At 45.9% G+C, this 282062-nt stretch overlaps 13 protein-coding genes, 2 long non-coding RNA genes and 3 gene segments (V, D, J or C); 15 read left to right on the top strand and 3 right to left on the bottom strand.

Moving 5' to 3' along the window:
• Window positions 1-6208: 6208 nt before the first annotated feature.
• On the bottom strand, window positions 6209-8887 carry LOC148683975 (uncharacterized). The gene is made up of 2 exons (XR_015946586.1): window positions 8402-8887; window positions 6209-6875 (listed from the first exon to the last, which is right to left on the bottom strand). It is a non-coding gene; the product is annotated as an uncharacterized LOC148683975 (long non-coding RNA).
• Window positions 8888-8910: 23 nt separating this feature from the next.
• SH2B1 (SH2B adaptor protein 1) lies at window positions 8911-21083 on the top strand. Of its 3 annotated transcripts, XM_035136150.3 has the most exons (11): window positions 8911-9075; window positions 9975-10102; window positions 11633-12561; window positions 12697-12798; window positions 14077-14168; window positions 14890-14996; window positions 15957-16145; window positions 16316-16542; window positions 16867-17038; window positions 17296-17404; window positions 19831-21083. In XM_035136150.3, the coding sequence occupies exons 3-11, from the start codon at window positions 11710-11712 to the stop codon at window positions 19847-19849; spliced, it is 1869 nt and encodes a 622-aa protein (XP_034992041.3). In that variant the 5' UTR covers window positions 8911-9075; window positions 9975-10102; window positions 11633-11709; the 3' UTR covers window positions 19850-21083. The 3 variants fall into 3 exon arrangements, with proteins under 3 accessions (XP_034992041.3, XP_034992040.3, XP_088511483.1); XM_035136149.3 differs by lacking the exon at window positions 9975-10102 and having other exon boundaries at window positions 8938-9075; XM_088655357.1 differs by lacking the exons at window positions 9975-10102; window positions 17296-17404 and having other exon boundaries at window positions 9023-9075; window positions 19831-21066.
• A 31985-nt stretch (window positions 21084-53068) lies between these two features.
• Window positions 53069-89808, top strand: ATP2A1 (ATPase sarcoplasmic/endoplasmic reticulum Ca2+ transporting 1). 2 transcript variants are annotated; one of them, XM_088656066.1, is made up of 23 exons: window positions 53069-53397; window positions 54857-54874; window positions 56027-56109; window positions 59179-59283; window positions 59732-59870; window positions 67272-67352; window positions 67944-68029; window positions 69020-69317; window positions 71522-71688; window positions 71787-71875; window positions 73443-73545; window positions 74431-74562; window positions 75734-75859; window positions 78369-78587; window positions 79329-79664; window positions 80752-80972; window positions 81183-81385; window positions 82907-82992; window positions 83111-83244; window positions 83543-83660; window positions 85457-85574; window positions 86495-86538; window positions 89189-89808. In XM_088656066.1, the coding sequence occupies exons 1-22, from the start codon at window positions 53280-53282 to the stop codon at window positions 86497-86499; spliced, it is 2985 nt and encodes a 994-aa protein (XP_088512192.1). In that variant the 5' UTR covers window positions 53069-53279; the 3' UTR covers window positions 86500-86538; window positions 89189-89808. The 2 variants fall into 2 exon arrangements, with proteins under 2 accessions (XP_088512192.1, XP_088512191.1); XM_088656065.1 differs by lacking the exon at window positions 86495-86538.
• Window positions 89809-96431: 6623 nt separating this feature from the next.
• CD19 (CD19 molecule) lies at window positions 96432-121286 on the top strand. 3 transcript variants are annotated; one of them, XM_088654556.1, is made up of 17 exons: window positions 96433-96650; window positions 98770-99015; window positions 99979-100059; window positions 102005-102304; window positions 103340-103447; window positions 105052-105097; window positions 106974-107050; window positions 107948-108064; window positions 110584-110640; window positions 111246-111305; window positions 114314-114376; window positions 114477-114545; window positions 117510-117578; window positions 118304-118372; window positions 118487-118576; window positions 119150-119230; window positions 119794-121286. In XM_088654556.1, exons 1-17 carry the CDS (start codon window positions 96515-96517, stop codon window positions 119874-119876), a joined length of 1752 nt encoding a protein of 583 aa, XP_088510682.1. In that variant the 5' UTR covers window positions 96433-96514; the 3' UTR covers window positions 119877-121286. The 3 variants fall into 3 exon arrangements, with proteins under 3 accessions (XP_088510683.1, XP_088510682.1, XP_034992625.3); XM_035136734.3 differs by having other exon boundaries at window positions 96434-96650; window positions 99979-100092; XM_088654557.1 differs by lacking the exon at window positions 117510-117578 and having other exon boundaries at window positions 96432-96650; window positions 99979-100092.
• Window positions 121287-121547: 261 nt separating this feature from the next.
• On the top strand, window positions 121548-138266 carry LOC148683974 (Ig gamma chain C region-like). The segment is given in 7 exon segments: window positions 121548-121933; window positions 125828-126169; window positions 129673-129969; window positions 135060-135356; window positions 136863-137156; window positions 137256-137363; window positions 137502-138266. Coding segments are annotated over 6 exon segments (1338 nt in total).
• A 7863-nt stretch (window positions 138267-146129) lies between these two features.
• On the top strand, window positions 146130-156377 carry LOC148683973 (immunoglobulin heavy constant mu-like; the record flags this gene model as incomplete). The annotated part of the segment is given in 4 exon segments: window positions 146130-146157; window positions 146787-147083; window positions 154235-154531; window positions 156064-156377. Coding segments are annotated over 4 exon segments (936 nt in total), but the record flags the coding sequence as incomplete, so codon positions are not given.
• Window positions 156378-156440: 63 nt separating this feature from the next.
• LOC148683972 (uncharacterized) lies at window positions 156441-157299 on the top strand. Its single transcript, XR_015946487.1, has 2 exons — window positions 156441-156564; window positions 156703-157299. It is a non-coding gene; the product is annotated as an uncharacterized LOC148683972 (long non-coding RNA).
• A 1166-nt stretch (window positions 157300-158465) lies between these two features.
• Window positions 158466-166186, top strand: LOC148683971 (natural cytotoxicity triggering receptor 3 ligand 1-like). Its single transcript, XM_088654727.1, has 5 exons — window positions 158466-158474; window positions 158860-158866; window positions 160465-160806; window positions 165697-165993; window positions 166179-166186. Exons 1-5 carry the CDS (start codon window positions 158466-158468, stop codon window positions 166184-166186), a joined length of 663 nt encoding a protein of 220 aa, XP_088510853.1.
• Window positions 166187-166471: 285 nt separating this feature from the next.
• Window positions 166472-173872, top strand: LOC148683970 (Ig gamma chain C region-like). The segment is given in 5 exon segments: window positions 166472-166484; window positions 167871-168167; window positions 169145-169441; window positions 172536-173036; window positions 173172-173872. Coding segments are annotated over 5 exon segments (1200 nt in total).
• An 833-nt stretch (window positions 173873-174705) lies between these two features.
• Window positions 174706-181565, top strand: LOC118095383 (HLA class II histocompatibility antigen, DR beta 5 chain). 4 transcript variants are annotated; one of them, XM_088654555.1, is made up of 6 exons: window positions 174706-174833; window positions 176346-176684; window positions 178519-178815; window positions 180045-180338; window positions 180438-180545; window positions 180674-181565. In XM_088654555.1, exons 1-6 carry the CDS (start codon window positions 174791-174793, stop codon window positions 180760-180762), a joined length of 1170 nt encoding a protein of 389 aa, XP_088510681.1. In that variant the 5' UTR covers window positions 174706-174790; the 3' UTR covers window positions 180763-181565. The 4 variants fall into 4 exon arrangements, with proteins under 4 accessions (XP_088510681.1, XP_060137572.1, XP_060137571.1 ...); XM_060281589.2 differs by having other exon boundaries at window positions 180671-181565; XM_060281588.2 differs by having other exon boundaries at window positions 180045-180545.
• A 1667-nt stretch (window positions 181566-183232) lies between these two features.
• Window positions 183233-190995, top strand: NFATC2IP (nuclear factor of activated T cells 2 interacting protein). Its single transcript, XM_035134907.2, has 8 exons — window positions 183233-183384; window positions 183486-183608; window positions 184280-184431; window positions 184514-184585; window positions 186682-186862; window positions 187781-187925; window positions 188488-188594; window positions 188680-190995. Exons 1-8 carry the CDS (start codon window positions 183373-183375, stop codon window positions 188836-188838), a joined length of 951 nt encoding a protein of 316 aa, XP_034990798.1. The 5' UTR covers window positions 183233-183372; the 3' UTR covers window positions 188839-190995.
• Window positions 190996-198807: 7812 nt separating this feature from the next.
• Window positions 198808-209072, top strand: SPNS1 (SPNS lysolipid transporter 1, lysophospholipid). 4 transcript variants are annotated; one of them, XM_035134903.3, is made up of 13 exons: window positions 198808-198845; window positions 199384-199622; window positions 199854-199919; window positions 200036-200172; window positions 200699-200850; window positions 201314-201380; window positions 201556-201698; window positions 203609-203761; window positions 204096-204285; window positions 204686-204751; window positions 205550-205648; window positions 206816-206987; window positions 207588-209072. In XM_035134903.3, the coding sequence occupies exons 2-13, from the start codon at window positions 199406-199408 to the stop codon at window positions 207680-207682; spliced, it is 1557 nt and encodes a 518-aa protein (XP_034990794.1). In that variant the 5' UTR covers window positions 198808-198845; window positions 199384-199405; the 3' UTR covers window positions 207683-209072. The 4 variants fall into 4 exon arrangements, with proteins under 4 accessions (XP_034990794.1, XP_088512197.1, XP_034990792.1 ...); XM_088656071.1 differs by having other exon boundaries at window positions 199266-199622; XM_035134901.3 differs by having other exon boundaries at window positions 198808-198935.
• Window positions 209073-209210: 138 nt separating this feature from the next.
• LAT (linker for activation of T cells) lies at window positions 209211-224496 on the top strand. Of its 21 annotated transcripts, none has more exons than XM_088656082.1 (15): window positions 209211-209610; window positions 210246-210377; window positions 214737-214926; window positions 215269-215367; window positions 215499-215526; window positions 216309-216358; window positions 219575-219617; window positions 220845-220906; window positions 221167-221199; window positions 221421-221478; window positions 222190-222248; window positions 222787-222840; window positions 223743-223796; window positions 223975-224037; window positions 224199-224496. In XM_088656082.1, the coding sequence occupies exons 4-14, from the start codon at window positions 215274-215276 to the stop codon at window positions 224034-224036; spliced, it is 597 nt and encodes a 198-aa protein (XP_088512208.1). In that variant the 5' UTR covers window positions 209211-209610; window positions 210246-210377; window positions 214737-214926; window positions 215269-215273; the 3' UTR covers window position 224037; window positions 224199-224496. The 21 variants fall into 21 exon arrangements, with proteins under 21 accessions (XP_088512208.1, XP_088512213.1, XP_088512217.1 ...); XM_088656091.1 differs by having other exon boundaries at window positions 209475-209610; window positions 220848-220906; XM_088656085.1 differs by having other exon boundaries at window positions 209475-209610; window positions 210246-210393.
• Window positions 224497-226505: 2009 nt separating this feature from the next.
• Window positions 226506-230991, top strand: LOC118095264 (CD276 antigen). The gene is made up of 3 exons (XM_035136364.3): window positions 226506-226766; window positions 229054-229386; window positions 230514-230991. Exons 1-3 carry the CDS (start codon window positions 226712-226714, stop codon window positions 230687-230689), a joined length of 564 nt encoding a protein of 187 aa, XP_034992255.1. The 5' UTR covers window positions 226506-226711; the 3' UTR covers window positions 230690-230991.
• Window positions 230992-231202: 211 nt separating this feature from the next.
• On the top strand, window positions 231203-241385 carry LOC118095262 (ADP-ribosylhydrolase ARH1). 2 transcript variants are annotated; one of them, XM_035136359.3, is made up of 8 exons: window positions 231203-232280; window positions 233908-234137; window positions 234555-234653; window positions 235255-235360; window positions 235463-235542; window positions 236613-236796; window positions 240201-240415; window positions 240675-241385. In XM_035136359.3, exons 1-8 carry the CDS (start codon window positions 232270-232272, stop codon window positions 240836-240838), a joined length of 1089 nt encoding a protein of 362 aa, XP_034992250.1. In that variant the 5' UTR covers window positions 231203-232269; the 3' UTR covers window positions 240839-241385. The 2 variants fall into 2 exon arrangements, with proteins under 2 accessions (XP_034992250.1, XP_034992251.1); XM_035136360.3 differs by lacking the exon at window positions 234555-234653.
• On the bottom strand, window positions 240710-252910 carry LOC118095263 (protein tipD-like). The gene is made up of 10 exons (XM_035136362.2): window positions 252783-252910; window positions 250635-250719; window positions 249611-249746; window positions 247214-247403; window positions 246994-247102; window positions 245372-245403; window positions 245088-245187; window positions 244543-244608; window positions 244195-244287; window positions 240710-242663 (listed from the first exon to the last, which is right to left on the bottom strand). Exons 1-10 carry the CDS (start codon window positions 252908-252910, stop codon window positions 242541-242543), a joined length of 1062 nt encoding a protein of 353 aa, XP_034992253.1. The 3' UTR covers window positions 240710-242540.
• Window positions 252911-257458: 4548 nt separating this feature from the next.
• LOC118095108 (calcium-binding protein 5) lies at window positions 257459-269956 on the top strand. Its single transcript, XM_035136090.2, has 6 exons — window positions 257459-257521; window positions 259166-259196; window positions 260327-260470; window positions 262553-262662; window positions 264767-264914; window positions 267626-269956. The coding sequence occupies exons 1-6, from the start codon at window positions 257459-257461 to the stop codon at window positions 267649-267651; spliced, it is 522 nt and encodes a 173-aa protein (XP_034991981.1). The 3' UTR covers window positions 267652-269956.
• On the bottom strand, window positions 269939-281751 carry PRODH2 (proline dehydrogenase 2). Its single transcript, XM_035137170.3, has 10 exons — window positions 280604-281751; window positions 279409-279602; window positions 274603-274723; window positions 274096-274179; window positions 273905-273985; window positions 273645-273791; window positions 273323-273489; window positions 272148-272258; window positions 270776-270864; window positions 269939-270657 (listed from the first exon to the last, which is right to left on the bottom strand). Exons 1-10 carry the CDS (start codon window positions 280853-280855, stop codon window positions 270488-270490), a joined length of 1416 nt encoding a protein of 471 aa, XP_034993061.1. The 5' UTR covers window positions 280856-281751; the 3' UTR covers window positions 269939-270487.
• Window positions 281752-282062: the final 311 nt, after the last annotated feature.

Genomic DNA, 282062 nt, shown 5'->3' with positions numbered 1-282062 from the left:
GTTGCAGCACAATGAGTCCCTGGTGGAGGGCGGAGTTTCGCTCTGCGCATGCGCCAAGCGCGCTCCCTCCTGCCGCGCACGTTCGGTGCTGTAGCTGCTGCCGTACGGCCGCTCTCGCGTGACCAGCGGCGCGCTCACGCGCTCCCTTCGGTTCACAGCCAATTGGGAAACAGAGTGGGTGCTTGGGTTCCCGGCGGATCCTTCGAGGCAGGCGGGGAGGTGTCCGGTAATGGCTTAGGGCTCAGTGCACATGCGTAAAAGGAAACAAAGACTTGTGCCTGCCTTGCTTCCAAAAGTTCGTTATGCGCATGTGCTGAAGGAAGAGAACCCGTTGCGCATGTTCGCTGCTTACGTACAAGAGCAAAAAGCTCTTCCGCCGCGCGCCCGACGAAGCGCATGGGCAATGGGCGGGGCCTCCTGCTGAGACAGAAAGTCCCGGATTCGTTAGAAGACGGGTGACCCCAAATGACCCCCGATCCCTCAATGTCACGTGGGGTCCAGTATGGCCTTGGCCTCCGTGACCTCCAAGGCAGCAACAACCCCAAGTTGTCAAACGTGGCTGAGAGAAAGCTTATTATTTTCTCCTTTTTTCGTTATGATTTTAAGCGATTTTTCAATAAACACAGAAAGTTTATTATTTTCAACAGAAAGGGACCAGGGCTGGAGAAAATAGTAGTAGTAGTAGTAATAGTAATAATAATAATAATAATACTTAATAATAATAATAATAATAAAGAGAAAATAAATAACAATAAATATTTTTACCATGCCTCTTTTGCTGACAGGGACTCAATGCTGGCTTACAGATATAGTGACATATAATTAAATATGCACTCCATGGGGATATAGGATATGGTTCAAATCAGAAGCCTTTTTTCTGGTAAGGGACACATTCCCTCATGGGAAATATGTTTGGGAGAAAGGCACACAGAAGGCTTTTAAAATATGTTGTAAACTGCTCCCAAATAATGTATATGTGATTAAGAGCAGGGCATAAGTTTCCAATTCCATTAATAAATACTTGAAGCCTAAACGGTAATGCGTACAAACACAAAAGAGCCACCTCTCAACTACACAGCTTTTAGGGATGGGGTGGGCAAACAAACAGGAGGCGGGCAGGTGTGGAGGATTCCCTGGTTCTGAATGGGGTAACTGTGCCCCTGAAAGACCAGGTGCGCAGCCTGGGAGTCATTTTGGACTCTCAGCTGTCCATGGAGGCGCAGGTCAATTCTGTGTCCAGGGCAGCTGTCTATCAGCTCCAACTGGTACGCAGGCTGAGACCCTACCTGCCTGCAGACTGTCTAGCCAGAGTGGTGCATGCTCTAGTTATCTCCCACTTGGACTACTGCAATGCACTCTACGTGGGGCTTCGGAAACTACAACTAATCCAGAATGCGGCAGCTAGACTGGTGACTGGGAGCGGCCGCCGAGACCACATAACACCAGTCTTGAAAGACCTACATTGGCTCCCAGTACGTTTCCGAGCACAATTCAAAGTGTTGGTGCTGACCTTTAAAGCTCTAAATGGCCTCGGTCCAGTATACCTGAAGGAGCGTCTCCACCTCCATCATTCTGCCCGGACACTGAGGTCCAGCACCGAGGGCCTTCTGGCGGTTCCCTCGTTGCGAGAAGCCAAGTTGCAGGGAACTAGACAGAGGGCCTTCTCGGTGGTGGCGCCTGCCCTGTGGAACGCCCTCCCAACAGATGTCAAAAAGGAAAACAACTACCAGACTTTTAGAAGACATCTGAAGGCAGCCCTGTTCAGGGAGGCTTTTAATGTTTAATAGATTATTGTGTTTTATTCTTCTGTTGGAAGCCGCCCAGAGTGGCTGGGGAGACCCGGCCAGATGGGTGGGGTATAAATAATAAATTATTATTATTATTATTATTATTATTATTATTATTATTGGAACATCATCCTGTTTTCTCTAACAGCAAACACATTCTCCTAATGGGGAATCCCTATGTAGACAAAATTGCACCAACATAAACTGAATAGCAAATTATCAGCAGGCTTAATAGAACTCTAAGGTTCCCACAAATACAACAAATCTTTTTTGTTTGGAGGGGGGGGAGTAAGAGAGAAAATCCTCCCAAATACCCTAACAAGTATTTAATATACTCAGTGGCATACAATGATGGCTGACTGGGAGGAATTGAGTCTTCTGGAGAAGTACAAGTTTGGAACCTTGAATAGGTGCACTACACACAATGTTTTATTGTAGGCCCTATTTGTATGTTGTTGTTGTTTAGTCGTACCCAACTATTCGTGACCCTATGGACCAGAGCACGCCAGACACTCCTGTCTTCCACTGCCTCCTGCAGTTTGGTCAGACTCATGTTCGTAGCTTCAACTTCAAGAACACTGTCCAACCATCTCATCCTGTGTCGTCCCCTCCTCCTTGTGCCCTCCATCTTTCCCAACATCAGGGTCTTTTCCAGCAAGTCTTCTCTTCTCATAAGGTGACCAAAGTATTGGAGCCTCAGCTTCAGGATCTATCCTTCCAGGGAGCACTCAGGGCTGATTTCCTTCAGAATGGATAGGTTTGATCTTCTTGCAGTCCATGGGACTCTCAAGAGTCTCCTCCAGCACCATAATTCAAAAGCATCAATTCTTTGGCGATCAACCTTCTTTATGGTCCAGCCCTCACTTCCATACATCACTACTGGGAAAACCATAGCTTTAACTATACAGTACGGACCTTTGTCAGCGAGGTGATGTCTCTGCTTTTTAAGATGCTGTCTAGGTTTGTCATTGCTTTTCTCCCAAGAAGCAGGCATCTTTTAATTTCGTGACTGCTGTCACCATCTGCAGTGATCATGGAACCCAAGAAAGTAAACTCTCTCACTGCCTCCATTTCTTCCCCTTCTATTTGCCAGAGGTGACAAGACCAGTGGCCATGACCTTAGTTTTTTGATGTTGAGCTTCAGACCATATTTTGCGCTCTCCTCTTTCACCCTCATTAAAAAGTTTTTTAATTCCTCCTCACTTTCTGCCATCAAGGTTGTGTCATCAGCATATCTGAGGTTGTTGATATTTCTTCCGGCAATCTTAATTCCAGTTTGGGATTCATCCAGTCCAGCCTTTCGCATGATGAATTCTGCATATAAGTTAAATAAGCAGGGAGACAATATACAGCCTTGTCGTACGCCTTTCCCAATTTTGAACCAATCAGTTGTTCCATATCCAGTTCTAACTGTAGCCTCTTGTCCCTATTTGTATATAGAGTACTAATAGCTTATTCTCTTATTGTCAATCCTAGCGTCGCTGAAATGGCACTATCCACACAGGAGAGATTTATGAGCAGGCTTGGGGTGGGGCACACAACCCAAGGACTTGTGCAAATGAAAGCAAAACACTAGAGGTAGGAAATCCCAAAATTGCCGTATGCTCATTTGCAAGAGAAATGGGGTATTTTTGGGGTGGGATAAGAACCCGATATCTCTGTTCAAACCAGGTCCCTCCATGGTTTTGAGCTTGGTGATTTTGAGCTTGGTGAGCTTGGAAAGAGAAGTTGCTGAATTGCAACTTATCTCATTATACATGATAAGCGATCTTCAGCCATCTCAACCCTTGCTTTTTCATGCAAAACCATTTGCAGTCGTTTGCGGTCATCAACAGCTATCAGTCAGTCAATCACCCACTTCCACCACCCTTCTGAGTGATCCCCCCTCCCCATCCCCACCCCTCCCCACCCCTTCTCTACATAAGTGCCTGGAAACTTCCATTTCACTGTATCTGAAGAAGTGTGCATGCACACGAAAGCTCATACCAAAATAAAAACTTAGTTGGTCTTTAAGGTGCTACTGAAGGAATTTTTTTATTTTAATTTCGTGACTGCTGTCACCATCTGCAGTGATCAAGGATCCCAAGAAAGTAAAATCTCTCACTGCCTCCATTTCTTCCCCTTCTATTTGCCAGGAGGTGATGGGACTAGTTGTTAGGTACCATTTATATAACATTTTCATATAATTTTCTCTTAAACTATAACATGCTGTAAATTTTATATCCGTATTCCATAATCATTCCATAATCATTCCATAATCATTCCCATGCTTCCATTTCCATGTTATGACCAATATCTATTGCCCAATGTATCACTGAAGATTTGACTTGTTTGTCCTTTGTCTCCCCCATTCCAATAACATCTTATACATTTTAGTCATCACTTTAACATTACAGTTTAACAGGTCTGTCTTTAATTGCAATAGTTGTTCCCCAAACCCACACTTTTAAAATACTTCATTCAAATGATGATATTGTAACCATGTTGTTAATATCCCTGATAAATCCTTAAACTCTTTTAATTTAAATTCTCTACCCTCCTCACTTGGACCAAATAGCAAACATGCGCTGGATTATGGAGAAAGCTAGAGAGTTCCAGAAAAACGTCTACTTCTGCTTCATTGACTATGCAAAAGCCTTTGACTGTGTCGACCACAGCAAACTATGGCAAGTTCTTAAAGAAATGGGAGTGCCTGATCACCTCATCTGTCTCCTGAGAAATCTCTATGTGGGACAAGAAGCTACAGTTAGAACTGGATATGGAACAACTGATTGGTTCAAAATTGGGAAAGGAGTACGACAAGGTTGTATATGGTCTCCCTGCTTATTTAACTTATATGCAGAATTCATCATGCGAAAGGCTGGACTAGATGAATCCCAAGCCGGAATTAAGATTGCCGGAAGAAATATCAACAACCTCAGATATGCAGATGACACAACCTTGATGGCAGAAAGCGAGGAGGAATTAAAGAACCTTTTAATGAGGGTGAAAGAGGAGAGCGCAAAATATGGTCTGAAGCTCAACACCAAAAAAACCAAGATCATGGCCACTGGTCCCATCACTTCCTGGCAAATAGAAGGGGAAGAAATGGAGGCAGTGAGAGATTTCACCTTCTTGGGCTCCTTGATCACTGCAGATGGGGACAGCAGTCACGAAATTAAAAGACGCCTGCTTCTTGGGAGAAAAGCAATGACAAACCTAGACAGCATCTTAAAAAGCAGAGACATCACCTTGCCGACAAAGGTCCGTATAGTTAAAGCTATGGTTTTCGCAGTAGTGATGTATGGAAGTGAGAGCTGGACCATAAAGAAGGCTGATCGCCGAAGAATTGATGCTTTTGAATTGTGGTGCTGGAGGAGACTCTTGAGAGTCCCATGGACTGCAAGAAGATCAAACCTATCCATTCTTAAGGAAATCAGCCCCGAGTGCTCCCTGGAAGGACAGATCGTGAAGCTGAGGCTCCAATACTTTGACCACCTCCTGAGAAGAGAAGAATCCTTGGAAAAGACCCTGATGTTGGGAAAGATTGAGGGCACTAGGAGAAGGGGATGTCAGAGGACAAGATGGTTGGACAGTGTTCTCGAAGCTACGAACATAAGTTTGACCAAACTGCGGGAGGCAGTGCAAGACAGGAGTGCCTGGCGTGCTATGGTCCATGGGGTCACGTAGAGTCGGACACGACTAAACGACTAAACAACAACAACCCTCCTCACTTAGCAAATTTCTATAAGTTGCCCATCTTTCCATCATATTTTCCTTTTTCACCGCTATGGCTTCCAAAGGTGAAAGCCAAAGTGACGTTTTAGTCTCCAGTAAGTCTTTATATTTATCCTGTATTCTATACAATTTTTTTCCTAATCATATGGTTTGTGAAACCTTTATGTATTTTTGCCTTTTCATACCACAAATAAGCGTGTATAAGGCTACTGGCAGCAATGCCCAAAGTATCCCTCAACACGCCAGTTCTCAGCCCCTGCGAGAATGGGCATGATTTGAGAACAATCGTCGTTGTAGTTAGGGATGGGAGAGAAATTTGGTTTGGTTTGGTTTGGTTTGCATTTTAATATGAACGTGCCCAATTCCCAAAACAAATCGAAATGTAGCTATCCCTTGAAATTCATCCTTCTCCAAATTTTACAATGAAATGTATTAAGGGAACGTGTACATGTCACATATATGCACAAAAAAATAAAAATACAATGCACCATATTAGGAAACGTTGCTTACAAAACCCTGCATATTTGCCAAAATTGTGTACAAAAGTGTATAGTAAAAGAAATGCACACAAATACTATCAACATTTCATGAGGACTTTCTACTCCCCCCCCCCATGCAAACATGAAGAATTACAGTACAGTATAGCAAACGGAACTTAGCGACTAGAAAAATGAAAAAAAGAGAAGTAAAAACCGACAGATACATTTCTAGCTGTGCTCCCCTCCGGCATATGCATTTATTTATAAATAACATTTTTATACTACTCAATATAATAACATCTCATTAAGTGGTTTAAATAAATCCACCACCACATTTAAACAAAAAACAAAAAAACGAGATACAAACACAACTGTACATAGCAGATAAAATCAAGCTGTGTACAAAAAATTAAAAATTAACCAGAGTCAGAGTCCAGGAAAGCTTGGGTAAACATACCAGTTTTTAAGAGATGTTTAAAAGTCATTACTGTCTCTGTCTCCCAGTTCACAAGAGGGGAGGGCATTCCAGAAGGTGGGTGCTGCCACCGAGAAGACCTGCTTCCGTGTTGCCACCAAGTGACAATTCACTGCTGTGAGAGAGACCAGCAGGGTCTCCTCAGAAGGGCTTAAAATTATCAGTTTAGTCTGTACCACAGGAGGCTGCCTGCTGTACTATAAGCCAGAGTAGGAAGCCACAGACCCAGGAGTGATTTGATCATCATGACTCTCCGTAGGCCACATTCTTTACCAAGTCACACCCCTCACTGGCCTTGCTTCACACCACCATCCATGAGTGTTCTTGGGTGGCATGGAATGTGTCCTTGAACTCTGGCCATGCTTCTTTCTTGCCTGTATGGAAGAGGGGGTGGTGCGAGAGTGTGCACAAAGTAGCCTAACAAACAAAGGTAACAGTATTGTTTTTTGCTCTGCCTACTTGGCTTCTGGGCTCACCAAACACCACCGTATGGTCCAGACCTGGTTCTTAAAATATTATAAGCTATTAGAGCAAGAGGAGGGAAGCTTTTTGGTCAGATCTTTTATCCCCCCCCCCTAAATCAGGCCAACTTTGACAAATGGGTGGAAGTACTCACAGGTCAATCGCCTGATATCATACAGATGTCAGGTGACTGACAGGTGAGTAGCCACACCCACCTGCCAAGCTTGGCCCACTATGAAGATGGGAAGATACAGCACAAAGCACGATTGAATTCCTTGCACATCAGTTGCACATTTGCAGCAACAAATTATCACCCTGCTCCTCAGAATTCCCCCGCCCCAATTAATTAATTAGCAAGGCTAAAGTGTTGGGGTGGGCAATATCGGATCACATTGTTTCACACAAGCTTTCATGATTCATGGCATGCTTCAGTTTCTAGTCTTCACAAATCCCTTGAACTGATGTGGCTTGACCTCATATTGTTTAGAAACCAGTATCTATTTTCTGCTATATTCTAGATGTGTGTTTGTGTGCATTTTGTGCTGTTTTTTATGTTGTTGCTGCTTGTCTTTATAACCATGAGATAGATGTGCTGCTTGTTCTATATAACAGGCTTGGTAGTTGTGTGAGTTAATGCTCCTGGGTTTTCCCTCTGCAGAACTGCTCCAGTCCAGTATGGTTGGTAGGATGTGGGCTCCAGTAGTTCCCCCCTGCTCTTCCAAACTTCTATTTTTGAACCATCAGTGATCTCATACTGTGCATTTCCACATCTCAGGTTCTTTGTGGCTGACACTGGCATTTTCTGGTTGTGCCTGCTTGTGAGCATCATATACAATCCTAGCTGATGTGCAGGGACTTTGGTTGAGGCCATGCCCCTCATCTCAACATGTGATTTGGAGAAGTTTGTAGGCAAGTCCAGCATCTCCCCTCCTTTGATAGTTCAATAGGGGTTGTATTACAAAATATATTCTCTGAAATCCCTTGGAATACTGTCGCTAAGAATTGACACTACCCTAATTGCCTTTAGAGACATTCCTCCCACCCACAGGTAGCAGGGGGAAGTACAGCATCAGGGCTCACACCTCTCAGTCAAACTATCTATATCTTAAATTCAGGAGCTTTTGCACTCTATCCTAGCAATCATGCACACCTGGGTATCTTCCTCAGAGAAGCTCCCAGTATAGCTCCAGGACTGTTTGGGATGCCCTCTTGTCTTGCTTTAGAAGTAGCTGGATTCAGATATTTAGAAGTGGATCTCAAGGATTTTATTGGCGATTGGACCTGCATGGATATGACCATAAGCGCCAGCACTCAACCTCATTCATGCTTCCAGCAAACTCATAGAGTGCCAGAAAGGTTCCAAAGACCTGATGAAGGACACTTGTAGCAAAGGGGTTTCAGGCTGGTTTCCATGACTTTTTCAACGCCTGGGCAGATAAACTTACATTGAAGTATAATCCATTTGAATGCAGCTACTGTACCTTTCTCCAGAACAAATCAATCGCTTCAGTGGATTCGAGAGAGAGGTGGGAAGCCACAATCCCTGAATAAGAAGGCCGATGATTATGGCGAAGCTACAAATGTGCGGCTGCTCATGGATTTTTTAAAAGCGAAAGACCTCTGCACTTGCTCAGAGGCCGTGCACTAACGTTGCAATTCTGTGCACACCTACATGGAAAGGAGCCCCCGCCGAACGCGGGGGAACTTCTACGTAAATGCGCATTGAGTTCTGGATGATCATGTTGCTGCGCCGTTGCCCCAGCAACGGGACAGACATATTACGCCGACCACCCCCCTTTTTTTTCTACAACGGTCCGGGAGCCCCTGGGAGGTCTACGTCACTGGTTGTCGTGGTAACAACTTTGAACACCTGAACCAACGAGAAGGCCAGCTACGTCAACCGACGCTCCGCGCATCTTACGCGGCCCCTCCAGCGCTAAGCATACGTTCCTCTCTATGGTAACTTGAAGCTTAAAACAACAACAACCCTCGCCCCCTTCTTCCTCTCAGCGGATGACGAAGACGGATATTAAAGGAAGAAAATAAAGTCACCTGACCGAAAGGAAACCCGGAGGCGGAAGTGACGTGCGGTAGACAGGGAGAAAGACGGGGACAGACAAACCCTTCCTCCTGGAAGGGATCCGAGGCCGAGATGGTAAGTGACAGGCGCACGGAGCTAAGCGGAGCACCCCCCCCAGCGTCCTCCCCCCATCCACGAATAGCCTCCCCCCCATCCGCAGTCCCGCCTCCGCCCTCTGAGGAAGGACCGCTTGCTCCCGCGCACCCACTTCCCAGGGAGGGGGCTGCCAGGTCCAGCACCCGAGGGGGCTCCGTGTCTTTATTAGGCTGCGCGCCCTGGCCTGCTCGTTGGGGACCCGGGGTCCGCCGGACTGGCCGAGGCCTGCCTCCGAGGGAGAAGCGGGCATCGGATCGCCCTGCAAGACTCCTTACAACCCTCGGCATTCTTGCCAGGTTGTACCTCTTCCCTACGGGGAAGAGTGAAGCCGCCTCACGCAGAGCAGCCAGCTTTGCGGGATGCTTAAAAAGCACGAAAGAGCTCTCAGAGGTAGGAGGCTGGTCGCCTTAGAGAGGCATGAGGAGGTGCCCCCCACCTTCCCTTCCCTAATTCGGTGCACGTGTGTATGGGAGGGAGATGTGCTCTTTGCACTCTGCTCTGTGTGGCTAGCTCTGTGCCTTCAGTAAGTAGTAGCGTCCACTCTTCTTCTCGTCACCAATTCCCTTAGTTAAGGAATGGTCCATTAGTGGTAGAGTACACAGTTGTCATTCCGAAGGTCTCCGGTCCAACCCCCTGCATCTCTAAAAGTTCCCCAGGCTGCCAAGACTAAAAGTTCTGTCCATCAGAGGAGAGAAGTATTTGCTGTGCTGGACTGTTTCTTTCCATCCTTTTCCCCGAGTCCCCATGTGACATCCTGCTCCTGAGAAACTGCCATTTCCAATTCTGAGGTTAAGAGGCTTTCCACGGAGGACTTCCCTGAAGCTTGCACCCTGTTTTTCACCAGTTAGATCGTGATGCTATCCTTTCTCCATTTTCAGTGCCTTGCATTCATGGAATTTCACATTCAGAGGAATCAGCATATTGGAATAGGCAAACTGAATAGCATTTACCCTCAGTTTAAATATCAGATGCAGCTGCAGGGAAGAGCAATTGGAAAAAATAACAGGTACTGGAAATGGTACTAAAGTCATTTGATCTTTTCCAACATGGTAAGAAGTGGAGCTTTGGAATGGTTTCTTCCCAGTTGAGGGCTGGGAAGATTACACTTCACTGTCCTCTGTAAGGTGGCCCTTGCTATTTGTAACAAAGCAATTTGCTTCTCAGCAGGGACGGGTTTAACTTTTGAGAGTTAGTCCTGCTATGGACAGGGCTCAACTCATGAAATCTTACAGTAGATAGATGCAGGTGTGTGACTTTGACCATGAGCTTACTGAAACATGCAGATACATGTATGTGATATTATCCTATTGGAATGCAGGTGAGACCTCTTGTTACGCCCTTAGGTCTCTAAAAGTGCACTCTTAGTGCACTCTCAGATTGAAAGCACCTTCCATGTAGAAAGGTTGAAGGCTTTTCATCCTGAGGTGTTTTCAATCAAGCAGTTTCCCCCTTGAGCATTCTGCAGTAGTTCAGCAAGAGGTATTTACTGTGTAAGCCCAGTTGGCCTGATTTTAAGTAGAAGGTATCCTTCAGTCACTTATTCCAGAGGTGATCCAATTTCAGTCTTGCATGATCCATCAATTCTTTTTTTTAAAAAAGAAGAAGAATCCCCATGGTTCACAAATGCATGTAAAATTCCAAAGTTAGAGTGAATATTCACAATGTTTTTGCAGTGATCCTGAGTAGGCACTCTTAAACTTTTCAGGCATAAGTAGTGCCCTGCAAATTTAGACCAAGGTCCGTTCAGCATTCCTTCTAACCTTTCCTGTAATCAGTAGGTGTAACTTATCCTCCAGAAGTTTGCCAGCAGCCCGTAAGTGGGCTGCAGTCTACTTTATGCCCACCCATGCATTCTTCACTGGCAGTACTGAGCTGTAATGGAATTTGGCCCAAATCATGTTGTTGATTCTTGCTGGTCATAAGATTCACCAAACTGCCACAACCTTATTATTCATTCCTGTGTTGAATAATTGTTGAATGCCACTTTAGGGATAGAGATTCACCCTGAGATTTAATTCTGTCCCTGAAAAAAGGTGACCTGCTCTCTGTCTTCAGAGGAGATAGATGCTTAATTCGGAGCTTAACATCAAATCTTTAGGAAAGCATAGGTTTGTAATTTACCTAAAGACAAGAACCAAGCACTCAGCTCCAGATTTGGCTCCTCCAATAGTTTCCATTGTTTTCTAATTATATTTGCTGGACTGCATCTTGGTTGCTCCTGTAATGCCATGATTCTCTCTTCTTTAATTCCAAAGCAGTCTTGTGCATTTAGAGTTAGGAATGCCTTCTTTGTGAGAGTCTTCTATTATATGACTTGAGATGTTACCTATAAAGTTGCATCTTACCGCTTGGGTAAGTTACTCAGGTCTTTAACAGTGTTATTGAGCTCTTACTCATTCCTCCTTGTGAGTGGCTGTATTCTCCCCTCAAATCTCCTTTTTTTTTTCTTCCCTGCACCCAGAACAACAAAAGTAACCTCGTGAGGTTGTTTGTTCCTTGTATTTTCATAACGGTCTCTCCATTTCTCCTTCTGCAGGTCACAAGGCCACTAGTTCCAACAGCGGCCCAGTCCTGGCGCTGGGTTTGTTGTTACCCGGCCCCACCCGGGCAGTCATGAACGGGAGCGCAGTGCCCCTGTCGCCAACCGGGGGAGGGATGGTGGGGGAACCTGCCTCTCTTCCCTCTCCGGGTTGGCGGGAATTCTGCGAGGCGCACGCTCGCGCTGCCGCGGTGGACTTTGCCCGCCGCTTTCGGGCCTTCCTGGGTGAGAACCCCCAGTTTGCCACGCCAGGAGCTGAAGCTGCCTTCTCTCGCCGCTTTGCTGAGCACTTCCTGGAACACTTTGAGGCGGAGGTGAGCCGGGCCTATGCCAGCGACTCGCCGCCCCGGTGCGACATCGCCCCCTTCACCGGCTGCTCCTCTGCCCGTGACCTCTCCGAGACATGCAGCGACTCCTCCGTGGCCTCCCCTGTGGAGCTTCCACCGGGGCCACCCTCTGGTCTCTCCAGCAGCCAGTCTCGTAGCTCCGAAGACGTTTCCACCGCAACAGCCGTGACGGCCACCAAACCAAAGCTGAAGAAGCGCTTCTCCCTGCGCAACGTGAGCCGCAGTGTACGGGGCAGCGTCCGGGGCATCCTGCAGTGGAAGACCTCGACTGAGTCGCCCCCTGGCAGCGGGGATGGGGCAACCACCGGAGCCAACAGCAATTCCAACTCTTCAGGGGGTGGCGACTCCGAGCGCTGGACTCACCGCTTCGAACGGCTGCGGCTCAACAAAGCCTCCCCAGCCACCCTCCGCGTAGAACTGGCCAGCGTGCGGCGCGAGGGTCTGCTGAACTACATTGTGGCCGACGACGGGGCAGGCGGGGGCAGCCGGACGCGCTGGCAGAAATGCCGCCTTCTCCTGCGCAAAGCGGGGAAGGGGGAGGGGGAGGGTTACCTCTTGGAGTTCTACATCCCACCAAAGGTGAGCCATGGGTCGCTGCATCAGGGCGGGGGGAAGAATTCCCGGGCGGGGAGAGCCAAAGGATTACCCTGCGCCAAGATTCCCAGCACTGAGGGGCATCGGCATAATTGTGGCTCTCCCTAACTTAACCCCTAGGCATCCAAGCCGCGGGTCAGCATCGCCTGCTCTTGCGTAGTGGACGTGCGGACAACGACCCCCTTGGAAATGCCAGACAAAGAGAACACCTTTGTGCTTAAGGTGAGGAGAAGAAAAATATCAAGGTTGCATCGGGGCAGAAAGTTAGTGGCTTTGTTTTGGGAGCCTGATTTTTTAAAAAAGTTATTCAAGTAGGTACCAAAAAACAACCCCTAAACCTTAAATGTATTCCGTGATAATTGGAGCCATAATGTTTACGTGCCTTTGAGTTAATTTGAATATTTGCTTATAATAATATTAACACTTCTCAGTGAGAGGATGTGTCCCCATTCTCTGCCTGGGCTACCTTCCCAGAGGAAGTCCCTTCCACCAGCAGCTAAGACAGCAGCAAGGGTGGGGAACCTCAGGCCCAAGGTCCAGGTTCAGCCCTCTGTCTGGTCCCTGGGACTCTCCCCTGCAGGCTGGAAGGTAGCCTCCTGCCTAAAGCCAGGAGCTGTATCCGTTGCCCACCCAGTTTTTGTCTGTCTGGCCCCTCCCACCACTAACATGTGGCCCCCAGAAAGCTGCCCATCTGGGCTTGAATAGTTTCCCCACTTCTACAAGGCAGACTGGCTGGAGTGCACATTCAGCCGTTGCCTACTTTTCTCCTTGCTTCTCACTTCTGGTGGGATCTGCTGCTGCCTGGTCCCTCTCTAGCAGGACCTCACTAGCTTTGGCAGGAGCTGCTGTTCCTGAGCAGACTCATGACAATTCCCCGGCCTTCTTTTTCTCTTGGTTTGATTTCATATGCTTTGTCATATGCTTGGTTTGCTTTCATATGCCCGGAGGCCAACCATGACATCTGTGTGCTTTGAGAGCGAGACGGGTATGTGGGAGCTTTGTGATATATTTTTTTTCCATGGTAAAAGCACAGCAAATGGGGGGTTCAGTCAGCATGGTTTGGAGGCGCAGCTAAGGCAGCTGGTAAAGAATGTGGGACAAAGGTCTCCTTAAACACCTTGCCAGCCATTGCTGCCTGAGCTGACTTGTTTCTATTGAGGGCCAAAACATGCAGAGGGAGGCCTCATTCTCTTATTACTGTCCGTGGAGACAATGCTGAGTTACATATACCAAGTGTCTGATTCAGTATAAGAATGCTTTCTATCTTCTCAGCTGTTGCAGAAGGTTTTTAACTTGAGCATCGTTTGGCTTCAACAGCTTGTTATTCCTGCACAAAAGGGTTAGGAAGCAGTTTACTGTACTGATTTTCTCATGTTTCCTTTTTTCCCTTGGCTTTTGGGAGGCACAGGAGGGGAGGGGTGTTCTAGGAATAACGTGCCCCTCCACACACCCCAAAGCGTAATGTGTCTATGGCTGCTCCCTTCCCACTCTATTCCACAGCTGTCAAGCTCCTTGGAGTACATCCTTGAGACGGTTGACTCGCTGCAGATGCGCTCCTGGTTGGCTGACATTCAGGAATGCATGGGCCTCGGGTAAGTTGCGCCAGGCCGTGGGAGAGGGCCAGAGCTCAGCGGCAGAGCACTTGCTGGGCATGCGGAAGGTAGCACCCTTAGCAGTTAAATCTTTGCCCATGCTAAAAGCACAAACCAGGGATTGGGGAACTTTTGGTCCACCAGATGTTGTTGAACTGCAACTCCCATATTGGCCACAGCCAGCAAAGCCCAATGGTCAGGGATGGTGGGAGCTGTTGGCATCCATCTGTCTCAAGAGACAATGGAGTGTGCCTCCGGTTTGGTGTTAGTGGCACCAAAGTGACCTCTCGGGTGGGGAGGGACACAAGCCTAGGCAGTGTGTAAGCCAGTCCTGGACTGCCCCAAGACAAGACCCCCAATCTCGGCCTCACTGATGTGGCCCAAAGGAAAGCAGAGCAATACGTTTGGCCCAAGCTTGGCTGCAGGAGTTGCTGGAAGGAGGCATACAAGGCACCACCCAGCCACCTTAGGGACTCCACTCCGGATTTGTGTAGGGTTTACCGCTTAGCTGTAGTCTAGCAACATCTGGAGGGCATTGCACAGGTTTCCCCGTCCCTGAAGCAAGCTGCATATCTGACCAAAGCTCTAGCATATCCAATGTTTCTGTTTCCAGTAGCTGCCCAGCATGAGTGTGATAATGCTCCCCTGTATCTGATACTGGGGAGTATATTGGCCTCAGACACAGATGTTTGATTTTGGCTAATGGCACTTGTCTCCACAGAGAGAGCACTGATAGCCTGGAACAGCCGTGTATGAACCACTCAGAGAGCATGCCCAGCCGCGACCTTCCCATGGTGCCGAGTGAGAGCAGCGATCAGCTCAGCCAAGGTCTGTGGCATTCTCTCCCACCCCCAGCAGAGCGCCAGCTTCACTCCCTTGGCAAAACGATCTGCTGCCACGTTGGGGAAGGGCTGTGGCTCAGTTAGCCGAGCACATGCTTTGTATGCAAAAGGTCCCTGGTTCAATCCCTGGCACTCCCAGGAAAATGGAAATGGTTCTTCCTAAACCTGAGCAGATTTAGTAGTAGTCAAGCAGCATTCTGCCTTACCCTTCTGGTAAAATGCAAAGCCATCTATTGCAGCAAGATGATAAAATTCTATCTTTGTATTAATGTTTGATCCAGGGATGGGAAGCCTGTGGCCCCCTGGGTGTCATTTCACCACAACCCCCATCATCCCTGACAATTCATTATATTGGGTGTTGGAGCCTAACCATCGAGAGGGCTGCAGGTTTTTTATTTTTTATTAGATTTATGTGCTGCCCTTCATCACAAGATCTCAGGGCGGTTCACAAGACAAAATTCCCCATGTGTGGTCTCTCTCAATTTAGTCACCTATTGGTTGCTTAATTGTATGTTAAGGCAATGTATACAGCATCAGCCACAAAGCTGTTACTCTACTGTTGGAAGGAAAGGCCAGTTTTAATACTTCAGATTTTTATAAATCAAAATTTGGAAAGGCAGGAACTATGCTTTCTATGCTGTATATATAGTGGACAAAATGTAGCCTTCACAAGGAATCACAATATTTTTTCAGTGTTGAGCCACAGAAAATAAGCAGGAAGAAGAAAATAAAGAAAGAGAAGAAAAAGAAAAGAGAGAGAAAGGTGAAAAATAATAATAAAGAAAAATAAAAAGGACCTCCAATTTTCCATTTGCCACTTACATAAGAAAAAGCTATTTAAGACATTCAGTCCATGATAACCTAAGGAATTGCACAATGTTTTTTGAAGCTGCCTTGGTGTGCGGCTTGTGACCTGGCCTGTTTGTCCATCCCCTCCCCTCCCCAGGTGCCTATGGCGGCCTGATGGAACGCCCCTCAGCCTCCATGTCCCCCAGCTCCGTCTCCATTGCTGCCTCCCACTTTGACTCAATGGAGCTGCTGCCTCCCGAGCTGCCACCTCGAGTGCCGATTGACGAAGGGCCGTTTCCCATGGGGCTCCTCCACACGACCTTCCCTGAAACCCCTGACACCACAGGTAATGCCTTGGAGTGGAGTGGAGTTCTCTCTCTCTCTCCATTCTGAGAGAATGGGGGCAGCGGGTGTGTGTGTGGTCCTGACGGGCTCAAGAGTGAAATCCGTGAGCGAGATTTCAGAATTCTCTGAACAGGCTTTGGCAGACAGCTCTCACCTCTCTCCCTGCTCCAGGTTCCTTCCTTTTCCAAGGGGAGCCCGACCCAGGCGGGGGAAGCTTTGGCGAGACAGACCACCCTCTTTCCGAATACCCTTGGTTCCACGGCACCCTGTCCCGCCTCAAAGCGGCCCAGCTGGTGTTGGCGGGGGGAGCCAGCAGCCATGGCGTTTTCTTAGTGCGGCAGAGCGAGACGCGGCGTGGTGAATACGTCCTGACCTTTAACTTTCAGGGGAAGGCGAAGGTGAGTGCACATGCGCGGGTATCTGTGCAAGCCAGCGTGGCGCAGTGGCCAGTGTTTCAGACTAGGACCTTGCAGATGAGAGAACCAGTCCCCACTTAGCCGTGCAGCTCATTGAGTGACCTTCGGCCAGGCCTTCTCAGCCTTGTTTTTAGGCTATAATTGGGCAGAGAAGAGCCACATACACCACCTTGAGTTCCTTGGGAGGGAAAGGTGGGGTGTGAATGCAATGAAGAAAAAGAAAGATGGTGCCAGTTGTGAGACAGGGTGGGAGAGGATCAGGCCGTTGACGGGAACTCTCACCAGGCCTCCTTATCTCGCCACCAGCACCTGCGCCTCTCCCTTAACGAAGACGGGCAATGCCGGGTTCAGCACCTCTGGTTCCAGACCATCTTTGACATGCTGGAGCACTTCCGGGTCCACCCCATCCCCCTCGAGTCGGGCGGCTCCAGTGACGTGACGCTCGTCAGCTACGTGGTTGCTTCGCAGAGGCTGCACGGTGAGCGTAGCCAGAGCCCCGGGGGGCCCTGGGCTAGGAAGACCATTGACACCGTTGCCAATCCATGCCATGCTCCATCTCCCACCCATCTCCTCCCATTGTGGCTCCAGACACATCCCCCCCAAGATTCCCCGCGCTGAGTCTTCTGCTCCATGCCGCGCAGGGGCGATGACACCCCCACCCCCTTCATGTCCGCCGCTCTCCCTCTCTTACCCCACCCCCAATCCCTATTTCTGATGTGGGCATCTCTGTCACAGGCCGGGACCGGGCTGGGAGCCGAGCGCCGGTGTCTGGGTTCAGTGGGGACCCCGACTCGCCCCCCAACCTCATCTCCATCCTTGCTGCCGCCTCTGCGGGTGACTGCGTGTAAGTGTGCCATAGCTACCACGGGAGAAAGGCAGAGAGTTGCGAGCGTGTGTGTGTGTCACAGCCCCCACGCCATAGCCCATCGCTATCCACGGGTCATGCAGATGTGCGATGCCCATAACCATCCACTGTGTCTGTGACACCAGGTAGGGGGGAGATTTCATAGGGAAGACGCTCCTCCTGGCATCTCCAGGTAGAGCTGGGGGTGCGGGGAGATTTCTGCCTGAAACTCTGCTGCTAGTTTTTGTAGCAACGCTGAGGGAGATGGACCAATTGCCTGCCTTGTAAAAATCAGCTTCTTACATTCCTTCTCTGGAGATGGGCTTTAGCCGTGGTGACCATGTGGAGCTTCAAATGTTACAGGATGTGCTGCCAACCTCGTCTTTCTGGCAGCTTGTCCTGTAACATACAGAGCTTCTCTGTGCTCCCTTACAGCCCTAGTTTGCAACTAAGCTTATGATATCCTCTGTGCAATCTTGATAGTGTTGGCTACAGCAGTGCTTTGCCAAATAGCCCAATTTGTTATTTAACATATCAACAGCAAACAATAACAAGGCCCCAGTAGGACATCATATTGCTTTCTGTTCTGCTTCTCATCCCCCCGCCCAACTTTCTCAGCAACCAGATGTGGCTGCTAGGATTCTGAATTTGATGGCCCCCAAACCCACTTTAGAGTAAAGGCATGCGCCATTAGGAAAATTTAGGGCCAAGGAAATGCAGCCTTAATTCTGTCTGGCACAATTAAAAAGAGCCTACAGAATTGAGAAGGTGTCTGCCTACATAGTGTGAGAATTATTATTTCTTTTTTTAAAAAAGGTCTCTATGCTGGCAATTAAGCCAAATCCATTCAGTTTTTGTGGAGGAGGAGCAAGAGGAAGCCATCACACACGTTTTTCTTTTGAAATTCCTAATGAAGCCTAACCAGTTTCAGCTAAGCAATATTATATTACACCTGCAGCTCAACAAAATTCTCTAGCGAAGCCAGCTGTCAGGCCTCTAGTTCTCTGTCATGACCAGGTAAAGCTTGAAGTAGGTCTAAGGCAGGGATGGGGAGCCTGCTTGGCTCCAAATGTTGTGGGACTGAAGCTCTCATTGTTCCTGACCAATTGGTCAAGTTGATGGGAGCTGGAATCCAAGTACGTCTGGGTGGTCACAGGTTCCCCATCCCTGGTCTAAGGGAAAGGAGGAGAAAAAGGCTTAGGCACATTGGATATTCAGAATTCAACACACACACACACACACACACACACACACACACACACACACACGTCTCATTACAAAGATTCTGCAAATACTGTCTCTGAGTAATGCCAGAATGATGAATTTCTGCTCACAAGCAGACTTTGGCATTGGTTGCAGAAACGGGGATCTTGGATGGCATGATTCTCAATTTTTTTAAAAAAAGTTTTATGGCAATCTGGGTGTGAAGATGAGAATGAATGTGTGGGCAGTGCTTGGTGAAAATTGCACAGAGGAGCTGGTAGGAGTCATTGGCCAGGATGTAGAACAGTTTTTGCCAACCTTGGTAGTCTGCGAGTGTTTGGCACCACAGCCCAGGACTCGCAAGCAGGTGCTTCAGGGGCCAAGTGCAACTCCTTGGCTGAGGTAGGCAGATAGACGCCTATTCTAATCAATTAACAATAACAAGTATTACTTGAGATGTTTCGAATGGGTCAAAACCTTAGCTACCGTTATTACAAATACTAAGGAATAGACATAACCACAACAAACATTTCACACTGAGTATTCTGTAGAAGTAGAATAAGTTACAAAAAAATAAACAAATGAATGCCACCATGTAATTTTGGACAACTTTTGATAGCCCTGTAAATTGGCTTTCTTGGTGCAGGGCAGAGTTTGGATATTACTGTTTTTAATGCAAAGCGTATGGTATGCACAGTCCCAGTCATGCCAGCCTGCCTCATCCCCACACAGCTGCCCAGCAGTTGTCCCTGTGTGATTTCATCAGGCCATTACTACTGGGCATGTAACAGAAGGCAGTTTTCCCAAGTCGCAGTTTCCCCGCAATGTGGCATCCTCCAGATGGGGTTGGATTCCCAGCTCCCAGGAGCCCCAGCCAGCATGTCGAGTAGACAGGGGTAATGGGATCTGCACCAGGTTAGTGAGGGCTGCTCTAAGCCGCATCGAATGCAGTGGTGCCATCTAAGTTCTGGTGTGTGTTGTCACCCTTTCCCAAGCATCGCCCAGAAGATTGTGCTCAAAGTGCTCTAGCTACTGGATGTAGACAACACTGGAGTCGCTCAGTTTTTAGAAAAACCTCATTGGGGTGGGAGCCCCTTGCTCTGGGCTGGACATGGGGGTGGGGGCTCAGCTAATTCTCGGTGTCTGCCATCCCACATTTTGTCTTAACCCCGGGCCCTCTTGTCTCTCTTTGTCTGTCTGTCTCTTTTCTCTTCTCTCCACAGAACCGAACACCTCTCGTAACCTGCCACCGCCTCCGCTCCCCCCAGCTCGGCCACCTCTTGCTCCCCCTGACCGCGGATTGCCAGAGTCTGAGGGGCAGGCAGAGGAGGAGAGCCGGATGGTGGAGCCAGAGGTGGACGAGGCAGCAGCCACAAGAGGAGGAGGAGGAGGAGGAGGATCCCTTCCCCTCCCGGAGGAATCGGAAGGACGAGCCCGGGCTGTGAACAACCAGTACTCATTTGTCTGAGCCCCGTGAATATGAGCCAGAGAAGGACGCGAGCCCTTCTGGTGCCCACCACCAGGGGGAGACCTGGCCTTGGCCCACGGGTGCAAGATGGGCTTGAATACCCAAAAGACTTCTATGCTTCCCTCTGTAACCTTTGGGGGGTGAGGACTGGCCTTGCCCCCCACAGTCCCATTCTCCCCCACCCCACCGTCCCATTCCCTTGGGTATGGAGCAAACCCAGTCCCGCTTGCCCCGAAAACATAGGTACGAGACCCTCCTCCTGGTTTCGTGATCCCAGCTTGCGACAGATTGGTACGCACTACTTCTAGCCCCGTCTTGGGTACTAAGGAAACGGGCCTGCTCTTCCTCCTCTTCCCTTCCTCTTCCTCCTCCCGCCCCTGTGCCCAAATCTCCGCAGTTGGGCAGAAGTAATAGCTCATTGTAAACACTACATGGAGGGGTGGGTGGGAGCGGGGTGGTCTGCCCTTCTGACTCCAGACACAGTCTTTTGCACCCCTGCCCTTCTTTGCTGAATGTATGGAGTCTCCGAATGTAACGTCCTCCCCCTCCCCATCTCCTCTCTGGGGGCGATAGGGAGGGGGAGGCCAGCTCCCTCTTCCCTGGTTGGAAATATATTTATATTCTTTCGTCTCTCTCCTTCTTCTCCCTCCCCCCTCGCCCCACCCACCCTGGCTTGGGGACTGGCCACGCATTATAAAGTCTACACTACCCAGGTAAAATTTTAAAATATTATGAATATACACCTTTCACAGGTACTGTCCCCTCCTCTTGTTCCTACTGCACCCCTCCCCTCCCCACCTTAAGATTTATTTTTCTACTGTGGACTAGGTGGACTGCTCAGGCCCTCTCTGTCTCTTCAATTCTCTCTTTTCTTAAAATTTGCGCTGAGGTACCGTTTGTTCATCTGTGTCTTTTTTTGTCTTTTTTTTTTTTTTGATTAATTTTTTTTTGGGGGGAGAGTTTGTATGAAAATAAAGGAAATGTCATTTTACCTTTTAAAAGAAAAAATGATTTGAAACAAACACACAACAATCCTCCCTATACACTACACACTGGGACAGGAGGAGAATCTCTTTCCTTCTGGATGATCCCTGTATAACTTTCTTCATAGGATCCAAGAGGAAATGAGGTAGCTAGCTGATTTGATGCCACTTCCCTGCCCCTATCCAGCACATGTGATCCATCCATCCAGTTATGCTTAGCAGCGTTCATATAGTGCCTGGGTGCGCTCAAAGTGCTTCGCAGACATTGTGCACATGTGGCAGCATGAAGTGGTAGAACAGGCATAGGCAAACTCGGACCTCCAGATGTTTTGGGACTACAACTCCCATCATCCCTAGCTAACAGGACCAGTGGTCAGGGATTATGGGAACTGTAGTTTCAAAACACCCGGAGGGCCGAGTTTGCCCATGCCTGTGGTAGAACCACTTCAGGCTGCAAATTAAGGACATAATTTTCTAATTCTTCTCTCTGGGATTGTTGTTTAAAAAACAGAAGCAAAGCAACAGCAGGTAGAAAGCTAGCACAAGAAGAAATCAGCAGAGCTGAAACTCCTCTCTCTTAAGATGCTTGGGTTTGTTATGCTGCCTTGGGGTGTGTGGGGGGGGGGTTGCGGAAGCATTCAACAATGGCAACAACCACCTGCAGTCAGAAGTGGTGTGGTGTCATTAGTTGCCTTTGTAGACCAGGCCTCAAAGAGACCATAAGGCAGGTCATATCGCAGCTGGAAGCAGAGATGGCGGGACTGAGAGAGTGCCGACTTGAAAGAGGTTGCTCAGTGAGGTTGTGGCACAAAGGCCAGTTTATAAAAGAGCATCTTCTGGCTGCTGGGCCTCCACTAGCTCCCCACCTGAATGAAATGATGGGAAATATTAAAAGTGAGTCAGAGAGTAAAAAAAGCAAGAAGCTGAGATTTTTTTGTGTGTGTAGTTAAAAGCTACCTACGAGGTTGAATAGATAGGAGGCTGATTCTTGAAAGCTGTAGCTCAGGAGATTTGGGCAGAGGGTGACTATGGGGGTGGAGGTAAGAGGTGGACCACCCCATCTGCTTAATGCCGCACCCACTACCACATTCTGCAGTCCTGTATGGTGGCGGCATAGTCTATAGATCACAGCTGTGCTAATTACAAGGGCCTATGGTTGATTATTGGTTGTCTGGTAAGAAAACCCAAGACAAATTTAATGTGTTAAGTGGCAGATAACAAACAGTGGCCAAAGGTGAATCAGGAGCCAGTCTTGCAAGAAATGGCCTTTCTGAACACAGAGAAATGTATACAACCCTTTGGGGCTAAACCCTTTCCCACAGTTAAATGGAAGTCTAGGGCAGCTGTAGGGAACTTTTAGCCTGCCAAATGTCCCCATCATCCATGGCCATTGGCTATGCTTTCTAGGGCTGATGGATGTTGCAGTTTAGCAGCATCTGGAGGGCCAGAGATTACCCACTCCTGGTCTAGGATATGCTATTTACGCACACGCACACACGCACACACACACACACACACACACACACACACACACTATATCAAATGCAGTGTGTTGGTTTTTGGTGGTGCATTGTAACCGAATGTTGCCCACAAGCTTGTGTAGATAGAAGGGAGCTTCTTGAAACCTGTAGCCCAGGAGACATAGGCGGAGTGGGAACATGGGGGTGGAGGTTTTCACTTTGTATCAGTGCTCTGCAGCACAAGAGGATGTAGGCATGGCTGGGCTACCAAGAACAATCAGCAGCCCATGGCTGCTGCCTGTCTTGTTGATTTTATGCAAAGCTTTAAAGTATTTTATTAGTATTTTCATAGTGCAAATGATGGATGATATCCAACCCTACTTTGAAGACAAACCAGTCGATTTAAGCAACTTATGTACAGTGACTTCAATGGGTCTGAGTGGGACTAATGTTGGATATCACTCCCCCCCTCCTCTTGTTTTGTTTTTGCATGTTCGTCCCAAAAGCTAGGAACATGTTTTAAAACAATACATTTCAAAATTTTGAAAATAAGCATTTGCACCAAATGCATGTATTAGTATCCATTTTATTTTCTCTATAAGCAATTGGATTGGTGATGTTTCCTATGAAAAAGGGTATCATTCTGCACTTGTGGGCAGAGCAGCATGTGGCAACCTTCCTATCGTCTTGGAAACTGACTGGTCTGGCCCTCATTGACAGAGCTTGCTCAGGATGCTACGGTGTCAATGCCTCAGAGATGCACTTCACACCCCAGGAAACTTTGCAGTGTATAGACTCTCCTCCAGATATATCACACCTGTTACGATGGGTGACAAGTGGGATCTGCAACAAAATGTTGCACTGCATTCTTCCTCCTAAAACGTACTGTATTCTGGTACAGCTGAGTACTGAGTCCACTTCTGTTGTTGCAGGAATTTTGTTTTCCTGTTGATGGTGCATGGTTTTTGCAACTTAACACAAACATCTCCAACATGCTGATACTTCCCTCTTCTTTCTCGCTGGCCCCATTTTGGCTTGAATCCTGGTGGCACTCACCATATGAGCTTGCTATTAGGAGGAGTGATAACATCATGGAGGGGCAGCACTCTACACAGTTTGGTTTCCTTTGGATATGGGAGCCCTGGAGACAGGTAGCAACAGAACTGTCCTTTACAAACCTACATGCAGAGCAGGGGTCAAAATGGATACCTTGCCTGAGAGCAGTTTGGGCAGCCTGCAATGCAACGCTCCTAGGTCTAACTCCAGCAAGGAACTTGTCTTGTTATCCCCCAACCTCCCAAAAATCTGCTAAGCACTGTACCACTTTAAGGAAAGAAAAAAAATTCATTATTTTGTCAAAGCCCTGAAGTCTGATCTGGCATTACTTTAATGCCAAAGCCATAATACTAAGACTCACACTATTAATCAAAAGGTCTCCCATTACTTGCTTGTGCTGGCTATTTTTCATACTTCAGGTACAGTATTAGTATGAAGTTTGCAGGAGGAGGACGACTGGAGGGTGTTGTTTTTTAATTGCTTCGGTGGGAGGCATTGAATATTACTTTAGCTGGCTGGAAGGTGAGGGTGTTGTGCCTTATTTCTGCCAGAAGGGGGTGCTACTGGTCTTGATTGGTAGACAGAAGTTCAGCAGCAGCCCAGATTCAGATTCAACACAATGGGCTCCCTTCCGCTACCCCTCCTGCCTCCATCGCCTCTGTGCCTGCTTTCCTTCTGAAGAAGTGTGCATGCACACGAAAGGTCATACCAATAACAAACTTAGTTGGTCTCTAAGGTGCTACTGGAAGGAATTTTTTTATTTTGCTTTCCTTCAGTTAAAGTTGGGAAAGTGTATATGGCAAGCTCAAGTAGGCAAATGAAAACTTGCATTGCAGTACCAACTTATGAGATTTGTTGGAATGCACTGCTCTGGTTTTCTATGCAGAATTTGAGCTTTGGATCAGACTCTGTCAATGCTACTCCTGCTGATTTTTTGCTGACACTCGAATTGCATTGGAACTGAGGCAACCTGACTTTTTGAGTTTGTTTCTTCTCCCCACCCAACCCCAATTTCTGCACCACACTTGGTTCCTCTGTGAGATATTCATGCTGTTCGAGCCCCGTGGCCCATCCATTCCCATTTGGTAAGAGATGCAGTAACCCAGGTGCTTTGTGGAGCATCTCAGACATTGTGATTTCCTGATACCTCGTGGGAAACAGATTCTCCTAAGGTGGTTTTGTGTGTGTGTGTGTGTTTTAAAACACACACATTTATTTGGCATGGGCCAAAAATGGAGTTCTTACATTCTCCTCAACCCCCACCCCCCACCCCCGCGGAAAAGACACTGTGCAGGACAGATTAGATCAAAAGAAGGTGACATGCCAAAGGTGAGCCAGGGAGTGGCATAGCTTAGAAGGGATTTGAACATGGGCCTCCCAGCTTCATAGAACTGTAGAGTTGGAAGGGACTACAAGAGTCATCTAGCCCAACCCCCTGCAATGCAAGACACTTTCGCCCAACGTGAGGCTTGAACCCACAACCCTGACATTAAGAGTCTCATGTTCTACTGACTGAACTAGAATTCAGTTCCGGCATCCCAATGTGACCACGCTGCTCCTATTGTTGTTGCAAAATGAATTACTTCTATCTTTTCTTTTTTGTCATTAACCATATGGTTTATATATTGTTGTATTAGTTTTGGATATAAATAAAACTAAAGAAAAAGAAAAAGATTGGTGCTCAATCCACTACCCTTGCACTAGCTCTCAGATCTAGGTCAATTGCTTAGTTTTCTATGTAGGGTCTCCAGCCGCCGCCACTCCAGTTGACCCCATGAAGTTGCACCTCCATCCCACTTGGTGCCTTTCTGGTCCTGCTGCCTGGGGAATGTGGCATTGCTGGTGCCTTTATCCTAGGAATGCCCAGAGTTATTTTTATGAGCATTTTTATAGTACCCACCTAAATAGATCTGCCAGAACAGGGGTCTTCACTCACAATGACCCTTCCCCTCTCCTCTCCTCTCCTCTCCTCTACCTCTGGGGGTCGGAGGAATCCCCAGAACAGATTAACAAAGGATGGCTAGCTGATTGGGTGCAGGGAAAGGATTGCAAGGGAAGTTCACCTGCACATTCAAAGGTCCTTGCAATAGTAGATCTGCCCGTAGGACTGTATCCAACACTGTGCATGAAGACTTTCATTCACGCAACAGGGCTTCCCCTCCCCCCCCACCTCCCTGCACACCTCCAGAGTGTGGTCTGCAGAGTCCCCTGGAGCGGACTTTGAGGATGTACAAAGGACTGCCTCCCTTGGTCTGAGAAAGGTTCCCCACCTCTCTGCCTTATCAGTGTCTGAAGCAGCTAGGGAGGGAAATGGGCTGCTAAAAGAAGAGAACTCCGAGGCCTGAATGCCACAACCACAGCCAGCCTGTCCTCCACGATCACCTTCCATAACTCTGGCAGCCAGGGAAGATGAAGCAAGCAGGGCATCAGATGACACCTTGAGCAAGCAGGAACATCCATACCCGTTCCAAAAGGGGGCAGCATTTCTGTTTCCCAAAGGATTGGACTCTGATCCCATAGAAATACAAGATATACAGAGCATTCACAGGTCCAAAGCATTCTTATACCACTTTTAACAGTCATGGCTTCCCCCAAGGAAACTGTAGTTTATTAAGGGAGCTGGAAACGGTAGCTCTGTCAGGAGGCACCATGCTTCAAGGCACATTTGCACATTGTTGTTTGCATCAGAAAGGAGATGGGGTGGGGAGGGGTGGGGTGTCTTTTCCTGACACACACCACCTTTTTGGTTTCCCCGTCCCTGCAACAATGCCAGTGGTACACTTTGGGCTTTCAAATTTCAGCAGCACCCTGTGCCCCGTTAAAATTGGCCTCCTGCCTCTTGCGCTCTGTTCTACATCATTGTTGTGGCACCCCCTTGCAGCACCAACGCCCAATGTGGCCAAACCGGCCACGCCGCCTCTGCCAATGGCTTCCCACCCCGCAGGAGCTCCTATACATGAAGCTGTTGTCTGCGCATGTGCAGTCTTCTGCTCATGTGTGACAGCTGTCTCAAATGTACACCCCACTCTAAAGTACGAAATGAATGCACCTTAAGTTTCTCGTCGGATTGATAGTGGCTTGAGGGGAAAAACACAACACAAACATTTGTCAAATTACAGGATCAATGTGGATTGTGGCTAATGCAGTGTGAAAGGGGCTTCAAAAACTAGCATTGAGAATTCACTGCAGAATAAGCAGCCATGTTAACATACCTTGAGCTTCTTTTTTAAAAGAGAAGAAAGGGGCCTGAGATTCTCTGGGCAATTATTTTTATGCCCAATAAAACATTATGTGTTTGCAAATTACAATTCTCATCAAATTGAACTCCTTGAACTGCTGATATTTGGCTTTTCTATCTACACCAGTGTTCTTCTGCTTCAGGACCCAAGATGCTGTTGTCCTATAACTTCCATTATTCCTGATCATGGCTTTCACAAATTGCAATAGTGTCAATTTCCCCCCACATTCCTAACCCTTCCCTCATCAAGTACTACAATTCTCAAGGGAGAGGGAATGACTTTAGGAACATGGGATATTGCCTTGTTTCAGACCAGACAATTTTTCCATCTAGCTAAAGACAGACTACTCTGACTGGCAGCAGCTGTCCAGAGTTGCAGGCATAGGTATTTTCCACCACCGGCTGAAGCTGGGTGGGTGTGCTGTGACTCAGCAACGTATGTCACTGGACATGTCACTACCCTCTATCCACACGTCTGCTTCTGTTCTTTCCCCTTTGTCTCCTCCAAGATCTGCCTGACTTAGGCACTTCAACTCACCAGATACTTCAAACCCTTAGCAACATACTTCAAATGATGAAGAAATCCCCTCCCTGTGGATGTACATTTTTTTTATAGTGCATATATTCTCTAAAACCAAGAGGACTAGAAACTTATTCCTTGTTTAGTTTAGATCTGTGGCGGCTGTCAGATTGTGTACTGAACCAGTAGCACGCAGAAACTACATTGGGATCTGGGTGATTTGCAATAGATGGGCAAGCATTTCTGACCCAGTTGTTTAACCAAGGAACTAATTTCTGGTACTGTGCTGAAAACAAATTCTAAACTTGAAAATGGACTCGGAGTCATTCCTTCCCTTCCTTCCCTATTTAATAGCTGGCCCTGGTTGGTGGACCATGAGCTTCTCGTAAAACAAAAAGTAGATCCCATAAGCCTGACGCCTGCCCACTCCTGTACTAAGACTGTAATCCTTTACACACTGACCTGGGAATAATTCAGAGGGACTTGCTTCTGATTGGAGTAAACAGGTATAAGATTGTGCTGTAAATGATACATCCCCCTGTAAATGATACATCCCCCTGTGGTTCAGAGGCTGAAAATTACATATTGTCTAATGGCCTAAAGTAATCCTACGTGTGTAAAGGTAAAGATAAAGGGACCCCTGACCGTTAGGTCCTGTTGCGGACGTCTCTGGGGTTGTGGCGCTCATCTCGTGTTATTGGCCGAGGGAGCCGGCATACAGCTTCCAGGTCATGTGGCCAGCATGACTAAGCCGCTTCTGGCGAACCAGAGCAGTGCACGGAAACGCAGTTTACCTTCCCACCGGAGCGGTACCTATTTATCTACTTGCACTTTGATGTGCTTTCGAACTGGTAGGTTGGGGGGAGCAAGGACCAAGCAACAGGAGCTCACCCCGTCACGGGGATTCGAACTGCTGACCTTCCAATCGGCAAGCCCTAGGCACAGTGGTTTAGAACACAGCGCCACCCGCGTCCTACATGTGTACTCTGTGCTAAACACACAACCATATGCCAAAGTAAGCAAAATCCAGTGTCTTCTATAATGAAGCCTATTTACATGTATTTCCTTACTTTGCACCATTTATTCCACTTCTTCTGTTTGAAGGCAGAGGGCAAATAACTTGGCAGCTTACTGAAGCCAGACAGGTGGCAGGACAATGGAAGTCTTATCAGCCTCTTTGCTCAGCCTCTTACCAGCTTCTGAGACTTTGTCAGTCATTGCCTGCACATGTTGAAGCCTAACTTTGCAGCCACAGGGGCTAGAAACTTGTTTATTAAAAGAGGTAGAAAATAAAATGATGAAAAGTACCATGGCATTACCTTCTGCACTTGGAACCAAATTTGCACAATGTGATTGTGGAATGCACACAATTCTGACTAAGCTCTGCTGGCTTGCTTTTCTTTTGGCTTAGGAGCTGCTGGACACCCACGGTTTTAGGTCACCAGGCAAACAGCCCTCCTGCAGCAGAGATGGCCATTCCAGACACAAGTTTAGGTTGTTAGTGTTTCATGTAGTAAAAATGGCTGAACAGGAGAGGTGTCCCTGCCTTTAGGTCCATTCACATTGTATGTCTCAATCTGGACCCAATCCAATCAGCCCACCAATATCAGCCTATCTGTTCTATAATCCCCCTCACCCCCACCCCCCTTCCCATCTTAGTTTCCCTTTCCCTCTGAAAGTCTTCTCTTGAGCTCTCTAATCCAGAGGCGGCAGCTGCATCTATTTTCAGCCCAAGGAGCTTGCAGCTGCTCCCCTTATAGGGTAAAAGCCGGTGCCCCAGCAGGGGACAGACACGGACACCACCTCCTTCAAGACGGATCTTGTGGCCGGGGAAGGTGTAGGGGGAGGAAAGAGGACCTGTCATTCAGGGCCGGCCTGGAGAGTGAAGGCGGGGGGGGGGGCTTAGAGAGGAGAGTGATGCTGGGGTGAGGGACCTCAGCGAACCCTTGTCCCTCCCAGCATACGCATGTGTGATGGTGGCACCACAACCCTGGTGCACATTTCTGAAAAAGCAGGGCAGGGAAATACAGAGTTGCTTTCAATGGCCAAGCCAGGATGGGTGGAAGGGTGGGGGTGTGTGTGACATGGAGCCAATGGCCCAACCCCAAAGTTGGGTCTTTGAACCAAGCTCCCAAGGTGAAAGAAAAAGAGGCATGTTGCACTAGCAGGAAGGCAAAGAGCCTGATGGATCACACCAAAGGTCCATTTTGTCCAGCGGCATCCCATTTCCCATAGTGGCCAGTCAGCCAGCGAAGCCCACAAGCATAGCAACAGCATAAAGGGCCACTGCCCTCTCCTAGGAATGCTTCTCTTTAGCTTACAACAGGGATGAAGAACCTGCAGCCTTCCAGATGGACTCCCATCAAGGCCTAGCCAGTATGGCCAATGGTCAAGGATGATGGGAGCTGGAGTCCAGTTGGTTCCACAGGTGGCTCACCGACTGTTAGTTTATCCACCATGGGCTGTTATTACACTCAGGGCACCATCCTATGCATTGCCTTCTCAGAAACAAATCCCATTGTGTTCAATGGGGGCCTACGAGTTCCACTGAACTCAGCGGCCCTGACTTCACAGGACTGCACTGGCACAGTACATTAGTGGAATATGTAAATAGCTCCAGGTGGCATGCCTAGGCTTTCGCCTCATTTTCTCCTCACAATAACCCCACACGGCTGGCTAAGCTGGGAAAGACAGTGATTCGTCCAGGAGGAAGCTAGCCACAGTAAGGCTGTGTGTAAATGCAGCTAGGTAATGTCCCCCTCAATTTGGATCAAAGCTGGCTTTTGGGTTGGGGGGGGGGGAAACAGATCAAAACACAGTATTTCACAAGAAACAACAGGACAGATACGCATTGGGTCCAATGCTGTGCGTACACCATTTCCCAAACCAGCAATGGGTGCACATTGAGTGCAGAGAAAACAAGAGAGTCTACAAAGCCATAAATTTGTGGCTTAAAAGAGATGTGACGCTCCTCAGTATATCATCAGTACATCAGCCTGTTCTTCCTAACTGGCTCTCGTAACAGGAATATAAGAGGCAGGATTGACTTTGACTTGTGAACTGTTCACAAAAATAAACAACCAAATTGGGTTTTTGTTTCTTAAAGCAGGCTTTCAGACCAGGTGTCAGAAAATCAAGAGTTAAACGACTCTTCCCCCCTCTTTCTCACAGTACTCAAGTTATTCTGGCATCTGAAACAGAACTATCCTACAAGTGCTTCCCTCCTACCCTGGCAATAAAAAATACTGTTGTGAGTTTGAGGGGGTCAGTCTGTATGATGCCAGAGTCCTGTCTTAATTCCTTGGGTCCTGGATCCAGCAAGAGTTAAAATCTAATGGAGAATTCCAGTGTTGAACTAGTCAGGAAAGTTTATTTGTTAGACAATTGTCACAGTTGCCACCTAAGTATAACAAAAGAAGTTGCTCTGTGCCAGAGGGCAGATGGGTATGCCTTCCACCCCCCTCACTTAGCTGGTAGGTAGAAAGACAAAAACCAGGGCAATTGTGTGAGAGCTGAGAAAGAAGCAAGCAGAAGCTAGAGCAGGCACCCCCAAACTTTGGACCTCCAGATGTTTTGGCCTACAATTCCCATCATCCCTGACCACTGGTCCTGTTAGCTAGGGATCATGGGAGTTGTAGGCCAAAACATCTGGAGGGCCGCAGTTTGGGGATGCCTGAGCTAGAGAGTCAGAACCATGCTTGATTTACCGTATTTTCCCATGTATAAGACACCCCCATGTATAAGGCACCCCCAATTTTGGGGGACTAAATTTAAATAAAATGAGAGGAGATGACCCAAAGTTGCTGAGCTTTTTTTAGGGGAAACTGCATGCGCGCCGTCACCCGAGTAGGGCTGTTGCTGGGGATTGCCAAAGTGGGCAGCCGCCCCCCCCCCCCGTACCACTGCGGGTGGGAAACGTTCCCTAGAGCGCAGGCTGCCAACCAGCTGGCTGGCAGAACACAGCTCCCCCCTCCCCACGCCACTAGGATGACCCCAGGTTTTTTACATGATTTTTGAGTCAAAAAGCCTTGTCTAATACACGGAAAAATACGGTATGCTGGAATCCAAGGCTGTGACTATGGGAGAAGCAACACATTTTGGGGTTTTAATGCTATGAGCTCCTCCACCTTAGGCTCATGTTGTATACAGTCATACCTCGGTTTCAGTACACCTCGGTTTGAGTATTTTCAGTTTAAGTACTCTGCGGACCTGTCTGGAATGGATTAATCCACTTTCTATTACTTTCAAAGGGGAAAGTTCGCTTCAGGTTAAGTACACTTCAGGTTAAATACAGACTTCCAGAACCAATTGTGTTTGTAAACCGAGGTACTACTGTATATGTGCCTCTCATTCCAAGGAAACTGGACCCTGGGTAGCACTGGGTACCGGGAGCCCCTGGAATCTCTCGCCACTTGGAGACAGGTAGCAATACAATACTGTACCAACAAATCAAAAATAACTAACCATTCCCTGCCCTTTCCTGACACACGAAATCAGCCACCTCCCTCCCCCAACCCATTCCATAGGCAAATAGGCAGCTTTTGAACAAGCCCTCGTACTGCCAGGCTCTGCCTTTGTACCTACCCAAATGTTTTTCTCTGCCCACTTGGATTCACCACCCTGCTTGCTCCTTGCTCAATCCCTTGACCCAGAAGGCTTCACTCCAGCCATGCCCCAGTTAAAAATATGTTTGGTTTTGAGTTTTGGTGGATGAACAGCTGGTGTGAAAGAGAGAGAGAGAGAGAAGGGTTTTGTACACTGGCTCCCCACAAGAAGAAAAGAGAGGGAAAGCACTCTCACACAAGTTCACACAAACTGTTAACACTGAAAAACTGCAACCATTAATTTCTACCAGGTAAAAAGGTAGTGGTTTTACCTGTTGCTTTCAGCTGCCACCACCTACTGCCTAGTCTATGGACTTAAGCTTTTGCATCATGTGCTCTTGAAGCACTGACTAATGGATAGACTTGAAGGACCTGGTATGGCCTATGAGCCATATTGCATATGGCCATGGCCCATTGAGGAAAAGCATTATAAACCCACTTGTCTTTTGATGAGGTTGACAGAGATACAGGAGACTACAGCAAATCTGGAGCTTGAGACCTAGCTCATCAAACTCAGAGCCCTGGAACCTGTGGGCACAGTTTTATAGATGAAAATATATCTGAGCATGGGCAGAATCTATTCTTTGGTCCCAATAAGTAGCCACACAACCTATCTGGGATGAGTCTTACAAGGCAGAAGTGGGCCTGCCCTGAGCCCTGGAGCTCATGTCATCTTGGAAAAAAAGTACTGGGTTGAATTATTTTGAGGGCTTTGGGATTCTGTAGCAAGAGAACCTGGGGACTTTATTATCATGTGAATGGAAATGAGCCAGTTGGCTCAATGGCCTACTTGAAAAGAAGATGTGTTGCAGTTATTCTTGCATCTATGTGAGTGTGTGATCATTGAAGGTTTTCATTGCTGGGTCTCTGAACCACAAGTTCACGAGCCACTTCCAATGAGCAATTTTTTCAGTGTTGGGAAAAGCACATGTTTCTGAATGGTGTTTATGCATGTTTTGATATGAGAGAGAGAGAGAGAGAGAGAAAGAGAGAGAGAGAGGGAAAGAAAGAAAGAAATTTCTATTTCTCTCTATGTGAGCGAAATAGATATTTGTAACCCACTCTTCTAAGGAACTCAGGGAAGGTTATCCCATTTTTATCCCCCTCCAAGTAAACTGTGAGGTTGTTTAGGCTGAGAGGTCACGACTGGCCCAAGATCACACAGTACACTTCAAAGCTGAGCAGGGCTGTGACTCCAGGGCTCCCTGGGCCAAGTCCAAGTCTCTATCCATTACGCACACTGAATGGGCTCTCATGAGATTCTCCTCCCGTCTCAAGGACCTCAAAGCTGTTTAGGTGATGGGATGGCTTTGTGAAGTGCTAGACAGCTGGTGGATATTTGGGTGCAAAGGAGCTTCTTAATCCAGGAAAAGGAGGCAGCTCATAGCTGATGGCATCCATCATATTCCTAGCTGGGCCCAGAAAGACTGGCTATGGGGCAGGGCAGAGGGCATGAAAGGCCCCATGTCTGACAAACAGAGATGAGGTTTAGTGGTGGAGTTACAAATTCTTTGCACAGCTTGTTCTAAAGCAAGAGTAGGGAACTTTGGCCGGGGGGGGGGGGGAACCAGAGCCAAAATGTTCCATTCTAGGAAAATTTCCAGGAGCTGATAGCAGAGGTGGGTAAGGCCAGAGGCTAAAGTGGACCGAACAACACACCTTTGTATGTTAGGTGAGCTTCTTCACATTCACACAAACCTCTCTTTCTCCATCCATCCAGGCAAGCAAGAAGCACCATCAGAATCCCATGTGCCTATGGCTGGCCACTGTGAGAACCAGATGCTGGACTAGATGGGGCCATTGGCTTGATCCAGAAAATTCCTCATGTGTTCTTAAGCACGTATCTGCATCTGAGTTACTTCAGAGAAAAGATTCCAGCAGCCTAATTTAGAAGAAAACACACAGAGAGACAAACTGACGAGGTCAGCTCTATCATTAGGGAAAGGAAGGCGGTCACAATTGATTTGCCATGTCAATAAAAGGCAACAAATAGTTAATTGCTTAATATATTATCATTGTATTTTTACTGACAGTAGTGGGAGAGGCATTTCCGAGATTTTTGTGCCTCAGAGGCCAAAGTCACTTGTCCCCTTGACTGACGGGAGAGTATTTGCTGCTCCAATTTGGTAGCCCAAAGTATATTGGCTTGTTCCTGGGTAGAAACCCTACAGCAAATTCTGATCCCAATCTACCTTCTGCCCATCCTGATCTGCAAGATATGGAAGTGAGGAAGTCACACCAAGCTCAGATGTAACAGAGTGCATGTTTTTAACAGTGTTGGGACCTCACCTAGGATTTCATAGTGAAGGGTGGGATAAGTTCATTTAATGAACTATATAATAATACTTTTTTAAAAATAAAATGTCCCAGAGGGGTATGCCAGGCCGCCGGTGACAGGGAGACCTCAGTCCCATCTCTCGCAGGCCTTGCTCAGTTGGTTCCACCATCGCCTAAGGGATTGGCAACTTGGCCTGAGGTAACCCCATCCCTCTCTAGTGAGGCCCTGGGGAAGGTGATAAGTCGAGGATGGGGTGGGGGTAACTGACCTCACCAGCTGCAGCTCCTGGCACAGCAAGGTGAAGCAAGGACATGGTGGGGAACCCCGGGTCATGCCGCACACGCTCAGAGCCCCATATACTTGTAGGTATGTAGCTGTGCACCTGAGGAATGGTCCATTCTGAAGACATATAAAAGTCATTGCACAACCCACCGTGACAGAACTAAGGCCGCTGTACTTTTAAAGTACTGTACATTCGGCACACATATTCCCCCCACCCCCCAATAATTCTAGGCCCTCGTAGTTTGCCCCTCACAAAGTTACAATTCCCAGCAACCCTTAACAAACTGCAGTGCCCAGAATTCTTTGAGGGTGGGGGAATGTGCTTTCAGGGTATAGTGTACAGTATATGTGCCCGGATTTGTTATGTTTCCTGGGTGTTTTGTTCAAATGGCTGGAATACACTCTCTTCTACTTCCTAGCCTTGCAACATTCATACATGAACTTGAGTGACAAAGTAGAAATGTCCTTTTAGTGTCTTTTGTGGAAACATCCCAGGAGGGTTTAGATTTGTGCAGGAGGCCCTGTATCCTAGAATTTCAGGGTTCTCAAGGAGAAGGGGCATAGATTCTGGAAGCCAGGACTGAGGAAATGCTGCCTCTTCATCTAATCTCTTTCCCTCATTTTCTTACTTTCCAGATCGCACCAGCCACCTATTGCTGCCATTGTAGGCTGTCATTATTTACCACTGTATTATTCCCCTCTCAGTCCTTGGGAATGTCAGCCTGAAGACCACCCCCATGTCAGGGCCCTCCTTTCTTCAACCCTCCCTCCCTCACCCCTTTCCTTTCTCTCTCATGGCCGCTGACTTTGCCAATCCTGAAAGGTTGCAGCAGTAATCGGACCCAGGCGGGATGCAGCTGCTGGGCTCGTTATTGGGCCCAGGGAACTCAACACCCTCTCCTTGCAGCACATAAAATTCACGGGTTTCCCAGGCCGGTTCATTGCATAACTTGACCCTGAGCCCTCTGCACATGGTCTCTCTGCTCGTTCTTGCTCTGAGTGACCCGGCCTCAGAGGCCCTGCTGTGGAGATTAGGCAACACAATGGCCTGCCTCACTTCTGGGAGGGTGGTGGGGTGGGGGTCAGCCCTCGGGGACTGGAGGAAGGAATTCTGGACTACAAGATTAAATCTGTTGCACCTGAGGCCTCGGAACTGCTTCAGCCCCTAAAGTCCCTCTCTTGCAGCAGGAGCAGAACCCATCAATTTATCTTCCTGACAACACCTGTAATGGTGTGCATATTACCAGCTCTCCAGCAATTTCCTCAGGTTTCCTTTCCACCTTCCGAACACAGTTCAAAAGCATCTTTTAATCTTCCAGCCTGAAATTTAGAAGGGCCTTACATTGATGGGCAGTGCCATCTCCTATATGTTCCCCAGAGTTGGTGCTCAAAGTGCAAGTCCCTGATTCAGAACCTACTTCAGCCACATGAATTCATCAAATGTCCTTAGCCTAAGGTTCCCCTCCCACCTCTGCAAAATAGACTTACCTTACAAGGTTGTCGTAAGGATAATTAAGATAATGTATATGAAGTACTACTGATACTTTTTCATGCTCCTTCCCTTAGGAACTACCAGTGCCTTTGTGTCATTAGGGGTCACTGCTCCAATCCCAATTGTCATCTCATACCTATCTGCATGCCCAGTGACCAACACACTTCATAGTAAAGAAAGATTAATTTGGGTAGTGTAGAACCCCAGTGCAGCTATTTCATATGCCTTCCCACCATGTAATGAGCATTTTGCTCAATGTAACTTAGGTTTCATTGTGACTTTCAAGATTAGCAGAGAGTGTTCTAGTACCTATATTATCTGTGCACCCAGTTTACACCATGAGGTCATGAAAGGCATTTTTATCGTCACTCTTCAATGGTGGGACTCCATAGCCTGAGTCTCAGCATTTTGTAGAAGTGAACATAGGACGGTGCTTCATAATGAGTCAGGCTGTTGGTCCATCTACTGTTTGAAGCAAGGCCTGTAGTAGTTTTTGGGATAGATCTACAAGTAAGATACTAGATTTCTTTTAGGTCAAGCTTACAAATCCAGTTCTGGAAAGGAAATTTAGTTTATTGAAAGCCATCCAATCCAATATTTCTATAAGCATGTGGGAACAAAAATGTTACCTCAGTTTCAGCTCTTAAGAAGAGCCCTTGTGGCATAAAAAGAGAGAGGAAACTCTGAGGTAGCTGCTCTACTATGAAGGAAATACTGAGAGAAATCTATATAAGCCCAGAGTGCTCAGCAGAAATACGGCAACAGAGTAAAGCTGAGCCACATGACAGATTAATGATGTTTTGAACAATAGGATTGTTCCAGAGTTCCTAATGCCTGTATTTCTCTCCTCAGCAGAAATTGTTCACCAGTTACACAAAAGCTGCTTTCTTCAAGTTTATATGTGCCCAACTTTTCTATTACTGTACTTAGGCCTGATCCATACCCACAGCAGAATAAGGTTATACAATGCTGAGGTGATTGGGTAATTTGTAACACCTTGGACCACCAGTGTGCATGTGACAGAGTGTGCCATTTTTAAAATTCCTCTCCCAGTACAGTATCAAGTTTCCTGCCAATTAAAACAACAGCAACCTAGCACATTAGAAGGTTTTATTATCCCTCGCCCACACCCTGCTGTGATACTTTTCCAATTCCAGACTGTTTTTATATTGCGAAGCTGAAATCTGGAATGTGTCACATCCAAAAAATCCTGTGAACTGTAGTTTCACCCTCACAGAGCTACAGTTCCCAGCACCCTTAGAAAACTACAGTATGCAGAGTTTGGGGGTTGGGGTTGGGGAGTGATGTGCTTTAAATGTGTGGTGTGGATGTGACCACGGTCCCTTTTGGTACCTCAGGAATCTTCCATGACATTACCACCTAATTTTGCTGTATGGCCCCACTTGGTATAACTAGTATATACTGTATTATCCCCTGAGGAAGGGCACAGTTGTTCAAAATGCACCATGAATTCTGGGTTAAACACCTGTTTTTCAATACATTGCTTCCTAATATTGATTAGTTCCAATCGTTCATTGTTAGCTTTCGGTAATGTAGAGCCTTTCCCCTTATTTTGGTTGTTGCTGTTTTACAAAGAAGTGGAGCAATGATGAGATTGGTACTAGCCATATTGGCAGGATATACAGCCGGTGTGGCCTTCCAGATGTTGCTGAACTAGAAACTCCCATCAGCCCCAGCAAGCACGGCCAACGGCCAGGGATGATGGGAATTGCAGTTCAGCAACATATGGAGGTCCAAAGGTTCCCCACACCTGATATATATATGATGGGTGGGAACACAGGTCAAGAAAAGAACATATGAACAAATACATGGGATAGATATTTGAATGAATTCCCCATCTGGGTATGATGTCATTCGCCCAAGGGATCCCCAGAGGAGACAGCTGGGCAAATCTCAGCTGGGCAAATATAATTAACTATTATATTTGAGAACTCATGGAGGACTGGCAATGTACCAGCCATAGCTGCCAAGTTATCCCCTTTTTAAGGGATTTTCCCTTATGCTGAATATGCTTCCTCGCGAGAAAAGGGAAAACTTGGCAGCTATGGTACCAGCAGCAAAAAAAGTGTGTATTAGGGTTGGGAGAATATGTCAGTTTTCTCTACCATAGAATGGTAGAGTTGGAATGGACCACGAGAGTTATCTAGTCCATCCCCCTGCAATGTAGGAATCTTTTTGCCCACCGTGGAGCTCAAACCCACATCCCTGAAATTAAGAGGCCAATGCTCTACCGACTGAGCTATCAAGTCATTTCAGTTTCTAATTTTTCCAATACAGTAGTCAGCTCTCCACATTTCTGTATGAATTTGAGATTTTTTTTAAGTCCTCATGAAGATTCGACAGCATTTTAGTGCCAATTTCTCCTAATATACACATATTTGAAAAGCAATTTTCTGTAATAGAATGCATTTTTGTATGTTATTTTCACTAATAAATAACATTTATATCAACACTTTATACTAGTATATGCATTTTAATACATCAAAGGAGGTGCAAGTTTCAACAGATGACTGTGCTTCAGTTCACATCTTGTTCCAGAAAGTGCAAATTAGATAAATTTGACTTTAAATGTGCACTGAATCTCATTTTTCCTTCATCCCTAATATGTGTCCGTGTGTATCTTTCTATATATAATAGATGGAAGAAGGAAGAATAACTGTAGAAGGCTGTAACAAGAAAAGTTATTATAAATCATACCAAAGGAATGGTTGTGTTAGTCCACTGCAGAAAAATCAACTAAGAGATTTGTGGCACCTTAAAGACTAACAAATTTATCACAGAAGTAATTTTTGCATCGTTCTTGTGAATCCATGTGATTCGGTACCACTTGAATCAAAGCATAAGCTGTTGTGTGAGAGAGAACCCATTTCATATTACTATTTTTTTTTGTTTTATCTTATGCCACAATACATTTGTTAACCTTGAAACTGCCACCAACAAATTCTTGCTGGTTGTCTTTATGGTACATCGTTTAATTTGTAGGCACTCTGAAAGGAAAATGAGATTGTGATGTAGAGGTCAAGATGGATTTGTTTAAATCAAACCCTCAACTGAAAAAGCAAGTATCGTTTTAGTTAAGACAGAATGGACATTGCCTTGATTACTAAACAGTCCATGCTCCTAATGCTTTTTAGACTAATCTGCAGCCTAAATCCTGTTTTCAACACCATCCATTACAGGTTGTCTGGAAGTCTTGCTTCTCTGTTCATGGCATCCGTGAGTGGCATGTGTCAGAAACAGGCGAACAAATCAGCGGCTGTGATGGTCTGTGGGTGAAAACATAGCATGGCCATGGAACAGGTGTGGGAAGATGATAGATAGGCTCTGGACAATGTAGTGACCCTGGATTATGTGCAAAGGCTGGAGGGGATGGAGGAGAGAAGGGTGGAATGGAGGACTAAACTAGTTTTGCCGTTGTCTCTCCTGGCCACCCATGGCCCACTACTCAACCCCACCCCTCCTGAGCCGCCTGCCCCTACATGAACTCTGAAGGATGGTTTCCTGTGGATATTTATTTCTAGCCTTGAGCTCCTGGGAAAGCCCCGGAGGATGCTACTGCTGTCTTGTCAGGGACTTTACACTTGCTAGTGCTGCTACAAATGGGGTTGAAATACATTACATTCGTTTTAATTCAAGGACAAAGTAGATGTGATGATAGAAATCCCACAATCAAGTCTCCCCCTCCTTCTTTTTTAATAGGAAAAATGCAGCCACTATGGGAGCCAGCCATTTCAGATTAAGGCTGCAATGCTGGAGACAGTTTTGATTTTAACCTATTTACCACCTGTGGCATTTTCTTCATTTAAATTCCCTCTCTTTCTTGCTATTAATTGTCCCATGAGGCCAATACCAGCTTGGGAGTGATAATTTCAACCAGGAAGGGGATGTAGGGATAGGGTTACCGGCCACTGCTCCCCAGCACCGTATGTGGTCCCATCACAGATATCCCACCGTCTCATCAAAGTGGCTCTAGCCTAAACAACCTTAAGCCCAGATTCTCCTCTGAAGTTCAACAGTCTTCTCTAATTTGATCTGGAATTCCCACCTCTGCTGTCTGGGACTGACTGGCTGGCTGCCTAGTTCAGTGTGATAAGCTTTATTAATGGAACAATTTGCTTTCTGATATTGAATTGATATTGTAGCATTGTTGTTGTAGTCTGTTCAGCTAGTTCAGTGTTTCCCAACCAGTGTGCCTCCAGATGTTTTGGGACTACAACTCCCATCATCCCTAGCTAGCAAGACCAGTGGTCAGGAATGATGGGAGTTGTAGTCCCAAAACATCTGGAGGCACACTGGTTGGGAAACACTGAGCTAGTTGATGTTCTACGGGCTCCTGACTTTGTTTGGGTGTTTAAGCTCAAGCCTTTGTTTCTCCATCATCTCATCTCTCTCTCTCTCTCTCTTTCTGTGCCTCCCCTCTAGAATTAAAGAAATTTAATTCTCATTCTCCCCACCCCACCTACAATCCTTGCAGGTAAATTTCCCATTTGGGACAACATCCATAGCAATTCAGAATATCTCCAGTCTGTCACTATTTTGCAGGAGGTAATCTATGTGAATAACAGAACATTTAGCACATTTAAAGTGGATTAAAGTGCTCTGTTGCCTAGTGCAGCAATTTTCCTTTTAGGGACTGTTTTGGAAAGTAACGGAAATGCAATGAAAAGTGTAGGATGGATCAATGACTAATGCGAACACCCTACAAGCAAATCAGGATGAATGCCCAAGAAAAACTAGATGTAGTCTTGCCACTGTGTAGGTTTTGTGCAAGCAAATCAGGATGAACGAAGGATTAATACTATACTGCCCCGCAAATAAGAATTAATCTTCAGAAAATACTACTGTGCAGCATTGTGCAAGCATGTCAGGATGAATATTCAAGCAACTGGTAGTCTCAAGGGCCCTTAAGAGCCAGTAATGCCCTTAAAAAAACAAAAACAAAACCTGACTCCTGTTAGGCAACACTTCAGGCAAAAACAGCTTGTGTTTATTTGAATCATCAAAATGGTGGCAATCAAGAGGGCCAAGCTATGTTCTTCTTCACTAAGATTGATTAAGATAGAGGCAGCCTTCAGATTAAATTGGTAGCATAACAGTCTGCTCTGAACCACCATGGCCTTCTCATAGTTCTGCTGACGAGGACCATCTGGAATCAGTTCTGCGAGGTAACATAAAACTGTCCTTTTGAAGAGGGGTAGCTTAGGGCCAAACTATATGTGTCACCATTCAGAGCATGGTTTAAGCTGGCAGCTTTCATTATGAAAGGAAAGGAGCAACTTGGGCCCTGTTCTGGTACATGCTCCCAGTGAGGATCAGGATCCCATGCTAGGTAGGTCACAACAGCACCGTACATTTAAAGCACTCTTATACCACTTTAATAGCCAGGGCCTCCCCCCCCCCCGACAAAAAAGGCTCTGGGAACTGTAGTTTGTTAAGGATGCTGAGAGTTGTTAGTAGACCTCTATTCCCCCCCCCCCCACAGAGCTACAATTTCTAGAGTGGTATAAAAACCAGTCCTTCATCCCAGGGAACTCTGGGAATTGTAGCTCTTGAGGGGACTTTGTTGTTTAGTCATTTAGTCGTGTCCGACTCTTCGTGACCCCATGGACCAGAGCACACCAACCACTCCTGTCTTCCACTGCCTCTCATAGTTTGGTCAACCTCATGTTGGTAGCTTCGAGAACACTGTCCAACAATCTCACCCTCTGTCGTCCCCTTCTCCTAGTGCCCTCAATCTTTCCCAACACCAGGGTCTTTTCCAGGGAGTCTTCTCTTCTCATGAGGTGGCCAAAGTATTGGAGCCTCAGCTTCAGGATCTGTCCTTCCAGTGAGCACTCAGGGCTGATTTCCTTCAGAATGGATAGGTTTGCTCTTCTTGCAGTCCATGGGACTCTCAAGAGTCTCCTCCAGCACCATAATTCAAAAGCATCAATCAAACAAGGGGACTAGGGGGTCTCCTAACAGCAGCCTTGACAAACTACAGCTCCCAGGATTATTGGGGAGAAGCCATGCTACTGCTTTAAATTTGTGGTGCAGATATGGCCTAGTTTCCTGCCAAAATTTGCCACTGTTTGCTATATGTTTCCTGCATATAGCACTTTGGGGAACAAATAGCAACCCTGGTGAGTGATATTTTGTGGGAAACTGGACTGGGGCCCAATGGAGCTGCCTTATCAAAAGCATGAAAAATGTCACTTTAGTTTCCCCACAAATGTTAATTGTTACAAGGCCTTCTTGCTCTCAGCTCATGTGTATCATTAATGCATGTAACAGAGAGTAGCATTGCTGTGGTGGACTCCCAGTGACATGCCTTCACTTCAGCACCTGAAGTGTTGCAGGGATTTGAGGTAAACTGCATGCTTCAAACATTGAAATGTGTGTGTGTGGATAGAGGGAGGGAGGCCTATAGCTGTCTTAAACCTGTTCCCAGCTGTACTAGGTGACCTTGGCATTTTTCTTCAACATAATAAAAAATGAACTACTTGTGCAGCTATAAGAGAGGGCTGCTTCAGTCCTTTATTTATTGCATTTATACTCGTTCCTTCTTGTCTCTTCAAAGGGTGCCCAACACTAGAGACGGAGGAGAAATTCAGTTCAGCTCATATTTAAAGCTACATCTGTCAAAGCCACACTTGCAGTTATCTGGATTTTGTGATGCAGTTCTCCAGCCAATTGTTTGTAAAAAAAAATCATGTATGAGAGGGAAGTGTGCCTTAAAATGGATACATTTGTGAAAAGAACATATAAACATGCATTATAACAGGAGAAATGGCTTGAAAAAACTGTGTACCATTGTCAAAGCAGCATGCAAAAATGAGTTTATTAGCAGAAATGCTGAAGAAATTTCATGTGGATTAAATCTCAAATTGCTGCAGCACTGAATTTCAGACTGGAAGAATGAGAAACTGAGAGAAAGAAAATGAACAGAATCTTCCAGCCCTACCCAGCATAGCTGCCAAGTTTTCCCTTTTCTCGCGAGGAAGCCTATTCAGCATAATGGAAAATCCCTGAAAAAAAGGGATAACTTGGCAGCTATGCTACCCAGGATGCTTTGACAGCATAAAACCTGGTGGAAACATATCAAAAATACAGTAATTAAAATTAGAGGGTTTTAAAATTTAAATTGCCTATATGTACCTACCCCTTCATGGATCACTGCCTTGTTGTGGGAAAGGGGCTTGAATAACTCCAAGAAGTTATGAGCTATGCTATGCCGTGCTGGCCACCCAAGACGGACAGGTTATAGCCGAGAGTTTAGATTAAATGTGATCCACCTGGAGAAGGAACTGGCAAACCACTCCAGTATTTTGGCAAGAAAACTCCATGGACATAAAGAAGGAGAAGCTTTGAGAATAAAGTGAGAATTTCCAAGGCATGCTCTGGTTCATGGGGGAGAGTCGAACATGATTAAGACGACTAAACAATAACAAACAAACAAAAATATGTACCTATCCTCTGCCAAAGGCATGGACAAATAAAAATATTCAAATCCTGCCTGAGCATGGCAGCCAGGGAAGGGGATTTTTTGATCTCTCCCAGGAGGGTGTTCCAAGGACAGGGAGCCACCAAGGGGGAAGCCCTTTCTCAGGGCTGTACCCTCCTTGCCAAACACAACTGTGATCCGTCAAGAAAGGCCTCTCTCCCACTGGTCGTAAATTGCATGTTGGGGAATATGGAGAAAGGTCTGCCATCAAATCTCCTTCCCATGAAAGTCCTGAAGCTTGTGCTTGCCCTTATAAGGAGGAAGTTCTGTGTGAAATGGAACTACATGCGGATCTGGTTACATGTCTCCTCGAGAAACTCTGCTGTTACGAGGTGATGGACAAATGCACATAATAAACAAATGGGGATCCCTGCAATTCCGGCTGACAAAGTACTCATGATAATCATATGTAATTGTTCATGTGTGCCTTCTGGTCTCACTCATGTAATGGCAAGAAGACAGGATGGGAAAAACCTGGAATGAGTTTCAAATCAGGAATGTGATTAACAATGATGCTAAGTATTTTAGAGAGAAGGCCCCTAGGCAAACGAGGCTACTTGGCAGTAGTTTAAATATCTGGTGCTTCCCAATGTGGAAAGTGCCCAGCTCGCTCCCGGCAAGGGACTTCTTGGAAATTTCCTGCCATTTAGGAATGTGGTATCTCTTTTTGCGAGATGGGAAACTGGTTGCCAAGTTCCTGGCCAGAGGCAGAACTGACAATATTGTAATGGGTGGGTCAGCTGGTCTGGCTGACATCCTAAGGATTCCGCCCACAGGCACTGTGACTCTGGTTGTAAAAAGAAACTGCTAGAGTAGTAGATCTCCTTGCTTCCAGACCACCTGCTTATTGACTATTCAACCTTATTTGTTTGCAGAAAGTTTGTGGGGAGTTAGGCAACACTAGCTGTGGAGCAAGCATTTATGCTGATTTGTTTGCAAGGATGTTATACAACAGTGCTTCAAGCAATTGCTTTCCAGTGCCTTTTCCTATCCGAAAAAGTCTGTGGGGTGTTTTTTTTTGGGGGGGGGGGTTGAAGAGAAGATTTGTGTCACAAGAGCTTCAAATCAACAACAACCTGAATTTGCCAGTATGTGACTGAATCATACCTCTGAATGGTAACAGAATCTTAGAATTGTAGAGCTGGAAGGGCTGCAAGGGTCATCTAGTCCAACCCCCTGCAATGCAGAAATTTTTCATCTAATTTGGGGCTTGAATCCATAACCCTGAGATTAAGAGTCTCATACTCTACCAGTCTGGAAATGCCTGGGTGAAACTTGGACAAGTTTAGCCCAGCAGCTTCCCTTTCATTGAGCATATTGGCACTAATGTGCCTTTGCATAACTAAAGAAATGGCCACTGGTTCCTTCTGGACTGGTAGTGAGCATGTCTGTCTTTCCACAGTTTCCCCCAATTTGTGGTGGATGATGACACCAGGCAGTCTACGAAGACGATGCAGTTTTACTTCAGAGTGGCTGAAAATGACACGCAAAGAGGACTGTACAGTAGTACCTCCGGTTACGTAACCCTCTGGTTATTTAAACTTCGGGATGTGAAAGCAGCAAACCCGGAAGTATTTTACTGGGTTTTGCCGCGCGCACATGCACAGAAGCGGTCCTCAGGTTGCGGAAACCTCAGGATCCAACCGGACCTCCGGAATGGATCCTGTCCATAACTGGAGGTACCACTGTATTGCTCTCTGCAAGAATCCTATGGTGCAGATAGTTCCCCTAGAAATCCCCTATAAATGTGTAAATAAAATCATCTATCATAAAAAAGAGTCAGTCTCTGTATTACGTCATCCAAAGGGAACAGGGCCTACTGTGTTTCTCCAAAAATAAGACACCATCTTATATTTATTTTTCCTCAAAAAAACCCCCACTATGGCTTATTTTCAGGGGGTGTCTTATGCTTTTCCTCCTTCTGCCGCGGCCAGCATTGCTGCTGCTGCGCCTAGTACTATGGCTTATTTTTGGGGTATGGCTTATATTCCGTGAATGCTTAAAAATCCTGCTACGGCTTATTTTATGGCTACGTCTTATTTTCGGAGAAACAGGGTATGTACATCATGCACCCCTGGAATTGTCACTGCTTGGAGGATTAGAGAGGGCATAACAATATTATTCCCCTGAAAAGCACTAAGAGCTTGCTGAATCCTCAGACTTTATTTATTTATTGAAATGTTTATGTCTGTACCATCAACAAAGCCTCCAGGAAAGGCTAACAAAAATCTATGTAAAACAGTCCCTGCAGACAGCTTACATACAACCTGACATGCACAACACACAAGGAAAAGAGGCAGGGAGGGAGGAGGGGAAAAAGCAAGCTCAGGCAGTAGTCCTTTGTTACAGAGTTCTTGTAACCACCAGCTGGAATGGGCAGATTTGGAGAGGAGGAGCCAAATGTTTCTGGTCTTTCAGCAGAACAGATGGAGAGGCTTTGCAGTCCCAGTCCAGCTCTCCCTCTATAGCCTTTGGCTGAAGACAGAAGACAGTTGAGGCAGGGGCCTGTTGAAGCTGGTCTTTCAGCAAAGCCATTGCAGAGGTCCTGTGGTCCCGTCTCCTGTAGCCTGATGAAATGGCTGTATCAGCTGTCAGGGGCTTGAATGTCCCAGTCTCCTGCTTCTTGTTGTTATGCATTGCAGATGATTTTTAGAGCTGGCAGGATGGAACGGGCTGAAACCTGGGATTTGGACTGTGACACTTTTAGGGTTAGGGGAGCACAAGAGACCTCTCCCACTGTCATTCTGCAACACCTGGAATACTGAGGCATGTAGAGAGGCTCTGCTCCACGTGCTTCCATCGCTGGAAGGACAATGGATAGCAATGGAGGGCAGAACCACAGCACGGAAGCTGTGGTACTTAGTCTCTAGCGAAGTTTGCCTTGCTCTGCACACACCATACATTTAAAGCATATGCAAAGCACATGACTTACTCCAAAGAATCATGGGAGCTGTAGTTTACCCATCACAGAGCTGCAAGTCTCAGCACCCTGAACAGACAACTGTTCCCAGCATTCTCTGGGGGAAGCCATGTGCTTTAAATGTGTGCTGTGTATCTGGGGTGCTCAGGGGCACAGGGGACCTGGGAGCTGAGTCTCTGCAGGCAGGGCAAGGATGTGGCGAGGGGGTCAGCATCAGGTTAAAGCAAAGAATGTCACTGCAGCAGCCGTCACGTAACCCTATCTTCCTCTTTACTGCCCGCAAACCATTGCACACGCAAGGATTTGGTGTCCGTGGGCCAGAGGATTTAATGTTCCCATCGGGGAGAGACCTGCGGAATCACATGTCTTTTGGGTGCAGAGGCAGCAGCAGTGAGATGGTCAGAGAGTGGAGGCTGGGCTAAACCACCTTCAAAACAGCCGAGTTATGAATATATTCCCAACAAAAGGATGCAGCAAGGACAGCCAAAAGTAGCTTGTTCACACTAGTTTCTCCCATGGATATTACTGCTTCAGACTCTGCCTTAGGGCAGGGCAGTTTTTAGGCTAGAGGGGGCAAATGCTCTCTAACGGGGCACCCTCCTCTGTTGGTGGATGCCTGGTGGGCATTGGTGGTGGCAGCGCTCTGATCAGCACCAGGCAGATGCAGCTTCAATGCTACACAATGCCACAGAGTGACATTATGTCAGAAGCACTGTAGGGTATTAAAATGGCAGCTGCCCAGCATTGATGGGAACAGTAGTTATTTATTATTTATTGAGTTTATTGTTGTTGTTGTTGTTTAGTCATTTAGTCGTACCCAACTCTTTGTGACCACATGGACCAGAGCACGCCAGGCACTCCTGTCTTCCACTGCCTCCCGCAGTTTGGTCAAACTCATGTTCGTAGCTTTGAGAACACTGTCCAACCATCTCATCCTCTGTCGTCCCCTTCTCCTTGTGCCCTCCATCTTTCCCAGCATCAGGGTCTTTTCCAGGGAGTCTTCTCTTCTCATGAGGTGGCCAAAGTATTGGAGCCTCAGCTTCATGATCTGTCCTTCCAGTGAGCACTCAGGGCTGATTTCCTTAAGAATGGATAGGTTTGATCTTCTTGCAGTCCATGGCACTCTCAAGAGTCTCCTCCAGCACCATAATTCAAAAGCATCAATTCTTCGGCGATCAGCCTTCTTTATGGTCCAGCTCTCACTTCCATACATCACTACTGGGAAAACCATAGCTTTAACTATACAGTACGGACATTTGTCGGCATGGTAACGTCTCTGCTTTTTAAGATGCTGTCTAGGTTTGTCATTGCTTTTCTCCCAAGAAGCAGGCGTCTTTTAATTTCATGACTGCTGTCACCATCTGCAGTGTTCAAGGAGCCCAAGAAAGTTTATATACCGTCCTATACCCGGAGATCTCAGGGCAGTTCACAGAAATGGGGCTCCATGGCAGACTGTAATAGTGAGCCCTGCTGGGATGCTGGGGCCCCAGGTGGTGCCCCAAAGCACTGCATTCTGATGCAGGACCTGGTGGTGGATTTGAATGCTTTCCTGTGCAAATATTCCCTGTAAATAAAAAATGTGTTGTGTCAGGGAGAGAGGTTCTGCTCCAGTCCACTTTCTGAGCACAGGAAGCTTTTGAACAAGGGAGCATTTAACCATATGATTTCCCCTCTACCTAGTGTCTGAAAATATAGTCCCTTCTACCACCTCAACAGACTTTGTCACCTAACTACCACCGCCTAACCCCACCATATTTGCTGATTGTAATGTTTAATGAAAAAAATGAACATTATTTTTAAAAGAAAGCAAACAATAAGTACAAGGCATTGTGGTTGAAGACTCTACAGCTGTGTTCACACTCCCATTTACTGTGGTTTCCAGTGCTGGGTTGTTAATCCACGTTCACACAAAGTAATCCAAAACACGTATGTATCCTGTAGATTGGTCTAAAAGAATTTTTTTGATGTCCTCAAGTCATTCCTAATTTGTCTCTAACCAAGAGCTTCTTTGCCTAATGTAAAAGAGTGTCCCATCGTCTCCTGGTGTGTACAGAAACAGACACTAATCTGATACTAATCTTCTTCTTTGGCAATCACTCGTAGCCGAGTAAGATTGTCTTCCATAAACACGGTTTTAACAATGAGTCCGTAAATGACTGTGGAGGCCAATTCTGGATCCACATGTCCTTCCACGGTGGAGACATTGGTTTCCGGATGGAAGTCAATCATGGCGTGGATTTGCCAACCGTGCCTTGCTCTTCCTCTTTCCCCCTTGTGTCCTGAGATCGAGTTTCTTCAAAGCCCATGACACCTTTGGTAAAGGCTGTTCTACAACTGGAGCACTCGCAGGCCAGTGTTTCCCAGTTGTCAGTGTTTATACTACATTTTTTAAAAGATTTGCCTTGAGACAGTCTTTAAACCTCTTTTGTTGACCACCAGCATTACGCTTTCCATTTTAAAGTTCGGAAGAGAGTAGTTGCTTTGGAAGATGATCATCAGGCATCTGCACAACATGACCAGTCCAACAAAGTTGATGTTGAAGAATCATTGCTTCAACACTGATGATCTTTGCTTCTTCCAGTACACTGATATTAGTTCGCCTGTCTTCCCAAGTGATGTGCAAAAATTTTCGGAGACACCATTAATGGAATCTTTCGAGGAAAGTCATTCCTAATTTGAAGCCAATGTGAACAGTTAAATGGGGAAAGAGCTGTGAAATGCAGCGGGGTTGGGATGAGGGTGGGGGGAGGACAACTTTATCTGGTCCTGTGAACACACCCTAAATGCAAAGTATCATTTGTTCGGTTTGTCAAAGTGTTGATTCCCAGAAGGGGGTTTATGGATGCGTGAAAACCTCATACAGTCCCTACCCTCAGGCTTGCACTAAAAAAGACATGACACAAAAGGAAGATGGGGTGAGAAAAGAGGAGGGGGGAAACAACAGATTAATTTTAGAGGCCCCTTTGGGTATACTTCCTCTCGCTTTTGGCACTGGCATGGTGCAGTTCTTGTCTTTGGCTGAGTGTGAGATCAGATGGTGCTGTTCGGTCAGCATACTCAGCTTCCCTCTCTTGGCTCCAGGGGTGTCCCTGAGGAAAAGCTCCGTGCTTCAGCGTTCACCCAGAACATGAACAGCTGCCTTGAAAAAATACGTCGTCAGTTTCGGTGGGGAATCCTTTCCCAAAACAACACAGGTTAAACCCCCACCATGGCCCTGTCTGTGATATGAGGTTTCACCTCCCTTCTTCTCCTGCTTCCTCCTTCCTGGATTAAAAAGTTTTAGGGAGCAAACGCCCCTCTCTTCCTCCTCCTGCTGCCCGCTCTCCACCAAGTCCTTAGAAATCCAGACATATTCATCACCTCTTTACTTGATGAGTTGATGGAGCTCCTTCTATCTAGCACTCTTCTTGTGTTCAGGTACTTCTTGGAAAGAAGCTGTCACTTCCACACAAATGTCAAATACCAGGGATGGGGGGAGGAAATGTTTGCAATGCTCAAGGAATCTGGTTCATGTCCCTGACCCCCCACCCCTTCCCCCGTTGCCCTCCCAGAGATTATTAGGCTATAGCAGAGCAACTGACTCCCAACCTCTTACTCAGATTGCTCAAGCACCTGCCCTCCCTGCAACCCCCTGGCCCTAAAAAACCCATTATTATTATTATTATTATTATTATTATTATTATTATTATTCCATCCATATCACAAAGCCTTGGCATTACATCTCACCTCACAACACACTGTGTGATCCTAAGAAGCTGGGTGCTCATGGTAAAAGGTAAAGGGACCCCTGACCATTAGGTCCAGTCGTGACCGACTCTGGGGTTGCGGCGCTCATCTCGCATTATTGGCCGAGGGAGCCGGCGTACAGCTTCCAGGTCATGTGGCCAGCATGACAAAGCAGCTCCTGGCAAACCAGAGCAGCACATGGAAACACCATTTACTTTCCCGCTGTAGCGGTACCTATTTATCTACTTGCACTTTGATGTGCTTTCGAACTGCTAGGTTGGCAGGAGCTGGGACTGAGCAATGGGAGCTCACCCCATTGCGGAGATTCGAACCGCTGACCTACTGATCAGCAAGCCCTAGGCTCTGTGGTATAACCCACATCACCACTTTTTCTTGAGGACCGGCATCTTGATTAGGCAAAATGGAATGTGATGGATGCACACATATACAAAGATCCTTGGGCCAGGGAGGGGCCTCAAAATTATTATTCAAATGTTAATCATTTATTTTTAGTTTTCTGTTTGTTTCCAGCTTTTAACATCTCATTTGAGTTTTTAGTAACCACCAACACCTTAGCTGCTATTTTTATCCAGCTTCAGACAGCTTGCTATCAATCCAACAAGAGGTGATAATCTTACCGCATGGAGCCAGCTTTCTTGGGTTGGAGGCTTATGCCCTTAGGACATGAACCAATAAAAACAATTTGTACATAACGTCTGTTGAAACACCACAGGATGAAAGCTTCAGGCAACCCATGATCACTGATTAATATGGTTGTTCGAATGGATGCGCTGACTGCGCAGGGAGGCAGATAGGTCAATATAGCCTCACAAGGAAGGAGACAGTGGAGAAAGTTCCAGAATAAAATAACCTCAACTTGAAATCTGGACAGCTGTTGCCAGTCACTGTAGACAATGCTGAGGCTTCATCCAGACTTCCTTTTGTGCTGTGTTTCCATACCCTTCAACATTTCTCCGATGAAAATAGGGACATCCTATATAATAATAATAATAATAATAATAATAATAATAATAATAATAATACCACCTCACCCATCTGACTGAGTTACCCCAGCCACTCTGGGCGGCTTCCAACATATATAAAAACATAATAAAACATTAAACACTGAACTGCCTTCAGATGGCTTGGGGGTTGGATAACTCCATACCCTCCAACATTTCTCTGATGAAAATAGGGATGTCCTAAAGCAGGGGTCAGCAACCTTTTTCAGCCGTGGGCTGGTCCACCATCCCTCCAACCATGTGGTGGGCCGGACTATTTTTTTTGGGGGGGGGGATGAACGAATTCCTATGCCCCACAAATAACCCAGAGATGCATTTTAAATAAAAGCACAAGTTCTACTCATGTAAAAACACCATGCAGGCCCCACAAATAACTCAGAGATGCATTTTAAATAAAAGGACACATTCTACTTATGTAAAAACACACTGATTCCCAGGCAATTCACGGGCCGGATTGAGAAGGTGATTGGGCCGCATCTGGCCCACAGGCCTTAGGTTGCCTACCCCTGTCCTAAAGAAAAGCAGGACATTCCAGGATCAAATCAGAAACCAGGACAGCTTCTCTAAATCTAGGACCGTCCCTGGAAAATCAGGACACTTGGAAGGTCTGTGTTTCTAGACACAGGTCCACACTGCGTCAGAGTGCTTCTTTCTTTTCTTTTTTTGCCCCAGCACTTTCCCCATAAAAACCTTTTGAGAACAAAAGAAAGAAATGCAAGAATCTAGTATTATTTCATTTCTTATTACGTTGAAGAAAAATGCCAAGGTCACCTAGAACAGCTGGGAACAGGTTTAATACAGCTATAGGCCTCACAGGCACTGCGAATTCAAAGCAGTATCATATTGTTTTAAATGGCTGTGGCAAGGAGACCCCCCCCCATTGCCCTCACAGAGCTACAATTCCCAGAGTTCCCTGGGAAGAGGGATTGACAATTTAAGAATGCTGGAGTGACCACTGTGAGGGGAATAGGGGTCTCCTCACACCTGTCAGCAGTCAGCACTTATAACAAACTACAGCTCCCATGATTCTTTGGGGAAAGCCATGACTGTTTAAAATAGTAGAAATATTTAAATATTTTGTGCAGATGAGGCCATAGTCTCTCTCCATTCATAATTGACATTAAAAACATAAGAAGTCACTTGCCACAGGGATTACAACAACTTCCACAATAAAGGGATGTTTGTGTTGTTTTAAACAATATTATATATTGGTGGAAGACCTGTGGTTACTAGCCACAATGGCCAGAGACACAGCAACCATGCTTAGAGGCCACACACCTCAAGTAACAGATACTGAAGACAAATGGCAGGATGCAGAATATCTGATTGGTCATGGTTAGAAACTGCATCCTGAGGTAGACGGGCTATTGCTCTGATACAGGAAATAAAAAGAACGTTTTAAAACACGTATACACGTTTTTATACATGTGCAGGCATAAACATGTTTGAGTAATTATATAATATTTAATTCTGCGCAAATGAAGAAGACGCGGCAAGCAGATTGATCTGATAGCATATATGGGAGCGAGGGCAACCCAGTCCTCTGTGTGTCTTCATTATAGACGACAAGTGACAGAAATAAACCCTAAATCTGCTAGAGGCAGGAGGGGGAGGCTAGGGTGAGATCTCTTGCAAGGAACAGGCGAACATTTGAGTGACACATGGGTCTGTGGACACCCGGCCTCCTCTCCCCTACTCTCCCCCACCCCCGCCAAGCCAAGCCAACCACCCTCCTGGCTTCTCCCTCTCAAGTCAGCAAAAAATACCTTCTCTCCGCAGAAGGCCATATGTGAGTTGGTGGCTGAGGTGATGTCAGCACCAATCACCCAATGGGGGCCCACCGACAATGTCCGGGGATCTGGGCCCCGGTCTGCCTCATAAGGACGTGTGCCAGCCTCCGAGCTCGGTGAAGGCTTCTGTACGAGGACGGGTCGTGTGGGCTTTCCCTCCATCGTTGGATACCGTGTGCCAAGGACCATGGTCTGTTGAGAAGGAGAAGGAACTCAAAAGGGGGCACGAGTGACCGCACAAGTCAAGGGGGTCGAAGAAGCAAGCCAAGCCGACAGGAAGAGAGGAGCACCTTTTCACACAGCAACGGGGCAGCTGTGGTTGGGCAACGATGGAAAACGCCCACGCCAAAACAGGGGAGGAGTGCTTGGCTTACTTTGGAGTGAATGAGCATTCAGGCCTCTCTCCAGACCAGGTGAAGAAGCACCTGGAGAAATACGGATACAATGGTGAGTGGCTGCTTGAGTTATAGGACCATGTTGGTACCCACACATCGAGGTGCCAGGATGCAGAGAAGGGCAGAGGGAGGGAGGGAGATACAAGGAAGGAGAAGGAAGGAAGGAAGGAAGGAAGGAAGGAAGGAAGGAAGGAAGGAAGGAAGGAAGGAAGGAAGGAAGGATGCAGCTGAAAGGATTGCCACCTAAATATGGATATGAGAACCAAAGGAAAGCCAAGGATGATCAGGCGAGAGATGGACAGGTGGATGGATGCAGAGCCATGGCTTCTAGACAAAAAGAGCGGATGCACACACAGAGAGGAGGTGGAAGGGTGGGGTTTCAGAACATGCCAAAGAAGAATTGTTACATAGGCACAGGAAGGGAAGGAAGAGCCTGATGGGAACTCGAAGTAGGCAATGGAAGGTGAACAGGGATGGAGGCAAAAGCAAAGGAGAAGAGCACTGAAGATTATTAGGATGGGGGGAGGTAGCCAGGCTGGGGACAGGGCAGCTGCTGCTTTGCTAAGAATAACCCAGTAATTCCCTTTGGTATGAAACAGATATTAAAATTGCTGATGGGCAACTTGTAGGAGCAGCCGGGAGGTTGCCTTGGGGGGGTGGGGGGGTTGATATTCCACAGCCGCTAAGGGACAGGCTGGCTGTATGCAGGGTAACTGGGGAGGGGGGGGGAGTCCTTGGGGAACATGAGCTTAGCAGTTAAGTGAAATTGCATGGTAGTGGTTTATTGGGAAGGGTGTCAATATGAAGAGGGGGGGGCTTTTTTGTTTGTTTGTTTTTGCAGGGGGTAGTAGTATCCTGCTGAAGATGCAGACAGTTAAGCAACAAGGACAATGTATTCCTCCCTGTTTCCCCATGCATGATATCCTCTAGGATCCAAGTCTTAACTTTTAGAGAAGGGCATTGGGGGGGGGGGTTTAACAGGACACAAGTACATGGCACAGATATGATAAGGTGGGGTTGCTGTGAGTGTGTACCTGTGCCATGTTGTGTTATGCACATGAGTATGCAACTGGCTGCAACTCCTTGTGGAGTCCTGCTAACAAGAGGCACCTCACACCCAACTTAATTCTGCGGCAGCAGCTCTGGCCCAATGGCTTCTTTCAAAACTATAGCCCATAACCTTAATTTTGGTAGAAGGCCCCTTTGCTGTCTGTAGCTGAGACCCATGTCCGCCTCACAATTAACCTGTGTCTGCCTCACAATCAGTTCTATAATCCTAAGCATGACCCCATGGCTTGTTTCTAACTGTTCAGTTCTTCTGATCTGCAATATTAACCTTCAACTCCATGTGAGAAGCCAGCCTCATTAACTTAACCACAGAGCCTTTCTTCTCTGTCTCCACCTTTGCCTGACAATCCAGTCCACAAAGTCATAATAAAACACAACCCTAACCCACTTCTCTCTCTCTCTCTCTCTCTCTCTCTCTCTCTCTCTCTCTCTCAACCCCACAGAACTCCCAGCTGAAGAAGGTGAGTCCCTAAAACTGGTGTGGAAAGGTGTTGGGAAGTGTTAGGACATAGGAAGCCCCACTGTACCCTCATCTTACCTGGCTCAAATTCTCTCTGCTGACTTTGTAAAGCAGCAATTACAGCTGCCAGGTGTCTATTTTTGGCTTTAAGTTTTAAACCTTTAGCCATCTTTCAGGTTTTCCAAAGCAAGGACTAAAATCTCAAGATGGGAGACTATAATCAATGGGGCATTATTTTTTTTGCTTGCCCTGAAAGGTTTCCCCATTCTCTTCAGCTTACTCTTCCCATCAAATTTCAGCCTGAGGCACCAAGCACAAACAAGTTCATCCCCTAGACAGCTACTAGGCCTCACCCTTATCCCACCAGGCTCCATTGACAATCTGCCAGACACCCACTTAGCTCCCAGGCTCCATTCACAGGCTTCTTCTTGCCCGAGCCTCATGGCACCTGGCTATCCTACCAGACAGACCATACACTTGCCTTAAGAAAAGAGAGTTGGGTATACACCAGCCTTTGAGATGTTGCTGAGCCAGCAATGGGGGTTGTGGGGCCACTTACAAGAAAAAGAGGTGATTTATTCCTTTCACTTATGGGAAAGGGGGGGGTGAACATTGCTCTGGAGGGAGAAAAATCAACTTGGAGGAGGCAATCTGGAGAGAAACAGCAGAGATGTTAAGCACCCACCACCACTTCTTAGCCCCAGGTTCCCTTCCGGAAGTGGCTTGTTCTCTGTCAGACTTTTGTTAATGCACAGTCAGACCCTCAGGGGGTATTCACACTTCCTCTTATCTGCTCAATTGGAACAAATAGCAATCCAGTATTTTCTGGATTGACATTTGCTCCGATTTAGCACTAAAGAGTGGCTTTTCCCTTGGAACGGAGTGGGGCAAGGGGAAAACTGATTGGACCTGTGCTTTCTAGGCATGGCGCAAGTGGAAATGTGGATGAACCCTCAGGAAGAGAGCACCTGGGGGGCCTTATAGCTCACCTCCCCGACTAGGCTTTGCTCGAAACCTGTCAGAGAATTCATCTTTCATGGCAAATGTATGTTATTTCGGGTGCCCTCCCCAATCCCTTTCTAGCTAACTGCCCTCAGAAACTGGAATTCTTGTGCCCTCTGATCCTTTAACACCTCCCTTTCTTGCTTGTCAGGCAAAACCATTTGGGAGCTGGTGGTGGAACAATTTGAAGACTTGCTTGTCAGAATCCTACTACTCGCAGCTTGCATCTCCTTTGTAAGTGACTGTGGCCTTGTGGGTGAGGAAATTTGGGTTACTCAGAGAAGGGCCTTTGAAATACAGCCAGCATTGGGAAGGAGAGGCGAGCAGTTTGGGGGCACATGGAGGGAAACTGTCGAAACGAGACACATCCTAGGCAAGAGATGAACCAGTTTCCTTTAGAGTCGATGGCTGATGTGTACCAATGCCTGTAGTTGGTGTGCTGAGAAGCTTTGCTCTTCAGTGAGCTACCATATTGATAAGCTGCATCATCAATCACTAGAAGAGTTCACTGGGACCTAATATGACTCAAGGCTCAGTTTTGGAACATATTCTATGGTATGGCACATGGTATGCGTGAAGTAATGTTAAAGAAACATCTGAACATCTGGAGAGTTTATCTTTCCTCATCACTATTTAAATGTAAAGTGTTTCCAGATGTACACATCCAAGTCAGGGCACTGTAGGGTCTCCCCCCCCCCAAGCTCAAGCCAAACTTCACTCTCTGACTGCACAATGCTTTAGTTTAGACAGGCTGCATTGTGCACTGGTTCGATAGACTGTCTTCCCTTCATGCTTAGGGGTTAGAGATATACTAGTTTCCAGCCAATCGGGGCTGTGCATGGCTAGCTTCTGCTATGAATCCATAGAACCAATTTTCCCTGAACTCATCCCTAGAGAGTAGACTGTAGAGAAGGTTGTCTAGGCAAAAATGTGATTGTGCTTTTACAGCAGGTGTATCTCTCAAATTATATACTTCGGTATCCACCCAAATTAGTAAATAAACTGAACCTGGCAAACAGGGCATGGGGATAACTTGGCCTTTAGGCTCCTGTATGTAGAAAATGAGTTCCCTCACATTAATGGGGGAGCTCGCCAGCCAGCCAGCTCCAAAACCTCTTTGCCAACTTCCCTGCTTCCACTCCCACCATAACTGCAAAATGGAAGCGACAGAAATGGACGTTTCCCTCCCCTCATCTTGCCTCCCCACAACTTGCCTTGCTGCCCGGTTCCTTGACACTTGAGATGCAGCCGCCTTGGGCCGTGATACTAATTTCTGGAAGAGCACATGGCCTGGCTCAGCACCAAGAGGTCGCTGTAAAGGTCACCCTTAACGGCCTAGTTCTCAGGTAGCCTGAGCCCCTTCACCTCACTGCTTCTCAGAAAACCCAGGATACCTGGAATCTTCTTGGCCAAGGAGAAGAAGGCATTTGTGACCAGGCTTGCTGTGATCCAGCAACTACCGTAGTAATTCTCTCATTCCCTCTCTCGTGCAAATCACCAATTAGTGTGAGGCATTATGGGGATTCTGGAGTGAGACAACAGTATCTTGTATAGACTCTGGTGAACCTATAGACAGAAGCTACAGCCTACCAGGTGTTGCTGGACTCCAGCTGCCATCAGACCCGGCCAGCCAACATGGCCAAAGAATCTTTGCAATGCTTGTGCATGGCAAGCTGGAGAGAGAACAAGTTGTGATATTTCCCTCTCTCTTAGGCTTATCCACACTTCCTCATCCCTCTGTTTCCCCCGGGGGGAAACTGCTCTTCAGCACTCAATCAATCATAGCAAACGGCAAAATGAACGTGACATTTGCTTCTCTGATTTAGCACTAAATAGCAGGTTTTCCATGGGAAAGGAGTGGAGCAAGGGACAAAATCACTTGGACCGCATGGGTCAAGCAGAAAACTGCCTGGACCCATGCTTCCTAGGCACGGGACAAGCAGAAGTGTGGATGAGCCCTTATACACTCACACCTCTTTCAGATGAAGGATCCCAAGTCTAGTCTTTATTTCCTTTTCTACAGCTTGACTTTAAGTTTTTACCCTCTGGAAACTTAATTAAGCACACAAGCCAACCTAGGAACATTTGGACTCTCGGCAATTTGCATTTCGGACAACTTGGTTTCCAATACTGTGGTTATTTCAATAATCAACATAGTAAAAGGTGGGCTCCTTTTGTATTGCAAATACTTGGAACTGGAAACAAACAAAAAAGCAATCTGTTGTTTATGGAGCAAGCTTGTTTTCTGCTACTCCAGAGGGTAGGACCTGAACCAATGGATTTAGATGACAAGAAAGGAGATTCTGACTAGACATATTCTTTAGCTGTGATTTCTGCATTGCAAGGGGTTGGATTAGATGACCCTGGGGATCCCTTCCAGCACTACATTTCTATGATTTCATTTATTATTTGGTGATCTTCAGGGCCGGCTCTAAGGCAAGGCTGGGTGGCGCAATGCGCCAGGACGTTGGGCCGCCAGGGGGGCGCCGCGCTGCGCCCACCAGACAGCCGCGCTTGGAAACGGGGGGGGGGGCAGGGCGGCGGAGGGATAGTTCGCACCACAGCGCCAGAGCGCCAGATATGCTTAAGACGGCCCTGGGGATCTTAAATATGGAGGTTCCAAATCTGGCTGGGAGATTTTAACGCAACTTACAATAGCACGCTGATTGAATATCGCCCCTCTGACAACTGTTGTCTCCAAGGTGTATCCAGGACACAAGAGGACCAGATGGGTTGCATCCCACACTACCCTTGCAAGTGTGCAAACCCTAATAGTGTACCCATGTTGTGTTTACGTAACAAACACACACACACACACAGAAAGAGAGCAGGTCCCTCCAGCAGGGGGCAGCATAGACCTGGGTCAGACTGGAACATTTCATTTCACTTGGGAAACGTGTTTTCTTCACATCTTGAAGCTGTGCATACAGTTGCACACTTGCACCACACAATTACACAACATCCATAGGCTTGCGTGCGTGCGTGCGTCCGTGCACACACACACACACTCACACTCAGACAAGCAGGAGCCCTTTGCACCGGAGTTTTCGGGTTTCATGGGATCAACTTACACGCTTCATCTTGTACACATGCAAAGTGCAGGCAGGGTTCAGCTGTCTCAAGATTCCAAATGTCAAGAGGAATCAAAAGGCAAATGCGATCCCAGAAGTATAAGGGAGGGGAGGGCGAAGGATGAGCCAGGATTCCTAACCGTGGAAATGAGTGAGAGCTATGCCTGCGCAAGATGGAGGCTGAAGGTCCCGCTCCCCCAGTTCTAACCATGTGCCTCTCTTTTTTTGGCAGGTGCTGGCCTGGTTTGAGGAAGGTGAGGAGACCGTCACAGCTTTCGTGGAACCATTTGTCATCTTGCTGATCCTGATCGCCAACGCGATTGTTGGAGTATGGCAGGTAAACAAACTAACAACAATGCAAAATCAGCATTTGCACACATAACTACCGATGGCCTCGGTCAGTATTGTTTTCACTGTATTGAAAGGGTGGGCTGGGGCCACAGCTCCCAGCTTCCCTGGCCTTTCATCATGCCGACTAGGGCTGATGGGAGACCCAACAGCATCTGTGGACAGCCACAGCTTCCCCTGCTGTTCTGCAAAGCCTAAGGAGAAAATGGAAAAGCTAGAAGCAGGAAGTGGGGCAAAGGACCCACAAGGACTTAGGAAGCAGGATAAAGCGACACAATTTTAAAAAATTATTATTACCCACCAAAGCAGCCCAGACTGCTGTGTTTCTGTGTCTTTTATTGCTTTTTTGGGTAGCCCAGTCATTTGGTGTATGGGTATGGGTGTCAAAGCATTGCTTCCAGAGGGGGTCTTAACTGTGGGGTCTCTTCTACTTCCAGGAGAGGAATGCTGAGAACGCCATTGAGGCTCTAAAGGAGTATGAGCCTGAGATGGGCAAGGTGTATCGGTCTGACAGGAAGTCTGTGCAGAGAATAAAGGCCAGGGAGATGGTTCCTGGTGACATCGCAGAGGTGGCAGGTAAGTCCCGGACTGAGGCAAGGAATCAAAGCGATTGCTTCAGGGTGAAGCAGACTAGACGTGGAGTAAAGAAATATTGGGACACCATGGGTCTCTTTCACAGCCTTTAAGGTCACACCCATACCATATATTTGAAGCACATTTCCAAAGAATCCTGGGAAATGTAATTAGCCGCCCCCACAGAGCTATAATCCCCAGCGCTCTTAACAAACTATAATTCCCAGGATTCTTTGTGGGGAAGACATATGCTTTAAATGTATGCTGCAGGTGTCACTTAAATCCCTCAGTCACAGTGGTCCATACAGCACAAGCTCTCCAACTTAAAAGACAAGCTTCATTGGGGTGGGATTAAAAATGGCCACATTCACATAAAGAGAGGTCAAAGCAGCCTTAGCTGTTCCTGTAAAGGACATCTAGGAGAGCACTCCTTGCTTCTCTATGCTTCATACCCTCTTTATGGACTGGAGTATTTTCCCCACAAGTAGGCTCATGGGTAATGAAGTCTAGGGTTGCCAGACTCAATAGAGGACAGGACTTCTGTGCCTTTAACTGCCCTGCTCTCTTTTGAGTCTGGAAGCCTTAAAGAGAAACCAGCAGACCCTTTGCTTGGAAATTAAACAAAGGGTCTGCTGGTTTCTTTTTAAGGTTTCCAGACTCAAAAGAGAGCAGGGCAATTAAAGGCACAGAAGTCCTGTCCTCTATTGAGTCTAGCAACAGTAATGAAGTCAGAGGGGGACATCCTAGCTTCCTAGAGTGGAAGCTCTGTGGTGGGCAAGGCACCTTGGGAAGGAGATGAAATGAGCTCTTCTCTGTAAACATCTACATGAGCTAACAGTTCAGGATTAGGGACAGGCAATCCCTTGTAAAGAGAAGTCTCGGTGCTCCCACATCTCCACTGCAAGACTTAAAAGTTAACAAAGGGTTTATTAAACTGAAGCAATGGTTGGTGTGAATGTTGTATGTACATATTGTACAGTTTGGACTCTCTGTATCAGCCGGAACAGTGGTGGATTTAGAGAGTGACAATTAGATTAAACGTTTGGGGGGTGATGTTTAGCCTTGAGCAGAGGGTAACTTTTTTATAATAGGTGCAGGATCACTTTAGGTAGCATGGCAAGAAATGGCTTCCCGCGGCTGAAATAAGTGGAGGTGAAGAGGCTTCAGCCCCAGGAAGAGAAAATTAAAGTGAGATATCAGGATTGGACATTTGCCTGGGGAAGGTATCAAGAGTCAAACACCCTCTCCCTTGTTTTGGGTTTGTAAAATCAATTGGGTGAATGTCAACAAGGCCTGGATTAGGGCAAATAATAGACCCAAGTTCTGAGTTTCAAAATGTGAAGTTTCTTTTTTCCCAGTGTCCATATTTGGATTCTTATTGTTATAAAATCCTCTGATAACGCCCTCCCGTGCCATTTTGAGTTCTTCCTGTCATAGTCTGTTGCAGCAAATATCAGGCGGCCTTTCATAATGACCACTTGCAAGCACTGATTTCTCCTTCTGTTCCCTTCCTATCTCCATATTTTGGATGGGTGGGGGCTACTTCTGTCAATCTCCCACTTCAGTGATCTCTTGTGCCAGGCAGAAAATCCCCAACCCAGTGTCTCCTCACCCCAGTTGTGTGGTGCTGGTTTGGAGGGGACATTACCCAGAATCCAAAGGGGAGTGTTGCCCGTTCCCTGTGGGGTCGGATAATGCCCTCCTCCAACCCCGAGCCCTCAGGGAGCATTGGAGATGCTGCTTCAGCAAAGTCTTTGTGGCTCACCCTCACCCCTCACCCCACCTGCCGCCCGCCCCATCATGCCTACCCCTCCACCATGTAGCTTGTTTACTCCTTGGGCTTGGCCTGTCTTGACCCTGGAGTGGAGGCAGAGGGGATGTTTTGGGAACAGACAGTCCCCACGGTGGGTGCAGCCTGGAGGTGGAGCAGTGAAAACAGAGACCTGAGGAATCCCCTTCAGCTGCACTTACTGGGCAACAGCTGTCCCCAAAGCTGGGCCAGCTGCCAAGCTGTCCCCTCCCTTTGGTCCGCATTAATTTAATTCAAAGATCATTTACTCACACAGGGCCAGTTGCACAACTGTCTCTAAAATATAAAGGGCACCCACACACAAACACATGCACTTGCTTTAATCCTTCACTGGGTGGTTGGGACAGGCTCCCCCAGAATTCCCCCCCTTGCCTTGCGTTGTATGTGTGAGGTGCTTCTTGAAGTCTCTTCCCCCCCTCAAGGTTTGTGCTGCCTCTTTCTCTCTCTACCCACAGTAGGGAAGGGTAGCCATTAGTCTTTCTTTACAGAGGATGATCTTCTATTTGAAGAAGTCTTCTGTTTGGAGAACCTTGGAAGTTGCCCATCCACAGTTAGTACACCTGAATAGCAGGCTGAGCCGGAACACAGGTCATTTGGTCATAGACTCCCCTACTATGGAAAGATTTGTTGTATATCTGTTTAAATTATAACAGTGTGAAGTGTTTTGTCTAGACACAAATTAGCATATGCAAATATTGTGCAGCGGTGGTCACTTTTGTCCTTTCTTGTGTGTGTGTGTGTGTGTGTGTGTGTGTGTGTGTGTGTGATGCTTTTTTCGCAGTATGCAAACGGCCACCCTAAATCTGAGGCTTCATTCTTCCTTACTGGGCATTTTTGTTTCTTTTTAAATAGATGGCTTTGTAAATTTGGGTCCTCTTTGAAGCAGTGCATAGGAGGATAAAGCCCCTCTTAGATACAGATAAAATTATAAGGGTTACATAGATATAAAATAAAACAACAAATATTATTTATATAAACACACACATAACAAAACATTTTCCATTGAAACCAGAAGTCATTCAAAATAAAATAAATTCTGAAAAGTTCTGACAAATGCTTCCTTCTGTTTGGGACACAGGGACAGAAGTCTGTCTCTAATACTTCTTAATTTGTCACCTCCTGTCCTCAATTTATTACTTATTTTATTACATTTATTTATTAAATGCTTTCCTTCTTACAATTCATCATCAATGATGAATTGAGAAATACAGCATTAATGCGACCACCTTCCCTGTTGTTTATCTCTAGCATAGGATTTCTGAGGTAAACTACTTCTGAACATGGAGGCTCTGTTCTTAGCTATGACAAACTTTATCCTCCACGGTTTTATTCTCCCCCCCTTTGGGCCACGGCCAGACGGCGAGGCTCTTGCATTTTCTTAAGAGTTACATAGAAGTGGGAATTCCAGCCAGTGCAACTTCTCTCATCCGTTTCACGATACGTTCCCATCTGGTAAAAGTCCCATTCAAGCCCTGCCTTCCTTTACACCTGGCCACGTCACAATATTTCAGCGGGAAGGAATTCCACAGAGTTAATAATATACTTTGCAAAAGAGAAGCCAGGGGCTGCCTTGTATCCCAGAGGGATTTAAGGAAGAGATAATTCCGAGAAGGGATCTGCACTGCTTTGTGCCAACTTTCGCAAGCTGGCCTGATTTATTTGTATGTATATTTTAAACACTGCTGGCTGAGCAGTTTTAGCATCACCTTTGGGGATGCAGAAATCCGTGGTCTCCTGCCGCTACCTCTCTCTCCCAGCCTGGCCTGGCCTGAAGTCCTCTTCCTCCTCCCTGTCAGGGCACCCATGACCTCTCCATCTCCTTGAAGGAGAGAAGGCAACGGGGCGGTGGATGGTGCCCAGCAACCGGCTTCACCTTGTATGGACAGTGGCAGGCAGCTGGTGATGCCTGGGGAATGTGATGAGGCAGGCAAGGAGGCAGCGAGAGAGACACTTAATGCGCTTGTGGAAAAGCGAGCTGGGGTGCATGGGGACATCTAGGGTTACCGTGCCTTGTCAGGTGGAGGACGGGGGCAGGCAGAGGGTAAAGCCAGATGCAGGTGCTGCCTCTGGGGTATTGCTAGGGCAAAAAACTCGCCCCCATCTGCTCCGGACTGCACTCCTTGGTCTTGAGGGCAGCTACAATATACAGTCTTTGTCCATGGAGTTTTCTTGGCAGGGATACTGGAGTGGCTTGCCAGTTCCTTCTCCAGGTGGATCACGTTTAGTCAAAACTCTCCACTATGACCTGTCCATCTTGGGTGGCCCTGCATGGCATAGCTCATAGCTTCTCTGAGTTATTCAAGCCCCTTCGCCACGACAAGGCATTGATCTATGAAGGGGCATTGATCCATGAGTTTGACCAAACTGCGGGAGGCAGTGGAAGACAGGAGTGCCTGGCGTGCTATGGTCCATGGGGTCACGAATAGTCGGACACGACTAAACAACAACAACAACAATATACAGTATCCTCATCGCCACCCTCGAACAATTCCCCTAGGGTGGCTGTGGGTCTTACTTTTCAGAGGTCAGTCCTCCATTTGAAAGCCTGTCAAGTCTGATTTCAGTATAAAGAATCATCAGAACAGGAGAGGCCTGGGCAATCTAGACAGCAAGCAAGCTCAGCATGCAGGGACCCTGGTCATTGGGAGACGGTCTTCCCCACTTTGTATGCATTTCTATTTAAATGATATTAATGCATCTATACATATAAAGTAGCACATGCCCATTTGATCTCAATCTGTGTTCTCTTTTGCTCTTTTGCCCCATTTTTGGGAGGCAGTGTGTAAGTGGCCACCCTCAAGTCTTTCCAAACCAGGCATTTATGAGGGTACCCCTTCCTACAATACTCTCCTGTTTAGGCTGCAATAAACCCATTTTACTAGGGCATTCTCCAGAGCAAACATGGTTTGGATTGCAGTGTTAGGCTCCTTGGCTGTGTATGCATCATACATTTAAAACGCATTCGCCCCACCCACTCCAAAAATAATCCTGGGAAATGTAGTTTGTTAAGAGTGCTAGAAATTGTAGCTCTGCTAGGGGTAAACTATAGTCCCCAAGATTCTTTGCAAGGAGGATGTGCTTTTAAGTGTGCTTTGAATGTGCAGTATGTACCAGTATGCAGCCCTTATGCAGTATAACCGAGTGCCAGGTAACTTGACAGAAGATCATATAAACCACTTTAGAATGGCATATGGTTATATGTTACCTCATAAATAACTTGGTCATGGGAGAACTTGGAGGGGGCCAGGGAGAAGGGGAGACAGAGATGTTTGGGATAGGGACGCAGCCTTGTTGAGCCGTCCATGTGGTGGCGGCAAGTGATTTGATTGAATCTGAGGCACAGAGAAGGGGCAAATGCCCAGTGGGTGTGATGAACATAGGGAGAACCCTTCATTGTGGCTCATCTAGATTACAGGATCAGAATACAGCACAGCCAAATAACAATGTATTTCAGCGTACTGGTTTTGAGTAGACACATTCTTTCCTCCTCCTCCTCCTCCTCCTCTTCTTCTTCTTCTTCTTCTTCTTCTTCTTCTTCTTCTTCTTCTTCTTCTTCTTCTTCTTCATGGATACCGTAAATGGGCTCTGATTCTAACCAGTTCACTGGAATCGATCACATTTGCTTTTGCCACTTGCATTGTTGTTCAAAGACAGGTTTCCTAGAGAACTTTAAAAGTCAAGGTTGGCCAGAGCAGCCTTCTCTGACCTAGTGCCTTCCAGATGTCTTGAACCCAAACTCCTTTCAACCCCAGCCAGCCATGATGCCTGGCACTGATGGGAGTTATAGCCCAAAATGTCTAGAAGACACCAGTTTGACGAAAGGAAGGCTGAGTTAGAGTGCTAGACAAGGACTCAGCCGTGGAGCTCCCTGGGTGTCCTAGCACTGGTCAACATCTCTCTGTCCAAGCATCTTCACAGGGTTGCTATGGGGGTAAAATGATTCAGGGGAGAACCAATTATGCTGCTCTGTGCTTCTTGGGGGAATGGCAGGGTAAATATGTAATGATAAACTGTATGCAATACTAAATTACTTAATGCAGAGATAGCCTGGGTGGTGCCCCAGCCAGCTTGACCAATGGTCAGGAATGATGGGAATTGTAGTCCAACAATAACTGGAGGGCACCGTGTTGGCTGCCCTCTGAGTTAATGGATGGAACAATCCGAAATCAATATTAAGAAATGCCCGGGGGGGGGGGATAAAATAAAATGTCATACAAAAATGAACCCTATTGCCTTAACCTAAATGCAAACTGCATCAGATTTTGTTTATGTAAACTGTGGACTTTGAAATGTGGAAGTTTACTCTTGAATTTGCACAAACATTTCCAAAGATACTTTGTAGATAAAAAAATTGTTGCTTGGAAGGGTTTGTAGCACTTCAAAAGTTGTATATGTCCTGCCATCTCCTCTGGTTTTTGTGTGAACTAGGCCTGACTTTAACTGCAGACAGACTATGGTTTTTTAAGAGAGCCGGAACTAGCAAAGGATTCACTTTCCAAGGGCTTACACAAGGGGAATTATTGGGTTGTTTTTGTTTATAATATGTATTTTCTGTTTTTTATATTGTGATTTTATGCTGTGAACTGCCCTGAGATCTACGTATAAAGGGTGGTATACAAATTTAAATAATAATAATAATACACAGATATTTGCCTATCTGTGTTAAATCTACTGAAAACAGGTGTTACAGGTTTTTGAAACAATAGAAAACCCATTTACTAGAGGTAAAACTGGGAGGAGTACAGTGAACGAGAATTGATTTATTTCGGTCCTTGACCAGAGTGCAAACATATGCAACAACAGAGAGCATACAGATATAAATAGATTAAGATTAAGCTCGATGAGCTGATGCACAATAAATAATTCAGATATAAAACAGCTAAAATATATAAGTTAACCGCTAATTTAAAACATATTAAGACATTGGCTGTTATATTCATTCAAAGCTTGTTAGAGGAGTTCAGTAAAGACCTCCTGAGCAGTGATCCTTTATTGAAACCATTTTCGTTTGGGGGGGACGGGACCCTCTCTGTCTAATCCAAGTCGGTATTGAATTATTTGTTTTCTTTTGGTGGACCTTGACTGGCCATGCCTTCAGTGTCTAATATCCTCTACTGCCCTCCAGTGGCTAGCCACCCCCCTGGTTTTCTGACATACCTTCATTTTCCTCTTTGCACTCTCTTCACAGGGCTCTCAAGGCCCACCTCTTCTTACCCTTCTGTGGCCCTTCTTACTGCAGGCATATTTGGCCAGAGATTCGTGCAGAGACAGAATGAGCAGTCTCCTCTGTGGGATGCATAATTTGGCCTCCCATTGTTCACTTTATTTCTTGTGGCACTCTAGCAGTTTCCTCGTGGCACAATATGGTAGTGTGTTCTACCCCCACAGTCTAGGATTTTTTATTTATTTCTTTATGTTAAATTTTTACCCTTGCTTTTCCCTTCAATGAAGATGTTCAGAGCAGCTAATGGTTAAAAAGAAATAAATGAACAATTACCTATCGGTGACTAGAACTCATAAATCCTTTCTTTCTTTCTTTCTTTCTTTCTTTCTTTCTTTCTTTCTTTCTTTCTTTCTTTCATTTCCCTCTCCAGTCGGTGACAAAGTCCCGGCTGATATTCGCATCATTTCCATCAAATCCACCACTCTGCGTGTGGACCAGTCCATTCTGACAGGTATGGTAGATGCTGCTGTCATTGTTCATAATTGTATTATTGTTATTACTGATATTACTGTTTCTTTAGCTTTCTCCCTCCCTGCTTTCCTTTTCCTCATGGGCCTGTTTATTTTAATTGTTTACCTTCTGGGCAGAATTTTCCCACGGCTAATTTTACGTCACACTTGTGTGAAAAGCAACTAATATAATATTAATATAATATAATATAATAATATATTGTAAAATGCCTTGTTGGGCACTTATAAAATAGCAAGAATGTAGTTTAAAATCTCAACAAGCAAGAGAAGACCTGGGAAAATAGACATGTCTTGAGGCTCCTCTCAATGAGTGGGTCAGTGGGACTACAGAGAAATATTTGCAGGGGGTAGTGCGCTCCATTGAAATAAAGCAGTGGTTAAGATAAAATTCAGTGGAAAAGGAGTTGAGGAAGGGTTAAGCTCTCCTTCCTGTCTGGCGTTTACCCACTGAAAAGTGCATGTGTGTGTCTTCCCCATGGGACATGTGTTTTATGCAAGTATGTCTTGCCTGTACCCACTAAGTCCACCATGGTCCCTCCTTGACGATTTAACTGTTTCTTGACCCCAACCAGGCGAGTCTGTTTCCGTGATCAAACACACTGACCCGGTCCCAGATCCCCGCGCTGTGAACCAAGACAAGAAGAACATGCTGTTCTCTGTGAGTGTGACCGACAGGGCTGACGACCTAACCCTGCCCACACAGGTCCAAAGCCAATGTTTTGGGGAAACTCATGGGCACCACTGAAATGCATCTCCCCAATAATGTGTCTTGGGGAGCGGTGTGTGTGTGTGTGTGTGATGTGACATCACCACATTTGCATTGCCCTCTCAAGCAGCAGCCAATGAAACAGAGCTGGTAAAGCTAATGCAGTGAGATTACACCACACCCTTTTCAGCTACATGTAGCTGGAGAAGATCAGAGAGAAGAGTAGATGCCTGTGGCTTTCATGTGTCTCCCTAGTAATGGCAGGGCCATAATATGATATATCATATCCCCCCACTCCCTCAAGCAGCTGCCAGTAAGGAAAAGTGGAAATGTTAATATAATCGCATGCCATGCTCACCCCACACCCAGTTCCACATTACGGAGGAGGCAAGGCACAACCTAAGTGACCTGCAATCTTGCAAGCAGAGGAATTATGCGTATTAAGGACCTTTGCATATATTTGCCTGTTTTAAATAAATTTATTTTGCTTCTGTTACTCACTGGGAGCAGGAAAAAAGGAGTTTCACAGTGCACCAGAGATACTTCTCTCTGGGGAGTTGCTGTTCTGTGACAGGCAGGGAGGTGGCTCTCAAGATGTCTAACAGAAATCCCTGCATTTCACCAAACTGCAGTTCTTGGGAGAAAGCCACGACACCAAATGTGGGATTGAAATGGAATAGGTTTCCAGAATAAACACGCACTTCACAACCTTAAGGACTAGACACCTTACATAGCGTAGGCTCTCAGGACGTGGATTCTGCACGGGCAGAATTGCAAAACTGCACAGGTCCCACAGCCTCCTTTAGCTCCATTTCACTCCACTACATCGTTTCTTCCAGCATGTTTGTAGAGTGTCCCTCTCCTCTCCTTCTTTCCCACTGATCTTCTTTTCTCCCTCCCCACCCTGCCCACTCCCCTGCTTCATCCTCCACCTCCCTGCAGGGTACCAACATTGGTGCAGGCAAGGCTGTCGGCATCGTCATCGCTACAGGCGTGGGCACCGAGATTGGCAAGATCCGCGATCAGATGGCGGCCACTGAACAAGAGAAGACTCCCCTGCAGCAGAAGCTGGACGAGTTTGGCGAGCAGCTGTCCAAGGTCATCTCCCTCATCTGCGTGGCTGTCTGGCTCATCAACATTGGGCACTTCAACGACCCCGTCCATGGCGGCTCCTGGATCCGCGGCGCCATCTACTACTTCAAGATCGCTGTGGCCCTCGCTGTGGCTGCCATCCCAGAAGGTCAGCTGAGGCCATTCCAGTTTCCCACATCCACCTGCTGTGGGGCTAAAGAGGGCCAGTCGGTTCCTTCCTTTAAAAATAGCTCTTGCCGTCATTGTATTTTGGGGTTTTTATTTTTCTATCTGCAGTTGCTGTTTGTTGGATGCATTTTGCTTTGCTAACTGTCTTGTACGCCGAACTGTGGACGTGTTATCCAGAAGTTTTACAATAAGGAGCCAAAGTTAGAGATAAAAGCAAAGGTGTAATATTACAAGCATCATTTTTTAATTAGCCACCTGCACGCTGAACATTATGGTGTAAAAAAAAAAGCCATTCTAAAAAAGTTATTTGAAGGCACTGCTGATATACTAGCAGTATGGACAACAAAAAGTGGCTACAGCCACCCATAATTCCTTCCCTGCTAAACAGTTTTCAGCTTACCTGTGCCAAAGGATTGGGTGGCATTTCTTCAACAAAACAGAAGCTGAATGAACTTCTGCATTATATCTTGATGTAACTTGCAGTCAGACATTTAACATGCATTTCTTCCTTATATATGCAAAAGGATATAAGGAGCTGCCTTGTGCTGCTAGTTTGTGAATGGCTAGTCTGTGGCTAGGAGCGGGAGAAAAATTCAATTCAGTTTGCGTTTAATGGTGAACCTACCTAGTTCACACTTCCCAAAGCAAACCCAAACACAGACATTCTTCCAAATTCCCACTTCTCTGAAATCTGCAGTGCAGTTCTCCAGCCAAGCAGTATATCACAAAATGAATATACTAGCATGCATGCATTATTAAAAATAAAAGGAAAATGCACATTATGTGCACATTAGGATGAACTGCATACAAACATGAATATGCTAAGCGGCTGATGAATTTTCATGATAACTTTAAAAAGAAAAAAGAAAGTGAACTGATAAGGAAATGTGAATAACTGAAGATTGGGGGGGGGGAGGGGAATGAAAACTAAGGAAAAACCCACAGATTCACCCATCCCTCTGTGGCACTGCTGGACAGCGCCTGCAAGGCGAGTGAGTCTGGCTGTACTGTGGTCTGTCTGTGTCATGCCTGTGCCCCTCCCCAACAGTCAACTTTTGGCCCCATATCATTAGGACTAGAAGCAAAACCAGCACACCAAACACTGGGGAAGAGAGAGAGAAAGCATGAGTGAGTGACGGGCTTCATATGTTCCTTAGCATATGACTTGCTGCACATTGCTAACACCGCTGTGTTAGACTATTTGGATCATCTAGACCAGTGTTGAGTGTTGTCTACTCTGACTGGCAGCAGCGAGTTGGGGAAAAAACGAAGCCTAGAAGAATGTTCTTGTCCTTCAACTACTAGGCTTTGGTTCATCCCGTCATAAGACCTTAAGTTAGTGGCGTCTTAACTTCTGACAGCTGTCTGAGGGGCTTTCACTAGAAACCCCAGAGTCTGCATATAGAATCATAGAATCATAGAGTTGGAAGAGACCACAAGGGCCATCCAGTCCAACCCCCTGCCAAGCAGGAAACACCATCAAAGCATTGATGGAATGTTCTAGATTCAGCCTCTACTATTACAGCCGCCCATCGTACTTATCAGTCAAAACTCCTGCTATTACAATAAATCTGAATCCAGTAAACGCAAGATTCCTAATGTGTGATGCTTCTATCTCTGTTTAAAGGTTCAATCCAACCCCCCCCCCCACCTCCTGTGAGGCTCTGCAAAGCCACAGTTGCACCTGCAGACTGGCTGCTATCAGCAGCCACAGTGGAAGTGGAGAGGCAGGACAATGGGGCCCTATCCAGATTCAATGTTATCGCCTGACAGATTTGAGACTAACCCAGATTTAGTGGGTCCAGAGTCATCTCAGTCCCGCCCCTGCTCCACCCCGAGAATGACCCATTTCAGGGCATACATATGCTTCAGCAGCTGACAGGAGACCAGCTGAATCAGCAGAACTGGGTAAAGGGCTTCCATCATGAACCCCCCCCCAACCATCTGATTATATGGGGGATTGGGATTGCTCTGGTTTACCCAAAATATTATTAAATGAATAAATCTGCACAAGAGGTAGTGTGGTGGGCAGTAGGAGCTGAAGGGAGGCAGCCGAGAGTATCTGAAACCAAAGCCAGCAAAATTGATGGCAGCTGCTTGAATGCTTCACCCGTTCCTACAGCTAACCTTTCCTTTTCGCCTCCTTTTCCTCCTCCTCCTCCTCCTCCTCCTCCTCCTCCTCAGGCCTTCCTGCCGTCATCACCACCTGCTTAGCCCTGGGCACTCGCCGTATGGCCAAGAAGAATGCCATCGTCAGAAGCCTGCCCTCCGTGGAGACCTTGGGCTGCACATCGGTCATCTGCTCCGATAAGACTGGCACCCTCACCACCAACCAAATGTCTGTTTGCAAGGTGAGGGGGAAGCTTGAGGCCGGCACTTTTGTCACGAATTGCCTCCTGCTCGTGTCAGTTGCCTTGACCCTGCCTCTTCTTTCTCCTTCTCTTTGCAGATGTTTGTCATTGACAAAGTAGATGGAGATGTATGCTCTCTGAACAAATTCTCTATTACTGGTTCCACCTATGCCCCTGAAGGAGAAGTGTGAGTAACTCCTAAAGAAACCCCAACTCTAAACAGTTTTCTTAATCCAACACCCTGAAGGGGGGGGGGCAAATGAGACACCTTTAAAACCCTAGTGTGTCACTTGGAATAATTGGGTAACTCTCCTGAGGGTTTGACTCCCTATCCTTCCTCTTGCTTCTCCCATACGTGGCACAGTCTAAAGCAGGCATCCCCAAACTTCGGCCCTCCAGATGTTTTGGACTACAATTCCCATCATCCCTGACCACTGGTCCTGTTAGCTAGGGATCATGGGAGTTGTAGGCCAAAACATCTGGAGGACCGCAGTTTGGGGACGCCTGGTCTAAAGATGCCTCCATCCTATTTGCGTGGACAGGCAGAGTCCCCCAAACCCCATGCAACCCCTGAGCGGAATAATGACGCAAGACAACGTGCTAAGGGATTAAAAATTGACCACAACTTAATTGAAATTCAGATGTAGGGAGACCTTGGCTCAGGCATTGGGCGTTATCCTCTCCCAGGCCCCAGCCGGGGTTCTGGGAGTCTTCAGGGTTATCCAGAATGTATGGGGGGTAGGGCTGGCTCTGGAGAACATATGTTCAAGCAGAGAGAGCCCGCCCCCCCGTTCGCCGCCGCTGGAAGGAGGGGAGCAATGTCAACCTCTTGGCATGGACAATGCTTCCCCCCAATACTCCTCAAGGGGGGAACCCCGATCTTGTTGTCACAAAGTCGATGAGGTCACCGCCTCACATCCCTCCCTTCAGGAAGATAGCCTAAAGAATTCCGCCCAAGACCTGACACCGCCAAAGTTGTGACATATTGCTACGGGAAAGGCGAAACCTGCCAATGCAGGGAAATTCCTTCAGCAGTGACCTTGACATAGCAGCACCTACGTACTTGTGGAAAAGGGGGGTTAATCTGCAACAGAAAGTCAGTGAACGGCAATGAAATGGTCAGTGAGGGCGTGGAGGGTGGGAGAAGCTCCGGAGCTGACTGGTGCCTGTAGGTAGGATTCAACTTCTATTGTGTGAGCTGTAAGACCCTCCCCTTACCTGGCCAGACCCCTAGCAAACACCTCCCCCAGGCAGGATTGGGCAGTTGGCTGGGTTAGGCGGAGACCCACTGCATCCTGCCTGGCGAGGTGGTGCCAGATCCGAATCGCCTTTTTTGGGTCAAGGGGGCTGCGCGCAACCACGCAAAATGTGCCCCCCATTTTATGTGGGGAGCGGTCATTCTGTTTCATTTCTGAAGCTAAGGCAGATCTGCGGGGCAGACCAAGAAACCACCTTGGAAGCAGATAGTCAGTGCTCTGAGATGCTTGAAGGAATGGCAAATTACAAACCAAGCAGACACATACGATCTAATCTAAAGACTGTCTGAATCTTATTTCTAACTCTTAATCTCACACTGAAAGAAATACAATACCTCAATTTTTGCTCAGTGGCCTCCTAGCATTATGATCACCCTATAGCCCAGGGCTGGGAAAGCTGTGACACTAGTAACCCTCAGCTCACCTCTCTGCTGTTTGTTTTTGTGCTGTCTCTTACATTTTTCTGTCCTTCAATTCCTTTCTCTCTTACACATGCAGTATGAAGAATGATAAGCAAGTCAAGGCTGGGCAGTATGATGGGCTCGTTGAACTGGCTACTATCTGTGCCCTTTGCAATGACTCCTCTCTGGATTTCAATGAGGTGAATGCTTCTCTCTTGGTTCACATCCAGCCTTCCAACAATTGCCTTCAGTTTTGGATGCTTCATTGTTTATTAACAGTAATGGCTTCCCCCAAAGAATTATGGGAATTGTAGTTTGGTGAGGGCAATGAGAAGTTTCTGGTAGATATTGATTAATAAAATTTAATAGGCACTCTTCGACCTGAAAGCTTTGAGAGCAACTTACACTATGTAAAACAGTAATAAAATAATGTTTTTTTAAAAATAAAATAAAATAAAAACTACTATAAATCATCATTACAATAATAAAACCAGCAGCAACAAAGCAAGCATAAAAACAAAATCAGCAACTACATTCAGGTTTATTACAGCAAACAGACAGCATAGGTTTAAAAGATGATTAATTAGAGTGGGTAAATAAAGTGGTTTTCATTTGACATCGAAAAGGTGTCAAATTCAACACCAAGCATTCCTCTGACAGGAGCAAAGGACTCTTAAACCAGTTTAAGTGTAAGAGTGCCCACAGCGGTGAGGCTGCTACTTTTTTGTAGTTGGGGAAATGTGGGCTACTTTTTAGGTTGGTGGGCACAAATTTTACTGCCCTCTCCCTTCCCCACCCACACCTCGCCACACACATCCTGATTTTAAAAAATTAATCCATGTATTTATATACCACCATGGTATATAAAAATCCATGGTATATAAAAATCATGGTGGTATACATCTATACAACTATGTTTTTATTATGTTTTTATCATTATTGTTCTGCAATGTGTTTTAATATTGTAAACCGCCCTGTGATATTTTCCTTCAGATTCATATTTTGTCAGAATCTCGGCAGCTCTTGGCTTTGCCCGAGTGTCTAACTCTCATCTTCTTCTGCCCATTTTCTCCCTCCCACCCCAGTCCAAAGGTATATATGAGAAGGTGGGTGAAGCCACCGAAACTGCCCTTACCTGCTTGGTTGAGAAGATGAACGTCTTCAACACAGATGTACGCAGCATGTCCAAAGTGGAGCGTGCCAACGCTTGTAACTCTGTAAGTATTGTCTGCTGAGGATGGCCTCTCTTCAGGGCCCTGCGTTGCTTCTGTTTTGGTTTCTCTCTCATTCTTCTAGTCTTAAATTCCATTCCCCCACAGTTTGTGGTTTTTCTTAAAGTCCTCATGAAAACTCCCTAGCATTTTAGCTTGAATTTCTCCTAATATACACATCTTTGGAAGAATTTTTGCCCAATACACACATTTTTATGATGCAATTCCCATTAACATTTTTGAGCGCTCCAAAACTTTCACATACATTATATTAGTGTAATCCAGGGGTCAGCAAACTTTTTCAGCAGGGGGCCGGTCCACTGTCCCTCAGACCTTGTGGGGGGCCGGACTATATTTTGGAAAAAAATATGAACGAATTCCTATGCCCCACAAATAACTCAGAGATGCATTTTAAATAAAAGGACACATTCTACTCATGTAAAAAGACCAGGCAGGCCCCACAAATAACCCAGAGATGCATTTTAAATAAAAGGACACATTCTACTCATGTAAAAACATGTTGATTCCCGGACTGTCCGCGGGCCAGATTTAGAAGGCGATTGGGCCGCATCCGGCCCCCGGGCCTTAGTTTGGGAACCCCTGGTGTAATCCTTAGAATGATCCTGCAAGGTAGGTTAGTCCTATTCCTCACCATTGAAGTCTTAGCTGCAGCTGAGAGAAATAAGCTTGCCTAAGGCCACCAAGTGCTCATCCTTCCTTCTCATACCTCAGCATTGCAAATTATCTTCTCCTACCTTCCTTATAAAGCCCCGCTCCCTAGGATACAAATGATGATGTCTATAGACTTCTGTATGTCTCTGCTGTGGTCTCATTGGCTGAATGTAAGAGTTCTTCCCACCTAGTCAGCATCCTGTTCTCACAGTGACCAGCCAAATGTGTATAGGAAGCCTCCAAATAGGTCTTCTTGAGCATAACAGCACTCCCTCCACTTGCAATTAATTCCCAGCTACTGATATTCAGAGTTACACTGCATCAGACAGTGGAATAGAACTCTGCCATTGTAGTTTGTAGTTGTCCATTCCCTTCTCCTCTACGAATTTGTCTATTCCTCTTTTGGAGCTACTCTTGTGAGAGCGAATTCCATAGCTTCATTTTGTGCTGTGTGTCCTGGCAATGTTGAGCAGGTTTTAACCCCTTCTCTCCTCCATTTCCCCAGGTGATCAAACAACTTATGAAGAAAGAATTCACCCTGGAGTTTTCCCGCGACAGAAAGTCCATGTCTGTTTACTGCTCCCCAGCAAAAGCTTCCCGAGCGGCTGTCGGAAACAAGATGTTTGTCAAGGTCAGCAGCACCCCGTTTGACTGTGTCCCGTCTCCATAGCAACCAGGGAATTAAAGCATTCCCATCTACCAGGGAATTAAAACATTCCCATACATTTTCACCCTGCCTTTTCTTTGAGGAGCTCCAGGTGGCAAGGTTCACCCCAACCCCACCTCCCATTTATTCCTCACAGCAAATCTGTGAAGTTGCTTTGCCTGAGTTGTAACAATTGGCCCATGACTGTTCAACAAGCTTCATGGCTGCGTTGGGGTTTGTACCTGAATCTCTTCCTATTCCAAATCTAAAAATTTAGCCGCTGGGCTGAACTATACATTGGACTGTAGGTTGCTCCATAAAAAAAATAATACATAAATAAAATCTTCCATATAGAAAACTAGTGTGTTAGCTCCCTAACATCTAGTTGTCTATGCGCAGAGACTGTTGAAGGGGATCGTCATTGCAACCAAGGATCTCTAAATTACCCCTTTCACTTATTTTACCCATGAAAACAGTTCCCAGGAGAGTGGCTTGCAGTTTCCTTGCCCCATGCACTACTTAAAAATTGCTGAGGGTCTTCTTGGCAGACCCCCTTAATGATTTGTCTGCATGTTGTGGCAATAATAATAATAAATATTTTATTATTATTTATACCCCACCCATCTTCTAGCACACATAATGATCATAATAAAACATTGAATATCAATATTAACAAACATATCCTATATTAAAAGTCAAAATAACTTTAAAATAAACAACTTATATCAAATAAAGCAATATTCAGTAATCCATTGGAATCCAAATTAAACACCAGCAAATAATAATTAAACAGTTTACACTTATCCATTACAATAAGGTAAAGGTAAAGGGACCCCTGACCATTAGGTCCAGTCGTGACTGACTCTGGGGTTGCACGCTCATCTCGCATTATTGGCCGAGGGAGCCGGCGTATAGCTTCCAGGTCATGTGGAGCAGATGCTGTGTTCTGCTAGAAGCTGTATTATTTTAAACTAGTATCATGAAGCCTGTTAAATTAACGGGTGCTAGAACAGACCTGTTGCTCTAGCAACCTCGGGGACATGCGCAGAGCGCATCCCGCCACGTAACCGTCTGCGTGCCCGCGCACACCCGCCGCTTCAACAGTTCCGCTCGGCCAGCCGAAGTCTCTGCGCTCCAAGTCCCAACAGCTGTCCATGGGGCACATGCGCAGTAGTGCAATCCCACGGACACAGGTACTGGACGCAGAGACACTTGCACTTTATTATAAAGGATGTGTAATGCTATATTGTGTTTTTAATATTTGGTTGGGAGCCGCCCGCACAGCTTTCCTCAGAGGGCGACACCTTTCTATCCAAAAGAGGCGCCCCCCCTCCCTGCTTTGAAGATGGATATGTAGGGGGGTACCCCAGCCCACCCTGTTCCCTGACCCATCAACGCTCGCCTTTCACATCTCCCGCCTACCCTCCTACCCCTCAAAAAAGGCTGCCTCTCCCTTCTACGGGCTCCCCCCCCCCGGTGACTCACCTACTGCCACCACCTCAGGCCCTCACTCAGTCCCTTCCCCGCCCCCCGCCCCAGCCAGCTGCCTCCTCAGCTTCCTCTCTCCCTCCCCATTTCCCACCCTCTTTTTTCTACTCCTCTCTCTCTCTCTCTCTCTCTCTCTCTCTTTCTCTCTCTCTCTCTCTCTCCCCTCGCTAGTCCCAGTTGCAGCAGCCCTTCCACCCCCCCCCCAAATCCACACACACTTCCAGGGACTAATTCCCCCTTCCCCCGCGTGTGCGCCCACCCACCCGCTCTCCTGCTTTCGCCCCTCAGTAATGGCTAAACGATCCTTCAGCCCAGCAGCCGCATGCGCGCGTGCTCTCTCTATCCACACCCACCTACCCTCCCTTTCCCTTTCGCCAGCACACGCCTGCCTCTTCTCCTTCCCCTCTAACAGAGAAGAAACCAGGAGGAAAGAGAGAGATCCTTCCATAGCGCAGCAGAGGCAAGGGGAAGCCGCACACTTTTTTTGTGTATGGTTGTGTAAATGCAAGCATGTAATCTCTCTCACGGTCCTGGTTTATGCCGTCCGAAGTCTCTGTGCTCCAAGTCCCAACGGCTGTCCGTGGGGCACGTGCGCAGTAGCGCAATCCCACGGACACAGGGACTGGACGCAGAGACACTTGCACTTTATTATATAGGATTGCATTTTATTGCTTCTTTCTATATTGCATTTTATTGTAGCATGATTTGAATTATGCAGAAGAAATAAAAGAGGCAATAAAAATCCAATTAAAAATCAATACGAATATTTAACATGTCGGCTGTGCTGTCTCCTGTCTCCAACCACAAATCCCATAGACATGGGATGGACCACCTGACTGAAACTCAAGGACCATTGACAGACCACAATTTGGGGACTTATTTCCCAGAACTTCTATATAAAAGTTCTAGTACCTGGTCCCAAAGGCGATTCAGAAATACCGTTTGCCACCCGGCTCACTTTCCCCTCAAGTCACGATATCTGTTTTTACTTCTTTCTCATGTACAGGGCGCCCCCGAGGGTGTGATAGACCGTTGCAACTATGTCCGTGTGGGCACCACCCGCGTCCCCCTCACCCCCATCGTCAAGGATCACATCATGGGAGTCATCAAGGAGTGGGGCACAGGAAGGGACACCCTCCGCTGCTTGGCCCTGGCCACCCGTGACACCCCCCCAAAGAGGGAAGACATGGCCCTTGAGGACTCCACCAAATTTGTTGACTATGAGGTAACGCTGAGGGCAAATCACATGGCAAGTGACAGGAAGAATGGAGTGCAGAGTTAAGGTGAAGAGCTGAAAGGAATTTAGGGAATGGATTCCCTCAAGCCAATTCTTCTTCTTTCCCCAAAAAATGTGAATGTAGATCCTCCTATTTCAGGCTGCGTTGTTGTGGTTGTCTGTACAACATTCCCAATTATGGATTCTGTTAGATTTTAGGGGAAATGTGTGCAGTACTGAATTTGGTATGTTAATATTTACAGTGCCTTAAAATGCCTTGGCAGGACTTAGCCCTCAGTACCACTGTCCTCACATTTCTAACACAAGTTTGAAGAGAATAACCGTTTTCTTGAGATGAATAAAAAGCACCTATAGGCTCTCAGGCAGATAATTTTTGTATTTGTAAAAAATTGCCCCACCCTTTCCTCAATTTGCTCATGGTGGTGCACATGACCCCACACATGACTTCACCCCTTGTAACGTGGGTCAGGCTGAGGGAGAGCGACCGGCCCATGGTCACCCAATCAGCTTTGTAGTTGTGGATTCTCCCCAAAGTCCAACCCAGCAACCATTCAGCGACAGTTGACCTCAACACTGGAAGAGTTGAAACTTTTCTTTTTCATTTACCGGCCGTTGAAGTGCCGCTGATTAGTACTTATAGCGATCAGATGGGTTGTTCATTGGTCGTATGGGCTGTGAGCTTTTGTCCGCTGCTCTCGGAGCCTATTCTGAGACATCTCCCTTCCACAGATGGACCTGACCTTTGTGGGCGTCGTAGGCATGTTGGACCCACCCCGCAAGGAGGTGATGGGCTCCATCCAGCTGTGCCGTGAAGCCGGCATCCGCGTCATCATGATCACAGGCGACAACAAAGGCACAGCCATTGCCATCTGCCGCCGCATTGGTATCTTCAAAGAGGACGAGGACGTAACTGGCAGGGCCTACACCGGCCGTGAGTTTGACGACTTGCCCTTAGGCGAGCAGCGGGAAGCCTGCAAGAGAGCCTGCTGTTTTGCTCGTGTTGAGCCAGCGCACAAGTCCAAGATTGTGGAGTTCTTGCAGAGTTTTGATGAAATCACAGCCATGGTGAATAGACGGAGGGCACTGGCAGGGTGGGAGGGTGGTTGGAAGGGCAGCAGAGGGCTTGTAGCCAGCAACACCTATCTTGAGGATATACAGGGGGAAACATTGTATACCTGTGCATATCATCATGCGTGAATATTGCCCATGGAAGTGCCTGTTTTACAGAATGCATATGATGGGAATTCGCTGCCAAGAAACAGACATGTCGGCAAACATTACCTATGGTGGTGTACATGGGTGTCTATTTCCTCCTCTACTGCAGTGTACACACATGTGGATAAAAGTCCTATGTGACCCTCAGTTTCACTCCACATGGCCTTTCTGCATTAGACCAAAGATCCCATCCCATCCCATGTACTGTTCCCCACAGTGATTGGCCAGATGCTACACCCGCAGAGCCTGGATGCAGCCATCTTCCCCTGACTGTTGCTTCCCAGCTTCCTCAGTGATGAGGAGCTCCCATTTATTATCCATCATCCAGCCCCTTATTGACCTGTTTTCCTGTTTTCCATGACTGGTTTGAAAACCATTATCCAAAGCTGCCATATCCCAAGCCAGTCCATTGCTCCACTTAGCTCAGTGCTGTAGGCACTGAAAGGCAGGTGCTCACCAGGGTTTCAGACAGGAGTCATTCCCAGCCTTACCTGGATATGCCAGGGATAGAACCAGGAGCGTTTTGTATGCAAGGCTGAGCTACGGCCTTTCTTCATGCAAGCGAGTGGCCATTACTGCATCTTGCAAGAAATGCATTCCATGTCCTGAAACCCTTGCCCCTTTCATTGCTTGACCCTGGGTTCTAGTGGAGAGAGAAAATCTCTCTCTTCGTTTTCTCTAAACCATGCACAATTTTATATACGTACTAGTATGATGCCCTCCTCCCCAGACAGAGAGACCCAAATGCTTTGTGCTTTCCTCTTAGAAAAGGTCCCTGTTCACTTTTGCTTGCCCCTTTCCCAGCTCTATGATATCCTTTGTTCAAAAGTGCAAGGTTCTTTTGGCCTTGGAAATGAAATCTCCCCCAGGTAGACTGCTGCATTTGATCCCCTCTGCCTCGACTGACTCCCTGTCTCCTTCCGCTTCCTCCTGGTAGACCGGCGACGGTGTAAATGATGCCCCAGCTCTGAAGAAGGCTGAGATTGGTATTGCCATGGGCTCTGGCACCGCTGTAGCCAAGACCGCCTCAGAAATGGTGCTGGCAGACGACAACTTCTCCACCATTGTGTCCGCCGTTGAGGAAGGCCGGGCCATTTACAACAACATGAAACAATTTATCCGCTACCTCATCTCTTCTAATGTGGGTGAGGTCGTCTGGTAAGGGATCCCCCTCCCTCATCCCCTCGAAATCCCCTTCTCGAAGCTTTCATTAGGCAAGCCCTGCTGCCAAGTTGACTAGGCTCAGCAAAAGGGCTAAGAGGGTCTGATAGCATGATAATTGTGGCCAGGCCAGCTGCACAGGTCACCACTGCTTCACAAGGGCTTCCTCTCTCCTCACCTTTTGTTTCTCTCCTCTTTCCCTTGCAGTATCTTCCTCACCGCTGCTCTGGGTCTCCCTGAAGCCTTGATCCCCGTGCAGCTGCTGTGGGTGAACTTGGTGACTGACGGGCTCCCAGCCACCGCCTTGGGCTTTAACCCCCCTGATCTGGACATCATGAACAAGCCCCCTCGCAGCCCCAAGGAGCCCCTGATCAGTGGCTGGCTCTTCTTCCGCTACTTGGCCATTGGAGGTAATAATTTTTTTTCTCCCTGGGGCCCTGCCCTCTTAATCCAATATATAGACACCCTGCATCCCTGGTTTTTTGCTCCTGTATACAAATCCTGTACTCTCTCACCCGTGTCCCACCTATGTTCAGTGCTGGATTTACGTATAAGCTAAACAAGCTATAGATTAGGGCCCCACTCTCTTGGGGGGGGGGGGGCGGCCAAAAAATTTAAAGGGGAAAAAACCCTGGATGTACATTTTCAAAAAAAATAAGATAAAAACCAAATAAAATATAACCTACATACAGCAACAGTGTTTTGTGTTGTGTAGGCTCCTGTGATGTAAGTAATGGGCCCCGCCTGCTAGCCTGCTCCCTATAATATCACGGGTTTGGTCATTTCTATATATAGGGTGCCTACATTCTGCATGGACTGGTTGCAGGGCAACATGTAGCATGCAGACTGGAGTGCAGCACAGTTGAATGTAGGTCAAGCTGTTGTACCTGTTAAAAAGGTAAAGGACCCCTGACAGTTAAGTCCAGTCACGAGCAACTCTGGGGTTGTGGCGCTCATCTCGCTTTACTGGCCGAGGGAGCCGACCTTTGTCTGCAGACAGTTTTTCCGTGTCATGTGGCCAGCATGACTAAGCAGCTCCTGGCGCAACAGAACACTGAAACCAGAGCAGCGCACAGAAACACTGTTTTACCTTCCCGCCAGAGCAGTACCTATTTATCTACTTGCACCTTTTGGTGTGCTTTCGAACTGCTAGGTTGGCAGGAGCAGGGACCGAGCAACAGGAGATCACCCCGTGATGGGGATTCAAAACGCCGACCTTCCGATCGGCAAGCCCTAGGCTCAGTGGTTTACACCACAGCGCCACCCGCGTTGTACCTGTTATATAATATTAAAGAGTGCTTGTAGACTGATGATCAGGCAGCATAGACTAAGGGAATGAGTCTTATGCCTGCTGACTGATTTCATGTAATACATAATTTATTTATTTTGATCCCATTATAAAATTACTTTAGAAAAATATTATTTACTAGTACAGTTCCCTATTACCCCCCACTTGCTACTATAATGCTATATATAAATATTACAATTCTATGAAATATTTTTACCATTACCATTACCTTCAGTAGCTTAGGGCCTCATCAAACCTAAATCCGGCCCTGCCTACGTTGGATAACTATAACCTTAACTCAGAAATCTGTACCGTTCTTGGTGCCCGAGGTGGGAGCCCTGGCAAATCCCCCAATGCTCTTCTGCTTGATCAAACAGGAACAGTACAAACCGGGCTGCTCCTTTTACATGTGGCTGAATCAGTTTCTGAAACCTGAACCTGTAATCCATATTGAGGGTACCTAATAATCCAAAGGAGCACAGCTTCTTTTGCAATCCGCATTCAGCCACAACCCTCTCCATTTCAGTTCCCCTGCAGGCTGCTCTTGGAGGGCAGTTGTTGTTGTTGTTGTTGTTGTTGTTTGGGGGGATGTTTGCCCTCTTCTTTATTCATGCTAACCTTTCCTTTTGACACCTGCCTGCAGGATATGTCGGAGCTGCCACTGTTGGTGCCGCCGCTTGGTGGTTCATGTATGCTGAAGATGGACCTGGCGTGACCTACTACCAGTTGGTGAGCTTGAACTTCTGGGTGCTCTACTGGAAGTGAACTGCGGGAGGGCAAGATCGGTGGTATTCTAAGACATGCCCTGTTTTAATCCTCTTTCCCACTTTCTCCTTCTGCCCCCCAGTCTCATTTCATGCAGTGCACAGAACACAACCCTGACTTTGAAGGTTTGGAATGTGAGATCTTTGAGTCCGCTGTCCCAATGACCATGGCTTTGTCCGTCCTGGTCACCATTGAGATGTGCAATGCACTCAACAGGTAAGGGTCCCCGTGAGAGCCAATCTTCAGCATGACTCACATAGCGCTGCCTTGGAGATTCTTCAGAGGCATCCTCCCTAGTCTCATCCCCCAGATATCCTGCTTCCTGGCAAGAGTTGTGGTTCCATTCATCTCTTGGGGGGGGGGCGGGGAAACAACATATTGTATACAGGAGAGCCAGCAACTGACTGATCTTTAAAGAACCAGTGTCTGTTGATTTATATTGACTGATGACGTAGTGTTGGGTTTTCCCTGCCCCCCCCATGGTAACTTCAGCCTGCTTCTCTGTCCTACACAGCCTGTCAGAGAACCAGTCCTTGATTCGGATGCCCCCCTGGGTCAATATCTGGCTTCTGGGATCCATCTGCCTCTCCATGTCTCTGCACTTTGTCATCCTCTACGTTGACCCTCTGCCAGTAAGTGTTGTTCAAGCACAGCTTTACTTCCTTGCCAGCTTCAGGATCAGTTCACTCCCTCTATGCCTTCTCATCACCACCCGATTGCTAATTCTTTGATCGCTGGCAGATGAATGTGTGAAAGGCTATGTTGAAAAGCCCAGGCATTGTGCTGTGTTTGGTGATGTAGAACTGTTTGCCCTTTGTGCTTAAAATAGTAATAATTAAGACATTGTGCCCTTAATTGGGAGAGCAACCCCTGCTTAAATCCATGACCCTTACTTTTGAGCAGACTGGTATAGTAATAATAATAATATTACTGTGAGAGCCAGCGTGGTAGAGTAGCTAAGAGTGGTAGACTCGTAATCTGGTGAACTGGGTTCGCGTCTCTGCTCCTCCGCATGCAGCTGCTGGGTGACCTTGGGCTAGTCACACTTCTTTGAAGTCTCTCAGCCCCACTCACCTCACAGAGTGTTTGTTGGGGGGGGGAGGGAAAGGAGAATGTTAGCCACTTTGAGACTTCTTCAGGTAGTGATAAAGCAGGATATCAAATCCAAACTCTTCTAATAATAATTTATTATTTGTACCCTGCCCATCTGGCTCAGTCTCCCCAGCCACTTTGGGCGGCTCCCAATCGAGTATTAAAACAGTACAGCATTAAATATTAAAAGCTTCCCTAAACAGGGCTGCCTTCAGATTTCTTTTAAAAATAGGATAGCTGCTTATTTCCTTGACATTTGATGGAAGGGCGTTCCACAGGGCGGGTGCCACTACCAAGAAGGCCCTCTGTCTGGTTCCCTGTAACCTCACTTCTCACAACGAGGGAACCACCAGAAGGCCCTCGGTGCTGGATCTCAGTGTCTGGGCTGAACGATGGGGGTGGAGACGCTCCTTCAAGTATACAGGAGCGAGGCTGTTTAGGGCTTTAAAGGTCAACACCAACACATTGAATTGTGCTCAGAAACGTATGGGAGCCAATGTAGATCTCTCAGGACCGGTGTTATGTGGTCCCGGCGGCCACTCCCAGTCACCAGTCTAGCTGCTGCATTCTGGATTATATATAGGATATAGGATTCCACTGTTTATTAGTTGCACTTAGTTTCCATAGAGAACAGCACTTGAGTTAAGGCATCATGAGTGACTTGTCCCACGGATTTTGATGGCGACAAAGGCTGCAGTTCGAACTCTTCTTACCTGAGAGTAAGCCCCATTGTATTCAGTAGGGCTTCCTTCTGAGTAGACAAGGTTAGGATTGCACTGTTAGTCTGGACCCAGCCCATGATAGCTACTTTTTAGGGGTTTGGATTGTTGTTGTTTGCTATATTTGTAGAGGGGGTTCCCTTGTGCTCAAAGCCAAATCTGTTAATTTCACTTCCTCATTTTTTCCAGTCATAAGTTCAGTTCTCTACATTTTCACACCCATTTATGATTTTTTTAAATCCTCATGAAACTTCATCATTTTAAGGTGAATTTCTCCAAATATACATTTTTTGTGCTCAATTTTGCCTTATATACATGTTTGTACAAAGCATATTTTCATAACATATACATTTTCCTTAATAGAATGCATTCCGGTTATTTTCACTAACGCATGCATTTCTATGGACACTGCACATTGGTCTATGTGTTTGGGTAAATGTTACTTGCCTGGAGAAGGGCATTGCAAAATTCAGAGAAATAATGGTTGTGTTTTCGGTTCACCTGTTGTTTCAGGAAGTGCAGATTAGGTAGATTGGCCTTTAAGTGTGAACTGAATTGCATTTCTCCCTGCAGCCCTAGCAAACCCTGACCTCTCCCTTTGCTCTTGCTCTTCCCAGATGATCTTCAAACTCACCCACTTGGGATTTCACCATTGGATGGTGGTGCTGAAGATATCCTTGCCTGTCATCTTACTGGATGAGCTGCTCAAATTCGTTGCCCGGAACTACCTGGAGCGTAAGCCATCCTCCCCTCCCTTCTCCTGGGTTGGTCTCAATCCTTGCCCCCCCACTCCTTTCGAAGCCTCCTCCTGCCTGTTCAAGGGAGTCAGGAGCACCAGATGAAAAGCACCAGGGGCGCGGGGGGGGGGAACATCACTGTGGTGAAAAGAGAAGAAACTGAATGTCCTTCCCTGCTGACCTTTTCTGTCTCAATTCCTTCCTGTCTTCTTCCTCTCACCCTCCACCATCTCCATGTGCACCCATCCAAACGTTAGATGTTAGATCCAAAGCTGGGGGAATTTTAGGTGCTTGTTCATTCAGGGTTCTCCTCCCAGATGATCACTTTCAATGGTGCCTACTAGGAACTGAAATAGCCTCTCAGTGCAGTGTGGAACGAGGCGCTTGAAAATTTGACGTTTCTGGTAGAGGCAACAGCAGATGCATGCTCTTTAGGGGATACAGGTCCCTAGACGTGCCTGGATATCAAGGTTGTCTTGTGACTTCCAAGAATGGAGCGCACTCCACTGGGTTGGAATCGGTGGAGGAAGGTGAGATGGGAAATGCCCAGGATTATTGGGTCTTCCCCCAAGAATTTGTAAGTTAATGTGAATGACAGAGGAGAACCAGGACTCCTCTTCCATATCCAATGCCCCTAAATCAGCTTTCCATGACCTAGTGCCCTTCAGATGTTTTGGACCATAATTCCCACCAGCCTCAGACAATACTGCCAGTGGTCAGGGGTGATGGGAGTTGTAGTCCAGCAGCATCTGAAGAGCACAAGATTGGAGAAGGCTGCCTTAAGTAGCCCTTTATGGGTTGCCATCATTCCATTCCATTCCATTCCACCCATCCAGACTAATCATCTTATCTTCTCCTTGCCCACCTTCTCCCTAACGTCTATTAACTCTGATTTCTTTTATCCTTTCCCTCTTGTAGCATAGACTCCTCCCCCCTCTATTCTCCTGTATCCTGCCTCCCAGGTATCTTACCACCCTTGACAGCATGCCTTGCTTGTCCTCTCGGCTGCTCCATCCTACCTGTCTGTTCATCCATGTGGGAAGATTTGCAATATCTGTGGGGAGCTGGCGGGAAAGTGTCTCTTCTTTGCTTGAATAGTGTCTTTGCTGCATCTGGAATTGTCCAGGGAACTGGGACCCAGCTGCTCGGCTGGTGGGTCAGGAGAAAATCCTGCCCCCAAAAGAGGACTGCTTGTTAACTTTTGGCTGCTCCAGGAAACATTCTCTTTTCACTGAAATAAATGAATTTTCTTAACTATTCAGTTAAGAGGAGGCAATAATTAGCATTCAGTCAGTATTTAAAATTATGAAATATAATTAACAATAATTTGTGGACATGAATTTGGTCAGCGTAGGCCTAAACCCTAATGCAAGTCAAGATTGCTAATAAGCTAGTTTTTACCTGGCAATTTGGCTGAGATGTATGTGTTTTAAATACTCGGGCTCTATTTATTTTAACAAACTAGTGTTTTCAAGCTAAATACCTTGAGGAAATCTGCATTGATTCATCTGCCAAGGAACCCTGTGCATTGCAGAGGATTGTGGGACATGTTCTAGAACTGACTGTGTTTCTCCATAGCTCAGTCTACAGAGCACGAGACTCTTAATCTCAGGGTTGTGGGTTTGAGCCCCATGTTGGGTAAAATATTCCTGCATTGCAAGGAGTTGGACTAGATGGTCCTCATGGTCCCTTCCAACTCTACTATTCTATAATTCTATGATAAGTTTTCGACTCATAGGTCAGAGCCTGACATAAGATAAGTTGCACCAGTGGTTCCACAATATATTAATTGTAATTTGGTGTGGATACTACACCAGTTTTCTACACATACAGTCTAGTGGTGCCCTGAGAAGCCTTCCTGGAACACGGTTTGAAAACCACTAAACTATTTTGTCGGGCCATTTTTTAAAAAGTGGCAACCTTTTATGCCAATAATAACATGTTAAACCTTTGGGTTGTTTGAGCCCTGCATTCTAAATTCCAAATTCTAAATTGGAATGCATTTGCTGAAAACTTGAACACTGAACAATACAATTGCAGGCATGATTCTTAGCATCAGATCCTCTTTGGGCCCCATTCGTTCCCAGGAGCTGCCTTTCCCCACCTTCTGCACGCACCCAAATAAGCCCATTTGGTCTCGGCACTCGAGAGAGAGTCATGGCTTTAACTTGGGTGCACACAGAATGGAGAAGGCCTTTCAGCCCCATCTGCTCATCGTCATCTCTCTATGGCTGTGCCTCAGCTGTCTTCACTGCCCACTGCTAGTTGTCCCATGTCATGCCTGGCCAGTCTCACATGGACAATCGCTTGGCCCCATCTTTCCTGGAAGGGATGGGGTGGCCTGAGCTCAGGGTTGCCCCCTTCACTGGACCTGCTGCTCTTGCTGTTGCTGGTTTCTACACCAAGGTGGTATGAGGTTGGGCTAGGCAAGCAACATAAAGCTGAGGTGCTTTTGGTGGAGTGAGCTTTCCTCTGCTGGGGGTTCCTCACAGTGTGGCTGGCATGCGTGGATCCAGGTGAGTGAATATCCCACAAGGTCTTGCTCACTCCTGTTAACCCCCTGCCATTCTCTCTAAGGCGCTAAAGCCCTATGAGTACTTTCCAGAAACCAAGTCCCACTGAATCTGTAGGGTTTACTTCTCCTGAGTGGATATGTTTAGGACCAGACTGTAATCAGGCCAAACTAGACATGACCAAAGTTCCCCATCCTATTGCACTCATACTGCTAATGCCAGGGCTTAGGGTGTTGGCCATTAGCACATTTGCAAGACACTTTGAGGAGCTGAGTAGGAAATTTGTAGGGGTAGTGGTGGTTAAGCCTTCCTGACCTATTTATTTTCTCTTGAAAATGCCACATACTCCCAGGAAGTTTTCATTCCCCCTCTCACCCCTCAGCTGGGCTCTAGGGGTATGTGAGCCTACCGGTAGTTTGGAGAGGAAACTGGCCTTGCGGGGTTGGGAGTGGCTCAGTAGCAGATAAACTCCCTTCTCCCTGTCCTACCCTGTTAGTGTCCCCTTGGCCCTGCATTTATGGGCTGGGAGGATCACACCTTTGTTGAGAGGTAGCATCTAATTTGTTTAGTTTAGAGAAATTAACAAGGGGCTCAAACGCTCTGTGTTATCATGTCCACGTGAAACGTTATTGAGTCCTCTCAAATCGGGTGGAGCAATGGCTTCTGGTGAGGAGGAGGACATCTGCCATCCAGCTTGATATCTGACAAGACCCTTGAGTCTGTGTGACAGGCAGAAATTTAACAGGTAGGCCTTTCCCAAAGAATGATGCAGAAATCTGCAGCTGTTGAATTTCTGCCTATTGTTATCAGTTAAATGCAGAGGGGGGAATAGAGGCATTAGGTCAATATGTCCAGCTGCTTGCTTGCTCAAGACCTTTCCGCCACTTATCTTAGAGCGTCTGCCTAGAATGATAAGTGAGGCAAGCCACTGTGGCTGTGTATTTTTCCCCACGTTGCGAAGCTACAGCCGCGTAGCCTGATTTTGGCAAGGGCCTGCTGTTCTAGGTTGTCCATCTCACTGCCGGGTGGAATCTGGAACTCGTCTCTGCTTCTATGCCCCTCACTCTCTGTTTTGTCTTCCCCACTCCCCCTTTTACAGAGAGTTTAGAAGATAGGATGAAGAAGTGAACCGTTGTGTCACCGCGGAAATAACCTCTTCAACCCAAATCGTGAAGATATACCCACTCCCCTCACTCCTCAGCCGTGTCTGCTGCTCCCATCCCTGCTTCTTCTCTGCCCACCCCTTATTTAATAGCCAATTTCTTCCCCACAAACCCTCCATACCTCCTTTTCATTGGGGACTTACCAGTGTGGGCCACAAAACTGGCATCTGCCATGCCGTGTTCCCTGCCAGCTTCCCCACCCCCCAAAACCACCACTAGCTACTTGGCTTCTGTACATTTTGAGCCACCTGCCCACCCCTTGCCCTGCTTTCTCTCCCCCCCCCCTCTCTCTCTCTCACACACACACATACACACACACACTACCCCCCTGCTTTCTGCATTAGTGCCCACATGAACTACGTTCGTTCCCCCCTCTTCACACGACTAGAACCCACCTCAAGCCAGGGGTTGGATTTTTTAATGCACACATAAAACAGAAGGAAACATTTTGTTAGGGAAAACAAACAAAACAAGTGAGACTCCTCAACTTGGAGGAAATGAAGAGATTCTTCTAGCTGCTTATTTATTGATATTAAAGAATAAACTCTTAACTGTTTTGAATGCTTCTGGCTTTTCTTTCATTGCTTTGGTCAAATGGAAGGATACAGATATTTGGGGGGGGAGACACTGAAGCTGTTTTTACAGAAAGTCGCTTCTTTAGAGCTGAGTTGCAGCTCTGTGGGCTCATCCACACTTACTTTTTCTCCCGTGTTTTCTAGACACAGGCCTGTGCTTGAAAACGCTGTGTCTGAGCACTCCCCCCCCCCAACGCTTTCCCTGCAAAAACCCACTCTTTAACGCTGAATTGGAACAAATGCAATTCGGGTTTTCTATCGTTTGCCCTCTGATTCAGTGGTAAAAATGTGGGAAGTCACTGATCAAGCATTTTCATTTGTACAAACATTGCTAAGCAAGCATCATATCTAATACTTCACCATAAGCAAGCAAAGCATCCTGTCAGATGCTTGGCAAAAAGCGATGACTCTTCGTGCTGGAAACAAACGGGGGAAATTATTTCCTCAATCGTTGTGTATTACAGCAAATGCACATGTTCAAACTGGAAGTGACAGGTTTCAGTCTGGAACAAGCGCAAGGAGTTACCAAACTTGTTGCTTTTGCAGATCACGGGTTGTTTTAAGTTCCATTTTCTATTCCTAAGAGTTTGCATCCTTTGAGTCAGGCAAATAATAGTTAGCAGAAAGAAGAGCTCAGCAAATTCTCAGCCCCTTTTGTGCTAATGCCATAGCTGCCAAGTTTTCCCTTTTCTCACGAGGAAGCCTATTCAGCATAAGGGAATTTCCCTTTAAAAAAGGGATAACTTGGCAGCTATGCTAATGCTGATGCGTACATATGTACAGATTGTATATGTACATTTAGATGTACAGATATATTTCATCCATAGTTCCAGACAGGAAATTCTGGACGTGCGGCAACCCTATATAAACAGAATTTTTTTTTTGTTGAACTAATATTAAAGTGCATAAGAAGAGAAAGCAAGATAAAAAAGAGAAACAGGAACATGACATTAAAAATGTGACTGCATCTAGTAGCCTTAACGTGGCTACCCACACTACCCACTGAGCCTTTACAAATAACCATGTCTTCCTGCCAAAAGTGGTTGAGCCAGCCAGGCAGTCCACTCCCAGCGCACAGCTGACGGAAGGGTTCGGCTTCTTCCTCCTGCCTGCCCATGCTGTGTTGAACGTCCCCTTCCCCCTGGCGCCAACAGAGCCTCCTGTTTCATGATCTCGGTTGCTCTGGGTGCCACATCATGTCTGGTTTCAGTCTCAGTTCCTGACTGTTAGAGCTGTGCCCACACGTTCATCCGCTCCAGCTGCAAAGAAAGCTCGTGAACCACAGGCCCCCGAGGACAGAGGGTTAACTTGTTTATACCACAAGGATACATGCCTGTAAGAAAGCAAGGGCTCTGCTGGGTTGCCCCTGCAGTTCTGCCCCTTCTCTCCTATTTCCACTGGTTCCGCTAGTTCAAATGGAAGTAGGGCTGGCAGAGTTGTGTTAGTCACGTGACCTGCGTTGCCTGCAACTCCTGTTACTCTCAGGTGTGGTGGTGGACATTTGTTGGTTGTTATCATTATTATTGCCCACCCTTCACACTAAGGACTCGTGTGCACGTTACAGCAACTGAACCATAATGTAAATAACATTTTAAGACCATTTATAAGGGACCCAGGTGGCGCTGTGGTTAAACCACTGAGCCTAGGGCTTGCTGATCAGAAGGTCGGCAGTTCGAATCCCTGTGACGGGGTGAGCTCCCGTTGCTTGGTCCCAGCTCCTGCCAACATAGCAGTTCGAAAGCACGTCAAAATGCAAGTAGATAAATAGGAACCGCTACAGCGGGAAGGTAAACGGCGTTTCCATGTGCTGCTCTGGTTTGCCAGAGCGGCTTTGTCATGCTGGCCACATGACCTGGAAGCTATACGCCGGCTCCCTCGGCCAATAATGCGAGATGAGCGCGCAACCCCGGAGTCGGTCACGACTGGACCTAATGGTCAGGGGTCCCTTTACCTTTACAATTACAGAAATAAGGTGGGTCCTTATACAAGTCATGTGTAGGGTAAACAGGTATGTCAACTGCCACCAGAATAGGGAGGGGCAAACCTATCAGCTTCAATTTCTCTCAGTTTCTCATTTTTCCAATCTTAAGTTCAATTCTTTCTTTTTTACATTTTTCATTTGTGATTTTCAGTTATATACATTTCAATAGTTTTACAGTCATGTTAACATTTCAAAACTGGACTTTCTTCCTCCTCTTTTTGCGGTTCCTTAAATTTATCATTTCCTGCATATTCTAAATTAACTTATTCTTTCATCTACTTTAATTACTGTATTTACTCTTATGAAACTGCAGGCTATTACAGTAATCCTGCCAATGTCCCTATCTGGTTACAAATTATTTGTAGATATTCAATAAACCATTTCCATTCTTTTATAAAGTGGCCCCTCATGACAATCAAGCCACTCAGGATAAGTTGTCTCTGTCGTCCACCATTGCCTGAAGCTGACCTGGAAGTCTCAGTCTTAAGTTCAATTCTTCACATTCCCACATGAGTTTGTGAATTTAAGTCATCATAAATATATTCATCAGCATTTCAGGGCAAAATTATCTTAATATTCACATTCAAGTTTGACTAATATAAATACTTTTGGAAAGCAATTTCCCCTAATTTTTATTGTTATTTTCACTAACATATGCATTTCTATGCACACATTATGCATTTGTTATGGTACACATTACTTTGCTAGAGAAACGCATTGGCAAATTCAGAAATGTGTGAATTTCGAAGAATGATTGTGTTTCGGTTCTCATATTGTTTCAGAAAGTATGAATGAGGGAGGCTTGCCATTAAGTGTGAACTGAACACAATTTCTCCCTCGTCCCTACACCAGAATGGAAGTACGATGCAACAGGGAGTCTGATAGTGACTGCCCCCTGCCCAAGGGCCAACTACCACCAACAGCCCTTTAGGAAGGAATCATGACTTACTTTATGTTGATTGTGTTTTGCATGTTCTTAGTTGTTAGCCAGTTTGCTTTGTTTTGCAGTAGCAAAACATGTTACCGCTCAGGACTGCCATGCCCTATTTTGCCACTTGAGGCGAAACAGGAAGTGCCACCCACTTGCCACCTCCATCGTGTGTTTTTATCTTGTGAACCGCCCTGAGACCTTTGGATGAAGAGCGGTATATAAATCTAATTTAAAAAAATCTAATCTAATCTAATTTGAAATTTAATTCAAAAAATTTAAAAAATCTTACACATTGTTATAGGAATTCTAAGGTCAAATATATATATATATATATACAGGTGAAACTTGGAAAATTAGAATATCGTCGAAAAGTGCATTTATTTCAGTAATGCATCTTATTATTTTTTATTTTTCTTTTAATTTTTACAAATGCTTTCTTTTGAAAATTCCACAGTAATAAAACAAATAGTTACAATAAAAAAATAAACATCGCTACCTGTATTACATTTCATTAATTACATTCCATTTATAATTGACCCACCTAATGACAAATAATTACAATTACAACAAATAAAGGCTTGACATATCTTGCTTTGCATGTCATGCATCTATCTCATATATTGGTTTCACCTTTTAAGTTGTGTAATTGAAATAAATGCACTTTTCGACAATACTGTATTCTAATTTTCCGAGTTTCACCTGTATGTGTGTGTATACACACACACACACACACACACAGTATATATAATACATGTTCATAAATGTACAAGGCAAACACATACATAAGTATATAAACCACGTGTCTGAAATAGTACAGAACAATCCTGAAGCCATTTTGACTCCCCAAATTCACCTCAAATATTTATCTAAAAGGAGGAAGCAAATGGGAAGAGCTTTCCAATTGTCTTTGGACTGTAGGGACTTACACCTCCCTGTAAATACAGTCTGGCAAGGATCTGTTAAGCTGAGCACACTATCAATATGCATAAGAGATTCAGGAACTACAGTACTGTAAGTATTTACCATCTCAAAGGAATGGCCTGGCCAGGCTACCCAGAAAAGGCAATCAGATAAGCCTAAGGCATTATCAGGTATCCTGGCACAGGGCAGTCTCGAGGAGGTTGTGCGCCCTGGCGCTGAGCATAGCTGCCAAGTTTTCGCTTTTCTCGCGAGGAAGCCTATTCAGCATAAGGGAAAATCCCTTTAAAAAAGGGATAACTTGGCAGCTATGGCGCTGAGGGGTGGAGATCGCTCCGGCGCCCCCGCCCTCGCAGGGCGCAGCATGGTTTCCACGCGGCGCCCTGCCTACCGGCCCGGCGCCCTAGCGCCCTGCACCACCGGGGGTCTACCTATAGCCGGCCCTGTCCTGGCAGACAGGAGAGAAGCAACACACTCACATTTCTGCTGGGGACCACCTCTTTCTGTGATGTATGTGTGATGTTTTGGGGGGTGGTCTTGAGCTACAGGGTAGGCAATTTCAAAAGTCTATACTGTATAAGGGCTTACACACCAACGTTGGGGGTTCCTCTCCTCCCTGCCTGCGTGGGGTGAGCGGGGAACCGTGTTGCAACAGTTTAATAAAGATCATGCTTACTAGCTGCTTTGCTTCTCATTATTCTCTGATTGGCCTCTGTTATTTTCTCCTACCAATAGAGAACCTACATAAGGACTGTACAGTACTGTATACGGGCTCTTGGATACCCCATAAGGAGAAAAGGAGCAGTAAGGAGCGGTTTTTTCTTATAACACAAATCGTTCAGCAAAATTTCTTAGGGAGACCCTGGTATGCTATGTATGCAGCAATATTCCCTTTATCTAGTGTTTATCTAGTTTCAAAGCCTGGTGTTAGGGTGGAGGCCCTGCTGCTCTTTCTGATGCTTGCCACATTCTTCACAAACGTTCCGTTTTGCTTTTTAAAACAAAAGCAGTTCTACAGTGCAGGGCCTTCTGTTGTGCCTCTTCCCTCCCTCCTTCTCCTTCTCCTCCTCTCCCTCACCCTGCTGGTGCTGCCCATTCTTGGCTTCCCCGCCCCAATTATTTGTTTCATTTTAACTGTTGCTTTTGCAGCAGCAGAAATAGACTCTTCTCTCCACCTCCTTCCTTCCTTGCTTGTAAGAAAGGGACAAGGAGGACATCCTTCCGTGGAGTGAGGCCTTCTGGGCAAGGTGGAGGAGAAAAGGGCCTGTGACACTGCTGCTTGAAGCTCCGCTTTGTTATAAGAATTTAAGGTCTCAAATATATAAATTAAATGTTCATAAATTTACAAGGCAAACACATACGTAAGTATATAGACTACGTGTCTGAAATGGTACAGGAGAGCAATCCTGAAACCATTTTGACTCTCCCAAGTTGACCTCAAATGTTTCTCTGCAAGGAGGAAGGAAATGAGAAAGCCTCTCTCTTTAGGGCGTCTTTGTGTATGAATAGGGAGAGCCTGTGACCTGGATTCTGGAATTAAAGTATTTACCATCACAAAAGAATGGCTGGGCTGCCCAAGTAAAGCAATCAGTGACCATTGTAAGGTATCCTGGCAGACAGGATTTCTGTTGTAGACTGCCTCTTTCTGTGATGTACTGTATGTATGATTTTGAGCTACAGGGTGGGCAATTTCAAAACTATATAAGGGCTTGCGCACCATTGTTCTGGGACCCTCCTGCCTCCTGCGTGTGGTTGTGAGCACCCTGTTGCAACAGTTTAATAGCAATCAGGCTTACTAGCTGCTTTGCTTCTCAATATTCTCTGGTTGGCCTCTGTTATTTTCTCCTACTGATAGGGAACCCACTTAAGGACTCTATACAGGCTGTTGGATGCCCCATAAGGGAAAAGGATCAGGTTTTTTCTACAGCAGCTTGAAATACGTTACAAATCTAAAGTCTTTGGCAATTTACTGTAAACTGTTAGCTTATTTTCAGCAAGACTGATAGCTGGTTCAGCTGGCAGGCAGGAGGCCCAGCAGCCAATCCAAGTAAAGAGGGCGTCAGTTTTGTTTTGTTTGGGTTTTTTTTTTAAAACAATTTGCACCCCCTGCTCTTATTCTCTGAGACAATGGTCTCATTCTCTCTCATGACTGGCCCTGCGACAGTGTGCAAAACCCACAAACACCCAACATTTTGGAGGTGAAAATAGCGAGGAGCTTGTAGCATCTCATTTGTCATGGAAAAGACCAGGTCAGGGATCTCCTGCCAAAAGTTCCCGAAAAGACCACCAACTGCCTGAAGGAACTTTTATTATTATTATTATTATTATTATTATTATTATTATTATTATTGCTGGGTGATGTTCAACTAAGTTTAACTCAGTGTACGTCTGGTTACATGACGTAGCTTAGTCACACTCACTAATTTCAGTAGGTCCTCTGAGTGGAACTCGCTTGAATATCACCCGCCGTAATTATTTCTAGTAGTAACAAGTCACCTTTTGTCACCTTTATTTTTGTTTGGTTTCAGCAAGCTAACTTGCAAACTGCCTCAGATATCTAGGGGTAGATAAAGTGTAATTATAAATTGTAGAAAGAAAGAAAGAAAAAGAAAGAAAGAAAGAAAGAAAGAAAGAAAGAAAGAAAGAAAGAAAGAAAGAAGAGAAGCCTGGCACAAGCGATCTGATTGCTTCTGTGCTTTACATGCTCTCCCCGCCCTTCCTTTCCTCAGCCCTCAGGGGACCATGGTGGGAACTTCATGCTCCAGGGACCCCCTTTTCTGCCAAAGCAGCTAGTCATCAAACTACCGCCCCTTTTGGGCTGCCTGTTGGGCCTCACTCTGCCTGGCTGCCCAGGGGGATGGATTGGTGTGCAAGTGGGGCTGGCTGCAGGGAGGCGATGGTATCCGCTCTGCGTTACCTGTTTTTGCTGCGGCTCGGTTGGTTGGGAGCAGCCACTGGAGTGCCGGGAGAGCTAACCAATGTCCAGGCCACAGGTGGGTCCCAAAGATGGGGGAGGATGGTGGAAGACAAGAGACCGAGGTTGATGGGGATGGATTTCAGATATAGTGGTGGGCGGGCAGGCGAGGAGGACCACCAAGGTAGCAGTAACAAAGAGTGCCTCTGAGGATGTGCAGAATGCTGTTTCCTGACCACAGCCGGTAGCATCTGGGAGTAGTAAGCAGGCAAGCTTCCAGCTGGTAACTGGAAAGGTCTATGGTGCCTGAATTTGCTTGTTTTCATCCTCCTTTCCTTTTGCTATTGTGTCTTCCAAATTGCAAGCCTGTGTCATTTATTTAAATATTTGCGCTATAAAAAGCCTTAGGTGATCATTGTCACCATTTATCACAGGAAGGCATCAGATCAGAGATTCTGTTGTTAAAGCAAGTAATCAGCTGTGTGGAGCTGTGATGTTGCTCATGAGGCTAGGAAAGGGAAAGTTGACATGGCTTGATGTTTGCCAGCATGGGCAACAGAGGCGAGAGGAGAAGGTATTGTTGATCTGGGGAATGTCCCTTCATACTTTATGGCTGGGAGAGGGCCTGTTGCGATGTTGGCATCTTGCTCATGAAACACCCAGCCAAGGAAGTCTACCTGGTACCTTCCCTGCTGAGTTTTAGGAGGGAGGTTAAGGCCCTGCCATTTGCCTGAACTCTGAGTCACTTTAATGAGCTTGAATGAAAGGTTGGACAGAGATGACACAGGTGGTTTTACAGGGCCGGCCCAAAACGTTTCATTGCCTGAGACTAAGCAGCTTTGAATTGAATTGAATTTATTCTTATGGTCACAGACCAGCTTACAAAATCAGAAGAATCATAAAACACAAAGATAATACACTAAAATTTATGCAGCAGGAAAACTACACACATATATATGTATACAGCAGCATTTAAAATGTATAAATTGGAACTGGGACACTAAAATATAGCCTAAATATTACCATTTGGGGTCTTATTCATTGTGGTAGCACCGCTTGTTTTCTGAGCTTTATGGCTGCTGCACAGAATTTGGCCACTTTTAGCGTAATCTCAGGGTCCGTATCTTCTACAAGGAGTTTAAGACACTGGAATTCGTTTAAAGAATTTTGTATGACCGGGGAAATGAAAGCCTGGCGTATGTCATTATAAAAACGGCAGCATAATAAAACGTGAGAGGCAGATTCTACCTCTGGCAGGCCGCAGGGGCAGATTCGTTCCGCATATGGTTACCTGCGAATCTTCCCTGCAATAAGGCAGATGGCAATACATTAAATCTGGCAAGGGTAAATGCTCATCTATATTTAGGTATTTGTAATTTTATCAAATACTTTGCTGGGGGAAATCCTCTCCCATTGTCCTTTATAGCTGGATGTTTATTCATCTTGCTCACATGGCGTTGGAGTTCCACATCCCAAACTCATTGGCGAATGATTGCTCTTGCTTTCTCGTATCCTGCAGCTAACAAAGCCTGAGGCGAGAATCCCAAATCTCTTAGCTTTTCATACAGTGTGGCTTTCCATTTGGATTGTAAGGAGTCCAGAAGGGTTAGGGGTGCCAACCCAACAGGGGAAAAATGAGTTTTAGCCAGTAGTGAATCTTCAAAATCCATATCTGGGCGCTGACCGGGATTTGCCCAACCTCCAGGTGGACACAGAGGAGACTAAGCAGTAAATGGTTCCTCTGCCTCTACCACCTATCCGCCCAAGTCAAGGCCAACCAAGCTTAAAATTCTACAAGCCCTTCTACCTGCTGGTAAAGATTACAACAAATTAAATATCTAACCATTTGCTGATTTTTCATGTCACCCAGAACCAGCTGTCTGAGACAGCCATCTCACTCTCTCTACCTGGCCCCAAATAAAGTGGCCCCAAATGCCACTTTATCAGCTGTTTCTTTCCTATTTAAATGACTGTTTTGCTTGTTGTTTTATTGCTGCTTTAAGATTTTTAAGAATTAATTTTCACTGTCTTAAAAGCTTGCTGGTGCTATGCGTGTTTTAGCTGGCTGTATATATTAAAGATGGTGGTTGTTTGCTCAAACTGTAAGCTTATCAATTTGGAAACGTTTTAAGTTGAAAAGTGTGTAAGAAAGGAATAACAAAAAATGAAATGCTTGATGTTTTCCTCCCAAATCCCAGAGACCCAGGCCGTTCTTCTGCCCTGCACTTTTAACCACACACTGGCTTCTGACGATTTGAATCTGACTTGGCTTGGTCCGTCTGGGAAGGAATTATCGTATGTGCATGTCAAGTATAACCACTCAGAGGTAAATCTGGGTGAAAAGTGGAGTCTGTTCATTTACAACATCTCCAGGCAATATGGCATGTGGTTTACCTGCAGCTGGAATGGCATCTCGGGAAAGAAGCACACACTCACATGGACAGGTGAGTAGGTATGGTGAGGGGAAATTAAACTGAGTTTGCATATTGTCTTTTTGGTGCCTAATGAAGACCTTCCTTTGCCAATAAGCCTTTTAAACAGAGATCTTTCCCAGTCTGTATCTGAATTGGAATTTGGGAGGAAGTTGTGGGATATTAAATCAATCAATCATTCAATCAATCATCAATACTGCCACTAATAATGATGGTGAACCAACCTAACTTGCACTTTCTGAAACAATTCATGAACTGAAACACAACCGTCCTTTGAAATTTACACTTCTCAAAATATCACAATACTTTTCTCCGGCCAAGTATTGAGAAGTGTGCATTAAAATGCATGCATTAGTGAAAATAACCTTAAAATTTGCATTATGTTTGGGGATATTGCTTTGCAAAAATGTGCGTGTTAAGAGAAAATTGCTGGTGAGGTTTTTTTTGTTTTTAATGTATTTTTTGGTGTGATGTGGAAATATGGAGAACTGAACTTAAGACTGGCAGAATGAGAAACTGAGAGAAACCGAAACTGGCAGATTCACTCATCTCTACCAGTGAGCAGTTAAGATGGCGGTAAAAAGCTGAAACCAAACTCTACGGATACGATTATTATTACCATCGCTGCCACCACTGTAATTTGGAGGACGCATTCATATATATGTCGCTCTAAGAATGGCCAGGCCCCCATGGCTGACAAACAGTGCAACAGTCTGTACCTGCTGCAGTTGCTCATTTACTTGACACAGAACCCCTGAATGCTATGCTGGAGAAACTGGTACAATTGGAGGATATGTGACGCACAATCACACTACATGGAGGGAGGGGAGCTGCAGTCCACTAGACCTGTAACTGGAAGCAAGATGGGCTGGTTCGGCCGGAGTGAGCACAGCATAATGTGGGGTGGGGTAGACAAGAGTGGGCAGATTGTCTGGGCTGAGAAACAATGGGCTCATCTGGGTCTATTTACTACAGGTGATGATGATGGTGGCGGCGATAAAGACCCTGAGGACATTGAAGAGGAAGTGAAAGACAGCAAGAGAGATGCTGGTTCGGGTAGTAACAGCACCTTTTATTCACCACTAGCCTGTGAGATCACGCCCAAGTTATATTTCTACATTTCACTAGGAAATTGGGCAAGGGGTGGATTATTCCTTCCCCCACCTCATAAAGGCCTGGTGGGCTGTGGCTAAAGTACACCTACATTTGTGGGAAAGGACTTCCAGGACTGTACGTTTTTAGGCTTTCCCCCCTGTTTGGTTCCTGGTAGTTTTACTGAGGCTTTGGGGTATGGGTGTGCTTGTGAATGGGCTTTTAATGACAAAATTCTGGGTCCAAGGTCAGTGAGCGTAGGGACAGGAGAGCCAATTGGTGGGGTACAATCCAAGGGCTCAGATAGGGCTGCTCCATGGGGGAGGGTGGGGCAGAACTGGGGGAACTGACCCAGACCCCCTGGGCGTTGGGGGACCCTGCAACCGGCACTGGTGGCCATGGCTAGCAGCCTCAAACCCCGGCTGGCCCTTCTGCCTCCTTCGCACCTGACTCTCCACCACCTTCCTTTTTGGAGCAAGGGAGGGAGAAGAGAGACAGAGGAATGGCAGAGGTGGGAGAGGAAGTGGTGAATACAACACAGCAGGTTGTATCCACCTAAGTTCTACTCCTCTGAAAATCAATACCCACTGAAAATAGATCTAAGGTAGTTATTACATATACCTCCCCCAACTGACTGGTTTGCCCTAGCCACTCTGGGTGCCTTCCAATAAAGGTAAAGGGACCCCTGACCATTAGGTCCAGTCACAGACGACTCTGGGGTTGCGGCGCTCATCTCGCTTTACTGGCCGAGGGAGCCGGCATACAGCTTCCAGGTCATGTGGCCAGCATGACTAAGCCGCTTCTGGCGAACCAGAGCAGCGCACGGAAACGGCGTTTACCTTCCCGCCGGAGCGGTACCTATTTATCTACTTGCACTTTTGGGCGTGCTTTCGAACTGCTAGGTTGGCAGGAGCAGGGACCGAACAACGGGAGCTCACCCCGTCAAGGGGATTCGAACCGCTGACCTTCTGATTGGCAAGCCCTAGGTTCCGTGGTTTAACCCACAGCGCCACCCGCGTCCCTTCCAATAGCAAGACAGAAAAACATCAAACATAAAAAGCTTCCTAATACCTGTACACGGCTGCCTTCAGATGTCTTGGGAAAGTCCTATAGTTGCTTATCTCCTTGACATCTGATGGGAGGGGGTTCCACAGGGCAGGCACCACTACCGAGGCAGTCCTCTGCCTGGTCCCCTGTAACTTGTAGTGAGGGAACTTCCAGAAGGCCCTGGGAGCTGGACCTCAGTATACAAATAGCAGACAGGTCTTGCAGAGCCTGCCCCATTAAAAGTCCACGAGTACTTGGTAACCCTTCAAATTGGGGGGGGGGGTGACAGGGAGGAAAGTTTTTGCCTGGCACCTTTCAATTGGTCAATATTAACTTCAGTGAGAGTGGATAGGAAGCAGTTAGTGTGTAGCTTGCTCTGTCAGTTCCTTCTCAGCTCTGGACCAAGGAAGGACCATGTAGCTCTACATCCTGTTGGAACTTGGGAGTACCCAACTCCCACCCTGCTCAGAGACTGAGATGGTTTTCTTCCTCTCTGACAGCAGTGGCACCCAGGGCCTTGCATTCCTTCGATCGGTCCTTACAAGCCTAATAGCAGACGTGCCACTGTGTGGCTCTCTCCCAAAGTTTCACAAGCTGGTGTTGGGTAATGCCTGGTGCTTTTCAGCTGAAGGGTTTTGCAAAACCTAAGATGATGGCATCTGGGCAGACATATTCAGTTTACATATTGCTTCCTTAAAAATGTATTGCTAAGACTTACCACTCTGTATCGATTTTTTTTGGGGGGGGGGGCAGAATTTAAAAATCATTTCTGAAATTTCGGAAAACATCAGTCGTTAAAAAATATTTTAAAATGGCAAAAAACTGTGTTTCAGCTCAACTTCTCACTACCCTCTTCCCGTAGGGCGCCAGGCCGACTCCCCACATCCTGCAAATGGTATGGAATCTTTTCCCTGTGATGCCCCAATACCCAGGAACTGGACCAATGGGACACTCCTCTGGATTCAGCATGATTCAATGGGCAAAAAGACTGTGCTGGTGACCGTGGCGTTGTGGCGCTCCATCACTAACCACTTGCTGTTGATGAGGACCAATGGCATCATTCTGGTGCTGCCATCGGTGACACCCGCAGATTCTGGGAACTACACCTGTCAGTGGAAGGATCAGGCCCTCCATTTTCAGCTGGAGGTGGCAGCAAAGCCAGGTGGGCAAAGGCGAACAGGGGTACAAGTTTGCATGCATTTGAAATGTGGATTGTCTTTGAAAAGTCCAAATCTCCAGTTTCAGTGCAATGTTGATGAAGTTTTTAAAAATAAACACCACTATGGAATATTTACTTTGAAATATGGGGGCGGCGGGATCTAAATACATACATACACTAATAGAAAGCCTCAAAGGGCTCGTCCACACTTCCCTTTTGTCCCATGTTTGTCCCGTGATTTCCAGGCATGGGTCCGAGAGATTTTTCTTTTATCCCACCACTTCACCCGGGAAAACTCTGTTTACTGCTGAATGGCAATCAGATGTCAATGTGCAGAAAACTCAATTGATGTTTGTTCTGATTCAACAGTAAACAGTGACTTTTTTCCGGGGGAAGTGGCAGGACAAAAGAAAAACGTCTCGGACCCATGCCTGGAAATCACAGGACAAACCTAAGTGTGGATGAGCCCCAAGTTCTGCAATGGAAAAAGTTCTGCAACCAAAATAAATAATAATTCCATATTTGCATACTTACTAGCTTACAAACTCTCCCTCCCTCTGGTGTGTGCAGCAATGTGCCGTTGCGACTTGAAACAGGTGGGACAGGGGGAATGGCATTGCTGCGTTTCAGTCATTGATGCTTCCTGCAACACATGTATGTATTACCTAAGAACAGAGTAAGCCTGCTTCATGCTTCAGAAATACCATATTTCCTTGAATGCAATGTGCACCTTTTTTGGACAATTTATGTCACGAAAATTAGGGCGAACATTAGATGTGATGGCACATTTGCATTTGCCAGAAAATACTTTTTGGGTTGCAAGGCTTTGAAAATTGAGGTGCACGTTAGATTCGATGCTGCATTAGATTCACGTAAATACGGTATTGGTTCTACCGTATCCATCTACAGATTTAAACTGACAGTTGAATCAATTGAAACTCATAGGGTGAATCACTAAAATTGAGTTGCAGCCGTAATAAAGACATGCATATAAATAGAGATTCCAGTTAATTGTTTTCTTTCTTCCTCCCCCACAAGCTGCTTGGCTGCAATTAGGAGCCCAGCACTGGATAATCTGGACTGTGGCCTTGGTACATATGATTGCTTGCCTTGGTTGCCTTTTCTGTTTCCTGCGGCTCCGGCGAGGTAAGTACAGGAACAAAGGCAAGATCAAGCACAGAAGGGAATGGCCAAATTCTTCCTGCAACTCATCTTGTAGCCTAACCGTAATTCTTCCGATGTAAATTGTGACACACACACACACACACACACGTGTGTGTGTGTGTGTGTGTGTGTGTGTGTATTCTGCCCTTTTAAGCAGCAAGTTGACCTAACATTAACTTCATGCTGAGAGGGTTTACCCTGGAAAGGGGCTGAGGAACTAAATGTGGAATGGTTGCTGTGGCAGGTGTCATTACAGTGGGCAGCTTGTAAAAGGATTGTGTGGTGGTAGATTGTGTGGTGGTAGATTGTAAAAGGATTGTGTGGTGGTAGATTGTGACTCTTGTGTGATTGTTAATATTCTGTTAATCTGAAATGAAATTTGAAGTACTGTATCTTTTTTAATAACAATAACAACATAATGGTGCAAGAATGGGGAGCCTGCCCCTATATCTCCAAACCTCCCTTGTCTGTCCAGTCTCTTCCTAACAACAACACACATCCCCTCCTTTCTCTAGGTCCTATTGATTTTCCTCCTGACAAACTGGCCATATGAAATTGGGGTGGCTAGTCTGTAGGCAGTATCTGGCCCCTGAAAAGCATTCTAGTGCTCCCAAGATTTATCATTTTAAAATAAATAAACTCTTGAGCACTCTTACACATCCCTCACTGTATTCTCCCAATTTTGTTTGTTAGTTTGTTTTAAAAAAATGTTTTTACTGACTGGTCCTATAAACCCCTTACTGTGATGCCAAATGTTTTTTTGTGGCTCCCCTTCCTGCTTTGTCTATTACAGTATCTTAAATTTTATTATTATTATAATACTGAATTTAGTATTATTAATTATACAGTGGTTTAAAACACTGCAGAATTATGTGTCAGGAAAGTCTTTTGCAAGACAGCATTGAACTGCTGTTTCCACCCTGCCCACGCCTGCACTTTAGTCACACCCTCTTTGACATGTGGCCTTTAGGGCGTTAACCATAGGTCAACGCAGTCCTCAAGCCAAAAAAAGTTAGGCACCTTTGGTACAACACTTACACTGTTTATTAGCAGACTAAAACTGTTGGCTCCCTTTGAAGAATATTTGCAAACAGCAGTTCAGCTACAGTAAAATAAGAGCTCTCCAGTGACAACCCAGCTTATTTGATGTTATTAATGTGGCGCTGTGGGTTAAACCACAGAGTCTAGGGCTTGCTGATCAGAAGGTTGGTGGTTCGAATCCCTGCAATGGGGTGAGTTCCTGTTGCTCGGTCCCAGCTCCTGCCCACCTAGCAGTTCGAAAGCACATCAAAGTGCAAGTAGATAAATAGGTACCGCTACAGCGGGAAGGTAAACGGCGTTTCCGTGCGCTGCTCTGGTTCACCAGAAGCAGCTTTGTCATGCTGGCCACATGACCCAGAAGCTGTCTGCGGACAAACGCTGGCTCCCTCGGCCTATAGAGCGAGATGAGCGCCGCAACCCCAGAGTCAGACACGACTGGACCTGATGGTCAGGGGGCCCTTTACCTTTACCTAATACGCCACAGTGGCTGGAGGGGAAAGGATTTTTTTATTTAGTGTGTTCCCCTTGTATCCTTCTCATTTCAGCCATTCGTGTTCGTAGGCAGATGAAGCTGAGGGGTCCCGTCCGGAGGTAAGTAGTGGTGTAGGGATTAGGGAAGAGTGTAAGAGCATTAGTAGGCAGGCCACGGGTAATAAATAACCTGCAGAGGGAGAATCTGGGAGGTTGGTATCTCTCCCCGCAAGACAGCACTGGAGAAGAGGAACCAGAGGTGAGATGTAGGGTATGGGAAGAATAAACGAGGGCCGGATTCAGACCTTTAGAGGCCCCAAACCCTGAAAAGATTATGGTGCTCCCCTGTGTTATTCAAAATGAAAGCAAATACTAGACCATAAAATAAAAAATTAAAACACATATTGCAATACACAGCAGGATCTGATTTCTTCGCAACATTTCCATCTACTTTAGAAGGGTGCCCCCTGGTTTAGGTTGGGATTAGTCATAAAAAGAGGACAGGGAAAGAGTATGTAAGTGAAGTGTAAGGAAGTCTAACAAAGTTCTGTTTTATCGCATGAGGACTGCTTCAATGTTTTATTGAAATATCAAATGTCAAAGTCCTTTTAAAAAAAAACCACACCCAATTTATTTTGTGTGTGTCTGTGTCCCTGCTTTGCTGGTACCCTAAATGCATGCCTAGGGCTTATTCACACTTGCATTTCCTCAACTCTTGCTAGGTGTGATCTGTGATTTAAAGCTCTTTGTTTGAGTGCCCCCCCCTTGTTGTTGTTGCTCCAGAGCAAATGGATGTTTGCTCTGAGTTTCAAAGAGCAGGGTTTTGTAGGGAAAACTCTGGGCAAAAACAAACCAAAACACAAAATGCCCAAACACAGAGCGTTAAAGCACAGATTTCTGCCTGGCAAGAGTGGAGCAAAAAGAAAAGTGATGAAGAAGTCCTTAGTCTGCCTATTGGGTAATCTTGTCCTCGACGAAGCATCTCTGGGATGCTGGGGTGGGAGGTGGCACATTCTGTCTGAGGGTAATGGGCATCTGAAACCTTGGATCCATCTCTTGCATTGGCTGTGGTGCCAGGTGACTCCACCTACTTGCATATATATTTTTATTCTGGGCCTTTTCCTTATCCATCAACATACTTTCCCAAGGCCCAGTAGTTCCGTCTGGTAATTGTAGACTCCAGACGTAATATGTTGCGTTTGTTTTAGGGGTGGCTTTGGTGGCGCTGTGGGTTAAACCACTGAGCCTAGGGCTTGCTGATCAGAAAGTCAGTGGTTCGAATCCCTGTGACGGGGTGAGCTTCCGTTGCTCGGTCCCAGCTCCTGCCAACCTAGCAGTTCGAAAGCACGTCAAAATGCAAGTAGATAAATAGGAACCGCTACAGCGGGAAGGTAAACGGCGTTTCCGTGCGCTGCTCTGGTTCGCCAGAAGTGGCTTTGTCATGCTGGCCACATGACCTGGAAGCTGTACGCCGGCTCCCTCGGCCAATAATGCGAGATGAGCGCGCAACCCCAGAGTCGGTCATGACTGGACCTAATGGTCAGGGGTCCCTTTACCTTTACCTTGGAAGGTTAATGGTTATTAACTTCACTTGCATGTGAAAGCCAGCTGTGTTGCCTTTGGGGACCCTTTTGCTCATTCTGCTTTGTGGGAGCTCTGGACATTTGCCCTGAGCCCTACCCTGATGCCATGTCCAGCCATTTTTGCCACCAGATGTTCCACTGGGTTCTCCATGGGATGATCAGACTTCCATGGGGATCTCAGCTGCATTCCTAGCACATTGATGGTGGTACCCAACAATCTTTTCCAAGTGAAGTTCACAGCATCTGGTGCGAAGCCTGTGTTCTCACTTTATACATTTACTGCTCGCCCGTGGTTTTTTAAAATAAAATAAAATATATATCTTGCCTTTGGGCCCAATAAGGATTTTCGAGGCAACATGCATTGAATTCATAGTTTGGTGTCGTTCGTTATTTTACGGTTCTCTGGTTTCTAGAAGGTACTTCTGTGCCAAGAGGAACAGACCACATGCTTCCAATGGGGTTCTGGTGGTGCCCTCAGCAAATGAAGATGGTGAGTTAATGACTTAATGACTTACTACCTTAACCCTGACCACTTCATTCCTTGAGCTTCTGGGCAGGGATCCGTCTTCTTGTGAGGGAAAGTAGACGTGGTGCCAGGTTCCAGAACAACATTCTTTGACTTATTTTTTTGAAATCATTTTTTCCCAATACAAAGTTATAAAAATCCATATATATCACCATATACAGCAGGGGTCGGCAAACTTTTTCAGCAGTCCACTGTTCCTCAGACCTTGTGGGGGGCCGAGCTATATTTTGAAAAATAATATGAATGAATTCCTATGCCCCACAAATAACCCAGAGATGCATTTTAAATAAAAGGACACATTCTACTCATGTAAAAACATGCTGAAGGCAATTGGGACGCATCCAGCCCCTGGGCCTTAGTTTGGGGACCCCAATATACAGTGATTTCTCTGAATCTCAGGACTTCCCCCCACCCCCTCCCTAGAGCCCCGTTTAAAACAATTAAAACTGCACCTTCTTCCAAACTCTTAACTTTTGTATCAATCCATATTGTCCATGGTAATGGTTACACTACAAGTGAAATCAAAATCCTGCCACTGTTTCAATCTGCTTACAGTGGTCTCTTAGATAGCTTATAATTACCCCCCCATTCTTTTGTAAAGTTCTTGTCCTCTTGGTTCCTGAGTTTTCCAGTCAGCTTTGCCATTTCGGCATAGTCCAACAGCTTGGTTTCCATTCCTCTCTGGTAGGGACCTCGTCTTGTTTCCATCTTTGGGCTAGTAGCATCCAAGTGGCTGTTGTTCCATACATAAAAAGTCTTTTCTGGTCTTTTGGGATGTCTTTGACTTATTAATCAATTATTGCTACTACTGTTCAGAGACAGTAGAGATGGAGCTTGTGTTTTACCCTCACCCTCCCACAGTCCGTGAGCAGGTGGATGCCTTCTCTTACGAGAATGTGTTGCCAGACGCGGGTCCAAGGCGTGGCTGTCAGCTGCTTCAGAAAGGAAAGATCCTACCCAATACCACCAACATGGAAGGTACCATGTTTGGGGCGGGGGAAGAGGTCGAAGGTTGCATGTAGTTAGAGGAGAAACAGAATTATGAAGGAGGAGGGAACATTTGCATAAGGTGCATAGATCATGGAATGGCTACTAGGGGATGGGAAAATAATTTAGTTCCGTTCATATCTGCATGAGAATCTACCTAACCTGCACTTTCTGAAACAACACATAAACCAGAATGCAAGATATGAGGTTTGAAATATGCATTTCTCTGAATTTTGCAGGAAAGTCTCCTACTAAACAAATGTGTGCAAAATGTGTGTATTAGAGGAAATGAGACCGAGATGCATATATCTGTGAAAAATGTGTATATTAGGAAAAATGCACACTAAAATACTAATGAATTTACAGGAGGGCTTTTAAAAAGGAAATTCACAAACTGATGCAGAAGTGCAGCAAAATGAGCCTAAGATGGGAAAACAAAATCAACAGATTTGTTCATTCCTAGAGGTGATACTGAATGACATCACAGGGCAAATCTAAAAGTGTTGTTTATAATCGGAATTTATTTTCCCCTTGATTAAAGAATGTGCTTTTGTGACTGTACTAGATTGCCCTTCACCAACTTGGTGTCTTCCAAATATTTAGACTATACGCTCTCATCAACCCTCTAGGGCAGGCATCCCCAAACTTCGGCCCTCCAGATGTTTTGGACTACAATTCCCATCATCCCTGACCACTGGTCCTCTTAGCTAGGGATCATGGGAGTTGTAGGCCAAAACATCTGGAGGGCCGCAGTTTGGGGATGCCTGCTCTAGGGTGATCTACAGGCACAAAAATGCATTCTTTAATCAAGGGAGGAATGGTTATGTTTTGATTCGCATAATGTTTCAGAAAGTGCATGCTTGATAGATTTGGGTGTAAATGCAGAGTGAATCAAGTTTCTCCTAATTGTGAATTGAAGTCAGAACACAGGAGACAGAATTGGAGCCAAATTATATTGAAGTTTGATACGGGTTTTCTTCAGTTACGCATAAAGTAGGGATGGGAGATTGGGGGTGGTGTCTTATTTAAAGCAGAAAATGTTTGTGCACGCAGAGGATTCTCATGGGGCCAAAATGGCAAGAGGGGAGGGTTCAGCACCTCCCACCCACATACCCCATTTGTGCTTCAAATCCCACATTGGTGCTTGACGTCTGATTGGAGCAAATGTATTTTTTTAAATAACAGGCCTGCTACCATCATGCATAATTTGGTAGTGGGTTCAGGGCATGAAGCTAGTGTCACTAAGGTCACTGCAAGGAGTTCAAGCATAGCAGGAGCGAAACAAATGGAGGTGTTTTCAGACACAAGGCTTAAACAGAAATGGCTCCAAGCATGAGGCCATCTGAGGTGGAAGATTTGGCTGCCCTTAAATAGGGCAGAGTGGTGCAGGCAGATGTGGTCCACAGAGCATCGTATACTCAAATCTTCTCATGAGCCCCGTTGAAATGAACATTGTCATTCAGATGTGTTCTGGAGGTTTTTGAGCACTTACAAATTTCCTGTAACGGCGAGGGAAACGTACAGCCATAGTTACCGCAAGTGTGAAGAAAAACCACCTGTGGGAGGCCTTCTCAAAATGCAGAAGTTTTAGCACAGGAAACACATAAAACTGTTTGAAGAGAAAGGAAAAGGACCCACTTCCTCCTCATTTAAGATGAAGATTGCCATGGGGAGCATCTTGCCTCTGCCTGTAGTGTGCAAGGGGCAGGACATGGAGGCTTTGCACATACACAATACACAGTGTGGGGAAAGGGCCAGCCCACAGCAACACCAAGCTGAGCTCTTGATGGCAAGGGTGGCAGCGTGCACAGCAAGCTCTACATGCTGGGCCAAAGTGGGGCACAATGCATGGCTGCACAACTGGCCACAGCAGCTTGAGGCTCTTTCACACCATCCCACAGCTGTGATGCTGTGTTGCTCACTTTCACATTCAGAGCACAGTTTTGCAAGGGGGTGGTTGTGGGTGGAAGAGGGAAGGAACTTTGGTCCAATTCACAGAAATAGCAGATGATGCAGTAACCCTCCTCCTGGACTGTTCTGCATCATACAGTCTCATGGTTGAATGAATGCCCATCGGGGAGGAAAACCCTGCACACATAAAATTAGCACAACGGGAGGGAAGCTAATGCCAGAGCTCTTCTCCCTGGCAGGCTAGTTGTCTATGTGCAGGGATGTTGCCCCCACCACTTAATCAGATTTAATAATGCAGCCCCCCACTTGCACACTTGGGGAACAGGTTTTTACCACCTCATCCAAGCCTTTGTCTTAACATGCTGGTGAAGCAGCACCCAACATTATTGAAACCTACCCATCACCCAGTTTTGGGTCACCTAATTGGCAGGTGGCCATTATTTGGAAGAAATAGTTTTGCAGGCTGAGACTGACCTGCAGACTGGAGATTACCTACCTGTCCTAAATATTTATGGAGTCAACTACAGCAGTGCAGTGATTTCAGATGAGTACAGTAATAGCGGTTTTTATGTACATCTCTCTCTCCTCTCACTCACCAGATGAAGATGAAGAAGAATATGAACATCCGGACAGTGAAACAGAGCTCAAGTCAGATGGTATATGGTGTGGGGGAATTGGGATGAACTTGTGTGACTGCCATGCATTGCGGTCAACTGGGTGCCGAACAAACCCTTTGCTGATTAACTCAGATGGGCTGAATAAATATGGCAGAGGCTACAGGTGGCTTACTTACTATGCGCCTGGTAGGAAACAGCATGTTGCTTGAGAGGGACAGCATAAGAGGATGCCAAAAGTAGAGGGGCTGCTACAGATCCACATCCTTCTGTACCTGCCATGACACATACATAGGGAAAGTGCAGGTTGTAGGCATGGGTTTTGAACTCAGAAACAGCACAGACCCCTGAGCCTGTTTGTGATGCCCACTTAGCTATGACAGGTCGCCCATATGCTGCACTGTATTGGGGAACTTGGTCCAGTTGGAGCGTATGACGCACAACCCAAATAAGCAGAGGATCCACGGTCACCAAGTGACTGGTGGTTGCTGGGTACTGTGTGACTGGAAGCAAAGTGGGTTGGTGGAGTGGGAGAAAGCACAGCTTTGGGAGAACAGAACATAAATTGGGGTATGGGAGAGAACAGGGCACAGTAGGCAGAGAGAATGGGTGGGCCTAGTCATCCAAATATATATTTTTTGCTTCAGATGATGACAACTATGAGAACACCCAGGAAGAAGTGAAACGGGGAGATGCGGCTTTGAACGGTAAACATTCCTTTCCTTACTTTCAACTCATCAGTCTCCCACATTTTACAGTATTAGCACATGGAGATAGCCGAAACCTTTCAGCATCTCAGGGAGGTGAGGAGGACTCTCTGTTCAGTTGCCCAAGCATGCTGGCCTTTGTTGGAGCAGGTGGGGGTGACTGTAGTGATTTGTAGACATAGCTGCCGAAAACTTGGCAGCTATGTTTGTAGAGTTGCTTCATAATGTAATAGAGTTTTATGGAGAATTAGGAGTCGTGTGTGTGTGAGTGAGAGAGAGAGAGAGAGAAATGCCCAGTGACATAGCTGTCCAGATCTCCCTTTTTTAAAGGGAAATTCCCTTATGCTGAATAGGATTCCTCGTGAGAAAAGGGAAAACTTGACAGCTATGCCTAGTGAGGAAGACCTGGAATAAGTGAATCCTGGATTTCAGAGGAGGTAAAGCAGACTGATCACAGGAGCACTACCTTGGGAGTCCTTTCTCAGTGCAGAGAGGAAACTGCATCTCCCTGCATGGGCAGCTCATTCTGGAATGTAACAGGCAGAAGGAGGGTCATGGCCTGGGCGGAAAGGGGGTTGATTTGGGAAAGGCCCAGATTAAGAGGTCTGATGTGCTGCAGTGGCAGAGGAGGAGGTGTGCAGGGGATGCGGGCCGTCCCGGGTGTCATCACTGAGAGGGGTGGGTGACAAAATGACAAAGATATGAGTTAATAATAATAATAATAGGGCTCACGAAACTTTTTAGTTCAGTCAACAATGCAACGAAACACAGCTGGCACTGAGCGCCACACCGCACTTTACCACAGGGCCTGCAGTGTGCCCAAGCCATGCATCTCTCCTGGGAGTGACGTGATGGCTTGGGTGCCTGTAGACTCCATGCTGCCTGAAGCGGCAGGGTGGAGCTTGCATATGCCCTCCACCTCTCCCTCAACTGCCCTACAGCTGAGGAAGAGGCTGCGGAGAGGCTCCATGCAGTGTGCCCCACCCCCGGCTGCAGGCCGAATGGGCCGGACCCGGCACCCGAGTGGCTAGCTACACTGCTGGTGGGCCGGATTAGTTGGAGGTCCAGTCCTCTTATCTGATCTAGTAATAATAATATTTTATAATAATAATGATTTATTATTTATACCCCACCCATCTGGCTGGGTTTCCCAGGACTTTGAGTTGGGGGCTGTGTGTTGGTGACTGTGTGAGGTCAAATTTCCCTTCTGTATAAAAATGTGGAAGGGGCTAGAATGGGTGGGCTACTGTGCATTTCCACAATTCAGGGGAAATATCTATCTCTAATTATATCTCTTGAGCAATTGCATTCCGCCCCGCCCCCATCCAAATACTGTACAATGGTTCCAAATATATAATTCTCACTTTAAAGATATTGAGCGTTGGTGAGATGCCCAGAATGACAAAATGAGTCTACTAACAGTATGTGAACCACAGCAACCATGTAGGCCTTGTTTTGTAAACTACCCTATAAGAAATCAGACTATCGGCCTACCTCAGCCTTTGCCATAACACAGAGGCAGAGCATTCGCTTCCCAAGCAGAAGGCCCTGGGTTCAATCTCCAAGCAAGCCTGGGTGAGACCCTCTCCATGAAACACTGCCAATCAGTGTAGGTAATACTGAACTAGATGGACCAATGGTCTGACTCAATGTAAGGCAGCTTCCTATGTTCTTGTTCCAGCTTATTGCCCTGCAGAATGGTTAGGACTTCAACTTCCATCAGTTGGCCACTAATGGGGGATGTAGTCCAAAACATCTGAAGGTCAACAGGTTGACAAAAGCTGATGTATCCCTAGACACTGCAGTGTGACAGCACAACGACACTTTCCCCCCTGGCGCCATTGGGCCCACCCTCACTTAAATATAGTGCGCCCACCTCACAGAGCACCAATTCCATGAATTCCCACAAACTCCCGCAGATTATCTTGTGGGGGAATTGTGTGAGGGAAAACTTAATAATTTGGAGTCTCAGGCAGGATTTGATCAAATAAACAATAAAGATTTTATTTAACAAAGGAAGTTTATGACACAAGTGGGTAAAACATAGGATACTTCAGATTATAATGTTACTTCACTTCAGTGCTTTCTCAGTTGTTGCACCACAGCTGTTGCCGCTTAACACTTTGGTGGTACTTCCTGTCAGTTACACACCCCTTAGACCAGTGTTTCCCAACCTTGTGCCTCCAGCTGTTTTCAGACTACAATTCCCATCATTCCTGACCACTGGTCTTGCTAGCTACGGATGATGGGAGTTGTAGTCCAAAAACATCTGGAGGCACAAGGTTGGGAAACACTGCCTTAGACAACCCTACTCCTGAGGTACTCCAAGTAACACTCAATCACCACACCCCTCTTAACTGCTTTGGGAGTCTTCTCTTTTTGTAGAAGAATCTCTCCCCTCTTGCCTGGAATGAGACCTAAGTAGACTGTATCTTTCCAGCTTCTACCTCTCCTGGTTTAGCCTCAGCCTCCCAGTTAATTCCTGGCCTGTTACTCTTACAGGACACCACACACTGTCCTTCACCCTAAGCTCAGAGACTACTTTCTCTAGCTTGTGATATATTCCTCAGAGTGGATGTTTCTACCCAGAACCAAATCTCTCTCTCCTCTCCCTCCCTATCTCCCTCCCTCCCAACCTCTATCCCAACCTACAAACTGTCTCTCAAAATCTTCTTCTTTTCAACTCCCCCTCCTGGAACCCCGGCCAACCATAAGCTGCTGTTCGGGGAAAAGAAAAAGAAAACACTTGTTTGGTGAACCAACCTGCCCAGCAAAAACATACTTTTCCATCACATGCAGCAGCTAGCAGAAGCTCCCCAGGCTCTCAAGAAGAGGCTCTTCCAGGACATGTTGCTATTTTGGGAGCCTCCTTAAAGTGAAGGTTTCAGCAACTGGACCTGGGGGTTTCTGCATGCGACACATGTGTGCTGTCAGCCACTGAGCTATGGTTCTCCTTTCCCCATGTGCCAGACTTCATTAAGCAACAGCCGCTGTTCTTCCATCCACAGGTGTATCACTTTATGAAAACAGAAAGGACGAGACCAAGTCCGGCTCCCAGAAGTGGGGCTCAGGTATTTGGAAGTGCGGTGAGCTATCCATGCGGGGTGAGGGGTGGGCCATGTCAGTCTGTTTACCTGATCTTCTCACCAACTGCTTCCTTGTGACCCACAGCTGACCCATTGTATGCAAACAATACTCAGCAGTCCGTGAAGAACCTGGTCAAAGATCCACTTGCTGAAGGTGCGGGATCTGGGTGTGGAAGCAGAATATATATATACTAGTGTCATTCAGCCCGTTAGGTAAACGGGCGCTAGAAAAGTGCGGGCACTCTGCACACGCTCAGAGGCGTTGCTGCCCGACAACCGACAATGAGTTTAGGAGCGAGCTCCGCTCCTGCCGCTGGGAAAAGGGGGTAGGGAGGCGAGACAAAGGGAAGGGGGCTGAGGGGAAGCCGTGAGCCCCGCTCGTCGTGGAGGCATTTCCCCAGCCGGCCTCCGAAGGGGGCGGAATGAGGCCTGAGGAAGGTTTTCGAGCTGCGAGGGGCGGCCGGAGCTGCCAGGAGGTGGGAGGAGGGGGTCCCGCCATTGTCCCGCCCAGAGGGGGTCGCGCTCCTGCTGCTGCTAGAACATATGTGGTGGAACAATGCAACTTGAGAAGCATTGAGAAGAAGCCTACTCAGGTCAGTGCAATAGTGTCTGCAATGCTGCAGCATAAATAGCATCTTTACTTTCTCAAAGCAGCTCTGCTTGCCTCCCCACCACCACCTACTTGCACATTGGGAAATATTTTCTGTGTCTAAAATACATGTAAATTCATTTACTCTGCAATCTCCTGATCTGTATTGGTTTCTGAAGCATGGGACTGTTGGTAAACTGACACTCATAACGGATCTGGTTGAAACTCAAGCCTGTTCTGAAACTTTTATTGTCCCCATTTACTGTGAGTGGAGGGATGGAAGAGAAGCAGTGTACTGATGATATGTTGTTTAGTCGTTTAGTCGTGTCCGACTCTTCGTGACCCCATGGACCAGAGCACGCCAGGCACTCCTGTCTTGCACTGCCTCCCGCAGTTTGGTCAAACTCATGTTCGTAGCTTCGAGAACACTGTCCAACCATCTTGTCCTCTGTTGTCCCCTTCTCCTAGTGCCCTCAATCTTTCCCAACATCAGGGTCTTTTCCAAGGATTCTTCTCTTCTCATGAGGTGGCCAAAGTATTGGAGCCTCAGCTTCACGATCTGTCCTTCCAGGGAGCACTCAGGGCTGATTTCCTTAAGAATGATGATATGTTGTGTCCATTTACTAAAATCAAGGTATTGCCCCAAGTTTGAAATCTGCAGAACACATTTTTAAAAAGACATTCCCAGTATCTCCCTGAAGGACACGGCAGGGACATGTTGTTCCAGAAAGCAGAGAGATAGTTTGACCATATATAAATGCTGTTAATGGCATTTTACATTTTGTGAATTCTGTCCTCCCATAAGTCTCCCAGGCACAGTGGTAGGCTTGTGGCAGATCTGGCTTACCCAGTGGAAGATCAACAAATTTGTCCCTTCCCTCAGTCCCCGCCCTCTCTCTCTCATTCTTCAGGGGAGGCTGGGCTGCGGGAGGGGCAGGAGCCAGGAGCGTGTAGAAAGCAGAAAAGCCTTTCCATGAGCTGCCTGGTGCAGCCAAGCTGCTGCAGCCGCTCTTCCTCCTCCTCCTGCTGCTGCTCACAGTCTGCGATCGCTCTGTCTCTCTCTCTCCCTCTCTCATTCTCCAGGGGAGGCTGGGCTGCGGGAGGGGCAGGAGCGAGTAGAAAGCGCAAAAGCCTTTCCATGTCCACCCTCAAGAAGATTAAAGGACTGGTGGACACCTAGAGTGCTCCTCAATACTTTTTAAAAAATGTTTGTCCTACAGAATTTCAGAGGCGACTCTGCCTCAATGTTAGTGGTATACTGTGGTATACTGTTTTTAAATGTTTGTTTAACCATTGCGTGTCCCCAACCTGTAAGGATCCTGGATTTTTTTTTTGGGGGGGGTGCTTCACTTCCTGGAGCGTTCCTCTTTCCCCCTCTCCTATTGTGGAGGAAAAAAGAAAAGTAAACACCCTCGGGGAGGGAGGGAGAGGGAGAGGAAAGGAAAATGAAGGCATCCCGTTCTATATCTTTGTTTTACAGCAATAAATGGTCGGACATGAAAACACGCTCACACAAAAATCCAAGCAGGCACAGCAGCGGATGATGTTAGAGCCGAGATCTGCCTCCTGCCTGGACTTTAATTCGTGGATTTCCCTTAGAGGCCACCTGTTTCATGCAGGATCGGGCTTCAGCGGAGGCTGGGGCTGCCTAAGTCCAGGGGAGCTGGGGTTTCAAAGGCATTTCCTCCTCCGAGCGGCGCTACGGTTTCCTTCAACTCCCCCCAATAACACATATTCCTTTGCCCCCGCCACTCCGCTCCAAGTCCCAACGGCTGTCCGGCCGGGACGGCAGTTGGCGGCCGCAGGGAAATGGGAGGCAGAGGTGAGGGGGAGAGAGAGAGAGCGTGCGTGTGCGTCCTGTCTCTCCGTCCAATCCCTGTGTGCCTGGGGGACATGCGCAGTGACCCAGGGACACACGGGACAGCTTGGACGCAGGGACAACTTGGACTTTATTATATAGGATATATATATATATATATATATATGAATGAAAAAGACCAACTGTTTAGAAAATCCAGTATCCTTCATTTAAGATGCACTCTTCCTTAAAGGAGGCTGTCTGTACAATTCCGGAATTATTCAATATATTGATCAGAACCTGGAAATACTGGGGACTGAAGCTGGAACCTTCCAAATGCAAAGCAGAGTCTCTAATCTAAGGGAAGTCGGTGCTAACTTGCAGAATTTTGCTGAGAAATGTGGAAGGGCACATGATTGCTGCGGTAGCATTTCCTCCATTGACTCAGCAGACTGCTCTTGTTGATTACTGCTTGCCATAGCCACCTCTTTTAGCTATATTGCCTGTAGTAACTGCAATCCAAGTGATACCAGCAAATTGCCACGGGGACACCGTGAACTTTCTCCCTTCCCTTCCTTTCTAGCATGGCTGTTGCCCTGAGTAAAAGCTGCCTGGGAGGATTTGGAGAATTTGCCCCGTAAAAATAACATTCTCAGTAGATTTGCAAGCACAACCCACTGCCATTCAATTCCTCTGGTGGAGTTCAGTCTTTCTGTGTTTCCCCCACACAGATAGTGAGAACTATGAGAACTTGGAAGAAGAGCTTTCTGTTTCCCCTGGTGCAGCCCGACTTATAGCAGGTATTGGATAGGAGCTTGGAGAGGGCAAAGAATGAGAGCCTCTTTCCTGAATCCTCCAAATAATAATAATAATAATAATGATAATACAGTAATAATATTAATAATTATTTTGTATCCTGCCCTCCCCAGCCGAGGCCGGGCTCAGAGTGGCTAACATCATAAAAACAACACAATAAGCATAAAAACAGACATCATTTAATTAAAATACATCTTAATACATACAATGTATGGTGTTCTACTGTCTTTCTACATTTAACAAAGACCTATCTGTGAGCTGGATGTCTTGGACTAGGTTCTGAAGTTGCTACCGTAGTCCCTGACACACTTTGTACATTGGTGTTGTTTTTACCTTTTTAAAACTTTGCTTAATATGAAGCATGATTCTAAGTATATTTACTCATAAATAAGGCCTTCTAAGTTCAATGGGGTTTACTTTTTCCAAGCAGGTATGCATAGGGCTGCAGCCTTAAGATGACTTCCGCATAAAGTTAAGAGTGAAAAGCAGATACAAAATAAGAAAATAGATGGCCATTTGCCAGTGGTATTGATTTTTTCAGTTTCCTTGTCGGACTGTTAGCACTGTTGGGGGACTACATAGCCCCAGTTCAAACAGAGTGTAGCAATTACAAATGGGGCTTGATCAATGCTGAATACATGGGCACAATGACTTCTGTAGAGGCAGCCTGATATGACACTGGCCATTGGTATCTCTCTCTGTCCCCCAGGTTTACGCAGGCAGCTGGCCTTGGACCCCTATGTGGACAAGCAGGATGGATGCAGCGAGGCATCTACAGGTAAACATTAAAAAACAGTTCCTCCTGCTAGTTAAACTACAGCTTTGTTTAGCTGTCGTCCTACTTGGCATAATTTATTCAGTCCCACTTGTGACATTTCTGCTGCCCCTTCAGGCTCCCAGTCCTATGAAGAGATGAATGGGTCCTTGTGCCCCACTTCAAGCAAGCTTCTCCACCTTCCTACCAACATAAGCAATGAGGAAGGTGAGTGCCATTTCCAATAATGCCCCGGAATGCCCCAATAATATTCTCTGGGGCGCTGCGGGAAATTCAAAATGGTGATTCACAGTCACATGCCACCCAACCAATCAGTGCCAATGGGACAGAACTCCTGTGAGCGACTTAAGAGGGAAATAGAATCTAGCAGTTTGGAAAGGAAAACTCCCAGGATCTCCAGACAGGGTTAGCATCAGGGATAGGAGAGCTGATGCCCAAGTTTTCCAGCTTTGTTTTTCATATATTCAGTGCTGTTGGTCAGCAGATGTTAGGAACAACCTCTGAGGATTGTTCCTCCAAGCAAAATGGGAGATGCCATTTTCTAATCCCTATTATACCAGTTGATTAGAGCAGCTGGGCACATGACCGGAAGAAATCCAGCAGGTCAAGTTTTCCTAATCATTCTCCTTATAAATTAGGGAAAGCTACACCTGTTGGGTTTTTTTATAGTCAGTCTTTAAAAAAATGTTTGGCCAACTATCCTCAGTCCCATAGGCCCCTGTTTAAGGAATTGGAATTCAGGGTCGCTTCATCTCTGACCAGCCCCCCTGCTCCTTGCAGATGCTGATTCCTATGAAAATATGGAGAGCCCCAACAGTGTCAGTTCACGGAAGGAAGGCAACATGGATTCATGTGGAGAAGGTAGGTGGATGGTTGTGCTCTAGGAGAGTTGGGACACTTTCACTAGGCATTGCCCATGCATTTTCAAGTCTGTTTTTCCATCCACAGGTCTAGAAGCTTGTATTTATATAAAGGGCCTTTTTTCAGTCAGAACTCACTGTAACTCAGTTCTGGCACCTCTCAGGTGGGCCCCACAGCCATTATAAGAGAACAAGGGGGTTGTTCATGGTGAGTTCTGGCCAGGGCTGGCCCTAAGGCAAGGCTGGGTGGCGCAATGCACTGGGAAACGGGGCGGGGGGGGCGCCAGAGGGATCTTCACACCAGGACGCCAGATATGCTTAAGACTGCCCTGGTTCTGGCACCTCTTTTTCTAGAAAAATAGCAGTGTGTGTGTGTGTGTGCGCGCGCGCACACACACACACACTTAAGTGCACACACTTAAATAGAAGTTGAGACTCTCAAATTGCTGACTTCAATAATAGCAACTTCCACATTTGCATAGAATTCATACAAGAAGTCCTGCTCAGATTTAGACCAGGACCCAGGATTTATCTAAACTCTGCTTTCCTTTGTTTCTTTCACAGGCACTGCCTTTGGTATCCCACGGCAACATCACTCCATACCTTTCGGGGTTGATCTTAGAGGGGGGATGCTGTGCTCAGACTAGAACTAGCCCAAGGCGTTGGGGAGGCAGGCTCAGGAACTTGAACCTTCGGCAATTCCTTCCCTCTCTCAGCCAGGACGCAATGTTTCTACCAAGAAACTGGGACCACACAAACTATTCTTCATGTCTCGGCACTCCGGATCCTCTTGGAGCAGAGGAGTGAGGGGTGCTTCCAGAATGCTAGAAAAGCGGGTCTGGAGATCGGATTCCTGGGTTGGATCTCCACGACTAGGAGCAGTATGGAGTCCTACACATCTGAAATGGAAGCAGAAAGACTGAGCTGGAGATATGCAAGCACATTTTTTTAAAGAGTTGAAAGTAAAGAGAGTGGAAGAAACACACCTTTCTTTTGCTCCACAATTGTTACCTCCAGCCAAACTTTGAAACAATACAAAAGCTGATTTTGTGGGTGTACTAGAGTGGTTAGGCTGATGTGGGTCTGCACACACTCATTTTTAGCCAAATGTAGATATTTCCTCAGAGAATCAAGCTCCGGAGCAATTGGTCCTTCTTTCCAGAAGCCAGTTGTGCAGAGTCCTGACTGTCAAGCCCTTGTGACAATCATGAAGGTACCGCCTTCCTTTCAACCCAACTGGCTGTGCAGAGTGCTAATTGGCTGGCCCCTACAATGATTACAAAACCACACTCTCCTACCCTTGTCAAGCTGTCCAATGCATCATCTGTTTGAGACTTGGTGTATCGGTTACGAATAGTCCAACATTTGTAAATCCTGTAAGCAGTGTTTATCCATATGGCTCCATTTTTATTATTATTATTGCACACTATTACAATGGATGTTGCCCCAGAGTAGGACAAAAGACACTGCTACCTGTAGAGGTAGTTCCACCAGAGCAGAAAAAAAGACACTGTCCGTGTTTCTCCGAAAATAAGACACCGTCTTATATTTATTTTTCCTCAAAAAAACCACATGACGGCTTATTTTCAGGGGATGTATAATTTTTTAATTACATGTCCAGCCTAGCCTCTTCCTTGGCGCCCTCCAGAACTACGCCTATCACTATGTCTTGTTTTCAGGGTGTGGCTTATATTGCACAAACGCTTAGAAATCCTGCTACGGCTTATTTTATGGGTATGTCTTATTTTCGGAGAAACAGCGTATATCTGAATGTAGCCTTCCATGGACAAAAGTGGAACGAGCACATACAATGAGCAACCTCTCTTTCAAACCACCTTCAGCTCGGGGGGGGGGGAGGGGAGAGATGACGACAACAACACACAATTGTCTGTTTCTAGCCTTGATTCACCATTGATTTCATTGTGAGTTAGTGTATACTTGTATTTTCATATGGGGAAAGGTAGGCATTGTCGGGGGTGGGTGCTTTGTGTCTCACAACTTACTTTGCCATTTCTCCTGCTGCCATATCCTATGAAATAAAACTGAAATTCTATCATAAACTCCAGTATTGTGGGTTCTCTGTTGCTTCCCACATCTGTTTTTCCTAATGTAAAACAGGCCGGCTCCCGAGGTTTTTCCTCTGCCCTTGAGCAGGAAGAGGGAGAGAACGAGCTCGTACTTCTGTTTTGCTCTTGCAACATGCAAAAAAGAAGACAAATGATTCCCTTGAAAATGTACAAAGTCGTTTCCCTTGCCTGCATTAAACAGCTGAGATGAGAGGAGGGGCTTTCCAGGACCAAGCTTGCTACTTCCGACACAGGGCCAGCCCACCCATGAGGCAAAATGAGGCGACCACCTCAGGTGGGAGGATTCACAGGAGGCAGTGATAAATTAAAACAGTTGCTGCCACCATTGCAGCCAGACAAGTACTCAAGGAGCCCCACCGATGCAGGAAAAGGCCTGTGGGGTCTCTCAAAATTTGGAAGCTGGCAGTGGTTGTGATGTTGGGTTTTTTTTTTTTAAAGATGAAACAAAATGGAGACTGACAGGGAGCTGCACATGGTCATTGCTCTCCTGCTATGGAATGCTATAAGCATGACAGCAACAAAGAGGCTGGCGGCACCTTAAAACTGAAAGAAATTGGTTGTGCATCAAGCCGCATGCTGAGCTGCAGATATGGTGGGGGTGGATACCAAGCAGTGAGGTAAGAAGGAAATGAAATGCAGAAAAGTGCAGACAGTGACAAGTACGGTATCTTATTAACACCGGCCTGTTAATGTAATTATCAGGATGTTGCTGAAGTTGCTCACTTGTTCCCAGTTCCTAATTTGCATGGAAGTTCGAAAAACAGCTCTCAGAAAATGTAAAAAGAGAACTTTTATCTTCCCCTGAAACCCCAAATAACCTGTGATCTACTACATGTCATACATCTCCAAGCCTGGAGTTTTCTCCAGTCAAAACTGTTGCATTGGCACAATGCTCATAAATGTATGAAGACACACCCCCCCCATGGCAACAACAAGCAAGGATCTGGGGATGTGCATATCGCAATAAGCTTCGGGAGACTTGGCTAACTACTTAGCGGGGGGGGGGGGAATAGTTCCACAAATTGAAGCATGTACAGAATTAAGCTTTTAATAACCCCTTTCGTCTTTGGTGCCAACATCTTTTTTCAAAACACATATTATGCCCTTAGAGGGCCACTTACATGGCAATTGTTTAGGGAGAAATGAATTGACAGCACCAGTGCCTGACGTTGGGCAAAATATTCCTGCAATGTGTTATAAGAATTGTAAGGACTTAGATATCTAATAATTGTACCAAGCAAAGATGTACATAAATATAGAAACCACATGTCTGAAACCCCACCGGAAAAAGTCCTGAAACCATTCTGTCCCTCCCAAATTGACCTCAGATATTTCTCTGCAAGGTCGAAGGAAAATGGAAAAGCCTCCCCATTGTCTTTTCATTCACAAATCCTGTCTTAAGGGTATATCTGTGTATGAATAGGGTGAGCCTGTGACCTGGCTCAGGAACTAAGTATTTACCGGTATCATTACAAAAAGACTGGCCAGGTTCCCCAGGTAACCCAATCAAATGACCATTAACAGGTAACCTGCCAGACAGGAGATAAACAACGCACTACACTCAGATTTCTGTTGTAGACGGCCCCTTGTGTGATGGATGGATGATGTATGGAGGGGTGGTCTTGAGCTCTAGGACAGGGAATTTCAAAATGTCTATATAAGGGCAGGCACACCTTTGTTCTGGGTCCTTCTCCTTTCTCCTGCCTGTGAGGGGAGCACCCTGTGGCAACAGTTCAATAAAGGTCAGGCTTACTAGCTGCTTTGCTTCTCAATATTCTCTGGTTTGCCTCTGTTATTTTCTCCTACCAATGGAGAACTTACAAAGGAATCTGTAAGGGCTCTTGTGTACCCCATAAGGGAATAAGGGCAGATTTTGTTTACAACAAATGCACATGGTTGGACTAGATGGCCCTTGGGGTCCTTTCCAACTCTTCAATTCTACAATTCTATGAAAGCATCTGTCCATGAAACAGCATTAAATTATGCCCAGGGGCTCAGTGCTGCTTTGGGGAACAGCGCACTGTCCCAATGCCCAAATGTACCAAAATTGTGAGTGCCCAGCCCTTTCATTGGGAATTTGTGGGTGCTCAGGCAGGGCCCCAGGAGGTTGGTACCTATGGGCCAACAAATAAGCTTCGGGTCGCTACAAATCATTCTTAACAGAGAAGGAGATAAGCCAGCTGCTTATGCCAAACTCTGTCTCAAGATTGTGCCCTACTCTGCCTCTGCCCTGCCATTTTGTGACTGTAAGGCCTCAATAATCCTCAAGGCCGGAAGCAGAATGTTTTGAGAACACAGTGCTTGATGGGCCATCTAAAAACTAAGGAGACGTTCTCTCCTCGGCAACCATTTTTTAAAAGCAGGTGTATACACATTCTATTTTAAATTATTTAACGACATTCATATATACCACTCGGTGTTAAGAAAACCTCTAAGCGGCTCACAAAGATATCAAATGGAGCATTGTTAAGAACATTATTTAAATATATGCAAAGGATACTTTGAAATCACCAGTACTGTATAAACTGCAGTAGAACCTTGGTTTTCAAACTTCTCCATTGACAAACGTTTCGGAACTCGAATGCCGGAAGTAACTGCTTCGGTTTCCAAACACTTATCGGAAGTCAAACACGCTGCACGGCTTCCGTTTTGAGTTTCCCTATTGTATTGAGGCTTCTATACTGAGTTTTCAGTTTTTGAACATTTTGGAACTTGAACGGTTTTCCGGAACGTATTGCGTTTGAAAACCAAGGTTCCACTGTAAAAAGAAAGGAAACACACCTAACTTCTACATGCCCAGCTTGGGCTGGCTTGCCTAAAAGCAGAATGTTTTAATCTGGCACCTGGGAAGCCACAGTTTAGCTGAGCTTTTGTCTCTCAGGTGCATATTGAGCTCACATCCTTTCTGGAGAAATGAAAGTAAGCAAGGCGGCCCCCAAAATGCCCCGCTTCTTGTGTTTGCTGCTCTCCTTGCAGGGCGCATGTAAGTCGCAGCCACTCACCCAGAGGACCCTCGCCAGCTGGGGCGGCTCTTGGGGGCGAGGGTGATGGGGGAGGAAGGAGGGAGGGAGAGGCGGCTTTGCAAAGACCAGCAGGAGCCGGGAAGCGGGCGGGCGGCCTAATCCTAGAAGCACTAGGAGTGGTTTCCTATCTGAAACCCTGGAGAGCCTCTGCCAGTCATTGTAGACAGTACTGACCTAGGTGGACTGATGGCCTGATACAGCTTGCTTGGGCTCCCGGACAGCTGTTGTTGCAAAAGGAAAAAATTACATTATATATAAATATGTTATATCACACACACTGAATCCTGTTTTGATCCTCAGTGGTAGGTAACAGAAAGCTCCTTCTTTGAGCGGGGCTACATCTAAAAGAAATGAAACGCTGGTGTCCATGTGGAGAGGGCCATGCTTGCTAGGGTTGAATGGAGTTATAGTTCATCAGCATGTGACAGGGGTAACAGATGATTGTTAGCATCAAGAGACAATGGAGTATGCCTCCAGGGGTGAAGTCAAACCACTGTGTTAGCAGCACCAAAGTGACCTTCGCATGGCACAAGCCGGGGTGGTGTATATGGAGGTCCTGGGCTGCCAGATGACAAGACTCCCCTCTTGGCCTTACTCTTGCGGTCCAAAGCAAACCAGAGCAATACGTTTGGCACCAGCTTGGCTCAGGAGTTGCCGGAAGGAGGAGTACAATGCACCATCCAACTGTCTTAGGGACTCCACTCCAGATTTGTGTAGGCTTTACTCCTTAGCCTCTGCTGAAGATGTCCCACAAGGGAGTGGAGGTTTAGGGTCAGAGTTTTCCCCCTCTCCTAGGTGGGCTGTCTTCCCATCTGCCCCTCACTTCCATCTACAGCATGTGCAGAAACCGCCTTCTACTCTCTTAGACCCAGCATTCGTCTCATTGGCTCAATCTGCTGGAACTTGTCTTCGCACACAGGGCAAATCTCTTAACTCACTGAGGGTTTGAGACCCATTAGCTACCCTCACCTCATTTGGCCAGCCAGTCAAGGCCTTTCCCAGGGTGTGGCCGCTATCGCTTGCTGACAGTTTCTCGGCTCTTTTCATGTGAATTGCCCTGAGACCTTGGTGTACAGCCTGGCATGATAATAATAATAATAATAATAATAATAATAATAATAATAATAATAATAATAATAGCCAGAGGTGAGAGCTGAGTGCAGGCTGGGGACCAAAGGTGGACAAGCCACCCCAGAAACAGCATGACGTGTCCCACACCAGAGGTACCCCCCCTCTAACGCCCCATACACCACAGCAGATGGTTACTTTTTTTGAGAAGTCAAAGGCACATCCTACATTCAGATTTAAACTAGTCCTCAAACTCCTCTAACCAGCCTGGTTTTTTACCAAAGGGCTTTGGCAATCCGTTTTTTTGCATAACTACAGTTTGCAGGAATCTTAGAAGTTAATACTGGCTTAAGATGGCTTTAGCCTGCGATGGAGGTCCAGCCTAATTACAGTCTAACTGTATCTCTTTGTCCTTTTCAGGGGCAGCCATGAAAATCCAAGTCCCTTCAACCCCAGTCCAGGCCGGGCCACACTCTACTGTATACCTGCCTTGCTACTTCAGTTTTGACCCTCCCAAGCCCATTGACAGCCAAATCTTGAGTGTGAGATGGTCGCGGAGAGGAAGCACTATTATAAGGTACAGGAGAGGCACCTCCGCATATAGACAGAGGGGAGCAGTGTTTGATTTGAATGAGTTGAAACTAAAGGGCAACGCCACCGTCAAACTCAGAGATATACAGGAGTATGAGGACGGGGAGTATACGTGTTGTGTTGACCATCATCCTGACCTTGCTGAAGGGAAGGTGACATTGAAATTAGAAGGTAAGGGAGGCAAGGCGGCGGGCGGAAAACATTTTTTAAAGCACTAAACATATTTCACATGAAAGTACTTGATGTAAAAAATCATTTTAAAGCACATCCTTTGAAGCACTTCATGTTAACTCCCGGCTAAACAGACCTGACAGAGCCCTAGTTGGAGGAGGAGGAGGAGGAGGATACATTGGGGAGCAATTTTTCTTTCATTTTCTGTTGCCTGAGATTTTTCAACTTTTCTTATAGGTTCTTTCAATCCTGATTTCAAATCTGAAATTGGTTTTGTTCTGTAAGCTCTAGTTTTTGTTTTTGTTTTGCAATTCATGTTTTTCCACTTTTCACCATTTTCTTTGTTTTTCACAATGCAAGTATTCAATATTTTATTAAACATATTGCCAAAGTAGAACAATATGAGTATAAATGTAAGTGACTAATATAGCATTGAACATGACATTCTCTGGGGATACACAGCTTCTATAAGCTGTTGTTATTCAGGTAAGAATTTGCGCTTGTAGCTCTTGCGTTTGTGGACTTGCACAGGGGATTCTCATTTGATGGTCCAACAGTAGTCTGCCATGGAAGGAGGAATTCTGGATTTGAGTCTGAGATGGATTTAAAAGAATTAATTTGGCGTTTGAAAAGCGACATCCTAGGAGACATGAAAAAAGATCTTGATGAAATAGTTCGTGATAGCATTAAATTCTGAAGGTAAATGTTTTCAACATACAGTTGCAGCTTTTCCCGCTTTGTCTTTTGTGAAGATCAAAGCAGGTTTGTTCGATGGATCTCAAATTTGTGCCCTTGTTCAAGATGAGGAATTTGTCAGGAAGATGAATTGCAAAGAGAAGAAAGTGTGGCAGTCTTTCGTGGCAGTTATCGAAAACTTCCTTGGCAACAAAAAAGCAGACAACTATGAGGTTGTGGTTGAAAAAAAATGTTGTTGGCTTTCCACAATATTGGGTGCAATATGAGTGTGAAGATCCATCTTATATAAGAGAGTTGCAAACTATTTAAAGAAAAGGAGGGATAAACAGAGGGTGAAGGCCATTATGACCGGAAGGAAAATACTTACACAAAGCTCTAAAGAAATAAGGAAAGAATTTGCAGAATTCTATAAATTTTTTATATAAAGAAGAAAATAAAAATATTAGTAGGGAAAGTTTAGGGATTAAAATCGAAGAAAGTGATAGATTAAGACTGAAGGAGGAAATTTCTCTGGAAGAAATAGAGAATGTAGTTAAATCATTTAGGAGTAAGAAGTCCCCAGGATTAGATGGAATTACTGCATTTGTATAAAGAAACAATTGATATCCTGGGGTCAGAACCTAAAAAAAGTATTCAACAACATTCTAGAAGGGGGGAAAGCCCCAGACACTTGGAAACTAGCTGAAATAGTAGTGATTGAAAAACCACGAAAAGGACCCTACAGAGGTGGGGTCACATAGACCAATTAGCCTACTAAATCAAGACTATAAGATATTTACAAAGATCCTGGCAAGGGGACTGGAAAAGGTACTACCTAAAATAATTAAGGAAGATCAATATGGATTTGTTAAGGGAAGATACATAGGCCACCCCATAAGAAATGTGTTAAACGTATTAACAAGCAGGGGAAAAGGTAAATTGGTGGTCTTCAAATTGGATGCGTATAAGGCCTTTGATACGATTAGACATAAGTTCTTATGGAATATTATGTGGGAGGTAGGATTAGGAGAAAACTTTGTGGAAGCAATCCGAGAATTGTATAGAGAAGGGAAGCTGTGGTCTGAGTGAATGAGGGGGTTTCAGATCAATTTAATATACAAAGAAGAGTTAAACAAGGGTGCTCACTCTCACCACTACCGTATTATTTGTGTTGGGCATGGAGTACTTGGCAGACAGGATAGGAAACTCAGCAAGGACAAAAGGATATAAGGGAGGGAGGGAGGAAATCAAGTTAAATATGTATGCAGATGATATCCTATTATTATTCACCACCCCTCTTGAGGGTGAAAGACAACTTATGTTAATACTGAAGAACTTTAAAGAGAAGTAAATTTGGAGAAGTCTGAAATTTTATTTTGCGATGTAAATAAAGAGGAGGAGGAGGAGGAGGAGATTGCAAAAAAATGACAAGGATGGATATGAACGGGGGGGGAGTCAATACTTGGGGGTAAATATTATTAAAAATATTGTTAGGATTCCAGATGTAAATTATAAAGAAGATATAAAATCATGGAAAAATAAGAATCTATCTATTCTAGGTAGGGTAGAGCAGTTAAAATGTTTTTGGTACTGAAATTATTATATTTATTTCAAGTAATTGCTCTACCTATTAGGAAAATATGGTTTAAAACATAGAATAAGCTATTTAAAAATTGGGTTTTTGGAAGTAAAAGACTTAGAACCCCAGACATAGTAAATGATTCATCTCAAGAAGGGATGGGATGGGGAATACCGAATTTAAAATTTTATTATGAAGCATTCCAACTGAAAAATTTAATAAATATTGGATATAAGGATGAGATTAAATGGATTAGGCTGGAGAATGAAAAAAATGAAGGAATCGGAAGAGATGGGCTATTTAATAGAGATATTAATATGGCTTGTAAGAAGACAATAGGGCCAAGAAAAACTGTGCTAGGAATCTGGAAGAATTGGAATATGAAATGGATGCCAACATACTCAAGGTGGAAAACAATATTGGCTGAAAGTGCAAGGACTTTATGACTTAATAAAAACGGAAAGAGTAGAGGAGACAATGAGGACAGAAATGAAAATAGATATGGTGCTGAAGAAAAGATAAATAACAGAGAAAGGGATAGCAGGGGTGTTATATAAATTGATGATAAGCGACAAAGAAAGAATGATAAGGATGATCCAGATTAAATGGGAGCAGGAAGGTATGATTATCAGCTGTTTATCAGCTCCATCTGGTAAGCAGGCTGAGACCCCCACCTGCCCGCAGACTGTCTCGCCAGAGTGGTGCATGCTCTAGTTGTCTCCCGCTTGGACTACTGCAATGCGCTCTACGTGGGGCTACCTTTGAAGGTTACCCGGAAACTAGAACTAATCCAGAATGCAGCAGCTAGACTGGTGACTGGGAACGGCCGTCGAGACCACATAACACCGGTCTTCAAAGATCTACATTGGCTCCCAGTAGGTTTCCGAGCACAGTTCAAAGTGTTGGTGCTGACCTTTAAAGCCCTAAATGGCCTCGGTCCAGTATACCTGAAGAAGCGACTCCACCCCCATTGTTCTGCCCGGACACTGTGATCCAGTGCCGAGGGCCATCTGGCAGTTCCCTCGTTGTGAGAAGCCAAGTTGCAGGGAACTTGTACTGAGCATTTCCTTTTATTGCGGAAGGGAAAAGGGAAGTCACATCCATGCCATACATTTAAAGCACATTTAACTCGTGTGGCTTCCTGTGAAGAATTCTGAGAACTGCAGCTTGCTGCTCACATAGCTACAGTTCCCAGCACCCTTTAAGCTGCCCAAGGAGATGCTCTCCTAACTCTCCTCTCTCCCTCCAGTTCCCCCACGCCTAACACTCGGCCCCACAGAAGTGCCGCTGGGCAAACCAAGCAACTTGACATGTGCAGTATCCGACTTTTACCCTGACCGTGTCTCTGTGAATTGGCTGCGAGGCAATGAGACTTTGAAAGCTGACTCGCCCCGTGGCAAGCGTGGGACCAATTACCTCTTCTATGCAGAGAGTGTCCTGAACTTCATACCACAAATCTCTGACGATGGTGTTACCTTCTCGTGCCGCATCCAACACCAAGCATTAAAAGGCCCAATCCGTCAAGATATTGAGCTGGATGTGGTAGGTAAGTGGGAGCCTTTCCTGTACGACCCTGGAATCCTGCACCCTCTCGCTCACCCCCACCCCCGCCCAGGCTAACTACCAGGGCTTTTTTTGATCCGGAACTCAGTTCTTCCAGCAGCTCTCAGGTGGGCGCCATTGCCATTGTTAAGAGAACAAGGGAGCTGTTCAATATGAGTTTTGGCACCTCCTTTTCTAGAAAAATAGCATTACGAACCACTTTCCCTTCTTAGTGAGACCCAGTTCTGGCTCTCTAGCCTGTTCTGCCTCTGCATATTTTTCTCCTCAAAACTCCATAGCTGTTTGCTCTAACCAGATTGTTATTGTTTTTTCAAATATATTTATTGATTTTATAAAACTGAAGAAACATATAAAATACAAAAAATCACATAAAACACAAAAATACAAAGTACAAAAAGAAAAACAACAACCATATTTATCACTCATTTGTCCTCATTGTTGACTTCCTCAAGTCCCTCCTTTCTGCTTTTCATTGTATATCATCCTTAGTAATTTCTATATCATCCTTCAATCATCTTATTTTTACCTTAACTAACAAAATTTCACCTATTAATTCAATTCTTATTTTTACTCTTATATCTAAAACTTAATATACTACAATACCTCTACAAATCCCCTCTACAACCTCCCTGTACTTCCAAATCTCATCTTAAACATTTCCAATATTGCAATTATTTCTTAAATAAACTTTAAATTTCTTCCAATCTTCTTCCACCGACTCTTTCCTCTGGTCACGAAGTCTCCCGGTCAGTTCGGCCTGTTCCATAAATTCAATCATCCTCATCTGCCATTCATCCACTGTAGGTAAGTCTTCACTCTTCCAATTCTTAGCATTACACGCAGTAAACTTTATATTCTTCCTCCAAAACCTTTCCCAATCCTCCATCATAATATTATGACCCACATCTTTTGCCCAATCAATCATAACAGATTTCATTTGTTCATCTTTAGTATGCCATTCCAACAATAAATTATACATCTTTGAAAGATTTTTTGTTTTAGACTCTAACAATTCCGTCTCCAATTTAGACTTTTTTGCTTGAAAACCTATTTTTTATCCATTTTGAACATTTCATTTATTTTATGATATTGTAACCAATCATTCACATTATTCTTTAACTGTTCATATGTTTTTAACTTGAATTGATCTCCTTCATCCACCAATATATCTTTATACTTTAACCACTTGGTTTCCATATTCAATTTTTTATGTGCCTTAGCTTCTAGAGGTGAAATCCACCTGGGTGTTTTCCTTTTTAACAGATCCTTATATCTAATCCACACATTATATAATGATTTTCTGATAATATGACATTTGAAACCTTTGTGAACCTTAATCTTATCGTACCACAAATATGCATGCCGACCAAATGCATTGTCATGGCCTTCCAGATCTAATATATCGGTATTATTGAGTAAAAACCATTCTTTCATCCAGCAAAAGGCTGCTGCTTCATAATTATTTTTAAACAATTTTATATTCTTCCCTGTCATATTTACTCCCAGGTATTTTACCTTTTTAACAAACGTCAAACCATTGGCACCCTGTAGACCATTTATTTCTTCTGGTGTTAGATTCTTATCCAGTACTTTGGTTTTCACTTTATTCAATTTAAACCCTGCAAGCTGTCCAAACTCCTGAATTATTTCCAGTGCTTTAATTGCACTGGTCTTGTAAAGTTAATACTAAGTCATCAGCGAAGGCTTTTAGTTTGTACTGTTTTGATCCCACTCCTATACCTTTCCACATTTATTTGCAGATTCAAATGTCCTTTGATTCATCATTTTAATCTTCTAACCCATTACCTGGTTTATTAATTGTGAATACTGTACGTAGAGCAACTTGATTTCTTTTTGGATCTGCGGATTTTTTGGATTACATCTCAATTTCTTTTTCTTTCAATTGCGACAAAACATTTTCTTTTTTCTCATTTTGTTGTTTCTTCCTAATCGCATTCTGTTGTATCAAAAACCCTCTCATCACTGCCTTACTTGCGTCCCAAATGACCCTTTTATCTGTCTCTGTACTCAAGTTTATTTCAAAATAATCCTTAGGGTCTTTTGGGCCTTCTTGGCAGTCTCTGCATTTCTCAACCATGCATCGTTCATCCTCCATGTAAAAGAACCCTGCAGAGACAGCTTTAGTTCTAAACACACAGCATTATGATCCGAACATGTCCTTGGGCAAATTTGTACCTTAATAATTCTCGGGACCAATTCTCTGGTTATCCATATATAATCCAAGCGGGACCACGATTTTTGGGAGTCTGAGAAAAAAGTACTATCTTTTTTCAATGGATTTTTCGTCCTCCAGGCATCTATCATGTCAAGATTGTCAACCATCTCAAAAAAAGTCTTTGGTAGTCTTCCATCATTCGAAATTTTCTGTCTTTGAGATCTGTCCATCAAGGTGGAGACAACCCCATTCAAATCGCCCATCATTACAATTTTATAATCCATAAAATCTAATAGAACATCGTGGATCTTTTTGAAGAATTCAGCCTTCGCTTCATTTGGCGCATCAATTTTGGTTTCAATTTATCTTTCATATAAATTACTACTCTTTTTTTGACTTTATCAGAAGAAGTATATTCCTGGCCCAACTTCTTATTCTGCAAAAAAATTCTATGAGTCCTCATCACGTGTGTCTCTTGTAAACAAATCACATTTAAATTCTGTTTTAATAATACATGATGAATCCGGTTCCTCTTGGGTCATGAGTTAAGTCCATTAACATTCCAAGTCAAAATTCTTAAAGCCATATTTTCTTACACTGGTGCACTTGCTCCTGCTCCCAAAGATCCTAAGTCTAGCTCTGCTCCCAACGCTGCTGCTGCTGCTCCAGATGGTTCTCCAAGTTCCAGTCTTAAATCAGCTTCAAAATCCTTTGCAGGTTTCTCCAAGAACTTCCTCTTTTCTTCTGGTGTTTTGATTCTTACATACCGTACCTTTCTTTGTATTTGAAGAAGAGACCTTGAGGAAACTCCCAATGAAAGAAAATCCCTTTTTTCCTCAACACGTTGGCCAAGTCCATGTATCTATTACTGAATCCCAGGAACAACATAGGAATTTCTTTAAAAAGTACCACTTGTTGTTGCTTTATCTTCAGATTATTTCTGTAGTGAAGTCCTAGTATTAAATCTCTTTGTTCTCTAGTTTGGAATTCCTCCATACAAATTCCCACTGTTCTTGATCCTTTCTTCCCTCTGGGTCCAAATTTATAAACTTTCACAATCGTCTTCTCAAATTCTTCTTTATCCAAATCCCACTGTGAAACAAATTCTTGAATTATTACATCTTTTAAATTCCCCTGTTCAATCTCAGGGAAATTTCTCAGACATAAAAAAGATTCACGTTCCTTCATATGAATAAAAGCAATCTCAGTGTTGGATTTTACTACTGTCTTAATTTCTGCCAATGCTGCTAGGACCTGTTCTTGATGTGTAGCTGTTGTTTGTTGTGTAGCTGCTGTTGAGGCTCTTCTGGGTTGTATCCTTGTTTTCTCACTTGCAGGTTCCGTCAGTCAAAATATTAAGCAAGCAGCTGCACTGTCAAGGTCAAACAACAATTATTCCCTCTAGCCAGCAGCATGGGGCTCATGAGCAGTGCAACTCTTTAATTACAGTCAATAGTGTATTAAGGCTTTACCTCTATTGTCAACTTTTCAGCAGTAATTTATGCTTCCAAATTCCTAAATAATGAAGATGTGAAATATAGTTCCAGTATTTAATTTGAACAGTCCTTTCCAGCAGCTCAGACTGCTGCAGGAGACTTCAAAGAGTCTAAATAGGAAACAAAAGTTCAACAGTTCAGCGGTTCAGCAGTTCTCCATTATGATGTCAGTGGTTGGCTGAACCCCCGGAGCTCCGTTCTCAAAGGGAAAATTTCTAGTCTATTTGTCTAGAAATTTCAGGGCTATGAAGATAAAAAGTCTCTTCTCCCCTTGCCCTGACTTTGGGGAGAGTTTATAGGTCCAGATTTGGAAGTTTTATTTTTTCTAAAAAAAAATCTCTTCCTGCTGTAGCCGCTTGTCTTACTTTCGCTTTTACCGCAGCGGAAAGGACCGACTTCCCTTGTTCTTAATCCTTTCTGTGGTCCAAATTATTGATATCCAATTTAAATTTATTTACTCACGATGTCCAATGTCTTCCATCATGAATTTAGGAAGATTCCACCGCTCAGCTGACAGTCAGCATGGAGCCCACGGCGCCACTTCGCCCACTCTCGAAGCCCTTAATAGGGCTGGCCGGGGGTGGGGGGCAAATGATCTGTGTCTGGGCTCAGCTGAATCTCCACGTTCCCAGTAAGCACAATCTGGGGTTCTTTTGGGGTCCGCGCGCTCTAACCAGATTGTGTCTCCTCCATGATGTAGAAACAATCATGAATTTCTTTGCTGAAGTGGATGAAGCCACATCCAGTCGAGTTTGCTTCCACACTAGTGCTCTTCTGCATTGCCAAAGCACATCTATGCCATACATTTAAAGCACATCTAACAGGCACTTGGCCCCACAAAGGTGCAGCTGGCCAAACCAAGCACCATGATAATGTAGCCTAAAAATAGACTTGAGATTGCATAGTTTTACCCCTGGCAACAAGTTTTCTCCCAGCAACAGGTTGCCTTAGCAACAGACTTCTTTATTAGACAGGCTATGAATGAGAGCAGGGTGGCTGTTGCGCTGCCCAGATGGCTGAAGAGCACAGAGAAAGAATAATTATCTGTACAAAATAAAAAAAAATTCCTTCAGTAGCACCTTAAAGACCAACTAAGTTTTTATTTTGGTATGAGCTTTCGTGTGCATGCACACTTCTTCAGATACAGTGTATTCTTCAGTGTATCTGAAGAAGTGTGCATGCACACGAAAGCTCATACCAAAATAAAAACTTAGTTGGTCTTTAAGGTGCTACTGAAGGAATTTTTTTATTTTGCTTCGACTCAGACCAACACAGCTACCTACCTGTAACTAGAATCTCTGTACATAGTTTTACTTTATTTTCCTTAGGGCAGTAGTTGTATAAGTTGTCATGTTAAGCTGCCCAAGGAGATGCTCTCCTAACTCTCCTCTCTGCCTCCAGCTCCCCCACGCCTAACACTTGGCCTCACAGACGTAGAGCTGGGCGAACCAAGCAACTTGATGTGCGCGGCATCTGACTTTTACCCTGGCAATGTCTCAGTGACGTGGCTGCGAGGCAGTGAGACTCTGAAAGCTGACTCGCCCCTCGTCCAGCACGGGCCCAATGGCCTCTTCCATGCTCAGAGTGTTCTGGAGTTCACACCACAAGTCTCTGACGCTGGTGTTACCTTCTCGTGCCACATCCATCACCGAGCGGTAAAAGACCCAATCACTCAAAATTTTGAGCTCAAGGTGCAAGGTAAGTGGAAGCCTTTCCTGCACAACCTGGAGTCCTGAAATGCCCATGATAAGCGCAGTTCCCCCTCTTAGTGAGACCCAGTTCTGACTCACAGTCTCTACCCTGTTCTGCCTCCATTTATTTTCCTCCTCAAAACTCTGTATCCCTTTGCTCTAACCAGTAGTGTCTGCTCCATGATAAAGAAACCTGCAAGAACTTATCTGCTGAGGCGGGTGAAGGCCCACCCAGTCAAATTTGCTTCCACACTAAGGCCCTTCATGATTGCTAAGGTACCGCTTTCCTACAAATCAGGTGGAAGTTGCATTAAAATGGTGGCTTCACACACTACTTAACATGCTGCTATATTGAACAAAAAGGCTTTACGTATGCCATGTTCGGAGATAGGCAGCCTGTGACCCTCCAGATGTGGATGGCCTCCAGCTCCCGTCAGACCTGGACAGAAAAGCCAATGGTCAGGAAGATGGGAATTGTAGTCAAAGAACATTGGAGAGCCACACTTTCCCCATCCTTGCCTCACAGGACCTGTAGTCCTCTTCCCCGCCAGGCTGTGATGGTCTAGATTGGCATTTTTACTCCCTTTAAACGGAGCATAGGTCTGGCTAAAAATACAGTTGTACCTTGGAAGTTGAACGGACTCCGTTCTGGAAGTGCATTCAACTGCCAAAATGTTTGGAAACCAAACTTCTGATTGGCTGCATGCTCTACTCCTGTATTGTTCCTACAGTTAAGGGGACATACTCCAATTCCTTCTTCGCCCCATTCTTCTCTTGGGGTCAAACTGAAGGAGCGTCTTCACTCCCATCGTTCTGCCCAGACACCGAGGTCCAGCTCCAAGGGCCTTCTGGTGCTTCCCTCCCTGTGAAAAGTGAGGTTACAGGGAATCAGGCAGAGAGCCTTCATGGGAGTGGCGCCCGCACTGTCGAACGCCCTCCCATCAGACATTATGGTAATAAACAACCATGTGACTTTTAGAAGACAGCCCTGTTTAGGGAAGTTTTTAATGTTTGATCTTTTGTCGCTATAATATTAATATTCTGTTGGGAGCTGCCCAGAGTGTCTGGGGAAACCGAGCCAGATGGGTGGGGTATAAATAAATTATGATGGTGGTGGTGATGGTGATGATGTCAGGAGTGCAACTCTTAATTCGACTGGAGAGAAATGATGGCACGGGAGGGGAATATCAGCCTTCTCAAGGCAAACTGCAGCTATGCAATGGTGACTTGTTCGTTTGTCCATCTAGCACATTATTGTCCATGCTGCCTGGCAGCAGCTGTCTGGGTTTTAGGAGACAGCTTTTCCCAGCCCTACCTGAAGACACCAGAGATTGAACCTGGGACCATCTGCCTGCAAGGCAAATGCTCTGGTGCTGAGCTGCTCTCGTGTAATGCATTTCATACAACTGTGGCCTTTGGAAATTGTTGGGTGGGTTTCCTTTATAATCTGCAATGTCTCCCTCTAGTGGCCATCACCAGACTTGCAGGACCTCAACATCTCTTCTCCTTGCAGGTCGTCCAGAACTGCATATTGTCACCAGGCCACCCGGGAAGATGTTCTTGGTAGCTGAGTGCCTAGTGTGTGGGTTTTACCCACAAAATGTTACAGTGCAGTGGCTGCAAAATGGGGAGCCGATACAAGAGGAAATATACAAATCTGAATTTGTACACAATCCTAATGGGACGTTCTCAATTGGAAGGGTCTTCTTCCCAAAGCAGGGCCATTTTGCAGCCAATTTTACCTGCCAGGTACAACACGAAGCACTGGAGGCACCACTGGAGGAGACGATCCCCTGGGAGCCAGAAGGTGAGGGCGATGGGATTATCCAACCCTCATCCCCAGAATGTAGTACCAAATCACATTGGCCAAAACTTAAACCTGCATCTCCAACTGACTTTCCTCCAGCTCCAGGATACTTTGGATCACCGTTGGCTTGGGTGCTAGGATTTCTAGGACATCTTGTGGCATTTGGCACGGGAATTGTACTGACGGTGATGTACCGAAACCGGAGAGGTGAGTTGGGGCTGCTGGGGGTGGTGGCAGAAAGGGCAGCAGAGTCCGTGGGGAGGCAAGGCTGCAGTGCTGGGGCACAGGACTGCAGATTTTAGTTTAGAGGCACCTGATTATTGCGTTCTCTCTCTCTTTTATCAGCCCACTAAGTGCAAGCTGAGCCAAATGACGAAACCCTCCTGAAGAAGATGTCGAAAATCAGGAGGGAAAAGCCAGATGAAGTCTTTGGTATCTAACAGTCCACAGAATGACATTTCCAGTATGATAATTGCAGGAGGCTTCATTTTAAAGTCAAGGCGATTTGAATCATTTAAAATCAACCTTACATTCAGAAATTATATATATAGTTGAGCTCTACATTCTTCGGGAATTCAAAGGAACCAAGGAATATTGAGGTTTTTAAGATGGATATTATAATTTGTTAGTTTCAGTGCTGTGCCTCTGCCAACTCAGGGCCCCGAACGAGCCCAAGGAACACCTGATCCAGGCTGATCTTCATACTGATGACCTGTTGTGTTGTGACATACGAAAGAGTGCCTAGGTTTGAGGGTTGGGCTACTGTTTAAGTAGGGTTAATAAACCCTTCATGTCAGGAGGGAGGCTGGGGGAACAACAACCTGCGTCTCCTTTCCTCCCCACTGTGACTGCAGCATTGAGAGCAAGAGGGTTCAATCCTGCCTGGTGCTGCTTTACCAACACATCCGCCATTCTGCCATCTCCTCTTTCCCCATCATTGCCCGCCCCGTCCCAGTTTGTGTGTGATATTTCCTTTCTCCTTTAGTTTTTCACCTTATACCCTGCATTATCTGTATGGCTATACTTTAGCTTCACCTGCACCAAGTTATGTTTCCTGTTTTTATGTGTTCTGAATTCTGTATGGAAAAACAAATTTCAATAAAGTGGTTTTTTTTTTAAAAAAAAATCCCAAGTCTGTAGTAATTCAGATGTAGGAGAAAAGAATTGACAGCACCAGTGCCTGACGTTGGACAAAAGATTCCTGCAGTGCAGTGTGTTGTACTAGACGGCTCTCGAGTCCTTTCCAACTCTTCAATTCTAAGATTCTATGAAATCATCCGTCCTTGAAACAGCATTAAATTATGTGCAGGGGCTCAATGCTGCTTTGGGGAACAGTGCACTGTCCCAATGCCCACCTGCACCGAAATTTGTGGGTGCCCGGCCTCTTCATGGGGAATTTGTGGGTGCTCAGGCACCCAGGGAGTTGGCACCTATGGGCTTTGGGCCGCTACTAATCATTCTTAACAGAGAAGGAGATAAGCCAGCTGCTTATGCCAAACTCTGCCTCAAGATTGTGCCCTACTCTGCCTATGCCCTGCCATTTTGTGACTGTTAGGCCTCAATAATCCTCAAGGCCGGAAGCAGAATGTTTTGAGAACACAGTGCTTGATGGGCCATCTAAAAACTAAGGAGACGTCCCCCCCACAGCAACCATTTTTTAAAAGCAGGTGTATACACATTCTATTTTAAATTATTTAACAACATTCATATATACCACTTGGTGTTAAGAAAACCTCTAAGCGGCTCACAAAGATATCAAATGGAGCATTGTTAAGAACATTATTTGAATATATGCAAAGGATACTTTGAAATCACCAGTACTGTATAAACTGCAGTAGAACCTTGGTTTTCAAACTTCTCCATTGACAAACGTTTCGGAACTCGAATGCCGGAAGTAACTGCTTCGGTTTCCAAACACTTTTCGGAAGTCAAACACGCTGCACGGCTTCCGTTTTGAGTTTCCCTATTGTATTGAGGCTTCCATACTGAGTTTTCTGTTTTTGAACGTTTTGGAACTTGAACGGTTTTCCGGAACGTATTGCGTTTGAAAACCAAGGTTCCACTGTAAAAAGAAAGGAAACAAACCTAACTTCTACACGCCCAGCTTGGGCTGGCTTGCCTAAAAGCAGAATGTTTTAATCTGGCACCTGGGAAGCCACAATTCAGCTGAGCTTTTGTCCCTCAGGTGCATATTGAGCTCACATCCTTTCTGGAGAAATTAAAGTAAGCACGGCGGCCACAAAATGCCCTGCTTCTTGTGTTTGCTGCTCTCCTTGCAGGGTGCATGTAAGTCGCAGCCCCTCACCCAGAGGACCCTCGCCAGCTGGGGCGGCTCTTGGGGGCGAGGGCGATGGGGGAGGAAGGAGGGAGGGAGAGGCGGCTTCGCAAAGATCAGCAGGAGCCGGGAAGCGGGCGGGCGGCCTAATCCTAGAAGCACTAGGAGTGGTTTCCTATCTGAAACCCTGGAGAATCTCTGCCAGTCATAGTAGACAGTACTGACCTAGGTTGATCGATGGCCTGATACAGCTTGCTTGGGCTCCCGGACTGCTGTTGTTGCAAGAGGAAAAAAATTACATTATATATAAATACGTTATATCACACACACTGAATCCTGTTTTCACCCTCAGTGGCAGGTAACATAGAATGCTCCTTCTTTGAGCGGTGCTACAGCTAAAAGAAAGGAAAAGAAACGAAACACTGGTGTCCATGTGGAGAGTCCATGCTGAAGGTGATGTGGTAGTACAGGTATAGGGAACTTCTGGCCCTCCAGATGTTGCCAACCGACAACTCCCATCAGCCCCGGTCATTGGCCAAGCTTGCTAGGGTTGAATGGAGTTATAGTTCATCAGCATGTGACAGGGGTAACAGATGATTGTTAGCATCAAGAGACAATGGAGTATGCCTCCAGGGGTGAAGTCAAACCACTGTGTTAGCAGCACCAAAGTGACCTTCGCATGGCACAAGCCGGGGTGGTGTATATGGAGGTCCTGGGCTGCCCAGATGACAAGACTCCCCTCTTGGCCTTACTCTTGCGGTCCAAAGCAAACCAGAGCAATACGTTTGGCACCAGCTTGGCTCAGGAGTTGCCGGAAGGAGGAGTACAATGCACCATCCAACTGTCTTAGGGACTCCACTCCAGATTTGTGTAGGCTTTACTCCTTAGCCTTTGCTGAAGATGTCCCACAAGGGAGTGGAGGTTTAGGGTCAGAGTTTTTCCCCTCTCCTAGGTGGGCTGTCTTCCCATCTGCCCCTCACTTCCATCTACAGCATGTGCAGAAACCGCCTTCTACTCTCTTAGACCCAGCATTCGTCTCATTGGCTCAATCTGCTGGAACTTGTCTTCACACGCATGGCAAATCTCTTAACTCACTGAGGGTTTGAGACCCATTAGCTACCCTCACCTCATTTGGCCAGCCAGTCGAGGCCTTTCCCAGGGTGTGGCCGCTATCGCTTGCTGACAGTTTCTCGGCTCTTTTCATGTGAATTGCCCTGAGACCTTCGGGTACACGGTAGCATAATAATAATAATAATAATAATAATAATAATAATAATAATAATAATAATAATAGCCACAGGTGAGAGCTGAGTGCAGGCTGGGGACCAAAGGTGGACAAGCCACACCAGAAACAGCATGACGTGTCCCACACCAGAGGTACCCCCCCTCTAACGCCCCATACACCACAGCAGATGGTTACTTTTTTTGAGAAGTCAAAGGCACATCCTACATTCAGATTTAAACTAGTCCTCAAACTCCTCTAACCAGCCTGGTTTTTTACCAAAGGGCTTTGGCAATCCGTTTTTTTGCATAACTACAGTTTGCAGGAATCATAGAAGTTAATACTGGCTTAAGATGGCTTTAGCCTGCGATGGAGGTCCACCCTAATTGCAGTCTAACTGTATCTCTTTGTCCTTTTCAGGGGCAGCCCTGATAATCCAAGTCCCTTCATCCCCAGTCCAGGCCGGGCCACACTCTACTGCATACTTGCCTTGCTACTTCACTTTTGACCCTCCCAGGACCATTGACGACAAAATCTTGAGTGTGAGATGGTCGCTGAAAGGAAGAACAGTTACTACATGGTCTGTTGGAAACACGAACACATTTAGACTGAAGGGAGCATTGTTTGATGTGCATGGGGTGAGAAAGGGCAACGCCACCATCAAACTCAGAGATGTAATGGGCGAGGATGTCGGGGAGTATACTTGTAGTGTTAGCCATCCTCCTGACACGGCTGAAGGGAAGGTGGAATTGAAATTAGAAGGTAAGGGAGGCAAGGCGGCGGGCGGAAAACGTTTTTTAAAGCACTAAACATATTTCACATGAAAGTACTGGATTAAAAAAAAAAATTAAGCACATCCTTTGAAGCACTTCATGTTAACTCCCGGCTAAACAGACCTGACAGAGCCCTAGTTGGATGATGATGATGATGATGTTGTTGATGATGATGATGAATATATTAATGGCTCCCGCTACTTGATGGATCCAATTGGCTTCCAGAGAGTGGTAGGGGATGTTTTATCCCATGTCGATAGCCTTTCAGCTGATTCCCTGGTGGCCCGCTGGAATGTGGAGTTAACCAGGGCTATTGACTGTCTGGCTCCGAAGCGCCCTCTCCGATTGCATGGAACCCGGACAGCCCCATGGTTTTCCACGGAGCTGAGGGCGATGAAACAGTTGCTGAGACAGCTAGAGCGCTGGTGGCGGAAAACTCATTCTGAATCAGACCGGAAACGGGCTAGAGCTCAACTTCGAGCCTATCAAGTGGCAATGGCGTCGGCGAAGAGGACCTTCTTCACCGTTTCTATTGCATCTGCAGAAAACAGCAGCAGGAGACTGTTTCAGGTGGTTCGCAATCTATCCAAACCACCTTCGTCATCGGGGCCTGGTAGGGACCCCAATATCTCCTGCAATGCTTTTGCAAAGTTTTTGCAGATAAAGTCGCTCAGATTCGGAGGGAGGTAGACTCCACTGCGGGAGCAGGGCCGGGGCGGGAGAGTGCTGGAGCCCTGTCTAGTCATGTTTAATGGGATCAATTTCAATCTGTTACCTCCGAGAATGTGGACAGGCTGCTTGGACATGTGAAACCGACCACATGTATCCTTGACCCTTGCCCATCCTGGCTAATAAAAGTGAGCCGGGAAGGGCTGGGCGATGGGCTCCGCGGGGTGGTAAATGCTTCCCTCTATGAGGGAGTATTCCCAGACCTGCTGAAAGAGGCAGTCATTAAACTGCTTCTTAAAAAGACATCTTTAGACCCGGCAAATGTGGCCAATTATCGTCCAGTCTCAAATCTACCATTCTTGGGCAAGGTGATTGAGCGAGTGGTTGCTGAACAACTCCAAGCACACCTGGAGGATGCGGACCATTTGGATCCCTTCCAATCGGGATTCAGGCCTAATCATGGGACTCAAACTGCCTTGGTCGCGCTGGTTGATGATCTTCAGCGGGCTAGGGACAAAGGTGAGAGCTGTTTCCTAGTTCTGCTGGATCTCTCAGCGGCCTTTGATACAATCAAGCATAACATCCTTCTGGACCGTCTAGAGGGGTTGGGAGCTGGGGGGACTGTCATACAGTGGTTCCACTCCTTCCTCCTGGGCCGTGTTCAGAAAGTGGTGGTGGGGGATGAGTATTCAGACCCCTGGGCTCTCACTTGTGGGGTGCCTCAGGGTTCCGTCCTCTCCCCCATGCTTTTTAACATCTATATGAAGCCGCTGGGAGAGATCATCAGGGGGTTTGGGCTGGGTGTTCATCAGTATGCAGAGGACACCCAATTCTATCTCTCTTTTAAATCAGAACCAGTGAAGGCGGAGAAGGTCCTGTGTGAGTGCCTGGAGGCGGTTGGAGGATGGGTGGCGGCTAACATATTGAGGGTTGAATCCTGACAAGACAGAAGTACTGTTTTGGGGGGACAGGGGGCGGGTGGGTGTGGGTGACTCCCTGGTCCTGAATGGGGTCACTATGCCCCTGAAGGACCAGGTGCGCAGCCTGGGAGTCATTTTGGACTCACAGCTGTCCATGGAAGCACAGGTTAATTCTGTGTCCAGGGCGGCTGTCTACCAGCTCCATCTGGTACGCAAGCTGAGACCCTACCTGCCCGCAGACTGTCTCACCAGAGTGGTGCATGCTCTAGTTATCTCCCGCTTGGACTACTGCAATGCGCTCTACATGGGGCTACCTTTGAAGGTGACCTGGAAACTGCAATTAATCCAGAATGCGGCAGCTAGACTGGTGACTGGGAGTGGCCGCCGAGACCACATAACACCGGTCCTAAGAGACCTACATTGGCTCTCAGTACGTTTCCGAGCACAATTCAAAGTGTTGGTGCTGACCTTTAAAGCCCTATATGGCCTCGGTCCTGTATACCTGAAGGAGCGTCTCCATCCCCATCGTTTAGCCCGGACACTGAGATCCAGTGCCGAGGGCCTTCTGGCGGTTCCCTCACTGCGAGAAGCAAAGCTACAAGGAACCAGGCAGAGGGCCTTTTCGGTAGTGGCGTCCGCCCTGTGGAACGCCCTCCCATCGGAGGTCAAGGAGATAAACAACTACCTGACATTTAGAAAACACCTAAAGGCACCTAAAGTTTTTATTCTGTGATATTTTAATGTATTTTGCTATTTGTTGGAAGCCGCCAAGAGTGTTGGGGGAAACCCAGCCAGATGGGTGGGGTAATAATAATAATAATAATAATAATAATAATAATAATAATAATAATAATAATAATAGCAGCAGCAGCAGCATCATCATAATCAAACTAGGGCTCTGTCAGGTCTGTTTAGCCGGGAACTGGGGAACAATCTTTTCTTTCATTTTCTGTTGCCTGAGATTTTTCAACTGTTCTTATATGTTCTTTCAAACCTTATTTCAAATCTGGAGTTGGTTTTGTTCTGTAAGCTCTAATTTTTTTGCAATTCATGTTTTTCCACTTTTCACCATAATCTTTGTTTTTCACAATGCCAGAATTCAATAATTTATTAAACACATAGCCAAAGTAGTACAATATGAGTATAAATGTAAGTGACTTATAAAGCATTGAACATGACATGTATAGCATTGAAAATGACATGTATATCTACGTATATCTATGAAAAAAGATCTTGATGAAATAGTTCGTGATAGCATTAAATTCTGAAGGTAAATGTTTTCAACATACAGTTGCAGCTTTTCCCGCTTTGTCTTTTGAGAAGATCAAAGCAGGTTTGTTTGATGGACCTCAAATTTGTGCCCTTGTTCGAGATGAGGAATTTGTCAGGAAGATGAATTGCAAAGAGAAGAAAGTGTGGCAGTCTTTCGCGGCAGTTTTCAAAAACTTCCTTGGCAACAAAAAAGCAGACAATTATGAGGTTGTGGTTGAAAAAATGTTGTTGGCTTTCCACAATCTTGGATGCAATATGAGTGTGAAGATCCATTTCATATAAGAGACTTGCAAACTATTTAAAGAAAAGGAGGGATAAACAGAGGATGAAGACCATTATGACCAGAAGGAAAATACTTACACAAAGCTCTAAAGAAATAAGGAAAGAATTTGCAGAATTCTATAAATTTTTATATAAAGAAGAAAATAAAAATATTAGTAGGGAAAGTTTAGGGATTAAACCGAAGAAAGTGATAGATTAAGACTGAAGGAGGAAATTTCTCTGGAAGAAATAGAGAATGTAGTTAAATCATTTAGGAGTAAGAAGTCCCCAGGATTAGATGGAATTACTGCATTTGTATAAAGAAACAATTGATATCCTGGGCTCAGAATTGAAAAAAGTATTCAACAACATTCTAGAAGGGGGAAAGCCCCAGACACTTGGAAACTAGCTGAAATAGTAGTGATTGAAAAACCACAAAAGGAACCTACAGAGGTGGGGTCATATAGACCAATTAGCCTACTAAATCAAGACTATAAGATATTTACAAAGATCCTGACAAGGGGACTGGAAAAGGTACTACCTAAAATAATTAAGGAAGATCAATATGGATTTGTTAAGGGAAGATACATAGGCCACCCAATAAGAAATGTATCTGAAGTATCTGTGTATCTGAAGAAGTGTGCATGCACACGAAAGCTCATACCAAAATATAAACTTAGTTGGTCTTTAAGGTGCTACTGAAGGAATTTTTTTATTTTGCTTCGACTCAGACCAACACGGCTACCTACCTGCAATAAGAAATGTGTTAAACGTATTAACAAGCAGGGCAAAAGGTAAATTGGTGGTCTTCAAATTGGATGTGTATAAGGCCTTTAAAGCAGTTAAAATGTTTTTTGTACCGAAATTATTGTATTTATTTCAAGTAATTGCTCTACCTATTAGGAAAATATGGTTTAAAACATGGAATAAGGTATTTAAAAATTGGATTTTTGGAAGTAAATGAGTTAGAATCCAAGCCATAGTAAATGATTCATCTCAAGAAGGGATGGGATGGGGAATACTGAATTTAAAATTTTATTATGAAGCATTCCAACTGAAAAACTTAATAGATATTGGATATAAGGATGAGCTTAAATGGATTAGGCTGGAGAATGAAATAAATGAAGGAATAGGAAGAGAGGGGCTATTTAATAGAGATATTAATATGGCTTGTAAGAAGACAATAGGGCCAAGGAAAACTGTGCTAGGAATCTGGAAGAATTGGAATATGAAATGGATGCCAACATACTCAAGGTGGATGCCTTTAAAATATATGCAGGAGGGTCAAAGGGACCCTGGTTGGTGGAAGAACTTAGAAGATCAGGGATTTTATAAATTAAAAGACATGTATGATGAGGAAGGGAATGTTATTACAAAAAAATTTTTTGGGAGAAAATAGGAAAACAATATTGGCTGAAAGTGCAAGGACTTTATGACTTAATAAAAACAGAAAGAGTAGAGGAGACAATGAGGACAGAAATGAAAATAGATACGGTGCTGAACAAAAGATAAATAACGGAGAAAGGGATAGCAGGGGTGTTATATAAATTGATGATAAGCGACAAAGAAAGAATGATAAGGATGATCCAGATTAAATGGGAGCAGGAAGGTATGATTATCAGCTGTTTATCAGCTCTATCTGGTACGCAGGTTGAGACCCCACCTGCCCACAGACTGTCTCGCCAGAGTGGTGCATGCTCTAGTTGTCTACCGCTTGGACTACTGCAATGCGCTCTACGTGGGGCTACCTTTGAAGGTGACCCGGAAACTACAACTAATCCAGAATGCAGCAGCTAGACTGGTGACTGGGAGTGGCCGCCGAGACCACATAACACCGGTCCTAAGAGACCTACATTGGCTCTCAGTACGTTTCCGAGCACAATTCAAAGTGTTGGTGCTGACCTTTAAAGCCCTATATGGCCTCGGTCCTGTATACCTGAAGGAGCGTCTCCATCCCCATTGTTCTGCCCGGACACTGAGATCCAGTGCCGAGGGCCATCTGGCGGTTCCCTCGGTGTGAGAAGCCAAGTTGCAGGGAACTTGTACTGAGCATTTCCTTTTATTGCGGAAGGGAAAAGGGAAGTCACATCCATGCTATACATTTAAAGCACATTTAACTCGTGTGGCTTCCTGTGAAGAATCCTGAGAACTGCAGCTTGCTGCTCACAGAGCTACAGTTCCCAGCACCCTTTAAGCTGCCCAAGGAGATGCTCTCCTAACTCTCCTCTCTCCCTCCAGTTCCCCCACGCCTAACACTCGGCCCCACAGAAGTGCCGCTGGGCAAACCAAGCAACTTGACATGTGCAGTATCCGACTTTTACCCTGACCGTGTCTCTGTGAATTGGCTGCGAGGCAATGAGACTCTGAAAGCTGACTCGCCCCGTGGCAAGCGTGGGACCAATGACCTCTTCTATGCAGAGAGTGTCCTGAACTTCATACCACAAATCTCTGACGATGGTGTTACCTTCTCGTGCCGCATCCAACACCAAGCATTAAAAGGCCCAATCCGTCAAGATATTGAGCTGGATGTGGTAGGTAAGTGGGAGCCTTTCCTGTACGACCCTGGAATCCTGCACCCTCTCGTCCCCCCCCCATGCTAACTACCAGGGCATTTTTTGATCCGGAACTCAGTTCTTCCAGCAGCTCTCAGGTGGGCGCCATTGCCATTGTTAAGAGAACAAGGGAGCTGTTCATTATGAGTTTTGGCACCTCATTTTCTAGAAAAATAGCATTACGAACCACTTTCCCTTCTTAGTGAGACCCAGTTCTGGCTCTCTAGCCTGTTCTGCCTCTGCATATTTTTCTCCTCAAAACTCCATAGCTGTTTGCTCTAACCAGATTGTTGTTGTTTTTTTTCAAATATATTTATTGATTTTATAAAACTGAAAAAAATATAAAACACAAAAATAAAAAGAAAAAAACAACCATATTTATCACTCATTTGTCCTAATGTTGTTGACTTCCTCAAGTCCCTCCTTTCTGCTTTTCATTGTGTATCATCCTTAGTAATTTCTATATCATCCTTCAATCATATTATTTTTACCTTAACTAACAATATACTACAATACCTCTACAAATCCCCTCTACAACCTCCCTGTACTTCCGAATCTTATCTTAAACATTTTCAATATTGCAATTATTTCTTAAATAAACTTTAAATTTCTTCCAATCTTCTACCACCGACTCTTTCCTCTGGTCACGAAGTCCCCCGGTCAGTTCGGCCAGTTCCATAAATTCAATCATCTTCATCTGCCATTCATCCACTGTAGGTAAGTCTTCACTCTTCCAATTCTTAGCCAATAAAATCCTTGCTGCTGTTGTGGCATACAGAAAAAACGTAATATCTTTTTTTGGTAGTTCCTCTCTAACTATCCCAAGTAAAAAGGCTTCTGGTTTCTTGCTAAAGGTGTTTTTCAACACTTTTTTCATTTCATTATAAATCTTTTCCCAGAAGTCCTTAACTTGGGGGCAAGTCCACCACATATGGTAAAAGGTTCCTTCTGCAATCTTACATTTCCAACATTTGTTATCATGCTTTTGATAAATCTTAGCTAGTTTTACTGTTGTAAGGTACCATCTATACATCATTTTCATCATATTTTCTCTTTTTTTTTTTTAAAAAAAAATATTTTTATTAATTTTCCAATTAAAACCAATTATATCACATTCAATATTTCAAATTATACACATATATATATCAATCAAACCGAATGTTATGCCAAATCATCTGAATAATTTATTTTTGGGTTCCCATGCTTCAAGAAATTGGGAATTCCTCGCAACTGTCCACTGCCGTCTTATTTCTAAAGTTCAAATCGTCATTTTCATCATATTTTCTCTTAAAGCATTACACACAGTAAACTTTATATTCTTCCTCCACAACCTTTCCCAATCCTCCATCATAATATTATGACCCACATCTTTTGCCCAATCAATCATAACAGATTTCATTTGTTCATCTTTAGTATGCCATTCCAACAATAAATTATACATCTTTGAAAGATTTTTTGTTTTACTCTAACAATTCCGTCTCCAATTTAGACTTTTTTGTTTGAAAACCTATTTTTTTAATCCATTTTGAACATTTCATTTATTTGATGATATTGTAACCAATCGTTCACATTATTCTTTAACTGTTCATATGTTTTTAACTTGAATTGATCTCCTTCATCCACCAATATATCTTTATACTTTAACCAATTGGTTTCCATATTCAATTTTTTATGTGTCTTAGCTTCTAGAGGTGAAATCCACCTGGATATTTTCCTTTTTAACAGATCCTTATATCTAATCCACACATTATATAATGATTTTCTGATAATATGACATTTGAAACCTTTGTGAACCTTAATCTTATCGTACCACAAATATGCCTGCCAACCAAATGCATTGTCATAGCCTTCCAGATCTAATACATAATATTATCGAGTAAAAACCATTCTTTCATCAAGCAAAAGGCTGCTGCTTCAAAATATATCTTTAAATCTGGCAGGGAAAAACCTCCTCTATCTTTGGTGTCCGTTAGCAATTTATATTTGATTCTTGGTTCCCCCCCCCCCCTGCCAGATGAATCTTGATAATACCTTGTGCCATTCTTTGAAGCATCCTAGATTATCAACAATTAGTAATGCTTGAAACAAAAAAAACATTTTGGCAATACATTCATTTTTATCACAGATATTCGTCCCATCAAAGATAATTTCAAATTTGACCATGTCTCCAAATCTCTCTTAATTTCATTCCACAATTTTTCATAATTATTTTTAAACAAATTTATATACTTCCCTGTCATATTTACTCCCAGGTATTTCACCTTTTTAACAAACGTCAAACCTTTGGCATCCTGTAGACCATTTATTTCTTTTGGTGTTAGATTCTTACCCAATACTTTTCACTTTATTCAATTTAAACCCTGCAATCTGTCTGAACTCCTGAATTATTTCCAGTGCTTTAATTGCACTGGTCTCCGGGTCTTGTAAAGTTAATACTAAGTCATCAGCGAAGGCTTTTAGTTTGTACTATTTTGATCCCGCTCCTACACCTTTCACTTCTTTGTCTTTCCTTATCATGTTCAGCAAGACCTCCAGGATGGTTATAAAAAGTAGAGGGGAAAGGACACCCTTGCCTGGTACCTTTTTCAATTCTAATTTCCTCTGATACCACATTATTTACAATGATTTTTGCTTTTTGTTCTGAATAGATTGCATTTACAGTGGTACCTCGGTTTAAGTACACAATTGGTTCTGGAAGTCTGTACTTAACCTGAAGCGTACTTAACCTGAAGTGAACCTTCCCACTGAAAGTAATGGAAAGTGGATTAATCCGTTCCAGACGGGTTCACGAGTACTTAAACTGAAGCGTACTTAACCTGAAGCGAACTTTCCCACTGAAAGTAATGGAAAGTGGATTAATCAGTTCCAGACGGGTCTGCGGAATACTCAACCTGAAGCATACTTAACCCGAATTATGAGTGTAATTGGTTCTGGAAGTCCGTACTTAACCTGAAGCAAACTTTCCCATTGAAAGTAACGGAAAGTGGATTAATCCGTTCCAGACAGGTCCTCAGAGTACTTAAACTGAAAGTACTCAAACCGAAGCATACTTAAACTGAGGTATGCCCAACCTCCATATTTTCCACATTTTTAAATTATAAAATTCCAAGAAACATTATCAAATGCCTTCTCCGCATCTATAAAAATCAACACTGCTTTGGTAATCTTTTTTCTTCCAACCTTTCTAACACATCAATAATATTTATAATATTATCCTTCATACGTCTAGCAGGTAAAAAACCCGCCTGATCTTGATGTATTTGATCATTTAACACCCTTTTCAATCTTGAGGTCAAAATACTTGCAAAAATTTTGTAATCCACATTTAAGAGGGAGATTGGGTGGTAATTCTTCATGTTCTATCGACATCTGGTTTTGGAATCAGAGTTACATATGCTTCTCGCCAGGTCTCGGGTACTTTGTCCCCTCCAAGAATCTTGTTGCAGACAAGAACCAATGGTTCTATCAACCAGTCTTTCAAGGTCTTATAGTATTTTGATGTCAATCCATCTGGTCCTGGTGCTTTGCTGATTTTCAATTGGTTTATGGCGTATTCTACTTCCTGCTTTGTGATTCTATAATTGAGTGCTGATCTCTTATCAAGCAGAATCTTTTGCAGTCCATTTTTGCCCAAGAATTGTTCTATTTTATCCATTTGCTCTTTATCCTTTTTATAAAGCTGTTTGTAATACTTCTGAAAACATTTCCTTATCTCTGTCGGGTTCTGAATTATCTTCTGTTCCATCTTAATATTTGTTATCGTGCTTTGTTTCTGTCTCTTTTTCAATTGCCATGCTAATAATTTTCCACATTTATTTGCAGATTCAAATGTGCTTTGATTCATCATTTTAATCTTCTACTCCATTTCCTGGTTTATTAATTGTGAATACTGTACTTGGAGCAACTTGATTTCTTTTTGGATCTGCTTATTTTTTGGATTACATCTCAATTTCTTCTCTTTTTCTTTCAGTTGCGACAGAACATTTTCTTTTTTTCTCATTTTGTTGTTTCTTCCTAATCGCATTCTGTTGTATCAAAAATCCTTTCATCACTGCCTTACTTGCGTCCCAAATGACCCTTTTATCTGTCTCTGTGCTCAAGTTTATTTCAAAATAATCCTTTAGGGTCTTTTGGGCCTTCTTGACAGTCTCTTCATTTCTCATCAATGCATCGTTCATCCTCCATCTAAAAGAACCCTGCAGAGACAGCTTTAATTCTAAACGCACAGCATTATGATCCGAACATGTCCTTGGGCAAATTTGTACCTTAATAATTATCGGGGCCAATTCTCTTGTTATCCATATATAATCCAAGCGGGACCACAATTTTTGGGAGTCTGAGAAAAAAGTACTATCTTTTTCCAATGGATTTTTCGTCCTCCAGCCATCTATCATGTCAAGATTGTCAACCATCTCGAAAAAAGTCTTTGGTAGTCTTCCGTCATTTGAAATTTTCTGTCTTTGAGATCTGTCCATCAAGGTGGAGACTACCCCGTTCAAATCGCCCATCATTACAATTTTATAATCCATAAAATCCAATAGAACATTGTGGATGTTTTTGAAGAATTCGGCCTTCGCTTCATTTGGTGCATAGATTTTTTTTAAAAATATATTTTTCGCCTTGCGCTGTCACTTCAACTGCTACATATCTGCCATCTTCATCCTTTAACATCAATTTTGATTTCAATTTATCTTTCACATAAATTACTACTCCTCTTTTTTTGACTTTATCAGAAGAAGTATATTCCTGGCCCAACTTCTTATTCTGCCAAAAATTTCTATGAGTCCTCAGCACATGTGTCTCTTGTAAACAAATCACATCTAAATTCTGTTTTAATAATACATGATGAATCCGGTTCCTCTTGGGTCATGAGTTAAGTCCATTAACATTCCAAGTCAAAATTCTTAAAGCCATATTTTCTTACACTGGTGGACTTGCTCCTGCTCCCAAAGGTCCAAAGTCTAGCTCTGCTCCCAATGCTGCTGCTGCTCCAAATGGTTCTCCAAGTCCCAGTCTTAAATCAGCTTCAAAATCCTTTGCGTGTTTCTCCAAGAACTTCCTCTTTTCTTCTGGTGTTTTGATTCTTACATACCGTACCTTTCTTTGTATTTGAAGAAGAGACCTTGAGGAAACTCCCAATGAAAGAAAATCCCTTTTTTCCTCAACACGTTGGCCAAGTCCATATATCTATTACTGAATCCCAGGAACAACATAGGAATTTCTTTTAAAAGTACCACTTGTTGTTGCTTTATCTTCAGATTATTTCTGTAGTGAAGTCCTAGTATTAAATCTCTTTGTTCTCTAGTTTGGAATTCCTCAATACGATCTCCCACTGTTCTTGATCCTTTCTTCCCTCTGGGTCCAAATTTATAAACTTTCACAATCGTCTTATCAAATTCTTCTTTATCCAAATCCCATTATGAAACAAATTCTTTAATTATTACTACTTTTTAAATTCCCCTGTTCAATCTCGGGGAAATTTCTCAGACATAAAAAAGATTCACGTTCCTTCATATGAAGAAAAGCAATCTCAATTTGGGTCGCCTCCTCTTGTTTTTTCCAATTGAAGTCTATGGGTTTCCAAATCTGTGACTCTCACATCTACTCCTTGTATCTGGACTTTATTTTCTTGCACGTCCTTTCTCAGGGTCCCAATATCTTGTTTGATGTCCTGGATTCCTTTTGCATTTGATTTTACGCTTTCATCTAATTTATCCAGACATTGTATAACCGCCTGTAATTCTGCAGTGTTGGATTTTAGTTCCTCAGTGTTGGATTTTACTACTGTCTTAATTCATGCCAATGCTGCTAGGACCTGTTCTTGATGTGTAGCTGTTGTTATTGTGTAGCTGCTGTTGAGGCTCTTCTGGGTTATATCCTTGTTTTCTCACTTGCAGGTTCCGTCAGTCAAAATATTAAGCAAGCAGCTGCACTGTCAAGGTCAAACAACAATTATTCCCTCTAGCCAGCAGCATGGGGCTCATGAGCAGTGCAACCCTTTAATACAATAGTGTATAAAGGCTTTACCTCTATTTTCAACTTTTCAGCAGTAATTTATGCTTCGAAATTCCTAAATAATGAAGATGTGAAAGATAGTTCCAGTATTTGCTTTGAACAGTCCTTACCAGCAGCTCAGACTGCTGCAGGAGACTTCAAAGAGTCTAAATAGGAAACAAAAGTTCAACAGTTCAGCGGTTCAGCAGTTCTCCATTATGATGTCAGTGGCTGACTGAACCCCCCGGGGCTCCGTTCTCAAAGGGAATTACGGTGTATTTCTAGTCTATTTGTCTAGAAATTTCAGGGCTATAAAGATAAAAAGTCTCTTCTCCCCTTGCCCTGACTTTGGGGAGAGTTTATAGGTCCAGATTTGGAAGTTTTATTTTTTAAAAATCTCTTCCTGCTGTAGCCGCAGCGGAAAGGACCGACTTCCCTTGTTCTTAATCCTTTCTGTGGTCCAAATTATTGAAACCCAATTTAAATTTATTTACCCACGATGTCCAATGTCTTCAATCATGAATTTAGGAAGAATCCACCGCTCAGCTGACAGTCAGCATGGAGCTTCGCACAGCAAAGGTAGCGGAATCAATTCAAGAGCCCACGGCGCCACTTCGCCCGCTCGTCCGCGTGCTCTAACCAGATTGTATCTCCTCCATGATGTAGAAACAATCATGAATTTCTTTGCTGAAGTGGATGAAGCCCCACCCAGTCGAGTTTGCTTCCTCACTAGTGCCCTTCAGCATTGCCAAAGAACATCTATGCCATACATTTAAAGCACATTTAACAGACGCTTGGCCCCACAAAGGTGCAGCTGGCCAAACCAAGCACCATGATAATGTAGCCTAAAAATAGACTTGAAATTGCATAGTTTTGCTCCTGGCAACAAGTTTTCTCCCAGCAACAGGTTGCCTTAGCAACATACTTCTTTATTAGACAGGCTATGAATGAGAGCAGAGAGGCTGTTGCCGCTGCCCAGATGGCTGAAGAGCACAGAGAAGGTATAATTCTCTGTACATAGTTTTACTTTATTTTCCTTAGGGCAGTAGTTGTATAAGTTTCCTTAGGGCAGTAGTTGTATAAGTTGTCATGTTAAGCTGCCCATGGAGATGCTCTATTAACTCTCCTCTCTGCCTCCAGCTCCCCCACGCCTAACACTCGGCCTCACAGACGTAGAGCTGGGCGAACCAAGCAACTTGTTGTGCGCGGCATCTGACTTTTACCCTGGCAATGTCTCAGTGACGTGGCTGCGAGGCAGTGAGACTCTGAAAGCTGACTCGCCCCTCGTCCAGCACGGGCCCAATGGCCTCTTCCATGCTCAGAGTGTTCTGGAGTTCACACCACAAGTCTCTGACGCTGGTGTTACCTTCTCATGCCACATCCATCACCGAGCGGTAAAAGACCCAATCAGTCAAAATTTTGAGCTCAAGGTGCAAGGTAAGTGGGAGCCTTTCCTGCGCAACCTGGAATCCTGAAATGCCCATGATAAGCGCAGTTCCCCCTCTTAGTGAGACCCAGTTCTGACTCACAGTCTCTATCCTGTTCTGCCTCTGTTTTTTTCCTCCTCAAAACTCTGTATCCCTTTGCTCTAACCAGTAGTGTCTGCTCCATGCTAAAGAAACCTGCAAGAACTTATCTGCTGAGGCGGGTGAAGGCCCACCCAGTCAAATTTGCTTCCACACTAGGGCCCTTCATGATTGCTAAGGTACCGCTTTCCTACAAATCAGCTGGAAGTTGCATTAAAATGGTGGCTTCACACACTACTTAACATGCTGCTATATTGAACAAAAAGGCTTTACGTATGCCATGTTCAGAGATAGGCAGCCTGTGACCCTCCAGATGTGGATGGCCTCCAGCTCCCGTCAGACCTGGACAGAAAAGCCAATGGTCAGGAAGATGGGAATTGTAGTCAAAGAACATTGGAGAGCCACACTTTCCCCATCCTTGCCTCACAGGACCTGTAGTCCTCTTCCCCGCCAGGCTGTGATGGTCTAGATTGGCATTTTTACTCCCTTTAAACGGAGCATAGGTCTGGCTAAAAATACAGTTTTACCTTGGAAGTTCAACGGACTCCGTTCTAGAAGTGCATTCAACTGCCGAAACGTTTGGAAACCAAACTTCTGATTGGCTACATGCTCTAGTCCTGTATTGTTCCTACAGTTAAGGGGACATACTCCAATTCCTTCTTTGCCCCATTCTTCTCTTGGCGTCAAACTGAAGGAGCGTCTTCACTCCCATCGTTCTGCCTGGACACTGAGGTCCAGCTCCAAGGGCCTTCTGGTGGTTCCCTCCCTGCGAGAAGTGAGGTTACAGGGAATCAGGCAGAGAGCCTTCTTGGGAGTGGCGCCCGCACTGTGGAATGCCTTCCCATCAGATGTTATGGAAATTAACAACCATGTGACTTTTAGAAGACTGCCCTGTTTAGGGAAGTTTTTAATATTTGATATTTTGTCGCTATAATATTAATATTCTGTTGGGAGCTGCCCAGAGTGTCTGGGGAAACCGAGCCAGATGGGTGGGGTATAAATAAATTATGATGGTGGTGGTGATGGTGATGATGTCAGGAGTGCAACTCTTAATTTCACTGGGGAGAAATGATGGTACAGGAGGGGAATATCAGCCTTCTCAAGGCAAACTGCAGCTATGCAATGGTGACTTGTTGGTCTCAGGATATAGTTGGACTCGGATCGTTTGTCCATCTAGCACATTATTGTCCATGCTGCCTGGCAGCAGCTGTCTGGGTTTTAGGAGACAGCTTTTCCCAGCCCTACCTGAAGACACCAGAGATTGAACCTGGGACCATCTGCCTGCAAGGCAAATGCTCTGGTGCTGAGCTGCTCTCGTGTAATGCATTTCATACAACTGTGGCCTTTGGAGATTGTTGGGTGGGTTTCCTTTATAATCTGCAATGTCTCCCTCTAGTGGCCATCACCAGACTTGCAGGACCTCAACATCTCTTCTCCTTGCAGGTCGTCCAGAACTGCATATTGTCACCAGGCCACCCGGGAAGATGTTCTTGGTAGCTGAGTGCCTAGTGTGTGGGTTTTACCCACAAAATGTTACAGTGCAGTGGCTGCAAAATGGGGAGCCGATACAAGAGGAAATATACAAATCTGAATTTGTACACAATCCTAATGGGACGTTCTCAACTGGAAGGGTCTTCTTCCCAAAGCAGGGCCATTTTGCAGCCAATTTTACCTGCCAGGTACAACACGAAGCACTGGAGGCACCACTGAAGGAGACGATCCCCTGGGAGCCAGAAGGTGAGGGTGATGGGATTATCCAACCCTCATCCCCAGAATGTAGTACCAAATCACATTGGCCAAAACTTAAACCTGCATCTCCAACTGACTTTCCTCCAGCTCCAGGATACTTTGGATCACCGTTGGCTTGGGTGCTAGGATTTCTAGGACATCTTGTGGCATTTGGCACGGGAATTGTACTGACGGTGATGTACCAAAACCGGAGAGGTGAGTTGGGGCTGCTGGGGGTGGTGGCAGAAAGGGCAGCAGAGTCCGTGGGGAGGCAAGGCTGCAGTGCTGGGGCACAGGACTGCAGATTTTAGTTTAGAGGCACCTGATTATTGCGTTCTCTCTCTCTTTTATCAGCCCACTAAGTGCAAGCTGAGCCAAATGACGAAACCCTCCTGAAGAAGATGTCGAAAGTCAGGAGGGAAAAGCCAGATGAAGTCTTTGGTATCTAACAGTCCACGGAATGACATTTCCAGTATGATAATTGCAGGAGGCTTCATTTTAAAGTCAAGGCGATTTGAATCATTTAAAATCAACCTTACATTCAGAAATTATATTTATAGTTCAGCTCAACACTCTTCGGGAATTCATGACATACGAAAGAGACATACGAAAGAGTGCCTAGGTTCGAGTGTTGGGCTACTGTTTAAGTAGGGTTAATAAACCCTTCATGTCAGGAGGGAGGCTGGGGGAACAACAACCTGCGTCTCCTTTCCTCCCCACTGTGACTGCAGCATTGAGTGCAAGAGTGTTCAATCCTGCCTGGTGCTGCTTTACAAACACATCCGCCATTCTGCCATCTCCTCTTTCCCCATCATTGCCCACCCCGTCCCAGTTTGTGTGTGATATTTCCTTTCTCCCTTAGTTTTTCACCTTATACCCTGCATTATCTGTATGGCTATACTTTAGCCTCACCTGTTCCAAGTTATGTTTCCTGTTTTTATGTGTTCTGATTTCTGTATGGAAAAACAAATTTCAATAAAGTGTTTTTTATATATACATATAAAAAATCCCAAGTATGTACATTTAGATGTAGGAGATGTAGGAGAAAAGAATTGACAGCACCAATAATAATAATAATAATAATAATAATAATAATAATAATAATTTATCATTTATACCCCGCTCATCTGGCTGGGTTTCCCCAGCCACTCTGGGCGGCTTCCAACAGAAATATTAAAATACACTAATTTCTTAAAGATTAAAAGCTTCCCTAAACAGGGCTGCCTTCAGATGTCCTCTAAAGGTCTGGTAGTTGTTTTTCTTTTTGACATCTGGTGGGAGGGCGTTCCACAGGGTGGGTGCCACTACTGAGAAGGCCCGCTGCCTGGTTCCCTGTAACTTGTCAGAATTCAACTTCAATTTGTTAGCCGCCATCCAACCTCCAACCGCCTCCAGACACCAGTGCCTGACGTTGGACAAAAGATTCCTGCAGTGCAGTGTGTTGTACTAGACGGCTCTCGGGTCCTTTCCAACTCTTCAATTCTAAGATTCTATGAAATCATCCGTCCTTGAAACAGCATTAAATTATGTGCAGGGGCTCAATGCTGCTTTGGGGAACAGTGCACTGTCCCAATGCCCACCTGCACCGAAATTTGTGGGTGCCCGGCCTCTTCATGGGGAATTTGTGGGTGCTCAGGCACCCAGGGAGTTGGCACCTATGGGCTTTGGGCCGCTACTAATCATTCTTAACAGAGAAGGAGATCTGTGACTGCCAGCTGCTTATGCCAAACTCTGCCTTAAGATCGTGCCCTACTCTGCCTCTGCCCTGCCATTTTGTGACTGTTAGGCCTCAATAATCCTCAAGGCCAGAAGCAGAAAGTTTTTGAGAACACAGTGCTTGATGGGCCATCTAAAAACTAAGGAGACGTCCCCCCCACAGCAACCATTTTTTAAAAGCAGGTGTATACACATTCTATTTTAAATTATTTAACAACATTCATATATATCACTCGGTGTTAAGAAAACCTCTAAGCGGCTCACAAAGTTATCAAATGGAGCATTGTTAAGAACATTATTTAAATATATGCAAAGGATACTTTGAAATCACCAGTACTGTATAAACTGCAGTAGAACCTTGGTTTTCAAACTTCTCCATTGACAAACGTTTCGGAACTCGAATGCCGGAAGTAACTGCTTCGGTTTCCAAACACTTATCGGAAGTCAAACGCGCTGCACGGCTTCCGTTTTGAGTTTCCCTATTGTATTGAGGCTTCCATACTGATTTTTCTGTTTTTGAACGTTTTTGAACTTGAACGGTTTTCCGGAACGTATTGCGTTTGAAAACCAAGGTTCCAATGTAAAAAGAAAGGAAACAAACCTAACTTCTACACGCCCAGCTTGGGCTGGCTTGCCTAAAAGCAGAATGTTTTAATCTGGTACCTGGGAAGCCACAGTTTAGCTGAGCTTTTGTCTCTCAGGTGCATATTGAGCTCACATCCTTTCTGGAGAAATGAAAGTAAGCAAGGCGGCCCCAAAATGCCCTGCTTCTTGTGTTTGCTGCTCTCCTTGCAGGGCGCATGTAAGTCGCAGCCCCTCACCCAGAGGACCCTCGTCAGCTGGGGCGGCTCTTGGGGGCGAGGGCGATGGGGGAGGAAGGAGGGAGGGAGAGGTGGCTTCGCAAAGACCAGCAGGAGCCGGGAAGCGGGCAGACGGCCTAATCCTAGAAGCACTAGGAGAGGTTTCCTATCTGAAACCCTGGAGAATCTCTGCCAGTCATTGTAGACAGTACTGACCTAGGTTGATCGATGGCCTGATACAGCTTGCTTGGGCTCCCGGACAGCTGTTGTTGCAAGAGGAAAAAAATTACATTATATATAAATACGTTATATCACACACACTGAATCCTGTTTTCACCCTCAGTGGCAGGTAACATAGAATGCTCCTTCTTTGAGCGGTGCTACAGCTAAAAGAAAGGAAAAGAAACGAAACACTGGTGTCCATGTGGAGAGTCCATGCTGAAGGTGATGTGGTAGTACAGGTATAGGGAACTTCTGGCCCTCCAGATGTTGCCAACCGACAACTCCCATCAGCCCCGGTCATTGGCCATGCTTGCTAGGGTTGAATGGAGTTGTAGTTCATCAGCATGTGACAGGGGTAACAGATGATTGTTAGCATCAAGAGACAATGGAGTGTGCCTCTAGGGGTGAAGTCAAACCACTGTGTTAGCAGCACCAAAGTGACCTTCGCATGGCACAAGCCGGGGTGGTGTATATGGAGGTCCTGGGCTGCCCAGATGACAAGACTCCCCTCTTGGCCTTACTCTTGCGGTCCAAAGCAAACCAGAGCAATACGTTTGGCACCAGCTTGGCTCAGGAGTTGCCGGAAGGAGGAGTACAATGCACCATCCAACTGTCTTAGGGACTCCACTCCAGATTTGTGTAGGCTTTACTCCTTAGCCTCTGCTGAAGATGTCCCACAAGGGAGTGGAGGTTTAGGGTCAGAGTTTTTCCCCTCTCCTAGGTGGGCTGTCTTCCCATCTGCCCCTCACTTCCATCTACAGCATGTGCAGAAACCGCCTTCTACTCTCTTAGACCCAGCATTGGCTCAATCTGCTGGAACTTGTCTTCGCACGCATGGCAAATCTCTTAACTCACTGAGGGTTTGAGACCCATTAGCTACCCTCACCTCATTTGGCCAGCCAGTCGAGGCCTTTCCCAGGGTGTGGCCGCTATCGCTTGCTGACAGTTTCTCGGCTCTTTTCATGTGACTTGCCCTGAGACCTTCGGGTACACGGTGGCATAATAATAATAATAATAATAATAATAATAGCCACAGGTGAGAGCTGAGTGCAGGCTGGGGACCAAAGGTGGACAAGCCACCCCAGAAACAGCATGACGTGTCCCACACCAGAGGTACCCCCCCTCTAACGCCCCATACACCACAGCAGATGGTTACTTTTTTTGAGAAGTCAAAGGCACATCCTACATTCAGATTTAAACTAGTCCTCAAACTCCTCTAACCAGTCTGGTTTTTTACCAAAGGGCTTTGGGAATCCGTTTTTTTGCATAACTACAGTTTGCAGGAATCTTAGAAGTTAATACTGGCTTAAGATGGCTTTAGCCTGCGATGGAGGTCCACCCTAATTGCAGTCTAACTGTATCTCTTTGTCCTTTTCAGGGGCTGCTGTGATAATCCAAGTCCCTTCATCCCCAGTCCAGGCCGGGCCACACTCCACTGCATACTTGCCTTGCTACTTCACTTTTGACCCTCCCAGGACCATTGACAACAAAATCTTGAGTGTGAGATGGTCGCTGAAAGGAAGAACAGTTACTTCATGGTCTCATGGAAACACGAACACATTTAGACTGAAGGGAGCAGTGTTTGATGTGCATGGGGTGAGAAAGGGCAATGCCACCATCAAACTCAGAGATGTAATGGGCGAGGATGTCGGGGAGTATACTTGTAGTGTTAGCCATCCTCCTGACACGGCTGAAGGGAAGGTGGAATTAAAATTAGAAGGTAAGGGAGGCAAGGCAGCGGGCAGAAAACGTTTTTTAAAGTACTAAACATATTTCACATGAAAGTACTTGATGTAAAAAACCATTTTAAAGCACATCCTTTGAAGCACTTCATGTTAACTCCCAGCTAAACAGACCTGACAGATCCCTAGTTTGAGGATGATGATGATAATACATTGGGGAACAATTTTTCTTTCATTTTCTGTTGCCTGAGATTTTTCAACTGTTCTTATATGTTCTTTCAATCCTGATTTCAAATCTGGTTGGTTTAGTTCTGTAAGCTCTAGTTTTTTGCAATTCATGTTTTTCTACTTTTCACCATAATCTTTGTTTTTCACAATGCAAGAATTCAATATTTTATTAAACACATAGCCAAAGTAGTACAATATGAGTATAAATGTAAGTGACTTATTGAACATGACATGTGTATCTATGTACAGTTGGAGGTATGCACAAAATATATTCTCTGGGGATACACAGTATCTACAAGCTCTTGTTATTCAGGTAAGAATTTGCACTTGTAGCTCTTGTGTTTGTGGACTTGCACAGGGGATTCTTATTTGATGGTCCAACAGTAGTCTGCCATGGAAGGAGGAATTCTGGATTTGATTCTGAGATGGATTTAAAAGAATTAATTTGGTGTTTGAAAAGCAACATCCTACGGTAGGAGACATGAAAAAAGATCTTGATGAAATAGTTCGTGATAGCATTAAATTCTGAAGGTAAATGTTTTCAACATACAGTTGCAGCTTTTCCTGCTTTGTCTTTTGAGAAGATCAAAGCAGGTTTGTTCGATGGATCTCAAATTTGTTCCCTTGTTTGAGATGAGGAATTTGTCAGGAAGATGAATTGCAAAGAGAAGAAAGTGTGGCAGTCTTTCGTGGCAGTTCTCAAAAACTTCCTTGGCAACAAAAAAAGCAGACAACTATGAGGTTGTGGTTGAAAAAAAATGTTGTTGGCTTTTCACAATATTGGGTGCAATATGAGTGTGAAGCTCCATTTCATATAAGAGACTTGCAAACTACTTAAAGAGGAGGGATAAACAGAGGGTGAAGGCCATTATGACCAGAAGGAAAATACTTACACAAAGCTCTAAAGAAATAAGGAAAGAATTTGCAGAAATCTATACATTTTTATATAAAGAAGAAAATAAAAATATTAGTTGGGAAAGTTTTTGGGGAGAAAATAGGAAAACAATATTGGCTGAAAGTGCAAGGACTTTATGACTTAACTAGCTGGCCCTGCCACACGTTGCTGTGGGTTATTTGTGTAATTTCCCCTACACTGTGCCTATTCGCACCCCCCCCCCCGGCAGGCCCCTAAACCCACTTAGCCTACTCTGCAAAGCCGAGGTGAGATACTGTGGAGAGGGCAGGTTTCATCCCTGTGTCTCCCCCCACCCTGTTCTGACCCATTACCTATCCCCGCTCCCTATTCGCCCCCCCATCACCCCCCAGGCAGGCCCCTACCTCCACTTGGCAATGTTGGACCTTGTTGCTGCAAAGGGCCTGTTTTCAGTTGGTTGCTGTGGAATTTTGTGATGTCATCTGGTGGCGCCGCTTTGCAGGCAACAGTGGGCGATCTGCCTTTCTATTGGATGGTGCTGGTGTCTTCAGAGCTTCTGCTGGTGACATCTAATTTGGGCGCCACTTTTTGGTATGAAAGGAAAGGTTTGCTTTTTTGGAAAAAAAATTATGCCAGATCCCTCGCCGATGGGCATGGAATGTTGTGGCCAAATTTGTTACATTACAGTTCAGCGGTTACGGAGAAAGGCTGTTACATCTGCATGCGCAATGCCTACATTTTTATAACAAAATATAAAAATCCTTCCAGTAGCACCTTAGAGACCAACTAGGTTTGCATGCACATGAAAGCTCATACCTATGACAAACCTAGTTGGTCTCTAAGGTGCTACTGGAAGGATTTTGTTTTGACTGTGTCAGACCAACACGGCTACCTACCTGTAACTAGTACATTTATATAAAGGTAAAGGTAAAGGGACCCCTGACCATTAGGTCCAGTCGTGACCGACTCTGGGATTGCGCGCTCATCTTGCATTATTGGCCGAGGGAGCCGGTGTATAGCTTCCAGGTCATGTGGCCAGCATGACAAAGCCACTTCTGGCGAACCAGAGCAGCACATGGAAATGCCGTTTACCTTCCCGCTGTAGCGGTTCCTATTTATCTACTTGCATTTTGACGTGCTTTCGAACTGCTAGGTTGGCAGGAGCTGGGACCAAGCAACGGGAGCTCACCCCGTCACAGGGATTCGAACCGCCGACCTTCTGATCAGCAAGCCCTAGGCTCAGTGGTTTAACCACAGCGCCACCTGGGTCCCTTGTACAGATAGATAGATAGATAGATAGATAGATAGATAGATAGATAGATAGATAGATAAAAATGGAAAGAGTAGTGGAGATGATGAGGACAGAAATGAAAATAGATACAGTGCTGAACAAAAGACAAATAACGGAGAAAGGGATAGCATGGATGTTATATAAATTGATGATAAGCGACAAAGAAAGAATGATAAGGGTGATCCAGATTAAATGGGAGCAAAAAGGTATGATCCATCAAAATACGGTCCAAGAACTGATGAAGAATGTAAATAATATTAAAATAGAAAAATATAAAGAATTAAGTAGAATTTTTTTATTAAAATGGTATAGAACTCCTAACTCTCCTCTCTCCCTCCAGTTCCCCCACGCTCAACACTCGGCCCCACAGAAGTGCGGCTGGGAAAACCAAGCAACTTGACGTGTGCAGCATCCGACTTTTACCCTGACCGTGTCTCTGTGAAGTGGCTGCGAGGCAGTGAGACTCTGAAAGTTGACTCGCCCCCTGCCCAGCCCAGGTCCAATTACCTCTTCTACGCAGAGAGTGTCCTGAACTTCATACCGCAAATCTCTGACGATGGTGTTACCTTCTCATGCCACATCCAACACCAAGCAGCAAAAGACCCAATCCCTCAAGATATTAAGCTGAAGGTGGTAGGTAAGTGGGAGCCCCCCCCGCCCGTGCTAACTACTAGGCCTCCTTTTGATCTGGAACTCAGTTCCAGCACCTCTCGGGTGGACACCATTGCCATTGTTAAGAGAACGCAGGAGCTGTTCATTATGAGTTCTAGCACCACATTTTCTAGAAAAAAAGGCATTATGAACCACTTCCCCTTCTTAGTGAGACCCAGTTCCGGCTCTCTAGCCTGTTCTGCCTCTGCATATTTTTCTCCTCAAAACTCTAACAATCAAACATCAAACAATAGCCTTTCCAGGGGAGATTTACCAAATCAATCTGGAAATACAAATATAATGACATATTAAAGGCTCACCTCCCCCTATGACTATTTATAATTCTGCAGCCCGGTCTTAACTTCCAGTATGGTGGATTTCCAAATTGTAACTGCGACACTACTCTGACAAAGATTCCAGGAAACAGTCCCAAGATTTTTTTAACAAGACTCCAGTGGCTAATGAGATCCTGCTTCTGTCTGATGTCAACAAATTGGAGAATCTTTTATCCTCTTCCTAGCAAATCAAAGATCAAAAAACTTAATTATATATTTTCATTTCCACACAGTTTATAATTTTAAAGCAATATTATGTAAACGAACACCAAACTTTCCAGTCTCGCTTGTTATAGATATTGTAAATGGTTCTTCTGGTTTGTTTGTTTTTGCCAAGTAATATAATGAAGCAAAATACAATAATAAAAGAGGCTCCCCCCCCCTTTCCGTTCCGTTCAAACATACCAACTTGATGTTAGTCCTTCTTCGATTCATCTTTTTTGGCACCTCCGTAGCTGGGTTGTTTAGCAGAGTAATTCCTCCGTCCTCGCTTGAAGCATGTCCAAAACTTAAATCCAATTTTTCATCTTAAGAAATGGAACTTGATTCGCTCGCAGAGACAGTGTCCAGGAGAGCCAGACTCCCTCGGGGGCTTTCAATCCAGTGCCCCCCAGCCTCTCCTTCCTTCTGAATTTGGGGCTGGGTTGTTGGGCATCTGTGGATGAGACTGTGTCTTCCCGCAGCCCCCAGGAAGATTTTGGGAGGCCGATTATTCCCATCTCAGCCTCTAATTACCCTGTGAGAGCCGGAGCGATGGAACTTTCAGCCATCTTCCATGGCGCCTCAAGTGGAAGTCATGATTGTTGTTTATTTCCTTGATATCTGGTGGGAGGGCGTTCCACAGGGCAGGTGCCACTACAAAGAAGGCCCTCTGCCTGGTTCCCTAGTTCCCTCACTTCTCGCAGGGAGTGAACCACCAGAAGGCCTTCAGCGCTGGACCTCAGTGTCTGGGGAGAATGATGGGGATGGAGACGCTCCTTCAGGTATACTGGGCCGAGGCTGTTTAGGGCTTTAAAGGTCACACCAACACTTTGAAATGTGCTTGGAAACGTACTGGGAGCCAACGTAGGTATTTCAAGACCTGTGTTATGTAGTCTCGGTGGAAGCTCCCAGTCACCAGTCTGCCTGCTGCATTCTGGATTAGTTGTAATTTCCAGGTCATCTTCAAAGGTAGCCCCATGTAGAGTGTGTTGCAATAGTCCAAGCTCCCCTGGGCAAGTTTGCCCAGACCTTGAGGGATGGCATAGTGGAGATATAGGACTGCAGCTCTTACTGCATTTGGGGGCAGGCCAGGCAGGACTTGGGGCTAAGAGGATAGTGACTAACTTAAAGGCCACCTAATGAGTTCATGGGGAAGGTGAGATTTGAACTGCAAATTCCCAGTGCATGCTTTTAATCATGACTTCTGCACCAGCTTCCTTGTACTGAGAGTTGCCTCTTCCTGTGAAGAATCCTGGGAACTGCAGCTTGCTGCTCACAGAGCTACAGTTCCCAGCACCCTTTAAGATGCCCAAGGAGATGCTCTCCTAACTCTCCTCTCTCCTTCCAGCTCCCCCACGCCTAACACTCGGCTCCACAGAAGTGCCGCTGGGCAAACCAAGCAACTTGACATGTGCAGCATCCGACTTTTACCCTGATGGTGTCTCTGTGAAGTGGCTGCGAGGCAGTGAGACTCTGAAAGATGACTTGCCCCCTGGCAAGCGTGGGCCCAATTACCTCTTCTATGCAGAGAGTGTCCTGGAGTTCACGCCACAGATCTCTGACATTGGTGTTACCTTCTCGTGCCGCATCCAACACCGAGCTGTAAAAGACCCAATCAGTCAAGATTTTGAGCTGGATGTGGTAGGTAAGTGGGAGCCTTTCCTGTGCGACCCTGGAGTCCTGCCCCTCCCCCGCCCTCCTGCCCATGCTAACCACCAGGCCTTTTTAAAATCTGGAACGCAGTTCCAGCACCTCTCGGGTGGGCGCCATTGGCATTGTTAAGAGAACGAGGGAGCTGTTCATGATGAGTTCTGGCACCTCATTTTCTAGAAAAATAGCATTGCACGGACAGGTGTCTCCCCCAAACCCCAGGCGACCACCTGAGCGGAATAATGACTCAAGACTATGTGCTATGGGATTCAAATTGGCCACAACTTTATTAAGATTCAGATGTAGGGAGACCTTGGCTCAGGCATTGGGCGTTATTCTTTCCAGTCCCCAGCCGGGGTTCTGCGAGGCTTCAGGGTTATCCAAATGAATGGGGGTTGGGTCTGGGTCTGGAGAACATATGTTCAAGCAGAGAGAGCCCCCCCCCCGTTCGCCGCCGCTGGAAGTGGGCAGCGATGACGCCTACTGGTATGGTCAATGCTTCCCCCAATACCCCGATCTTGTTGCTGCAAGGGGATGGGGATCCGCCTCACACCCTTCCCTCTAGGAAAATCGCCAAAGAATTCTGCCCAAGGCCTGAAACTGCCAAAGTTTGATGTATTGCTAGGGGAAAGGCAAAACCTGCCAATGCAGGAAAATTCCTTCCCGGCCCTTCAACAGCGACCTTGACATAGCAGCGCCTGTGTACCTGTGGAAAAAAGGTTAACCTGCAAAAGAAACTTGAATGAGTGTGTGGAGGGTGGGAGAAGCTCTGGAACCAACTGGTGCTTAGAGGTAAGATTCAAATTCAATTGTGTGAGATGGAAAGTCCCTCCCCTTACCTGGCCATTCCCTGGCAACACCTCCCCAGGCAGGATTGGACGCTGGGCTGGGGTAGGCAGAGACCCCTGGCATCCTACCTGGGAAGGCGGTGCCAGCCCCGAACTACCAGGGAGGCTCCCTATGGGATCAGGGGGCTGCGTGCGACCACGCAAAGGTCGCCCCCCCATTTGATGTGTGGAGCGGTCATTACGAACCACTTCCCCTTCTTAGTGAGACCCAGTTCTGGCTCTCTAGCCTGTTCTGCCTCTGCATATTTTTCTCCTCAAAACTCCATAGCTGTTCGCTCTAACCAGGTTGGGCCTCCTCCATGATATAGAAACAATCAAGAATTTCTTTGCTGAAGTGGATGAAGCCCCACCCAGTCGAGTTTGCTTCCACACTAGTGCTCTTCTGCATTGCCAAAGCACATCTATGCCATACATTTAAAGCACATTTAACAGACACTTGGCCCTACAAAGGTGCAGCTGGCCAAACCAAGCACCATGATAATGTAGCCTGAAAATAGACTTGAGATTGCATAGTTTTGCCCCTGGCAACAAGTTTTCTCCCAGCAACAGGTTGCCTTTGCAACAGACTTCTTTATTAGACAGGCTATGAATGAGAGCAGGGTGGCTGTTGCGCTGCCCAGATGGCTGAAGAGCACATAGAAGGAATAATTCTCTGTACTTAGTTTTACTTTATTTTCCTCAGGACAGTAGTTGTATAAGTTGTCATGTTAATTCTTCAATGAATACTTTAAGCAGAACTGGAATGGGTGAGGTGTTTATTCACACGTGGGAATTCACCAACAGATGAGCTGAACTGAGAAAGAAGATTCAGGAAGACTTTCTGGGTGACTCTGCTGAATGAAAACGGAACCCCAAACGATTGGCATAGTGCACTGACCTGCCATATATTTAAAGCACATTTAATGGATATTGCTTCCTCTGAAGAATCCTGGGAACTGTAGCTTGCTGCTCACAGATCTACAGTTCCCAGCACCCTTTAAGCTGCCCAAGGAAAGGCTCTCCTAACTCTCCTCTCTCCTTCTAGCTCCCCCACGCCTAACACTCGGCTCCACAGAAGTGCCGCTGGGAAAACCAAGCAACTTGACTTGTGCAGCATCCGACTTTTACCCTGACGGTGTCTCTGTGAAGTGGCTGCGAGGCAGTGAGACTCTGAAAGCTGACTTGCCCCCTGGCAAGCGTGGGCCCAATTACCTCTTCTATGCAGAGAGTGTCCTGAACTTCATACCACAAATCTCCGACGCTGGTGTTACTTTCTCATGCCGCATCCAACACCAAGCAGCAAAGGACCCAATCAGTCAAAGTTTTGAGCTAAAGGTGGTAGGTAAGTGGGAGCCTTTCCTATGCGACCCTGCCCCCCCCCCACCCGTGCTAACTACTAGGCCTTTTTTTGATTCGGAACTCAGTTCCAGCACCTCTCAGGTGGGCGCCATTGCCATTGTTAAGAAAACACAGGAGCTGTTCATTATGAGTTCTGGCACCACATGTTCTCGAAAAAAGGCATTACGAACCACTTCCCCTTCTTAGTGAGACCCAGTTCTGGCTCTCTAGCCTGTTCTGCCTCTGCGTATTTTTCACCTCAAAACTCTATAGTTTTTTGCTCTAACCAGGTTGGGCCTCCTCCATGATATAGAAACAATCAAGAATTTCTTTGCTGAAGTGGATGAAGCCCCACCCAGTCGAGTTTGCTTCCACAATAGTGCCCTTCAGCATTGCCAAAGCACATCTATGCCATACATTTAAAGCACATCTAACAGGCACTTGGCCCCAAAAAGGTGCAGCTGGCCAAACCAAGCACCATGATAATGTAGCCTGAAAATAGACTTGAGATTGCATAGTTTTGCCCCTGGCAACAAGTTTTCTCCCAGCAACAGGTTGCCTTAGCAACAGACTTCTTTATTAGACAGGCTATGAATGAGAGCAGGGTGGCTGTTGCTCTGCCCAGATGGCTGAAGAGCACAGAGTAGGAATAATTCTATGTACTTAGTTTTACTTTATTTTCCTTAGGGCAGTATTTGTATAAGTTGTCATGTTAATTCTTCAATAAATACTTTAAGCAGAACTGGAATGGGTGAAGTGGTGGGAATTCACCAACAGATGAGCTGAACTGAGAAAGAAGATTCAGGAAGACTTACTGGGTGACTCCGCTGAATGAAAACGGAACCCCAAACATTTGGCATAGTGCACTGACATGCCATATATTTAAAGCACATTGAACGGATATTGCTTCCTCTGAAGAATACTGGGAAATGCAGCTTGCTCCCAGCAAGATGCTCTCCTAACTCTCCTCTCTGCCTCCAGCTCCCCCACGCCTAACACTTGGCCTCACAGACGTAGAGCTGGGTGAACCAAGCAACTTGATGTGCACAGCATCTGACTTTTACCCTGGCAATGTTTCTGTGAAGTGGCTGCGAGGCAATGAGACTCTGAAAGTTGACTCGCCCCCTGTCCAGCACGGGCCCAATTACCTTTTCTATGCAGAGAGTGTCCTGGAGTTCACACCACAAGTCTCTGATGCTGGTGTTACCTTCTCATGCCACATCCATCACCGAGCGGCAAAAGACCCAATCACTCAAAATTTTGAGCTCAAAGTGCAAGGTAAGTGGGAGCCTTTCCTGCGCAACATGTAGTCCTGAAATGCCCATGATAAGCGCAGTTCCCCCTCTTAGTGAGACCCAGTTCTGACTCACACTCTCTACCCTGTTCTGCCTCTGTTTATTTTCCTCCTCAAAACTCTGTATCCCTTTGCTCTAACCAGTAGTGTCTGCTCCATGATAAAGAAACCTGCAAGAACTTATCTGCTGAGGTGGGTGAAGGCCCACCCAGTCAAATTTGCTTCCACACTAAGGCCCTTCATGATTGCTAAGGCACCGCTTTCCTGCAAATCAGCTGGAAGTTGCATTTAAATGGTGGCTTCACACACTACTTAACATGGCGCTATATTTAGCAAAAAGGCTTTACGTACCCCATGTTTGGAGATGGGGAGCCTGTGTCCCTCCAGATGTGGATGGGCTCCAGCTTCCGTCAGACCTGGACAGAAAAGCCAATGGTCAGGAAGATGGGAATTGTAGTCAAAGAACATTGGAGAGCCACACTTTCCCTGTCCTTGCCTCACATGACCTGTAGTGAGGTCCGTCTGGCGCCTCCATTGACCTCCCCCCCCCAGGTTGTGATGGACTAAAATGGCATTTTTTACGCCTACCTGCCCTTTAAAAGGAGCATAAAAGGTAGAGGTAAAGGGACCCCTGACCATTAGGTCCAGTCGCAGACGACTCTGGGGTTGCGGCACTCATCTCACTTTATTGGCCAAGGGAGCCGGTGTACAGCTTCCAGGTCATGTGGCCAGCACGACTAAGCCCTTTCTGGTGAACCAGAGCAGCAAACGAAAACGCCATTTTCCTTCCCACCGGAGCAGTACCTATTTATCTACTTGCACTTTGACATGTTTTAAAACTGCTAGGTTGGCAGGAGCAGGGACCAAGCAACGGGAGCTCACCCCATCGCGGAGATTCGAACCGCTGACCTTCTGATCGGCAAGCCCTAGCACCACCCGCGTCCCGCAAAGGAGTATAGGTCTGACTAAAAATACAGTCGTAGCTATTATTCCATTCTGGAATAATAATAATAATAATAATAATAATAATAATAATAATAATAATAATAATTTATTATTTATACCTCGCCCATCTGGCTGGGTTTCCCCAGCCACTCTGGGCGGCTTCCAACAGAAAATTAAAACACAATAATCTATTAAACATTAAAAGCCTCCCTGAACAGGGCCGCCTTCAGATGTCTTCTATAAGTCTGGTAGTTGTTTTCCTCTTTGACATCTGTTGGGAGGGCATTCCACAGGCAGGCGCCACCACCGAGAAGGCCCTCTGCCTAGTTCCCTGCAACTTGGCATCTCGCAATGAGGGAACCGCCAGAAGGCCCTCGGAGCTGGATCTCAGTCCCATGATGAGGCCTGAACCCTGACTGGAAGGGATCCAAATGGTCCGCTTCTTCCAGGCGTGCCTGGAGTTGTTCAGCAACCACTCGCTCAATCACCTTGCCCAAGAATGGAAGATTTGAGACTGGGCGATAGTTGGCCATATTAGCCGCATCTAAAGATGTTTTTTTAAGAAGCGGTTTAATGACCGCCTCTTTCAGCAGGGCTGGGAATACTCCCTCATAGAGGGAAGCATTTACCACCCCACGGAGCCCATCGCCCAGCCCTTCCCGGCTAGCTTTTATTAGCCAGGATGGGCAAGGGTCAAGGAGACAGGTGGTTGGTTTCACTTGTCCAAGCAGCCTGTCCACATCCTCGGAGGTAAAATTCGGAGGTACATTTGGAAGTACATTCGGCTTCCAAAATGTTTGGAAACCAAAGTGCAGCTTCTGATTGGCTACAGGGTCTAGTCCTGTATTGTTCCTACAGTTAAGGGGTACAGTCTGTAACAGTACTAGTTACAGGTAGGTAGCCGTGTTGGTCTGATGCAGTCAAAACAAAATAAAAAAAATCCTTCCAGTAGCACCTTAGAGACCAGCTAAGTTTGTCACAGGTATGAGCTTTCGTGTGCATGCACACTTCTTCAGATACACTGAAACAGAAGTCACCAGACCCTTATGTATAGTCAGAGGGTGGGGAGGGGTATTACTCAGAAGGGTGGTGGGAATGGGTGATTGGCTGATGGGAGTGGTAAACCTGTTGATGACTGTTAATGACTTCTGAGTAATACCCCTCCCCACCCTCTGACTATACATAAGGGTCTGGTGACTTCTGTTTCAGTGTATCTGAAGAAGTGTGCATGCACACGAAAGCTCATACCTCTGACAAACTTAGTTGGTCTCTAAGGTGCTACTGGAAGGATTTTTTTATTTTGTTTAATCTGTAACAGGAGACATACTCCAATTCCTTCTTCACCCCATTCTTCTCTTGGGGTCAAACTGAAGGATTGTCTTCACTCCCATCGTTCTTGCCCGGACACTGAGGTCCAGCTCCAAGGGCCTTCTGGTGGTTCCATCCCTGCGAGAAGTGAGGTTACAGGGAATCAGGCAGAGGGTCTTCTCGGTAGTGGCACCTGCCCTGTGGAATGCCCTCCCATCAGATATCAAGGAAATAAACAGCAACCTGACTTTTAGAAGACATCTGAAGGCAGCCCTGTTTAGGGAAGTTTTTAATGTTTGATCTTTTGTCACTATAATATTAATATTCTGTTGGGAGCTGCCCAGAGTGGCTGGGGAAACCTAACCAGATGGGTGGGGTATAAATAAATTATGATGGTGATGGTGATGATGTCAGGAGTGCAACTCTTAATTTGACTGGGGGGAAATGATCACACAGGAGGGGAATATCAGCCTTCTCAAGGCAAACTGCAGCTATGCAATAGTGAATTTTGTTGGTCTCAGGATATAGTTGGACTTGGATCGTTTGTCCATCTAGCGCATTATTGTCCATGCTGCCTGGCAGCAGCTGTCTGGCTTTCAAAAGACAGCTTTCCCCAGCCCTACCTGGAGACACCAGAGATTGAACCTGGGACCTTCTGCAAGCAAGGCAAATGCTCTGGTGCTGATCTGATCTCATGTAATGCATTTCATACAACTGTGGCTCTTAGAGACTGTTAGGTGGGTTGCCTTTATAATCTGCAATGTCTCCCTCTAGTGGCCGTCACCAGACTTGCAGGACCTCAACATCTCTTTCTTCTCCTTGCAGCTCGCCCAGAACTTTATATGGTCAGCAGGCCACCCGGGAAGACGTTCTTGGTAGCTGAGTGCCTAGTGTGTGGGTTTTACCCACAAAACGTTACAGTGCAGTGGCTGCAAAATGGGAAGACGATACAAGGGAGAATATACAAGTCTGAACTTGTACAGAATCCTAACGGGACGTTCTCAACCGGAAGCACCTTCTTCCCAAAGCAGGGCCATGTTGCAGCCAGTTATACCTGCCAGGTACAACATGAAACACTGGAGGCACCACTGGAGGAGACGATCCTCTGGGAGCCAGAAGGTGAGGGCGATGGGATTATCCAACCCTCATCCCCAGAATGTAGTACCAAATCACATCGGCCAAAACTTAAACCTGCATCTCCAACTGACTTTCCTCCAGCTCCAGGATACTTTGGATCACCGATGGCATGGGTGCTAGGATCTCTGGGACATCTTGTGGGACTTGGCGTGGGAATTGGAGCGACGTTGATGTACAAAAGACGCAGAGGTGAGTTGGGGCTGCTGGGAGTGGTGGCAGAAAGGGCAGCAGAGTCCATGGGGAGGCAAGGCTGCAGTGCTGCAGGACTGCAGATTGCAGTTTGGAGGCACCTGATTATTGCGTTCTCTCTCTCTCTCTTATCAGCCAAGGGCGAGCAAGCGGCACTGAATAACGAAACCCTCCGGAAGATATCGAACGCCAGGAGGGAAAATCCAGATGACGTTATTGGTCTCTAACAGTCCACGGAATGACATTTCCAGTATGATAATTGCAGGAGGCTTCATTTTAAAGTCAAGGCGATTTAAATAATTTAAAATCAACCTTCCATTCTGAAACCATGTACATATACACTCTTCGGGAATTCAAAGAAACCAATGAATATTGAGGTTTTTAAGATGGATATTATAATTTGTTAGTTTCAGGGCTGTGCCTCTGCCAGCTCAGGGCCCTGAACAAGCCCAAGGAACACCTGATCCAGGCTGATCTTCATACTGATGACGTGTTGTGTTGTGACATACAAAAGAGTGCCTAGGTTCGAGGGTTGGGCTACTGTTCATGTCAGGAGGGAGGCTGGGGGAACAACAACCTGCGTCTCCTTTCCTCCCTGCTCTGACTGCAGCATCAAGAACAAGAGGGTTTGATCCTGCCTGGTGCTGCTTTACCAACACATCCCCCATTCTGCCAACTCCTCTTTCCCCATCATTGCACTCCCCATCCCAGTTTGTCTATAATATGATTTCCTTTCCCCTTTTAGTTTTTCACCTTAAACCCTGCATTATCAGTACTGTATGGCTATACTTTAGCCTCACCTGTACTAAGTTTCAAATTTCAATAAAGTGTTTTTTAAAAAAGAAAAAAACCCCAAATCTGTAGTAATTCAGATGTACCGTAGGAGAAAACAATTCGCAACATTGTCAGTGCCTGACATTCGAAAAAAGATTCCTGCAATGCAGTGTATTGTACTAGACGGCTCTCGGGTCCTTTCCAACTCTTCAATTCTACGATTCTATGTAATCATACGTCCTTGAAACACCATTAAATTATGCCCAGGGGCTCAATGCTGCTTTGGGGGACAGTGCACTGTCCCAATACCCACATGCCCCAAAATTTCTGGGTGCCTGGGCCCTTCATGGGGAATTTGTGGGTGCTCAGGCACCCAGGGAGTTGGCACCAATGGGCCCCCAAATAAGCTTTGGGCCACTACTAATCATTCTTAACAGAGAAGGAGATCTGTGACTGCCAGCTGCTTATGCCAAACTCTGCCTCTAGTTTGTGACCTGCTCTGCCTCTGCCCTGACATTTTGTGACTGTTAGGCCTCAATATTCCTCAAGGCCAGAAGCAGAATGTTTTTGAGAACACAGCACTTGAGGGGCCATCTAAAAACTAAGGTGACTGTCCTCCCCTCGGCAACCATTTTTAAAAAGCAGGTGTATACACATTCTATTTTAAAATTATTTAACAACACTCATATATACCACTAAGTATTAAGAAAACCTCTAAGCGGCTCAGAAAATATCGAATGGAACATGGACATCATTGTTAAAAACAGTTATGAAAAGGAGACTTTCAAATCACCAGTACAAACCTAAAAAGAGACGAAACTTGCCTATCTTCTACACGCCCGGCTGGGCTTGCTGGCTTAGTAGCAGAAATGTTTTGCTCTGGCGCCAGGAAGCCGCAGTTCAACTGAACTTTTATCTCTCAGCACATTGTGTACTCACATCCTTTCTGGAGAAATGAAAGTAAGCACGGCGGCCCCAAAATGCCCTGCTTCTTGTGTTTGCTGCTCTCCTTGCAGGGTGCATGTAAGTTGCAGCCCCTCACCCGGAGGGCCCTTGCCAGCTGGGGCGGCTCATGGGGGGTGAGGGGCGAGGGGGGAGGGAGGAGGGAGGGGCGGTTTCGCAAAGACCAGCAGGAGCCGGGAAACGGGCAGGAGGGCGGCCTAGTCCTAGAAGCACTAGGGAAGGTTTCCCTGTCTGAAACTGGAGAGCCTCTTCCAGTCAGTGTAGAATATAAACAGGGGTAGGGAACCTAAGGCCCGTGGGCCGGATGCAGCCCAATCGCCTTCTCAATCCGGCCTGCGGACGGTCTGGGAATCAGCATGTTTTTACATGAGTAGAATGTGTCCTTTTATTTAAAATGCATCTCTGGGTTACGGTATTTGTAGGGGCCTGCCTGGTGTTTTTACATTAGTAGAATGTGTGCCTTTATTTAAAATGCATCTCTTGGTTATTTGTGGGGCATAGGAATTCATTCATGCAGTACTTCCTCTCCCCCCCCCCCCCCGAGAAAAAAATAGTCCAGCCCACCACATGTTCTGAGGGACAGTGGACCGGCCCACGGCTGAAAAAGGTTGCTGACCCCTGGTGTAGACAGTACTGAGCTAGGTGGAACGATGGGCTGATTCAGTATAAGGCACTTCCTGTGTACCTAAGAAACTTCTTTTTCCTTCAACAGCAGGTTGGGGAGGGGCGCAAGACTCCCCTCTTGGCCTTACTGTTGAGTCCAAAGCAAACCAGAGCAATATGTTTGGCACCAGCTTGGCTCAGGAGTTGCCGGAAGGAGGAGTAATGTCTTAGGGGACTCCACTCCACATTTGTGTAGGGTTTACTCCTTAGCCTTTGCTGAAGATGTCCCACAAGGGAGTAGAGGTTTAGGGTCAGAGTTTTTTCCTTCCCTCCTTCCAATCTCCTAGATTGACAATCCCCATCTGCCTCTCACTTCTCTCTATGGCTGGAACTTGTCTTCACACACGGAAATCTATTAATTTAATGAGGGTTTGAGACTCATTAGCTACGCTCACCTCATTTAGCCGACCAGTCAAAGCCTTTCCCAGGGTGTGGCCGCTATCGCCTGCTGACAGCTTCTCGGCTCTTTTCATGTGAATTGCCCTGAGACCTCTGGGTATAGGGTATATAAATAATAATAATAATAATAATAATAATAATAATAATAATAATAATAGGAGCCACAGGTGAGAGCTGAGTGCAAGCTGGGGACCAAAGGTGGACAAGCCACGCCAGAAAGAGCATGATGTGTCCCACACCAGAGGTACTCCCCCTTCCCTAGCGCCCCCATGCACCATGGTAGATGGTTACTTTTTTGAGAAGTCAAAGGCGCATCCTACATTCAAACTAGTCCTCAAACTCCTCTAACCAGCCTGGTTTTTTTTTTTACCAAAGGGCTTTGGGAATCCTTTTTTTGCATAACTACAGTTTGCAGGAAACTTAGAAGTTAAAACTGACTTAAGATGACGTTAGCTTGCGATGGAGGTCCACCCTAATTGCAGTCTAACTGTATCTCTTTGTCCTTTTCAGGGGCAGCCGTGCTAATCCAAGTCCCTTCATCCCCAATCCTGGCAGGGCCACACTCTGATGTATACCTGCCTTGCCACTTCTCCTTAGACCCTCCCAGACCCATAAACGTTGATTTCCTGATTGTGAAATGGTCGCTGAGAAGAAAAACCGTTGCACTGTTCGATACCAGCATCACAGCGTTTAGACCAAGGGGAGCAGTGCTTGATGAGATGCGGCTGCGAGAGGGCAACGCCACCCTCTACCTGTCAGATGTAAGGGATGAGGATGCTGGGGAATATACGTGTTATGTTCTCCATACTCCTGACAGTGCTGAAAGGAAGGTGGCATTGAAAGTAGAAGGTAAGGGAGGCAAGGCGGCGGGCGGAAAACCTTCTTAAAGCACTAGACATATTGCACATGAAAGTCATTGATGTAAAATACTGTTTTAAAGCAAGTCCTTTGAAGCGCTTCACATTAACTCCAGGCTAAACAGTCCTGACAGGGCCCTAGTTTTATTCTTGTATCTGCCTCATTGTGATATAAAGCAGCTAGGCTGTGTCTATTTTTACAAGAGAATAAAATGTGTGGTTGCTCAACGCCGCTCTGCACCCTTGTCTTGACTCCCTATGGTCCATTGCTTGAAGCACTTTTCTCCCAGCCCTGCTCTGATAACCTGATTCGAACCATGCTGGAGAGCAAATTACATAAGACAATGGAATAGAGAGGTGTAGCAAGGAACACCTCTATGTTCACTTTTCTGTAAGACAGACCCCACACACTGCACCAGAACAGGGCAGCTAAACTAGGATGCTAAAGCCAAGACCTGCCACTTCTACATCTGTCATTGGAATAAAGCTACTTGTGGAAATCATCATCTCTCATTTCTCTGGGTACTACAACCAGCTTCATCATGACACATGACAACCAGCAAGAGATCCTTTTCAGTGGTGGCTCCCTGCCTTTGTCATGCTCCAGGGCAGCCTGCCTAGCTCCCACATCGAGATATTTAGGTTCCATGCAATACTACCTTGCCTTCTCTGGCTTTAGAAATGGTTATTTGCTGAATGCTTACAGCGTGGTCCTAAAAGTCCAACTGAGTTAACTGAAGCTTACTCCCAGGTAAGTGGGTATTGGAATTGCAATTCGTGCAGTTCCATTTCTTGAACTGCTGCAACTGTGGTTTAATGGTTTTTATTTTGTATGGGGTATATATTGTATTTTTATCTTTTATCTGAATTAGGTTTCTGTCCCATAATACAAAATGGCTGCTGATGGTGCGGGACAGAATTTTTTAAATAAATAAATACTTATAATTTAGGTCTCAGTTTTTGGGAGCATAGTCACGGTGCTCCCTCGGAAAGAATTTGCCTATATGAAGCGCATAACACTGGTTCTCTGTCAGCTGTGTTGGCTGCCATTATACTTCCCAGCATATTTCAAGATGCATATTTTGATGTATAAAGTCCTAAATTGGTTAGGGATGTGTATTATAGGGAACACCAGCTCGCGTTAAAGCCTGCTTCTCTGGAGATGAGATTTTGGTGAGAACTGCAGTTTCATGTTCCGTCATTCAGAGATGTTCATTGTAAAGAAACAGAACAGGGCCTCCTTTGTGGTGGTGCTACAGAACTGAGATGTGACCTCTCATGTAGGTCTTTCAGGACCAGTGTTATATGGCCTTGGTGGTCACTTCCAGTCACCAGTCTAGCTGCTGCATTCTGGATTAGTTGTAGTTTCCAGGTCACCTTCAAAGGTAGCCCCATGTAGAGTGCATTGCAGTAGTCCAAGCGGGACAGGTTGCCCAGACCTTGAGGGATGGCATAGTGGAGATATAGGACTGCAGCTCTTACTGCATTTGGGGGCGGGCCAGGCAGGACTTGGAGCTAAGAGGATAGTGACTAACTTAAAGGCTACATAATGAGTTCATGGGCAAGGTGAGATTTGAACTGCAAATTCCCAGTGCATGCTTTCAACCATGACTTCAACGCCAACTTCCTTATATTGAGAGTTTCCTTTTATTGCGGAAGGGAAAAGGGAAGTCACATCCATGCCATACATTTAAAGCACATTTAACTCGTGTGGCTTCCTGTGAAGAATCCTGGAAACTGCAGCTTGCTGCTCACAGAGCTACAGTTCCCAGCACCCTTTAAGCTGCCCAAGGAGATGCTCTCCTAACTCTCCTCTCTCCCTCCAGTTGCCCCACGCCTAACACTCGGCCCCACAGAAGTGCTGCTGGGCAAACCAAGCAACTTGACGTGCGCAGCATCCGACTTTTACCCTGGCAATGTTTCTGTGAAGTGGCTGCGAGGCAGTGAGACTCTGAAAGTTGACTCGCCCCCTGGCAAGCGTGGGCCCAATTACCTCTTCTATGCAGAGAGTATCCTGAACTTCATACCACAAATGACTGATGTTGATGTTACCTTTTCATGCCACATCCAACACCAAGCGGTAAAAGACCCACTCAGTCAAAATTTTGAGCTAAAGGTAGTAGGTAAGTGGGAGCCTTTCCTGTACAACCTGGAGTCCTGAAATGCCCATGATAAGCACAGTTACCCCCTCTTAGTGAGACCCAGTTCTGACTCGCACTCTCTACCCTGTTCTGTCTCTGTTTATTTTCCTCCTCAAAACTCCGTAGCCCTTTGCTCTAAATAGGTAATATCTGCTCTATGATAAAGAAACCTGCAAGAACTTATCTGCTGAGGTGGGTGAAGGCCCACCCAGTCGAATTTGCTTCCACACTAGGGCCCTTCATGATTGCTAAGGCACCGCTTTCCTGCAAATCAGCTTGAAATAGCCACCCCCCTCCCAGCTGTGATGGACTAGAATGGCATTTTTCACACACACCTGCCCTTTAAAGGGAGCATAGGACTGACTAAAATATGCAATTAAAGGGCTGCATGTCAGTAATAATAAAAAAGGACAAAAGATTTGAGGATGGCAATATCAGACTAAGCATTTGGCATGGAAGCAATACAGCATTCGGTCTCCAAAGATCACCATTTAGAAGCCTCTATGGTCACAAACAGGGCGCAATAAATCTAGCTCTTACCCCACTTTTTGTACAGATCTCCTTGTAAATTGGAAGAGTGGGCTCCAGTCCGTATTGTTCCTACAGTAAAGGGGTAGAGTCCGTAAGGGGATACATACTCCAATTCCTTCTTGACCCTTCTTCTCCTGGGGTCAAACCACATGTCAGGCCATTATCGGATATCTTGGTGCCTTTTTCTCTTAAGTCAAAACGGCTGTGGAGTGCAACTCTTAATTTGACTGGGGGGGGGGGAATTATGGCATGGGAGGGAAGAATAAACCTTTTCCCCGAGTGCCTTCTCAAGGCAAACTATAGCTATGCAATGCATTCACGCAGCTGAGGACTGTTTAGAGTCTGTTAGGTGAGTTGCCTTTATACAGTGGTACCCTGGTTCTTGAACTTAATCCGTTCCAGGAGTCCCGAAACAATTAAAAAACCAAGGCACAGTTTCCGATTGGCTGCAATAGCTTCCTGCACTCTATCAGAAGCCGTGGAAGCTGCATCGGACATTCAGCTTTCGAAAAACGTTTGCAAACCGGAACATTCACTTCCGAGTTTGTGGCGTTCAGGAGCCAATTTGTTCGACAAGTAAGCTATTCGGGAACCAATGTACCACTGTACTCTGCAATGTCTCTCTCTAGTGACCGTCACCAGACTTGTAGGACCTCAACATCTCTTTCCTCTCCTTGCAGCTCGCCCAGAAATGCATATGGTCACCAGGCCACCAGGGAAGACGTTCTTGGTAGCTGAGTGCCTAGTGTGTGGGTTTTACCCACAAAACGTTAAAGTGCAGTGGCTGCAAAATGGGGAGCCGATACAAGAGGGAATATGCGAGTTGGAACCTGAACAGAATCCTAACGGGACGTTCTCAACCAGAAGCATCTTCCTCCCAAAGCAGGGCCATTTTGCAGGCAGTTATACCTGCCAGGTACAACACAAAGCACTGGAGGCACCACTGGAGGTGACGATCCCCTGGGAGCCAGAAGGTGAGGATGATGGGATTACCCATCCCTCATCCCCAGAATGTAGTACCAAATCACATCAGCCCAAACTTAAACCTGCATCTCCAACTGACTCTCCTCCAGTTCCAGGATACTTTGGATCACGGATGGCTTGGCTGCTAGGACTTATTGGATTCATTTTGGGGCTTGGCCTAGGAGTTGGAGCGACAATGATGTACTGTAAAAACAGAAGTGAGTTGGGGCTGCTAGGAGTGGTGGCAGAAAGGGCGGCAGAGTCCATGGGGAGGCAAGGCTGCGGTGCTGGGGCACAGGACTGCAGATTGCAGTTTGATTATTGCGTTCTCTCTCTCTCTTAGCAGCCAAGTACGAGCAAGCTGCGCCGAATGACGAAACCCTCCTGAAGAAGATGGGAGAAGATGTCGAAAGCCATGAGGGGAAAGCCAGATGAAGTTTTTTTGTATCTAACAGTCCACGGAATGACATTTTGGCAAAGGGTTGTTCCAGGCAATGTAATATTGTTGTATTTCATTATGTATTTCCTAGAAAATGCATTTCCAGTATGATAATTGCAGGAGGCTTTATTTTAAAGTCAAGGCGATTTAAATAATTTAAAATCAACCTTATATTCAGAGATTTTATATATATATATATATATATATATATATATATATATATAGTTGAGCTCTACACTCTTCGGGAATTTAAAGGAACCAAGGAATATTGAGATTTTTAAGATGGATATTATATTTTGTTAGTTTCAGGGCTCTGCCTCTGCCAACTCAGGGCCCCGAACGAGCCCAAGGAACACCTGATCCAGGCTGATCTTCATACTGATGACCTGTTGTGTTGTGACATACGAAAGAGTGCCTAGGTTCGAGGGTTGGGCTACTGTTTAAGTAGGGTTAATAAACCCTTCATGTCAGGAGGGAGGCTGGGGGAACAAGAACCTCCGTCTCCTTGCCTTCCCGTTCTGACTGCAGCATCGAGAGCAAGAGGGTTCAATCCTGCCTGGTGCTGCTTTACCAACACATCCCCCATTCTGCCATCTCCTCTTTCCCCGCCCTAGTTTGTGTGTGATATGATTTGTTTTCTCCTTTAGTTTTTCACCTTATACCCTGCATTATCTGTATGGCTATACTTTAGTTTCACCTGTACTAAGTTACACATTATTTGATTTTTTTTGTGTGTTCTGAATTCTGTATGGAAAAACAAATTTCAATAAAGTGTTGTTGTTTTTTAAAGAAAAAAAAATCCCAAATCTGTAGTAATTCAGATGTAGCATTGTAGTTATATAGATGACCCCAGTCTATGGCTCAAGGGTTGCAGGACGCAACTGGGGTGCTCCATCCTTAGTTACGGTTTTGCACCTGGAGTCAGTCAGTGCAGCTTGGAATTCTAGTTAAGAAAAAAAAAAACAGACACAGCCCTGAAGTCTGCGAATCCCTGCTACAGGGCATGCACATTATAGCAAAATTCTCCCTCTGTGATATTTTGTTCCTTCATATTCAGATAATAATATCAGGCCATTTGATAAATTGCTGAGAGAAGCAAGAAGTGCTTCTCCAGTGAGTGGCGTGTCCGAAATCCTAGGGTTTATTCAAAACAAGCACAACTCTCATTCCCACTGTCAAATGCTGAGACTCAGCCCTGAAAAGTATTCAAGAGTGCTTTTTGACAGCAGAATACTTGGGAGGTTTGGAACCATCTTATTAACATATAGCATCACAGTCCTTCTGTTTACTCGTGAGGATTTCACATGCAAAGGAAACTGCCTTATGCCAAGTCAGACCATTGGTCTATCTAGCTCAGTGCAGTCTACACTGACAGGCAGCAGCTGTCCAGGATTTTAGACAAGGAATATTCCCAGCCCTGCCTGGAGATGCCAGGGATTGAATTTAGAACCTTCTGTGTTCTAAACGGATGCTCTATTGCTGAGCTGTGGCCCTTCCCCAATATTTTTAATTCAGATTTTTCGAGGATTTTAGCTTTCTAAAGTATGTAAACATTACTATTGCTTTTCAATTGTGTATTTCTAAGTATATTTAGAAGACTGGTTTTATTCATAGTTACTGTACATTTCTTCTTTATGTAGATCCCACATGGGACTGTATCCCTTTTCATTACCACTTTCAATTCATGGGTCTATTGTTCTTAAGGAGGAACCACACTAATATGCACATAGACAGGAGTGCATTTAAGTGTGGTTCTTCAAAAACAACAGTCCAATTTTAGATTGCATGCTTATTTCCATGTAAGTTGGCATATGTTCTATTTTCACTGACATGTGCAATAATATATATAGTGTCCGTTTTTTAAGGCACTACAGAATGACTTTTTACTCTTTTATTATGGGTTTTCTAATAAGCTGTAGGTGTGGCTTTGCTTTTAAATTACGGTATAATTTTCTGTTTAAAAATACTATTTCAGGTTGAAACACATTCAAGCCTTTGATACCATTTAATACACTGGTATCAAACTGTTATTATCAAGTTCATGGTTATTTATCAAATATTGATTTTTAGGCTCAGTAGTATGCATGTTGAGTTTTATTCCATTACTGTACTGTACATGTTTTAGCATGTCCACTTTAGCATGAAAAACACGCAAAGGAGCATAGGAGGCTGCCTTATATTGTCAGATCCTTGGCCCATCCAATTCAGTACTGTCTACACTGACTGGCAGCAATTCTCTAATGTTTCACGGATAGGTCTCTTTCAGCTCCTTACATCAGGCATGGCCAAACTTGGCCCTCCAGATGTTATGGGACTACAACTCCCATCATGCCTAGCTAACAGGACCTGTGGTCAGTGTTGATGGGAATTGTAGTCCCAAAACAGCTGGAGGGAATCAACAACAACGGCAAAGATTTCGGGAGGGGCAGGGCGATGAACTACAGTTCCCAGGATTCTTAGCGCGCTGCAGCGGAAGAGGCGGCTTGATTCGAAAGCTTTATTGGGTGGCGGCGGTGAAGGACAGAGGAGTCGGGCGTGACGACCAATCGGGGCGGGCGGGGCGGGCTGTCAAACAAAACCAATAAAGAGAGCTTGATGCCGCTGCCATGGCGGAGACGGTAAATACGCGCGTGAGAGAAGGTGGTCTGTGTTTAGGGATGGTGGGGCACTTTCGTGCTCGCATGGCGCCTCCGCCTCACTTCTCCGTTGCCTCTTGCAGGTGGGTCGCTGCTCCAGCAGCGATTCGGAGCCGGAGGGGAGCCCCAGGAAGCCCCCCATCAAGCGCCGCCGCATCCTCCCCGCTGACATCGGCGTGGCCGCCGTCCCCGTCTACTCCAGCAAGGCGAGTGCCGCGCGGCGTGGGCGCCTCTCTCTCTCTCCCTGCAGCCGAAAGGGAAAAGGAAGACTTGCCAGTGCGGCTTGCAGACGTCGCCGGCAAGACAGCCCCTCAGCCCAACCTGAAAAGGCGGGAAAGGAAAAGGGGTCGAGGAGGGAGGAGGAAAAAAAGCTAACTACATTGGATTCGTGCTCTCGGGGCTTTCAGTAGAGGTTCATTTCTCTTCAGTGAATGACCGAAGCAAAAGCACTTAACTCTTCTGCTTTCGCTGTTGTTACAGGATTATTATATCCAATCCCACCCCCACCCCAACAAGCATAAGGCAGCATGCTCTCTCCCCCCCCCCCCCGGTTCTCACCTGCTCAACTTCTTTATCGGTCCTGGGAGGAGAACCCAGGAGTGCTTTAATTTCAGTTCACTTCCCAATAGCTCCAGAGATTCACTATTTTTTGCTTACTTGATTTAGACACTTCCTCCACTCCTCACTACCAACACACTCTTGGCTGGATTGAACCCTGATGTCCTAGCACCTACCTTTGCAGAAACTAATCCACTTTCCTTTTCTAAATGGCTTAGCAGTACTGCTTCCTGCCTGCCCAAGTGTCCGGGGAGAAAAACTGAGGTTTTTTTTTTGTTCTCCTTTCTCTCTTTCCTCACCCCCCCCCCCCCGTTGACAGGTTCAGAACAGTCTCCATTTGTTCCCTGAGTCTCTGAAACTGCCGGTTCGAACCCCAGTGCTGTCTTCTGAACCGCAAGTCATTGGCACATCAGATGAGGAGGAGGTAGAGGAGGAAGAGGCTCCTACAAAGCAAGTGAAACAAGAAAAAAGGTCTGCTTCTTTCTCTTCCTCTAACCAGCTGGTCTGGAATTCCCAATTAAAACCATATCTCTGTTGGATCTCTCTCCAACAGATGTGAAGCTCCTTCCCCTTCACCGCCACCTCCACCGCAGCTCAAGCTCAAGAAACGACGCCATGGAGCTAAGTAAGAATCTGGGGTCCTCTGGAAGGGGAATGGGGTTCTGCGGATTGGTGCTGGGGTGTGGCGGGGGGGGGGGGGGGAGAAAGAGAAGCCTTACAGGCTTGTTGGGGAGGATTGGGATCTATGAAAACCCTGCCAACCCAATTTGGCAGGCACAAGACATCTATCTCTAAAGCCATGGGTAGGCAAACTAAGGCCCAGGGGCCGGATCCAGCCCAATCACCTTCTAAATCCGGCCCACGGACGGTCTGGGAATCAGCATGTTTTTACATGAGTAGAATGTGTCTTTTTATTTATAATGCATCTCTGGGTTATTTGTGGGGCATAGGAATTCATTCATCCCCCCCCCCAAAAAAAGATATATAGTCCGGCCCCTCACAAGGTCTGAGAGACAGTAGACCGGCCCCCTGCTGAAAAAGTTTGCTGACCCCTGTCTAAAGCCACTTCTTGTGCGTTTAGCTGGCTCATGTATTGTACCAGCTTTTGTTTTCTTGTACTCTGCAAGAGATTTGGCTTTCTGGGAGGGAAGGAGAGACAGGTTTCTTGGTGGTGGGAGGCTTAGATTAGCTAGAGTCCACTCCTATAAAGCCAAGCAGATTAGTGAAAGAAATATGTTGTACTATGTGTCTCAGGTTTACAAACCTTTGTGCTGGGTTTGGGGAACCTGTAGTCATCTATTTTCTTTTTTCACTTTCTTTTTTTAAATAAATCTTTATTTGCATACTTTAAAAATTACAAAAACAAATCCAGAAATAATACAAAGAAAAAAATGCATAGGAAAGCTAAAAATACAAATTACAAAAGAAATCAAATACAAAGAAAGAATAAGGTACAAATATATCCAAAATACAAAAAGAAAAAGAAAAAACGCAAAAAGAATTTTTTTTAAAAAAAAATTGACTTCCTATTATTTAAACATCGCTTTTATAAATTTTATCTTCTCCTGCTTTGTCTTATCTTGATTAGTTTATGTGTTAATGTGATTATACTAGTTAATGTGATTATCTAGTATAGATATTTTTATCTACCATGGTTGTTCACAATCTATTCAGTGAAAAATTGAGAAAAAACAAAGAACAAATTTAAATATATTCTGTATGTGTTTCAGTCGAAGCATATCACCAAGTTTGTATTTATATTTTCTTTAATTAAATAATCTTCTACATATTTCCATTCTGCCTTACATTTTTGCTTTGAGATATTCCTAATCGCTTCTGTCATTTTGGCCAAATTCATAAATTCCACTAATTTTTTTTGCCATTCCGAGATCGTTGGAACTTTCTCTCCCTTCCAGTTTTTAGCAATGAGAAGGCGAGCTGCTGTGCAGGCATATTATAGGATATTTCTCCTATAATCCGGGAAGTTGTCTGGCACCATACTTAATAAAAATATTTCTGGCTTTTTTCTCGAATGTGATTTTTAACATCTTTTTAATTTTTTTTGTACACCTTGTTCCAAAATTCATATATTTTATCACATTGCCACCAGCAATGAAAATAATTGCTTATCTTATCTTTACACTTCCAACATTCCTTCGAGTTAATTTTATAAATTTTGGCATTTTTTTTCTGGAGTTAGGTACCATCTTTAAACCATCTTCATCATGTTTTCTTTTATACTTGCGCACGTGCACAAGAACCTGTGGTCCTCTAGTCTAGATGCTGTTGGACTACAGCTTCCTCCACACTAACCTTTAGCCAAGCTGCCTGGAACTGATGAGAGTCAAAAAACATAGGTGGGGCCACAGGTCTCCCCATCCCTGCCTTATGTCATCTCTTTCTTTTAACCAAGTCCTAACAGTGTATGTCCCCTGAACACCTTTGCTAAGCTAATTTGTCCTGTACATATTTAACAGGTGGGGCTCAGAGAGTGCCTCAGCCCAGTTCCACATAGATAATCCATGTCAGAGATGTGTTTTGAATCTGGTCTGTCAGTGGTCTGGTCCTCTAACTCACGACTCGTGGCTTTCAGAACTACTTTCAGCAAAAGGTTTATGGTGATTAATTCTTTAAGGTGGCATGCTTGCCACCTTAAATGTAGGTACATTATCTTATTCCCACCTGTTTTATGGGGTTCTTTTTGTTCTGTTGTCTCCTCAGAAACTTCCACCAGAAGCTCAGGAATCTGACATCCTCCCTCTCAGCTGCCAAGAAGAGCTTGCAAGATGAGGAACTCAGAGATGACGTGGTCCTGATTGATGTGTTTGACCCCTCCGAGTCCCAGGAATTGGTGCTAAAGATCCGGTGTCGGGCTGATGTCTACAAAGTTTCTGTTCAGATGGTGAGTTGCCATTGGGGGAAGAGCATCTGCTTTGCATGCAGGAAGGCCCACCTTATAGCATTTCCAAGTAGGAAGGATTGGGAGAAACTTCCTGCCTGAAACCCTGGGAGACTATGTAGTTTGACCACTGCTTCGTTCTTTCCCATCTGGTACAAGCAGTCCATGGGTCTTTTCCTGATAGCCCTGTTTAAAATTGTGAATGTTTTGGTGAGTCTCATGAATACCGTGTTTCTCTGAAAATAAGATACCGTCTTATATTTATTTTTCCTATAAAAAAAAAAAAACCCCACACACACTATGGCTTATTTTCAGGGGATGTCTTATTTTTCCCCTCCTCCTCCTGCCGCGGCCGGCATTGCTGCTGCGCTTATCACTATGTCTTATTTTCGGGGTATGGCTTATATTCCTTGAATGCTTAAAAATCCTGCTATGGCTTATTTTAAAATAGGGGAAACAGGGTAGTATGGTATCTTTATTTATTTAAAACATTAACACCCCACTTTTCTTCCTGACACTTGGCCTCCGAGGCATTGAAAAAAGAAAACAATATTCTTTTTTAAAAGGCTGTGTTGGCTTGTGGAGGCAGTAAGATGGTGATGATAGTGATAACTGGGAAATGTCCACTTTCTAGGACCTGGAGCAACATAAATAAGTGTTGAGATATGTTTGTTTTCTGTTTGAAGGGTTTCTACCCGTATCTTCAGCCCAAAATGGCTTGTGAGACACTGATAAAAATCAGTAAGAGAGTTCCGCCCTCAGGGCTTAAATTATAAAAATCACAAAGGAAATGGCATTGGGAAAGAGAAGGAAAAAACAACCTTGGGCACTAAATGCCCTCCCTGGGCAATTGAGCAGGTAGGGTTTTCCTGGTATATGTTGTTTTTTTCTAACTCACTCCTTCAACTTTGCACCCCATAGACTGACCCCCTTCAACGAGTGATTGAGCACATGGCTCAGACGCTGAAGGTTCACCAAGACAGAATACTTCTCCTGTTCCGAGATCGCGAACTTGCAGCTGATGCCACCCCCCGTGTACTGGGCCTGGGGGTGGCTGATATAATCGGTGAGTAGTGGAGAGTTTGTTTGTTTCCCCCCCCCCAGGAGTCTTCAGTCCCTTAAGTCTCTCTGTATGACTGTTGCCATCCTTGTCCTCTGAGTTGGGGGTGCTGATGCCCTGCTTTAGCTCCCAATGGACCCCTTGCTCCTGTTCTCCTGCTTTGTTCCTAGACCCTGTTCTTCCATTATGAGAGCTAATCTGGGATCTAGTGGTCGGAAGTGATTGGGGAGACCCCAGCTTCAAATCCCCATACAGCTCACCGGCAGGGCCGGCTCTAGGTAGACCCCCAGTGGTGCGGTGCGACCGGGCCGGTAGGCTGGGCGCCGTGCGGCTTTGCCACGCGGAAACCATGCCGCACCCTGCGAGGGCGGGGGCACCGGAGCGATCTCCGCCCCTCAGCGCCAGGGCACGCGACTTGCTCGAGACTGCCCTGCTCACCGGGTAATGCTGGGTCAGTCTGTGCCTCTCAACATAATATACCCTACAATGGAATTGAGGATTACATTGTGGGGGGATTGCTGTCTTGATCTTACTGGTTGTGTATCAATGTAATGTGGACTTCCCCCAGATTGTGTAGTGGAGACGACTAGCCAAGGGAGCAGTGATGCTGGAAACCTTCAACTCCGGGTGCAAGGGAAAGACAAAAGCTCCCAGATGGAGTTTACCCTCCAGAGGGTAAGTAGACTGTGGTTTGGGGGAAGAGGGCTACTTAGTGTTGGTGGGGCAGTATTGCAGCTGTCCTTCTCTCTTGTTCCTGCAGGGGGAGCCATTGCAAAAACTTATGAGTCACTACCGTCAAGCCCAAGGTTTCGGCAGATGCAAACTTAAGTTCTATTTTGATGGACAGCGTTTGGCAGGAACCTGCACCCCTGAAGAGTTAGGGATGGAGTCTGGCGACGTAATTGAAGTATGGAGCTAGAAGTCCTTCCATCTCTTCAAAGAGGCTGTTCACCTGGGCTCTGTGTTCTGACCAACTTCATTGTGTCCAATGTCTGAGTGCAAGGGAAGCAGCCTTGTTTTTCTTAAACATGATAGGAGTGTGGTAATTTCTGTCTGATCCAGACACAGGGAGGGAAAACTGCATTCCGATGTCACGTCCCATCCACATGCCTGAAACTTACTTAATAAAGCAAATTTTGTAACTGGCCCCCTTGGAGCAGAGTGGAAAGAAACTGCTCAGTTAAAGTGAAAGCAATACAGATTCTGGAGGGGCAGTGTGCACTGAATAATTCTGTTTTGTTTAAATCAGTGCCCCTTTTCCATTTGTTTTAACAACGCTATATAATCCTGTTACTGTTTTCTTTCATTACCTTTACTTGGTGGTAGTAAGTAGAACTGGATTATTTGAGGTCTGTGCAGTCTTTTAAACCCTACTAGAAAATTATAGTCCTCTTATGTCTATGCCAGATTTCTCAAACTTTCTTTTTCAAGGCTAGCCAACCTCCAGGATTGTTAGGCTGAAATTCCCATGACCACTGGCCATGCTTGCTTGCACTGCTGGAACCTGTAGCCAAATATCTGGATGATATTACATTGTCTATATCTCTTTATATGCATCCCCACCTTGAATATGGCTTTTTAAAGCAAATTTGTAATCCATGTGTGCAGAGTATAAGTTGGCGTTGTGAATAGCTGCAGACTCAGAAGATACTATCTTACCTATACTCTTCCATGTACATCTAACTTACCTAACAATGTCTCTTGGTTATTTAATTGCTAGATTTGTACCGGTACCTCCTTTTTTATTGGAGTCCTCCCTACAGCAAATAAGATATGGACTTAATCCATTTAAAAAACAGCATTTTTTCAAAGTAACACAGAACCAGTCCACCAGGATTCTGATGTTGTCTCTGCCTCCCTTCCTACTTTTTCTCCTGTTCCAAGTCAGGTCCAAAGTCCTTCACATAAAAGTATGTCAAAGCTGTAGTTTACTTATTTAGGCATTTGTCCATGGAGTTCAATGGGATTGATTCTGAATACAAACTATGGCCTTGCAGCTCATAGGGGACAAAGATTCTGATATTTATTGGATTATTTGTGTTTCTGTGGAAACATAGCATCAACTTCATGGGTATTCAATGACTGCATAGAATTTTGGTAGCTTTTTCTCTGCTGCAAGAAACTGCCTGCCAAATTTCCTCCTCTTCGATGTTGGCAGGCTTTAGGTTTCAGGCTGCAAAACTGCAGGCAGCTTTTAGAATGGAGTTGGGATAATATATGGTGACAGACTGGCAAGAAGTTCCTATGCCCTTTATATATATTTTTTCTCAGAAAAATGTTACAAGCTGCTAGTTTACTTTTTAAAATGTGAAGGACTTTGCCCCTAATTTGTATGTTGACTTTATCATTGTCTAAAGCTTTGCAAGCTTTGCCCTACCTAAGCACACTTTAACCTAGTTTTGATATTGCCCAATGCAACTTAACCCTATTTTGCAATGTGTGAAATGTTTTAAATAGGTGGTTCTGTGATTTGAAGGGCTTCAAAGTTGTTTGCGTCTTCAGTTCTGCCAAATGTTGAGACTTCTATTTGTTAAAGCCTATATTAAATCAACCCACCACAAAAAAAGAGCAGAGCAGGCCCTGCCTTTAGCCAGAATAAGGCAGCTGCCTCGGGTGACAGATTTTGGAGGGGCAGCAATACGGGATATACACAGACTTAACTGCCAGTCTGGCTGACTTTGAATGGGGGCGCCATTGTGTTCTTTGCCTTGTACTGGTTACAGCCACAAACTCATTCAGCAAGTGCTGATCCTTGTGTAGCCAAAGGGGCGCTATCAATGCACTAGAAGTTGGTACCAGCAGGTTTGCCGAGAGTACGAAACAAAATGCCTTGAGGAAAGAATGAAGGGGTGGGGGAAACAGCCCAATGAGGAATGTGTGTACTCACTAGCTCCATACATAATACTTACATGTGAGGGTAAAAAAGAGGGATGGTAAAAAAATGTTTTGGAAAAGGACATGGTTGGCCTGAGCAGCAGCAATCCATACTATAACATTTTGTTACAGACCCCTCACTTTACAATTTACTGTTGTGTTGTGTTGCAAAAAATAAAACTCCTCTTGGATTTTAAAAAGAGCCTTGTGCTTGGCTGAAGTGTTTCCATTTAATCTTTCTTAGACTGCAGGCAGTTTAGTTTTATGTGACATGCATGTGTGGCAGCTTGATTTTTGCCCTTGCAGCCAGGCGGTAATTAAATGCAGCCTTTAAATATCTGCCAAGTCTGGCAGTTCTGACTTAGGATGACTTTATTACCCACCAGTGCCGAATTTATGTATAGGCTAAGTAGGCTGAAGTCTATGGCCTCTAAATCTAGGGGGCTTCCCCAGCTTGCCCACCCCCCAGCGGGTAGTCTCCCCTCTCCCCAAATTGCGAAATCAAGATTTCATGCGAGGGCAGGGCAACTTGGCCCCAGCAACTATGAGATTCAGGGCCAGCCAATGCTGCCCAATTTGAAACTCTGGGGCCCAACTTGAATTTTTTTTTTGTGGGGCCCTAGTTCACAGCCAAAGTTTGCAAAATCTTGAGAAATATAAATCTGTGTGCTAGGTCATTTTCACAAGGTCGGCAAAGCCCTTCACAAATCAGGCCTGTTATTGAGTTCTTGTGCAAGTTTGTACTGTTCACTTATGGATTTTTAAAGGAAAATTAGAAAAGATTTTGATGAGCTTGAGAAGCAAGCAAATGCAACCTTGCCAAATGTTAACTACAAAACAAGGAGAAAAAGAGTGAGGGAACGGCAAAGAAATGACAGAAGTGCACCTGATGCCTTAGATACACTTTCTTCAAGAGATAAGTTTAGGATAAAATCCTTTATTCCTATATTACAGCGTTTCTCAACCGCTGTTCCGCGGCACACTAGTGTGCCGTGAGACACTGGCTGGTGTGCCGCGACGAGAAGGGCGATTTGCATTGTCACGTGCCTGGCGGCCGCCAATAACCACCACTAACCCGCCGGAAAAGAAGCCGGCCGGGCCACGACGCGGGGCGAGCGCAGCTCTCAACAGCCACCACCACAGGAGGGTGGTTTTAGACAAACTTAAAGAAGCTGGCTGGATGAGCTCAACCTGAAACTTGCTGAGCAAAGGATTGTGCTGGCAGAGAAATCAGCGGCTTGTGAAGCCTTATTACAGGAGATTGCAACCAACACAGCAATTGGCAAGTGTTTCTTACAGTCATAATTATATAGTCAATATAGGGCGGCACAGAGTTAAATTTTTTAACTTTTTTAATGGTGGTGTGCCTCGTGATTTTTTCATGGAACAAGTGTGCCTTGGCCCAAAAAAGGTTGAGAAACACTGCTATATTAGATGCACTTGAAGCCAATTTAAAAAGAAATAGTACTGTGTACAGGGATGTTGCACAATTGTTTTCTATTCTTGCTATCCTGATAGCATCCAAGCAAGAAATTCAGCAAGGTGTTGAACTGTTGATGGAAGCATACTCAGAAGATATTGACCTGAAATTTATAGATGAATTTTTGCACTTTCACCTATATGTGAGACAAAGCCATAGGCTTACAGCAGAGCACTCTCTGTTTCATACAGACCTTTATCAAATAATATACAAGGAAAAAATTCAGATGGCCTTTCCTAATGTGGAAGCAATCTTGCGGCAATTTCTTTATGGTCACTAACTGCTCGGGAGAGAGGAGTTTTTCAAGACTCAAAATAATTAAAAATGAATTGAGGGTCACAATGTCTCGAGAGAGGTTGTCTGCGCTGAGCATTCTGTACATTGAAAGTGACAAACAAATTTTGATGAAGTTTTCTGATGTCCTTTAGAGGAGAAATTGTGAATTGCAGAATTTTTAATACCCGTCATCATCCTTGGCTTCACTCAGTTTTGTTTATAACTCTCTTCCGTTTTCTTCCAGTCGTGAGGGTGTGTGATTGGAAGGGGCCTCACAAGTGGAGTAGCCTAGGGCCTCTCTTATCTAAATCCGGCCCTGTTACCCACACTAATTTAGGACTGTAAAAATAAGTGCTGGTTTCCAGGGAGTGTGAAGGGGAAAAAACACTTTGCCATGACAGGGAGAAGACCTAGACCAGGGGTCCCCAAACTAAGGCCCGGGGGCCGGATCATAGAATCATAGAATCATAGAGTTGGAAGAGACCACAAGGGCCATCCAGTCCAACCCCCTGCCAAGCAGGAAACACCATCAAAGCATTCCTGACAGATGGCTGTCAAGCCTCTGCTTAAAGACCTCCAAAGAAGGAGACTCCACCACACTCCTTGGCAGCAAATTCCACTGCCGAACAGCTCTTACTGTCAGGAAGTTCTTCCTAATGTTTAGGTGGAATTTTCTTTCTTGTAGTTTGAATCCGTTGCTCCGTGTCCGCTTCTCTGGAGCAGCAGAAAACAATCTTTCTCCCTCCTCTATATGACATCCTTTTATATATTTGAACATGGCTATCATATCACCCCTTAACCTTCTCTTCTCCAGGCTAAACATACCCAGCTCCCTAAGCCGTTCCTCATAAGGCATCGTTTCCAGGCCTTTGACCATTTTGGTTGCCCTCTTCTGGACACGTTCCAGCTTGTCAATATCCTTCTTGAACTGTGGTGCCCAGAACTGGACACAGTACTCCAGGTGAGGTCTGACCAGAGCAGAATACAGTGGTACTATTACTTCCCTTGATCTAGATGCTATACTCCTATTGATGCAGCCCAGAATTGCATTGGCTTTTTTAGCTGCTGCATCACACTGCTGACTCATGTCAAGTTTGTGGTCAACCAAGACTCCTAGATCCTTTTCACATGTACTGCTCTCAAGCCAGGTGTCTCCCATCCTATATTTGTGCCTTTCATTTTTTTGCCCAAGTGTAGTACTTTACATTTCTCCTTGTTAAAATTCATCTTGTTTGCTTTGGCCCAGTTGTCTAATCTGTTAAGGTCATTCTGAAGTGTGATCCTGTCCTCTGGGGTGTTAGCCACCCCTCCCAATTTGGTGTCATCTGCAAACTTGCTCAGGATTCCCTCAAGCCCATCATCCAAGTCATTGATAAAGATGTTGAACAAGACTGGGCCCAAGACAGAACCCTGTGGCACCCCACTAGTCACTACTCTCCAGGATGAGGAGGAGCCATTGATGAGCACCCTTTGGGTTCGGTCAGTAAGCCAGTTACAAATCCACTGAATGGTAGCATTGTCTAGCCCACATTTTACCAGCTTCTTTACAAGAATATCATGGGGCACCTTGTCAAAGGCCTTGCTGAAATCAAGATAGGCTACATCCACAGCGTTCCCTTCATCTACCAGGCTTGTAATTCTGTCAAAAAATGAGATCAGATTAGTCTGACATGACTTATTTTTCAGGAACCCATGCTGACTTTTAGTGATCACAGAGTTTCTTTCTAGGTGCTCACAGACTGTTTGCTTAATGATCTGCTCTAGAATCTTTCCTGGTATTGATGTCAGGCTGACTGGGCGGTAATTGTTTTTTTTTCAAATATATTTTTATTAATTGTTTTATAAAACACAAATTTTCAAAAACATAAAAATACAAAAACATAGAAATACAAAAATACAAAAATACATAAATACATCAACATCAAACAGAACAAAACAAAAACATATCCTCTTCAATCCATTTTTATATTCATTGTCTTTTGGCTTCCCCAATTCCCCACTATCTGATTTTCCTTTTTTATATACATCTGTAGCAGTTTCTATTTCATCTTTCTTACCCATCGCATAATCCCTTTAACTCTTCTTATTTTCATCTTTCTACCATCCACCAAAATTTACTACTTTTAACCTCATATTTTCTCCCTATTGCCTTAACTTCTTTATTTCCCTGGATATTCAGAATCCTAATTATCAAATACTTTCCCTATATATATTTTAAACCTCCTCCATTCTTTTTCAACTTTGTCACTTGTTTGGTCCCGGAGTCTTCCTGTCAATTCTGCCAGTTCCATATAGTCCAGCATTTTCATTTGCCATTCCTGTAACGAGGGCAATTCCTCTTTTTTCCAATATTTTGCTATTAAAATCCTAGCAGCTGTGGTGGCGTACATGAACAAAGTAACATCGTCTTTGGGAATTTCTTCCCCTACTATTCCAAGTAGAAAGGCTTCCGGTTTCTTCAGAAATGTATTTTTATAAATCTTTTTCATTTCATTATAAATCATTTCCCAGAAGCCTTTTATCTTAGGGCATGTCCACCACATATGGTAGAATGAGCCAACATCCTCTTTACATTTCCAACATATGTTGTCACTTTTGTGGTACATTTTCGCTAACTTAACCGGCGTCAAATACCATCTGTACATCATTTTCATCAGATTCTCCTTCAACACAGTACATGCCGTAAACTTCATACCCTTCTTCCACAATTTTTCCCAATCCGACATCATCACATTATGACCCAAATCCTTGGCCCATTCAATCATAACCGATTTTGTTTGTTCATCTTTCAAATGCCATTCTAGCAGCAAATTATACATTCTGGACAAATTCTTGCTATCTGTATCTAATAATTCTATTTCTAATTTCGACTTTTCTGATTGGAATCCTATTTTTTATCTAACTTGAATGCTTCATTTATCTGCACATACTGAAACCAATCACTCAACCTATCTTTCAATTGTTCATATGGCCTTAACTTAAATTGGCTTCCCTCCTCCATCAAAATGTCTTTGTATTTCAGCCTATTCTCATCCATATTTGTCCTTTTAGGTTTCTTTGCCTCAAGTGGTGAAATCCACCTAGGAGTTTTTCTTTCCAACAAATCTTTATATCTAATCCATACATTAAACAATGATTTCCTAATTATATGATTTTTAAAACCTTTATGCAACTTTACTTTATCATACCATAAATATGCATGCCACCCGAATGCATTATCATGGCCCTCCAAAACCCACAAATCATCATTGTCTAGCAAAAACCATTCCTTCAGCCAACAAAAAGCTGCAGCTTCAAAATAAATCTTTAAGTCTGGCAAAGAGAATCCTCCTCTTTCTTTTACATCTGTCAAAAGTTTATATTTAATCCTAGGTTTCTTCCCTTGCCAGACAAATTTAGACAATGTCTTCTGCCATTCTTGAAAGCATTTCATCTTATCTACTATCGGAAGAGCCTGAAATAAAAACAACATTCTCGGCAATACATTCATTTTAACAGTTGCTATTCTGCCCATTAAGGACAATTTCAACCTTGACCATATTTCCAGATCTCTTTTAATTTCATTCCATAACTTCTCATAATTATCCTTATAAAGATTCAGATTTTTTGATGTCATATTTACTCCTAGGTATTTCACCTTTTTCACACTGGGCGGTAATTGTTTGGGTCCTCTCTTTTCCCCTTTTTGAAAATAGGGACAACATTTGCCCTCCTCCAGTCTGCTGGAACTTCGCCTGTTCTCCAGGAATTTTCAAATATTATTGCCAGTGGTTCTGAAATCACCTCTGCCAGTTCTTTTAATACTCTTGGATGTAGTTCATCTGGCCCTGGAGACTTGAATACATCTAAACTAACCAAGTATTCTTGTACTACCTCCTTACTTATTCTGGGCTGTGTTTCCCCTGCTGAATCATCTGCTCCATATTCTTCAGGTCGGGCGTTGTTTTCTTTCTTGGAGAAGACTGAGGCAAAGAAGGCATTGAGGAGTTCTGCCCTTTCTCTGTCCCCTGTTTGCATTTCACCATCTTCTCCTCTGAGTGACCCCACTGTTTCCTTGTTCTTCGTTTTGCTACGGACATACCCATAAAAGCCCTTTTTGTTGCTTTTAACCTCTCTAGCAAGCCTGAGTTCATTCTGTGCTTTAGCTTTTCTGACTTTGTCTCTACACGTGCTGGCTATATGTTTGAATTCCTCTCTGGAGATTTCCCCCCTTTTCCATTTTTTGTACATATCCCTTTTAAATCTTAACTCAGTCAAAAGTTCTTTAGATAGCCAGCCTGGCTTCTTTAGGCACCTTCCATGTTTCCGTCTCATTGGTATTGCCTGAAGTTGTGCTTTTAATATCTCCCTTTTAACAAACTCCCAACCATCATGAACTCCCTTCCCTTTTAGTATTACTGTCCATGGGATTTCACCCAGCGTTTCCCTAAGTTTTCTGAAGTCGGCTTTCTTAAAGTCTAGAATTTGGACCTTAGTATGCTTGGTTGCTCCTTTCCGCTGGATAATAAACTCCAGAAGAGCATGGTCACTCCCACCTAATGATCCTGCCACTTCTACCCCACTAACCAAGTCATCACTATTGGTTAGGACCAGATCTAAAATGGCTGATCCTCTTGTTGCTTCTCCCACTTTCTGGACAATGAAGTTGTCTGCAAGGCCAGTGAGGAATCTGTTCGACCTTATGCTCTTGGCTGAGTTTGACATCCAACAAATATCAGGATAGTTGAAATCCCCCATTACTACATGGATGCGGCCCAATCACCTTCTAAATCCGGTCTGCGGGCGGTCCAGGAATCGGCATGTTTTTACATGAGTAGAATGTGTCCTTTTATTTAAAATGCATCTCTGGGTTATTTGTGGGGCATAGGAATTTGTTCATATTTTTTTTCAAAATATAGTCCGGACCCCCACAAGGTCTGAGGGACAGTAGACCGGCCCCCTGCTGAAAAAGTTTGCTGACCCCTGACCTAGGGTGTAGATTTCATAAGGGTAGCCGTGCATGTCTGCTGTACCAAATACAACAAAGGCTCTTATGACATCCTGAAAGACTGACAAAAAGAGTTATTGTGAAGTAGGTTTGTTTGGACTAGATGGTTGCACAAACAGGATTTCTGGTGCCTCAACAAACCTATTACATCTGAGGTACCATAACAAGACTTTTATTTGTAACAGACTGAACAGGTTAACCACTTCTAGACGTTACCAATCCTCTTGGTTGTGTGTGGGATCTCTCATAAAGCGTTCACGTTCAAGATAGTGACTCATAACGCAAATGCCTGCTGGATCCGGCCAGGGGCCCATGTAGTCCAGCATCCGATCCTCACAGGGGCCTGTGGGAAGCTGCAAGCAGGTCAGGAGCTAGCACCACAGCACCCTGCCCACCTCCTGTCTCCTGTTCCCAGCAGCTGGTGAACCCAGCCATTTTGATTGCCTCGCCCTCGACAAACTTGCCTAATCCTGTTTTAAAGCCATCCAAGCTTGTGGCCATTCTTTACTCCTGTGGGCGGGAGTTCCAAACTTTTTAATCGTGTGTTGGGGGGAATTGTCAGTACTTTTTATTTTCCCCCTCCTGATTCCTCCCAGCGTTCAGCTTCAAGGGATGCCCAAGAGCGCTGCGAGGGAGAAGCCCTTCTCTCTATCCATTCCATGCCGTCCATGCACGGTGTTGGCAAACGTCTATCATGTCGCCTCTCTTACTCGAGGGAGTGTGTGTCACAGATTATGGGGTGGAGGCGTGTGACGGGAGGTTATTATGGAGTTTAATGTGCTGTCAAAGGCTTTGGAGACGTGACGGAAGGCGAGCTGACTGCTTTCCCGATAGCGAGGCGGTGGCAGTAAACAAGGCGCCAGGTGTGTTGAGGGGACAGGGAAGCACAGGCCGCAGCGCTCTGGTAACCATGGCGACGAAGGAACGCGCCTCGAGAAGGGCAGGGACCCGTTATGGGTCGGTCAAATTTCCACAGAGGGGGCAAGGAGCCTGGGCTTGGGCTGGTAACTATGGCAACCGAAGTAAGCCCTCATCCCGCCGCTACCGACACACGCGCGGGCGCGCGCCTCTCTGACGCCTTAAGGGACGGGAGAGAGCGCGCGGCGCGTCCGGTATTTGTATTGGTGATGCGGAAGGCGATCAGGCGACCGGCTCTGTTCCCATGGCACCCAGGGATCGGGAGGCGGAAAGGGCGGGGACGAAGAAGAGTCACATGATAATCAAAGCTCGTGAAAGGAGGGCAAGGAAAAGAGCCGTCACGTGATCCCGCCGAGCCGCTCTGCTGAGTGGGGAGGGGGTGGCAGGCTGGGTATGTCCGTCGCCGGCGAGGGCGGCGTGTGAGATGCTGGCGGGGCCTTGGTAGGGCCGGGGAGAGCGGGCGACGGGACTCCCTCCCTAGGTAACTCTCAGGTTAGAATTGGAGGGGAAAGGGGGTTTCGGGGGGGCTACAGGTTAATTATAGCTTCAGGGTGAGGTCAGGCTTGGCGGAGTAAGGGGCCTGTTGTCATTTTTCTCCCTTCAGTCCGAGATGTGACTCTGAGTAACTACGCTTAAATTCATCTCTGGCTTTGTTTACATTATAGCAATATATGTATGTAATAAAAAATAAAAATAATAAAGGAGTGGGAAATGAGAATATAATGCTGAACAGTGGGTGTGTTTTGCATTTGTATTACTGACTGACTTTCTCTTCTGGTCGTCTTCTTCTGGTCTGCTTTTCTCGCCCTAGTTAAGCTCCTCAGTAACTGCCATAAGACTGGTTACTTGCCAAAGGCGACCTTTTGCTGTTCTCCCCTGCAGTTCTTTAGGGTTTGTAAGGGGCTGGCTATCTCATATTGTCTCTCCAGTGGGTTCTTCTTGCCGCTGGCCATGGCATCTCAGCGGCAACCTTACGTGGATACAGCCCCAATCCTGACCCAGGCAGATGACACAGAGGAAGAGGGAAAGGATGGTCTGCAAACTGGGCATGAAGGGGAAGAAGAGGTACAGACCCTCACGGGCATCTCCTCTACACGGGCTGGCTTCATTGTGGGAGTTCTCTGCTTTGTTAACCTACTGAACTACATGGACCGCTTCACTGTGGCTGGTAAGGGTGCTGGGGTGCTATGGGACGGTAGCTGGAACTTTAGGCTTCTCTTCCTGGCTGTGTCAGGAGGGTGGGCGCTGTAAGTTTTAAAGCGATGAGGGGTTGGTTTTCTCCCCAAAAACATTAATCCTTAATTTTAAATAATTATGGGCATGATGGATTGTTTTGGGGTGAGGATACTTAGTTGTCTTTCCCAAGTATTAATGCTGTAATCCTTCTTCCTTACCTCAGGCGTTCTTCCTGACATTGAGGCATTTTTTAACATTGATGATAGCAAATCAGGGCTCCTACAAACAGGTGAGTAGGGTGATGGGGCTTGGTTCTTCCCCACCCGCAACCCAGGCACTTCGTAAGGGCAGTGCTATTGAAGCAGGAGTGTTTGCCACTGGAAATAATTATTTATTTCTTCTCAGTTTTTATTAGTAGCTATATGGTGCTTGCACCAATTTTCGGTTACCTGGGGGATCGCTATAATCGCAAATACCTGATGTGCATTGGGATCACCTTCTGGTCAATAGTGACGCTGGGGAGCAGCTACATTCCCAAGGAGGTATGGGGGCAGGGGAGAAGATTCTGTAGATTAGTTTTCACCCAGGCATGGGGAAGAACTTTGGGTTTGGGATCTGTGTGTCTTCCCTTCCACCCCCCAGCATTGAGGCTTATGGGGCAGGGGAGATCTGGCACAGCTGCCCTCTGAGATTGGGAAGATGCAATGCTTTCCTTCAATTTAAGCTGTGTGTCATTAAGCTGAACTCTGGATAAAATCACAAACATTTGCTAGCCGATAAGAAACGGTTTTGGAAGGCCTTGTGCATGATTGACTTGTCACAAGCCACAGAAAAGTGGCTATTTATAAAGTACTGCTGAACAGGTTTGAAACCTGTTCTTGACACTCACAGCTACCAAACAAGGAATCCTAGGAACTGTAATTCTGAGAAGGGTTAAGAATACAGTACTTGACAAAGTATTCTTTGCACCCATACATGACTGCATGTCCTGAGGTTCTTTAGGGGTGTGTTTCAGATTTATAGCTACACTATTACATTTCCTCAGTTTGTTTGTTTTCTCCACATTAGATGTTCTGGCTGTTGCTGCTGACACGAGGCATGGTGGGTGTAGGAGAGGCCAGCTACTCAACTATTGCCCCCACCATTATTGCTGATCTGTTTGTGGGTGACCGCCGATCCCGCATGCTCAGCATCTTCTACTTCGCCATACCTGTGGGCAGGTGCGAACACCCTGTGGTCTGTTTTAGGGTGGGGTATGCACTGTAGTGAAGTTGAACTGGAGATACTAATCTGTTTACTGTAAATTGACAATCAGGCTTATGGAACAATCAAAGCACATTATGCAACAATCAAAGCACAATGTGTGTGTTCATGACATAAGCCATGGAATAGGAGCATAGGAAGCTGCCTTATATAACTGATTCAGACCATTGGCCCATTTAGCTCAGTATTGTCTACACTGACTGGCAGCAGCTCTCCAGGCTTTCAAGCAGGGCTCTTTTCCCAGCCCTACCTGGAGATGCTGGAAAGTGAACCTGGGATTTTCTGCATGCAAGGCAGGTGCTCTACCGCTGATCTCTGGCATTCCCCCATTGTTGCAATGACCAAACCTAATTGGCTTTCACAGAAAGAGGGGAGCCTGCCTGAGTGGGGGGTCTGACTGTTCTCCCTTTTCACCTGCAGTGGACTGGGCTACATAGTGGGTTCAAAGGTGAAAGATGTGGCTGACGACTGGCATTGGGCCCTGCGGGTGAGTAGGGTGGGGATACAATTGTACTGGTTGGTGTTTGTTGCCTTATGATGTTGCAGTTCAGCTCATCTTCATCACATTGTAGTAAGCTTGTCTGCTGTGCACCTATGCATACATGTTTTTATTTTCTTCTGTTTAGAATGCCTCCAACTTAGATCATTATCTTCTCATACAGGTGACACCAGCCCTGGGAGCGTTGGCGGTGATACTGTTGATAACTGTGGTGCGTGAGCCGCCTCGGGGAACTGTGGAGACGCACTCAGATGCCCCTCTGCAGTATACTTCCTGGGCAGCTGACCTGCGGGCCCTGAGCCGCAAGTGAGTAATGGGTGCCGTTTAATGCACTGCTGCCATGTAGGCCACATCCCACCTTTCTTTTCTGCATTGCTCCGGAATACAGTGGTACCTCGGTTTATGAACACAATTGGTTCTGGAAGTCTGTTCATAAACTGAAGCGTTCATAAACTGAAGCGAACTTTCCCATTGAAAGTAATGGAAAATGGATTAATCTGTTCCAGGCTTGCTGCGGAGTACTTAAACTGAAGCGTTCATAAACTGAAGCAAACTTTCCCATTGAAAGTAATGGAAAGTGTATTAATCCGTTCCAGATGGGTCCGCGGAGTACACAACCTGAAGTGTACTTAACCTGAAGCATGGGTGTAATTGGTGCCGGAAGTCTATTCATAAACTGAAGCGTTCATAAACTGAAGCGAACTTTCCCATTGAAAGTAATGGAAAGTGAATTTGTTCCAGATGGGTCCGAGGCGTTCGTAAACCGAAAATTCGTAAACCGAGGTGTAGCTTTCTTGCCCTAGTTTCATTGATTCCAGATCAGTGTAGATATTCTCTTTAGTGATAGCGAAAGGACAAGAAACTGAGAAGCAAAACAAACCACTTAGGGAAAATCTGTACAGTCTTCTTTCTTGTGGCAGCTTTTAAAGCAATACTGACAGGTACCTATCCAGAGTGCTTTATGGAGGTGGTTTTGAAATTTGGTTCTTCAGAGTATTGGGGAACTTAATTAAGGAAATTGGTAATGGCAGCGAAGGTTCCCTTGAGCATAAGCTTGTCCACTATTATCAGTCTTCCCCTGCAGTTATAAGCAGATGTTGAGACTTGAGATGTGTTCTAGGGTGTGTGCTTAAATCGCACCAGGTCCAGCAGGCCTGGCCGATGACTTGTTTAATCCACGAGAAAGTGCCCCAGCATTCTTTGTAACATAATAAGGGCCAACAGGCTAGTGCAGTAGCTTGAAAAGGAGTTGCTTTAAGACAGGGGTGGGGAGCCTGTGGTCCAAGGCCCATTATGCAGCCTTTGACCTAATTTCATGAGGCTCTCAGCTTCATATGATTAGAGAAAAGAAGTCCTGCGGCAGAGGTTGTTTTAGGGTAGTATGACTGGTGTGTTTGTACTGGGTGCTACTCTGTAGAACAATTCTGTGGCAGACAGGGGGCGCCAGATTTAGCACCCAGGGCACTGCTGAAATTTGAGTGCCCAAAGTCTGCCACTGCTGGAGTGGGGAAATGGGGACTGAGGGAAGGGCGAAATGGAGTGAGGGAGGAAGTGATAAAAGCCCTCTGATAAGAGTGCTCTGTCCTCACTGCAGTAGCCTGCTAGATAGGAAACAAGGTGAGGAGAAGGAGAGAGGAAAGGGGTAGCCTTGTCCATCATTGCCTCTGGCCCTGACCCTACCTGGCATGTGGCCCCCAAGAGCTTATACCCAAGAATATAAAGCCCTTGACAGAAAATGTTCTCCCCTGCCCAGGCTTTAGGCCTAGGGTTGTGGCCCTCTGCAGATGTGATGTGCCATCAGCAATGTTCTCTGTAGGAGGCAGTGGCACACTACAGACTGCGTTTCACAAATTGTCCCCAGTTGCAGTTCCCTGGTATGGTTATTTTCTCCTAGTAACCACCTGAGCTGGAGAACACCTTGCTACTTGTGCCATCACTATTACAGGTGGGCAAACTGTGACCTAAAAGAGATCCTGCCATGGGATGACTGAGTGTTTCTAAGGACTGGCTCATCCCTGGTTGCCTATAGTTCGATTTCTCTGTATTTTTACAGCTGTGAATAGGTGAGCCAACTCTCTTGTAGGTGAGGTCATAGGAAAGTTATGTTGCAATAGATCTGTGATGGTTCCAATTGCTTGACTGCAGGAATGATTAGGGCTATTGTTTTATGCTCACATTTCCTCTCTCTCTCTCTCTCCCCCCCCCCCCATGGACAGTCGCAGTTTCATATTGTCATCACTAGGCTTCACAGCTGTGGCCTTTGTGACAGGCTCCCTGGCTCTGTGGACACCAACTTTCCTGTACCGCTCACGCCTGGCAGCTGGCACTCTCCTGCCTTCTCCCTCAGGACATGCTTCTGACTCTGATAGGTGAGTTAGTAGCCGAGAAAGCCCTCAGTCATGACATCAGTTCAGCTCTCTCTTGAGGAACACTTGGCTGAGCAGTGGAGGTTCACCACTGCTGTCTTTTGAAACCTCTGTGTTTCTTAACTCTGAGCTGTTTGTAGTATAAGGGCTAAGAGACTGTCACAAATGGGGATGCCCCAAATCTTGAATCTTGCCCCTGCAGTAAACTTGCTAGATGGCCTTAGGCATGCTGCTGTCTCTCATCCTCCCATCTGCAATGTGGGGTGTACCATATGTGAAGTGCTCTGAGCCTTCTCTGCGGTGCTTTTATTAATTCTTCATATCGTTATCTCTGCAGCCTCACCTTTGGCGTCATCACTTGTGTGACTGGTGTGCTGGGTGTCAGTGCTGGGGTGGAGATTTCCCGGCGCTGGCGCCGCACCAACCCTCGTGCTGATCCCCTGGTGTGTGCAACTGGACTGCTGGGCTCTGTCCCCTTCCTGTTCCTAGCAGTGGTGACCGCTAAGCAGAGCATCGTTGCCACCTACGTGAGTTTGCCCCAAGTTTCAATTGTTAATTTGGTACAGCCACCGAGGGTGCTGCCAGCTTTCTTGTGGCAGTGTCCATGGTGTGGCATGGTGGGTACCGTTGCCTGTCCCACCATTGCCTGTCCTATGCCAGTGTGGTGTAGTGGTTAAGAGCAGTAGAATCTGGGGAACTGGGTTCGCGTCTCCGCTCCTCCACATGCAGCTGGGGGGGGGGAGGGAAAGGAGAATGTTAGCCGCTTTGAGACTCCTTTGGGTAGTGATAAAGCGGGATGTCAAATCCAAACTCCTCTTCTTCTTTTTAAACTTTTGTACACTGCTTTGGAATCTTTAAAAAAAATTAAAAGGATTTTTAAAACAAAAATAATGCCGTCTCTCCTCTTCACTCCTCCTTCCTCTGCAGGTATTTATCTTCATTGGTGAGACCCTCCTCTCCCTCAACTGGGCCATAGTGGCGGACATCCTTCTGGTGAGACTGTGGGGAAGAGGCAGTGTGCAAAACATTAGACTTTTATTTCAGTTGCAGAATTGCACCGTTCTCGTTTGCCTTCTCACGTGGTGGTAGCCAGAGTGAATCAAGTAGAGTGAGCCAGCCCTGAGTTTAACTGTCCATTGACAGTGGTTTTTTTTAAAAAAAAGAACTTAGTTCTGCTGAGAATTCACAAGATATCCTTAGGCAAATCTCTTTCCCTCTAATGAAACAATAATTCTGGCCTACTCTAGGGAGGAGTTAGAAGTGTTGCTGCAAGTGTGCACCTTGGGCATCCCTCCAGGGCTTCTGTGCCCATGGCAGATAGCAGGGTAGTCAGTGTACTGTTTCTTACAGCTCCAACATGATGGTTTCTCCTCCCTTGTCCTGCCCAAATCCCTATCCCATTTTGGCTGTATCACTGTGTCATAGATCCACTGGCGCAACGGTTCACCGGTGTATAGCTATACTACCACAATTACTGTCTGGTATGGCAGTTGGCATGGTATACAGGACTGCACCTCTTTGCTGCTTTTCTACAGAGGACTGCATGAGCTTCTGGGGGCTTCTGGTCCCCTTTGTCAAATGTGCTAAGTGAAATCCTCAGTTGGCAAGAGTGTGCAAGACACCAAAGCGGGTATAGAATAAAAGCAAGGTGAAGGGCAACCAGAAGAGGCTTAGCAATGTGTGTGAGAGAGTGGCTTGTAATGGCTTTATAGTTATGTGGGGAAGCGACCTTAAAACTTGTTTGCTGTCCAGCAGAGGGCACCAGTAAATCAGCTTTTATTCTCTTCCCAGTATGTTGTCATCCCCACACGCCGATCCACAGCTGAAGCTTTTCAGATCCTGCTGTCGCATCTTCTGGGTGATGCTGGGAGTCCTTATCTCATTGGCCTGGTAAGTGCTTGGGACAGCGAGAAGGCACTTCTGATCAGCTTTTCAAAGCTTGCGACATCTGAGGCATTCTACCCATCAAGCAGCTCCTCTTTTCTCTGCCATCAGCTGCTTGCTCTCTTTCCCAACACTTAGATCATACTTTGCAAGAAGAAGAGGAAGAGTTTGGATTTGATATCCCGCTTTATCACTACCCTAAGGAGTCTCAAAGCAGCTAATATTCTTCCTTTCCCTTCCTCCCCCACAACAAACACTCTGTGAGGTGAATGGGGCTGAGAGACTTCAAAGAAGTGTGACTAGCCCAAGGTCACCCAGCAGCTGCATGTGGAGGAGCGAAGACGCGAACCTGGTTCCCCAGATTACAAGTCTATCGCTCTTAACCACTACACCACACTGGCTCTCACAGCTGTATTTCTTGGGCCAAAACAGCCCAGGCTGATCCTGCAATGTTTGTTCAGGCCAAGGGAAATTGATGCATTGCAACCTTGTGCAATATTAACCTCCCAAGACCTAAGCTCAGCTGATGAAGCTCTGCTTCGGGGTGATCATCTTAAGAACAGACTGTTTTCCATTTGGGAGCAGGGCCTTCTTAATAGCGACTCCGAAGCTAAGGCTCTCTCAAAATGTTACTTGTATGTTGCCTGCCAATCTGTGTTTGGAGGCGTGTAAAAATGTGTTTATCTTGCCAGGTCTTATGAGAGTTAACTGGAAGTGTGCTCTCAAATTCGTATTAAATAATTTTTTATTTTATATGCATTTACTGTGTGGCTTTGAAAAATGTTAAAATAGTTCTATTGCCTGTCAACCACTTTGTAGTCATTCTTGTTAAAAGCCAGCATCGATATAAATGATACATATACTGTACAACATTAGCAGATACTCTGTTTTCCACATGTTGGAAAGAATTTTGTTGGTTTAGAACTACTGCAGCTGCGATTCCTTTAAGTGAGTTTTGAGCAATAGCACACAACAAACCAGAGGAGAGAGAGAGTGGTTGAGTAGTAGGGGTGGGTTTTTTTTCCACTCATTGCCTCAGCTGTGATCAATTGCTATGTGCTAGGAAACACCACCAATTTCCAATTCTGCCAGCTTTCCTATTAGTTGTGCCGCTCCACTTGACACTGCATAATGGTGTGTTGTGTGTGTTCTTTTGCTGAATCCCTTCTCCAGATCAGTGACCGAATCCAATATGATCGCCCCCAAACATTCCTGTCGCAGTTCCGAAGCCTAGAATATGCGCTCATGGTCTGTGCCTTTGTTGGGGTTATTGGTGGCGGCTTCTTCCTGGCTACGGCTTGCTTCATCCAGGCAGACCGTAAGCGCACAGAGCTGTATGTACAAGGTAAAACCTCTTCCCTCCATTGGCCAGTCAGAGTTGAGATGTCAAGGTCCATGAAGCCTGGCACGGAACTGCTGCACCAAACAGGCACCCCAGTAGCAAAAACAATTGTGGCTCTGTGCCATGAGGAAGCCACTCCTCTCCTGTGGCACAATAGAACTTTCCTGGAAAAAGGATGGTGTGGTGTAACAGCCAGTTATGAGTTAGGATGGAAAGGGAAGGCAATGCCAAATGTGGGTGTCCAGGGAGCTTCCCTGTGTGATTTTAAATTGCCCAAAAAGTGTTTGTAAGAGACGGCAATTGTTATCACCTCACTTTGGAAGCATCTTTTTGATTTAGAATGCCTTGTCCCCCACGAAGAAACCTTTTGGGGCAATTACATGAGGAGGCTTTTGGCTTTGCTGTAGTGGCTGCAGCTGAGTGGCAACAAAAGCAATTTCTGAGTAGCAGGGATGGCCCATGTCTTAAGTCTTGATAAGTCCTGTGTGTTAGGAAGTGTGTATGACCATGTAGGAAATCAAGGGAGGACAAACAACCAGGAGCCTCCTTTCCTCTAACATGGACAAACAGCCTCTGACCCTGCCATACTCTTTCTCCCTGCAGGGCAATTTCACGAGTCACCTGAAGGCGAAGATCGCATTGTTGTTCCTCAGGGTGGGCGACCCACCAAAGTCCCTGTTTCTAGTGTCCTGATCTGAAGCCTGTCCCACTTGGTTCCTCCAATCTGGGAAAGAATGATGGACTTGTGATCTGCTGCGCATGGCACTCACAGGGAGATGGACTCTTTGAATGGACCCAGGCGGGTGATTTTGTGGGCGACAGGGGAAGATCAGTTTTTTGTGTCTGTGTTTCTGGGATTTTTATAAAGCACTAACTTTATTAAGAGTTGTGGTGTTTTTCAGATGAACAGGATGAAACAATGAAACCCTTCCCCCATCTCTGCCTGCTACTTTGAATGGCTTCAATGGTTTTTCAAGGGTTCCCAGAGGCCCTTTCAATGGCGTTCTCAATATATGTGATTTCACTTACATTATGGTGCCTCAACACGTAACCCCTCATATATGCGGAGTTTCCTGTATGTCACAAGACGTCTAGGAGAAGGCTTTGGTCTGTAAAGTAAGGGGTAAACGGGGGCATATTAGCTGTGGCAGCAGGAGAGTTTTCAAAAGCTTTTATGCAGGGAAAAAGAACTAGAAATGGCTCTAAATAAGCTTTTAATAAATGTTAGGGAAGAAATCAGAAAATGTTTTTTTTATCAAGAAACCTCTGCTTTAGTAGTATTGACTACATCTTACTGACTTCAGAACAGAGTTGGTCATGAGGGATACTTTTAAAAATAAAAAAAAATCCTGAAGCCTCTGTTTTGGCCTATTTGGTGGCCAAAAGGTTCTTGCCTGTTAAGATTGTGTTGTCTTCCTTTGAAGCATCAAGAACATGTGCAATCAGAAATTGGGTGTAGTCAAAAGTTTCTTTTTGAGATCCAGAGGATAAGGTGCCTTGTTTTCTGTGTGTTTTTGCTTCTGACTTTTTAAATGCTTACTGAACATTGGAGCCCATCTCAGCTAAGGAAGTAGTGCAGTGAGGTGGTGTCACACATTTGGTGGATGAAGGCTGGCTGTTCTGCACATGCATGCCATCACTTGATGGCTGTCCTTTGAGGCAGGGGGGCATGCATTTGTGAAATCTGCCTAATTGCAAGGTTGGAAGGCATTTTTGGGGACCCTGTAGCCATCTGACTTGCACCCCTTCATAAGTGGTTTGGCTCACGTGCTTGATTCATCAAGTGAAGCTGCATTGCGCTGCAGTGACCTTCATGTGATACAACTTATCCTGAAATTATTTCTTCTGTTTTCAGATTGTGGCGCACCGGAATGTTAAACCAGGTGTCTTCTGTAGAGACATTCCAGTGGAATAGCTGGGTTGTTGCTCTTTGCTGCAACAGATTCAGGGCCCAAACTAGAAGGGCCTATGTGAGATAGATAGATAGATCTGTCAGCTGAGGATAACATGCCATGCAACTAAGGAAGTGAGCTCTGGCCCATGAAGCTTTATGCTACAATAAACATACTGGTTTTTGAGGTTCTTGCATTCAGATCAAAATGAGTTTCTTGCTTCATGGATTGCTTTGGTATGGTTTATTACTGGTTTTGAAAGATGTCCCACCACCACCTATAGCTGCTCTTCTACGCTTCGGAACAGATGTTGGCTTGAGGTCAAAGGTGTGTGTGATGATTTGCATGCCTGTTAATCCTTGAGGAATGAACGATCTGTAGCATTTGCAGGTGGCAAAGAAGCAAAGAATGGAAATGAGATTTGAACTGCCCTTGTGGAGAGGTTGAAGGAAACCCCCAGGGGCTTAATGGAAGAATGAGAGTCTCTTGATTAGTACGAACTTCATATCAGCCATGTTTCTTTGCCAGTGGGGTGGGGGAAAGCAGGGTGAGATACATTGTTTTTTCCACTGCTCAATGCACAAAGAAGCTGGTGAATCTCTTTCCCATAGATTTATTTCATGTCGTCGGCAGAAGCGCCAAATGCCTTTTCCTGGACTGTACCATCTTTCTTGAAGAAGAGTAGGGAGAGGGTTGTAAACTTCCCTGCACATTGAAAAACAGCAGGTTGACAGGTTAGGTCAAACCCATCTTCCCATTTGTGTGTGTGTGTGTGTGTGTGTGTGTGTGTGTGTGTGTGTGTGTAGTTCTACAAGAAGTATGTTTAACATGCTTTGCAAGCCAGGGTGCAGTCAGGTAAGGAGAAGTGGGTTTCTTTTTATTTTCTATTTCCTATAAAAATAGATGCCCCTCCAATCTCACATCATATATAGATGGGGCACATATCTGGATAAAATGCACAGGCCTCACTGCATCCAGCTTGGCATGTAGATGTCATTCGTTCTTTTATGTATGGGAAGGCTCCCCACCATCAGAAAAGCATTGACATGTGCAAATTGCGCACACACCCCTGCAGCCTGAAATGGTACAGCCCAGAAAAGGCTTCACCACTTGATTCTACTGAGCATATAAAACTTGTCCTCTGGTATATGTGCATACAAGGCCCCTTCTGTACTTGGGAGAGAACTTAGGAGTTGCACATTTCTCAGTGCAAGTTCTGGGGTGTCTTGCAGTTGGATCTGGTACAGACTAAGGATTGGCGAAGTCTTAGAGGCCCCCGACGTCTGGCTGATATCTCCAGAGCTTCTGAATGCGACAGATTTACCAAGAAGATGTGCCTTCTCTTCCTCCCCCAAATGTCATATTTTAGTGCACCTGCCCTTCGACTTCCTGCTGGCGGCTGTGGTGCTTCCTTCCTGCCTAAGCAATCAAACAGCAGCACCGCCTCAGCGACAGCAGAGAAAAGAAGGCTCCATCCAGGCGTGAACTGGGAACCCCAGATGTGAGTTTTCACTGATGTGAGTGAGGAAGAGGAGGAGGTGGAGGCAGTGGTGGTGCAGGAGGAGTACTTAGGTGCTGACCCTTGTCCTGGCAATGCCATATTCTAGGTGGTTGGGTTCTGGTCCCTGGGTCCCATGGCAGAAGGAGCTGAGTTCCAGCTTCTGGAATTGTGCAGGGGGCACAAAGAGGCAGGAATGGCAGTGCAAATGGCTGGGCTGAGGGGGGGTGGGATTCTGGGGGGAGACGGAAAAGACTTTTTCACGTGGGTGTTAGTTTGGAGTCTGACTTTTTTCCTCCCAAGCGTCCCAGTGAGTGTAGCGTAACCAGTGACCGGGACCACCGACTCAAGTTTGTAAAAATTCAGTTTTGACACTGCAAAATATAGAAATAATTGAGAATTGAAAACGATGTGTTGGAGGTGGTGTAGTCATACACCAGTAAACTGTTTAGTTCACTTTGGCTATAATCTTGGGTCCATGGCCCTTGTTGCTAGCTAGGCTGTGCCCATTGCCCCACCAGGGTGCGTAGGAATGCAAATTCAAACCCAGATGAACAGCGGGAAGCAATAAATTGTTTTTCTTCATTGCGCAAAGTGCTTCTTTTCCTGCTCTGTGCCTCCCCCACCCCCTGTTCTGATCACAATCTTTTTTCTGTCTTGCTACTGCATTCACTCCCTCCCTCCCTCCGTTTTATCCATCTCTGAAACTGGGTTCGCTTTGAAGGGTGTGGGGCATAATAAACGAGTAACGCTACATAGAAGAGGGCGAAAGAAATAGGACAGACGCATCCACATAACAACCTCCCTCAAATTTTGGCCTGGCACCCTCCGCCCCCAACCAACTTTCCCACCCCTTCGTTTTGCCATTTTCCTCCAGTTCCCTCCAACAAGCCAGTTTCCACCCAGTAACGGAACTCGTGGTTTGTGGTCACTTTGGCTTGTTGCCAGTGCTCCAATCAAGGGAGTAGAAGTGGGGAGACCATGTGTGTGTGTGTGTGTGTGTGTGTGTGTGTGTGTGTGTGTGTATGGAGAGAGTTTGGCATTATTCAGAGGTGTCAAACCATAGGTTTATCGCAGGCCCCATCCCTTTCCCTGCCCCCTCCCACCTACTGAATCATGAGTGGCGCCTAGAAGGTCTCTGCTAACTTCTCTTCTCCCCCTCCGCCAAGCAAGACATTGCAGCCTTGCAGCTGCAGAGTTGCAGCTGCAAATTCCCTCCTACGGCACCCACAACACAGAGCGAGGCTTTTTGCACTGGCGCCCAAATCCGGCTGTGGGTTGCTGTCACTGGCGTGAGTCACCCTTGCTCCCACGGCTGTTCCCACACACTTTTTTTCTATGCTGGGGGAGGGGCACATCAAAGAACCTTCACTTACAACCTCGGGGTTCTGGAACAGGTTTTCTCTGTAGGAAATGTGGCATGGAATGTAGTATCTGGTAAAACATTTGGATGGTTGTGTGTGGAGGTTTTTATTAACAACATTTATACCCCAAATAGGAGCCGCAGAGGCAGCTGCTTTAGACTGAATCAGACTATTGGTCCATCTTGCCCATTACTGTCAACACTGACTGGCAGCAGCTCCCCAGGGTTTGTTTCCCAGCCCTACCTGGAGATGCCTGGGATTAAACTTGGAACTTTCTGCATGCAAAGCAGATTCTCCATCACTGAGATAGAGTCGTACCTTGGAAGTTGAACGGAATCCATTCTGGAAGTCTGTTTGACTTCCGAAATGTTCAAAAACCAAAGCGTGGCTTCTGATTGGCTGCAGGAAGGGTCTCATTCCTGCCAGCAACTGTGCTGCACTAACCGAAGTTTGCAGGTTCAGTTCAAGGGAAGCCCCACATAAAGTGCATTGCAGTAATCCAATCTTGAAGTCACCAGTGCCTGAATTACTGTAAATTCTCCTAGACCAGGAATGATCAAAGCACATTTTGTACCATGTGCAGCTGGCAAAAGCCACTTCTAGTGTCTCAGGACATGCCAACACCCAAGTATAGAAGTGTCAGCTCTATGATGTTGTTTCATTCACAACTGAGCTGTCTCCACTATACCTCCTAACCCAGCAATTTAATCCACTTAAGTTTCTAGTCCACAGCAATCTTTTTAGTTGGAGTACCTTGACAAAACCTATGTCCATTTTTAAATTATTTTGTTTACATCTGTCTCTCTTCCCTGGTGCTCAAGGAGGCGTGGGGAGGGTTCCTAGACCCAGGCCAGTTTGGCTTCAACACAGTGGCTGCCTCAGGTGCCTACAGACTAGGGGTGGGGGAGAAATCCAATTCAGTTGGCTTTTCTCTGTTGGCATTAAGTGAACCTACCTAATCCACACTTACTGAAGCTGTACATGAACTGAAACAAAGCCATCTTTTGAAATTCGCACTCTTCTGAATTTTGCAATGCAATTCTCTAACCAAGCAGTGCATAACAAAATGTGTATACTGGGGTAATGTTTGCATTTAAAAGGCATGTACAAGGGAAAAGGCATTGTATATGGGGAAACTGCATTGCAAAACTATGTGTATTTAGGGAAATGAGTGAGATCTCCACACACAAACATACACTGCTCCTTTCAGGCAGCTGGGGATGGCAAAACCCTATCAATTTGGGTTTCTCTCTTTTTCTCATTTTTAGTCTTATGTTCAGTTCTCCACATTAATTTGCAATTTTTTTTAAAAAAAAGCCTCAAGAAAATTGATTTGAGTGCAAATGTCTCCTAATAGACACATCTGAAAGCAATTCTGTTAGCTAACTTCCCTATCTATTCCCCGTCGTGGTCACTTTTGCGGCAAACCATGATGCTGTTGTCTGTCTGTTGTCTCTTGCTCAACTCCAGAATGTGTATACCTGCCTTGACTTTGTGAATTAGCATCCTGCTGAAAGGTACTGTGGATCATAGCCTAGAACCCCATTTGTATCTCCAAGCTTGTATTGAATTTGGGGGATCCCTTCTTTCTAAAGCCGCCTTGACCCACCCACCTCAACCATTTTCTTTTGGCCCAGCATCTTGGAGATTTCTTGTGCACCCTGCTGCTGCATGCAGTTAAGCGGCCTGTCAATTGGGTTATTTTCACAGGACCACTGCTCGCTCTGTTGTGCTCCCTCCTGTTCTCGCCTCCCTGGCTGATATGTGGTGATCTCTGTGGTCTATCAGTAACGATGGGATTAGCACATGCATTTGAAAGAGAGTTCTCTCTGCACTATTGATTGCCTTCCAGCTGCAAATCATAAGGGAACAAGGTTGCGTAAGGCTCAGTATATCTCTGTGCACACAGGGCAATGGTGAGGCCCTATAGGCCATGTTGTTCCGCCCTGAGTGAACAGAGTATTCAGCCTAGCCCTAGAATGTTTCCCTAGAGCCAACCTACCCACAGAGTCAAACAGCAACTCTTTGGGACTCAAATCCCCCAGAACGCAGGCTGATGCAGAGGAAGGGGGCAGCCAAGGTCTCGGAGGGCTAAGCCAGCTGGGGAGCCCTGAAAGACTTAAGCTGTCATGCAGAAAACGCCCTGGGCCTCTCAGCCGACCAAGGACTCCCGCCCCGGCCTCAGACAAGCTATGCAGGCCTGCTGGGGCACCTGCCTAAGCTATATAAGTATCATGAAGATAACTTTTTGCTACAATTTTGGGAGTTCTCTCCCCCTCTTTTTTTCTTTGCTTCCACAGACGGATGCCAGCCATTGGCTAAACTGGGATTCTTATATCTGTTTATACCCTAGGAGTTTGGGATAAGTCGTTAGTCTAGCTAGAGCAGAACACAGTGCACAAGACTATCAGTGAGTTGCTTACTGAAATGCCAAAATGAAATTTAGACTGTATAAATTTGCAGAGCATTCACTGAGACAACATGATGCGCTACTCAAATTTTTTTAAAAAATGAGGGAGGGCTTTTAAATTTGACCAAGGCAGAAAAAAAGCCTTGCGCTTTCCTTTGTGATTTGCCAGCGCTTCATTGGCAGATTGGGCAATAATTATTGGCAGGCAAGTGGAAGGCTGTAAAAAGGATTCCGTGATAGGAAATTTGAAGAGCATTATTGTAGTGCAGGCCTGGCAAACTTTGCGTTTTTTTAGAATCTACTTTGGATTTTTGCTAGAACCCCACAGTTCACTGGCCAGAGGCGGACACAAAACAGTAGCTTGGGTCAGAGTCAGACACAAAATAGTGGCCAGTGGGGTGGAGCCAGTTATTTCTTGAACCCCATGAGCCACACATATATATGAACATATATGAATAAAAATTAGCACGTGGCTGTAGAACGGGGATTCTAACAACCTAAATTTGGAGGGGGGAATCTTTTTGTTAACTGTTGTCTGGAGTGAAAAACACTTGCCAATCTATTGCCAATCATTCCATGGTCTACCAGTTGAGACGTCCACACCTGCTAAGGCTTTGGCCTGAAGAACAGCAACCAAGACGCTCCTTCCTCTACCTGTTGGATACTGAATGGTCAAGTTCCCATTCAGGAAGAGAGAACAAATGCCTCTCTGCTGCCCTGTCTCCTAACATTCCAGCATTCATCGGGCCTAGCGAAGGGGCTGCTACCACATCACAATGTAAGCAAGCCCAAGCTGTTCTCCTCCCCCCCACTCCGCTATCTTTTGTGGCATGCTGCTGCTACTACATAGTGTGAAAACCCACTATGACACCCAAACACTGTCAAAACTCAAATTCTGAATAAGACATTTCAATAAGCTGGATTTTCTGGGTGGATAGGGACCGGGACAAACAGTTATATTTGGTTTCATTATCTGTTTAACACACACCGAGAACTTGAATTTGGCTGTTTCCCCACAGGGCTATTGACATGTTGTGCCGCTAAGCTGCTCAATGCTGTTTTTCGCCTTGGAGTTTGCACCTGCCCTGACTCCAAGATACTGCTACTGTCCCCCTTGCAGGTGGCATGGATGACATCTTCTGGGTGCTGGCATTTACTGTCCCACTTCTGGCGATTCTACTTGTGCTTTGCATTGACTGCCAGGACCCTGAATTAGACAGTTAAGTCTCTTCTGCCCTCCCCAAACTTCCTTTCCCTGAGGAGCAAACAGTTCCCGACTTCTCCATTCATTGCTCTCCCCCCAGTGAACTTCTTAATTACATTGGTGTCTCTTTCCCTCTCTCACAACAGCACCATCTGTTGATGATTACCAGTACAAGTAAGTAAGTTAGTGACTGATTGGGGTTTACTTTGGGGGTAAAATGTATGTGTGTGTGTGTGCGCGCGCAAACCAGAGCTTGGGGAGGGGTTTGGAAAATGGATGCATGTTCTAAGGTGGCCAGATGCAACGGGCAGCTTCTACCCCAGAAGGAAAAGGTGCATTTCTTCTCTTTTGCACCACTAGGAAGGTACAGAGGTCCTGCCTTCTGTCTACTCCCCTCACCCCAACTCTAATATACAATTCCCAAAGTCGCAAAGCACATGGATACTGCATGAAGGCCACTTTTTGATACAGTGGAGGAAAGGGAAATTGTTTGTGGTGTTAGCATGCTACTCTTTCAAGTGCTTTGCATGCAGAAGGTCCCAGGTTCAGTCCCTGGCATCTCCTAGTAGGGCTGAGAAAGCCTCTGATCTGAAACCTTGTACAGCCCATGTCTGTCAGTGTAGACCCCAGGGATAAGGAACCCTGTGGCCTTCCGGAAGTTGCTAGACTATAATACTCCCTGGCTATTGGGAGGGTGGGGCTTGAGGCTGGTGGACGTTGGGAGTCCCAACAGTAGCTGGAGAGCCCGGGGTTCCCCATCCATGGTGCAGGCCGTTCTCTACAGAGTGAGGTTGGCCAATGGCCTGGCTCTGCAGAAAATAGCTTCTGATGTTTCATCCAAAACCTGGAAGGGGAGAGTTTCTTGTGCTGTTTTGGGGAGCAGAGTGATATGTCTCTCAAGCATGATTCCTGTACTGTCCGTGAAAAGAAGAATGATTAATGCATTGCCCCCACAGACCTTCAACTAGTGCACGGAGTAAAACCTTCAACATACGACGTCCTCCCTGTGAGTAGCTGCCCATTCAGTACTATTTTTAAATTGAAAGGCTGGCTTGTAGTCTCCTGCTTTATCTGCTCTTGGTTGTTGTTGTTGTTGTTGTTGTTGTTGTTGTTGTTGTTGTTGTTGTTTCTTCTTCTTCTTCTTCTTCTTCTTCTTCTTCTTCTTCTTCTTCTTCTTCTTCTTCTTCTTCTTCTTCTTCTTCTTCTTCTTCTTCTTCTTCTTCTTCTTCTTCTTCTTTACCATCACTGAAGTCTCTGGGAAGCTGATACAGCCATATGGGGTCTCATTGAACAAATCTGCCCCACTGTTCTGCCTCAGCACCACCACCACCTTGACAAGCCACAATCTTACAGGATTCCTAACAATATCCTCTGCTCCAAACTTACAGCTTTTAGATCTGAAATGCCATTGATGGCTATGGTCTACCTCCACAGTTGGAGGCAACAATGCTTCTGAATACCAGTTGCTGGAAACCACAGGAAGTGAAAGTGCTGTTGACCACTTTGTGAACAGGATGCCAGACTAGATGGGCCATTGGCCTGATCTAGTAGGCTCTTCTGATACTCTTAAATTCAACACGGCATGATCTTTTGGCCCATTGCCAGTCAGAAGCAAACTACATGTGATACTAATTTGTGAGAATGTCAGGGGTTTTGTTTTGTTTTGTTTATTTAATAGCCATGAGCTGCTGTGCATGTGACTCCCCTCTCCAAATTTTCATTGGGAACCCCCTCCCTCAGACTAATATAATAGCTGTGGTGAGGCGATAGGGCCTATTTCCTTACTTATTTTAGAGTGGACGCTCGGGTTGCGAATGTGATCCGTGCGGGAGGCACGTTTGCAACCCGCAGCGCCACATCTGCGTACGCGCGGGTCGCGATTTGGCGCTTCTGCACATGCGCAAAGTGTGATTTAGTGTTTCTGCACATGTGTGAGCGCCAAAACCCGGAAGTAACCCATTCCGGGACTTCCGGGTTCAGCACGGTGCGCAACCCGAAAACGCGCAACCTGAAGCGGCCGTAACCGGAGGTATGACTGTATTAACAAAACCCAACTCCCACTTAGTGGTTTTCCTAAAACCTTACCACTGCCAGCATTTAATATCACTTATACCCTTTGCACCTTTAACGCACCAATAATCCTAATGGTAACTGCGATATAGGCGTGGTCCGTAGTTACTATATTTAACAAAGGTATTAACATCTATGTATTGCAAGCTTCTATAGTACACCAGCTTATGGGGTAACTTTAATATAGTACTGTCTTTTTAGATGGTTATACACTGTACTAATTTGTTAGTGTTATAGTCGTACCTCGGGTTACGAGCACCTCGGGTTACGAACTCCGCAAACCCGGAAGTATTTTCGCTGTGCGCGTGTTCTGCGCATGCACAGAAGCAGCGCGCACGGTTTGCGCATGCGTAAAGCACAAAAATCGCAGAAATTGCGCTTTGCGCATGCGCAAAATGGCGCTTTGGGTTACGACCATTTCGGGTTACAAACTGCGTCCCGGAACAGATCGTGTTCGTAACCCGAGGTACCACTTTACTTTGATTCCAAAAGCTTACTTTGCACTACTATTACAGCTTTGAGAAAGCAGTTAGTTACCCCATTAAAACACTTTTGCCAGATTGCCCTTGTATTTACTTCGCCCTGGTTGTGCCTCACCAACACTATAACTGAGGACTTTCACTGAAGCCTTTGTTTTAACCCCTACTGATGTACTGAGAAGCACATGTCTTCTTTTACTGTACTGGAATCTATACTCTTGCTTTCATTCCAGACACCAGAGTCCAGCAGCCAAAAGTGTCATGTACCCCTGCCCTCTTGGCAGAGGCGGAGCTAGCTGCTCTGGCACCCGGAGCAGCGAACATGCTGTGCACCCGGGGGTGGGGCAAGCTGGGGGCGGGGCTAGTTGGGCCCATGGCAAATGTCCCAGGGGGCGGGGGGCAGTGTCCCCTCCCCTCAGGGATGACACCCAGGGCGGACAGCCCCCACCACACCCCTCTTCCTCCGCCACTGCCTCTTGGTGCTGTAAATGTTGAGTGGTTCCTCTCTGCTCTTCAGCCTAAGCCAAGTGATTCACATGACTTACCCCAGCCAGTCTTTGGCCACTCTCCCTTCCCCTCAGGTCTTCTTCTTTCCTCTTCCGTGATCCAGCCTGGACTGAGCTCCTTGACTGGCCAGCACCCAGCTTTATAGTCCCCCAGTCTAGCCCCAGCCAATCACACTGTATAATTAAACATTCTAAACCTGCAACCACCAACCAGAATATGCATATCTTCTATCCTTCTTTTGCATACTGAGAGTTCCATCTCCAGCCCCTCCTCCGCTGTCAGTTAAGGTCCCCCACTGACAGTTAAACCAGATTTTACCTGACCAGAAAGAAGACTTCCCCCACCAAACACACTGCAGTGTACATCAGAATATAAATGACAAAGCACACCATTCAATACGCATTGAAAAACTGGTGAAATGAGCAGGATTTATTCACAACAGTGCAGGGGAAAGCAATTTTAATTGGGATTGTAAACTTATCAAACAGCAGTCCTGATTAATGTATTGAGGTCTCCTGTATCTTCTTTAAAACTTTTGAAAAACTTTGCTACCAGATGCCCATGGCTGCCCATCAAAACATATTCCCTTATGTGGTTTGTGAAACAAAAATAAAACACATCATAATTTTAAAACGTTTAAAACTGTGCCAACACAGCGTAAAAAATTGGAGGAAAATGTGTTCTGTTAGGAATTTACCAAATGCAGCTTACACCATTAGAGCCCAGATCTTGTGTTGTTTTAAAATTCAAATTGTTTTTAAAGGCCTGGATGGATAAAAACAAATTTCTCCCCTTGTGCCAAAAAGGCCACAAACCTGATGGGCAAGCAGCTCTCTCTGGGGAGGCCCTTTTGGATCAGAGGTGCCACCATCAAAAAGGCCTTCTCCCTAGAAGCTGCCCCCTCCTGTAGCCTGGCAGGGCCAATGAGGTAGGGCCTCTGGCTCTGAAGAGAGGAACTTAAGGTTTGAGTGGGTGTGCATGTGGGAGAAGATAACCTTTCAATTTACCTGGTCCTCCCAAGCCATTAAAGACTTGAGTGTGGCCTTTGTGATGCTGCTGCTTTTTGGGGGTGGGGGTGGGGCATGGGAGGTGAGCCAAAAGCTAGGATCTCATGTAATCCTCTCAGGTGATGGCATCTGCATTCTTCTCTTTCTTCAACCTTTCAGCCCCACCTTGGCCTGCCGTTTCATCCCAACCAGACGTGTGGAGGTAAGCAATTCCTGAACAATTTGCGAGCTGCTTGCTGAGCATCTGTCCACCCAGGCATCCCCAACACCATACACTTCTGTTTTGAGCAAAGAATAAGCTTGTTTCTGTGAGTGAGCACATGTGCTTAAAGCCTTGCCCCTCTATTACAATGGTACCTCAATTTTCGAACAACTCCGTCGATGAACATTTCGGTTTTCGAATGCCATAAACCTGGAAGTAAATGCTTTGGTTTTCGAACACGCCTCGGAAGTCGAACATGCCACGCGGCTGATCCTGAGGCCTAGGTGTTGGCTATTGAGTTTTCGGTTTTCAAATGTTTCAGAACTCAGAACGGTCTTCTGGAACGGATTATGTTTGGAAACAGAGGTACCACTGTATGTCTGCACGCAAGCAAATGTATTTTGCATGTGGGGGAACATCAGCATGTCAGTCACCGCAGGTTTGTAAAGCTGTATGCGTACAATGTTCACCACTGCCCACATTGATCCTGTAGTTTCTTGAGAAATAGTGTGTGTGTGTGTGTGTGTGTGTGTGTGTGTGTGTGTGTGTGTGTGTCCCTCCTAACCAGCTCTGATCTGGTTTGAAAACATAAACCATGTAAAGACATCCATGCTCCCTCCCTACCCCCTGGTGTGAAATGCATCCAACTGTTCTGATGTTTACATCATAGAGTAAGGCAGAATTCTAGCTCAGAGGTCCTCCAAAATGCTTGGGCAAATAAGAGCCTGACTCTGAACCCTTCCCAGTGCATCACCCATTATTATTATTATTATTATTATTATTATTATTATTATTATTATTACCCCACCCATCTGGCTTGTTTTCCCCCCAGCCACTCTGGGTGGCTCTCAACAGAATATTAAAAACATGATAAAACATCAAACGTAAAAAACCTCCCTAATATCTTTCACACGGGGCAGTTGATAAGAGAAAATTTTAAAAAAACCTACGACCCCCCCCCGACTTTTGAGAAGATTTTCCTGGGTTAAAATGTAGTCTTATACGCAGGAATATACAGTACATTTAGATGCAAAAGCATCACTTGCCTTCAGCTTCAGAGAATATCTCCAGTTGGCATTCTTCCACCACCTATGGATTCCTCGTCAAAGTGGGGGTGATGGCTGGAATAAGAAAAGCATGTTGGGAGCATCATCTTGGTCCCCTTGTTATTCCATGGCCACTTTCGTACCTGTATTAACCCCTTTCCCTCTTTGTTCACAATCACAGCAGATGCCCCCCATGCAGTATTTCCTATCCAGTACCATCATACAAAGTTGAAAGGGATAATGGTGAGTTGTGAAGGAAATGGGTTTTTTTTCTTTTTGCAAGGTTTAGGAAGTGGAGGGATTGGGGGGCTTCTTTCCTACCAAAGCCTTTAAAGGCTGAGGTCAGGGAATCTAGCCACTGGGATGAATAGCCTTTTGAAGGTCTACTTCTATGAAATAGAAACGGGGGGGAGGGGCAAATGGCATTGGTCTGGGAAGCTGCAGGCACTCGGTAGGCTTAATCAGTGCCCTCCTTTTCTCTTTGTGGCATGTCCCCATCTCAGAAAGCATTCCCAGTTATGAAAACCAAGGTGAAGGTGAGTAGGAATTATTGGTTTTAAGGCCACTTTCTGGAATATACAGCTTAGCTCACTTGCATGAGTCATCTACTCGCTCTGCAGTTTTGCAGTGCTCTTGGACTTGACTGTGCCTCATCGTGACTGGATTCCGCAGGCTGGTTTTGGCTCAATGTTGGGGTGGGGGCTCCCAGTATATGTGAATGTAAGCTCATATGCATATCCGGTCTCTGTGCTTCCAGTACAAGCTGGTGCCACTGATGATGAAGATAATGATGACAACTATGTCCCTCCATACATGTAAGTCTGGTGTTTTTTTTGGGGGGGGGGAGTCAGAGGTCAAACCTTATAATGGATTTTAGCTGGGTCATTCATAGGAACCTGTTGGCACACTACGTACTCTGCATCTATAAAATCCCCAGCATCTCTGCTTGATGGATTATATACCACCTTTCTTCTGCTTGCTCAATCAGTGTTGTTCACTGCTTAAAGCAGTGGATAGGGAATGTGTGGTTGTTGGACTGCAGCTCCCATCAGCTCCAGCCAGCACAGCCAAAGGCCAAGGGTGATGGGAGTTGTAGTCCAGCCAAATCTGCACTACTGTGCAGAACGGATTCCATTTTCTAAATCTGCATACTGGCAAATTTACATTTGCACAACTACAGCGGACCAAAGCACTTCGCTGCTTTCGCACATCAAATCCACTTTGGAAAAAAATTGCGCATTTTGCAGTAGGGAAGGTGGCAGGGGAATATGAAAAATGTTCAACCAGCAGCAGTTAATATGTTATAAATGGATGGCAAGACACAAACGATAAAATGTCTAAAACATCTAAAAACACCTTAAAAATGCAATTCCAGTACAAATGAAGATATATAAGCAGTGTTGGCCCTCGACCTCAGAAAACTGCTGCTAGTCAGAGCAGGCAATGCTGGGTTTCATTCAGCATGTCAACTGCTTATTTCTTGAATCAGCGCAGCACCAAAGATTCTTTTCCCTTCTCTTCCCCAGTGATGTGCTGCCAGATGCACCACTTACAGATCAAGGCAATGAAGACGGTGCTTCCACAGGTGAGTTGGCAGCAGGTGGGATGGACTGACTCCCTCCTGGCATCGGGGCTGGGGTTCTCTTGGAGGGCATGGTGGTAACCTATCTGTCTTAAAATTCAGGGTCATCTAAATGTAGCATTCATCTCTCTCCCACCTTACATCCAAGGAACTCAGATGTAAACGGCTCCTCCCCTCTCCCATTCAATCCTCACAGCAACCCTGCAGAGTAGGCTAGGCTAAGAGACAGTGCCTGCTCCAAGGTCACCCAATAAGCCCCTTGGCTGAGTGGAGATTGAACCCTGGTCTCCCAGGTCCTGCTGCAACACCCTAACCCAGTGATAGCCAACTTGACCCTCCAGCTGTTTTGGGGACTACAACTCCCATCATCCCTAGCTAACAGGACCAGTGGTCAGGGATGATGGGAATTGTAGTCCCAAAACAGCTGGAGGGCCATGTTTGGCCATCACTGCTGCATCACAGTGATTCTAAATGAGAAAGTAACATGGGACACAATTGGGAAAGGGCAGTGTTTAAAGTGCTTCCGATTTTTCCTTTTCAGATTCCCTAGGGGGGCAGTATGAGAATGTGCTTGAGTGTGAGCGGAATTCGCCCGGTGAGTGTGGAAAGTAGATCTATGGGGCCCGGGTAGTCAGGAATGAGGGCATAGGATGGCATTGAAAATGGAGGTGGGTTTGTACACGCCATGCCGGGCACAGCTAGATGTATCATTAGGCAGAATCAGGGCCAGGCAGAATCGGGTGGGTGGAAGGTTCATTTTTTGGTGTCCCAGAGCATTCAGTCGAGCTTACTCCCTAGTAAGGGCATTTAGGGTTGCAGATAGAAGCAACTAACTGAAAGATCCAGCCAATGCTGGATCCAACCCTTTTGCACTAGTTGCCGGAGACTTATATTTAAAAACCTTTCTATGAGCACCCTTGCTTCCAATTTCTTGAAGAAAGTATAATAATTTGCATAGCTCCTGCAAAGCAGTACACCTTCTTGGCAAAAATCATAAAAATGCTGGGTGCTGCAGGTTTAATTGTGCTGAGCAGATGGCCCACATAAACTACTGCTTATGTGTCCATCCCTGAGGCTGAATCAAGGAGCTTTGTGGTTGTGAAAGGGGACTTGAAACCGGGTCTTCTTGAGTTAAACCAGCTCCTTTATGCTGTCTCTGCTGTGACTGAGCAAGGGAGAGGCACTCCTGAGGTGGGTGCAGTGAAGGGTGGTCTGTCAGGACAAGCAGAGCACTTCCCCACTAAGCTCAGTCTGTCCTCAGCCCAACCCCTTTTAATGACCTCCTTCCTTACAAGTGGTCCAAGAGGTATCGCCATCTGCTAGACTCTTCTGCCTTAATTTCAGGGTTGCCCTTGTCAAACTCAGCAGGAAGGAAGGGTGTGGAGAAAACTAGAATGAGTTGGTTCCACCCATCACTGGGTCTGGCTCCCCCTACTGTTGACCTCCCTGCCTTCATTAAACCTTAATTAAATCTTCCATTTTCTCTCGCCGTCAAAGGTGAATATGTCAACGTACTAGAACCAGAAGCTACCATCCTGGGTCCTTGTTTTGGTGAGTAGAAAAAGCCTGCTGTGTGGGCCTGCTAGGAAGTTCTTCCCTTCAGCAACACACTCATTTAATTTCCCTATAGCCCCTCATTATCCAGTTCTCTGGCTAATTGCCTGAGGGCTATGAGTGGGGCCGTATATCTCCCTGTCGTAATTTTAAGTCCTCTTACATTTTCCTGTAGTTGGCAGTGGCACCAGTGATCGGGAAAGTGAAGATGACACTCCGGACTATGAGAATGTCTGAGGTATCTGGATTCTGGTGTCTGTTTCGGGTGGGGTACGGGTGGGGTGTGTGGGGGTGGGGGTGTGGCTTCATATATATGATAGAGGGCAACCCTAGAACCTGCATGCCAGCAATTACCTCTGAGCATTTGTAGACTCTTAACCAACATTTATTTCTCCCTAGGTTGAAAGGTTCATTTGCCGGTTGCTCCAGTCACCTATATGCAGGATTCATTACCTTGTTGACCTAAGGACACTGTCTTCCCAGTCATCTTCAAATATTGCCGTAACTTATTGCCCTCCTTTGCACTTTGGCTGACACATCCTGAGATTTTTCCACAATACTATAGAATCTTGGTAGCAAGATTCAGAAGCTTGACTGTCCATGTGGAACTGGTCTTCTAACACTTCCTCCCCACAAAGCCCGCAAAGCATTCTGGGTTGTTTATGTCTCTTGGCTAAATAAAGAACTGGTAATTCCATCATTGTTGTACTTGAAAGGGAATGGGTGCAGGATTATGGATGGGGAGAGATGCCTAGAAGGGTCTGAACAGAGTCTGCAGGGGTCAGGTGAACAGATAAGTCTTGGCAATCGCTAAACAGTGCACTGGGATCCTAACTTTGGTTTCTACTTCAACTGAAATGAACCTTAGCGGTTCCTCGCTTCCTTGAGCACTTCAGCCTGCATTCAGTTACTTGGGATGACAGAGTATTAGAGACAATTCCCAACAGTTTACTCTTGCTTCCTCGACTTGGGGTGCTTGCACAAAAGGCTTTTTATGTGGACTCACTGTGCTTCATCCACTCTTATTTATGCTCCATCTTTCAGTTTTCAAAAGCGTGGCACCTGGGCTATGGTTGCCAGATTTTTTTCAATAAATCCGAGGGCACTTTTTTCTTTTCTTTTTTTGAAGCTGAGTAGCAACAGGGAGTCAGTAGTGGGGATGGTGAGGAAAAGACCCTGGGCCCAAGCACACATGCATATTGTATAAACGAGCAAAGCCCATCTTTCGCACCCTGTGAAACATAAATGCGCAGAGTTTTTAAAAAACTGGGCAATGGCTGCCCGCCCTGCAGCTCCCGAGCCTCCCCCGTTCTGTCAAAACAAAGGGGGAAGAGGGCAGGGGCAGGCTCGGGAGTCATGGGTGGGCAGTGTGCCGTTGCCGAGTTTTTAAAAAAACTGCGCATTTATGTTTCACAGGGTGCGAAAGAAGGGATTTGCACCTTGCCCGGCAGAGAAACCACGTGCCTTGCGCCCCTCCTGGGCAACAGCCACCTGCCTGCAACTCCCGAGCCTCCCCCATCAGTCAAAACAAAGGGGGAAGGGGGCAGGAGAGCTGTACCGCCAGACATCCCTGGTTCGCCTTCGGCAGTGGCAGTGGCAGCCAACAGCCCGCAGCCAGCCAGAGCCAACTGCGCTACCAGGCTGGCTCTGGGCTGCTGAGGTTGCCGCTGCCACGTTTCCCGGGGACAGATTTGCAAATCTGGGGACATTCCGGGGACGGAATTTGTCCGGGGACAGATTTGCAAATCTGTGGACTGTCGCCGGAAACGGGGGGTGTCTGGTAACCCTAACCTAGGCAGTTTCCATCATTAAAGTAACAAGCAGTGCTTTTTTCTGGGGGTATGCAGGGGTACGCATACCCCTAACATTTTGTGAATTTAAGTTTGGCCTCATTGAGGGGCAGTATTTCAATATGAGTAGGGAATTGACATTTTTTAAGGAAAGAAAGCACTGGTAACAAGTCTTTTTTTTTTTTAAGAGAGCATTAAATCAAGCCGATCAAACAGATCCACTAGGAGATGGAAATTAAAGGAGGCCAAAAGCTTATCAGAATAAAGAAAATGTATGGGTGCCTTCTAAACTCCAGAGAAACACTTGCCTTCTGTGCAACACAGTAGAGCAGTGTTTCTCAACCAGTGTGCCTCCAGATGTTTTGGGACTACAACTCCCATCATCCCTAGCTAGCAAGACCAGTGGTCAGGAATGATGGGAGTTGTAGTCCCAAAACATCTGGAGGCACACTGGTTGAGAAACACTGCAGTAGAGGATGATGGGGATGCAGGCTACTGGATTATTTTATTTTTGCTTTTCCTTGAATTCAGAGTCCTGAAGGTATTGCTGCTCATTTTGTGAACAAGAGTCATATAATACCCACACCTGCCCACCTCCATTCGCGTCTAAGTGGAACGTTGGTTGGGGGAACCTCTTCTGCTTACGTGGAGTTGGGATGCACTGATGGATATGGAACAAGTCACAGCCCCTGCCGCTCTTAATCTTATCTTCCATATGTTTCGTAAGCACAAGCCTCTTGGCGCAAGACCTTTGGGGCAGAGGGTGATGCCCTGCAGCCAGGTTCTTGAACTGACTATCTGCCTGAGGCAAATGCCATTTTTATTCCCCACCCAAGTCGCCACTGGCATTCAAGATAGGCCAGATGTTTCTTGCATAATAACCACGGGAATACTGGGTAGGGACAACAACCGAGATAGAAAGGGTTGAGATCACAGGGGCAGTGCCAGGCAAGCACAAACACCCCGTTATCTTGGGGTGCCAGAGAGTGTTGAGGTGCCCACACACTCTGCTGTCTCTGCTGATAATGGAAGCAGGCACGTAAGCCGTGCCCCCTTGGCTGTGTTTTGCTGTGCTGTAAGGGACTGCCACAATCTCCAGAAGAACAGCCACTGCTTGCAGGGATGGGCTTCTTCACACTGATCTTCCTCACCTCCTTCTGCTTCCTTGGAAAAGCCGGTGAGTTGCCTGCATTGAAATTGAAGGAGGTGGGCAGCAAAGGCATCTTAAGAGTTGGAAGAGACTTTAGAGGCCAAGATCTAGTTCAGCCACCTGCTCAATGCAGGATGACACTACTGCAAGGTCGCTGGTGGTACCAGTGGCCCTCCAGATGTGTCTGGGCTACATTCCCATCATCTATGACCATTGGCTGTGTTGGCTGGGGCTGATGGGAGTCCAAGAACATCTGCAGGGCCATGGGTTATCCATCTCCAGACTGCAGCACCCTGGGCAGATGGTCCTCTAGACTCCAGCCAAGGAGTGCCCACCACTTCCCAAAGAAGTCAGTCTTAATACAACAGTAAAGGTAAAGGGACCCCGGACCGTTAGGTCCAGTCGCAGACAACTCTGGAGTTACAGTGCTCATCTCGCTTTACTGGCCAAGGGAGCCGGCGTACAGCTTGCGGGTCATGTGGCCAGCATGACTAAGCCGCTTCTGGCAAACCAGAGCAGCGCACGGAAACGGCGTTTACCTTCCCGACGGAGCGGTACCTGTTTATCTACTTGCACTTTGACGTGCTTTCGAACTGCTAGGTTGGCAGGAGCAGGGGCCGAGCAACGGGAGCTCACCCCGTCGCGGGGATTCGAACCGCCGACCTTCTGATCAGCAAGCCCTAGGCTCTGTGGTTTAACCCACAGTGCCACCCTCGTCCCTTAATACAGCAGTATTATTCACAATTATCCATTATTCTGGAAAGCAATGTGCAACCACTTAAGTGGAGTGGTTGTAGGGGCTGGCACTTGGCATGAAGTGTTGCTGGGCTGGAGAAAGGAGCAGAGAGGAGGGGGTGGACAGTGTTGTCTTTGTGACTTGCTTGTGAACCACCAGACACATTGTTTTTAACTACTGTCAGTCATCTGGGGAGCAACCTGGTGCTCCCAGCCTTTCAGTACTTTAACACAGGTACATTACCTTTCAACATGGGGATTCCATTTTCCCAGTTATATATACATCAATATATATCAATAGATTGCAATCTTGTGGGCAGTTTTTGCTGCTAGGCAATTATCAATATAATTTGGCAGTCTTTTAATGTGGAATTAAGTAAACTGTGTGTTTCATAAAGAAAAACTTTTGCTTGCCCTGAACCTATTTCAAATCAACACCATTGGGGTGACTCAAGGTCTTTCCAGATGACCTGCTCATTTGTCCCGATTTGTTTGAGAGGTGTTTAGATGGCCTTGCACCGAAGCAAGTGCAATCCAACGCTTTCGATGCCTTTCCTTGTCACTTTCCTTATCGCAAGAAGTCTGGCCTTTTGGGGAAGGAGGTTTGTTGCACGAGACCTCCCAATCCATTGCAGTTGTGGGACCTGAATTTACCTGTACAGTATGTGACTATATCCCACCCAAATACAGTGAAAGCCTGGAAGCACCCCCTGAATGAAGTTAAGTTGGCTTATCTGAATTGGAGCCTGTTGGTGCGTACGGTAACTTGACTGGCAAGAGCCTTCCAAGGATTTGGAAAAAGTCTCTTCTCGACCCTCTTAGCTGGTAGGCTTTTAGATACAGATGCATGGATTGAACCCAGGACAGTCTACAAGTAAGAGATCTGCTCACTTACTGAGCTATTTAAGCAAGATGGCCCATGGAAGACCGATCACCGGATGATCTTTGGCTGTATGGCTTCTCAGTTTGATGCCGTTTAAGATGGTCCTTAGATTTCCCCAATCATTCTATTTAGAGCCACATAGGCATCACTGATAAAGAGGAAACACATAACTTTTTTTAAAAAAAGATATATTTGTGTAAAAATCTGCATGTGCTAATTTGTATGTTTGGATGAAAATCTAGACACAATCACTATAATTGAAACAAAAATGCAATCCATCTCAACATCCTGGGGAAGACTGTTGACCTGTGTTGATGGTCCATTTCAAGGCCCTTGTCACATGGAAGACGGAATTGTAGAGCTGAAATGGTACCCCAATGGTCCAACCCCCTGCAATGCAGGAATGTGCAACTGTCCCATATGGGGATCAAACCTGCGACCTTGGTGTCATCAGCACCTTGCTCTAACCAACTGAGCTATCAGGTGTCTAATGGTTGTACTTTCTCAGTTAAGCAGGCAGCAACCCAGACGGAACGATAAAGTAGGATGCGCTGCCTGCCACCCTAAGGCCAGTTCGCACATGCCTGCATATTCATTGATTTCTCAGCACTTGCCAAACGGCAGCTGACTGTGAGACCTGACTCCTAAGAAGAGGAGTGCTCTTCTTATGTGTCTGTTCTGTGTTGCTTGACCCAGCCGGGAAGCTGCAAGTGCAGGCCGAGCCCTCTCTGGTGAAAGCTGCGGTTGGAGATGATGTCTTGCTGAATTGCATCTTTACCGTGGATGAGCCTACCGTGGACCTCAGCCGACTCACAATCCTCTGGTTCCACCGGGGCAGGCAGCTGGCGGAATTTGACGATGTGGTGACCACCTCCAGGGAAGGTGTCAGCCTGAGCCGGGAAGAGCTGGGGAATGGCAACGCGTCCTTGCTCATCTCCCGGGTTGGCACTGGAAACTCTGGCAACTACAGATGCTACGTCACATACACGCCGGAAGTGCGCATCCGGGAAGTGACTTTGCAAGTTGCAGGTAAGAGAGGTGGATGGTGTGGCAGGTGGTGTGTGTGTGTGTGTGTGTGTGTGTGTGTGTGTGTGTGTGTGTGTGCAACCAAGCACCAGCAGGACTACTTTTAAGGTCTGGCTGCCTCGGAATACGCCCCAGGATCATGCAGCACTCTTTACTGGGGCAGGCGATAATATATTTTTTTTTCATCTCCCCAGCTCCATTTTTAAAGTTATATTTCCTACATTGCTGGATTGAAGGCAATTATTATCCAAATGTACAACAAAAGTCACCTTGCCATCCTCTTATAATTCAGAGTATAACAGCTGCAGAATCCCTTTCACACACAGCCACAAGATGATATTATCTACACAATATCAGCAAAGAATCAAACAAAACCGCACCCATCAATTCCAAGTGAAATAATTTACAATCAATAGCAAATAGCCACAGGTTGACACAGAATTGCGTGGCTATCCTAGAAACCCATCTCCACCCATTCTTCACTGCTCTTTCTCTGACTCCCACCCCCTTCAGTAAATATCTATTCCTAGCCTTCATTTCTTTCGAAAGAGGGAGGCTTGTTTTCCTCTGGAAACTTCCAATATGCAGCCTTTACCTTCTACATTGGTTCATTTTATTTCCAGTTTAATTGGGTTTATAATCACATTTTAAAAATTAAGTCAGCCTAGCTAACATCTATAAATCTTAGATGTCAAAAAAAAGACACTCACCTGTCTTCCCCCTGCTCCCCACATAATGTTAGTAATTTGGGGTACATTAAAGGCATACATTTTGCACCATACAAGAAAGGCTTTTGTTCTCTTCTATACAAATAGCTCCTGCCTTGATTTGCCTGCAGGTGGTGTGCCTTATCACCCCAGGTGACTAGGCAGGTACGGTAGCTATTAACAAAGCCATATCAAACAGAGGTGGAGAAAGACTTGCCAATGCCTAAACATTACTACGGTGCCTTGTAATTCTGCGTAGCAATATCAAGTTTTCGGAATTTGTATGGATTGTGTTTCCACATGGGAGAAGTACAGAAGATGGTGATGGGTCCATCGCAAGAGTCTCAGCTTTGATTTTGGTGTTTAATTAATTCATTTCTAACCCTACTGTGTTGGATGCTGATCTTACTTAATTCCCTGCAGACCCTGAGGAACAGCTGGAAGATTCCCTTTCATCCCCATGTCTCAGCCGTCCAGATATCCTGAGCAAGCTGGGTCAAATTGTGGAAGCTGTGAAGCAACTTGAGGCCAAGCTCCAGGAGCTCGTGAGCAGCAAGAGTGCCACAAGATGCAGTCCTGAAGCTGCCCCCCTGCCATAGCTGCCAAGTTTTCCCTTTTCTCGCAAGGAAGCCTATTCAGCATAAGGGAAAATCCCTTTAAAAAAGGGATAACTTGGCAGCTATGCCCCCTGCCCCCGCCAGAGCCCTCACGCTGATCACATTTCTGCACTGCTGCAAATCAAAATAGGCTTGAAACCCATTTAGCTTAAACTTACCGTATTATCCAAGTAAATGTGGAAACTGTAGCTCTGTGATAGGGCTTAGAGTCTCTTGACAAATCATCTTAATTCCCAGGATTCCCTGGGGGGATGTTATAACCATTAAACCAGCTTCAGAATTAATACTGTGTTGAAGGGCATTGCATGTACAGTACTGAATGGCAGTGGAGAGGGGGGGACTGAATCTACTATTTCTGAGTGCCTCAGGGCCTGGAACCTGGTGGGGTAGAGACAGAGTTGGATTAAACAGGAGGCAACACGGAACTGTTGAGGGCGCCAACCTTGAGGAGTGCCTGGGTGCTTGCAGATTACCTGCTTGTTGACCACCCATGCTGATTTATTTGAGGAGAGACTGGAGACATTTGTCACCTCACACTTTCCAATGCATTTGCTCCCCAGTAATCACCTTCCTTATGGTAAGAAGCCCAATCTTTTATTAGAAGTAGGTTTCTTGCACAAGACCTCCCAATCCACTGTAACTATGTACCCTAAATTTACTGGGATGTGACTGAATCGAACCCCCAAATGGTATGATGGGGGGTGCGTGTGTGTTGTTTCTAGATCTGCTCAACTATCCATAGCTGACTCAAATAGAATAAACCCTTCATCTTCACCTATAAATCTGGCAATGACCTGTGCGGACAGCATGCATTACTCCTTTTGGAAAACAACATTAGAGAAGTTATTTAAGAACATAAAAATAGCTCTGTTCGATCAAGGCCAGTGGTCTACCTAGCACAGACCTGTTCTCACAGTGGTCGGGATCTGCAATCAGGCTCTGAGCACAACAGCAACCTCATGGTATTATGCATCCTGCTTTTGAGCTTTCGAGTGTGTTCTGGCTGACCATTGATAAAGAACCAATTTTTGGACTCCATGGACACGTGGTCAAATTCATTTGATATGAATCTAGCGTTATGTCAGTCCCGCATTCTCTAAGTGCGCTACATGGGCTGGGGCAAGAGGAGGAGCGAGCTGCCCCCCTAAATCAATACAAATCCGAGGTTCTGCCCCACCCCCCAACAAAAATCCTGGCTACTCCCATGGTGTGGTACTCCTGGCTAGTACTCAGAAAGAGGCACTCTTGTATTTTTTCAATTACACAGAGAAAAAACACACACACAAACACGAATTAAACTCTGGGGAAATGCAACTCCTGGTTAAAGGCACAAGTCTGACCCACTCGCTCCTTCGCCAAGAGAGGCACGCGGAAAATACACGCCGAGCCGAGGGGCTTTCGCTTTAAGAGCCTCCCACTGGACTCTGGCTGGGGTACAACCTGGGTGTCGCTTAGCTTGGAAAGCGCTGAGGCAGCAGCCTCCGGAGGGGGAAGGGGACGGCCAGGGGCCTGTTGCAAGAACCAGCCTGGAAGGGACGAGAGGAAGCTCAGCAGCCCCCAGCATGGAAGGCTTGTAAGCAACTGATTCCCCACCCCGCAAAACAATATCCGTGCCCGCCCCCTTCTCAATGCCCTCCTCGCGCCCCTGCCCCAACCCCGCTTGCTTTTTGCAACAGTGCCCTATTGTCCTAATACTGGCACAAGAGGGTGGGGGATGCGTGCGCACGGGGCATGGCGTAATAAACGTAATATTCGCGCCGCTCAAAGCTCACTGAAACTACCGGTACACATGTCCCCTCCCTTACCATAGCTGCCAAGTTTTCCCTTTTCTCGCGAGGAAGCCTATTCAGCATAAGGGAAAATCCCTATAAAAAAGGGATAACTTGGCAGCTATGTCCCTAACATGAAGAGGCGGGTTGCAGTTATGTTTGCCGCCGAGTTCTTTCTTGCTACCGTAATGCAGGAGAATCTCATCAAGGAGAGTCCAAAAATGCAGGTAGCTGCATTCTACTGAAATGAATAAAAGCCGGAGGGTCGACGCAACATAACAGCCTGCAAAGATCTGCGGACGGTGCATCGCACAATGCCTAGTTCATCAGGGTCAGCTGGTAGCCATGGAGTCACGTGCTGGCAAAAGGTGGAATTTGTCGCTAGGGGAGTAGGGCGGCTGGAGTTTCAGTCAGGAAGCCTACCTTGCAAGGTTGTTGTGATAAATGGGGCACGCCCACATCCATGTATCAGTGGAGGAAAAGTGGCGATCGGATGCAAAAACTTTGAAGCACCATGTATTGCACACAGCTTGCCAGGCAGCTGGGTCGCTTGTGAGGCTCATTTTGAACAGTTTAAAACAGATTGTAGACCAATTTGTGCTTTTCCTGACATCTCTATAACGTAAAGATAAGACACCTTGGTATAGCGCACTTGTAAAAGGCCACAAGACATCTGACGGGGAGGGAAAGCAAGTAATGGGTCTCATTCAGAGAGACTTGGGCCATCTCCCTTTGCAATCCTGTGCGTGTTTATTTGCAAGTAAATGCTGTTCATTTCCCACTGAGTAAGCATGCAGAGGATTGTAGCCTTAGCATTTGCCCCAAGGCAAAATGCATAACCTCTTCATAGTGCATGCTAGATTCTATGTTCAATATTCTAAAAACAGCACATACTGTGCCTCTTGTTTTACGTGACCTTTGAGCCCCTTTGTGCTCCATTTTCTCCCTCCATATTCAAAATCTGCAGCGACCACAATGAGGCCAACACGTCATACATCCGATGTAATGGGCTTTTTAGTCTATCGGAGCTTATTTATGTCACACAAACCCATTAGTCTTCAAGGCATGCTGAGCCTCCTTTTTGGGCGCATGCTATAGCAGACGTTATCCCTACAGCATCTTTGCACTGCCTCCCCGCCACCCACCCAGCACAAATGACATACTGATGTTGTGGAAATAGCAATTGTGCCTAATGTCACTGGTGGCAACTATTGATTGACCCTTCAGGGGTTGGTTGGTTGCTTGGTTATGGCTTCAGTGCATATCCCTCCCCTGCGCCTCGTATATAAGCAGCATGAACTGTGCAAAACAAGAAATGCTACTCAGTTAATACAAGTTGAAGAATTCAGATTTTGTCATGAGACGATTTGGTTGTTGCTGTTTGTATATATAAAGTATACACACACCTGTCTATGCATGTTCCCACGGCAGCCCCCAGGCTCCCCCCAAGGAAGCCTACCATGCGGCAATGGTGCTCTCTGGCGCAGGAGATGCCCTCGGCTATCGCAACCAGCGCTGGGAATACTGCACCTCAGGGCCCCAGATCCACCAGGAGCTCCAGGAGCTGGGGGGCCTCGGCAAAGTTCGGGCAGCCCTTCCTGACTGGCCTGTCAGCGACGACACTGTTCTGCACCTGGCGACTGCCGAGGCTCTGGCTACAGGTGAGTAGCAGGACAGGTGGGCAGCCTTACAGCCTTTTCTCGGCAGGTCCTTGTTCCCTGAGGAATAGCATTTTTCACTTACAGCAGAGCTCGGCCTTCATAGGGCGGACTCGAGGTATGACTGAGAGGGTTCTCAGTCATCTCTTGGGTCTTCTATGGCCATTCCTCTGCCTATAGGTTCATTTGTTCGCAGGCGCAGCCATGGCAGCAGCTCTCCAATCAGCAATGGGCAGGAAATCCTGTTGCTGTTGTTGTTGTTGAAATTTGTATACCATCCTTCATCTGTAGATCTCAGGGCAGTTCACAACATGAACCAACCTGAGATTTTCACATGGGATGTGGTGGATGTGGGAATGCAGAGGAGATTTTTATTATTATTAATGCAGAGCACTTCTTCTCTGTGTTTCCTCTATCCAGGGAAGGAAGGGGAGCCGCTTTTCCAGGAGCTGGCCAAACGCTATGTTGAAGCCATGAACGACATGGAAGGGAGGAAGCCTGGGCCCACGAGCATTCTGGGTAACTTACGACGGCACTCCTCTGTGCAAGTTACAGCAATATAATTCTCTTCGAAAACAAATACATCCCTGCTCCGTACACAGATGGAAACTAATCCGACACTAAGGAAGTGGTGCTGATGTGAAGTGCAGGGGGGGGGGGACCTTCACTGTGCCTTAAAGTGGCCTTGTGAAAGACTGTCAGTGTTGTTCTTGTAGTACTCAGCAGGAAAGAGGATTGGGGCAAAACTCAAATTAGTTGGCTTCACTTGTCATTCCCTGCGGCTCCATCTTCTTTGAGTTTCCAGGGCACCAACCCTCTGTGGGGGGGAAAGCAGATTGAACAGTAGTGATATTTTGCAGAAAAAAACTACAAAAGGGAGAAAAGGGAAGGAGAGAGGAGCTTAGGACAGAAGGCCATTTTTAGGAAAACCCGCAGAGTAAGGTCAGGAGGCCTATTTTCTTTCCACCCTATATGTTTCTTCCACTTTAGACGGCAGCCTCTGCAGTTGTATTCTGTGAAATAAACGAAATGCCAAGGGCAGCCTACATACGGCTCAAGAGCACAAGCGGTTTGGCCCGTACACAACTTTGCATGTCTCTCGTTTTCCTGCCGACTGTAGGAACATCTCAGTTGCGTCCAGGGGAACCAAACGGATATCGCATTCCCTTCAACCCCGGTGCCACAGGTTGTGGTGCGGCCATGAGATCCATGTGCATTGGGCTCAGGTAACGTGGTGTGCTGTGGTGGTGGGGGACACACATAAGAAAGGACAAAGCTGAAGGCCAAAGTCGGACTCCAGCATGACCCCCAGCCACCATCTCTCCCAGGTATCCTCGCCCTTCAGACCTGAGCACTTTGGTCCAAGTCAGCATAGAAAGTGGAAGAATGACACACCACCACCCCACAGGTAAATGGCTATGTGTGTTAGTTGTCCTGTATCGGGGCGCCTTCCCCAGCAGTGGTACATAAAAGGGACAATGCTGAGATGGGCGGGAGGCTTTTCTCCATGACTTGAAAGCTGTGGGTGGGTGTTTGGAGTGGTGGTCAATGTGGGTCTTAGGGCTGCAGGTCTACCCATACAGGTGGACAAAACCCTGAGGTGGTAGAATAGGGACTTCAGGCTGCAGGCGGAGGATCCTCTGTTTGAACATCCCTTGCATTGAAATTTCCCTGAAAATGGAAGCCTAGTACAGTAAGCAAAGAGCCAGAGTACGGTTATCCATGATGTGTTCATTTTCTGTTTGCAGGGAGTTTTTAATACAGAGGAGCGTTCAGAAAGTGCCGCCACCCCACCCCACCCCATTTGCATTCTGAAGCGATATCGTCAATTCTACCACTTCATTCTGTGGCATGTGTAGACCCAGCCTCAGTATCTTGAGGGTGACGGCAGATGTGACATTTTAACACAGGTCATCCTGGGTCTTTCACTTTTTTTTTGCACTTTACATACTACCAGATAACACATTACCAGCAAGCAAGCAAAAATGCCTTGCCTCTCCCTTAATACTGCAAGATGGCAATCTGTCGTTGCTTGTTTTTCAAAAATTATAGTAGCTTCTCGCTATGTGTATGTATATGTACATTTAAAACCTGTATCTCTCACCTTATCAAATAATTGGCAAACATTTTCAAAAATGTTGCCAAACTGCTCTGGGGAAAACCGTGGGGTGGTGATGTCACAGGTGCTGTGCAATAGGCCCCTCTTCAAAGCCAGCTTTACCTTCAAACTGAACTAAACTGGGGGTGATGGGGGGAAATGCAGAAACATTTCCCCCACCAGGGATGAAAGAAGGCATATTTGTATTGAACCAGTGAGTACTTTTTAAAAGCTGAGCTCCCCTGCTAAGCCATAAAGTTTACTGGGTGGGCCTTGGGCAGGTCTCTGTAGCTCAGCCTAATCTTCTACTTGGAGCTGCAGTGAGGATAAAATTCCTTGAGGGATCCTGACTTCCACCCTGTCCCCTTCCTCTGTTGTAGGCTATCTGGGAGCTCTGGCCTCTGCTCTGTTCACTTCTTACGCAGTGCAAGGCCTCCCCCTTGAGCGCTGGGGATCTGGATTGCTCAGGACCCTGCCTCTTGCTTTAGAGTACATTCAGACTGCTGCAGCTGAGAGTGACTCCAATGTGGGGGCCTGGGCTTATTTCCAGGAGAAATGGGAGTGGTAAGTCCTTTGGGTGTGCTCTGGTACAGTGAAGGGGGACCTGAGTAACTGGAGGGTGTTGTTGTTTTATTTTTTAGGATAATGCAGTTGAAAGCTTTCCCCCTCTTTTTCCCCAGTATGCATCTTTTATCAGGGTGTCTAGAAACTTGCTTTTGTAAAATGAATAAATGAACAGCCAGATTCTGTGGTGAATTGAGAGCTGGTGCAATGTAAGGTTAGAGTGCTTGATTAGGATCAAGGAGACCTGGGTTCAAATCCCTGCTCAGCCAATGAATTCGGTCAGCAACTACCGGTACCTAAGCCTAACCTACCTCACAGCTATGTAAATATAAAATGGTGGGGGGTTTTTTTTGGGGGGGGGAGAGAGATAATTGGTTGTATTTGTATCCAACAAAGTCATAATCAAAGTAGACCCATTGAAATCAATAGACCTGACTAGTTAAAGTCTAGTAATTTCAGTAGGCCAACTCTGAGTAAGTTGGAGGCAACCCAGCAAATGCTATCTTGGAGGAAAAACTTAAATCTCCTTGTCAAAATTTGATTGTCTATTATAATTTTAACACACATACACCCTACCGTGTCTCTACTCTCTTTATGTACCCAATTGGAAAAAGGAGCTTTTAACAAAATTTGAAGGGGGAGGTTTTGACAAGAAAACAATTCAACATTACTTTCATTTTTTTTAACATACTTTTTATTAATTTTACAAAATACAAAAAAACAAAAAAACGGTACATACTTAAACCCCTTTTCCACCTCCTTCCTACCCACCCACATGGGTCCTCCCCTGCCACAGAAGTATCCCATGTATGTGAACAGTCAGAGATGGTCCATTTTATGCTTGGATTTCTGTCCTCCTCCCCCTCCCCTGACCCCAAAGCCCCCCCCTGCCACCAGGGAGCTCCAGCAAACCAGGGCAGTACGCAGGAGGACATCCATCCAACCATCTATTGTCATACCAAAAAAAGAGAAAAATAGAAATAGGAAAAAAGGGAAAAAAGAAAGGGCAAAAAAAACAAGAAAAAAAACAATACAAAACAGAAAAAATTTTCTTACATTCATAGTTGTAAAACCATATTTTGTGGGCTTCCCCTCCCCCCCCTTCCCCGGTTTTCATCCCTTTTTTATCATCTGCAACAGTTTCTTACTTTATAAAAATACACCTTTGTATCTTATACAACTTATAAATCAATTGTTAACATTTTCATCTAATATTCAAATCACTGAAAAATCAAACTCCCATTTTCTCTTCCCGTGCCTAATTTTTTCTCCCTCTATAAGCCTCCATATTTTCACATTTTCCAAAATCCATTCACTTTTAAAACTATAACTATTCTCAATTTAACCTTACATCCCCGATTACCGGCTCCACCCCCCCAATCCAGCAAATTCCAAAATCAGCAGACCAGTTATAAACCTGTTAATCCATCCTTATAATCACAACATCACTTTCCCTTCACCCCACCCCCTGTTTACAGTCTTTTGCCATCCAGGCCACCATACAGGACCCCTGGATTTCTTCTCTTCTCTGCATATTTTTTCCTTCTTCCCTGTGGGCGTTCTGGAGTTCCAATAATACCAATTGTGCCCCCCTCAAAAGCAGGGCACTCCATCCAACTTTTTGTAGAGTAGAGTCATCATTTTTTTCGTGGTGTGCTTCATTTTGTGTTGAATCATCACAGTCCTCATCTTCATCTTTTCCTTCCAAATCACAGTCACCATCATTGTCATTCTCACATTCATTTTTTTCAGTGTCAAAAGCTTCATCTCCTAAAAAATAATATTCCGCCATCACCATCTGAAATTTTTGCTGTAACTCTTGCCGTCGTGTCTCCTCTTGACATAGCTCTATTCTTGTTTCCCACATTAAGGTCAAAACAGACCGCTGGAACTCAGGGGAACACTTTTTTGTTGACATAATTCAATCCTGCCAAGGTCAAAACTTGTCACGTGGGGTGGAATATGATCACAGTTTATTTTCTCGACTCCATTTTAACAAGCTGGCTGCATTCTTCAAGTCTTGTTAACAATAAAGTTCGAACTCACATTTCACAAGCACTTAAACCAAAAAAGAAATTCCACAAAGTCCAGAAATACAAAGTGAAATAAAAATTGACTTATAAATCCTGATCAACTCACTGGGTTGTCTGGGCTGCCGGCTCCCGAGGGAAAGAAAGGTTTTTCTTAGCCTTTACCTCTTGCTGCAGGGCAGTCATAAACCACAGTCTCTCTCCCCTTTTCACCCTGCATCAAAGGGGAGATTCTCTTTGATGCCTTTGAGGGATCCTTTTGAATTACAAATCTTCTGTTTATGGCTTCGGGTTTCTATTTACTGTCTCTTTGTTGCCGTGGGGGGGGGGTGGCTTCCTCTTTTCTCCCCTCTCTCCCAGATCCAAATTGTTTTATAATCCAAATCGTGAGGTTACTTACAGTCTTTTCCAATCGTTTTATTTTCGGAAGAATCCAGCGCTCTCCGCCTTCGGCTTGAAGCTTCTCCCTGCTAGAATAACGTTGCCGCTCAAAATGGCCCCCGCGACTTCTACCCTCCTCGCTCCGGAGCTCTTATTAGAGCTAACCGAAGAGTTGGGGAGTCCGGATTGGGTCTGTGCCGAGCAAATTGCCCCCGGGACGCCCTTCCCGAGGTTCTAAGGGGCGCAGCGTCGCTCTCGCTGCCCTCCCCACTCCTAGCAGAGACGGGCCGTCTCGGAGACGAGACGAAACCCCACCGATCGGCGCTGGCGCTGAACCCGGAAGCCCTCAACATTACTTTCAAACAGAACTTAAAATTGATTTTGATTTTTAAAACAAGCAAACAGCAAAATTCAAAGCTGAATTCAGGGGGTGGGGGACTCACTGAGAAGGCAAAATAGTATCTTGGTTCTAATAGTAATGTTTTTCAGGTAAAAGGTAAAAGTAAAGGGACCCCTGACCATTAGGTCCAGTCATGACCGACTCTGGGGTTGCCTGCTCATCTTGCATTATTGGCCGAGGGAGCCGGCGTACAGCTTCCAGGTCATGTGGCCAGCATGACAAAGCCGCTTCTGGCGAACCAGAGCAGCACACGGAAACACCGTTTACCTTCCCGCTGTAGCGGTACCTATTTATCTACTTGCACTTTGATGTGCTTTCGAACTGCTAGGTTGGCAGGAGCAGGGACCGAACAACGGGAGCTCACCCCATCACGGGGATTTGAACGGCTGAGCTTCTGATCAGCAAGCCCTAGGCTCAGTGGTTTAGACCACAGCGCCACCCACGTCCCCCATGTTTATCAGGTAGGTCAGAGTAAAGAGAGTCATTGTGGTACGGAGATCATTCTATTTATTTCACTGTACACTGTGCCCTCATTGGCTCTCAAGGAGATCTTGGATTCTTGGCTTTTTCACTTCTGCTCTCAACCCATTTAGGTACCTCTCTGAGCGGGGCCTGGCCACGGGTCAGGGCCCTTGCCTGTTTCCAGCTGCCTATAGTCCCGCTGAGCGTGATGTCATCTATAAAACCTTCAGCCTGGACGGGTGGGCCGGACGGAGCGGTCACGATGCCCCCATGATTGCGTATGATGCCTTGCTGGGCGCAGGGGAGAACTGGGAGGAGCTCTGTGGGCGTTCCATGTTCCATGGGGGTGAGTCGAAAGGAGGCAAATCCTGCCCGTCCCCTACTGTAAAAGTGGCCCACCCTAAAGCTGGCTGCATTTCATAGAATTGTAGAGTATGAAGGGATCCTGACGATCATCTAGCCCAACCCCCTGCGATCCAGGAATGTGCAGCTGTCCCAAATGGGGATCAAACCTGCAACCTTGGTGTTATCAGCATCAGGTTCTAACCAACTGAGCTAACTTGTTTTCTCGGTTTGTGTGTGTGTGTTTTCCTGCTCACCCACAGGGGATAGTGACTCTACAGGGGTGATTGCTGCCTGCTGCTGGGCTCTGGCTCATGGTTTCAAAGGAGTCCCAGAAGATAACCACATAGCACTTGAATACCGAGACAGGATGGTGGCTGCAGCTGATGCCCTCTATCACCTTGCCTGGGGACAGACTCCTGTTTGAAAGACCTTTCTGCTGCCTAGCATCTAAGGATGCACTAATCTGTTGATTTTGGTTTTTTCTCAAATCATAATTTCAGGTCTTCACATTTCCACACTAATTTATGATCTGTGCATTGCACAGTCCTTGTGAAAATTAATCAAGTGTTTTAGCGAGAATTTCACCTGATAATACATTTGTATGTCATTTCCCCTAATAGACGTACTGTATTTTTCTGCAAAGCAATTTCCCTTATTGTAATGTTGCTTTTCACTAACACCTGCATTTGTAGGTACACTTTGCCATAATATGTGCATTCTTTTACATGTTACTTGGTTGGAAAACTGCATTGCAAAATTTGGAGAAGCGCCAATGTCCAAGGATGGCTTTGTTTCAATTTGCATATTGTTTTGGAAAGGGCAAATTTGTTAACTTCACCTTGGAATGTGAACTGAATCTAATTTCTGCTCCATCTCTAACTAGCATCCCAGGTCCCTGAGTGAGGCCCTCAACATGAGTCGCAACAAGCTGAAAACTGTTCTTCACAGAATAAACTGAGGCTGTTTTTGCAGTTCTGCCTTGTGTTTCATGGGAGGAAAATTTCAGGCATTGGATTTCTAAGATTCTCTAAGGAACCTCCTGTGGCCTGGGAGATCTTCCATGCGATCCCAAAGCTATGGTGAAGAGCTGTTTTTAGTAAGTGGTGAGGGAAATGCACTCTGCACATGCCCAGAGGCACTATCCTCTTCACATACACCATCGGGGAAAATAATTTTGTGGGTGAAATCTTGGCCTCTTTCAGAGAATCCAGCAGTCTTAACTCCCATCTACCCCACTCCTGTATGGCCCAGAGATCCCATTCTTCTCCCAAAGAACCCAGGAGTCCTGGACACACAAAGAGACCCAGCCATGATGGTTTAATTTGGCTCCAAGGCAGTGTTTTAGGGTAGCCAAGCTGGGATGTGGGGAAAAGAGAGAGAGAGAGAGAGAGAAATGTACTTTCATTTTTAACCCCTGAGCAGGGATGTCAAATCAATGCAGAAACACGAAGGGCTACCTATCTCTGCGTCTGTTGGGAAGGTGGTTCTGGTCCCAAAGAGTGATTGGCTTCTTTTGTTAGGTTGTCATGATTCTTTACAATACAGGATTATGGGGAATGTTTCAAGCCCCAGAGGGTTCTGGGAACAAGCCCATGAACTGCATGACAGCAGCAGTCAACGAGACCACAGGCCCACAGCAGCAGAGGATGGTGGGAGTAGCCACAGCTGCTGCAGAGGATGATGGGAAAGTAACTGCAGTCTTGGGAAATGATGAAGTTGGTCATAATTCCCTAGGAGCAAAGACTGGTGCTAGTACATGGTCCCCGGAAGACAAAACTGCTGATGTAGTCATGGTGAGCTTGGCATTGGATCAAACCAGGAAGGCATCCATAGAAGCAAAGCATGATGAGAAGGTTACAAGCGTCGTTGGCATTCATCACCAGCAGAAGCATGATGAGAAGCTGCTGATACAAACAGAGCACGCTGGGATGGCCACATCCAGTCTCCAGTGGCAGACCATGATTTTGTTTGTCCACAAGAGCAGAGAATTATCAGAGGATAGCCGGGCGTGTCGGCATGTCCTTAAACAGCAGAGCATGATGGGAAGGTTTCAACAATCATTTGAAGCAGAGCATGATGGGAAGGTGTGGGTGACACAATTCCGTAGTGAGAGTTTCAAGCCGAGCTCAAGGTCTCACTGGAGTCTGTGCGAGGTACAAATTATTGTTGGAAGTAGCAGCTAGGACCCCACGGGGGCTGACATGGGTACTGTAGACACCTCCAGGCAGGTCATTCAGGACCCCCGTGCTCTGGCAGCAAAGCAAGAGAAGGCAACGCATCAGAGAAAGCAGAAGGCTGTACCCCCCAGATCTCTTCTTCCTGCATCCAACCAACCCTTTCCATCTCCTTCCTAAAAACCAACTATCATTGAGTCATGCAACCTGAGATCATCTAGACCAGCTTCCTGTTTCCAATAGAGGTCAGGCAAATGCTTACAGCTTGCAGGTTCTCAAACTTGTATTCAGAAATGTGCTGCCATGGAACAGCCACAGCTGATGGTTGATGGCAGAATCCAGGGGGTGGGCAACCTGCGGCCCTCCGGATGATGTTGGACCTCAGCTCTAACTAGCGTGACCAGTGGGCAGGGATGGTGGGAGTTGCAGTCCAGCAACATCTGGAGGTGCCGCAAGTTCCCTATCCCTGCCATAGTCTGATGGTGATGGATGTGCTAGATTTGGGGGGGGGGCAAGAGTGGGGGTTGGGTATTCGTTTCCACAATAATATAAGTTGAGCAATCATTTGAGCATGACTGAAATATGTGCAATTGTGTGCAGCAAATGCCCTGGGTCAGAAGGGCGGCACGCTCCGACCTCTGCCACCAGTCAGAGGAACAAGGGCTGGTGGGTCCACTGCAACACTTCTATCCAAGCACGACAGCCTGCAAGGGTGGATCACTCTGGCTCCATCGGGACAAAAATGTATGTTTGCAACTTACCCCTTTGTTCAGGGACTGATCTCCCTCTACTCCCCTTCCCTTGTTCGTGTTGCCTTTTTTGGTTTGTAAGCCACAGATCAGGGCCTCTCTACATCTTTTTGTTTGGTTAATGATATACTACTGTACTTTAGGAGACAGTATTTGTCTGCAAACTGGGTTAAAAGGTATGAAATCAATGAATGCAAACCTCACATTTAAAATGCAACACAGCCACTGTGTAAAAAGCCCCGCCCCTTACTTGATCCATGCTAAGTGCTAATGTGGCATATAGATGAAGCCTGGGACAGGGCTACCCTCCACTGGTGATTCTCAAAACACTGCTCCCTCAGTAAACCGCCTGAAAATGGCTAAAAAACCTCAGTGGGACACTTATTTTTGCTTGCTTCAGTGTCAACATCATCAACATTATAGTGACGATTATATTACTCTATAAAAAACCACAGGCATTAAATCAGTGTCTTGTTGACCTGTTTGATTAACCTTGGACAATCAAAAGGGCCTCAATTTCCATGTCAGAAAACAACAACAACAAGCGCAGCTCCAAATACAGGTTTTGTTGTTGTTCCAGAAACACTCAGCAAATCACCTGGATTGAGCTTGTGGACCACAGACTACAGTTTGAGAACGTCTAGACCGTTGGACCATCTAACCCAGTACTGTCTTCTCAGATTAGCAGCAGCTCTCAAAGATCTCAGGCATAGGCCTTTCCCATCACCCACAATGGCAGTTTCCTTGATCTTGAGACCCCAGAGGGTAATGAACTTGGGGCTTTGCCGCACAATGCCTCTGCTCCCCCACTGAGCCACAGCTGTTTCCCACAAGCGACCCCAGCTAAGCCACCATACCATGAGGATTCTCCTGTCAATGAGCCGACATAAGTTATTCCGGCTCCCACCAGCTACGATATGGTCAACACCGAGGAAGTGGCAGGTATAAATCTGGGGAAGGAGGAAGAGGAGAATCAGGCAGAAGGACAGAATGAAGAAAGGGGAACATTTTCGAGTCCCGCCATGCCATACTGCCAGGAAGGACTAGCAGCTCACTATAAGATGGGAAAGGGGACCCTCTCAGGAATCTAGTACATTTTATGACCAGATCTCTTTGGGTGATGAGGAGCCAGGCCTGGAGAACACACAAGATGCTTAGCCCAAAGCAAGGGTTGGGAGGAATGGTGTCAAAAAAGGGTCTTCAACCTGTGAGTTGCCCCTGAAGTCTTCTGGGATGTCCATGATCTTGGAGCCAGTTTCAGCTTCCCAGATCTGGTTGAAGTAAAAAGTAGGATTTGTGTTTGTTAAACCCCTTTCTTTAAAAAAAATCTATATTTTAAAAAGACACATATATGATTTACACATGCACAGTTTATTTTTAGCAATGTACTGTATCTCTCACTACCTCTAATTAAAGTCAAACCAGACCCCCTGTGGGATTTGACTTAGTTTTTAATAATTAGCAAACTTGAGGAGATGAGTTTTGGGGAAAGAGCACCCTGAGGTAGAATATTTAGAATATTCCCTTGCCCTAAATCTAAATCAATCTTCCCCCCTTCAAGCTGCTTAGGAAGCTCCTTATCCCATTGGTCCATCTAGCTTAACAATGACCCATTTCCCAGCCGGCTGGGGGTTGAACCTGGGACCTTCTGCATGCAAAGCAAATGCTCTTCCACTGAGCCATGGACCCTCCTCGCTCCACCAGGGGAAAATATAGCCACCTCCGAAGCACCTCTTTCTCCAATTCTCACCTGCAAGGTGTTGTTCCTCCTCCAGGAGCCTGTCAGGATATGTGTCCCGGTTTTGTCTATCGAGACGGCGTCACCACAGATGTGAGGCCCAGAGAGGCGCCTGTGGCAAAGGTGGAGCAAGGGTGCAGAGGAGGAAGTGAGAGCAAGAATAGAGGGGAAGAATCATTAAAGGCTAAGGGGAACAAAAAGAAAAAGCAGGAAGGTGGGTGGGGAGGGTGAGAGAAGATTGAGGGTGAGAAGGGGAAGGGCAGTGGGGGAAGTAGGGGGCGGCTGTGCAGGCGTACCGTAAGGAATTTGTTGACTGCGTGCTCCAGAACTGAGGGGACAGAAGCCAGAGAACTGAGGTTAGGTGGGGCTCTCCCTCCAGCATCCACCTGATAACATTTCCCTTTTGCCTAAGCTCACAGAGAAGCAGGGGTTGCCGGTGCCCGTTGGAGTTGATAGGGCAAAAGGCAGGGAGCCCAACAGTAGGTGGCGCCAGAGCCAATGTTAGGCAGAGCCAACTATTGTTTGTTTTGCTCTATCTTCTTCCTTGCTGAACACGGAGACTGAGGAGGAGGGAGTTGACAGGTAGGGTCACCTAATGGGCTGGCTGTAAGCAGGAAGGCTGACAGGTGGGGGGCTGCCTGAGGGCAGAATTGCTGTAATTTTCCGTGTATAAGACTTCTACTTTTTTTTTACAAACAAAAATGATTAAAATGGGGGTTGTCTTATGCATGGATAGTGCATAGTGGGGACGTGGGATTGGTTGATGCCGCGAGCCAGGGATTGTCAGCAGCGTGTTATTGGTGGCCTCGGCAAGGGGTGGTGTTGATTGGCTGTTGATTGCTTCTACCGGTGAGGGGACAGACGTTTGGAGGCTGTTGCGACACACATGAGTGTTAACATAGGTCAGGTGGGTCAGTGGTTTTCAACAATCCTCCCCTTAAAAAAGCTCAACAACTCTGGGCAATCCTCCCCCATTTTCTGTATTTTTAGTCCCCCAAAATAGGGGGTGTCTTATACATGGGGGCGTGTTATACACAGAAAAGTACGGGAGCTTGGTAGGAGAGAGTCCCATTTCCGCTAATGGACCAGCCTCCGCTGCAAGGGAGGAAGGCCAGTGGCATCTAAACTTCCTTCCTACAGCATGGCCAGGCCAAGATATTCTGCCACCTGAGGCAAAAGGATAAGATGACACCCCTTCCATGTACACATATTGACTAGACTGGTGGTTGAATCACACTGGTAACGGAACAGCCGGTTAGCTTAGAGCAGGCATCCCCAAACTGCGGCCCTCCAGATGCTTTGGCCTACAACTCCCATGATCCCTAGCTAACAGGACCAGTGGTCAGGGATCATGGGAATTGTAGTCCAAAACATCTGGAGGGCCGAAGTTTGGGGGTGCCTGGCTTAGAGGGCACAGGGCAGACCACAAGACAAATACAGCTCTGTCCTCCAAACATTTCCCTTCCAACCCTGCAACCTGAGGTGGCTGTCTCACACTGGCCTTCAAAGAACACAGTCAGGACTTGGGAGCCATTGATTTGCTGCAGAACTCCTGCAAATTGCAAAGGATTCTGGGAAGTGCTACATGCTGTTGGAATTTGGAGTTGTGACCCTAACAAATTGAGAGCGTGCCCTAAAATATGGTGCCAGTTTCGGGATTTTTTTGCCGGGGCTATGCTAGAGGTGGAGACTTGAGCCTCCCTAAGCTGGAAGAGGTGTAGGTGCAGAGAATGCAAGCAGAGAATTTCCCCAAGATGCCTTTGAGCGTCCTGTGGCATTAATTACTTGACCCAACCCCTCTGGAGCTGGGCCTCTAGACTTGCATTGCACATTCCCCAGTAATTCAGCCCCACCAACACTAATTTTTGCCCCTCACCTCACCCAAGCCTTCTACTTCCCACATCACAGACCCCATCACCTGCACTGTGTCATCCCATCCTCCAGAGATAAATCGTTCATCATTTTCTGGGAAGAAGGTCAGGGCATAGACCCGTGACATGTGCCCATCCATCACATTGGGGGAATAGCTGGAGGAAGAAAAGAGTTGTTGCTTAGGAAACCAAAAGCCACCCAAAACACACACAACCTACTAAATCCCATGCACTCTTCCCCCGATTGGTGCTCTACTACCAGCATACCTTGGGCTAAAAGTCTGGATTTTCGCCCAGGTCTGAGCATCATACATGTAAATCCCGGGTCCTACTCCACCTGTGACGAACTTGGAGCCAGAAGGGTTGAAAGAGGCAATCATTGTCTGGCGGTCCTCCAGTATGGTTCTCACACAGGTGCGGGAGGGAACATGCCACAGTTTCACTTTCCCCCCGGAATCTGTGACGGAGAGAGTGAGTGGCCAAAGGATTTATTACGACATGAAAGGTAGGCTTCTTGTTAAGTCATTAAGAGTATTAATAGGTTTAGATAATTATTTAAAAGATTGGAACCAAGATTTGGAATGTACTAAGGAAGTAATATGATGAAACGTAGCTGGGATGGAATGGAGGAAGTTGATAAAGATTTGTTATATAAGATTGATTTGATTTCTTTTTTCTTTTTTTATTGTTATGTTGTTATTTTGTTTTGTTGTGTATATTTTGTGTTTTTTCTGTTTTTCTGTTTTGTTTCTATAAAATCAATAAATATATATTAAAAAAGAAAGAAAGGTAGGCTTCTGAGACAAATATTTTCATGGGGCATAGGCAGGAACAGAACGGAATTCTGAACACATTTTTCTGACTTGAATCAACTTGCAGAAATCCACATTCACCATTGAGGGAGCTGCCAGATTTTGGAGAAGACCTAGACAGAAATACTGTATGTGACAAGAGGGTTTAATAGTATTCAGGGTCGTGTGTACTTATGGATAGGTGAATCGGTCCATTTCGGTTTCTCTCTGTTTTCCATTCTTCCAACCTTGAGTTCGGTTGCCCACATTTTCACAGCATTTTGTGATTTATTTATTTTTTAAAAAATCATCATGGAAATTCATCAGTGTGTTACCTCAAATTTCTCCTACACATTTTTGTATGCAATTTTGCCTAATGTGCAAATGTTTACGAATCAGTTTCCCATAATATAGTGCACCTTTGTATGTTCCTTTATGGCCATTTTATTCTAGTTTATGCATTTTAGGGCACATTATTTAGCTAGAGCACTATGCTACAAAATTTGGAGAAGTACAAATTGTGAAGGATGGATTCAGAAAGCGTGAATTAGGTAAATGTAAACTGAATCAAGTTGCTTTCCCATCTCTATGTGTACCACACCTTAAAAATAACTAAACATGAAAGAATCTGCAGCAGGAAAAGCTGGATTTTGAGACCTGTATCGGTTTTGTATAATGTATTTTCCTTATTTTGCTACGGTACTTTAATAATCAATATTTTGCTAGTTGTGAAAGAAACAAAAACACTGATGTTCCTACTCCAACCATTGGGAATCTTATTTGACACCTCTCTGGATTCTGAGTTTTCGACAAGTCATTTTCCACACACTTTCACCACAGGGGCTAGAATCTTGGCTTTAAGAGAGAGAGAGAAAAGATTCTGCACCCATTTCTGCACCCATTATTTGCTTTGCACATAACACTGACATAAGAACAGCACTGCTGGATATGACCAAAGGCCTTTATTATTTAGTACAGTGGTACTTCTGGCTACAAACATTTCGGGTTACAAACTCCACTAACCCGGAAGTAGTTACCTCGGGTTGCGAACTTGGCCCCAGGATGAGAACGGAAATCGTGAGGTGGCAGCGTGGCAGCAGCAGCAGGAGGGTTAAGAACGGACCTCTGGAACTAATTAAGTTTGTAACCCGAGGTACCACTGTAGAGTCAAACCTTGGCTGTCGAACGTAATCCGTTCCGGAAGCCCGTTTGGCTTCTGAAATGTTCGACAACCGAGGAGCGGCTTCTGATTGGTCGCAGGAGGTTCCTGCACTCAAGCGGAAACCGCATCAGACGTTTGGCTCCCAAAAAACTTCAAAAACTGGAACACTTACTTCTGGGTTTTCAGTGTTTGGGAGCTGAAATGTTCCAAAACAGAGCTATTCGAGAAGTGAGGTCTGATTGCATCCTGTTTCCCAGAGTGGCCTGTGAATAACTCACAAACTTTAAGAAGAGATATTTTCTTCTTGACTTTTCTTTTAAAAATCCTTTTTACCGATAATGGAAACCATGAAAGGGCCGGGGTGGGGGGGGGGAGTCATAGGATTCAGGGAATCCTAAATGTTGATGTTTATTTTTAATGTTTAAATTAAAATTTGCAACGTAAAACTTAATAAAAAAAGATTTTTTAAAAAATCCTTTTTACCGGAGACCTCATTTTTTTTTTTTACATTTGAAGTCAAATGTGGCTGTATTGGTTGTCTGTGGCAATTGTCTATGGATACATATCTTGAATTTGGCAGCACTCTGACGATCACTGTCTGCCATCAGTTCAATAGCACATGTGTCATGCACCTGGTCCTGGGTGTCATTAAGGCTGAAGTCCAGGGTTGCCTCCTCTCTGGCCAAAGGTCAAGGGAAAGGTGTTACTCACAGGTGGCAAGCAAGACATCCCCGTTGTGAGCAGGCCCACGAGGCATAAAGTGCAGGGAGGTGACAGGTAACCCAAGGGCTGCAGTCTCGCTGTCAGCAAGAACTTGATGAAGTGACCCATCGTTGACAGAGAAAACCTTAATCAGAGTGGGGAAAGAGGCTGTCAGGAATGCAAAGAGGTGGGCAGGACACAACACATGAACACACCATGCAAAAGATCATGTAAATCAAATCAAATTAACTCCCCACCTCTATGTGTAAAGGTAAAGGGACCCCTGACCATTAGGTCCAGTCGTGTCCGGCTCTGGGGTTGCGGCGCTCATCTCGCGTTATTGGCCGAGGGAGCCGGCGTACAGCTTCTAGGTCATGTGGCCAGCATGACAAAGCCGCTTCTGGCGAACCAGAGCAGCACACGGAAACCCCGTTTATCTTCCCGCTGTAGCGGTACCTATTTATCTACTTCTCAAGGATCAAAAATCGGAGTGTCCAGAATGAAGCTCAGAAGATGGCACGCCAAGATCTCTGCACAGCATGAGCTGCAAGATACCATTTGTGTAGAGCTCAGGCCAGAGTATAAACCCCGGGGAGCGGGCTAGCACATCGGGGCTGGCTTCAGATGGTGGCAAAGCTGGGCATCTGCAAGGCCCCAAGACCAGCAGAGAGCACTTGGCTCTCCACTTTGCAAAGATTATTCAAGAAGATCTAATGTAGCGTAAGAGTATTCTCATTTTGCATGTCCTGACTCTTCTAGATTGTGTTTGTGTGTGAGAGGATGTCCAGTCTAGGGTGCCATGTCTGAAGGACCTCCAATCCTGGAACCAGCTCTGCATCCTTTAGAGAATGGGACAAACATGGGACAAAAGCCAGCCCAGCTTATGAGATGGACATCTTCATGGTATTTTGCAGTGGAAACAGAATGTGGTGCAGCTCATAATATAGGTCAAAGTTGGTGAGCCAGCAGCTCAAGGGCCAAATCTGGCCATTGTCAATATTTTGTCTGGACCATAATAACCCATGAGACTGACCTTAATGGCACCAGTGCGTAGTCCTGCCGCAACCCGTGTCCCTTCATTATTGAACTGGCAGCAAAGAAGCTGGTCTCCACAATCTCTGTTGGGGAAGGGAATATATGCCCATATTATTTGTATTTCTTTATTTTGGCTATCTGTTAGTCATTTTTGCGTTAGATTTTCTAGGCTGTTTTTAAACAAAAAAACCCCAAACCCTATAGGTCTTCTTATAGGCCCATAGGCCAACCTGATGCCCTCTGGAGACTGTGGCCTAGAACTTACATCAGTGGATAGGGATTGTAGTCTAAAATAATTAGAGGGCACCATGATGGGGAAGGCTGCTATAGGCCTTTATTTTTTCACCTATTGGCCTTCATGTATAACAAATGAAGTTATAAATAATGAAAGCATACGATCCACAATAAAAAAGATCAAATGACGCAGTCACAGTGCAGCCGAAAGCCACCCCGTCAAATAAAACAGATGAAGGCAGTGATATACAACTTGATCAAGGCAAAGGCCTGACGAAGACATCAGGGTTTGACAGCTTATCAAAACGCCCACAGATTTTATTATTTTTTAATACAATTATCCAAGGGAATGAAGCTCCACAGGCTAGGCTGCATACACACTGTATATTTAAAGCACACTTCATCCACCCACCCTCAATATTTATGGGCAGTGTAATAATAATAATAATAATAGTAATAATATATTTATTTATTTATACTTCGCCCATCTGGCTGGGTTTCCCCAGCCACTCTGGGCGGCTTCCAACCAAATATTAAAAACAGTACAGCATCAAACATTAAAAACTTCCCTAAACAGTTGTCTTCTAAAAGTAAAATAGTTGCTTATTGCCTTGACATCTGCTGGTGGGAGGGCGTTCCACAAGATGGGTGCCACTACCGAGAAGGCCCTCTGTCTGGTTCCCTGTAACCTCACTTCTCGCAATGAGGGAACCGCCAGAAGGCCCTCGGTGCTGGATCTCAGTGTCCGGGCTGAATGATGGGGGTGGAGACGCTCCTTCAGGTATACAGGACCGAGGCCGTTTAGGGCTTTAAAGGTCAGTACCAACACTTTGAATTGTGCTCAGAAACGTACTGGGAGCCAGTGTAGCTCTCTCAGGACCGGTGTTATGTGGTCAACACTAGAAGCGTGGGCAGGTTCGTTTGGGGGGGGGGAGAAGGCTTTCCTTAAAAGATATCCCAGACCTCAGCCATAAAAGGCTGTAAATATAATCACCAGCATTTTGAAATATGCAGGTGGTCTGGGTGAGTTTTGAGGGGAGAGGGGTACGTAGCATCTATGGAGGGAAAGGCCTGCTAATTTTGTAAGATAACCAACATACTTAAGTCCAATTAATGCACGAAGGGGTTAAAACCACAAAGCAAGCTGTCCTGCCATGCTTAGCTCACCTTGGCTGGGGAAGGACTCTGTAAGCAAGCCTTTGTTCCCCTCCAATCTACCTGATGAGCTTGGTTTGTGAAGAGGCTAAGCTGATTGCTCCAGCTTAGGCACATAGCTCTAATAAGCTTCTCTTGAGTTCCTGTACCAATAATTTAAGAACTTTCACCATTGTGACTAAGGCAGGTTTTACTGCCTGTGCAGCTGAATGCTGAATGGAAAAGCACATGAATATGACCTTTAGAGAGTTTGTAAGTAAACAATTTTTAATTTATCAAACGTGGTCTTTTTTCTCTGCTGAAATAAGAGGGAAGTTTTGGAACTTACAATGGCATATTTTAAAGGTCAAACAGCCTATCTTTCTGTGCTTTACCTTGCTGCATATTTTGTGATTTTAAATCTCTGCTGCAGTTCTCCTCAGGAAAATTCTTCTGCATTTTAGTGCAAATTTCTCTTAATAACCCGATTTTCCCCTGTAGATTTGACTACTGTGCACATTTTTTGCAACCAAATTATTTTAACAAAATTCATTTCAATGTTGTTTTCACCAGTAGACTCATTTTTATGCACACTTTAACCTAATGTATGCACTTTGGTAAACAGTATTTGCAAAATCTGGATATCTGAATTTCGAAGGCCATCTTGCAGTTTCTGTATTATTGCAGTAAGTGTGGGTTTGATAGATTCTGCCTTCGATGTGAATTGAATCCCTTCCCCCGTCCCTAATTCACACCCATTACCCCCCTGGTTACCTACATCGTATGGAGCAGCCGGAGATCCCCGGAGATGGAGGGGCTGCTTGTGACGGTCTCTTGAGGGTTGATGTTGGGGGCAGGAGCGCTCGGTCCTGCCACGGACAAGCGGCCCCGCCGTGTAGGCTGCATTGCCCAGGGGGTGTGGGTCTTTAAGGGGAGGAAAGATACTCTGTTAGAGACACTTGGGAGAGGTTGTTTTGTTTTTGAGATTCCAGTCTTCTGGACACCTTTCCAACATTCTGAGGAGGGAGCAAAGCTCAGTGCTTTGGTGTGCAGAAAGACCCCAGTTCAATCCCTGGCACCGCCAGTTTTAAGAAGACTGGTTGCTGGCGATGGGAGACGCCTTTGCCTGAGAATCTGGAGAGCCACTGCCAGTCAGAGATGACAATACTGAGCTAGATGGCCATATAGCCTGACCTAGTGCAAGGCAGCTTCCTCCCTCCTTACCATTCCCTGCTGCCCCTCTGTCGTTCATCCTTTACCCGCATCGCTCCCAATGCCCGTCCACCTTCTGCAGGCCCTCCATCCCCACCAGCCATTCTCCAGCTATGCAAATTATGCCCCCCCCCCGCCCCATCACCCTCATGCCCCAGGTTCCCAGCTGCCCCCCAACCCAGCTGCCCCTCATCCCGGCACCAGCCTCTCTCTTCCTCTCTCTCGGGTTCTGCAGAGGCTCCTAGCAACCAATGAGAGAGAAGGAAGAAGAACCCACCTGGTTGCCGTGGCAGCTGCAAGGGGAAGCCAAAGGTTCTCAAGGAGAGCAGGGCCCCCAACATCTCACCATCTGAACCCCCCGCATCCCGCTTTCTCCTGGCCCCAAGCCAGAATGTGGTGTTCTCAGGCGGTAGACCAGGTGTGGGAAGACAGAATGATAGAATTGTGGAGTTGTAAGGGGTCACCGGGATCATCTAGTCCAACCCCCAGCAGTGTTTGTGTTATGTGACCTATATGTCTTCGAAGCCAGCCCACAAGTTCAGCGCCACTGCCACTGAAGTAAGATTCAACTGACAATTCAGTTGGCTTTTGTCCGTGGAGTCGGAAGGAGATGTGAACGGAGCCTGCCCGGGCCCTTAGACCAGGCATCCCCAAACTTCGGCCCTCCAGATGTTTTGGACTACAATTCCCATCCTCCCCGACCACTGGTCCTGTTAGCTAGGGATCATGGGAGTTGTAGGCCAAAACATCTGGAGGGCCGCAGTTTGGGGATGCCTGCCTTAGATCTTCATCTGAAGCCAATCTCCTGCTCCCTTCTCCAAGGGAGGCTCAGAGGGAGATTGGTCAGTGCGTCTGGCTGTTAACCAGAAGGTTGGTGGTTCAAGCCCACTAAGGGATGGCTGTGGGCAGGATTCCTGCACTGGGGTGGGGTGAGCTAAATGACTCGGGGTTCCTTCGAAGTCATCAGGTCTATGATTCTAGGTCCTTTTCAGAACCCTCTCCCCAGTGGGGTCTGTCTGGCGCCTTCACTGACTTCCTTTTGGGCCAGGTTAATACTCCCCTTCCTCCACAAGCCTTTGAGAGAGCCAGTGTGGTGTAGTGGTTAAGAGCGGTAGACCCGTAATCTGGGGAACTGGGTCCGCGTCTCCGCTCCTCCACATGCAGCTGCTGGGTGACCTTGGGCTAGTCACACTTCTTTGAAGTCTCTCAGCCCCACTCACCTCACAGAGTGTTTGTTGTGGGGGAGGAAGGGAAAGGAGAATGTTAGCCGCTTTGAGACTCCTTCGGGTAGTGATAAAGCAGGATATCAAATCCAAACTCTTCTTTGATGGACTGAGCTGATTTTGTTCTACTGTTTACACAACCCAAGTTGCTCAGAGGTCAGGTCTATCAATATCTCATCTCTGCTAAGTGACTAGATTGACCAGAAATGTTAGCTAGTTACAGTGCTCCCCCCCAAAAAAAATGTTTAGGGGTACTCTCATTTTGACTCAAGAAAACCACCATTTTATAGTTCAAATCGGGAAAAATAAATACAGTACAGTAAATGGACAAAAGTACAAAGAATCACAAAATGTTTAGGGGTATGCGCATAGCCCTGCGTCCAGGGCCATAGCTAGGGGGTGGTGAGGTGGGCACAGGCGATTGGGGTGGGGGCCGCAAAATCGTCTAAAAATATGTCCATAAATATAAATATTGATTATTGCCTCATAAGAAATGGTTTTTAAAGAGAGGGTGAATTGAGTGGGTGGAAGAGGGGGGTTGGATGAGAGGCAGAAAAAAGAGCTAATTTGTCTGTGGCTAGGGGGCGAATCTGGATGGTTTTGCTGAGGGACAAGATCAGCTAGCTACAGCTCTGCCTGCGTCCCCCCAAGAAAAAAAAGCACTGGCTATTTACAGTATATACACAGTTATTATTTTACTTACTTGGGGTATTAAATGTGCCTCTGCTCCCTACCCACTCTCTGCCCTGGAAAAGTTCCTTCCTTTGTATGGGAGACTCCAAAATGTCTCTTCTAAAAATTATGGCTGCCATCCAGTTCTTGCAGGCAGCACCTGCCTAAAACAACTCTCTCTCTCTCTCTCTCCCTCTCTCTCACACACACACACAATTAATTTATGAAGAACCGGGGCAGCTCTTTTGCCCATCCAAAGTTCTTAGTGCAAGTCAATTAATTTAAGAAAATTGCAGGCCTAATTTATTTATTAATTAATGCATCAATTAAAACAGATGGGGGTCATTTGACTCGTATTTCATGCACTAGGCAACAGACTGAATTGTGTGGCACACCTGATACCTGGCCAGATGTCTCTGCCGCCGTTGCTGCTGCTGCTGCTGTTTAATGACCAGAGTCTGCTGTAGAGATGAACGGTAACTCTTTTACTGTCCGAAAGTGACTGTACAACATGCCCAACAATCGCACTAATGCAGTCCCTGCATTGCTTCAATCCCTAGTGGAGTCGCCTTCTTTGGAGGTCTTTTAAGTGGAGGCTTGACACCCATCTGTCAGGAATGCTTTGATGGTGTTTCCTGCTTGGCAGGGGGTTGGACTGGATGGCCCTTGTGGTCTCTTCCAATTCTATGATTCTAGTTCTAGTTTCATTTTCCATGCCATTCCTTACAAGGCATTGCCTGTCTGGTGAGGATTATATCGCACCACAACTCCCACTTGTTGAAGTAAACTAAACTAAAACAAACATACGGTACATACATACATACATACATACATACATACATACATACATACATACATACATACACACACATCAGAACAAGAAACTCTTTACAAGTTAAAAAGACAATTGCTCTATATTTTCCTATCCACACCTACCAATGCTCTTCATCCACCACACTCCATACCGCTATAAAGATACTTTATCCACACACAACACAGCACAGCACAGCACAGCACAGCACACATTGGGTTCACAACCAATTTTTTCCTGGTAGAGACAGCTGCTGCGTCTTAACCCAGGTACACAACAGGTGAACCTGATCCCATCTCCCCATCCCAGTGACAGGCAGAACCTGTGCGAAAGGATATCCAAGGAAGTAGGCAGGGAAAGGGGTGGGGTGGGGTCCCCCAGAACCCACCCGAAGCACTCTAGCTCTAACTGTGTAAAATAACATGGCTGCCTTAAAGAACCCGCTGCACTATGATTACACAGAAATCTAGGCTCTGTGGATGTGGGTGTGTAATACCTTTAAGGCACATCACCCCTCCCCAAAGAATCCAGGAACTGTAGTTGTTTAAAGGTACTGAGAATTGTTGCTCTGTGGGGTGTAAACTACTGCCCTCAGGATTCTTTGGGGGGAAGCAATGTGCTTCAAGGCTGGCAGCCTAACTCATTGGCCCTCGGGGTGCCTCCAGACCAGGCATCCCCAAACTTCGGCCCTCCAGATGTTTTGGACTACAATTCCCATCATCCCTGACCACTGGTCCTGTTAGCTAGGGATCATGGGAGTTGTAGGCCAAAACATCTGGAGGGCCGCAGTTTGGGGATGCCTGCTCCAGACTATCAGTTTTCTGTGGGAGGGATTCAAGCGGTTACAGTACTGGAGAATTTAGGTTTGTGCAATTGAAGTGGATTAAAGCGCTCTGTTGCCTTAGAGCAACAAATCTTTAAATTAAAAAATAATAATCAGACTTTTGCAGTTAGGAAAGTGACAGGAAAATGAACTCCAAAGTCTAAGACAAATGACTGATTAATGGGAAGACATATAAACACTCTGTGAGCAAATCAGGGTGAATGTAAGATGAACGGTCGTTGCCATATAACCACCCAGCAAGCAAACCAGAACAAATAAACAAATCGATCATCAGGAGGAGACTCAGGTGTCCCAAAAGGACACAGCAAGAGTTCTGGATCAAATCTGCCACTAAATCCCACTCCCTCTTTCCCAGACAGCCACAGCAGAACCCTGCACCCCATCCCATGAATCTCTGGACCCTTCTGTTTCCTCTGCCCAGCCTGAGGAGTCCTGGCTGACAGCTCTTACCCTGCGGCAGATGTTAATCTGGGGAGGGGAGGAGGGATTTATTTTACAGATACCACTGCCAGGAAGAGAACAAAAAGGCCTGGACAGCAGGGGTGAGGATCAGAAGTGAGGGGGGAGAGATAATCCCCTTTCCCCTCTATAAAACATCCTCATCCACAAGAGCCATCTCTTCTTCTGCTAAAGGGGACAAGGCGTCAGAAGGACCGTACCGAGGGTGACCAGGACACGCAGCACTCAGCGCCATGCAGAACACCCTGGGACCAGCCTGCATCTTCCTGCGCAAGGGGATTGCTGAGAAACAGGGGGTATGGCAGTTGTTGGAGGGGGGAGAGACTGGGCAAGAGGGCGCAGCAGCCCAGGTGGGCAGGGCAAACAGTTTGGAACGGTCAGCCAAAGCAAGGGCCGACTTTCCATTTACCTCCGCAAGGGAAATTAAACAAAAGTGGGACCCAGTGGGATGAGGAGCTGCCAGGATTCCTGACTCAGCTCCAGGAAGGCAGGTGGACGTTTATGGTGTTCTGGGGGATCCAGGTCCTGGGAGGAGAAGCCTAGTGCGTTGGAGAAGCAAGAGGGAGATGGAATTCTATGGGCTCGATTTAACTTCTAGAATAATGGTTTGAAAGAGGCATCACGTCTTGTATGCTGCAAACTCTCGTTCCCCTTTTGCCTCTGGCAGGCACAGTTTTCTTATTTTTGTCTTTTTATTAGATGGTTTCCAAAACATGCCCCAACTTTTTGGACAAAATGACATGGTGGGAAATGTATGCGTGTCCTGTGGGGGTACCCCTCTCACAACCTATTCTCTGCCACCCACCACAGCCAAATAGATAACCTGGCTGGGTCTCTGAATGCTGGGAAAGTACGGTATGCAAGGGAAAGGCAGTTGGGGGCTACGTAAGTTGGCCTCAGGGGCGTTGGGTAGGAACTAAAACATTTGGTTACAGGGCCACGGGGGCACAAATTAACTATTGGGCAAATTAAAATGGTTGGGGGTGTCTGAGGCTCTTGTTGAGGTTAAAATAGGGAAGGGGCAGGAGATTGGGGGCGGGGAGTCTAAGGCAAAATATCTGGGACTGGGTCCTGTGAAACATCTCATAATTCCTTCCCCCTTAGTATGAATTATCTGTCCCGTCCCACCCCAGGCTCAGTAATGGAGCAGATTATGATATCTTGGTGTGCTACAGCCCTAGCATGGATTTAAAGCGTACCTTCCCCCGAACCTGAGAACTGTAGTTTACCTCTGACAGAGCCCAGCACCCTTAATAAACGACCGCTCCCAGGATTCCTTATGGGGAGGGAAATGTACTTTAACTATATGGTGTGTACGCACCCCTAGTTATCCTTTAGGCACTCAACTGCCGCCAGCTCATGGACTCACCTCAGTTGTATTTGCTTGAAGTTTCAAGGAAGGGTCTCTGTAAAACAGAAAGCACAGTGAGATGGTCTCAGCCTCTCTCCCTCTAAACATCTGCAGCTACATGGTTGTTCCTCCATGGGCTCTGCACCTCCTGGGTTTTGTCACTGAGTTTTAGGATTGTGTAGGGTCTCTTCCTCCCCCCCCCTCGCCCCGCTTCTCCGTTCCTCCATCTCACTGTGATCACTGGCTCTGTCACTCTGGGCAGCGTTCCAGTTCATTGCTGGATCCACTTTGTCCTTCTGTGTGCCTGTAAATATTGAGCTGTCAACTCAACGGGAGCATTGCTGTGTTTTTTGACAGTGCGATGCAATTATTTCGATTGGCCTTAGGGAAGAGGAGCCTTTGTTTGGGTGCCGGGAAGGGTTGGGTGGAGAGAGCGGTTTGGCAGTAGGGCTTTGTGGGTCTTGTTTTCTACAGCTCTGGAGGAAGGAGTAGTTTCTTGTGAGGTTGAGGACTGTGAACGAAGACTTCTTCATTTCCTTCCTTCCTATGTGCCTGCATCACTATGAATGACTTTACATCTGTCTTACAGGAGCGGGAACTGGGAGCAGATGAAATCGAAGGTAAGTAGGATAGGCATTTGTGATACTTTTGAGCAGCAGCTTTGGGGTTGTTGTTTTTTTAATTGTTCTGGGAAATTCTGAGGTTCTTTGGAAGATTATGAGAGATTCTTTGATGGGAAGATCAGTAACCTTTGAGCTTCCCATAAAGAGAGTTTCCCCACCATGACTGACCTTCCTCTGGTGTGTAATATGGGCATGGTTTAGGGAGAAATTCAATCCAGTTTGCATTTAATAATAATAATAATAATAATAATAATAATAATAATAATAAATTTATACCCCGTCCAGCTGGCTGGGTTTCCCCAGCCTCTCTGGGTGGCTTCCAACAGAAAATGGCAAATCTACATAGTTTGCACTTTCTGCAACAACAAGCAAACCGAATCACAGCCTTCCTTTATAAGTCACACTTCTCTGAATTTTGCAGTGTAGTTCCCCAGCTAAATAATGTTTGCAAAAATATTTTAGGGTAAAGAATGCATAAAAGTGCATTTTTGGTGAATATGACATATATCATGGGAAATTGCAGAAATGTCTAGGTTGATCCACATTGCATTAAAACTGGATATCTTTCGTGAAATTCGCACTTGAAATTACTTGAATTTCACACTAAAATGCTGGTGAATTTTCCCGAGGACCTTTTAAAAGCACAAAATGGCAAACTGATGAGAAAAGGTGGAGAACTGTGTGGAAAAATTTAAAAAAAAACTGGGGGAAAGTGAAATGGACAGATTCGCCCATCCCTAGCCATAGGGGATATTGATTGCAAACCCAGTTCATGAGGAATGATGGTGAGGCCTTAAGGAAGGGATGAGGAACTTGTGGCCCTCCATCTTATTACTGGAAAACAGCTCTCATCAGCATGACTAATAGTCAGGGACAATGGGAGCTGTAGTGCAGCAATATGTAGAGGGACACGGCTTCTATACCCTTGCCTTAAAACATACCCAGAATCTTCTAGAACATGTTGGAACTCCACAGCAGGTGCTAGAGGGTCCTTCAGCAGGCCGACTGACAGAGAAAGTGTTCCCTGAGGTAAAAACTTGGAAAACCATTGACACAGCGGTTTTCTCTACTCGGTTATTATTGCTACCCTTGCTGCTACTTTTGCTGCTCCTGTTTTGCAAAAACAGAGCTCCGTGAGGCCTTCGATGAGTTTGACAAGGACAAGGATGGCTATATCAGCTGCAAAGATTTGGGCAACCTCATGAGGACAATGGGGTACATGCCGACCGAAATGGAGCTTATCGAACTGTCACAGCAGATCAACATGAACCGTAAGTGCCTGATCTCCGAGGACTGGGTTGAATATTTCAGTAAAGAATGGTGCTGGACTGAAGATACAAGGCAGCCTTCCTCAGCTGGCGGCCCTCCAAAAGTCTTGGACTGCAACTCCCATAATCTCTTACCATGAACAATACTAAGCAAGGTCTGCTGGGAATTGTAGCCCAAAGCATATTGAGGACATCAGGTTGGGGAAGGCTGACGATGGGCTCAGGAGTCCTGGGATCACGTCCTGGGTCTCCAACGGGGTCAAACATAAAGGATGGCCACTGTCAGCTTGCCTGGGATTCAACCAGCCCTTGACTTGTCTGCCATTTCAGAGGGGAAAGAGGTTTGTGTGGAGCTGATGGTAGGCAGCAGCGAGCCAGCTTCCTGTGTGATGCAGTGGCTGGACATAAGGCTCATCCATGCTTCTGCTTGTCTTGTGCCTAGAAAGCACAGGCCCAAAAGTTCCCTCCCAGGCCTCCGACCAACTTTGGGAAAAGACAATCCCGCAGGATGGAAAACAACAACAACAACACAGTAACTAGATGTTATTCATAGCTAGAAAGATTCTGGAGTATATATGTTAAATACTCTGAACAATGGTTATATACACAATTGTATCTCATATTTAACTTTCTCTGCTTTCTTGTGCCCCCTCCCCCAATTATTTTCTCTCTCTTTTTTAATTGGGTTTCTTGTGTGGTGTTTGATTTCTGGTGGCTCTCTAGTAGCATTAGCGAGATCAATGTCTTAACATCTAAGTATATATGTGTGTGTGTGTAACAAATGAAGATACATACAAGGAGCTGACCTGTATGAGAGGCAGGTCAAAGTGGCTTTTCTCAGGATGAGAGAATGAGGAAGGAGAAGCTTTCCCTGGAGGGAGGATTCAACTCTCCGTATATAGGTGAAACTCGGAAAACTAGAATATCGTCGAAAATTTATTGCATTTCTTTCAGTAAAGCAAGTTAAAAGGTGAAACCAATATATGAGATAGATGCATGACATGCAAAGCGAGATATGTCAAGTCTTTATTTGTTGTAATTGTAATTATTTGTCATTAGGTGGGTCAATTATAAATGGAATGTAATTAGTGAAACGTAACAGTGATGTTTATTTTTGTATTATTGTAACTATTTGTTTTATTACTGTGGAATTTCCAAAAGAAAGCATTTGTAAAAATTACAAGTAAAATAAAAAATAATGTTGCATTACTGAAATAAATGCATTTTTCGACAATATTCTAATTTTCCGAGTTTCACCTGTATGTGAAGCTTAAGGTAAAATGTTGACTGAGGGTGATATTTATAATTTTGTGTTTTATGAGGATGATATGATGATCGTATGAGGATTATTATTAATGTACCTTACTTTTTTTCTCTTTAGTTTTCCCCATTTGAGATATCTATCTATCTATCTATCTATCTATCTATCTATCTATCTATCTATCTATCTATCTATCTACCCTGTTTCTCATATTTTAAGACATACCCATAAAATAAGCCATAGCAGGATTTTTAAGCATTCAAGGAATATAAGCCATACCCCAAAAATAAAACATAGTGATAGGCGCAGCAGCAATGCCGGCCGTGGCAGGAGGAGGAGGAGGAGGAAAAAAATAAGACATCCCTTGAAAATAAGCCATAGTGTGTTTTTTTGAGGAAAAAATAAATATAAGACGTGTCTTATAATATGAGAAACACGGTATCTATCTATCATCTATCTATCATCTATCTATCATCTATCTATCTATCTATCTATCTATCTATCTATCTATCTATCATCTATCTATCTATCATCTATCTAATCTCTTTAGTTTAGTTTGATTTTTTTGGTATATTAGGTTGTAAAGTATATGACTTCCCCCAAAGAATTCTGGGAACAGTAGTCTACCCCTCACATAGCTACAATCCCCAGCATCATTAACAAACTACATTCCCAGGATTCTTAGGGGGAAATCATCCACTTTAAACGTATGCTGTATATGCAGCCAAAAACTGGCTGCTGATCAGGGATATGTAAGGAAACTTGAAGGGGAAACCAAGGTATCTGAACCTTCTAAGAAATTAACCTGACTGTGGTCACTGCAGTTGGAGGGCGTGTGGATTTTGAGGACTTTGTGGAGATGATGACTCCAAAGCTGCTGGCAGAGACGGCGGGCATGATCGGACTTCAGGAAATGAGGGATGCCTTCAAGGAGGTAAGATGGACTGGGATTGGACAGGACTTTGGAATTCTATCTCTCAGCCTAGTTTCTTCTTCTCAGGGGTGGGGCAGAAATCTGATTCCGTTCTCATTCAAAGGCAAATCTAACAAATCTACCACGGTTTCCGCAGCAATGCACAAACACCCATCCCTTCAGAACCCGCACTTCCCCAAATTAGTGAGCATTAAAAATGCATTTGTTAGTGGAAATGAAATATGAAAGTGCATTCTGTTTGGGAAAATGGATTTGCAAAAATGTGTATATTGGGCAAAATTACATAGGTAAATATGCACATTAGAAGAAATTCTTACTAAAATGCTGGTGAATTTTCACGACTTAATTCCCAGCTCCACAATCTGATATGGAAATGTGGAGAAGTGGTTAAGACTAGAAAAATGAGAAACTGAGAGACACTGAAATGTACAGATTCACTTATCCCAGCTTGTGATATGTCCCCTTTCCCTCCCACCTCTCCTTCCCCAACTTCTCATTCCCCAACATCGATCCGCCCCCACCAAAAAAGCTGGGGATGGGACGTAGCACTCCACATGACTATCCCTTCTCTGCCAACCTTGCTAGTTCCATGAAAAAATAAGAGAAGAAAGAGAAAGAAACTTCCTGGATCAGACCAAAGGTCTAGACCAGGCATCCCCAAACTTTGGCCCTCCAGATGTTTTGGACTACAATTCCCATCTTCCCTGACCACTGGTCCTGTTAGCTAGGGATCATGGGAGTTGTAGGCCAAAACATCTGGAGGGCCGCAGTTTGGGGGTGCCTGGTCTAGACAATCTCTCCTACTTTACAGAAGTCCTCTGCTGTCAAGGGAACAACCCTCTATTTAAAGGGTCATTTATTTGAAGAACTGTCTGGTCCGTGTCTGATTTAAGGAAGAGAAAGATCCTTTAATTTGCCCATCAACAGTTAGCATCTGGAAGCAGACAGACAGGCACACGTTACCTGGTCGCATACATTGTGAGCTGTACTGTATTTGTATTTAAATAGTGATATGTATAAAAGCAAATTTATAAATAATAAGTTACCACACCGGAATTTTGCTCACAGCTGTGTCAGCTTTTTTTGGTGGTACATAAGTGGCCACCCTCATCTAATTCAGCATTCTATTTACTATAGTGGCCCACTGGGTGACCACAAGCAGGGCAGCAAGGCAAAAGTCTACACTGCTGCTCCTCATCTTGTGGTTTTCAGAGGTATACTGCATCTGGACCTGGAAGTTCCATTTAAAAACAAAAAAAAGTTCTCATGAAAATCCATCAACCTTTTGGTGCAAATCCTTTTGGACACTTCTTTTTTTGGAAAGCAGACGTTCATTAATATTTATACAGTGGTGCCTCGACTTACGGATTTAATCCATTCTGAAGGCACCTTCATAGGTTGAAAAATTCGTAAGTCGAAAAACGCCATTGGAAACGCGATTTCCCATAGGAATGCATTGGAAACGGAAAAATTCGCAAGTCGAAGCAACCCTATCTAAAAATTTGTAAGTTGAAAAATCCCTATCTAAAACCGCTGCGGTTTCCTTTCGGATGTCAAGACATTCATAAGCGTGAAGCCATTACCCCCATTCGTAAGTCGAAAAATTCGGTTGTCGAGTCGTTCGTAAGTCGAGGTACCACTGTATTTCCTTAATGCATTTTTCTCCATTATTTTTCATTAATATATGCTTCTCTATGCACACTTTACCCTAAAATGTGCATTTTGGCACACATTTATTGGCTGGAGCCTGGCATTGCAATATCTGGAGTAATGCAATTTTTGTAAAGGATAGTTGCGTTTTGGTTTCCTTATTGTTTTGGAATGTGTGAATGAGGCCAGTTCACCTTTTAAATGCAAACTGAATTGGGTTTCTCTCCTATCATTAATCCTGATAAATAGCCATTGATAGATCTATTCCCCTTTAAAGTGGGATCAGATTAACTGGCAATGAGTTCTATATGCTAACGAACCACTGCATGAAGAGGTACTTCCTCTCATCTGTCCTGCATCTTCTGCCATTAAGCTTCGCCCTCTTGCTCCTACTCAGATTAGGGATGCCAATTCTCACACCCCAACTAACTGCCATGCCTCTCCCTGTTTCCAGTTTGACACCAACGGGGATGGCGAGATCACTCTGGATGAGTTGTACCAGGCCATGCAGAGGCTGATGGGCGAGCGCCTGACGTCCCGGGAGATTGCTGATGTGGTGAAGGAAGCCGACGTCAATGGAGACGGGACGGTGGATTTTGAGGGTGAGATGCAATCGGGGAATATAGGATTGATGGAAAGAGATTATAGGCTTATCGGGATACAAGGTGAGAGGTTAAAAGCTTTAAAGGTCTGGGGAGATGGGATTTGGGAGCACAGGCTGAAAAGATATAGGCTTAAATGGGCTTGGATAATAGGGTTAGAGTGTTATTGGATTGCTCCAGTTGCATGGAGATGGTAGCACACAGCCCACCTGTCAAAACGGGCTGCTAGTGGTGGGGAACCAGGAGCTGGACCACCCAGCCTCCCTGCTCCACCTGCCCTGTTTGCAGCCCCATTGGTGGGGTGGTTGTGGTACCAATTTAATAAGCAGGCATTAGATAGCACACTGTGGGAGTTGTCCCACTAGGTAAGACTTAATGACCCTGAATGCTATGTTCTACCTCCACTGTCAGAGGCAGTAATGCTTCTGGAGGGACGCAGGTGGTGCTGTGGTCTAAACCACTGAGCCTTTGGGGCTTGCTGATCAGAAGGTTGGTGGTTCGAATCCCCGCGATGGGGTGAGCTCCCGTTGCTCTGTCCCAGCTCCTGCCAACCTAGCTGTTCGAAAGCATGCCAGCGCGAGTAGATGAATAGGTACTGATGTGGCGGGAAGGAAAACGGTGTTTCCATACGCTCTGGTTTCCATCATGGTGTTCTGTTACGCCAAAAGTGGTTTAGTCATGCTGGCCACATGACCCGGAAAGCTGCCTGTGGACAAACGTCGGCTCCCTCGGCCTGAAAGCGAGATGAGCACCGCAACTCTATAGTTGCCTTTGACTGGACTTAACCGTCCAGGGGTCCTTTTACCTTTTAATGCTTCTGGATTCCATTCTAGGAGAGTGCTGTTGAGCCTACCCATAGGTTGACCCCTGAGAAGAGGATGCTGGACTAAGTGAACCACTGGCTTGATCTAGCAGCCTCTCCTTACATCCTTAGGTAACAGGACATAGGTCATTTCAGAATACAGATTCTGGGGATATTTCAGGCTACTACAACCAACTTCCAGCACAAGTAAACAAAATGACGCAGGTGAAGCAGCAAATGTAAGAGCAGAATGCCCATTATTTCCCCAGGGGACAGAATTTACTTATCTTGGTTCAGTTTGGATTACATTGGTAACTCATTTGTTTAACACCGCCTACCACCAGCCGAAAAGGGCACAATAGCCAGCCTTCAGGAAGTGTAGGAGCATGCCTTATACCCAAACCAAACTATTTGTCCATCCAGGCCGATATTGCCTAGTAGTCCAGCAGGCAAACAATCGGCAGGGTCTCAGGCCAGGGCTGCCCCCATCTCGTGCTCCCTCATCCTTCTTCATTTCATTTATTTAACAAAATTTGTGTACAACTCCATGTTAACGGAACCTCTAAGCTGTTTACAAAACACAGCAACATTTCGTAGAATCATAGAATTGTAGAGCTGGAAGGGGACCCCAAAGTCCAAGTCATCTAATCCAAGGATTTGAATTATGCATAGAAGGTAGTTAAAAATAGATGTTGTGAGAATATTCAAAAGATAATTAAATTCAGCACTAGACAAAACAGAACATTAAACAAATAACGATACACCCAAAATAGTTGAATAACATCATGTGCATGTCCAGTGCAGGTTTATCTTCTTACTAAATGGAAATAACTACAAATAGCAGCAGTAAAACCGAACCAAAACCGCTTGACCAATGCCAATGAAATTTGGACACGTCACATGCGAATAAGCGAGTGTCCACATACCATTTGTGTACACAGATGACACCCCAGTGCAAGGTAAAACCCCATTTTGTGGATCTCAAAACTCAGACAGCAGACACTGCCAGGCATGCTGGGAAATAGAACCCAGAAGCTGTGTCTCCAAGGGCGGGACAGAGTGCATCCTGGGAAATAGAAGGTCGAACCTGCGTCTCAGCAACCAATATTCCTCCACAAAGGGCCACGCCGGGATCCTGCCCCTAGCCACCTACGTCGCAAAACACGTCAGCTCAGGTTTGCAGGGAACGGAGCTGGGGACTCACCTGCGTTGCAGGTGGGGGCAGGATGGGGACAGGATAGCTCAGGTTTGCAGGGAACGGAGGTAGGGACTCGCCTGCGTTGTGGCTGGGGGCAGGATGGGGGCAGGATGGGGACAGGATAGCTCAGGTTTGCAGGGAACGAAACTGGGGCCCACAGCAACGCGTGGCAGGGCAAGCTAGTATGTGAATAAAAACTCACTGGTAAAAATTTCAAAGGCATGTCTGAATAATACACATTTTGAAAGACAAGAAAGCAGGAATGACTCTAGCTGACCTTCCATTAGCAAGTAGTCCCACAGGGCAGGCCCTGCTGCACTAAACCCTGGTAAAGGTTGGCGAGATCCTGGGGGCATGGAGGACCACCGAGAGTTCCCCATCCGAAGGTCTCAGTGATCAAAGTGGAGAGTATGGAATCTGGGTGTCCTTCAAGTTGTTCAGGACTTTGTGAATTAACACAAAAGACCTGAACCTGGCCCAGTAGCAAATAGGGAACCAGGGCACCATTATTTTACATGTGAATTACACATTTATCTCCAAGGAGCAGGCGGTGGCATTCACAGCCATTTATCTCCCTTTGGATAAGCACAACAGCCCTGTGAGGTAGGTCAGGACGAGGGAGCACTCAGCAGTCTTCATAGATTTGAAGCCAGGTCTCTCTGGCCTTGCTCCCCTGCCACACTGATGTGTTTCTTGACGTTTGCCTTGCAGAGTTTGTGAGGATGATGTCACGCTGATGGAGTCGGCCACCCCTCTCTGGTTCCAACGAATATGTGAATGTATGGAGTTCAACGTCAAATCCCAGTATGAACTGGGAGGGGAGGGGTCAAACCTCCGTTTGCACAAGAGACTGAGCAGGGCAAGGAGTGGGTTGGCGGGGGGGGCGTTATTGGATCGTCTTCCTAAGAGGAGGGCAAGCATCTCACTTGGCAAAGTCCAAACCCTGCAGGAATCGCTTCTTAACGGGCAGCTGCATTCATCAAATCTATCCCACAACTGGTCCATCCAGCTCAGTTGATCCCTCTCAAACACACCCCGGAAGATCACTTCCCAGCACAACACCCTGCCTTACCTCTTCCCTCCCCTCCAGCAATCATGTACAATAAAGACTTCCTTGTATAGGATCGCTCAGGATCCGCGTGGGGTGGCTTTTTTTGTGGCACATCGACTGGAGCCGCCCGCTGCTGCCGGCATCCGCAGAGGTCAGAATAACACCCTGGCAGCTCTACGTCTGGCCCTGCCAAAAGCGGCTTATCCGCTTTAATCGCTGCTCAGAAGGGCAGCATATGGGGCAGGAATAAACAGATTAAAGAGGAAGCAGGGACCCTCCTGCGTGGGAAGGCCAGAGGTTTTCAGAAGCGGGACTTTGGCGAAGCGGGACACTTTGGTTTGATCACCATCATCAGTGTGTGGGCGGGGAGCAACGAGGGCCTAGCTTGGCACAGGATGAGGGAGCAGAAGAGCTCGGACTCCTGGCTCTTTGGCTATCCAAGCCCCTTCAAATATTGCAGCTCCAGGACTGTTTGTTTCCTCCTAATGAGCCTTTGCAGATTAAAAGTCATGGGGCTTGAAACAGCTGCTGCACTTCCACCTCTCCATTCCCCTAATCACAGTGGCAGGGAGGGTGGCAGAGGAGGAAGCAGAGCAGCGGGCAAACCCTCAAGGATGTGCCAAGGTCACTCCCGGTCAAACAGATTTAGCTCTGTCCCTGCCTCTTGGTCCTCAGGGCTGCTTCCCCTTTTAGCCCAGCCTCAAGACCACTCTGGGACGGTGCTGTGGTTACGGGGAAGCGAGGTGGGGGAGCTCTCTTAATAAAACTTACAAGGCCCATCCCAACCCCTCCCAATTTAGGTTAAGCCAAGTCAAAAAACCCCTCCCATGCCACTTCCAACCATCCAGAAACACAGGCAGGCCCCCAATCATTGTGGATGCCCAGTTCTCTTCACGGAGAGAAAAAAGACAGCCTGCCTACCATCGCCGCACTCTGGAGGGCACTACTGCAAAAATCCCTTTTTATCTGCCCTGTCTAGCACCTTTGGGCAATGTGGACCTGTCATCCAGTTATTTCTGCCCACAGAGAATCACGAAATTGTAGAGCTGGAAAGGACCCAGTCCAACCCCCATGCAATGGCAGGAGTCAACATCAACTAACCTACCTTCTCCTACGAGAGTCCAACTTGCTAAAATACAAATTTGGTGAAGCCTATTATATAAAACCCTTCTCCATCTGTGCTCCCCCCCCCCAAAAAAACCCAGCTGGCTTGCAGTTTGGCCTAGCGTGGCTCAGCACCAAACTATGCTGGGATTGGAGCTGCTGCAACAGCGCACATACTTTTCGCAGCATGCACACATAATCACAGTTTTCAAAACGCCAGCCTGTTCTCTTTTTATTTATTTAAAACATCTAATCGGGATTCCCCATTAACACAGATAATCTGATTAGTAAAAATATCCCAGTTATTGCTTGTGTGGAATTTCTTTAGCACATTTTGGGGTGGGCAGGTGGTTTGGGGTATGAACGCCTTTGCATAGCAAAAAGGCTTGTGCTCATATCCAGATTGGGTTCTTCCCACAGGCATCTATGGTTGGCCACTTTGAGAACAGGATCCTGGGTGCAGGGTGATAGGCCATTGGCCAGAAGGGCTTTTCTTATGTTCCCTGTCCCATCAACACCCCCTGGTGTGTACATGAACAGAAGCGAATCTGAATGGCTAAAGGACTCCAGTTGGTGTAAAGCTGGTTTGAGAAACAACATTTCAAGCAGTAGTGCTTTGTAACAAAGGACGGGATACTTATGCATTTGGGATAACATCATGGGAAAATGGATTAAAAACCCCGCTCTGACAATGCAGCAAACAACACAGTAAGTGGGAGCTGAAGACACCCTCGGATTTTGGGATCCGTGCTGAAGGTCTGAGGGCAGCAAGGTTAGATCTCAAGGCCACCAGCCATGCTCAAATTACCAATCTTGAATCCAGGAGCTTTGCAATTGTGTAATTGGTTATAAAAAATTAAACCACCCATTATTCTGAAAGAGAAAGCATTGCATAAGAGTTTTGTTTGTCAGTGTGTTTTCCTAAACTTTCACACACACACACACACCACTGAGATCTTCAAAATAAAAACTTCAACATTTCCCCCCCTGATTCTACCCCCTTCCCAGGCCTCACATTTCTAGCTCTTTCCCCTGTCTCATATATTTGGCAGGGGTCAGTTTTTGTCTTTCTAGAAAAATTCCTTCAGTAGCACCTTAAAGACCAACTAAGTTTTTATTTTGGTATGAGCTTTCGTGTGCATGCACACTTCTTCAGATACAGTACACTGTGTCTTTCTAGAGTTAGCGGCTCCATGATATCACAAGGTTGACAACATTAAAGCCTGTCACATCACTAAGCCCCAACCCATGAGTCTAGCTAGGGCTTTGGGATGCTGGAAACCAGGTAACTCAAGAGGGCGGTTTATTCCCTCATGAAGATCGTGAGGGAAGTGAGCTGGAGACATTGCAATGCAGGGCCCTGGTTCCATGAATAAGCATTGGGAGGTGGGGTAGTTCTTTGGGATATTTAGATTTCCTCAAGGCCGCCTCAGAACCCGTTTCCGAAGCTCCAATTGCAGCAGATCTCGCTCCTTCCGGATCCCAAGTAAGACGCTTTGGTTCTCATGAGCTCGGCGGATCAAGTAGGGGATCACTTCTTCCACAGAGCCAAAAGGGATAGATTTGTAGATGGCATAACCGGCCTGGCCTAGATTTGGGCATGAGATTTAAAAAAGAGAGAGAGAAAGGAGGTAACGATACGCAGGAGGAAGGGAAGTGGCTGGGGGTTTGGGGAGCATCCATGGGGGGGGCGGGTCCACACTCACCTAGCGCCAAGGAAACCTGATCACACATGCCCAGCAGCTGCCCAAAGCTGACCGGTCCAGCACCCTTGTCAATGCCCATCTCTGCCATCCTTAAAAGAAATAAAACAAGCACATTTCAGTGACAGGTTGGGGAGAAGTTATGAGAGTATCATAGCAGTGAACAGCATAAGCTATAAAGCTACAAAGACGCTGGCTGGTTTTTTAGGCGAGCCGCTTGCCGCTAAACCTCACCTTCAATCCCTCATCTGCAATATGGGGATAATAATAATAATAATAATAATAATAATAATAATAATAATAATAATAATTTTTATTTATACCCCGCCCTCCCCAGTCAAAACCGGGCTCAGGGCGGATAACACCAATAAAATTACAATAAGACATAAAAGAAAAGAAAACAATTAAAATACAGATTAAAATACAATATTAAAATTTAAAATGCAGCCTCATTTTAAGTAGTCCATAAATCCAAACCATGAGGGAGGAAAACACAGGGGTCAGATTGAATCCAACCCAAAGGCCAGGCGGAACAGCTCTGTCTTGCAGGCCCTGCGGAAAGATGACAAATCCCGCAGGGCCCTGGTCTCCTGTGAAAGAGCGTTCCACCAACTTGGGGCCAATACTGAAAAGGCCCTGGCTCTAGTTGAGGCCAATCTAGCCACCTTATGGCTCAGGATCTCCAGGATATTGTTGTCTGTGGACCTTAAGGCCTCCGCGGGGCATACCAGGAGAGGTGGTCCCTTATGTAGGTATGGGGATCAGCTTTATGGGGTTACTGTAAGAAACAATGGAGGTATTATTTCTACATTAACCAATTGTGGCTGTGTGTGTCGTGTACTTGTTTTGCATAATGTGAATGGGGCTTCTTTTGCTGCTATTGTCTCAGGTTTCCAATGTCCTGGATAATCCTTTCGAAGGGATGCATGTGCTGCCAGCTGTCTGCCCAGACGATGTGTGCTGATTTTTCTTTACCTCTATATGCCGACAAACCAATATTTTGCTCCCAGGCATGTCATGATAGTAGTATGCCACTTTCCTTATAGCTTGCTTTCATGCAAATAGATCTGAGAGGTGGATAGGGATTGGAGTATTGGTTGCTGATGTCACAAAGCCAGCACAATTCCACCCTGAAGCATGGAGAGAACAGTGCTTACACATACCATTGTGTATGTGTGTTGTGTTGTGGTGTGGAGAGGCTCCTTTCCAGATAAAAGGTGGCCAGTTTCCCAAGGCTATTCCCCCCCCACCCGTGGCTCCCACTTTCAGAGAGTACCCATATCTCCAAACCATCAGAACTGGTGGACATGCCAGCTGGTGCTTGTTACGTAGAAAGACAACCCCACTAACTTCCCCTCTGTGGTGGTCCCCCTACCTTTGAACAGTGTGCATCACGGACGCCTCGTTGTGTGTGGCCACGATCATCTCAAACCTTCCCCTGGCTCGGGACACTTGATCCAAACCAAAATCCAAACAGCGCTGGTAACTGGATCACAGGAGAAAGGAAGAGGGCAACAGAATGAAGCAGAGGGGGCAAAAAATGAGAGAGGTGCCACCGTGCATCAAATTTGTATAGGTTGGTTTATATGGATGGATAGGCATCATAGCTGCCAAGTACACCGTTTTCCCCGGGAAACCCCCGTTTTTACTTACCTGTTCCCGGTGGTCCCCCGTATCACTTCGTCTCCCGTTTTTCTCTGTTATTTTCTCCTGCCGGCGGCCATTTTTTTTCTGATTTGCCCTTCTATGGGCACCAAAAATGGCCGCCACCGGCTTCAAAAGTCGCATCTACGCATGACCGGAAGTGCGTAGCCGTGACTTCCGGTGTCGGCGGCGGCTATTTTTTGTGCCCATAGATGGGCAGGCCGACACCGGAAGTTGCGTTGACGCACTTCCGGTCATGCGTAGAAGCTACTTTTGAAGCCGGCGGTGGCCATTTTTGGTGCCCATAGAAGGGCAAAGCGACACCGGAAGTTACGTCGACGCAACTTACGGTGTCACACGGCTGCCGGTCCCGGATTCTGCAGTCCGGGACTTGGAAGGTAAGATAGGCATTGAAAAACCACTATAACTGATAACAGAAAAATGCAATGCGTCTAACCCAAGTGAGAATAACAGCTGCATACACACCACACATTTAAAACACACATCTCCCCACAAAGAATCCTGGGAATTGTAGATTTACCTCCTTGCAGAACTACAATTCCCAGGAACTTTAACAACGCACAGTTCCCAGGATTCTTTGGGGCAAGCCCTGTGCTTCAAATATCCTTTCAATAGATGGTGGGCATGCAGCCCAGTGACCTCAGATTGCTATCCACATGTGGTAATTAGTGATAGGCAATTTCAAGGCCACTGCTGAGCTCCCTTCTTATGGTTCTTTATCTTTAAACCAGATTTGGACCAGGCAGCCCTTCAAACAGACGGTTCTGCCACACAAAGGACCGTCCTAGGTCACACGATGGAAGGAAGACACCATAGGAAGCTTCTCTTCCCATGCCTCATAGTAATGACCCGGAGAGTAGTGGAACAGGGTAGAGTCTTCCTCACCTTTCGTTGGTAGCCTCCCAACTGGGCTGCACAGGATCAGGGTATCCTTTTTCCTTTGCCAGTTTCCGCTCCTTCTCCAGGTAAGCCCCCCGGACCAACTTCATCCCGAAACAGACACCCAAGCGCTCGGTGAGGGCGACATCCTGTTTCAACCGCTCCAAGGTGTCCTGGAGGGAGACAAGTTGGCCAAAGACCATAGCAGAACAGGAAAGCACAAAGGAGTCATTCAAGACCACTGAGTTGTCAAGGTGAGAGCAGACCTCCCTTACTTCCAGGAAGTAAGGTGGACAGAAGGAGGATTGTTTCTGGGGGAGGAACTCACCTTGAGGTATGCCTGGTATGTGTTCCAGATCCATGGATTTTGGGTGTTCCAGACAGCCATCATTGCCATGGTGACAAGCGTCAGGGCGGGGTTAATGTAGGTGTATTCTGCATCCACCAGGACACGGACTCCTTTTCCCACAGCATACTGCAGACGGAGAGGGAAAGAGGTTGAGAAGATGAGAACCAGAACAAAATGTACAGGTTTGCTCACCATAGCAAGGGCTGGGCTCCCCTACTTACGTCCTCCCCTTAGAGTACCTGCGCTACGGAATTGAGCCGCCTCAACGATTTCTTGAAATGGTGGTTCTCTTCCTGGGTCAGGCAGCCAAAGTTCAGCTCCTGTGCGGGCAGGAGAATAGTGGGAGAGAATGCACAGGTCAAATAAACTTTTAGCTCTCTTTGGAGCAAACGTAATCCACCTGGAAGGCAGTGGCAAAAAGGCTCCTCACCTCCCCTTTCATGGCAGTCACCACTCTCTCGATGCTCAGGTCCGACTTCGTCTCCTGCTCTTGCAAACGCAGGGCGATGGTCTTCTGCAAAGGGAGCAGGGGAAAGTAATCCAAAATAAAAGCAGGATAGCTCCCTTCCCTTCACAAGAATTGGGCCAGAATGAGGTCCTATGCATCAAAAATAAGGGGTGGATTACTGAGATGGTAGAATCCTGGAGGAGAGGGGGCTGGGAAGAAAAGCAAGCAAATAGTTTTAAGACATCATGCCCAAGAGGGTAATTGCACGACACTCCCCACACTGCCCAATTACTTTGCCTGCTATGTTTTATAATTCTATGGCGTATACCTATTCAGATTTTTCTTTTCAGTATAAAGTGGTACATAAATGTAACTTAAACTAGTATAAAGTTTCAGTATAAAGTGGTACATAAATGTAACTTAAACATCCGCTCAGAGTTTGCTGCCCCCGAAGCCCCGACAATCCCTCTGCCATCCCACAATACTCACGCAGAGCGCAGCTGCCATCAGCGCTGTCACCTTCAGTTGCATCATGGGATTGACGGCACCAACCGCAGACAGATCCAGGCAGGTAAGCATAGATTGGGCATTCTTGTCATACCAGTCTTCCCTGGTTGGGGCAAAGCAGATAGAATCATAGGATTGTAGAGTTGGAAAGGGCCATGAGAGTCATCTAGTCCAACCCCTGCAATGCAGGAATCTTTTGCCCAACGTGGGAATCGAACCCACAACTCTGAGATTAAGAGTCTCATGCTCTACTGACTGAGCTATCCCAAAGTCAGTGTGGAATCTCCTTCTTGTACTACCACTTCGCTTGAAAACACTCAGCAGGCAACATCCGTCAAGAGCAACACTTTCAAACTCCTAGTTTCCCTTGCAATCTGCCCCCCCCCACCTTTCACTTTCACTCTGTCCTGGTGTTCGGTCATCCCTTTGAAGCTTTTGTCGCCAGTTTCCCCAAAGAGAAGTAAAGGGCCAAATGAGATGTGTCCATTTGATAAATTCTTCAATGTTGGGTAGATGATTTGTGTTAAAGAAATAGTTGTTGCTGATCAGCAGCAGCATGGTGGGGGCCAAAGGTTATAGCCCCCTTTTCTCACACCATAAGGGACTCTAGCTTAGCGGCAGAGCCTTGCTTGCAGAAGGTCCCAGGTTCAAATTCTGACATCTCCAGGTCAAGCTGCAGAGCTACCGTTCCCAACCCACAGCTCTTAACAAACCCACAATTCCCAGGATTCTTTGGGAGAAGTCACGTACTTTAAGGTGGCTAACAATCATTTCTACCCTTCTCCATCTACTGTACTTATAGACCATATTATGGTTTGCGAAAATTACTCAAAGCAAGTCCAGATTTTGATTTGAGGATGCTGTTTTTTTAAAGTAATCTCTATACACTCCCCACTCTTTTTGGAACCTTTGGTTAGACAGTCCCCTAATTGTATCCGTCAGTTTTGCTGTTTCAAAATATTCAAATGATGAAATGAGAAAGAAACCGTTTAACAAACAGGAAAATAGACCCGCTTTGAGGAGGTAGGAAGTCTACTAGAAAAGAATAAGAATGGGAAATATAAAGTAGGGTAACGTAAGTCTGTGTGCAAAACGGATTTATGGTTATACGTTTTGTGTTAAATGTTTTGTGTTTTCTTTTTCGTTTGTTTCTTAATTGTCATTATATCATGTGTGTGTTGATGTGTTGTAACAATGAAAAACATTAAATCTCCACACACACACACACACACACACACACACACACACACATCCCGCAAATCATTATAGAGACTGTTTCAAGGCCAGCCTAACTCAGCAGGGGGACTGAACACATGCCATGCATTTAAAGATGTAGTCTACCTCCCATAGAACTACAATCCCTGCCTCCCTTTAAAAAAAAACTATAGTTCTCGCCAATGCGAGTGCAGGTGGAGGAATGTGCTTTAAAGGTGCTTTAAGTGTTTGGTATGTACACAGCCTTGGCTTCAACGTACTCTAGTATATCACACAAAATTAATCTGTTGTTTGGCTAGTTCAAAGGTGGCCATGTCTCTCTTTGCACCTGCTTTCTTTCCCAGTCAAGCATGTTTCACTTCAAGCCTGAAGTAGATCTGGATAGTGACCTCGTTTGATATTGTCACAAAGGGGGATCAGCCGTTGGTTCTTCCGCTAAGGATTTTTTTCCTAAATGTGTATCTAGAGTCACCATATTTCAAAAAGTAAAAAGCAGGGAACCACCAAAATTGTTCAGTTGTTGTTTTTTAAGGAAACATCCAAAAATGTTGAACGTGGTTTTTCAATTGACTTGCCTAAGATCCAGGACAAAGTGCCACCTTTCGGAATCCCCCCCCCAATGGATGTCAACTCTGGCTTTGAAATCCCAGTAATGCCCAGTAAAATCTGGACGTATGGCAGCCCTGATATCTTTAGGTGCCTAAGTAGGGTTGCCAAGACTCAATAGAGGACAGGACTTCTGTGCCTTTAATTGCCCTGCTCTCTTTTGAGTCTGGAAACCTTAAAGAGAAACTAGCAGACCCTTTGTTTAATTTCCAAGCAAAGGGTCTGCTGGTTTCTCTTTAAGGTTTCCAGACTCAAAAGAGAGCAGGGCAATTAAAGGCACAGAAGTCCTGTCCTCTATTGAGTCTGGAAACCCTATGCCTAAGTGATGTAATCTCCACAACCAGCAGTTTTGACAGGTGAGAGATGTGAAGGGAGAGAGTTTCAGGTCGGGGGAGGACTTTAGTAATATGGCGCCCTGAGCAAGGACAAATATTTATTATATTCACAATAATTCCTTTTGGTACTGCTGCTCTTTAAATGGATCTTCTCAGTAGGTACCTGTATAAATATAGCTGCTGTTGTTAGCCCTCTCATCTCATAGCCCCCTGCTGCCCAGGTTATTATCTACTCTTCCTTTCAACATTGAGGCTGGCACGATGAACTATTTAATTTAAGAATGTATTATTATAGCCTACCTTTTACTCAGAGTAATCCCTTTGAACTTAATGGAGCCATCACACCCATTCATTTCAGTGCGTCTACTCTGAGTGAAGCTAAGTTGGCTACAACCCTCCATATTTATTTTAAGGCAGTCTATTCATAATATTGGTCCCAGGTTGGTTGACATAGGGCAGACATACACCTGGGATTTTCACTTTTTGAAAAAGGGCAACCCTAGTTTACAAGGCATATTAAAGCCACAACAACAACAACAAAAGAGGCAGTGTAACAAAATCAATATGCAAATAATGCAAATATTAATATCAAAGCAGCAGAGGTAAGATTTTCCTTCCATGGCAGTTCTTCCAGTCAGGGAAGCCACTTACGAATCACACCAAAAGAGGACACAGATATGCATAATTTGCATAGGCTAATTTATAGGTATAAGTGATGCACCTTTAGAAATGGTTCCTATAATTAAATTAAGAACACAATGCATCTCACCATAATGAGGAAGACTGTGACCAGATGGGAGTGTTTATTGTGGGCAGCTTCTCCACACATGAAAGGTCTTTTGGTTTTGGTTTTTGTTTTTCCCCAGTGTCCACACAACACTGTTAGGACCAAAAGGCCAGCCTGCACTCCCCACCCCCGCCATTTAATCTGGATTTACTCTTTCCGCAATAAGTTTTTTTAGAAGCTGTTGCCAACAAGCCATTTGTAAATTAATCCTCCATCTGGAAGCGCTCTTACAAAGCAGACACATTCGCGGAGGATAAGTCTATGAGCGGCTCTTAATCATGTCAGCTAAATAGAACCTCCAGACTCAGGGGCAGTATATCACAGAGAATTGCCAGAGAAGGCTTTATGCCTGACAGCATTGCGCTGGCTACTGTGAGAAGCAGGAATCTGGGCTGCACGGCCCTCATCCAGCAGTGCTTTTCTTAAACTCTGAGATTGCATTTCAAAGTGGGCTGTTTTGGGGTTTCTTGCCATTTTCAGCAAGAGGTGATTTCACAAGTGTTAGATGAAAGGGTGAATGATTTATATCTTGCATTGGCAGCGGCTGCAATGTGCTGTGTGTGAAAGTACGCATCGCTACCCTTAGCACCTAACTCTGGATAACCACTTCCTGAGCATAAACCAGAGGGAAGAAATCAGGTTATGAAGACAGCTTCGTGCAGCAGATAAGGATGTGTGAATCGTTGCTTCCTCACTTGACATTTGAGCGCTTGAGCACCTCTCCCCATAGGGCTATGGTGTGAGTGGATCCAGCCCCAAGCACCTTCTGGCAGTTCCTTCACTATGAGGTTACAAGGAACCAGGTACAGGGCCTTCTTGGTAGCGGCACCCGCCCTGTGGAACGTTTCAAGGAAATAAACAAATACTGTATCTGACTTAGAAGGCAGCCTTGGTATAGGGAGGGGTTTTTTTATGTTGGATGTTTTACTGCATTTTTATCATTTCTCAGACTTTCCCATATATCAGGTAGCCATGCCACCTGAATATTTTGTCCCAACCCTCTAGACTCAAAATTTCCGTATCTTTTAGGAGTATCCAATAAAATTATTAAATTATTGTTATCCCTTACCCTGCAGAGTGCTAGCTAGCTCATTTATCCGCCAAGAAAGTGTGACACGCTCACAGAGGTAAAAGACAAAGCAAGGGCAGACTTTGGTAATCTTTTGTAAGGTAAAGATAAAGGGACCCCTGACCATTAGGTCCAGTCGTGACCAATTCTGGGGTTACAGCGCTCATCTCGCTTTATTGGCCGAGGGAGCCGGCGTACAGCTTCCAGGTCATGTGGCCAGCATAACAAAGCTGTCATTTACCTTCCCATTGTAGCAGTACCTATTTATCTACTTGCACTTTGGCGTGCTTTCGAACTGCTAGGTTGGCAGGAGCTGGGACTGAGCAACCTGTTGCGGGGGATTCGAACTGCCGACCTTCTGATCAGCAAGCCCTAGGCTCTGTGGTTTAACCCACAGAAGGCCAAAATTTGGCACCCCAAATGGATCCTCTCGATTATGGATCTTCTCAATGTTGCACCCCCTCGGCTTGGGGCCCCGTGAGAGGGAGCCGCCCGAACCACCTTAAATCCAGTGCTGATATGAATCCGTCCGGAGCTAAGCTTGAATCATATGTGAGTGGAGTACAGAGGACTAAGTGGGAAGCTGAATTAAATCCACCAGCCTTGTCCTCTGCCTCTCACCAGTTTTAGCTAAATCACGTGCCTTGCCTTTAAATCCCTGTCAGAGGACTTGTTTCCTAGGCCTGCCCATGCTTCTTCTCATAGTATCAAGGCACAGCCTTCTCTTTGGCTGGCCAAATCCTGACCTCCCCACATTTCTCATCCATCACTCTCACCCTTCCTTTGCCTGCCCCACATCTTCCTCTATGGGGACGGCAAGGAGAGGACGGATCCCCAAGTTCTGGAGCCGTCGCAGTGTTTCCTTGACCTCTGTGTGGGTTTCGCCAGCAACAAACTGTCCGTACAGCGTAAGACGGAGCACAGAGGTCCAGAGTCGGTGGCCCAGAACGCGCCGGGAGACGGAAAGGACCTGGTGGAGGGAAATAAAAGGTTTATGGAACAACTTCTACATAGACATCGACGTCGAGTCCGAAAGGCTAACAAATACTGCACGGCAGAGGCATTCAAGGAATGGGTGCACCTGCCAATTAAGGATCCATTTGGGGTGTTAAGTGGAATCGAAACTTTATGGCACAATCATTCCCTCCGTTTCCAATGTTCAGATTCTGAGCGCCGTTGCTCACATAGCCAAAACAGCAGCAGCCTTGCACAGGAGAGATGTATCAGTAGCCTTGGGGGAATCACAGTTTGCAGAAGTACCTGTACCTCAAGAAACTTTAGGGGGGAGGAAACTGAAATGGGAATGACACCCCACCAAAAGCATCTCGCTGAGGTTGAGGGTGCTCAGTCAAAACTGGAATGCTGGGGAGGTGGTGGAATGGAGCAGCTGGGAATCTTGAGGATTGCTGCATGCTGCACCAATTTGTTGCCGTTTCTGCTTGTTCCCTATAATTTTCGATGTTGGTTTTGTGTGTGTTGGTGCTTCTGGAGCCAAAATGCCCCATCAACACACAAGAGGGCGGTATCATCAGGCCGGGGAGTCCCGCAAGGCTTGCAGAAGTTCAACAAATATTTTGGGGAAGGGGACCCTATGGGAAGGGGCAGATAATGGCAAATTAGGGCTACGAATCTTCAGCACCTATTGAAATGTTGACTGGTTCCTGGAGGAGTGGGGATGGGCAAGAACCAGCAGAAATGGGAAGGGAATTGAGTGACTGGACTCTGGAACAGCAGCGCTTCCCGCTGCAACAATTTGTCGCAGACAAGGTAAAACAAGACTCCTTTTTGAATATAGTTCAGACCCATTGCATGGCTTCACCCAAAGACCCTTAAGCTACCCCACTCTCCCCAGCCACAACAGAGCACTGTGGGGCACCCCTTAAGCTACAGGTGGTGATTGGAAATGAATTTGTTGAGCAGGTGGGTGGCCTGCAGCGGTTCAAGATCCAAGCCCCCCCCCCCCGGTCTCACCGTGGGTGCTTTCCGAACCAGCCATGGGGAGGAGCAGAGCCGGAACACCAGCAGCCCCCGAGTGATCTCCCAGTTGCTCTTCAGGTGGAATACCTTCCCATCGTCCAAGTCCAGGGAAAGATGGGCAGGCATGGGGTCCTTTGCAGCAGCTTGGGGGGCTGGCTGGGGAGATGTAGATTTCGGAGAAGCCGCTTGGGGAGTCCAGAGGGCAGCCAGCCTACGGTGCAGCAAGCGAGGCCCGCAGGTCCGCATGCCGCCAGCTCTGTCCGAGGGCAGTGTAACACCTGTTGCCTATCCCACAGCCTTTGGGGCCAGCAGGAAACCCTGGCGGGAGGGGTGAAGTAGTGAAAAAGTGCAAGACCCAGCTGACAAGGTGCTGCCTCAGCAGGTTAGTGGGGGCAGGCGGAGGGGGAGCAGCTTAGTAGGGTAGAAAAACCGCTGAGAAGTCACTTATTAAACTTCAGCACTCCAAGGCAGTCAACTGCTTTATCCCATCAGAGGCAGTTTCATTTGGAGGGTACCCATTATTTGAAGGATCAACCACTTGACCACTTCAGTTTGTGGAACTGGCCGTTTTACTGCTACCACATGTTTATTCCACACTAGCAATCCATCGGTCCTTAGCTGCGATTCCTCCATTGCAGGGGGTTGGACTAGATGGCACTTTTGGTTCCTTCCAACTCTACTGTTCTGCAATTCCATCATCTTTCTGTGTGGCAGCACCTCTACTTTGGAGCTCCCGATGATGGGATTTGTAGTTCAAAGCATCTGGAGGACACCAGGTCAGGGAAGGCTGGGATGGCCAATGGTTTAGGGTGAAATTCAAGCGTTTCCAGCGTCTTGTTTCTGCAAAAGGTTGAGCCTTAAGAGGCCTGAGAAGTTCTGCTCCTACAGAATCCAGCCGCTGACAAACCACATTAACTCCCACCTACAATTCCCCCGTGGGGTGGGGTGGCACCATTCTGCGTTTCTGCCTGGAAACTCAGCATGTCAGATGGGAAGAATGTTTTTATTTAGTTTAACACACAAGCACAAGGTTAGCTGGGACATGGTCCAAAAATGGCCGACCTGGGCATTCCCCTCAGGACTGAGAGGTGTGTCTTAGGTCTCCCTGAGGAATTTATTAACTTTAATTAAAAAAGACTGGGTCACCTGCCAAAGGGGGCCCTACAAATGGGCAGAGGGCAGAAGATACAAGCCACAGTGAGGGAATTCAGTCCAAATGCTCAGAGGGCAGAAGATGCAAGCCACAGTGAGGGAATTCAGACCACCCAGAGTGGAGGCAACGCAAGACTTTGCAGCTTCTGTCCTTAAGTACTGAAGGTGATTTAGCTGAGGCCTGCCAAGATAAGGAAAAATAAATGCTTTAGCTTCGGAAGCTGAGCCAAGGGCTTAATACAGACGTCCAGCCAGGCTTACATGGAACTAAAAAAAACCCATCACAAGAAATTAGGGAGAG

The sequence above is a fragment of the Zootoca vivipara genome, chromosome 12 (assembly GCF_965207765.1).
Source record: "Zootoca vivipara chromosome 12, rZooViv2.hap1.1, whole genome shotgun sequence".
Lineage (NCBI taxonomy): Eukaryota > Metazoa > Chordata > Lepidosauria > Squamata > Lacertidae > Zootoca > Zootoca vivipara.
The sequence above is the reverse complement of the archived record's forward strand: the minus strand, read 5'-3'. Positions and strand labels throughout refer to the sequence as shown.

Coding starts and splice junctions, on each gene's coding strand:
- SH2B1 (XM_088655357.1), top strand. CDS start 11,710: ATGAACGGGAGCGCAGTGCCCCTGTCGCCAACCGGGGGAGGGATGGTG. Junction 16,146..16,315: donor TGAAACCCCTGACACCACAG/GTAATGCCTTGG, acceptor TCCCTGCTCCAG/GTTCCTTCCTTTTCCAAGGG. Junction 16,543..16,866: donor ACTTTCAGGGGAAGGCGAAG/GTGAGTGCACAT, acceptor TCTCGCCACCAG/CACCTGCGCCTCTCCCTTAA.
- ATP2A1 (XM_088656065.1), top strand. CDS start 53,280: ATGGAAAACGCCCACGCCAAAACAGGGGAGGAGTGCTTGGCTTACTTT. Junction 56,110..59,178: donor TCGCAGCTTGCATCTCCTTT/GTAAGTGACTGT, acceptor TTTTTTTGGCAG/GTGCTGGCCTGGTTTGAGGA. Junction 71,689..71,786: donor ACCAAATGTCTGTTTGCAAG/GTGAGGGGGAAG, acceptor TTCTCTTTGCAG/ATGTTTGTCATTGACAAAGT.
- CD19 (XM_035136734.3), top strand. CDS start 96,515: ATGGATTGGTGTGCAAGTGGGGCTGGCTGCAGGGAGGCGATGGTATCC. Junction 107,051..107,947: donor GCCCTCAGCAAATGAAGATG/GTGAGTTAATGA, acceptor ACCCTCCCACAG/TCCGTGAGCAGGTGGATGCC. Junction 114,546..117,509: donor CAAAGATCCACTTGCTGAAG/GTGCGGGATCTG, acceptor TCCCCCACACAG/ATAGTGAGAACTATGAGAAC.
- LOC148683971 (XM_088654727.1), top strand. Junction 160,807..165,696: donor GGTGGAATTAAAATTAGAAG/GTAAGGGAGGCA, acceptor CTCTCCTTCCAG/CTCCCCCACGCCTAACACTC.
- LOC118095383 (XM_060281587.2), top strand. CDS start 174,791: ATGCCCTGCTTCTTGTGTTTGCTGCTCTCCTTGCAGGGTGCAT. Junction 176,685..178,518: donor GGTGGCATTGAAAGTAGAAG/GTAAGGGAGGCA, acceptor CTCTCCCTCCAG/TTGCCCCACGCCTAACACTC. Junction 180,546..180,670: donor GATGTACTGTAAAAACAGAA/GTGAGTTGGGGC, acceptor TCTCTCTCTTAG/CAGCCAAGTACGAGCAAGCT.
- NFATC2IP (XM_035134907.2), top strand. Junction 186,863..187,780: donor ACAAAGTTTCTGTTCAGATG/GTGAGTTGCCAT, acceptor TGCACCCCATAG/ACTGACCCCCTTCAACGAGT. Junction 187,926..188,487: donor GGGGGTGGCTGATATAATCG/GTGAGTAGTGGA, acceptor GACTTCCCCCAG/ATTGTGTAGTGGAGACGACT.
- SPNS1 (XM_035134903.3), top strand. CDS start 199,406: ATGGCATCTCAGCGGCAACCTTACGTGGATACAGCCCCAATCCTGACC. Junction 200,173..200,698: donor GCAGCTACATTCCCAAGGAG/GTATGGGGGCAG, acceptor TCTCCACATTAG/ATGTTCTGGCTGTTGCTGCT. Junction 205,649..206,815: donor GTCCTTATCTCATTGGCCTG/GTAAGTGCTTGG, acceptor TCCCTTCTCCAG/ATCAGTGACCGAATCCAATA.
- LAT (XM_088656072.1), top strand. CDS start 214,725: ATGGTCTACCAGTTGAGACGTCCACACCTGCTAAGGCTTTGGCCTGAA. Junction 221,200..221,420: donor TTATGAAAACCAAGGTGAAG/GTGAGTAGGAAT, acceptor CTGTGCTTCCAG/TACAAGCTGGTGCCACTGAT. Junction 222,249..222,786: donor TGAAGACGGTGCTTCCACAG/GTGAGTTGGCAG, acceptor TTTCCTTTTCAG/ATTCCCTAGGGGGGCAGTAT.
- LOC118095264 (XM_035136364.3), top strand. CDS start 226,712: ATGGGCTTCTTCACACTGATCTTCCTCACCTCCTTCTGCTTCCTTGGA. Junction 226,767..229,053: donor CTGCTTCCTTGGAAAAGCCG/GTGAGTTGCCTG, acceptor TGCTTGACCCAG/CCGGGAAGCTGCAAGTGCAG. Junction 229,387..230,513: donor AGTGACTTTGCAAGTTGCAG/GTAAGAGAGGTG, acceptor AATTCCCTGCAG/ACCCTGAGGAACAGCTGGAA.
- LOC118095262 (XM_035136359.3), top strand. Junction 235,543..236,612: donor GACACACCACCACCCCACAG/GTAAATGGCTAT, acceptor CCTCTGTTGTAG/GCTATCTGGGAGCTCTGGCC. Junction 236,797..240,200: donor TTCCAGGAGAAATGGGAGTG/GTAAGTCCTTTG, acceptor CAACCCATTTAG/GTACCTCTCTGAGCGGGGCC.
- LOC118095263 (XM_035136362.2), bottom strand. CDS start 252,910: ATGCAGCCTACACGGCGGGGCCGCTTGTCCGTGGCAGGACCGAGCGCT. Junction 247,103..247,213: donor ATCCAGACTTTTAGCCCAAG/GTATGCTGGTAG, acceptor TTCTTCCTCCAG/CTATTCCCCCAATGTGATGG. Junction 244,288..244,542: donor ACTTCAGGGGCAACTCACAG/GTTGAAGACCCT, acceptor CTCCTTCCCCAG/ATTTATACCTGCCACTTCCT.
- LOC118095108 (XM_035136090.2), top strand. CDS start 257,459: ATGCAGAACACCCTGGGACCAGCCTGCATCTTCCTGCGCAAGGGGATT. Junction 257,522..259,165: donor GGATTGCTGAGAAACAGGGG/GTATGGCAGTTG, acceptor TCTGTCTTACAG/GAGCGGGAACTGGGAGCAGA. Junction 264,915..267,625: donor CGGGACGGTGGATTTTGAGG/GTGAGATGCAAT, acceptor TTTGCCTTGCAG/AGTTTGTGAGGATGATGTCA.
- PRODH2 (XM_035137170.3), bottom strand. CDS start 280,855: ATGCGGACCTGCGGGCCTCGCTTGCTGCACCGTAGGCTGGCTGCCCTC. Junction 274,724..279,408: donor GTGGGGCAGGCAAAGGAAGG/GTGAGAGTGATG, acceptor TGCCCCAACCAG/GGAAGACTGGTATGACAAGA. Junction 273,490..273,644: donor CATACCAGGCATACCTCAAG/GTGAGTTCCTCC, acceptor GTCTCCCTCCAG/GACACCTTGGAGCGGTTGAA.